The 234,272-nt window shown below is 40.6% G+C and overlaps 8 protein-coding genes across 28 annotated transcripts; 2 read left to right on the top strand and 6 right to left on the bottom strand.

The window, feature by feature from the left end:
- Positions 1-11,407: 11,407 nt before the first annotated feature.
- pex14 (peroxisomal biogenesis factor 14) lies at positions 11,408-56,680 on the bottom strand. Its single transcript, XM_026153687.2, has 9 exons — positions 56,576-56,680; positions 54,583-54,633; positions 37,789-37,873; positions 31,271-31,393; positions 28,322-28,407; positions 26,453-26,555; positions 22,641-22,738; positions 17,182-17,273; positions 11,408-13,570 (listed from the first exon to the last, which is right to left on the bottom strand). Exons 1-9 carry the CDS (start codon positions 56,609-56,611, stop codon positions 13,087-13,089), a joined length of 1,158 nt encoding a protein of 385 aa, XP_026009472.2. The 5' UTR covers positions 56,612-56,680; the 3' UTR covers positions 11,408-13,086.
- A 1,833-nt stretch (positions 56,681-58,513) lies between these two features.
- Positions 58,514-65,769, top strand: dffa (DNA fragmentation factor, alpha polypeptide). Its single transcript, XM_026155149.2, has 6 exons — positions 58,514-58,717; positions 59,967-60,125; positions 60,233-60,387; positions 60,491-60,695; positions 63,813-63,940; positions 64,463-65,769. The coding sequence occupies exons 1-6, from the start codon at positions 58,627-58,629 to the stop codon at positions 64,685-64,687; spliced, it is 963 nt and encodes a 320-aa protein (XP_026010934.1). The 5' UTR covers positions 58,514-58,626; the 3' UTR covers positions 64,688-65,769.
- Positions 65,770-67,630: 1,861 nt separating this feature from the next.
- On the bottom strand, positions 67,631-71,317 carry masp2 (MBL associated serine protease 2). Of its 2 annotated transcripts, none has more exons than XM_026154106.2 (6): positions 71,209-71,317; positions 70,916-71,138; positions 70,646-70,823; positions 69,525-69,656; positions 68,147-68,343; positions 67,631-67,910 (listed from the first exon to the last, which is right to left on the bottom strand). In XM_026154106.2, the coding sequence occupies exons 1-6, from the start codon at positions 71,214-71,216 to the stop codon at positions 67,731-67,733; spliced, it is 918 nt and encodes a 305-aa protein (XP_026009891.1). In that variant the 5' UTR covers positions 71,217-71,317; the 3' UTR covers positions 67,631-67,730. The 2 variants fall into 2 exon arrangements, with proteins under 2 accessions (XP_026009891.1, XP_026009892.1); XM_026154107.2 differs by having other exon boundaries at positions 70,916-71,038; positions 71,209-71,279.
- A 23,268-nt stretch (positions 71,318-94,585) lies between these two features.
- sst6.1 (somatostatin family member 6.1) lies at positions 94,586-95,740 on the bottom strand. Its single transcript, XM_026154487.2, has 2 exons — positions 95,438-95,740; positions 94,586-95,061 (listed from the first exon to the last, which is right to left on the bottom strand). The coding sequence occupies exons 1-2, from the start codon at positions 95,540-95,542 to the stop codon at positions 94,834-94,836; spliced, it is 333 nt and encodes a 110-aa protein (XP_026010272.1). The 5' UTR covers positions 95,543-95,740; the 3' UTR covers positions 94,586-94,833.
- A 2,357-nt stretch (positions 95,741-98,097) lies between these two features.
- Positions 98,098-101,398, bottom strand: srm (spermidine synthase). The gene is made up of 8 exons (XM_026155082.2): positions 100,888-101,398; positions 100,451-100,571; positions 100,282-100,374; positions 100,041-100,194; positions 99,837-99,920; positions 99,483-99,628; positions 99,203-99,325; positions 98,098-99,098 (listed from the first exon to the last, which is right to left on the bottom strand). The coding sequence occupies exons 1-8, from the start codon at positions 101,016-101,018 to the stop codon at positions 99,081-99,083; spliced, it is 870 nt and encodes a 289-aa protein (XP_026010867.1). The 5' UTR covers positions 101,019-101,398; the 3' UTR covers positions 98,098-99,080.
- Positions 101,399-110,729: 9,331 nt separating this feature from the next.
- exosc10 (exosome component 10) lies at positions 110,730-122,976 on the bottom strand. The gene is made up of 25 exons (XM_026154480.2): positions 122,779-122,976; positions 122,088-122,224; positions 119,590-119,713; positions 119,398-119,502; positions 119,050-119,209; positions 118,632-118,740; positions 118,463-118,538; positions 118,263-118,373; positions 117,993-118,136; positions 116,386-116,576; positions 116,119-116,275; positions 115,789-115,937; positions 115,573-115,623; positions 115,316-115,427; positions 115,120-115,167; positions 114,967-115,042; positions 114,767-114,867; positions 114,587-114,679; positions 114,426-114,494; positions 114,108-114,213; positions 113,948-114,021; positions 111,395-111,575; positions 111,208-111,272; positions 111,044-111,120; positions 110,730-110,951 (listed from the first exon to the last, which is right to left on the bottom strand). The coding sequence occupies exons 1-25, from the start codon at positions 122,902-122,904 to the stop codon at positions 110,921-110,923; spliced, it is 2,673 nt and encodes an 890-aa protein (XP_026010265.1). The 5' UTR covers positions 122,905-122,976; the 3' UTR covers positions 110,730-110,920.
- A 2,002-nt stretch (positions 122,977-124,978) lies between these two features.
- On the bottom strand, positions 124,979-171,144 carry cntn3a.2 (contactin 3a, tandem duplicate 2). Its single transcript, XM_026153729.2, has 23 exons — positions 170,110-171,144; positions 167,254-167,393; positions 166,332-166,467; positions 160,180-160,355; positions 158,269-158,364; positions 157,904-158,107; positions 156,953-157,055; positions 156,093-156,277; positions 155,078-155,214; positions 153,934-154,063; positions 153,311-153,461; positions 152,898-153,025; positions 151,455-151,624; positions 149,976-150,093; positions 144,134-144,292; positions 139,063-139,212; positions 138,889-138,959; positions 138,016-138,250; positions 137,425-137,534; positions 135,806-135,992; positions 132,780-132,892; positions 131,068-131,236; positions 124,979-130,211 (listed from the first exon to the last, which is right to left on the bottom strand). Exons 2-23 carry the CDS (start codon positions 167,306-167,308, stop codon positions 130,114-130,116), a joined length of 3,081 nt encoding a protein of 1,026 aa, XP_026009514.2. The 5' UTR covers positions 167,309-167,393; positions 170,110-171,144; the 3' UTR covers positions 124,979-130,113.
- Positions 171,145-185,505: 14,361 nt separating this feature from the next.
- chl1a (cell adhesion molecule L1-like a) lies at positions 185,506-233,979 on the top strand. 20 transcript variants are annotated; one of them, XM_080294324.1, is made up of 32 exons: positions 199,710-199,973; positions 203,102-203,264; positions 203,629-203,737; positions 203,837-204,024; positions 204,127-204,249; positions 206,219-206,389; positions 206,730-206,768; positions 206,916-207,027; positions 207,133-207,314; positions 207,452-207,586; positions 208,112-208,252; positions 209,942-210,053; positions 211,086-211,249; positions 211,549-211,714; positions 212,061-212,185; positions 212,354-212,458; positions 214,483-214,680; positions 214,820-214,890; positions 215,000-215,222; positions 215,377-215,412; positions 216,044-216,159; positions 216,582-216,786; positions 216,989-217,111; positions 218,868-219,053; positions 224,365-224,403; positions 224,850-224,912; positions 225,362-225,475; positions 225,759-225,920; positions 226,245-226,376; positions 227,395-227,467; positions 227,651-227,720; positions 233,114-233,979. In XM_080294324.1, exons 2-31 carry the CDS (start codon positions 203,183-203,185, stop codon positions 227,718-227,720), a joined length of 3,765 nt encoding a protein of 1,254 aa, XP_080150450.1. In that variant the 5' UTR covers positions 199,710-199,973; positions 203,102-203,182; the 3' UTR covers positions 233,114-233,979. The 20 variants fall into 20 exon arrangements, 17 of the variants coding, with proteins under 17 accessions (XP_026009642.2, XP_080150450.1, XP_026009647.2 ...); XM_026153862.2 differs by having other exon boundaries at positions 199,711-199,973; positions 226,245-226,421; XM_026153857.2 differs by lacking the exons at positions 199,710-199,973; positions 227,651-227,720 and adding an exon at positions 185,506-185,699 and having other exon boundaries at positions 226,245-226,421.
- Positions 233,980-234,272: the final 293 nt, after the last annotated feature.

The raw sequence follows: 234,272 nt of genomic DNA, 5'->3' as shown, positions 1-234,272 counted from the left end.
TCACCTGACACTCGAACCGGCGGCCACCTCGGGTCTCTCCTCCTGCCTCCCCTTCCCCTCATCCACCTGGCCTCTTGAGGCAGCTCCACCATATCCGCCACCAAACAACTGAGTTATTTTTACACATCTGCCAGCATCTGGCCAATTCACCACCTTTCATTGTTTATACGGTTACTAAAAAAAAAAAAAATCATCGGTCCATAAAAACAAAAAAATCACCAGCGATGGCCAGTCCAGCTATGGTCGTGCCATCAGTTAACCCTTCGCGTGCCAACTGTGGCGCGCGTGCCCAGGGTTGCCGACCCCTGATCTAGATGGACAAACAAGCTGGAGCAAAACACGTAGCTTTGATTTTGTGATTTTCTGCTGATCTGTCCCTTTAAGAGTAAGACTTCAAGAACAGAACTGTAGCCAAGAGTGAAGTTTCCATGAGTACAGAAGAATCACTATTAAAGGCATTCATAGGAAAGTCTGACTTGTAACATGAGATAGTTTCAAACATCAAACACCAAAGCTGTTCTACAAAGATCTGCAAAAATCAAGCGATTTCCATCCGTTTTATATTTTCCACATTTACAGCCAACCACACAAAGAGAACTAGGATGTTTTTAAGCTCTTCAACATAGCAACAAGCGTTGACTTCATCCCCCTACTCCATGATTTCATGCACTAACAAATATATAATTAACTTTTAAAGATCCTCTCCTGCACAGAGCTCTTATGTACTTCCCTATATGCTCAGCAGATCTGAATTATTGCTCCTCTTGCATAACACCTATGTGTTTTTGTTTATGGTCTGGTAACATTTTTTTCCACTTTTTCTTTCCATAAACAGATCTCACATTCTTCTGAGGGCGGAGTATCTAGAAAAACGTCATCTTTAAACACTTTTTGTGTGTGCGAGGACCTACAGATAACAAACTATTCTTTTCTCACAGTTTTGATGGAACATTCAGTTAGTAAAAACAAACAAATGGTGGTATGTTATTAACATCAAACACCAGAAAAACTGGATTCAAGTTTGACCAGTTCACACAGAAAGTGGAACAAACTGCCTGGAAACTGCTGATTCGATCTTCATGGTCATGAAGCAGATAATTTTTCTTCTTCTTTTTTCTCTTTCTTTCTCTGAAAAGCTTCATTCCTTTTAGTTTCTCTTATTGAGGGCGTGTCACAGGCAGGGATTCAGTAGAAAAAAACAAAGTAGATGGAAACTTCATTGGCGATAGATAAATGTTGCAGATTAGCCGAGCTTTTGTTAGCCTTTAAATGAAGTTTCTCCAAAAATGTTTGCGTTTATGCGTTTTGATGAGTCAGAGCCAGGTGCTTCCACCACTGATGCATTTTACATGCTGAAAATTATTTATTTATTTTTAAATAGCTGAAGCACTCATGTCTTCGATTGTAAGTTCAGATGTGACCGTCATGGTCAGAATTAAACGTGGTCACAGCGCTTAGCTGGGAACAAAAGCACTTCCCATATTTCTGTGAGCTCTGTTTGAAGTGAACACATTTTCACAAAGGGAGTTGGGGGGGGGGTTGTGGAGGGTGGAGTGATGGTGTAACGTTACATGGGACATGTTATTTGGTAAACATGCAGTTGTCATCTTACAAACACAAACAGAATCCAGTGGAAAGATTAGCGTTGAGGCCCTTTAAACAGCTTGTGAAAAACGAGCCTCCTGTCAGCCCTGTTACATAAATGTTTACTAAGAAATACCAAACATTGTGTTCTATTTGTTTTACTTTGCCTCGAGTTTGCCCATCGCCACAGATTAGTCATCCGCAGAGTTAAACACAACTTTGCCAGCAGAGCAAACAACTAGTAGCAGACAGCGACCAGAAACAAGCGCGTAAAACGGTTGATCCGGGCTGGCTCACCGCCACGCGGCCATTACCCTTCAAGTAGTTCGCTTCAGAATTGGACCAGAGGTCTCCGGAGTTGAGTGGGAGCCTTTCATCACTCTATAATTCTGATCCAAAAGGAGAGAGCTCACAGCAAAAAAAAAACAAAAGTCAAATGGACCGGCGCTCTCTCTCTCTCTCAGAAGCTAGAGCAATTCTCATTCCACTTCATTTGCCACAGCGAAGCGCTGCTAACTGGCAACCGAGGCCTGCTGCTGCTGCTTTCTTGGCAAATGGAGAAGTTCTTAAGTGCTAAGCTGTAAATTTAGTTAATTTGACGTGAGTCCGAAGGGGACGGGATCATTTTCTTTCAGGGAAAAAGCCTGGCATATTGGCTGACAATAAGCTGGAATGGTCCAACATGGTGTTTCTGCTCAGCGATGACGGCTGGAACACAGAACAGACAGCGTTCGACAGAGCTGTAAAACCGTTTGACTCTGGCACCGGCACAGTGTGACTCATTTTTATGTTAATAATGTGAAAGCCTTTCAGCGGTAATTTCAGCAGAAAGAAAATGATGATGAAAGCGGCTTAAAGTGGTTTGTCTGTTTGTACATACAAGAGCGTTAGAAGTTATTGGGCGTGCATGTGCACCTGCATCGTTTTCGCCTTAATAATTGCTCTCGCTGCGAGCCGCGCAGTCTGAAACGATGTGAAGAAAACGGACAAAGTCATGTGGTCGCACGATGCAGGAAGCGTCGCTCGTTTCTCACTTTCGAAAATGAGCAGTTGTAGGTCAAGCTGGAAAAAAAAAACCCCAACAAAAAAAGATGAAGTTTTGGTCAGAGATGTGGAACCAAAACAGAAAATGTGTTTGTGCGTGAGAACTGGTTGAACTGCTGTAGTAATCTCCGACTTAAAGGAGAGCAGAAAGGTTGAAATAAAACTATGATGAGAAAATCCAGCGGCCTCCGTGCATGAATTACAGACAATGGCAATAACTTTTGGTCTAAATCCTTCACAATGCCGAATAAACGGACAGTCTTTTAAAAAGCAGTCATCGCTTTTCTTTTTCTTCTTTTGTTTTAACTGCAAGGAAGAAGCAACAACACCGCTGCGCTCAACATTTCCCTCATTCAGCATAAACATAAGACCAAAACTGAAAGACTTGCAGCATGCTGGCAGTAGGCCGCAGATGGTGAATGATTGCCAAAAGATGTGTTAGTGTAGTTAGGCTTAGTTAATGTATAATATCCCTCTAAGACACAGGACTGAACATTAGTTTTGTTTGCCCTATTTTGACTACCTGACTGCATCTTAAGTTCCGTGACCTTCTTTTGGGGCTTTTTTTTAAGCCTATTTGCTATGAAAACAGGGGAAATGTACCATTAAGGTCACTTCTCTCATGTGGTCCACACTGGCTGGTTGCGGGGTCACGCTAAACTTGAAATAGCTCGGTTGAGCAGATATGTGACAACTGTTGCGTGTGGTGGAATCTGTTTTTAAAGATTTAAACAAGACTCGGTGGGTTTCAGTGGGTTCGAGTTTGAGAGTTTCATGCCGTGTCTGGCCGGTGACACTGTAGCACAAGTGTTGGGGGGATTTAAAATTAACGTGTCACAATCAGCTTTATTTCTGTTGAATGACTCTTGAATATCAGCAGCCCCGTATGAACATCACGAGAGCCTTTAAAAAGACCGGTTTCAGTATCACAGCTGCGACCTTCATAAAACAGAGCTGGGCAACAGGTGGGCATCATGTGTGTGCTAATCTTCCACATTATGGTTGTTGATAACAGACACTGCTCAGCACAGCTCAGTTAAAACTCAGTAATTTAATATGGAATACATCAGCAACGTGATATTTGCAGCATGGAAGAAGCAAAGGTTGGGAAGATTCTGCTGATGCTAATAATAGAAAATGTCCATCATTCACTTTGGGTTTCTGTTACCAGAAGAATTCGGAGTACCGCAGACCCTCCAAAACAAGACATTGGGTGTCCACTGAGGGATTTTGGGATTATTTTTTTTACTCGCTCTCCTCCCGTCTAAGGGCATGGAAATGTGGATTGTATTTCGCTGTGACAATCCATGCCAATTTTGGAGGACAAGGTCGATGAATGTACGGCCTTCCCCCTTTTTCGCAGACCCCATTTACTCATTACTACTCACACGTGTCTGGTGGGTGAACGCTTAGGGCTCTGGAAAACTCTGGAAGTGATTCAGCGCATACAGCTTGAAAGGTATAGGACATGATCTTATGAATGTGTAGACTTTTGAAAGTTCTGCTTTTAATAGCCTTCAAGAGAGTAGAAAAATAAAGTCTATTTTAAAGTATTTACAGTAAACAGAAAAAAACTGTGTGACAAAAGGGACAAAACTGATGATTCATTCAGTCCTGTTGTTGTGTGTTATCTAACCTGACTGAAAAGCTTCAGCTACCCTCTTTTCTTTTCTTTATAGGTTGTGTTTACTCATATGCAAGACGCAGTAAATTCCCGGCAACTTCTGTGGTAATTCGGTGGAGTAGTTACATTAGCCAGATTTTCTTTGTGTGGTTGGCCACCGCTGCACACTACAATTGTTGCGACCAAGTGCAATGCATTTGTGATCGTGTTGCTTACCACTCGCCATTCACAGTCAGTTTCCATCTTTGTGGGTTAAGACGGCAATAAAACGGTGATGGGGTCAAGTGGACAGCTACATGCAATCATAATATGATGATTAACTGTGATAAATCCAACTTGTTTCATGTACATACCCACAATTTCACTTTTTAATTCAGCCAGAGCCTCACAGATTTCCATCCTTCCATTAAGACGGCTAGTTGTTGAAAGCAACCTTGCCTTTACAACTAGAAGACAACCAGCTGGCATCCAGTTAAGTCCCCTATTGCAAAGATATGTGTCCCAGACAAGTTGCACTCTTTGGTGCAGGCTCACCTTAGCTGTAGCCTACTTTGCATGTTAATTAGCATTATGTTGCTAATTAGCATAAGCATATTATGTTTAGCATGATGAAGATGCAAAAATGGCCTACATGGTTTCGCATATTTCGCCCAATTTCGATTGCAGTTTTCCAAAACGCATATTCCCCGACTGGTTGGTAAATAATTCCTGGAGGTTGTTGCCTGTTGCGAGCTTAAATAAGTTGCACCAAAAACCTCCTTGTTATTGCTTTGATTGCTAACAAATTTCCATGGTCACAACTACAGGTGACCGGTGCAAACTACTAGAGTTTGGGACCATGTAGGCATGTTCCCTTCTAGTGTCTAAAGCAGTGGTGGGGAGGTTTCTTCTAACCAGTCAAAGTATAAACATTTTTTCCTCATAACTGGTGGTTGCAAGGTAGTCTTGGAGCAGTTTTAAGACCTCTGTGAATATGGCAGACAAGTTAGCACCAAGTGGTTAGTAGTCACCTGACTGCAGAACTTTAATAGACATGAACAAGTCTTAATTAAAATACTTGAATGTTCTTCAACAGGCTGTTCTTACACTTACCCACCTAACAAATCACATAATTTGTCAAAAAAAAGTTGCATTTAAAATGTCTGAAAGCAGCAGATTGCTACCGCCAGCGGCCTGTGTCAGCACAATCACAGTGGCTATGTATCTTTACAAAAGTCTTTAAATGGTAGAAAATCCAGGCGAGTTGCAAAAAGCAAAAATTCCCCTCGTACTGAAATTACTTAGAGAGAGCAAAGCCATATTTTTTTTTTTTACCAGGTTGTAAACCTGTTAATTTTATAGCTGAAGATGGGAATTCCATCATGGGATTTTATGGGGATGGACTCACTTTTTGGAGTTAGCTTCAAGTAGCCATTCAAGGAACTGCAGTTTTTGGCATTTCCTTATTGGTTTAAAATTTCAGCCTTGAAGGCTGCTGCTTGTGAAAAATATGTGAAATACGCTATAAGCTCATTTTCCCATCAATGAAAGCTGGTAAAGCTAATGAGCATTCATCACTCAAACTCACCACTTTGAGCTCTTTCAAGGCTTAAAGTTATGCATTCTTGGAGTCCAGGGCTGCTTTAAGTAGCAGTTTGGTGCTGTTTTGACTCGTTTAGTATTTTACTAAAAGGTTTCACTGTTCTTTCTATTTGCATTTTTTTTTTTTGTTGTCAGATTTAATAGACTGGATCATGTGCGGCGTTAGGTTTAACTGATATCGCCCTGTTTTTTGTCTAAACATGGTCATAAACACATTTTAAAAAAAAAAAAAAAACACTAACTAGAGGGTTTCAAAACTTTACGCACCAATAAGCAAGGTCACGGTGGCTTCGTCCCTCTGTTGCAAGCACTCTGTGGTCTTTCGCTGCAGCTTTACAGATTAACCACAGTCAGTGTTTAAATGCTTAGAGAAATTCTGTATAAAGTTAAATAGCTGTCTAACAGAACGCAAGGCCCATTGTGATTGCAAAAAAGCCAGTGCTGAACTCTCCCCCTTCATTTTCTTTTTCGTTCCACATCTCCCCCCTCTTTCCCCTGCCTGGTCACTAGCATGCTTCAGGTGTTCCACAGTCAGGCCCTGTGATTAGTCTAATTTGCACAAACGCTAGCAAGCGTCGCACCTGTTGCCCCTGCGCCGCCTCCAGCCGCGGTCCCTCAGCCGGCTGACAGGCCTTCCCTTGGATAATCCAATCTCTCTACGAGTGCAGGACAAGGGCATTTGTTTTTTCTACCTCTTGTCTCCCCTCATGTTCTCATGGCCACCACGCTCCCGATGGCTCATTATTGGACCATTCATAAATACTGCCAGCCAGTACCCACCTCCCTGTTCTTTTAACAGCTTGCTGCTGTTTTCCCTCATTGCTCCTTACCAGCACCTTCCTTTACCTGTCAGTGAAGTGACTAAAGCTTTCCTTCAGGTTCAATAGAGGCCCCACAGCCTTATACATGACAGCCCTCCAGTATCCACGTACTCCATTTGGATTTGAAACAGCGCCAGGAGAAAATCAAGTGACACGGGCCACACAAAGTGGGAGGGTGGGAGGCAGGGAATGTGATCCCACTTGATTGTTGAGAGTTTATATAGCGAGTGATGACAAAGTGCTTTATGACTTTGCGGTGTTCGCTGGGCTCTGCGATTGAAGCCTTATACAGGCAAAGCCCCCTGGTGACCTTGGCTTGTCAAATGTTCTCATTTTCACCAGGAAGGAGCCAGTGTTCAGCGGCCGCTCAGAGCTGGTAGGCTGCTTTTAGAGGGGCAGCCACAGAAAGCTTTTGGAGGTGACCTATGCTTCCTCACATTTATTGCTGAAGCACGTTTGAGGAATTGTATCATTCATAGAAAAACCACTAACCTATAAGCAAATGTATATTATAAAATACAAACAGTACAGCCCAGCAGCTCAGAGAATCTGAACTTACTCCAGAGCTTTGAGGTGAATGCTAACATGCTCACACTGGTAAAGTTTTATCATGTTTCCTTTTTAGTTTAGCACAGTAGCATGTGATCCCTCATGAACAGGCAATAAACATAATGCATGATGATGATGGGAATCTGGAAAAGTTGCCACATGTATTTGTTGAAACAGCAACTACTACGCAAGTAGACTTTTTTAAACCAATGCCGCCTTACAGGAAAAGTCCGAACATCATTGAAGTCCAGTTTGTAATGAGGGGGAACATGAACGTACGTACCACATCTTATGTTAATCCACTGAACAGGTTTTAAGACCAATCCCTATTATAGAATATTATCTAATGTTTATAGAAGCTTGAATCTGACACTTCATTCTGATATAATTTGAAATTTTAAATGTAGAGATACCTACTGTCACTTGAAATTTCAAGTTATGAAGTCCAAGTTTTAGAGATACATAACTAACCCAAGTATTTGACTTACGGATGGCAAACAGTTAAAAAAAAATCATCAGGGTTCATTTGCATGATCAACAGTGCTTCAACATGCAGATCAAAGGAGCCAGGGATCAAACCACCAACCTTCTGATAGGTAGAAAATACAAGTCTAATATACTCCATTTATATTTTGTGTGTATATATGAAGATATCTAAATAATGTTCTCCTTACAAATTGGTATAGAGCCTGAAAGTCCAGTCTGAGCCCATTCCAAATTTGGACTTCAGTCTGGGTCAAAGCACTAGACCAATCAGACAGATCAATTTGATGAACTTTGATGAAAACATCTTGAAATAATTAGGAGAGAAACATGGATTTCCGTGGAGAAAATGGACATTTCCAGGTGATAAGTGATAAGTCAACCAGTTTTGTTTTCAAAGGTCTGATAACGCATCACATACTGCTGTAGATTGCTCCCAGATACATACAGCGTCCACGCTATCTGACAGGGAAGAGGAACTGTCAGGTTTTCATCCTCTTCGGGAATTGTCCGTGACCTTTCCTATGCAAATCACAGAATGCTTCCCGTTGGAGGCAGATGTTTGGAAACTGGGTGGAGCTTGATGCTTGAAGAACTGGATCTGTGTTGCTAGGATGTAAATTACCCCAAATCACTGTGATGCAAAAACAAAAACTGAGCCAGGATCAACACTCAGGTTGTCAAAGAGTTTTAAATGAGTGGAGATGATGTGCGCACGTGTGTGTGTGCGATGCTGACAGAGCCACGGTAGCCCTCTGCTGCTGCAATGGGCTAACAGCCCTTGCATTGATCCAAGGAGACACTCAGCCCTCTAACCTGCTGAGTGCTCAGTTCCAGTGAACAATGGAGTTCAGAGCACGTCGATACACTATCCTATTGAGTGCTCTCCGTTTAGCAGCAAGATTGATGAGGTTAAGGCTCCCAACCGGGGAGCCAAATGGTGTCAAAACCAAGGTGTTGCTTTGGACAACCAATCCTTCACAGCTCTACCACACCGAGAGGCTCTGGTTAGTGGCTAATATGCTATCCCTAACCAGGGAATACATTTAAACAGTCACAAGGTTTCTGAAAGGGAATGCAAATTGTTTCGGATGTTGTTGAAGCTGTTAAAATGCAGATGAGAATATGAGGGTAGGATAGATGGCGCTTTCTTGCCTGGAATGCACTGTAAAATCCCCAAGACACAAAATGATGTACAAGCGGATTTATTACTGTAGGTCCCTATAAGTCTAAGGTTGGCCTGAACTCCAGGGAGAGGTTAATGGATTACAAAGGGATGTGGTATCAAGCCTCAGAGAAGTTTATACACCTCATCAATATGTGAAATGCTATTGATCATTTAGACTATGATAAATTAAATTCATACACTCGATAACGTATGGCAATAAGAATGCCTTGTGTAGGTGGAAAAATGCTTTTTTTTGAGCCCATCCACAGAAAACTACACATTGAGAAAATAAACTGTGGCAGTGATTTGATCTGTGATGTCAGCGCTTAGAAGGCCACATATTCATCAGCAGCCTGAGCTGTACATTTAAAGGAAATGAAGGTTCACTGAATTGTTTCCAAAGATTGCCTAAAAGTTTACTACAGATAGATATGACAATAAGCTAAAATGACTTTAGGAAACACAACAACTCAACTCAACAACTGACATTCATACACAGCTAAAAAAAAATAAAACAAATGCTGTAAAATCCAGTCCGGCTTCATCCGTTTGAAATATGGCGCCAAGTAGAAGCAGTGAGTCCAATACTTTTCTGCTGTGAAAGTGATAAATATCGGATTGCCTTCAATTAAAGGGGAACTCCACGAAAGTCTGTAAAGGAGTACTTCTGCAAATGTGCAAGAAAGGAAGGAAAGGTTTTATAAAATCTTTGAAGCTCCAGAGGAAGCAGCATGAAATGTGATGATAGCACAGCAAGTCAAGTCTACATTAGCCACTACTTACACACTCTTAATGCCAGCTATGGTGTCTGCTGATGATTTGCAGTGTAGGTAATGTAGGCACCAGGTTTTGACAAGGAATAACAACATATGGAAAACCTCTTGGTTTAATCTGACAGCGTAAAGCTGAGCGCGCAGATCTGCTAAAATAAACCTTTATGGTTTTAGATAACAGAACTCGCCTCCTCCGGTGGTACCTCAGGTCATCCCTGGCATTTTGTGGCCCGTTTTTGCTCTGATCTTGAAATCCTCTCAAGACTTACTGTGTGGTAACAAACTCTGCGGTCATCATGCAGCAACCTCCAGGACTGAAAAAAAGGGCCAAAATCTGCAGTTCCTTGAGTCTGGCTCCAAAAGTGAGTCAAGCCATGTGTTAAAATGCCCAACTTAACAGCGGAAATAAAACTGCTTGCATCCAGATCCAAAAATATTTTCTCTACAGCAAATTTCCTCCATCATGACAACTGTACATGGGGTCATTTTTCATAACAAGTTTTAAAGTTACAGGCGTGGCCACTTTGACTGACACGTGGATGGACTTTCACTGCTGCAGACTTCTTTGTCGTGTTTGTGCTCTTTTTATAACCTCCGATTACAAAAACCCATGATGGTGGTGGCAATAATAAAAAACAAAAACAAAAAAAGGGGGGCTTTAAAAAACAATGAGCATCATCACAGTGGGTTTTTCCATCTTTCACATACAGCCTAGTCTCGGAAAAGGAAATTACGACTTTTTGTAGAACACCCAGACCATTAAGAATAATCAAAATTTACTGTTATCAATATATTGCCAAACTGGTTGCAATATTAGTTTATATTGTTAGAAAGGGGATTCTGAAACCCTTGACCTCCAGGTGGGGGGACATGCCATACCACCCACAATGGAGGGCTGGTTTTGGCCAGTAGTGGTGGTGAACTCAATCGACCCCTCTGAACTGGGCTCTGAACTTTTCTGCACCGTTTGATGTCAACGAGATTGGGCAAGTATCAATATAGGTGGTTGGAGTGCTTTGCTGTTTGTTTTTACAATGTGTATAATAAGTTAAAGGATTTTCTGCTTTTTATATTTATTGGCTGTGTGTTTGGTAAGTAAGTAAATAAAGTTTTTGACTAAAAAATGATAGCAAAATAAAAGTGTCATATTCACTGAATTGAAAACTGAGTAATAAACCAGGGCACACAATACTGAAAACCATAGGAAAGGCACTAATGACTCATCTGTAGAAATAAACAAACCTTCACCTATTTAATGTATAGCCGCGTCCACTCATTTCTGGAGAGAAAGCTGAAAAAAAAAGTCCCTGCTATGTCATGCTTTCTGAAAATTAACTAGAGTAGAGGAATATGTACTTACAGTATACATGCTTGACTGGTGCTGGAGTTACAAACAGATTACAGCTGGTTATGAAAGGAAACCACACCCCAAAAGAAAAAAAAAAGAAAGTCTAAAAAACTGATATACAGAGATTCTGGTGTGGCTAAAAGTCTCAAAATATTTCAAATCAAACAGAAAAAAAATCATGGATATAAGAAAAACATACAAAAATAATTGCTACCTGATCTGCAACTGAACATATTAATCCATTTAATCTCCCAGACTATTAAAAGCAGCAAAAATTGAAGACCTAAAGGGCAAGTTCTGTGTAACTTGAGCTTGATAACAATTTTGCAATAAGTATAATCTATAATTGTACAGTTGTTTTTTAATACTAAAGTGCAGCGAAGTGTGTTCTGCGTGCACTGATGGTTTTAAAATAAATATAGGAGATTCTTGTTGAGATAAATCAAATTTATTACAGTTAGAACTGCAGTGAAGACAGTGTTTATTCAGTAAGTTACAGGGAAAGGACCCGTCACTGAAACTACAGTGGTTCTGAGGCATACTGAGTACACGTACACACAAAAGGAAACAAAACAAAACAACCTTAACTGCAATGTTTCCTGTTAAGGTTAAGCTTAATGTCAATTCAAATCACTAAACATACAATCTGCAGGCCAGGACAGGATCTCAGAAATGTGCAGTGTCCCCTCCACCTTTTCTGTGTCCCAATGGAGGCCATGTGTTGGAAGTGGAAATGGCACAAGCTGATATCCCTTCTTCTCACTCATGGACTCTTCTTGTTAGCTAGAGACGGAGTGAGTAATTCAATAAGTCAAGTATTCATTTATTACTTTCCTTTTCAATCATGGGGCAATTTTCTTTTACTTCCCCCATCCACCTCCACACTGAGAAAGAAAAAGTGATACGAGTTCTGCAACTTCCATCTGTGGCAGCGCTCGTTGTCTTACTGCAGCTTAATTACAAAATATTGGTGCCGTTTTCTGTAAAGATTACTCACTGTAGGAGGCCCTACATAATTTGGACCGGAGGGTTTGTCACAGAAAATAATACAATGCAACTGGGCTTTCTGTATTAGATTTCCGCTTTTAGCCTCCTTGACATTTCAAGCTGCATGAACTAATACATCTGTTATTTGTTGATCATTTGATTATTAACATACTTCACAAACCAAATCAGCGGCCCTGCTGGAGACACAGATACAGCTCAGCAGACAGCCTTCGGTTTTTCTCCCGCAAACACGGCTCGCAAAGATGCACAATTCAGCCCACAGTGAAAAACGAAAGTGGGGGGAGAGAGAGAGAGGGAGAGAGAAAAAAAACATTTATCTTCCCCTCCTTTGAGCGTATGAGCACTCTGACACCGGCATGGAACAAAGCCCGTCATCACATTCTAATCTCGAATTTCAGGGGTTTTATTTCACCCAAATGCCACCCTGCTGGCCTTGTAAATTATTGACAGACTGACACCAATGCGAAAGGACACATAAAAGAGGCTAAAAGCTCCGGCCCTGGAAGAGCTTGTCCTCTCCTATTCCCATCAACAGTGAGACAAACTCTGCTAATGCTCCACTGGAACCTCACGGTAACACCGAGACTCAAGCACCACCTTATGATTCCTGACCCGCAGATGCGCTGTACAGCAGACATATTGTGTGCGGCGCTGCCTCTTTGGTCTGAGTCTTAGTACAATCACAAGGACACCGAGGCAAAGCTGAGGATTATCTGATCAAATCATGGAAATTAAAGGCAGTAAGTCACACATGGTTAGTACTGCACAAAGGCTGATAAAAGTCATTCTGATTTGACTGCTGCTTGTCACTTGTCCTTTCAAAGAAACATCACAACATAGTGCTTGGCTCGGGATACAGTCATTTAGTTTGAAGAAAAGTAAAATGTGGTAACCTGTGTGTCATCACACAGGTCTGGCTCTTCTTATACTTGCACTCCTACTCCTCCTTCTGCTCAACGTTATGATGTGACAAAAGCAAGTGGAAACTCACAAAAAAAAAGAAAGAAAGCAAGAAAAACCTGTATGTGAGAGCAGCGAGAAACAAAGCTATCAGCAGGGATGAGAGGTGGTCTTCTGAAGTGTTTTTGTACTCTTATGTTGGTCTAATCGACTTCGCTCTCGTTGCTGGCACCTTCGGGACGCCTCAGTTTGTCTACCTGTTCATTAATCTGTCCGTCCCCACCTCGCCGGTCCTCTGTCTGCATGCTTAGACCACCCCCCTCCTCCTCTTCTTCTTCTTCTTCTTCTTCTTCTACATGGCTGACATCATCTTCATCTTCATCTTTCCTCTCCTCCTCTCCCTGCACCTCCATGCGAACCTGGTCGAGGGGCAGTGCTGTGCCCAGGCCCACGGTGCAAATATCTCCATTGATACCATGGGCTCCATCGGGCCCTCCCAGTGCATCCTGGGGGCTGTGGAGTCCATTTTTGACGGGGGAGGAGGTGGTGGACTCGTTGCTGAGAGGGGAGATGTCACTGCTGCTGTTGGTGTGGTTAATGGACGGTGTGCTAGATGCTGCAGGTGGCTTCAGGGGGATCTGCCATGAGGGGATCTTAGGAACAGAGGGAGTGGAGGGGAACTGTTTCCTGTAAAGGGTGACAGACAACAGTGTTGAACAGAATTAGGCCTGATTGCAACTTCATCACAAACCTCGCTGTGATCAAAAGACGTGAAAAGAGCTTTCCCACGATGTAAACAACCATATTTGGACATAATATGACCACAAAACCATGTATAACTTTCCAACCAAGCTCACGTCTCAACACTTTTTTGCATTTTAGCATGCAGCCGCACACTAACCACCCTATGTAATTCTCATAATTACAACAGAGAAAATGTTTTTTTCTCTTCCCCCCGAAACAGCCAGATGTTCATCACACCTGGTAAAGATGCTCTAAGATTTTTTAATTACACCCACTGCAGCTTTTAAGATCAAAAAGACAATGTTGAATGGGTTTCAGCACTTCTTGGTGCTTAAAAAAACAGTTTGGAGACGTTTTGGATCATTTGAACAGGAAAGGAACAAGTTTGGAGACAGATGGTGATACGGAGCCTTTATTTTGTAATTCAATCCTTTGCCAGAAAACTCATTGTGACAGTCAGGATGAAGTCAAGAAAGCAAATGACAAAGGGATTATTACTGATTAGAATGTATGAGGGGAAGAAAACAAGCTCAACTACACAGTACTGAGGCAATTTTCGTCCTCGCAGGTTTTCTGATGTACACTCTTACTTCAGGCTTCATTATAGACACTAATACATAATCATGCATGCTAATGGGCCTGACTGAGCTGGGCTGCGGCTGACTAGATTGCAGAACAAAGCTGAAAAGAAAGAGGGGACGTCTATCACCACGCTCACAGAAAAGGCCTTGCACATTTTTTTATTATTAACCATCACACTATAGGTACATCTAGACTTTGCAGTTAAGTAATTTTCAAAGTTTATAGCATTGCACAGTCTGTCCAACAGAGTAGCTCCAAGTCTATTGTTTATAATGCTGTCAGTGCTGAATGCAGCAGAGTGACATCACAGCTGACAAGACTGTGCTGCAGAGTGAAGCAACATCCTCTCAGTACTGGTAGCCGACTAGTTTTCAAATGACCTTGCTAAAGCATTATAATCATCAACTCTTTTCACAAAAAAGCAATATGAGCCATCGTATCGATATTATCAGAATGGTTTTACTCTGTATCAGTATAAATGTTGGCCTAAAAAGTCGGGTTCCATCTGGATTAGGAGATTTTCTCAGTTTTTACAATCTTATTTACTTTGTAAAAAATGAATATGATTTTTTTTATGAAGCTGCATCAGATCAACTGGAGTATATTAATGGTCACCTTTGTTACTAACACCAGTTGATGCCTGATGTATGTTAACTGGCCCACCCAAGTCACGAAATGTTATAATAAAGACTGATGTGATTATCGTGTGTTCTCTTGTTTTCTTATGTATTAGTACACAAACCTTCAGGTAATCTAAAGTAGTTTAGAACAAAGGTGTGAGTTCCAATTTTTTGTCTTAAAGAAAACAAACAAAAAAAATACTGCACAAGCCCATCAGGTTAGAACGCCACCTTGAAGCAGGCTCTCCAGTTTTTCTGTCACTGAACTGTGAAATCATCCCCTAGGGTCAGTCTGTCAGGGGTCTAATACAAGGTCATGAAGTGTCTGGGGGAGCACGCCTGGCGTGTTGTTCTGGCATAGAAACACAGATCTTGCATGTATCCCAAATGTGCAGCAGCGTTTGGGAGCAGTCAACTGCTGCTCAACGTGACAAACTTGTAGTAGATATCAGCTAAATTTACACCAGGCAGGTTTTAAAATTAAAAAGGTGTTAAAATTTTAGTTTTGGTAAGAGCTTTTGATGAGTGTGCAATGATTGCAAAAGAGCTTTATAGTTGCACGCTTTCTGAGAGTGTAAACTCAGGCCTCCAGGGACAAAATATGGACTTTGAGTTTCGGTCCACTAACATTAACAACCGTATCTCACAGCCTTACTCAGCAAACAGGCTTTAGTGATGTGATGACAACAGATCACTGTTCACTGAATGTAAATTTGTCAAGGTATGTTTAATAGTCACCAAATAACTGTCACGCTCAAAGTTAATGTACAACATCTGCAAATATGATACAATTGCTGCTAGGTGTTGCATTAGAAATACACATTTAAAAATATATATTATAATGTGTCAGTAGCTTCTATTAACTCTACACAAACCAAAACAAGTTTCAATGAAATGAAATAACCAGGTGCAGGTGTAAACTTAAGGTGTTGGATAGGCAGTTTAAATTTGATTTAATGTGTGGTGTAAAAGACGTGACATCTAGGGCTGGGTATCGTCACTGATTTCTAGAATCGATTCGATTCTGATTCACAAGGTCCCGAAACGATTCGATTCAATTCGATTTGTATCTGGGAAATTTTGCCTCAGACAGTCAGAAATATTCTAATTAAGATCAGTACATTTACATTTTTTTGTATCTATAAAAAGGAAGCTGACACTCGCAAGACTTTATAAAAGGTGTGAGCATCACAGCAGAAGCCTTTGTGTCAAAGTAGCTGAAGATAAAACACAGAAAAACATGAAGGTGATTTTCCTGGCCTGGGATTTTATAAAAATACTCTGCAGTACATCAAAAACGAAAGAAAACCATTAATCAACATATGAACATTACCTCTGAAGTTACAGCGGTTTTAGTAGAGACACGGCGTTTTGCATTTTGCATAATTTTAAAAAGTTTCAATTTGTTCAGTAGCCCATTGAACAGCAGAAATTAGGTTTTCTTTTTGGAAGTAAGTAAAAGGGAAAAAAAACAGCGGCCGACAGCGCTGCAAATAACGGTAGATTTGAGCGTAACAAGCAAGCGAATAATACAGAAAACAGATTTTTAGACAGGAAACTGTTCTTGAAGTACAGAGAGAGCAAGAGAGAGAGAGCTGTGCATGACGTGTGATTTTATCATGTTGGAAGCAAAACAGCAAAAGTCAGAGGGAATCCATGACGATGTTTATGTGAAGCGTAGTTTGGATCTTCTTTTGCTGCTGGTTCGGTCAATATTGTTTGGAGAGAGATCAAACTAACAGCTTTAGAATCAGCGCAAAAAGGGCGTGAACACAAAGCGCGGACCCGCCGAAACATCAGAATCAGCGAGCTGTCGGCTTTCAGCCCCAACCGTGAGAAAGGCGACATCTCACTGATTCTGATCCGTCGGTGGGTCCGAGCTTTGTGTTTACATTTATGTGCAGAATCCGTGTTCCTGCTCTTATTCACTGTTTTAGCTGTTTGGTGGTTGTTGAAATTTTGTGAGGTTTCACCTGAGATTCTGGCATTTAGGGCAAAATAAATTTATATTAAAAAATCGATTCAGGATTTTAATGAATCGATATCACGTTATCTGAGCCAGAATCGATTTTAATCGATAAATCGATCATCAAAACCCACCCCTAGTGCTGTCAAAAATCACATCTGAATAAGAGCTACCACATGCTAACAAATGAGTTGTTTTATGAATCAAATTGCATATCATACTGATGGTGCTTTGTCCCAGTTTTACACCGTCACACAGTTCAAATGGACTGCATTAAGGAACTCAAATGTGCAAAAAAACACCAAGTCCTAAGCCTTTCAATGCACACACACACACGCGCACACCTGGCCTGTTTCATGTGACAGGGGTCGGGATAACTTTGTTACCTGCTGAGCAGTAAGCCCTTCAAAGAGATGATCTCAGCCTTCAGCTCTCCTACTGTTTGGCTGTCCAGGATGCGGCTCGTTGAGGACGAGGCCTGTAGGAAAAATACAAGTGAAACACGCACACACGAGCACTGTTCAGGGTTTCAGCACAATTGAGCTTTCTGTAGGACTTTCAACAGCTCCTCTATGATTGATTTCAACGATATGAGTTAATAAAAAAGGTTCTTAAAAAAAAAAAAAAAAGGCCGGCTGGTAAACAAACATGGTAGATGCAAATGCTAAAAGCCACATGTTTGTGTGTAGTCAGGTCATCCGTCACCATAACAACCTCACAACTGCCTACTGCCGGCGATGACAAAAAAGGACAAACAATCTCACTGTATCCACCTTTATGGCGTCAGAAAGTCCAGTGAGTGTGAATCATGCTGTTTTTACATAATTTTCCATACTATCTAGAAAAGATTAGGCCAGTGTGTTGTGTTTTGGATAATGACTATCTTGAACAATAGCCACATTCATGGAGGCAGACCAAAGCTTAGCAGTTTGTTTTGTCCTTTTTGTCTTTTATCAAAGGCGTGTGTAGCCATACACGGGCATTGGTGCAGCATGAAATGTTAAAGGGTATAATGGAAAAGTATTTGAATGGCAAATTGCTGCTGAAAATCTGTCTCTGCAGCAATTTTTTTTAAGGAACAAGCTGGACTTTGACTGAGACAGCTGTAAAATAGGGAGTTTTGATAAAGGCCTGGAATGATAAAACTACTAACTGAACAACAAACATGGAAATGAGGAAGAACCTGCAGGCCCTGCCTGCTTGCACCTGAAACCGATGTTTTCAGTGGGTTATGCATGTTAAAAAAAAGAAAAAAGGAAAAAAAGTGAGTCTTCAGAAGGCATCAAATAATGATTTACAAGGCAGGAGCGGGAAAACAAAACAAAAGACATTTGTTACACAGAAGTCCATAAATTTTTACACTGCCCTTCAAAACTATTCAAATAAAGCTACCTGAAAAGGAAATGTCATTCTTTGGAAGAACTGCGCACAGATGTACGTAGCCTGCGGCGAGACTCGATTATCTAACCATGAAAATGTTTTGCAAGGTGTTAAGTAGATAACTGCTAACCATTCTTAGTCTAGTCCTGCACACAAAATACAAACATGCGTGAGGATAAACTGGCAAGACCAGAGGGAGTAGAAGGAGCAGACAAGGGAAAAAGTGGGATAAAAGAAAAGTAAAAACTGTAATTAAGACTCTCCTGACTCACCAGAGGAAGCTTGTTAGGAAGCGTGGACCCCCTATCGAGGGGAGAGGGATAACTTGGACTCTTTCGCTTGTAATTAAATCTAAGAGAAATTAATTGAATCACATCTGAAAGGGATCAGACTCATTTACAGTGGATGGAAGGAGGCAGAGGAGGAGAAGTGAAGGGAGACAGAAAAGGAGGCGAGTGGGAAAGAGGGTTTTTTTTTTGAGGGGGGGGGCTCTTATCGCTCCTAAACCTTGCTGATAAGGAGTCGTGTTTTAGAGGTGGTGCATTGGAGGCCTGCTGAAGACACTCTTATTACAGCCGTCACCTCATTAGAACCATCTTAATCCCTCGCCTCCCCAAGGCACCCGTATAATAAGGCTGAATTCTGCTTCTCTCTCATTTTATGATGGGAAAAAAATTAATTGCTGTGTAGGCTGAGCTAAAAGATTTCCAAGGCGCAGAATCAACTGAAGAAAAAGGGCCGATTACTCCGAATAAGTGAATTGTAATGATTTCTATATACTTATGTCACATAACATTAGAAAAGAAGGCTTTAGAGCAGACTTGTTAACCACCAGCTACATACATAATATGCATTATCTACAGAGCAGCGCCATATAATATCTCACATCAAGGCTTGTCACACAACACTAACTCTGACATATGTCTTATTAAGTCTGAAGAAACCTAATTAAATGTTGGGCCAGGGCTGGATTTCAGCTCTGAGATACATTATGTCAGTATATATATATATACACACACACACACATTGTGTAAGAATCGTGTGTTAAGTGCACTGGGTGTTTGGATGGAGGCTGAGTGGTGGGGGTATCAGTGACTGCAGAGAATTGAAGTACGCCTCGCTTTAAAAGCCCCACCTGAAGTGCTGACACATGTCCAATAGACCGCACGACTGTGTCAGTTGTGATGTTTTAACAAACTGCTGATCAAAATATTTAACCGCTGCAATTTCTCAGCAGCTTTGATTACAAAAACATCTTTTAAGAGACACTTCCAGCTCTTTCCAGCCATTACAGTGCAGAATCCGACCTGTGTGCTATTATACACCACGGCAGCCGTGGGGTTTTTTGCCTATGTTATTCATTTTTAAATGTACTTTGATATATGTTGCTTTTGTTGAAATGCTTTTCTTATGCAAATGCATGCGTCCTTGTGTTTTGTTTTGAACTGTATACACTTATATACCATATTTACATATATATTTTGAGATTCGGATACTGACTCCTCTGTCACTATAAAGAGATGCATCCAAAATTAGATTTTGGTTCCTAGTATGGGGACATGGATTGGATACCTCTAGGTAAATAATTCATATTTTTAATTTTTTTTCAGTTCACTTCATCAACACAAATACATGATTTGCTAAACTACTACCATAGCCTTGTATTCAGAGCTCCATTTCTAGAGTTTTGCTTTGTATGCTAAAACAAATCTTCAGAGCTATGCCTGTGCATCCCCTCCCCCCTCATGTTTGACTTTTACTGCACTTCCTGGTGTACAGGTGCAGGGCTCTGTGTGGCCTAAGGACTGGAGAACATAATTCTCCACTTGGCTCTTTAAATCGCAAAGAGCATTATGCATAAAAACAAACAACCAAAAAACAAATAAACCCAGCAACCAAAACCCAAATAACGCAAAGTCAATCTAGCAGGGAGGTGCCACCTATTAAATTATCAACCGCCTCTGTGCTGGATGGATGCGGTTTCTTTTACTGTGTAAATACTGCTCAAAGTAAAGATTTCCTCTAACTGGTTTAAAAGCCGTGTAACTAATGTGTCTCGGGTGGATGCGTGCGTGTGATGGGGTCTGCTGGTTAACTAAGTGCTTCAGGAAAAAGAGGGGGAAAAAAGAAAAATATATATTACAAGCAAAGAAAAAAAAAGACCAAATCTAGCAGCACCCAAGGATGGCAGCGCATCTGGCTAAATGAAGATAAATGCCTGTGGACCATTAGCAACAAGATAAGATCTTTAACAAGCCTTGTTTAAGAGTGTCTGAAGGCAAATTAATTCACAGTTATTCCGCCGGCAGACAGTGTGTTTTCTTGTAACACATGTATATTTATGATGGAATTAGCTTCAAAAGGAACTCCCCAGAGGAGTGTTTTTGAGTGGAAACACTGGTACAGTGCAATTGATTTCACTCTATTTATGCACTTTCCTACTGGCAGTTCGTCTTACGCAAGCCAAAGAGACGGTTTCTAATCTTCTATGTAGTATCCACTAATAAAGAGAGCCATCAGTGAGTTGAGACAGCAGGGCAAACACAGTTAACAGGCAGATTTGTAATGATAATAGAGCAGAAATAGACTTGGCTGTTTAACATCAGGGATGAATCATCCTGAGGCAAATCTATGCTTAACAGCAGAAGTAGAATAGAACAGCATGTCTTTACAGGATCATTTTAACGGAGAGAAAAGTGAAAAAGAGGGAAACTGTCCCAGGCTTTCAAGCCTGGAAATGTGCAGAATCAGCCTATGTTGTGTGTGTGTGTGTGCGAGAGTATTTAAACTCACTTCCATAATGAGGTCCCCAGTTTAGGGACAGTAGACGCGCTCCGCAATTGAGCGGTTTCAGACTACGAGAAATGTTTACTTAGCAGCTGAGGAAACAGAAGTCTCCATGTGTTTTGGGTTAAAGGCACATTTCCGCGTTGAGAGGTATAATTGCTAAGCGTGGCGCGCTTTGAGCAGTGTGGTGAAGCAAACCCTGAAAGCCACAAACGGTGAATGATAAGTAGCTCCCCAGCTCCAACATGTGTTTCTCATCAAAAATGCCGGACCTGAAAACAATTTTCCAATTTCCCCCCGCGGCCTGAGACAACAGAGGGGCCTCGTGCCGACTCGCAGGGAAAATTTAAGATCAACACTATAACTATAAAGCAGAGTTTATGATTTGTTTAATGGGTGTTTTGATGGGAAATATACTTTTTATACACTACTGCTGTCCAACAAGGCACTCATAGCAAATGAAGGGGACACTTTTTAATCCAATCTGTGATTTAGAGATAAATAAAATAAATAACACTGCTTTGTGCCGGAAGAAACTCATTGTTTAAACGGGGCCTCCTGTACGCTATCTTAGATAGTTCTGTTTCAGCTCAGCGTGGGATCAAATCAGATCACAGGTCCCATCATACATGCTGATTTAGTCCATCAATGTGTTCGTTCTACGCTACACAGAGACAATGTGCAGCTCAGATCCTGAAAGAACAAAAAAGAGCTCTGAGTCTTCAGTTTTTGATGAACCCCGTCCAGGGAAGTTATCCATATTTTTCCTCCTTGTTTGTGCCGAAGCAGATGTGTCCACATATGTTTTCCTGCCATATCCAGATGCTTCAGTTACACACCCATGTGCTTAACAAGCTGTGGACATAAAACATTGTCTAAGATTGTCTCTTCCAAGGCAATTTTTAGAGCCCAGAGATCATAAAGCAATTTATGAGCGCCGTTATAAAAAGCAAGCAACATTTCATCCCTGCACATAAGTTTTAGAACAATCACTCAGTCCGATTCTCCTAAACACTTACAATTCTGAGGAGATTATGGACAGCGACTATAAAAATCAAGGCAAAGAGGAACGATATGGTTAAAGATTATGGTCCCATGATGAGCTGCACCTTATTTTTTTGTAGCTTGTGTTCTGATGATATACAGTATAATAAGGCTGTCTGTCTTGGGTAGTTATGACTCAAAGATTTTAGTACACAGAGGCCTCGAGAAAACCTCCTCCCTCTCCTCATCAATCTGGAGATTTTGAGCTGCAACCTCACGTTTACCGAGCTCTTCTGCAATTCCAAAGTTACTGCCCGTCTAGCTTTCCTCAAAAACATCAATCACAAAATAACGGACCTTTAAAAAGGTGTCCAAACTGCAGCGTGGCCTCGCTTACTGTCAGCACCGCAAAGTTGTTTCATTACACCGATGTTAGTCCACAATAAACATGTAATGAATAAAAACTTTCATGCTTTAATGAATGGACAGATTAAGATTTAACTTAGTTTAATTCTAAACTGGCCACAGCTTTATGTAGTACGTGTTCTAAAAGCTGACCAGTAAAACCGGCAAAAGAGGAACACGACGCTATCAGGTACAACGCCAGATTTCTACCTCAGTATTGGTGGTCTTCTAACAAATTGCTGGGGCTGTCAAGTGAAGGATACAGAGTTCCTGATAAACTGCTACCCACCTGTGATGCAGCTAGTTCCTGGGAGAGGTCCTGGATTTTCTGCTGCTGCTGGACCAGCACCTCCTGGATAGAGAGCAGGGTCTGCTGCAGCTGGCTGACTGTGAAGAACAAGCAGAGTAAGAGATGACAAAGTGATTCAAGTTAGTCTTTTAAAAAAGAAAGAAAGAAAAAAAAAGACGCGCAGCTTTATGTTTTATGATGAAGTTATTTAATTGATACAAAACAACTGTTTTCTTTCCACAATGACAGAACCGATGAGACTCGAGTCACTGATCAAAGCGGCCCTCTGAGAATTGTAATCAAAGCTAATACCGGGTAACTTTAGTCGCAGCTTTTTGGTCCGAGGCGTCGGGGGTAGATAGTGGGAAGGAGGGGGCACATAGGATGGAGGTATTAATCTCTAGTGTCTGAACTTAAATCAAATAACAGTCTCTAACCTTCCATTATCCACCCAGACACTGCCTTCTAATGCATCTTTAAATCCTCAAACGATCAACAAAGGAAAAAAACAAGGCTCTCATTTGGGAGGAGGCTGCCAGACAAAATGTCCCCCCTAATCCTAATAAATATTGTTCTTTTTCCATTGACTTTGAAGATTGAATTAGTTCAAGTGTTGGTGTTGGAGGAAGGTGTATGATTTCAAATAACACCAGGCACAGTTTGTTGCCCCTGCTTCCAGTCACGCGTGTATTACCAAACAATGCATTAAGTTTCCCCGAGCTGATTATATTACAGAAAACCAATAAACATTCATATAAATCATGGGCGTGTAAAGTGTTAAATCAAGCCTAATAGGATTAACATCAACAGATATTGTGGCGGTCCACTGCTGAGGTTGTCAGGCCAATGGTTAAAAGCCTGTGCTGCAGCCGGCTGGACGGGATGTAAAGAACCCCTGCTCTCACATTAACCCAGGCCAGGACAAAAGACAGAGCGCCTAGCTTTGGAGCTGGGCTTCTTTTGAAAAACCAGCACAGACAAAATATTTGATCTTTCAAAGACACTAATATCTTGCAGTGACACCTGTGTTTAAATGGGTGGAGTTGTATCAATATAGGTGGGGTGCTTAAACGTTTGATCTTTTCAAGCTTTCTACAGAATACGAGTTCGAGCAGGACTGCCGGTTGGGGCTGGAGACTTTTGTGCAAACAGTTTCAGTTTTTCAGTGAGTTTTGTAATCCAGAGTGCGACCAACCTTTCTAAAGACGGCAATAAAATTAAATGGTATGGCAACCCGTGCTTAAAAAGGTGTTACTATGACGGGGTGTGCACTTTAAACCGAGAGCTGCCCTATTAGTCTGCGATTCCACCTTACCACAAAACAGCTTATCCAGATGTGTGGGTCACTCTGCCAGCCTGTAATGCTGTGCCTCCCGAATTACCAACGCCACTGCATTTTCAGCCGTCCGCAGCTAAACTCTTTTTAATGTCTCTCCAGAAAGTTGACTCTTTTGTACGGCTTAGACTCGTATTCCCAGTTATCACAGATATGAAGCCAGGAATATTAATAAAGTCAATGACTTTGGCCAGGCATGAATCAGAAGGAGGCTGTAGCTGCGATGTGTGCGTGTGTGCATGCATTTGTGTTAGAGAGAATCAGAGGCAAGATGATGTGTGGTGCTTGCAGCTGCTGTGAGAGGGATGCACATTGTGCATTCAGTAAATTATTCAGTAAATACCTCAATATAATGTACACTACATATGTCCAGGCCTGTCTCTGTCTTTAATGGCCAGCTGGTCACCAATATGGCTCCCACCAACAAAGAGTGCCCAAACAGCCGCACAATTCCATTACAGCCTGGGCGCGCTGAAGTAGTTCCAAGATCCATTCATTAATTGTCTGTGTGAAGTTGTAGGCAAATCATAATGGGAGTCAAGGCCCTTACTCTTGAGCTGAGGCTGGCGAGAGAGACTAATGTAGTCCCCATTCAAAAGGATACATCACCTCATTGCGCCTGGCACTAGAGAAACACATGAACTTTAACAAAAGGAGGTTCGAGCAATTGGCAGCGGCGAGGCAGTCGGTCGCTATTACTCAGTGCAGAGAGGAGCGAGAGGGAGAGGAAGACAAAGAGAAAGCAGGGGGAGAAAACTCTCAGTGTAATTGCAACCCCTCTCCCCAACTGTTAACTACAACAGTCATTAACTACAATAGCAGTGTGGCTACTGCAGTCATAGCAAATTAGTTCCCTCTATTGACTGAAGAAAAGACCTGTGTTTTTTTTCTCTCCCTTTAGAGTCTCACCTTCACACTGGGAGAGGGGAAAAAAATAAACTTTTACTGAGAAATCCTGTCTTTGGTAGCAAACAAAACAGGGTTTGCAAGTTGGCAAATCTCCAATCAGTGATAAGTAGAGCAAGAATGGGCAGTGAAGTAGCCAGAGGAAATGTGTTTGCATAGTTGGGAGAAAATGACCATAAAAGAACATATATTTGTTAATCAGATTCAGGGCGGCACACCTTGCACGCGATCCTACACAATTGCAGCCCTCCACCTACCTTTGCCAGCCAGAAAACAATAGCATGGGTGTGACTGGATAAAATGATAACAGCCATATTTTCATCTGCACTACGTTGGTCCGTGACAGAAGCCATAAACTCAGATTCTCGATTTGTTTTCATTTGGAGATGACGGGAAAATCAAACAAAGGATGTCTGTATTTAAAATAATCAGATCGTATTTATAATCAAGTTCAGCCCCTCTTTGTCTCTCAGGCTAAAAAAAAAAAATCTACATAAACACAGGTCTCTCACTATAGAGCCTGAAAAACAAGTGAGAGACGTAAACAATTTACTAATAGATTAATAATATAAGATTTACACCTGTTTTACAAATGAAATATGAATTTTAAAAAATTCATTAAGGCCTACCAAATAACATTTGAGACAAAGCTTACCTAAACAGTGCGACTTTCTTTTAAGAAGTGGCATTAATGTTTCATTTAATACCCTATAACCTTGCATGTTTTAGAACTCCGGAACATTTGGTTTAATTTAAAGAATCTGAAAAGGCACCTTGGAAATAAAATGCCTTTTAATTATTATCATTAACACAAAACAAACAATACGGTGTGCCAGAGCCACCTGTCTGAAATGGGGATTGGTAGCTTTCCGGTGAAAAACACACTCTAGTTTAACACTACTGCTAACGAGACCAAAGTTTCTCAGAGTGCCTCTCTCATTTACGCCTCCCTGGATTTTTAATTATACTGACGAAGAGCACGGAAAGCATCTCTCTCCCCGCTTCTTTCTCTCCCTCCACGTCTGACAGCCAGGTTGAGATTCCTCACCTGTCCAACATGGGAGCCGCACCTGTCACCATGCACTTAATCACACCAGGCCCAGCGCTGAGCCCAGACGCCACACAGTGCCACTGCGACTCGTGCACATCATGCACACAAACACAAACAGACACATACACGCGCGCACAAAATTAAAATGAACTTTATGCCCACCTATGGGGAAGAGGGTGGATGATGATGATGGTGGCGATGGAGGTTTGGATGGGGGTGAGGTTGGTGCAGGGCGGAAGGGTGGGGGAGAGATGGATGGAAGGGGGGAGTGAGACGGGATGGGTGGGGTGGAAGAAAAGTTGTCATTTCCCAACTCCTCATTAATATTCCGAGGTTAAGAGCTTTTCAGCGAAACGTAATTAATTGAGCCCGAGCCTGACAGTAAACAAGCAATTTCAAATTAAAGCGAAATGACAGCGGCGTCATTTGTTAAAAACGCGCAGGGCCCCCGATTTTGGCGACAGATAAATGAGGGAAAATGTTAAGGAGGGAGAAAGTGATGAAGATATTAATCTTCACCTGTCTGTGTCAGCGTGCCACTCATTGCCGCAATGTTGCTTTCCATCCTCTGCAGATGCTCCTTGTCCTCTCGGCTTCCCATAATGAGGGGAAGGATGTATTTCTGCAATTAAAAGCATGGCACAATATTACACTTCTCTCTAGTGGATAGGGGGAGAAAGATGAGGAAAAGACAGGGCCACCTAGACGTGGCAGTCCAGGGTCAATGGCATTGTTTTATTGGACTTGTGCGTCACTGTCTAAAGTGCATGATTAGGTGAAAAGATTTCTAGAGCGGATGATAAAATAGGTGTGTACACACGTTCGTATTGAAACCATTAGTGGGTAAGAAAATCAACAACTGTGATAACAGATTAGTCATTTTAAATATAGAGCAGAAAAGTCAAAAACCTGCTGCTTTTCTAAGCAAAAAGCTGCAAGCCCAAAAGCATATTTTCAACATTATAAAAAGAATGAAACTGTGAAAAGGACAGTAAAAGCAAGAGACCAGCCTACAGGGAAAAACATGGTGGTGAACACTGAAAATAGTCTTCCAAAACCAAAAACAATGTCACTCTGTTTATCATCTCTGCCACTAAATAAACAAAACTCTACCAAATGATATGTATATCTGACAGCCAAATGAGGATGTTTGCTGCCCAGTGAGAGGGTTACCCAGACGAGCAGTTTGTGAGCATCTCGCTCAGTCCTTTTCATGTATGTTTCATATAAAGCTAATGTCCGCACATACATTTAGGGAACCACTGAACTGCCTTAAAATTATCTGTATATCTGTGTTTGTTTATTTGCTCTTAAGGCTGAGTAACTGCCAGTTTCCAGCTCTCTGCCGGGTTTTCTCTCCAGCTCAGGTGGCAGGCAGCCACACCAGTGCAAGTAATAAACACTTTTTAGAGAAAAAGATTAAATGGGTGTCAACACGAGGTAATTAATAAGTGGGTTGCTGAGAGTGTGGTGTTTACAAGGTGCACCATAACATAAATAAAGTATGGGCACAAGCCTGGACATATGGTGCGACTGGCGCTACACTAGTGACATGACAGCAACCTGTGCCGTCCCACCAGGGAATCCCACCTCCCAGGTGATCGGTGGCTGGCCAACACTGCAGCATGTGGGAAACAGTGGACTGGTACAGTCTGTGAATGTGCATGTGCAGCTTTATGAAAAGCTCTGTAATGAAAAAGGAAATAATAGGACATAACAGCACTAAAGGAAAGCAAGTGCATCTGACATGGTCAGCAGGGCAATATGTACATACATGATACCTGCTCCCCTTCTCTCTCCTCCATACACAAAGGAGAATGGGCTGTCACCTAGTCCAAGAGCTACTGCTAAAGCTCCTGTCCTCCTTTAAAACAAGAGTAATGGCTTCCACATGCCACTCAGACTACTACTAACAACTACTATGGGATTAATGTCAGCAGGGACAAGGGGCCTCCTGAGCTCTTGTTCAAGGGCTGCTAAGCCTGATAAAAAATAAAATAAAATAAAAAGAACGGTGAATACTTTTAGACTGTAGAATGTCAAAAAAATAAATGAAAAAAGTAGTTGTGTGTGGTGTCAGCAGATGTTTTTAAAGCAAAAAAATATCTGTTTGAGGGGAGGAGAAAATGTGCTCAGATGACATCATGCTTTGACGTAAAGCAGGGTAGCTTTAATAACAAGACCAAAGTGCTGTTACATAGTGCAGAGGCGTCTTCTATTCTAGCACCGTAGTTCATCATAAACTAACGCTAACCAATTTTAATGTGATATAAGGGAGAGGCAGTGCAGACAGATGTCAGGATGTGGCATATTAACAGCACAACAATTGGTCACATTAAAACAAATAAATCAGTGATGAAACAGACAAAATGAGGTCGTGTAACTTGCCTTGTAAAGCTGATAAAAACAGAATGTGATACCCCCCATAATGATGGCAAGGGCACCATAGTCCCTCCACCTGCAGCCCGTTGGACCTGGACATAGAAGAAAGATTAAACATTAAGCTTTTGACATTAATATGCATATGCACTACTTTGCATGAGAGTGCTAGTTCAACTTATTTATATAGCCCCAAATCACAGCAACAGTGTCCTCAAGGTGCTTTATACTGTTGTAAGGTAAAGATCCTATAATAATAATAATAATAATAATAATAATAATAATAATAATAATAATAATAATAATAATACAGAGAAAACCCCAAACGACCCCTATGAGCAAGCACTCTTGGTGACAGTGGGAAAGAAAAACTCCCTTTTAGCAGGAAGAAACCTCGGGCAAAGCCAGACTCAGGGAGTGGCAGCCACCCGCCGTGACTGGCTGGGAGTGAGGGGAGGAAGTCGGGATACAAGACAAGACACAAAAACTTGAAATGCAGCATTAAAAGTATTGCATAATTTCTTTTAAGAATGCTGACTGACCTTTGCACGATTAAACATTTAATATAACCCAACTAGCACTTCTTTCCATTAACAACCCCTGTGGTAAGTCTAGAGCACTTGCCTGTCATTGCAAATAACACATTGTCCTTGGCGTTGTTTTAGCGGGACAGCCACAGCAGCTCTGATTAGTGGTACTACAGCTTATTCTATAGCTCCTGATTACAGCTGAGACTGTAGTGCCACTGATTTTAAAAGGGTCATTGATCTTCCAGTATCCTTTTCTCAGAATCCCATTTTCCAGTTCTTTTCCATGTAGCGCCCTCATGAAGACACGCATATACAGGAGAAACAGCCCAGAAGTGCAAAACTAAGAAAGTCGTGGCATTCACAGGTCATTTTATGACCATGCTAACACAATTAGGTCAAATGAAAAACACTTTTTGTTCAGTAATCAAAGATTACGCAAGTTGTGTATTGGTAATCACAAGTGTGTTCACTTTTGTTGCATTTCATTTTTGCTTAAAGCTTTGTATTTTGCAAAATATTTTGGTTTTGGTAAAACAGTTGACATTTAATTGATATTGAACAGGACTGTACTCACCTCTCTTGTGTGTATGACATAATAATGAACCCTGTTTAAGCAGAACATCTGAACCATAAGGGTTAAGCCTACAGAAATAAACATGCACTCTTTATTGTGCTTTTCTATTAAAGGCTACCATTGTCTTCCAATGGTAGCCTTTCAGGTGGGGGTGACAGGGGCAGATACAGTGTTTATATATAAACCTTCAAAACTAAACAGAAAGGTAAGAGAGAGTGTATTTGTGCTTTTAGAAGTCGCTGTCTTGCTGAATGACAGATAATGTGAAAGTGTGTCATTGTGCAAGCTGTCATCTGGGTAGGCCAACTGTCTGTCAAAGTGGAAATTCCCCTCTTAAGAGGAGAAGCATTCAACTGAAAATGTCACTAAACAACAAACAAGTCTTGAGGAAATATATGAGTTTTTCTTTATTTACTCTGGTGGGGCCAAAATGAATAGGAAATTATTAGAGGCTAGGCCACTGAAGCACACCATTGATATTCTATTACAGGTCTGATTTCACCTAATGGGTTATGTGGTACATGTTTACTGGCTTGAAGTAAGTAAACCAGATTGATTTTGTGCCTTAGCACTTGTGTGATTTTTACATGCAAATAAAATGAGAGACCCGCTGTCATACAGGACTACATGGTATATTTCCAAGGTGAATGCTACTTTATTCTCCATCTCAAGGGCACATTTCATTGCTTTTGCAGCACACTGCAATGATCCTGTAACCTTTCCTATCGAAAATTTTGAATCAATCTCCAACATCCATATGGTAACCACATAAATTTAGGTCTTCGTCAACATAGCTGAGATAGACTTGTCACCTATCCCAGAATACGGCGCATCTGAAAGGCCTGGAAGTCCTTGGGATAGGTGTTTGACCCTGAACAAGCCTCACTGCATCACCAGGGGTCTTCACTTTCTCTTTTCTCCTCTTTTAGGACCTTTCATTCTTTCCCCATCTCTCCTTTTTTCTATACCACTTCTACTTGTCCTTTTTTTTTTTATTTGGTCACTTAAGCTGTGGAACTGTGGTCTCCATCCCCCGTTTTTCCAATCTCCTCTCAAATTTATTGGGTTCAGTGGAGGCCTTCCTGTCCTTCTACCGTGTGGAAATAGAGATCAGAGTATCCATTACTTCGACAGAGATGGATGCGGGTCCCTGTGCACCGTCCCCATAAGAAGGACATCACAGGGAGGTAGCCCCCTCTTTTCGGCATGACCCCCCATACAAGACTCCGCGCTCTCACCTCATTATGCAGTTCCCTTATAGCCGTTTTGATATAAAACCCTCCACTATGGACAGAGAGCTGCGAGTCTTCCTAACTACATGGCCATCCCATCAACATCACATTCATTACAAAACATGAGATGCTGGGGGAGTCAAGGACAGTGTGGTAATAAATGAGGGTGGAATACATCTGGAATCATTGTCATATGGGTTAAGCATTACGCGGACTTCATTCTGCATTGGTAAATCAGTGGACAGCACTCATAACCTCCTGAGGTAATAAAGATACAGGTTGTGGTGTGGGGTCTCGCCAGGAGGAACCCCTTGAAACAGAATGGCAAGAGACTTCATAAGCTTGTGCTCATATTTCCTGTGTCTAAATCCACAGTGCAGGAAATATATGTCGTATGCTACGTATAACCGTAATACTTGTAAAGAGCGAGGTATATGAGGAGCTACAGATAATTTAAACTAAACAGGGTTAACAAAAGCAAGAGGGAAGCTCTCTAACAACACATCTGCAAAGCACAAGGATCTCTGTTCAGTCTCAAATCTTTAAGTCTCAAACTATTTCTGTAGGGCATGCATGCATTTGCAGGTGCTAAAAAAGTTGAGAAAATGATATATGTACTCACTGAGCGGTGCAGGAGGGAGCTGAGCTGCATGGAGTGGATGTGCGGGCCCTGCAGGGACCAGAGGCAGTGCTTCTGTGGAGCCAGAACGCTGGATGGCCAACTCTACCTCTTCATCTGTCAGGCCTGTAATGAAGACACACACTTATAAGGCATTCGCAAAAATGTTCCCTTAATGGGAAAAACCAAATGGCTCTTTGGCTATCATAATGTATGCTTAAATACTTCCCAAGCCCCCCACAAATCTTTCAAGTAGAATTTAGAGAAAGTATGTCAAATCTCATTCAATTTCACAAAGACTCTTTCTCAAAAATGTATTTTCATTTCATAATTCGGAAATTCCAGCGAGAGTTTTTGATTCAGGGACATCCATCAAAGGAAGAGAGTGCGGAAAGGTTCACACAGTGAAATCTGAAACTCTGCTAGCCTATTAACTGCCACCAAAGGCAAAGAAAATAAGAGTCTGTCCACTTCTCCAGTTATATTTCCCATGTGGAGATTTCATACACCCCAGACAGTGAAAATGCATTATTTTAATTTCTTCATTGTAATGTAAATGTATTACATAATTTTGCAAATGCCAATATAATTTAATCTTCAGATCTTTTTAATGATTTTAGTGATGATTAAATTGCAAAGGGCTCCCCGATGGAGAATCAGAGGGGAGGAGGAAAAAAAATCTAATATGAACATCTCCTTTTGTGGCAAGAAAGGATTTTATTTCAGCCACCATATGCTGCCATTGCTGTGGGTCTCATCTTTTAATGAGCATCTTACTCTAAACAAAGAAAATAATTATAACTTTTGATGAAACATGCTGGGGAAAAAACAAAAAAAAAAACCCACATTTATAGCAGAACAAGTAAGAGAAAGCTGAAGACAAAAAAACAAAACTGGAACATATTGTAGTTCTTAGATGGAGAAAAGCACCTTATAATGAAGACGCAACACAATTTACATTAGAATATTTTATACTTCTCCAAGATTTTAGCCATTAGTTCCTTCTGTAATTTCACTTACTTAATGATAGATAATCAGATTTGTAAAAGAGTCTTTTACTTAAACTATTCCCTCAGGATTTAGTTTCTCACACGCGCTGCCTAATGCTTCCTCCATCTTTTCAGAGATATTGAGAGAACGGAAAGTGTTCGTATGCAGTATTTCAAGTGACTGCTTCACGTTTTCATTAACAGAACAGTATCTGCACAGAGATATAACAGTTCTTCTACTGACCTCCAGAGTGGCCTATACGAGACAGCATACAATAACCTCCATGTGGATTGAAAGTTTTATGAGAAGTCAAATGTAAAGCAGAAAGTTTCAGTTCTGAAGGTGGACAAGATGTGATTTAAAACAAACAAAAAGGAAAAGAGAAACAAGTCCTCCCATTTGAATACCTGTTTAAGTGTTTAACTGTGAAGCAAATCTGAATTCACACTTGAGCATGTACCCGCAGGCCAAAAGAATAACAAATCCTGTGATAATCTAGCAGAAAGCTTATGCCAAGAGAGGTCCCTCCAGTCACCTATTTAAATGCTCAAAGGAATGGCCATGAAAATTGTTGAATAATTGAAGGCAAATATTGGCCAGCCTGTAGCAGAGCAGGTCCTGAGTGCCAGGAAGTGGTGAGCGCCATGCGCTGAGTTTGTGCAGTCAGACTGCACTGTCAAATAAGCAATAATGTGTCCCTGGACTCCTGTTTCATCTGACCGCAGCAGACTACATGGTGACAGACTATTGAGTGAGACATGCGATGATCTCAGTTTCACCAAATAAGACAAGATATATTAAAACAAAAGAAAAGAGACAAAAAAAAAAAAGGAAATTTCCCTTCACCTTGAAATTTAAGGTCTTTAAAAAGGAAACAAAAAACTACATTTAGGCTGCTGTTGAGACCAATATATGTACATGTTAATAGCTCTTCACATCTTTGATGTTGTTTACGCAGCAAATGAAAGGTTTTTGTTTTTTACCCAACATCAAAATAAAATACCTGGAAATTCCAAAAGCTGATTTCCTGTGAAATTACAGCTTGCTAAGTTGTGTTTGAGGCTCTGATCTGTTTATTGCCGTGGGGGAAGACAACAGCAAACAAAAGAGCCCTCAGATCCCAAAGAAAAAGGAACAAGGTGAAAGTGAGTTTTACATATAAAAGGAAAAGACAAAAAAGGGATTGTGAAATTTATTATGGGTTCCAAAACCTGTGGAATGACCCCTGGACCCCCATTTCAGATCGACCTGTGGGGAGATGAATTTTTTAAGACATAAATTACACCTAATGACGACACCATAAAAAACAACAATAATGGAAAGCTATTCTGTATTTCATTATACTGTATTATTTGGTGCACCTGATACACGCAGTGCCTGTTTATGAGTCACCGTATTAGCAGATGCTCTGCCAAAGCATTTGCTTTGACCTTGCCATTCTCATTGGGGCATGAAATTACGGTGCTGGCACCTCGATATTACAGCTATAAATACTGTAAACTGCATATCTGGGCTACGTTTTCTATTGTCTTTCAACATAAACCTGATCGGTATTTATTTAAAGGAAAACCCATTGCTCGTCAGGTTATTTACAGCTCTATTTTCACTGGCTCATATTCTCTGGGTATTTTTTAAGGGCAAAGAGGCAGCAGGGCGCTAGCATTAAATCTATTTCTCCAATTCTGGCACTTCTGGACTTTATGGGTCAAGACCTAGCCTGGACAGCCAATTATAAGAATTGCTTACTAAAATATTTTGTGTGGTAAAAGGTGAATGCCTTTTTCGCTGTCCTCCAAGGCCTGAACTATGAAGTTGCCCTTGAGTGAAAATTACTTACATTTTGAATATTATGGGAAAAAAAATGCAAGCCAGGGGTCATAAATAGATGGAGGTCAATGGGTTATTAAGGAGAGGTTCAAACTGTTTCCCAAGCTATACTGCCGAGGGAGATTCTACATGTCATTTGGTTCTGTTCAACAGCTTGAACATTGCCCCTAAATAATGACCATTCTCATAGAGTATTCATTTATGTATTAAAAAAGGGGACTCTGCTCTCATTTCCCTGCTTTATCGCCTTGTAGTGATGACAAAGTGGGCAAGGCCTAGGCTAGGTGGCGCCGTGGAGTAATTTATAACCACATCAATCCCTTTACCTTCCATGCAGGCCTTGGACATTGTCATTTTTGTCCGAGAGGTGAGTCACATAACCCCACTTACAAACAGCATCCTATTAATATCTGGGATGATGAACCTTACTCTTACCTCCATAGCAGGTATGGTAATAGACCAAAAGCCTACCTCTGTTTCCCCTGACCCTCCATCAGTGGCCCACTTCTCAGGGTGAAATCTCTTAGGGTTATTTATTCAACTTAATAACAACTGAGACGTTATTAAAAAATAAATAAATAAATAAAAACAGTCACGCCATCATTTATATCTCACCAACTCCGAATGCCCTGTACCCGTTTCACATGCTGAAATTACCTGTACTGCAGCAAGTATGTACACTCCCTGTGTTTACTTTCCAAAACAAATTACCTTCGGTTTGTCAAACTAGGAGCGGCTGGGTGATGTCACCTTAGGTCCCACGGTCAAAGTGACACACTGAGAACTGGAAAATGTTGTTGACTTTGTCCTGAGAATTTGATTTTTTTTGGTAATTATGTGTGTAACTGCTAATTGTCTGGGTTAAATGGTGGTGCCAAAGTGGAGGCCCAATGCTCTTTAGTTGCTGCATCTGTTAATTGAAGAAGACATAGATGGCACAATTCACTAGATGAGAGTCTAGCGCATTATATTTCACTCAAACACAATAAAATTTACTTGATCTTGGCAGTCAACGACTAAGGCAAAATTGCTTCAAGATTGCGGTATGACAGTTTAAAATGCAATTCATTTCCTCACTCCTCTGTAAAAGACAGGGAAAAAAAGCATCTCTGGGTTTAAATCTTGATTTATATTACATCAAAGTGACAAAGTTTCAATATTTCAGCCAGCTTATTCAACTTCAAGGACTCTAGAAGGGCAGCTTGAAATATTGGACTGCATAATTGCCAATTCATACCCTGAAATTGACAGTTGAAGGAAAACAGAAAATTATATTTTTCAATGAATATTGAAATAAACCACACTATTAGGCTCTCTTTGGAAAAAACAGACATGTAACCAGAGAGGCATCCTTCAGTGCAGATTAGGGCACAAATGCGCTGGGAAATAATATGCACGACTGAGATTATTGTGTAAAGATTCTGCAACATGCAATCAAAGTGGGCCCTATTTTCCCCTTCATCAGCTGTCCAGCGTAAGTACTGGCAGCAAGAGGAAACCAATTTAAATTCCACTCTACCAGGAGATGGTATTGTTTCATTTTATGTGTGCTTTGACATTTCTGGCTGTTAATATAGAGTAAAATCCAGAAGTATTTACATAAATATGACATTAAACTGTATTAGAAATTAAGACTGACACATTTGCTGTGGTGACTGTGGGAGAAGGAGGATGATGATTGAGTTTCTTTGTCAAAAGGTTGAAAGGACAATACATGCTGGGTACAGGAGCATGCAAAAGTCTGAGCACTGGCCTGCTGCCGCCTGTATAAAAGCTTATTGTGGCTCAGCAAGCAGTCACCAATGAACAAGATTACTAATCTGATTCAGTTTACCAACGAGTTTTATGGGAGGAAAATGGAAAGTTTCAAAATCAAATTCTTGTCAGTATTGATGTCGATGCTTCTGAGAAGATGAACAAAGGCTAAAAGATATTTTGTACTGATACTTCATTTTATTTTGTTACTATGAATGTAACCCAGAAGTGCAATTCATACAATAATTTATGAATTAACACAAACACCGGCACGATAAAGTTATTTTGTTTAAATTCCCACAAAGAAATATTTCAATCAGGAAATGTGGTATACTGATGAAAAAGGTCTGACAGGTGATTCATCACTTAAAGTACACTTTACTTTTATTTTTAGCAGTCAGCTAAGATTAGTTCCTTACTAAGCGGCATTGCGGTGCAATATCTGGGTTTGATGCGCAGCTTAAAAAAAGCCTTTTCCTGATATAATTTCCTGTAATATGATCAACGTCGATTTCTAAGACAAAAAAAATTACTGTACTTAAATAAAATCACAAAAACACAAAGCAACTGATTTAATAAAGCACGATAGTAACAGTAGAGCTTTTTTCCTGAAACAGGAGAAATCTTAAAGCTTGAGTATTGGATTTAAACAACTTCCAGGTTTACTGCTGTATGACTGTACAAGTCAAGAGTTATCCTAAGAATACTGCAGAGTGCAAACATACTTTGTGCTTAGTGTTTCATTGCCCATATCTCCCATCTCTCTCTGTGTAAGATCGATGTCCTTATGCAAATCCAGAGTTCTTGTTTAGATCTACAGCGGAACCGATTTTCCAAAATAAATCTGCATTAAAGCATCATACATATTTCATGGACTTAAAGTGCAGTAAGAGCAAACCGATTTGGATAGTGGAGCTCCGTGGAGTTTGCATCAAGGCTGAAAGTAAGAAGAAAATAAGGTGCAGCATGGCATCCTTTGACAATAATGAGGCCTTGTTACATTTCAATTAACCAACAGCAGACTGATAACATGCCTTAGTTGTTAATAATGAAAGAAAAAGACAAAAAAAATACATTTCAAATGATATCAAGAGAGCCATATGAGATGAGTGTAGTAGCAGCCGGCAACCATGGATTTGGTTTCGGGTTACCTTTCCTAGTCACAGAGCTTTTAGGCTCACTTTTCACTGTTTGGCTGAATGCAAAGTCCCTAAGCGCTGTACAAGTACAGTCCCCACACACTGAACTGTCTCACTGCAAATTTAAATAAAAACACTCCCCACAAAGTGTTTATCCAAGGTAAAAGACACACACACACTGTACATACTATTACAGCTCAGCCATAGGCTGACTGTTATAAATACATGGCATAACACTGCAGCTCTACTGCTGCATTATATTGAACTGACTTAAATGAGTTCAGAGTAATAAAGCTTTTTGCAACTTTTATTGCACAAACAATATTCTACTGTGTGTTAGAAATATCTCAATGAATTGCAAAGAAAGTGAAGAGCCAGCAAACATTCCAACCTCCCCTGCTTAGAAAACCTCCTCGTGCCGTGCCTCAAATTTACGATAACTGTTAAATTAAGTAAAAGGGTTAAAATGCTGGAAGGCAATATTGATAATTCCATTGAAAATGCAGAGGGAGTTTGTCAATATTAATTTTCCTGAACCCAAAGGAGCATCCAGACTGGTGTGTCATTTATTCACAGAGCCTGAATCATGCCCTCTGAAGCTAAATCGACCCCTATTAGGCCCCCCTGAAGGCAAAGATCCATGGCCACAACCTTTGACCCCAACAGAATGATCTTACAAAAAATAGCATATGTATCTTTGCCAACCGCATTTTGTGGATTGTAATACCACAGCCATTTTCCCCCAAATTATGTATACTGTTCACAGCTTTCAGCTTTCAGCATAAATCAAGCAAATGAGAAGTCTCTCACCTTTTTTCTTCAAGAAGGTTTTTCTGAGGGCCAAGGGACTCTGATGTACTTTTGGGTTCTGTAGAAATTGTACAGCAGTGGTAATCTGGGGAGAGACAAATGTGATTTAATCCCTCGTAATGATATAACATGAGAGGAAGAAGATAAGCTTTGCAGCAAACTGATGCTTTTCACAGCACAAACAACAGTCTAGACCTTCTTTAAGAAAAAGGTTCATTATCAGTCCAACCCCACAGGAAAAAAAGAAAAACCTTAAATGGATTCCATTTGATAGTTGCTTTTACGCTCCCCCCACACCCAGCAGTGAGGAAAAAGACCACCTGACCACTTTCCAGCTAAATGTGGGGAATGACCAAATCAGCAGTTATAAAATTAGCCCATCAAGAGTGCTGGACAAATGGAGTATGGAGCTTAATTTGCTATTACCCTCTTAAAGACAAACTTCCATTCTTAAGTGCGGAGTGGAAGAAAATCTATACTTAATGCAGAGGTGATCATTTGTATCTAATAACTTGAGAATCCTAGGCTGAAAACTTCTGTAATTCTTCCAGTTAAAAACCTGCCATGATCAAATCACCCAGCCTGAATGTTGTAATGACTTGAAACGTTAATGCACTAGAACGTTAAATAGCATCAGAACACCAGTAGTTTTAAGTGCATTGCGTTCATCGATTCTATTATGTTTTCCTTCGAGATGCACCTTAATTTTCCACCCCAGTATGCATTTCCAAGAATTGGAGGGAGGGGAAAAAAATCTTCCTCAAATGGCATTAAAACATAAATTTGAAGTGGGCGCCATGAAGTGGCGCCTCCTAAAATAGATAAATATGTAAGAACACAGAGAAAGGGGAAACACACTAGAGAGGAGGTTTCGATGACTTATTATCGCACCTGTGGTCCCCGTGATTCAATTGTAAAAGTCATCCCTCTAATAGGTTGAAAGGTTTTGATTACTCTTCTTTTCTCTTAGTGTTGAAAGATACAAAGTGATTGAGCGCCCTGCCAGTGGTAATTCATTTTGGGTAATGCATTGCATATACTAAGAACCTGTTTCAATCCAAAAGAATTGCAGTTTAAACTTGTCCAAGTGGTAGGAGTGGCAGTGAAGCTGTTTAAAAAGTGAGATTTCTGTCACAAGCACACAGTACAGTAGAGAATTATAGCGCAGGCATCTTTAAGAAACTTAGCAAACGCGGATTACAAACAAACCTAAAATGAACATCTGAATAATAATAACATTTCTTCTTTATACAACCCAGTGAACCTTTCATTAAAATGCACCATTTTGACTTCATGAGATCGCTGCCACAACTGATGTACACACTAATCTACATTTTCACTGGGACAACACGGTGACCTTGATGTACACAAGGGTTACGCAAGAGGTGCGGAATTTCCTGGATCTCTATATATGCTGAGAGCTTTATTAAAGCCAGTCACCCGGAACCTTCATTGTGACAACCAGATTAAACCATTTGCATGGTGACCCCGTAACTGATGTTCTGGGCCAAAAGATACAGTCAAAACACAGAGAAAATATCCCTTTGATAAAAAAGACAAAAATCACTCTAGTGCTTGCAAGGCGCTCACTGTCCAAGTCAGTGAGCCATTACCACAAGTCACAGCATGTGGTAATGGCGGAAACTAGAGATAATAAACACACTAAAATCTAATACTCCAATATTTATTACGGTAAATAACAGAGTTATATACAGGAGGCCCGCTGAGAGGTAATGACCTAACAGGGAAAGAATATGCTGAATGAGCAGTCCTTGTTTACATTCGCTTAAAATTTCAGTAGCACAATATTGACAAGAAAATTGTATCAGCGTTAACAGGCGTAAGTGTGACATCTTAGTAAGGACCGCAGCTAGCTCAGCGGCAAACTAATGAGGCAAATGTCCATTTGGTTAAAACTGTTGTGGTAGATCTTCAGGGAGAGGAAAAATGCACTTCTTAGCAGATGACATAGATGCTTTGCACAAGTTCCATCCAGACATCTCAATCAATTATAACCACATTGCACAGATTTCAGTCTTGTTATTGACTTATGGATCACCCCAGTTATAGTGTTGGGTAGCACACAACTGGGGCTTTTAGGAGGGCGGGGGTAAGATGGATAACAGTACAAGGCGCATTTGAGTAGACAGCATAAATAACTAAAACTGAAATTAGGTGAATTTCCTTCCTTGCAGGAAACTGGTAAATGATTTTTGGTGCGAAGAACAATTAGGCTTCTTTGTAATACCTCTTGTAAAGGTTCGACTCCTAATGCACCAGAGTGCTCCATGTTAAGAGCGATAATCTTTGCAAACCAGATAACCAATAAAGTGTCAGGTAAAGCCGAAAAAGAGGTGAAAACTCAATCACAGAAAGAGATAACATTAACCAACACACTTAAAGAGAGTGAACTTGATGAACGGACAAGATTACAGAAATGTTATTGAGTTTGAATTGGACAAGAATTTGCACTGCACTTGTCTGAAAATTACAACTGCAATACCTTGAATTGTGAGAAATGAGGCTGCAATCCAATTATGTTCGAACTGCATGGATAGACGCCTGAGGGAATCCATGTAACCAGTTGTATATTTTTGCCCCAACTAGTAACGGCACTTAACCATAATATACCGTAAGACCCACCTATGGATATTTTACAGGAATTCAAGAGCAGGTGTGAGCATCTGGGAAATTCAGACTTTCGATCATCAGACACCAGTTTGTGGTATATCTTACAATTGATCATTTGGGCTGGTTTCTGTATTTGTAGCTAGTTTCAGTTTTAAAGTAACCAGAATTTTAACCACGAGAAATTAAAAAGAAATCTGAGAAGAGAGAAAAGATTTGTGTTTTCAGTCTGAATTATTTAGGCCAACGCAAACCACTACTTATCGAGTAATTACTGTGCAATACGGTAAAAATGCAGTTTTAGGGTTGCAAACATTCTTGGAATAAACAAGAACACTGATAAAAGATACCATACCAGAGTTTAAAAAAAACCAAAACTCAAGATTTTCCATCCACAGTCTCGTGGTATCACATATTCTTATCTAAAACACTTCAAACAATTCAAAAAAAAAAAAAAAGAAAAGAAAAAGAAAAGAAAAAGACGAAAAAAAAAAAAGAGTGCAACATCAACTTTTTATATTTTTGAACAGGAAATGACTGGCATGTACTGAGCAACTCTTTGCTCCTTATCTGTTCTGCAAAAATATGTACACAATTTGTCTGCAACATTGAAAAGATTTGCAGGACTTGATGGAACTAGAAGCTGGGTGGGGGTGCAATTGAGGGTCTAAAAGGAAATCATTAGCAAGTATAGAATTCGGGCTCAGTGTGAATCAATTCATTCCAAATTGCCCTGGCCTGTACATTTGTGGAGAAGTGCCCCTGATATAATAACAGACTGATAGACATGAACAAAAATTGTGTTAAGCTAGTCTCAAATTTCCCCCCCAAACACACGTTTGGAGGACCAAAAGCAGGAGAAAGTGAGAGACGGCGAAAAATGAAGCTCTATATTAATTTGGTGCTTTCATGGATGATCTGCTATCAGGGGCAGCTGTCTTAAATGACTTAACCCAATACCTTTCTGATATTAGAGCCCTGCCAGAAAGGAATTAACTTTTAATGCAATTATTGTATTTCCTTTAGTTGCCTGACTGCTTGATGTGGCCAACAGTGCTTTTTAATCTTTTTAAAAGAGCAGCTTTAAATGCCCTTCTAATTGTGACAACCTTCTTGCCTTAATGTGACCTTTAGTGGAGAAAGCAAGGCCACTTGGGAACAGCTATAGGGAATTACTGACCCTGAGAGACATCAGGAAGTGAGGTGCAGAGCTGGCCATTTAGCTAACATCCACAGTTGTTCAGACACTCCAGGAGCTTCAAGGGCCCTGCTGGAGACGAATCTTTCTAACAATGACTGTACAAAAAGAACCCTTCATTTCTCACTCATTGTTGCTTGTCCCTTCATGTGCAGTGCTTTTTCAAAGAAGTTAGAACGTTAAAAAATGAAATGAGAAGCAATTACCGAAACTTGTCTTCAGCATAAGCAAAATCTGATAAAGGGTTACTGGTTAAACGTGGGCATTTCTAAACTACTTTGCATCTGTTCACACGTTGCCGGGTTGGCGTTTTGTGTGTTACACTCTGAAATGTGGTCAATCTTTATTGAATTATCCTAACTTTTGAAATTTAAAGGTCAGAGTCAACATTTCAGCAGATGAAAAAGGGTCATGGAAAACTTCATTGACATTTGCGATGCAAAGGTTTAAAAATAACATGCGCTGTATCAGTGTCAGAGCCATGGGCAAGGCTACGATCATGACATCAAAAGCATATTATGCAATTTTTGTAAAAGGGGGGGTTGGTGGACGGAAATTGAGCTTTTTTTTTTTTTTTTTTTCAAGACCACTGCATATAGAGAACAAACTTTCCATTCAGCAGCATTTCCCTATCAAAGTTCTGACATCACAAACATGGAAAAGTTGAGTGGTTTAGTGGTGAGAAAAACCGAGGGCCGTAGTAGACTGTATTCGACAAGGCCACTGACAAAAAGGTAAAAACGCACTTAATATGATATTGTGAATAACGCTACGCTTGTCAAAGAGAAAGAAGGGGGGGGGGGGGAGGAAGCTGCATTGTTATTTTCGAAATACAAGCAATTTTTAGAAAAGTGTAAAACTTTCAAAACTGTGTTTAATTTGCTGGAAGTGTTTCGCTTCCTTTAAACTTTAAGTTCAGAATTGTCGTCCCCCCCCCCCCCAAAAAAAAGACAGAAAAAATGTTTTATTGGCTTCTTTTTTTACTGACTTGCAAAATAATTGAACTTCTTTCAAGAGCCGGTTGTACAGGGTAAAAAAATATCCTCATTCTGCAGAACGAGCAGAATAAGAAAGTAGCTGAAGCTGCCACGTGTTTTAACGGAACATGAAGCAACAACAAAGTCATGCGCTTTGTTTATTCTTGCGAGATCTAAACATGAAGACAAACAGGTGGCACTCGGCCAATTCAAAACTAGCCTGACAGATACGCTATAAAGCCGAATCTGACATTTCTTAATGTGCAACTGTCAGTCGTGCTGCCTGGGGTTGCCTTTGCTAAACTAGTGAGACAGATGACTGTTTAGATAAGGACATCCCCAGTGGGGCTCCGAGAGCCCCAAGAGCCCTGATGACTAAAGACGTGCGACTCTGTGAGTGACACCTCACTTTCACTTACTTTGGGCAAAAATACTGCCTAGCCCTATACATTCCTTTTAATTCAGGTAAAAGGCCCAAACCATGAGTTTGAAGCTGCTCTCAGAGATGAGGGTCATCAGAGATTAACCCATGGCACTTTAGCAGTGGGGGTGCAAGAAGCGAGTCGCAGCGAAGCACAACAAACTACTTAGCTACCACAAAACATTCCAGCCCCTTCTCAGCTGCAATCCAGTAATGGATACTTCCTCAGCTCCTCGATTGGTCAAAATGTTTTCATACAATAATTTAATTCAGAAACACATTTACAAAGCAGGAGTAATCAATTTTAATTAGTTGATTTTTTTTTTCATTCGCATAAAATTTAATGTACTGCCATCGATCTCCTTTGTTCTTTAATGCAGTGGCTCTTTCCTGTAATTCGAAGCTTTTTCTTTTTTCTTTCTTACGCAGTCAGTGATGACATTGTGTGACAAGCAGCTCAGTGTGCTTTTCAGTGACCGTTTTCAAAACATGAAAATGCTCACAACGCAACTTTATCTACGCACAGCGTAGCAAAAAGAAAATGTGGTCATAATGTGGTCTGTAAATGCGTCGAGTATGAAAAATGTTCTGTTTAGAAATGACTCCGGTCAAATATACGAGAAAAACGTTTGAAATAGAATAAAAGACACTAAACTGTCAGAAACTTTCTGATCATTTCTTGCAGATTTAAAATGTATCATTAAAATGTTTTTGAAAAATCAAAAAGATAAACAAACAAAATAAACAAAAGCAGCAAGAGTTTCATGTATGGTTTAACAACAATAAACAGTAGAGTTTACAATGAAAACTTAGATGAATGGGAAGCAATAGAAAGTGGTTTGGCTGTTATAAAAACACAAACACTCTGTAGTGTTTTTATGGAACGTTTTAAAATAGCAAATTTCATAACAAAATCTACACTGAGGTTAACACAAAATGGCTAAACATTTATATTATGCCATATTTATATGGCATATATATAAGTTCAGTTCTTCGGTAAAGAGAAATGAGAGACGCAATTTGCTACGGTAACATAAAGAAGCACAGGGTCTTTTCTTAAACCTGCCACTGCTCTGTGTGTTGTCCTTCACATCATCAGGGCCTGCCGGCCTTTCACATTCAATTAGTTGATTGAGGCAAAATGCAAGCGGCACCAGCAGCAAACAACGTGAAGCTTGTGTCCAAGCGACACACCACAGAAGTTGTGTTGTGGTGTCAGGAGAAGAGCTGCTTCCGTCACAAGCAACTTACAGTGACAAGCCTATCCTCCTCTGTTCATCCAAAACTGCTCTGCTCACTGAGGAAGCACCCACCCATGGACACAAACTCATACACACGCATCCTGCAATGCATACAACTGAAGCACTACAATAGGCAAATAAAGCCGAGAGCTGCGGCGAAGATGCAGCGAGTTGGCATCAGTTTTGTGTGCAGTCCTGCTCGCCTGCCAAATTGACTAATAAAACTAAAATAGAGAGACCAGTGACAACAGAGAGAGAGAGGTATCCTTTTATTGATCAAATTATTCCTTCTTGGGTACACTGTGCCACTGGATGAGCCTATGCTCAGAAAGACAACTAGACAGATTGTGACATTCCAGTGACATTGTAATTGTGTGTCAACCCTTTTCCAGTCAATAGGCTGAATGCACTAATCATGTGTCTTGGATCAGCAATTTCATGGTCTTCAAAGGGGACCAGGAATTGGTGGCATGACCCTGCATACAGGGTTAGACCCCTCTTTCCTCAGTGAGTTCCACAGAGAGGAGAGGGGAAGGATGGTGTAAAGGGAGACGCGCCAAGGAAGGCACAGAGCCAGGAAAGATGAACATCGCCATCTACTGGCCAGGGCTGGCAGAAGTGGCATACGAGGGGTGGGGTTGGCAGTTTACCCTTGCGGCCTGTCTTTCACTGAGACCTGTCAGAAACATTTAGACACACTTGCCAAGACAATGGGCCACACATCTACCGTAGCAGACAAGTCAGGCTGAAATAAACATCGAACCAGGGAGGAAACTTAAGCCAGCAGGCCTTCGTTTGGTTTTGGAGAAAGAGAGCAGCGGCAAGAGTCTGCTCCTGATCACACTAAGTGACAAAGAAATGTGTTGGCTAATTCTCTTTTTTTCCAGAGGCATCCAACCACCGCTAAGAGTCTAACCTCGAGAGTAGGAAAACCATAAAGAGTGGGGTGCTGACAGCAAAAAACAGAACAAAACAAACAAACAAACAAACAAACAAAGAGCAGCAATCACCAGGGCCAGAGAAGAGAAGAAGAAGAAGTACCACTTGTATTTCTTTTTTAACTCTGAGGGGAAAAAAAGACAGCTCATAAAAAAAAAGCAATTTAGTTTAACCTTTGTAAACCAGATAACGATAGACGATGAGCGAGTTATAAAAAGTCACCGTGATAAAGCGATAAAATGTGTAACATCTGGTTTATACATGCCCCGCCTAAACGTTATCCTTCTCTTTTGAGAAGTGCACACAGAATTTTCAGGTTTTGCAACATGGCTGCCTGGTGATCTAAACTTAAGAGACTCTCATACAGCACATAAATTTATACGATTTATGTTCCTCCTTTTGATCTCAAATCAACATCTTAACACTTTATGACTACGTGACAATCAGAGGCAGTGGTCAAAGTTTAGGCGTTGACACCCATCTTAGCTGAACATCGAGTCACGCGGTGACAGGAGAAAATACATGTTTTACCATGCGCCTCCAAAAGAAAGAGAGAGAGGAGACAACCCACAGTGAACCACTATAATGTCACACGAGGTGGCGTGTTACAGCAAAAGGGGCTGAGTTGGCAAGCAGCTCAGCAGCAGACGCACACCTGTTCTGACATTTTCTGTCGACCTTGACACAGAAAACGCACGACAATGCCACTCTCAGTATTTTAAAAGTACAGGCTGTTTGACGAAGCCCCTTCACTTCCCCTTTTCTCATCCCCATGATACCCAAAACCACTTTCCACACACTTTTGGAACCATGACGCAGCACGTACAGATGTGAGGGGGAACAGACAGGTAGCAGTGCCATTAAAAGAATGGAGAAAATCTACAAGGAGAGACAGGCGGAAAAAATAAATAAATAAAAAAAATCTGTGAGTGAGTGAAATTTGGAGACAACCGAAGGCCGCTGGGCGACTGTCAGAGTTGGCTGACTCTTTCCACAGGATTGCATGCCGCCAATACCTCGCTTAAAATCCCACAGTCCACAGTAAACACAATCTGGAAAGGACGGAAAGGCCTCAGCCTCGCCTCTATTTATTCCATTTCTAACGTCTCCTTGTCACCCTTTCTTTCGAAATTCATGACAGAGCTACAATGCATCCATCCATCTACTATTTTAATCAAAGAGAAAGCAAAGTGCTGCTGCCAGGAGAGCTGCACAGGAAAACAAATGCGATCTTCCTGTTAATCACTGCATTAACAAGAAGTTGACAGTCTTGAAGCACATGCTGGGGAGGGGAGCCACTCCAGGTGTTGGGTAATTGTCAGTTGTGCCATTGGCTATTTATTTATTTATTTTATTTATTTATTTTTTAACTACTGTGTCAATGTCTGTTTGACTCCTGGTTTCCAGTTGCTCTCTACCTTTAAATACAGACAGAAACAAGAAGACTCTGGATGAAGGCGAAGGAGTCTACCTATTACCAGTGCCTGATGAAGTGCTTAATTTTAAAGGTTAACAAGGGAGGCCTAAAATAAAATAACATGAAAACACACACAAGCTCCTTGACTATTCTAGAAAGAAAGAAAATAATAAAATCATATTTGGTGACTTTGAGGCAAGAAAATGTTTTAGAAAAAAAAAACAACTTACCAACACACAGCAACTTGTCAGATTTATTCACTTGGCCCTTTTATTAAAAGAAAAAAAATCTGTTTAATCTCTTTAACTGCAGGTGCAAGGATCCAGTTTCATTTTCCAACCAGAAACATTACAGTTTTTACTGGCATTACACTTCTTAGCCACACCTCTAAAGTCTAATTGGAGCGTAATATTTTCGTTCAAGTGCTCCATTTTATCTTAGTTTCTATATTCTGTCACTTTCATTTTAGCCTACAGAGTAGCATACTATCTTTTTTTTTCCAGATTTCTCAGATAAAGCCACAATCTCAGGGCGCCACACACAGAGAAACTCTGAAATCCCATTAGCATTTTGCTTTCATTATTTTTAATCAAACCCTGAAAACTGACACATATTAATTAATATCCATTACCAGTTTTTTTGCCCCCTCTCCCAGAGAAGACGTTCGGGGGGGAAAAAAGAAGCAATTAACTTAACAAAATAATCAAAAAAATTGTTACAGAAATCTCTGATAAATGTCATGTGAGGTCCCATCTAAATGTAAGAAGTGTAATACATTCTTGCTGTCATATTCCATTAAACTGCTATTACAGTCTTGATAGAACTATTAGTCACTACATTATTAATAACATTAATGTATTTACATTTTTGGTGTACAAGCCTGCTTTCATGCAATAATTTATGAAGGCGACTTCAGATATGTTATAATGTTCCCCATCGAGCCTCTTTTGTGCTTATTATTGATTGTGAAAACAGTCAAAAACTCCAAATCTAATATCCCTCTGCCCTCCCCCATACCCCTTAATGTATTGGAGTGGTCTGTTTACATTAAGGACTGGAATAAAGTGCATTTACATCTGAAGCATAAGTTCATAATTTACATTCTAACATTTATTAGAGGTGACAAACGAGCATTTGGTCCACTCGTGCTTTTCCACAATGCAGCACTCATTCAATCCATATAAATTACAGCTGGGATAGGGAGTGCAAGAGCAAATTATTTTATTATATGTATGCATGTATGACTCTATAGGGGGTTACTAAGACAAACAGGGAATTACTTGATTAGGCCAACCGTGGTTTACAAAGAAAGAAATATGAGACTGAGGGTTAGGCCAATGAAATTTTAGCATAAATGTTTGGCTCTTATTCAAATACCTAAAACACACAGACTGCTGTATTGCCGTGGTACTACACTGCACTACTGTGCATTTCATACAGGGTAGAAACAGCTCTTTTAAATATTGCCGTTCCAATAGCTTATCCTTAGTTAGCACTAATATTATTCAATTAAAAGAAACTTGCCTAAAAGGCAGTATTATATTACATAATTAGACAGGGCAGCATTTTCAGAAGTGTAGTTACAAATGCACTGAGGGGATCCCAGCATTTGAACAAATATCTAGCGCTGTAGGGGAGCTTGCCGACAAATTAACAGCTAATAACTTACTGGGAAGCAAGATAAAAAGAGAAAAAAAAAATGTTCCCCAAAGTGTCAATTACAAATAATTTTTCCTCTGATTTCTACACTTGTGAAAGCACGATATGCTAAAAGGCATTTTTAATAGTGTGCCAAAATAGCAGGATATCCATTTCTTTTTTTTTTAAACGCTCTGAATTTATTAAGAAAGATAATTCAGCATCGGCAGCAGGACTGTTTAGGATGGCTCCGAAAGCATACGACTCCCATCTGAGAGCATTTAGTGGACTGATAGGAGAGACAGACAGGTGCAGGGACATGGGAAATGAAGGAGGATTCAATCAAATTCATGTTCATTAAAATCCGAGGACATCACAAAAATGAGAAAGATGCTGACAAATCAAAGGGTCTCAGTACCTGAATTACCATAGTCATTTACTTATTAAAGCCAGGATGCTTCGTGTCAATCAAGAGCCATCACATTCTCCATTTGCAGCGGAAAGCCACTGTAATTGCTTCTCATACTAATCAACACAACTTGTGTAATTATGCCTTGAAAGTGACATTGGAGGCTGAGAGCGATGTGAGCAGTCTTGACAGCAGAGACATCTCAGATTCATCAGGAGATTTCCAGCCTCGCTGCAAGGAGACAAGCCACTCTCAGACCAAGTTACTCACTCGAGCAGTTTACAACCATAAACACAAAGAAAAGATGATAAATCAAGCCGAAGTAATTACAAAGCAGAATAGAGAGTATAAAGGAAGCTCAGCTCAATAAGACCACTTTCCCAAGTATATTGAGGCAAAATGACTACGCTGTAATTAAACTGGTGTCGTATTTCTGTCATTTCTTAAGTAAACATATTGTGACAGTTCACTAAATTGTGGGAGAATAGGAAATTACAGCTCTGTTACCATGCTGTTTACATTAATATACTCGCAGAGACAAAAAACCCTACAAATAAAGTTCTAAGTATTCATTAAAGTTTATTGAATTCAGCTTAATCACAGACTTTACATATGTCTCCAAAATGAACTTTGCGTAAAACTAACTTCAACATTCCTCTGCACATTGGAAAACTATCCAAACCATATTCCCAGGCTGCATCTGTCACTAGTCACACTGCGGCCCAGCCAGGAAGGTCAGAGCGAGGTCAAATTACAGCAACAAATCAAGAGCCACGGTTATGACATTAAACTCCATCTACAAAAAAAAGGTGCTTATTTTTGACATACAGTGGCAACAGCTGCTTCTTCATTTACTGGGAACTTTAGAGTGAATTGAAGGCCTTGCGTCGCTTTCGTCAAAAGACTGAAAACGCTATTGTCTGGGGCTGGCAATTGGGATCTAGTCCGGCTCAGCACACAAGGCAGAAGCCACAAAATAAAAATAATTTATAAAATGGGTTGGACTCATCTGTGCTCATCCCTTTCAAAGAGGTGGGTGGAACCATCACCAACATCAAAAAGGAGTCAACTGATAATTCTGGCATTCTGCAGGGGAATAAGCGTAATGATTTCATTTGCGAACAGAAACGAAGATGAGGGATTTATGGCTCATAAAAAGTTCAAACAACAGAAAAACCAAAATCTTTGTCTGTGTCATTCCTCGCTCATGACCTCCAAACTTCAGCACATGTTGAAGGCCAAGTAAGAAAATGCTCTTTTGTGGCCAGATATGAGAAAAACAAGTACATTTACTGACATAGAAAACAGAGGCTTTTACAGGAAAAGCCACCGTGATTCACCCCCTGCGTTCAACTCTAATGAGTCAAAAAGTGTGACCTGCACTTAAACAAGAAGTCACAGCCAGAAGCTGTAAACTCATTTCCCCCCCATCCAAGCCAGCAACGTCGGCAGGACCTGGAAGATGTGCTCCGAGCATGCACGATAAATCTGACGTGAAATCATAATCATAAAAGCAATTAGCTGACCCTGCGCCACTCGTCCTTGGACATGACAGTGAGAATTCATACAGAGTCCTCTAAGGAGGCTGGCTGCCGGGTTGGGCGAGGAGGGGGAAAAAGTGCAACACAGCAACAATAAAATGGAGGGCCCTTCCTGTGTCATTAACCACTGAAACAAACAGCGCATGATGCACAATGAGCGCTGTGAAACAGAGAATTGAGCCTTGATGCTTTTCAAAGGGAAAACTTCCCCGCGACCACTAAACTCGACTGTGCCGTGCAGATGTTCCTTTTGTAAAAGTGCGGGCACAGAGACAGACACAGACACAGTGCCGTACCACTTAATCCCCACCCCCACTACGCATTATATTACATCACCTTGCACTACCTTGCAGTGTGAATACAGCTTGCAGATTACATCTTAAACGAACTTATTTAGAATCACCACAAAAACACGAAGGCGGGCGCTTTCGACACCTCTTTGATCTGTGCTTTTTGCAGAGTGTGTCGCATGTTTACAGTAAGCATGACAGGATACAGAGACTATTGACTATGAGATAGCAGTTGATCGGGTCGATCGGACCTTTCTCTTTCAAGGAGTGCACTATTTTTTTAAGAAATCTCTTTTCCCCCACCTTTGGCGCACAAATCCACACAAATCCACGCACACACACCCACAGAATATCTTGCCATCACTTCCCACTCAGTAATTACACCAAGGCCGAACTAGTGGCTGCCACCTAGTGACCGTCTTCCCCAATAATCATGAAATATCTCTATGGCTCGCGCCCCCACTCGGACCATAACTCTCCTTTACTGCAGACAGCTCCAATAAAGGATTACAATTACAATTAAAGTAATGAGCAAAGAGGAAAAAAGGAAAATCTCAAAGAAGGATCCCTTGACTAACTAAATGGTAGCCTAGTTCCTTGACAGAATGGAGTTACTATAGCAGGCTCATTACTGGCTCCCATTTCTTATTCTGCCCCAATAATTAATTTGGAGCATGTTGAAACCTGGAGTTGTGGAAAAAAAATTTAAATAATAGCTTTAAGAGTGATGGATGTGAAATGAATTGAAATATGATTGTCAAATTAGAGATTCTCTTCTTGTTATTCTTTGCTTTATGGTGGCTGAAGTGTAAAAAAAAAAAAAAATCTACTGTATGTACAGTTTTAGGTTAATTTGTAGAAATCTTCAAAAGATTTCTACACTCACTCACATACATGCATATTTAGGGTAAACTGATATTAAAAGGAGACATCTCCTTTAAACACATGTTCCATGGGAAAAGTCATTGAGGGCAAAAAATAACTGAGTCAAGACCCGAGAGTAACCTCTGACTTCCTGGTATCACCACTGTGTTACATTTGTGCTACACCCACGCACATGCGAGGAAAAAAAACCCTCAAACATATGAGCAACATCTGTCTGCCTGCAACTCACGGGACTCAGCAAAAGACCCATCAGGGAAGGGAGAAGTGAAATGAGGAGAGAACGATCCAGAGAACAACAAAAGGGGACAGCGACAGCAGTGGTTCCTTCATGTCTTTGGCCACACCAATTACTGTTGGCAGGTCCTCTGCCAGCCAGCCAGGTCCCCCACAACTTCTGCACTTAACACACTGTTCCTTTTATTCCCTCTCTGTAGCGAGATGGCTATTGCAGAGGGGCTACGGAAATTTGGAGACTGCTGAGCCAAAACAGATCACTTCAAAGCGGCTTATTTAACGCTTGCTAAATTTTTCATCACAGTCGCTTAATATCCTGGGGAAGGAGAGCTTTTGAAGTTGCTGTGAGACCGGGGATGTTCTTCTTACCGTTCTTTTCCCCCTCCCTCTGCTGTACTAAAATCCCCAAACCTAAACACATAAAACACGCCCAGTTCACACTATCTGTGTCTACATGTGCAAAGGGTACAGAAGCACCTACTGCAAACAAAAAACCACACGCTTTCATACCCACAAACAAATATGCACTTCTTAAACTGAGGTTGGATTTTTTTTTCAGTGCAAAGAGTAAAGAACGGGGTAAACGGTAACCTAAATCTGTAAGAATTGCATTTAGCGATGACACATGACCCTTTAGTTTGTGATCCGAGGTAGTGAGAGTATTTCCAAAGAGTTCCGAGTTAATCGGCTCAAAGGAAATTAAGGAGCAGGAGTTCTAATAAGAAATATACAACTTTAACTTTATTATTCAGGACAATAATTAAAAACTTAAAAAAAGAAATGTACCTTTAAAGTACACAAGTACAAAGCCAAATTCATCCTAACTGTTCTTTCATATCATATAGTTTCTAACAGGAGAAAAGAAATGTAAACATTTTAAAATATAAATGCATAAAAACTATAATGCAGCTTATTTTGGTGAAGTGACTTTTAATTTTATTCCAATAGATCTGGTTAACCTGTCAAAATATCTATATTAAGTCAATATATTTGCCAATTCCTTCCTGTATTTTCATTTGGTCAGTGGAATCTTTGCTCATTAATAGCATCGTCATGTGTGGTAAGCGCAGGGTGTCACTACAGGGAGAGAGAGCACAGAGACTGGGGAAAGACTAGTAATAGACTGGCTGGGGTAATGGTCATGGCAGGGATGAGTGGGAGGGGGTGGGGATTTGAGATGGAGGTAGTCGGGGTAAGAGTGAGCAAACAGCAGTGCCAGAGGCAATAGCAGCGGCTGGCAGCGACTGGTATACCAGTCAACCATGAAACACACACTCACGCGGGCTCTCCCACCCCTTCTTCTCGCTCTAACCTGCAGGTCCAGATATCCCTGTCTGGCCTGGTATAGTGGCAGAGGCTGTGGCACCGACCCCTGAGCTGGACCCTCCTGCCACTGAGGAGGGTCCATGCCGTGCAGTGTGCCAGGGCCGGCTGATCTGGGCGAGGTGAGTCAGAACCTGTTAACATGACTGGTGTCCCCAGTCTGACATGCACATGTGCACATAGATGTTATGCAAATGTGTGTGTGTGTGTGTGTGTGTGTGTGAGTGTGTGTGAGTGAGAGAGAGAGAGACTGCTTTTTCTTCTTTCCTGCCCTTCCAACCCTGCCAGCACTCCCTTTCCTCTCATCCAGATAAAATCCTTTCAGACACAAATTTCAATTATTCACCTCATCCAAATAATGCCATGTGACAAGAATTATCCCTACTGTAATAATCCACTTAACTGGGAAAGAGCAGCTCATCAAAAAGAGAAAGGAGAAAAGGGGTTGGAAGTGAGGGTGGTGGTGGGACTTGTCAACCGGTCTCAAATTCCTCATAACAAGAATTTCTTCCCTTTTTTGAGGAGACAGTCTTGAAGCGCACTGGGATGATGAAATTGAAGTAAATTGAAAGAAAGCCTGGGAGAATGCTCCCACAATCAATAACCCCAGGATTAAATTAGCCTTGGCATGAAGGGATGATGGGGGGAAGATGAAGAGTGAATGGTGGTGAATGACATTGAGACATGTAGGCTGAACAATACAGCACGTCTATAACCTGCATGCTGTGCCTATACAAGGACAGTGAGTGTACCTGGGATGGATTCCATCCCACTTAGCAATTACCAAACATTCCTGGTTATAGTCATCGCTTGGGCCAAGCATGCCTTATAAACACTCTGCACATTACTGAAGAGAAAAACTGACATTTATTCTTGTTAAACACCACCTTATAACACCCTTTTGAGGGAACAACACCTTCAAGTGCCCTTTGTGTTTGCATAGGAGTCTACATGGTGAAGAAACTCCAAATGAGCAACTTTCTCGACCCATTTCTGACACAGACTAAAAGGATAAACAAAGAACAACAAAGATGTGCAGTCAAAGTTTTATGCTATGCATGATTAAAGAAACTGTGGAACCCATTGCTGCTGTTAAAATAGACCATTTTCCTCTCTAAAGACCAAGAACATAAAGTATACTCTCATTACAGCTTGGGGACATCATTGTGATGTATAAAGTGACTGTCTGCTAATTGGAAGCCTTTAATACTGGATCTCCCTGGGGAATGTGTAATACAGCCAAATAAAAGTCTTTAAATTATCAGATCTTAAGGTGGGGGGGAGAGAAAAACCATCATAATCTTCCTCAACTATGCATCACCAGATCAAGCCAAGAAATTAGATTTTCATTCTTTCAAAATCCCACGAATACTTGAGTTTTTGAAAAATCCACACTTCTGAGCACTAGTATTAAGAATCACAGCGTGTGCCATGTGAGAATATCTGAAATATTATTTCCAGCCATTATGATACCTTATTCATTGCTTTTTGTTTTCTTTACAGGAAATGTAATTTAATATTTGCATCGTTTGATCCAAGATGCTATTTCTTTCCAGCTCTCACTTACATTAGCTTCATTTAATGTTTTTGTGGTTACAGTCAATGTTTCCTTACCAATATTCATGTAATTGAGATTAAGGAATAAATTCTTACCAGTTCTTCTCTGGGGCTACGTGCTCCCTCTTTTCCAGGCAGAAGGCCAGGCTGAGAACATAAACAAACATTTGTATTAGAGTGCCATCTAGTGGAAAACAGAAGTAATGTCGCTTTGAAGCTTGGTAACTATGGTCGCCCTTTACAAGCACAGGGTATGTAACATTGCTGGCTTTATCTGTTGAAGTGACAGTATTCGGTTATTCAGGTATGGGACACTTTTACAATACTAGGCCTCAAGGCTTCATTCAGGCATATCAACAACATTTATACAAAGTGCTTGAGCACTCTTTCACGCTTGGCACATTTCTGCAAACTGATCAGGCAACTCTTACACTTAAAAATTGCTCAGTTTATTAGGATCCCCATTAGCTAGAGACTGAACCCTGTCAGAGCCTGTGTGAAGTACAGAACACAGTGTTATCTGCTGCTAGATCCTGATCAAAACTGCCTGAATTTTGGGGATAATTTACTGTGACTGAAGTTACTTCTGTGGTGTCAGGTACATAAATGTGAGCAACTCTCGTGCATTTGAAAAGCTTTTGGATGAATTGTGCTGCTGTATGATTCTGCAGGTATGTAATAAACAGAGAAGAAAGAGTTCTAGAAACAGCTGCAAGCATCAAACTACCTACCTACCTAACTTCTTGTTAGCTTTTGTCAAAAGTTAACTACTGTCATAACTCAGAAGTTTTTTTAACCTGTTCTCATCATGGTGAAGAGTTTAGCTTCATGCTGTACTCCATAAACATTTCCCTATGTACAGTAACAGATGGGAAACTGTAGAAATTGTGAACAAGGGAAAATTCACAACACAAATAAATTGATTGTGGAAACTGAAGGGTATCCATTTCACTGTGATGTTTATGGAGCAGTGCTTGTAGTAGAATGTGGACAGATTTTGTTCTATCGGCAGGAAAATAAATAAATTAAAAAAGGCTATTTTTCATTTCCACAAGATTGGGTAAGAAAACATTAATGACATAAATGGACTGGTTCTTATTTAGTGCTTTTGTAGCTTGCCATCACCAGTGTGTGAATGTGTTTGTGAATGGCTGGATGACTGAATGTAGTGTAAAGCACTTTGGGGTCCTTAGGGACTAAGTAAAGCGCTATACAAATACAGGCCATTTACCATTTTCTATGTGAGCACTCAAAGCACTTCATTTGCCCATTCATACAAACACTTTTTTTTCTAGGCCTTAGCACTTTCTATGGAACATTCACACACATTCTGATGAACACATTAGAAAGCAACTTGGGTTAGGAAATTGCTTAAGGATACTTGGGCAAGCACAATTGAGCAACAGTCTGTATGCCTACAATTAGTAGATGACCCTCTCTACCTCCTGAGCTACAGTTACTGTTTAGAGAATTTTAAAAACAATAAAAATGTATTTAAGGTGTTTAAGGTGTAACTAAGCATCTCTCACATATGTACATAAAAATATTTTGCATTTCTCTACAGCATATATAAACGTATATGCAAAAAGTAAAGGTGTCACTGGTGACATACATGAATAAAAACGTTCGATGACATTTGTTTTGGGGGGCTGGTGAGTTCAAAGATAACACTGTGACTGCAACCCAACAGAGACCATCAGGTTTATTTGCCTACACTGACCTTTGAGTTGCACCTACAGTTATCTGCACACAGTAAGACGAGGCTACACGCTCAGATGCAATTGTACAGCTGTACCGTTTGATGACAATGGCAAATATAGTAACTATGCCATATTATTTTCGACACAATATGGCAACTCTAAATGACGCCCCTTCCTGCCCACTTGTAAACACACTCATGTCTCAGTGACAACTTTTGCCTCGAAACCTAGCTAGCATGCTAACTAGCAGGCATGCTAATCTCTAACTTGATGAGCATTTCCAGGCACGTGATGCCAACGTTAAGACATCTAAGGCCCCGAAATATCTAAAACAGTTCACTACCGCAAATGGACATTAAAAAGAAACCGCTTTTAATGCATATAGAGACCTGTGTTATTGCCTCAGCTTGGTCGTTGGATGCCATCTTCTTCTTCTGTTCCTTCTGCCACTCTTCTTATTCTGGTATATTTCTACCACGCAACATGTTTTAGGATGCACTACTGCCTCCTGCAGGTGAGTAAGGGACACTGCAGGATAAGTCTAACTCCAAAGTATCACTCACTATTCTTACTGTCTGTTATTAAAACGCTACAATTTAAAAGCACACCAAGTTAGGTTTTAGCTTCCCCATAGCACATTCTCATGCTCACACACCTTCAGTAGATCTTATACTGAGACCTCTCCATGGTCAATGTTGATGACTGTCTTTCTTTCATTGCCAAGAAAACTTCTCTTTTGTAAATTGTTTTTATTTGTCTGTTTGTTTTGTTTTTGTCATATTAGAGCCTGTTCTACTTTTAGACTTAATGTCAGCTTCATCGTTTCCTCAGCTGAACACACCCTTTTGCCTAAAGAACAAGAAAAAAATCTATACAACAAAGCCAACAGCTTAGTCACGAGGTGTGGTAAGTCCCTACTTGTTGAAACGGATTTGCATTCAGCCACCAGATAATAGCTTAATATGTCTTTGCCCAGGGCCCCTTCAGAAACCATAATACTTAATGAATTCACAGCAAGAAGATACTATTTATTTACAGTAGTTCATAAATAATAAAAATAAATAAATAAAACTATAAAGTCATTTGCTACAGCAACCCCCTAAAGGTTAGACCCCTAAATGCTAGACTTACAGTATTAAAATGATTGTTTCAGGTGATGTAAGTGGTGCATTTTTGAACCATATAAAGCAGTCTTCTTTTCTCTCTCAACTACTCTCTTTAGGGGTTGCCACAGCGGATCATCTGCCTCCATTTCATCCCATCCTTAGCATCACTTCTGTCACACAACCCTCTGCATGTCCTCTGTCACTACATCCAAGAACCTCCTCTCTGATTCTTTTCTTTTCCTCTTGCCTGGCAGCTCCATATTCAACATCCTTTGTCCAGTATATCTACTTCTCCTCCTCTGCACATGTCCAAACCATCTCAGCCTTGCCTCTCTAACTTTGTCTTCAAACTGCTCAACTTGAGCTGTCCCTATGATCTACTCATTTCTAACTTCTAGTTTCTGATTTTTAATTTCTGGTCAATCGTAATGAAAATTTTAACATCTTCATCTTCATCAACATTTTGCTACCTTCAGCTCAGCCTCCTTTGTGTGTGTGTGTGTGTGTGTGTGTGTGTGTGTGTGTGTGTGTGTGTGTGTGTGTGTGTGTGTGTGTGTGTGTGTGTGTGTGTGTGTCAGTGCCACAGTCTCCAAACCATACAGGTCTCAGTACCATCTTATAAACCATTACTTTCACCACTGTTGCTATCCATCTGTCACAAATCACCCCTGATAATCATCTCCACCCGCTCCACTCAGCCTGTACTGTCTGCTTTGGATGGCTGAACCTAGGTATTTAAACTATTTAAACCCACCCACTTTTCAGTATCTGTACTCCTGGTTTCACTGTTACACAAATACGCATTCTTTGATTCTACTGACTTTCATTCCCCTTCTCTCCAGACCATACCTCCACCTCTCCAGGCTCTCTTCCACCTACTCCCTAGCTATTTATTCTCACCACGCAATTAACCAACCAAATGCATTTAAGAAAGAAAAACAAAAAAGAAAGAACTGAACTCCACTGTCTTTCTTTGGTCGCCATCTAGCGGTCATTTGCGGTAGTCCACCTTTGAGCTTTTTAACAGGAGCTGCTCGGAAGGACATGTTATTATTCTCATATTTCTTATGTCTAGAGCTTGAAAATAGTTAATAAAAGATGTTTTTAAAATACACTCAAATTACCGCTATAGAGGTTATAGCGTTATATTCAAACTGTAAACACAAAGGCAGTTCTTTCTATGTATGTGCTAAACTACATATCCCAGATGCCATAGCGGCACGGCGGCAGTTCCGTATTCGGGGATAGTGGTAGCAGTTGATAGCTGCTGACGATAACTGTCAGTATTAAGGTATAAGAAAGCACAAAATCTGCTTCTCTAAACGCAGACTACAATGACGGATAAACCGTGTAAGGTGTGCAATTTCACACGACAACAAACGCATGGGCTAGTAGCTCTTTCCATAGATGAGCTTAAGAAAAAAGGTAAGTTGTCATGACTTTACATTCCTGAACTTTATCATGCTAGAGTTTCTTTTTAATAAAAGCGATGTATTCATTAATGTTGAACGGGTGTGTGACAGTTACGTGAAGTACCGTCTCACGCAGTCAAACGTTGTGGGTGCAGTATTTAAATGTTTAGTTTGCACTGGTGCTGAGCGCTAAAAGCGGGGTCTCATATTGCGAAAGTGAAAGAACTTCATATGTTCAGTGATTTGTGAGAGTGTTGGGAGGCACTAACATTACAACTGAGGTGATTATTGCTATTGCTGTCGACAAGCTTACTTATCTAGTCGTGTGTGGCAGCAGAAGCAGCATCACCATTTTTATCCATCGTGTTTAAACTTGCAGAAGCTAAACATGAAAAGTCATTGCTCTTCCTGCTCATTCCTAGAAGGCTAGTCACCAGGCGTTACCCCCAGACTTTTTTTTTTCTCCATTTTTCTCTTTTTAATTAAAAAAAAAGGTTTTTAATAAAAGTGTTTCTACGTCTTTGATTGTTATGTGTCAGCAGAGTTTTAGGAGGTCAGGCTGGGTCCTTGATTTTGAAGCCACCTACATGAAGATACTAGAAGTGTATTTCTGATTCTGATAAAGTCTCTTGTAACTGCCAGTGACAAAACTAGGATGCTATCTGAAAACCCCCCTCTTGGTTTTAAAGCTAGCTTAAAGTTATAAATTGCCTTTATTCCTATTCAATATACATAAATAAATACTTGTATATGAAATATTGAGCTGGGGCACTATTAAACTAGAGGTGCTGATTTATAGCTGTACAATTTTAAAAGCGAGTGGAAGTAAGACATGTTTTGTATTGCAAATAGGAGCAGCTTTGATGAAAGGGCTGGTGACTCTTTAAATGGACTGACTTGTTTGACATGTGGAAGTATGCTGAATCACCTGATGAACAGGTGGTGTCTGAGGTATTACTGCTTTGAATATTTGGCTTATGGGATACACTAATACTGATTGTTTTCCTCTGAAATATGGGCGGCACTGTCGCCTCACAGAGAGAAGGATCTGTGTTGGATTTGCTGGTTCCCCCCCACAGTCCACAGACACGCATGTGAGGTTAATTTGTTATGCTAAACTGGACTTGCGGCCACCTCTTTCCACAACAGTCAGCTGGGATATTGAATCGGCTGGATGGATACAACCATATGGCTAAACACTTTGAAGTATAAAAATAATCTGGGACACTATAATATTTGTAGTTTCTCTGTTCTTTTAACAGGTCGACAGTGTCTTGGGTTCAACTCCAGTGACTCAGTCACAGTGGTCCTAGAGAATGATGGGACAGTAGTAGAAGATCAGGCTTACTTTTTGTGTTTACCCTCAAACACAAAATTCATGCTATTGAATGACAAAGAGAGGTGGTCTCCACCTTGCAGGAGTAAGCAGGTTTACTTTTATCTGACATTTTTCTGCATCCTTTTTATCATCAATCATTAATATCCCGGGAATGCACCACCTTGTGTTGATTTGATATTTACTTTTTAGTTGATGGTGGCACAGCTTGGATGGCTAGGGATTCTGTGATGCTGGAGACTGATACTGTGGACAGCTCCAGTACTGTAGCACCTTGGTATGAACTGGCTCAGCAGCTGAAGCAGGACCTGACTACCATTATTCTCATGTCTGAGGCGGACCTACAGGTACCAACATTATATGTCAAGTATAAGAAAGCGATAAGTGTGTTAATCAATCTAAAAATAGGAGCCGCAAATTGTATTTTATTGTTTTGCTTTGCTTTTTCAGACCTTAGTGGATGCCCCATGCCCTGAACTAGCCTCTGCTTTGGGCTTCCAAGAGAAAAAGGCCCAAGAGCTCCAGGAGACGCTGCAGAGGGTTTTGGATCGAAGAGAGCAAGAGCGGCAATCCAAGGAATTGCTCCAGCTTTACCTGAAAACTGTGGAGCTGGAGAACAGACAACAGGAAGAAACAAGTCCGCCTTCTCAGGGAGGTACGGCTGTGTCATTTTGAGGTGGTTGCCATGTTTACCGTGTGGAAATAGTTTGTTGAGATAAAGATATGAAAATCAGATTTCCTGATTATTGTAGTGTGACACGGATACACAATATAAACTCTGTAACAAGTTAAGTCTTGCATAGAAAGCTGTTTCTGTGTCATTATTCAAACTGGGATACAGAAACTCCGTGAACTGCAGTACTGTGCAAAAGTCTGGAGCCACCTTTTATTTCTTTATATTTTGCTTCCAATGAGCCTGACTTTTTTATAATTCTTCTAGGTTGCCTTGAGCAACAGTTTTTCCAACGCTGAAGCCTTGAGCTTCAGCTTTTCTGAAGCTTTTTTGACATTTTTCTTTGTGCATTGGCTGCTTTTGTTTTTACTCATTTTCAGTCCTTGTACCTGACCTTTTTTAGGGAAGGTTTTCCTCTGAGAGGTTTGTTAAGCCACTTAAAGCTGACCTATGAGACAAGCTTTAAAAGGTGCCTAACTCGAGGGATGAACCAGCGTTTTGTCTACACATAACAGACACCATAGCAAAGTACCAATGTTAAATTGAATCTTTGGGCGCTTTGTTACTAGCAGTGTGAGGCAAAAACACATCATTTGTTTCAATTTTTTTAGTTGAATCAATGAAAATGCCAAAGGTAAAAATGTGCCAACATGGTGACTGCCAAAAACTTGCCAAAGCTTTGGCTTTTCTTAGCATGGTGTGCAGTATGTCCTTAAAACATTTGAGTAAACTGCCACTTTTTTTGTCCGCCAACTGTCCAAAGTATCTACAGCAGATGAACAGTCTATGTAAGTCATGTCATGAAGAAATAGAAGAACAAATCAGAGAGCTGACACAGGGTGTAAGAGATGCTTCTGTGGTGCATCAGTTGTTCCATCTACTGTTCACAGAAGCCTCATCAGACATGGTCTCAGTGGAAGGGTGGCAGTCAAGAAGCCATTCTTATGGAAGGGAAAGGGGAGAAATGGGTGAGATATTCCAAATTATTCAAGAACTGGACTGAAAATCAACAGGCAGCAGATCCTATGGAGTGAATCTGAATTTGAGATTTTTGGTTCATATTGTCATCAGTGTCCACAGAGGGCATCAGGAGAGGGGTCCAAAACCGAGTGTCTATAAAACACACTGGAGGCTCTGTCGTGGTTTGGTGCTGCATTTTAGCCCGTGGTGTTGGGGATCGTGTCAAAAATGATAGAATTATGAACACACAAAAGTTAGTTTTTGATCCACCATGTAATACTGTCTGGAAAGAATCAGAATCAGAGTACTTTAAAAATTATGTGGGTTACAGTTGCTCGAAGACAGTAACAGTAACGGACTAAACTAATTAAATAATACAATATGTTACAAAGTTTACAAATTTAAGAAATAGTACTAACAAATACAAATCATTCAATTACAAATATCAAGAATATTACACAGGTGAAGTATATATGATTGACATTTAACTGTTGTGTGTAACTATTGCAGTGTTTACAGTGTATTAGGCGGAGGAGTTGAGGGAGATGGGAGATGGCCATGGGCAGGAATGATTTCCTGTGTCGTTCAGTGGTGCCTTTTGGTAATCTCAGTTTCTCACTGAACATGCTTCTGTGGCTAGTCAGGGAGTGGGTGGGAATTATTATCCAGCATTGTCCTTATCTTAGACAACATCCTCCTCTCAGACACCACCCTAAGGGAGTCCAGCTCCATCCCCACAACATTAATGGCCTTGCGGATCACTTTATTGAGTCTGTTAGCATCTGTGACCCTCAACCTGCTGCCCCAATAGCAATAGCATAGAGGATGGCACTGGCCATAACAGACTCATAGAAAATCCTGACCATTATCCAACAGATGTTGAAAGACCTCAGCCGCCTCAGAAAATAGAGATGACTCTGGCCCTTCCTGTAGAGTGCAACAATGTTTTGTTCAGTTTATTGTCCATGTATACTCGAGGTATTTATAGTCCTCCACAATGTCCACATTGACCCCCTGGATTGAAACAGGGGTCAAGGTTTTCCTGGTCCTCTTAAAGTCCACAATCAATCCTTGATCTGATTGTATTCATTTTTCAGCATGACAGTGATCCCTGCCTAACAGAGCTCAGGTTGTGTTGAAGAGCAAAGGTGGTCAAAGTCAATTCTTCATATTTCACTATGAACATGGAAAAAGGAACAGCAATTTATTGAAATGTGCAAGCATAAACGGAAATGCAGTGTTTTTGAGACAGGCTGTGGTAACAAAGTGTCCAAAGATACAATTTAAAATTGATGCTCATCTAAGATGTCTGTTATGTGTAGACACAACACGTGTAACTCAAGATTCATCCCTTGAGTGAGGTACCTTTTTATGACTGAATGATTCATAGGTCAGTGTTATGTGGCTTAACAAACAAAAAACCATTAATTTGAAAAGGGTGCTTATACAGTTCCCTCTGCGTAACAAACATGTAATCAATAGATGTGATCAATATGCATGAATACATCCAGCAAAATAATCAATATAGTCCCGTGACTATGAAGCCCTCAAGATAGGTAATGGCCCCAGATGTAGTTCTTTAGATGAGAGTCGGGGACATCACTGACATAACTTTAGCCAGCGAGGAGGGGTGGTCAAATCAGAAAATTTGAGAAAACAATAAATGTGAAAATCATACATAAACTTTCTCTATATTTAAGAACAAGAGACATAAATGGACTGGTTCTTATGTAGCACTTTTGTACTCAACCTAAGCACTCAAAGCGCTTTATACAACATGCCTCATTCACCCATTCATACAAGCAGCTTTTTTATTTCGATGCCTGTTTCAATCTAACATTAACACACATTCAAACACAGTTTATTTATTTTGCTGCCCTTCTATCTTAAAATATGTATTTTTATTTCTAAGTGAAGGAGGTTCAAACAACTGCAGATGTTATTAGTTAACATGTATTATTTTTCTTTCTGAATTTGTTATCGGTTCATTCTCTTAATTTCTCATGAGGGAAGAGCTGCACTTCTATCTTTTGGTCACTAGGTGGACCTGTTGTTGTTGTTTAATAACCCCACCTGAAATAATCATTTACTATGTTTAAAATGTTTTGAAATGTATCGAAACCTGTTTCAATATCTCAGGTGCCGGGGATGTGGATGTGCCAGATGGAATGGAGGTGGATTCTGCTTCTGGATTTATGTCCAGGACTTTGATGGTCCTGAAAGGCAAAACATCGCCAGAGACCAGGCTTTCCACTGAGGATCTGCAGGTAGCCTATTCACACAACTCTGATTAAGTCTGCCTCAAAGCATCAGCAAATAAAAACACCCCAAATGTGTACTTTTACATCTGTTGTATTGTAAATGTCGCAGAGAATCCACTCTTTCTGAGAACTACCAAGAAGTTCAAACTGCAAATTTAGACAGGCACCAGCAAATGAGGTGCATTTACATATCGCAGCAATGTGGGGCAACTCCCTTCAATGATCCTACGTCATCATATTCCCACGTCACTCCTTCTGCTGTAAGGCTTTTGTCGTAACACACCCCAGTGAGTCTGCTGCAAAATGATCAAAGCAAGCATGTGAAACTGCCCATCCTGACACACTTAAAACACACCCCTGCGTCATCAGTTCTGATATAATCCCATTTACTTTAGGTACAGTGTAAGCACAAGACTTTGTCAGCCATCTCCATTTGCATTCATAAACTTATGTTAGTAGGGCAAGCCAGTGTATCGCCTCATATGTTCCCATATCCACTATATGGAGCTCCCGTCTGTGTGTCTTTAGATGGTAGTGGCCAGAGGGATGGAAGCTATGGAGCAGGTGCTGGGCTGGGACAGAGCGAGGACGTCCACGCTGCTGCAGGCCTGCGAAGCTGAGCTGACCGCACGTCTCCGGCAGATTCAGGCAGTGCAATCCATCAGGAGCAACACACAGCTGCGCGGCAGCCAGCAGTCCAGCGAGAAGAGGAAGGAGGAGGGCGTCGAAAAGCAAGCCCAAGGCGGCAACTAGGCCGAGACTCTACCTGAGCACAGACTGATAAGAATTCACACTACCAGCCTCGGGGCCAGCAGAGTAGGATTTTTGCCCTGCGTTACTGATAATAACAAAACTGCTGGAATACATGAATCCCAAGTGTTGACACTTTGTAAGATTTCAAAACCACTTGAATGCTTTTGCCTCAAGAGGAAGCTGGATGATTTACACAAGTCATGTTTATCAAAGACATTAACCACTTGGGTCTATTTTTTTTTTTTTAGCTGGTTTCTTATTTTGTGTTTCATGCTGTGAGAATAACTACAGATAAACAAATCTAAACTTAAAGCTATAACTCAGTATTTGGGGAGATTCTCTTACTTCTGGCAACCTCGCTAGTTGACAGAAAAGTTGCTGCGCCTCTAGGCCAAAGTCCAAGGTTCACTGTTGTGTATTTAAATAAAATGGGTCTTCTCATCTAACTCACATTTATTTGCTTTATCACAGTGAGAAAGTTTAAAAAGAAAGAAATAAAATGTTTTCTTTTCTCCAAAAATGAAGAACTGTTGTTTTAAGGCTGCCTGTTACATTTATAGTCATCATTACACTTTTTTCTTTTTTTAAAATTTTGCCTTCTGCTGCCCCTTAACTATTGCTATGATTGATGGGATGCACCGCATTTGAGATTTTTAGATCTTCAGTTTACGCAGGTAAAAAGTTACTTTTAATTAGTTAGAGTAAGCTAAACACATAATTTAGCTTCTGCTGTTTTAAAGTGAAAATCTGGTATCCAGGTCATCCTGATATTGCCTTGTTAATGCATTTTTAAGTCATATTTTTTTTAGCTATTTTTGGAAACTGCATTAAAAGTCAAGGAATTTTTTAATGAGTGTGCTGAAAAATCTTGAAATATTTGTCAAAACTGTGCATCCTAATGCGAAATTTCACTGTGTGATGTTTTATGGAATCTGAAAGAGGAGAAGAAATACCTCATAAATAATGGTAAGTGCAGAAACGGGAATAAATACAAAGGGGGGGCCAAAATTGGCCAGATATGTTTGAATTGGTTACACAGACACGTTCATTGCTTTAATAATAAAAAGTTAGATACATGTTCATTCATATGACCCCTGTGTGTGTGAGACATTGTAGCTTATTATGCACGAGTCTGCTGGCAGTGTGATGTAAGAGGGTGTGGACAGCGTGTGCAGTGTCCATGTGACTCATGGGGATGTATCTTTTCTCATGCCTGTCATCTGTGTCCTGAACAATGAGCACAAATGAAGGATCTGAATTTACAGAAAGACCTCTTCTTTTTCGTGTTGTGGGGAAATTACAATGTCACTGCCAGCTTGTACTTTCATATTAGATGCCCTTTAAGTGCAGCATTTGTAAGCAGCTTATAATTACTCGGTATTGTGTCCATGTATGCCCAAAAAAATAAAAAGTTGTGCCTCAGCTCATCAGCAAGAAAAACTGCAGGTTGTAGGAGGCTGTTTCATATTAATTTTCCACAAGTAGCTAAAGGAAATTGTACATGGTGGTGCATGTTTATACATGTTACATGGTGGAGGAGGGATTTATATTTTATTTTTTTCATTAAATCTGCCTTCAGACTTTCCATAGTGCTGTTGTCCCACATTATTGTGACAGATATTGAAAGCATTTAGAATCCAATACAATCCAAATGGAAAAAAAAAAGGAAAAAGTTCAGTACTTTTGAGATTTCCTCAAAGGCTTTGCACTGTAAAGTGACACAGCAGTAGCGTTTGGCCTTAAAACCAAGGGATCTCCTTAGTGATATTGAATTTGAAGACTCTAAACACCTATTAGTGAAGGTGAAGGAGTATGCGTGGTCAGGAACATTATTACCAATGACAAAAAAGCAGCAGTCTCTGATATTGAGACTTTATATTTCTCTCTATAGAAACTTAACTGAGTTCGTGCACTAGTGTAATAGTGATGGGCATATTAGCTATAAGCCTGACAGCCTACTGGCAGCGTGCTGCGGCTGGATATTTTTCAACAGCTGGTTAATGGGTTTCATGGTGTGCGTAATTCCTGTGGAATTAGCTCCAACTAGGCTGGACAGTTAGGAGTGAGCGCGCGAGAGCACAGGAGCGGTCAATTGCTCCGTCATGTCTTACACCTTCCATGCGCATTAGATTATGACTTAACGGCGCTCAGGTAAGAACTGCAGGTTTGCTCGGTAAGCACACAGGAGCCCCGAGGGCTGTCTGGTATTTCATGCTGTAAACAAGCCTTAATCCCGCGTGGGCTGACAGTTTACAGCGCACATGTCCACACAGGACCTCGTATTTCTGTTGGGTTGAAAATGACGAGGTGATCTGTGGGTCAGTAGCTACACATCATGCTCGGGGTTGTTGCCTACAAACTACAAAATATGTGCCTGGGAAAAACAGCTCAATCAAAGCTAACAAACTGTGGTTTAAGAAAGTCACACGTTCACTGAAAAATTGCGCTGACCTAATTCTGCGGGAGAAGGAGGAAGGAAATCAAAACACTGGAGCAGAAGAAACAATAAAAATAAATCAGCACAAGTATTTTTCTGTCACTCACTGACACCTTCAGACATGCACTTTTGAACCATCTGAGGGGCACGCGGCTGGAGGAAATGTTGTGTGGATAAGTCATTTCTTTGTACTAAATAACCCTATAATGATTGTTTTGATAGAGGAGCGTAGCCGGGATTGTTTAAGAACAAGCTGCATAATGTATGAAGGTTAAATGACTAGCATACGGCGCTTATTGGACCAGACTTACTGACATCTAGACCATCTTAAATGATTTTCTTATTTCTTCAATTCCTTGGCTAGATTAGAGGATGACTGAAATCACCCACAGCAATTTGAGGAAACCCAAGTTAATGAAAATGCTCGTCTGACTGCACACTGTTAGGTTAAAAGTTGGACACAGTATTTATTGTAATGAGCAAAGAGGATCTAAATAATACAACAGTTTTATTTTAATCTCTTTTTATTGTCTATGTAACAAAGAATAGCAAGATCTTACACAAAATAAGGACAATTAGAAACAGAGTCCGTGAACTGTAGCGCCATCAGTCTGAAGTCAAAGAAAGGGTCTCTGCCTCGGTACTGGTGTACTTGATCTTCCATCCCTTGTTTTTTCCACTAGAGTCGGACCTGAACTCAACGTGCACGTCATAACTTCCCGTGTGAATCCGATCTGGTGGCGTTGGGCCACAGAAGGGCCCATACTCTTTTCCAGCTGTTGAAATCTTTCATGTCGGGACATTAGATAGAATTAAAAATAAATAAATAAATAAATAAATAAGCAAGCATGATTGAGTCCTAACTGATGTCTGGCTAAATATGCATGAAACCGCAATAGCTATACAGTATATCACCCAAGCAGGACAAGTCAGTGGCAAAACCACCTCCACGAGCATGAGGAGGAATACATTGCTCATTCATTAGCTTGTGTGTGTTCAGACTTTGGAGTCGCACAACTGACCTTCAACATATCATACGGACAGGGGGCTTCTGGATGTCCTTCTATGTCAAAGGGTTCCAGGAAGTTCAGGATTATTCTGGAGCCCTCTGGCAGACGGATGGTGTGGTTGCACCGGCTCATAGGTGGGTAGGGGTTCGGATAACCCGGACTACTCAGAACCCCCGAAGGAGACGTCAGCACCTGGCTCTGGCACGGCACTGCGAAGGAGACTCGTGCACTAAAAGTGATCATTTTGAGGCACTGATTTAACCATTTTGTAAAGCTGTACCGACAGCTGCTGGGTTCTGAAGTGCTGGCTTTAAAGAGTTTTTGATTAGAACAAAATAATTGTTTCACATCAATTGAAACATTTCCTGCCATCATAAATGATGAGATTCATTTAGGTTTTGCCTTTTTGTCCCAGCAAATGTGCAGATGTTGCCTCAGACAAAAACAAATGAGGATTGCAAAGAGGCAGAGTTGCTGTAATTCATATAATTAGTACAATCTGTAGGCAGATAATCATTTTTGCCTATTCATCGCATGATTTGTTTTGTCACCCTTTTTCCTCTGGCAAAGAATAATAATTTAAGGCACATCAGCTCGTAATTGTGATTAATTACCTTGTGTCAGTACATTATTAGTGCTGCACACAGGTATCAATTTTTAATGCCATTTTGAAGTCGCTTTTCCCTCAGGAATCGACAGTAATTAACCTCGCCTTACACCAGCTGGCAGAGATCAACTACTTTGTGCATCAGTATGCTTTTTCAGTCTGAAATAAGTGAGCACAGGCCAGCTATGACAAAATGAAATCCAGTACGGAGCACCGGCAAGTGTGTGCCCTGTGTGAAATATCACCAAATTGTTTTTTTTTTGGGGGGGGGGACATGTTTTTTTTCCTGCCGTAGTAGGGAATAATGAGAGCATTTTGAATGACAAATGAGAACAATTAGACTTAAATACAAGTTTACAACACAGCAGTCTGATCCCATTTCTATGCTCGTCTTCAAAAGTCTGATAAGGAACTATTCGTATTTTAATGGCCTTAAAAAAACCCAAAGACACTCTGGGGTGTGCTGCTGTGCCAACTGAAAGATTAGGCCATTTCATGTGTTTACATCGTCAGTGAATGCAGGCAAATTGAATGCGTTGTTGCTAATGTCTCAAAGAGGTCAGACGCCTGCTTTTCTTCACTGTAAATAGTGTTTGCTGTTTCAGATTTGAGAAGATCTGAGCAGTAGCGTGTTTAGCTCCAGAAATGCCCTAATTACAAATCAATATAGTCAGACAATGTATACCAAGTTCTTAACGTTGCACCCTGCTAAATAGCTTTTGACCCACAGTGATTGAGCTCAGATAAACATGCCTCTTGAGCCTTGCTCTGTATCGTTCTTACCTGTGCAGGATCTTCTGTTGTCATGGAGAAGGTATCCTTGTCTGCACGTGCAGTAATAGCCACCGATGTAATTGTGGCAAAAATGATCACACACTCTCTCCCCTTCTACCTTGGACAGGCACTCATTGATGTCTGTGACAGAGTAAATCAATAAATATGCATCCCCTCCCCCATCCATGAACACACCTGAGATTGCGTATAAATCTGCTAAAACCTTTAGCCTACCAAGCAATCTGATGATTATTTCCTTGATTTACATCGCGCTGAAGTGCATATGCCATCATGGCCTTCAAAACTTGTTAGAGATAGAAATAAAAGACACTTTTCTAACTCAGGTGCATTTACTGCAGTGGTTCTCCAACTGTGGAGTCCCATTGGTGGAGTATAGAGCCAAAACATGTGGAGTGGAGTGTGGAAGCCAAGAGAAAACTGGACTGAAGCTAAGTTAACACACTCTGATGCTCTTCTGATGGTTCTGATTGTGGATGTCTGATTTTTTTTTTAAAAAGAAGAAGAAGAAGAAGAAGAAGTGGGGATGTGATCAGTGAGGGGTCTTTTTGGCTTCCGGACTGGGGCACAAGGGTAAAAGTTTGAAAACCATTGATTTACTGTTAAAACTTACACAGAAACTAAATGAATCTGGTTCATGCTAAATCTGACTCCCAATTAGCTGAAACTAAACAATGATCACAAAAACAGTTTTTTCATAGGCTCTGCAAAAGTCTCTCGGGTGTGCCACTGCAACCAATTAAAATAACAGTTTAACTGTGGGAAAACACATTTTTTTGTTAACTTCAGAGTCATTTAAATCCCAAGAGAAGATAAAGAGGAGGGCCTGTAATGAAAGCACCATAAATAAATAACAGTTACATTATATATAAAATTAAGAGCCTTCTAAAATAATTTCTTCATGTGGGGCATTATTCCTGCTGTTTTCTAAATATTACATTGTATTTGTAGTTTGCTGTCTGACTTTATTAATGTGAATTAATTAAAAAATTGCTGCATATACCTGTGAAGACTGCATTTCAGTAGAAACCTCACTACTCTTTGTTCTGTGTAATTACAGCTGAGAAAAATGTGTCTCCCTTCTGGCAACAAATGTCACTATTTTGCATCACCTTCTGAGGTGTAAAATGCTTGGAAGCCGGTGAATCGTCCCTCGTTAGAGTAGTCACTCCTAAAGACCACTGACATGAGGTTTCGGGCTGACAGGATGATTGTATTCCTCGGGGTGCTTTCATGGTTCTTCCCTTCCTCTCCGCAGAACCGCAAGGTTTCATTCCCCTCTGCCAAAACCTGGTTTGACAAGGTCAGAGGCCTTTTAGTGAGCAAGCTACTGATGCCAAGTCAGTGCACATAATGGGATGCTGACTTCCTCCTACATGTACCTGGATGTAGTCATATTCACACTGGTCTGAGAGTTCCATGCTGAAGTGGGTAAAGTAGAGTTTGACCCTGTGGCCATCTGGGACAGTGATGTTCCACACTACGTGCTGGTTGTCAGGGTAAGGCTGGGGGAAGTTGGGAGAGGTGAAGCTGCCGTATAACCCTGTCATTTCCACACTCAGCGAGACATGGAGTAGAGAAAAAAGAACAACAACATAGAGGCCACTGGGAAAAATTAGGTGTGATGGCAACAGTTACAAGGATTGCTTTGTAAAAATGAAAAACTAGCACTCACCCGGTCATGTTGGGTTCTCATTCCCCGGACAGTGCCTGTGTAGAAATGGTTTGCTTTCACTAATCTGGGGGTAAATGAACTCAGCTGTCCTGCCTGGTTGACATTTAGGTAAACAAAGTGAGCGAGACACATGATCACTTTGTTTTCATTCTCCACCTTCTTCAGTTTGGAATAAATCAAACGGATGTATGACAGCAGATTCATTTCTATGAGACATTCTATACCATTGGCCACAATATTTTACTACAAAGATTAGAACATGTCCTATGTATTAAAAGTACTGCACTGCAGTGAATAATATCTCTCTAATAGACTCCAGCTTGTCTTTACACATTAAGAATAATTACGGAGTTCCACAGGGTTCTGTACTGGGACCAGTTCTATTTACATTATACATGCTTCCCTTAGGCTAGGTTATTAGAAGGCACAGCATACATTTGATACCAAGCTTTATTTCTAAATGAAGCCACATGATACACACCAATTAGTTAAATTGCATGGATGTCTTAAAGACATAATGACCTCTAACTTAAAATAGTTAATGCATTTATTACTTCTAGGCTTGACATTATTATCAGGCTGTTCTAGGCAAGGCTACTGGGGGCTTCCCTTATTGCAATGAGTGATTCTTCTTTACTTCTCTCTCCTGATTCCCTCTTCTCTTTTCTTTTTCATTCACCCCCAACTACTTGTGACAGATGGCTCCCTCCTTGAGCCTGGTTCTGCCAGAGGTTTCTTCCTTTTAAAGGGGAGTTTTTCATTTCCACTGTTGCCAAGTGCTTGCTCGATATTAAGTGAAGCAACTGTCGTTTTAATTTGAAACTATATACATAAAATTGAATTAACTGAATATATACTGTGCCGAAGTGTTGTATCACTCTCAATCAAATATCCCTTGTACTACACACAAATGTTTAGACAGTGATGCTGACCAGACTTAGACAACTAATTATTTTAGACGCTGCTCTTATAATGGCTAAGCTGCGAGGTTGTTAAATAAAAGCCACAGAAAAATAAATACACTATACCCACAACATTTACCAGGCTGGCCCTTTTGTTTGCACCTAATTACTTCATCAGGGATGAAAACATTCAGTGGTACATCAACAGCAGTTTCCCGGCGGATGAAACCAGATTGCATCAGTTTTTTTCAGCACTTCGCCAAATGCTTTGGGTCAGACATCATTGTAAAAGCTATTATAATGAGGGAATAGCAGCGTATTCATGCTGTTTTGATGGAATATGTATATTGATGTTATTCAGAAGGGACTGAGGCCTTTCACCCAGCAACAGTTGTACAATAAACTGCTTATAATAACCAAACCCACATTTTCCCTAACATTAAAGCTCTAATGGCTAGTACTCAAAGTGAATTACAATAATTATCCACATGAAACATCAAAGTTAAGTTCCCTTCGCACCTTTTTGATAGTACTCTTTTTCAACCATTACCTTGTTGTTTTCCTAATTGCAAGCCATAATGCTGGGCAACAGTGGAGTGTGTGCTCATGCCAGATGTTCTCCTGCTGGAAATCATCCTGCTGCCACTCAGGCTTTTAGAATCCAGTGTGATGCATCAACAGCAATGACACCCTCTGACTAACTTCATTATGAAAATAAACAATTAGTAGCTATGCTCGCTGATTCATCCTGACCTGGGGTCTTGTTCTTTTTTTGTCTCTGAGAGTACAATTTAATTTAATTATTAATTTCAAGCTTCTGAGCTTTTATTTCCAGTGAACCCACTAGGATATTGGAGGTGAAAATAGAGAAAAATCCTGGGCTATTTTCACTCGGGTTACTCTCCAAGGAGCCGCATCATCTATCATAACACTATAAACAACCTGATAGTGTTCTTATTTCGTCAGCCCCTGTGAATGTTTCACTGTTGGCTTAAAAGTGTTCTACCTAGTTTTAATCTTTGGTATGGCTTCTTAAATAGATACAGCACAGTTGAAGGCAATGCCAAGTGTTTTTAAGTTTTGATCATGGAGTAGTTTAGCCTGATATACAGTTTCAAATATCATTATTTATCTGATACTGGGCCTTAGTGGCCTTCCACTGGCAAATAACACCAGAATGCTAGTGCCTCAATTTTAGTGAATGAAGTTCTGGTATTTTACTACTTGGCATTATTTAGCAGTCTCCAAGCCTTTGCATTGCACCCATATAGTTTATGGATGCAGCTCTATATTGGCGCTCGCTAGCTAATAGCTTTGACCTCCACTCTGTGTTTGTTTTATATATATTTAACAGGGGTGCAAATCAGTGCTAGCATAAGTGTTTTCGCTGAAAAAGATGGTACCTGTGGATTCTGATGGCTGTGAAATTCCAGGATAAATAAATCAGGTAAACTTTGAAATTAATCTGTCTTCTACTGGTAAAATATGTAACAGAGTTGAAATGGTTGCACACACAGTCTGGTCAGAAAAGCTTGGGGAAATACAAAGTCCAAATAGGGCTGACCAATGGTCTACCATTAGTGTTAGCACAGGACTAAATGTCTCTTTGTCTCTGTCAGGTCAATCACAGTTTTGTCTTTCCCTTTTCCTGGCTAAATAGATTTCAGTAACGGGGTTACATGTATAGTGGTGTGAATAAGTGTTTGCCCACTTCCTGATTTCCTAATGTTTTGCATATTTGTCACACTTACATGTTTCAGATCATCAAACAGATTTTTATATTAGACAAAGATAACCAGAGTAGATGCAGTTTTAAATGAAGATGTCATAGATTAAGGGAGAAAAGTTATCCAAACCTACCTGGTCCTATGAAAAGTAATTGCCCCTTTTGTTAAATTGTGAATGAAATGAAAACTGTTTAACCACATTTTTTGGAAACCTGAGTTCAGTTTCACTAAACACATTGATTACTGGCATACCTGTTGAACATGTCCCAAACCAAAAGCTGACATTGTCCAAAAATATACAACAATGTGTTACAAAAATAAAGAAAACAAAAAGACAATGTAAATCGCTAAGTCAGTCACTTAATGTGGAAAGGATTTTTTTAAGTTACGCCTTTGCTGAGAGTGAGTCCACATTTTAATTGACACTGCAACAACTGGCACTGAAATGCCATAGCAATAATTAAAAGTTGCAAGACAGCTAATCCCTCATAATGTACTGCTTGTTTGTTTTATTGACGGGACTAACACAGATTTTTTTCGGGAGTCTTGGGCGGTTATCTGCTGCCTTTTCTGAAATATGAAAAATTAACCTCACCATACTATTAACATCCTAAGGGTCCGGCCTTTAGGTGTGAAAAAAGTTTCCTTTTGTTCTGATTGGCAGTGGACTGGAGGCAGTAATTATACATAGATTAAAAAAGGATCATCACATTAAAGGTTAAAGTGTAATTTTCATAACATTTCTATTTGTTTGCTTGGCTCATGCTGGTTGTTGTTGTTGACCCCTGTGGTCAGCAAACTACACATCAATACTCATTTTGTGGTTGAGGGATATTTCTCCCTTCTCTTCTTTGCTTTCTTTGCTGTTATAAATGCTACTGCCAATACATCTGCATTTTATTTACAAATAAAAAAATAATAATGACTAAATAAAAATATTATCAGCCAATAGTGCAGTTTGTTTATTTGCGGTTCTATTTATTATTTATTGTTTTAAAACAAGGATTTATGGTTTGCCCAAAGAGCTTACATGTAGCTTTAATTGTGCAACTCTGATTCCCATCCTTAATGCACTCATTATACAAATATTATAAAGGCTTCAGGATACATATTATTACTGGGGCAAGTACTGTACACGTGCGTCATGAAAAACGCACATCGGCGAGACTCAGGTCAGTGTTGCGTTTGTGCATGTACCGTAGATAATTTACTCACACACAAAGCTGAGCATGCACTCAAAACGTGCAGCGACACAAAGCTGAGGCTGTTTTGATTTCAGCATGATCAAATCTTGACTGGCCATGCGCGCAAGACAGACACCGTCCTCACAGCACTGTTCCACCTGCTTGCTGTGCCATGCAGTAATGAAGTGCATCCTTATAGAAAGTCAGTTGAAATGACCAAGAGACAGTGACTGGAGAGTCAACATGTGGCAGTTATGGAGCTTTAGAGAGAGCTCAGTGCTAATACCAGATGGTGGAAAGAGGAAAAGGAGAAAATACTTTACACCAAATATTTACACCCCTCTCTGCTGGCACTTCAGTGATCTCAACATGCTGCTAACACAGTTTTCCCAAGCTATAGTAGCTCTACGAACATCTTGTGTGAACAAATTATACTACTAGACATGCTAGCATACTTGGTGAGTGTATTTACCCTCACTACGACACCCTTGTGCCATCTTCATACACACTCTGATCCTCTTTTTCCTTTCCACCGGCTGCAATCAGAGCAGTCCCAACCACCCACCGGCTGTAAACTGTAATTAAGGACTTGAATAAGTGGGGATGTGTCAGTTGATTTGAGCACGAAGGAACAATGTAGAGTTAATCCACTGTAATTTGCTCGTCCGCTGTAGTTACATAGAAAGTTTAAGCTTCCACAACTGTAGCAAATAACAGATGATTTAAAGACAAAAAAAAAAAAGATAGGCCATGACGTCTATCGGTGTCAGATACTCATTCACTCATTTGTCCGTCTTACAGCGCAGCGATGTAAAATGTTGCAGGCACTTCAATTTGTAGAACAGAGAGGAAGGTTTCAGATATCATTCCCCACCTCACATTTCCAGAATTTCACTCTGTTGTCACACTCCTCTTGAATCCTCGAGGCCAGATATTCAGGAGCTAAAGAAATAGAATTGATGGACTTGTCGTCAGCATAGAGCACATTAACATTTGTCTTTGTTCTGAGGGGAGCAGAAGAGCAGCAGGTTCAGTTTAATGTTTCCATTAACGTTGCTGTTGTTCATGTTTCATTGTGTGTGGGCGAACAGTAAATGGGATTTTTAAAAAAAGGAAAAAGAAAAAACACCTGGAAATGTCTTACGGTGATTTCTTGTTAAGGACTCACTTCAATTTTCTCCGTGGGGTGGTTTAAGAGGAAATGGAACAAATACAAAAGTGTGAACACACAAATAACTGCAGGGAGCAAATACTTCACCAATGTTCAGCAACAAATAAGCTGAAAGATGAGACTGATGAGTCAAACTAAATGATGGTAAAGCAATACAATTTTAATGCTGTCACAAAAATGTAAATGTTTTAAAAATATAAAATTTGGCTTAGAGTTTCTTTGTATCACAAGATACAAGTCTGACTCTTTTATAGGGTGAATAAAATTAGGTCAATGAAAGTCATTAGTCATGCTAGCAAAATCTTGTCCTGTGGGTGGTTTTTGTCAGGACTGCTGCACTTGTTAGCTTCGCTCATGTATGAAAACACAGACATTAATTCGAAGTTATCATATTATTCTTTTGACCTTCACTGTACATGGTAAGGTGGCAAAAACGGCTGTTCATGAACACTAAACAAATGAATAACAAAAACACATTTATTGTTCTTCTTCACTGCAAGCTACATTGTAATTGTTTAAGTCAAAGTAATCGATTACAGTGTCACTGTTTGGTGAACACTTACACAGTGTACAGATACTTATAGACTTATACACTTATACTTTTACAGATATACATAACAACCCCAAAGTGCCACTGCACTAAACATTGTTTAGCAAAATGTATTTACAAAAGAATTTCACATAATGTATGCTGCATGTATGCTGCATTATGTGGCGTCTCCATTGCCGAAGCTGCTGCATTGAGCTGCGGCCGCAAGGTGGTTGGTGCCTGCTGTGGTGGTAATCCCCGAACCAAATGGTGGACACCAGAGGTGAAGGGAGCCACCAGGCTGAAGAAGGAGTCCTATCGGGCTTGGTTAGCCTGTGGGACTCCGGAGGCAGCCGACAGGTATCGACAGGCCAAGCGGAATGCGGCTCGGGCAGTGGCTGAAGCAAAAACTCGGGTGTGGGAGGAGTTCGGAGAGGCCATGGAAAAAGACTTTCGGACTGCCTCGAAGAGATTCTGGCAAACCGTCAGACGTCTCAGGAGGGGAAAGCGGTGCTCTACCTGCACTGTGTATAGTGCTGGCGGAGCGCTGCTGACGTCGACTGAGAAAATTGTCAGGCGGTGGAAGGAATACTTCGAGGACCTCCTTAATCCCACTGACACGTCTTCCGAGGAGGAAGCAGAGTCTGGGGATGAGGGGAATGACCCGCCAATTTCCGGGGGCGAGGTCACTGAGGCAGTTAAACAGCTCCTTGGTGGCAGAGCCCCTGGTGTTGATGAGGTCCGCCCCGAGTTCCTGAAGGCTCTGGACGTTGTAGGGCTGTCCTGGTTGACACGCCTCTGCAATGTTGCGTGGAGATCAGGGGCAGTACCTGTGGACTGGCAGACCGGGGTGGTGGTCCCCATCTTTAAGAAGGGGGACCGGAGGGTGTGTTCCAACTACAGGGGGATCACACTCCTCAGCCTCCCTGGGAAAGTCTATGCCAGGGTGCTGGAAAGGAGAGTTCGTCCGTTAGTCGAACCTCGGATACAGGAGGAACAATGCAGTTTTCGTCCTGGTCGCGGAACACTGGACCAGCTCTTTATCCTCTCCAGGATACTTGAGGGTGCATGGGAGTTTGCCCAACCAGTCTACATGTGTTTTGTGGACTTGGAGAAGGCATTTGACCGTGCACTCGGGGTGTCTTGTGGGAGGTGTTGCGGGAGTATGGGGTGTCTGGCCCATTGCTACGGGCCATTCGATCCCTATACAACCGTTGCAAGAGCTTGGTTCGCATTGCCGGCAATAAGTCGGACTCGTTCCCGGTGGGTGATGGGCTCCGCCAGGGCTGCCCTTTGTCTCCGGTTCTGTTCATAATTTTTATGGACAGGATTTCTAGGCGCAGCCAAGTGGCGGAGGGCTTTCGCTTTGGTGGCCTCAGAATCTCATCTCTGATTTTTGCAGATGATGTGGTTCTGTTGGCTTCATCGGGTGAGGGCCTCCAGCTCGCACTGGAACGGTTCGCAGCCGAGTGTGAAGCAGCGGGAATGAGGATCAGCACCTCCAAATCTGAGGCCATGGTTCTCAGCCGGAAAAGGGTGGAGTGCCCACTCCGGGTCGGGGATGAGTTCCTGCCCCAAGTGGAGGAGTTCAAGTATCTCGGGGTCTTGTTCGCGAGTGATGGGAGAAGGGAGCCGGAGATCGACAGACGGATTGGGGCTGCAGCTGCAGTAATGCGGACGCTGCACCGGTCCGTCGTGGTGAAGAGGGAGCTGAGTGTAAAAGCGAAGCTCTCAATTTACCGGTCGATCTACGTCCCTACCCTCACCTATGGCCACGAGCTGTGGGTAGTGACCGAAAGAACGAGATCGCGGATACAAGCGGCAGAAATGAGCTTCCTCCGAAGGGTGGCTGGCCTCTCCCTTAGAGATAGGGTGAGAAGTTCGGCCATCCGGGAGGGGCTCAGAGTAGAGCAGCTGCTGCTCCACATCGAAAGGAGCCAGCTGAGGTGGTTTGGGCATCTGACAAGGATGCCCCCTGGGCGCCTCCTGGGTGAGGTGTTCCAGGCATGTCCCACCGGGAGGAGGCCCCGGGGCAGACCCAGGACACGCTGGAGAGATTATATCTCTCGGCTGGCCTGGGAACGCCTTGGTATTCCCCCGGATAAGCTGGAGGAGGTGGCTGGGGAGAGGGAGGTCTGGGCCTCTTTGCTTAGGCTGCTGCCCCCGCGACCCGGCCCCGGATAAAGCGGATGAAGATGGATGGATGGATGGTATGCTGCATTAGATCAAGATATATATATATATATATATATATATATATATATATATATATATATATATATACATATATATATATATATATATATATATATATATATATATATATATATATATATACATATATATATATATATATATATATATATATATATATATACACGTACGCCCTGCCCGTGATCAGGTACCCTGCTGGGGTAATAGGCTGGCCAAAGGAGGAGATAGAAGCCACTGACATAAAGACAAGAAAGCTCCTTACCATGCATGGAGGGTTTCACCCCAAATCCAGCACCCTGAGGCTGTACGCTAAGCGGAAGGAAGGGGGCCAGGGACTGGTGAGTGTCAGCACCACAGTCCAGGATGAGACAATGAACATCCAAGAATACATTAGGAAGATGGCCCCAACTGACCGAGTGCTCAGTGAATACCTCAGGCAGCAGAAACCCAAGAAAGAGGAGGGAGACGAGGAACCATCATGGAAGGACAGGCCCCTGCACGGTATGTACCACCGGCAGATAGAGGAGGTGGCTGATATCCAGAAATCCTACCAGTGGCTGGACAAAGCTGGACTGAAAGACAGCACAGAGGCACTAATCATGGCAGCACAAGAACAAGCTCTGAGCACAAGATCCATAGAGGCTGGGGTCTATCACACCAGGCAAGACCCCAGGTGCAGGCTGTGTAAAGATGCCCCAGAGACAATCCAGCACATAACAGCAGGGTGCAAGATGCTAGCAGGCAAGGCATACATGGAACGCCATAACCAAGTGGCCGGCATAGTGTACAGGAACATCTGTGCCGAGTATAACCTGGAAGTCCCGAGGTCAAAATGGGAGATGCCCCCAAGGGTGGTGGAGAATGACCGAGCTAAGATCCTGTGGGACTTCCAGATACAGACGGACAAAATGGTGGTGGCTAACCAACCGGACATAGTGGTGGTAGACAAACAGAAGAAGATGGCCGTAGTGATCGATGTAGCGGTTCCGAATGACAGCAATATCAGGAAGAAGGAACACGAGAAGCTGGAGAAATACCAAGGGCTCAGAGAAGAGCTCGAGAGGATGTGGAGGGTGAAGGTAACGGTGGTCCCCGTGGTAATCGGAGCACTAGGTGCGGTGACTCCCAAGCTAGGCGAGTGGCTCCAGCAGATCCCGGGAACAACATCGGAGATCTCTGTCCAGAAGAGCGCAGTCCTGGGAACAGCTAAGATACTGCGCAGGACCCTCAAGCTCCCAGGCCTCTGGTAGAGGACCCGAGCTTGAAGGATAAACCGCCCGCAGGGGCGTGCTGGGTGTTTTTATATATATATATATATATATATATATATATATATATATATATATATATATACCGTATTTCCCGGACTACAAAGCGCACCCGAATATTAGCCGCACAAGCTAAAATCAGGGGAAAATCCTGTTTTGTACATACATTAGCCGCACCTGACTAAAGGCCGCAGGTGTTTCAATGTTGACTTATCATATGTAAGAGAATATGCACAAAGGGAATTGTCAGGAAAGAGATGGCTGTTTGGAGACACACCCCTTTTATTAATATTTTGAAAAACAAGTTATGGGTACATATTTGCATAACCTTTTAGGTATATGTACAAGTAGCGGTAATTACAAGTAGGAAACATGTACTGTGCTTCATAAATGAGTAACAAATGTAGTACATAACAATAACCTACAGCACACCAGAAAAATAGATTCGGACTACCTTTTAGGCTCAGGTGCAGTGACACGGCTTTAACAAGAAGAAAAGTCAGTCATTCACCACCATCTTCCTGCCCACTAAAACCACCAAAGTCCTCTTCTCCAGTGTCGGATACAAACAGGCTCAGGATGGCTTCGTCATCCACTCTCAGCTTCTTTCCTTCGTTGTCACTTTCAAAACCAAAGAAATCCTCGTTGTCAGTGTCAGAGTCGAACACTCTCAGAAGGGCCGTGGCGGTGTCCTCCTCTCCATCATGCAGCAGTCCAGCCCTTCGAAATCCGTTGGTGATCATTGATGTTTTCACACTTTTCCACGCTGTCAGATTCCACCGGTGGAGTTGAGCATAACTTGCTTTTCGCATTGTTTTTCGCGCTACTTGTACGGCACTATGTTGTCTGGCGGATGGACACGTGACCAACACACCACTCTTGAACCCCGATACTGTGTGTCTGATCACATGCCCTTCCGCCAGGCAACGTATTGCCGTACAACAGCGGAACAAACAAAACAAATCGTCTTACGATATGACAAAAATCATGGACAATCCATAGAAAAGCCGCACCTGACTAAAAGCCGCAGGGTTCAAAGCTTGTGGAAAAAGTAGCGGCTTATAGCCCGACAATTACGGTATATGTGATCATGTATAAGTTGTATAGTTTTAATGTTTTATTTGGGAACAGAATGGTGTGTATGTGTAAGTTTGGTGATGGAGTTTTTATTATGAATGAATGATGAATTTTTATGAATTATTATGTCTATTTTTATGCTTAAGGACAACAGATGGAAATTAGCCCTTGGCTATAATCTGGTACGTTTACATTCATGTAATTTTTTTTTTACATTTATGTTCATTAACATGCACTGTCCTAAATAAATAAATAAATAAATAAATAAATAAATATATATATATTATATATATATATATATATAATCAGTCATAACACACTCACATATATATCAGTGTTTTTCTATGGGCCCAAATTGTGGTCATAAATATTTTCTACTTGTGAATCAAATGTGCATTTGTCTACTGAGTTTTGTAACCTTGTAAACCAAAATATCTGAAAGTTTTATGTTTGTGTATCTACAGATGAAAATTTGTGTGTGTTTAAAAAAGATTTGTGTTTGTAAAAAATATTTATCCGAGTTAAAAATTTTTTTTGTTAAGATCTGGTTACAGATACAAATCAAAAAACTACGTGTAAATGTCTGCGCTCATGCTCCCTGGCTGCTTGTGGATTTCAACTTTCAAGTCCAAATTTTGACCTGATTTATCTTCCTTTCAGCTGATTGGTCAATATCATGTCAATCACAAATTTACACAAATTCTCATCTGTAGATAAAACTTTCAGATATTTTGGTTTACAAGGTTACAAACCTCAGTACACAAATACACATTTGATTTACAAGTACAAAATATTTATGACCACAATTTGAGCCCATAGTTTTCTGTAAGGACATCGCTGTCAATTGCGATGTGCACCCATCCCTTACACTATTGCCATCTTGTCGCTGCAGTCGACTATTGTCACCGAAAGCGGTGCTTATTTCAATTTCTTAGAAAAGTGTAGTCATGTCTGTGAGGCCAGCAGCCTTTACTGGTGGTTTGCACATTTTCTGGATAAAACTCTGGTCTGTCACTGTAAATTGGTCTGTTTTTGCTGCTCTGAGATCAGTTACTAGCTAGTAGCAGCTAGCATTAGCAAGTAAAACAGCGTCAGTGATTTAGCATCGTAACACATGACTTTCCTCTTGCTAACAAGCGAAGCCAACATGTGTGATGTAGGGAAGTTGGACTTTGAAAAAGTTATTAATGATTGCTTAAGTAAATTGGCAAGGAAAGCTCTGAGGATGATGGGCAGCTCTGACCATGTCTGGTCCAATAAAACAGGCAAGTTAAGCAGGTGCAGGTTCAGCCAGCACTGATTCATATTTCTCCTTAATGTAATTATATAATGTATTTTAATATAAATTTAAAAAAATCAAGATGTAGGCCTGTGTTTCTGAGCAGATGGACAACAGATTTTTTGATAGATAAGTAGTTTTTACAGGACACCCACTATAAACATACGGTATGATTTATAGAATATGAAGCTGGACATTAAATGGAATATAATGTATTCTGTAAATACTTTAAAGTAAATTTACATTCAAGTGAATGAGCTTAATCTTAAACATATGCAGCAGTAATGTTAATTCATCTAACATGGATTGGGAACATTTTTCTGCAGAATAATTATTTCTATTTTTATATTTACAGTTTTATGTTTACTGAGGTGTTTTTTTTTTTTTATAGTGGTTCATTGTTTCTTTTCCTAAAGGAATGTTTAAAAAAAAAAATCCTCCGCCACTAGTCAATTTCAGTTGATAATAAATAACCTTTGGTAATATAATAGATAGTTATATAACTCTTGTATTAATAATTGTACAATATTAATAATAACTTACAATTTTTCAGCCAGGAGTGCAGAAAGGTGAAGTTGTCCATATAGAGTGCAGACAGGCACCACAAATGGTATGTTTTAAACTGTTTAGAATGATTTAATTATCCAAGTTATGTTTTACAAATAATTCCCAAAAGCTATCTAGATGTTGATAATCCTGCTACCCTAAGAACTTTATACAGTAAGTTTCATCCTGGTTGATGAACACATCTAGGAAGATTTAGGGAACAAACTTGCATGACACTGTTGATGATTATGGCTCTAAGATTTTACTCATTATTGATATGGTTCATATATTAGTTAACAGTGCATATTTTAAAGGTTTTTCATTTAAAAAGTATAAAAAAGTTGTGTCTGGACAATATGTGCACCATCTCAGAATATAAATATAAACACAGAAAGCACATATTTTCGAAGATCCTTAAAATGTAAATAAGAGATGTGTGTGCCTCGCTGGATTTACTGCTAAGTGTCTCAAACGCTAAGCCCACGTCTTCAGTGTGTAATTTATTGTTCATCTTGGTTTCTTGCATCCCCAGATGCTAATCACCAAGAATGTCTCCTGATGAATTGATGCTGAGCCTTTTGTGCAGGATTTCATTCCTGACGTCAGGCCCATTACTCTTTCAATTTAGCCCGGTGTGGCTCTTTCCCACAGATAACAAATATGGTCATTTCCTTGCTAATTCAAACAGGCTCCAGCTTTAGCAATTCAGTGGACTGCCACAAGGCAGGAGAGCAGTCAGTGACATTGGTGCGCGAAAGCAATGATGAGAAATGGCATGCAGGTGCCACTGAATCCTTTCCTTAATTATGGTTCCTCACTGCCACCGGTTTGCCCTTCGTTATGTTACAAAAAGACTTTTTTTTCACCTTATAGATTGACTGAATTAAACTACTGAATTTTAACTTAAAAGAAAAAAAATAATTGCCTTCCAAATATAACTTTAAGAAATCAGGAAACTCATAACACTTTTGTTTTTATTAAGCCTCTAAGCGATGCGCAGTAAAATAAATAGAGTCATCATAAGCATATTCAAAATATATACTGCGTGATATAATAGTGCTGACAAGCTACGACTCACATTACTTTAACAGATACATGATTTGGGGGTTATTTCTTGTGTAATTGATTAAACATTTTCAGGTCTGTTAAGCTTGGGAAAAATTATTATCAACCGAAGCATCAAACATAGATTTCCAATAAGAGTAATGGCATGACTCTTTTGCAGCAGCAGCGACAACTTCACCAGCCATCAATAACCGAAAGCTATCACTGTCTCCCTTAATGCTGTGGTGACATTTAGGCTCTTGCGTCGCCCCCTTTTTTTCTTTTCTTTCTTTGCATCATAACCAGTCTGTTTGACACATAGGGGAATTTCATGTTGTTAGAGCGACTGCAATCAGGTGTATTGCCATCCCACAAGGGCCCAATTGTCCTGAAAATAGTCAAAAGCGGCACTACACCCTGGGAGAAAATATCAGTATTACTTGAGAACCTCATCTGCTGCTGTGGCAACGCATCTATTACAGGTGCAAACACTGAGCCAAACAAGGATGCTTCTAGTAGCTAATCACGGCTATGTTGTTATTGTGATTAGAGACCTATATTGTACACAATGCTGTGCTTAAACAGGGCAGCTGATATCATCTCATCATCTTTCTTCCCTCCCTGAAGTCCTAGTCTTAATGACACTATCAGCGTGATTGGCTCCTGGTCATGACACTCAGGATAAAAGGCAAACTAATGAACTGTGATGGAAACTCCCACTATTTCAATATGACAGATCATGCCCATTCTAATGGTGATACAATGGCACTCAGCTGTTATAAGGTATAGCGAGAGACTAATCCATTGTGTATATTACTGGGTATATTACTCAAGAGTATGTTTTTCTTTCTGGAAGCATCTTTGTTTTACATTCTTCATCATGCAATTTATTACTATCCACCACAACCTGAGTGGAAAATGGTCTTGAACCTGAAGGATTGGAAATTTTGTTATTTGCGACCTTGTTGCACATAGACAGCAATATATATTAGATGTAGGAAAAAGAACATAAAATGACGAGCGTATAAAATGATTAGATTAGTTGTGAGTGTAAAGAATCATTCAGTTGGTCAATGAAGCACAAAACAATTAATCCTTACAAGTTTGCAATGTCACTCAATTACGACTCCACCTCCACATCGCAATTCATCCGCTTCACAGCTCAGACTTAACCACTGCTGTGCTGCTTAACTTAAGAAAAATTCAACAGTTTAAAATTGGGGCAAAAAGTTTGCTAAAAGTGAACACCCGAATCACATAATGTGTAGCTGGCTCCTGAATATTTGGCCCATTTATCTCTTTTTGATGAATGCCATCAATCCATCCATCTTCTTCTGCTTATCTGGGGCCGGGTCGCGGAGGCAGCAGCCTAAGCACAGAAGCCCAGACCTCCCTCTTCCCAGCCACCTCCTCCAGCTTGTCCGGGGGAACACCAAGGCGTTCCCAGGCCAGCCGTGAGATATAATCCTGGGTCTCCTCACAGGGGGACATGCCTTACCCAGGAGGTGCCCAGGAGGCATCCTTGTCAGATGCAGTGCAGGTAATCTCAGACACATTGTTTGATCTGCTCATACATGCTAAAAATGAATCCATGTTATGTTTTGCTGAGTAAGCAAAAGTTAGCTCTGCAATGCAGAGTGAAAATTAAGAAACTAAAATGAGATTAGAGGAAAGGAAGACCACATCTGCTGCTGGTGTGAAGATATGTGCCGACGGAGGCGAACATACGGGCTGGGTCAGTAATACAGCAGCAGGTGGAGAGCACTACATATTGAATTACAAGCCTCTCCTCCCCCTTTGATCTAGCCGCAGTCAGTGGACTTAATGACTTTTCTGTTATCCTCACAACAAAATATACAGCTATGATCACCATATACTCCATCTTGTTCCCGGTTATTACATCTTATTAAGACATTTAGTTGGATGTCCAGAGGTGGAAAAAGAACATTTAGCAGAAGTACAAATACTAGTGTTAAAATAGTCCAGTAAAAGTTGAAGTACTGATTCAACTTCTTAGCTCAAGTGAAAATAAAAAAAATTACAGGCTCTGAAATGTACTCAACGCTCGAATCAGTTATGTAGAACATGAGCAGACAAAATGAAAGGAACATTTAAAAAAGCTCCATTTTCTCTTAAATACACTGGAAAGCGTGACTTTGTCTTTAAACAGAAAATTAGTACAGCCAGGGGTTAAAGTGTGTTCAGCTGGTGATGGAACCCTAAAATCGGTTGTAGCAGCTCAGTGTGGGGAAAAGAATCACAACAGCACAATAACTTTTATTGAGAGCTCCAGGAGATTGTCTTTGAGGACAGGTCGTGATCAGCTAATCTGGGCTCCTGCTGCTCTGAGGTTTACAGTCATAGTATTTGTGATGAGGACCCAAATGCAGACATGGAGGCAGACAGAGGTTTTAAGAGGAAGAAAAACTTTCATTGAGCTGATGGAACAGGTACAAAACAAAGACAAAAGTCCAAAGCATAAACGGGAACTAATGAAAACCTAAACTGGGAAAGACACAAGAGGGGAACCAAAGCATAGGGACAAGGGGACACTGTCACACTGAGAGAAGGAGGCCTCTCTGAGGCTGACGTCAGTGTTGACAAGCCATCAACTGGTCCTTGAGTCTATGGGTGCTGGTTTCTCTGGCTCGAATTCTGGTGGAGCAGGACCCTCATATGCTAGACCAGACAGAGCAGGGCTAGGCAGGGCAGAGACCTCTGGCAGGCCAGGGGTGGACAACAGTTATCTCCACCTGAGGAACTGGTACAGGTGCAGGGAGAAGCTTAGTCTGATCCGCTCTGGGAGCAGGAACAGGAGCAGGGACTGGCTGGGCCCTACCCACCCTTACCCAGGGAATTGGAATGGGTACAGGGGACAGCTAGGTCCGAGCCCCAGGAACTGACGGAGTCGCAGGAGCAGGCAGAAGAGAAGGGTCGTGGGAGGTTAAACACATGAGGACTTACATGTAAGCTTTAAATTTCCAGTTTATTAAACACCACTAAAAAGTTATCACCTTTAAATACAACCCCTCTTCTTCTTCTCCCGTCCTGTCTTTCTGATCTTTCTCCATTTGTGAGTGAAATCTGTTAAACCAAAAGTCAGAGCCAGTTTTTAAAACGTAAAGAAATGTAATATAGGGAGTAAAAGTAAAGAGTTGTCAGAAAAATAAATACTCAAGTAAAGTACAGATACCTGAAAATTCTACTAAGTACAATAATGAAGTAGTTGTACTTTGTTTCTTCTCACCTGTGGCGGCATAAATGCAAACATTAAGCCACTGAAGGAAGTTCTCAGGGAAGATTTATTCTAAAAAGCACCTGAGAACTACCGTAGTATGATGTTGCTACGTCGTTTGCATGTATTAGCCACGTGATAAGTAACGGGTGGTGCTTTTAGCTATAGTGGTTGAAGGTCAGCCCAAACAATTAAGCTTCTGAATCATCAGATCACAAAGTCTTCTCCAGCTTCTCCCTCGTGTTTTCCCTGGGTCTTTAAATGCCTTTTTCGAAAATGTAATTTGGCGTCTTCTGTCGAGCTGTTTGGTACAGAAACTGTGCCCCTGAGATGGTTGCCCTTTAAGCAGGTTCTCCCATCTATGAGGACATAGTGAATTCTCTGGACATCACGACTTAGTTTATAGCTTTACATGGGTGTAAACTGTGAAATCTCATTTACACAGTGGGCCATTTGAAACTCTTTCCAATTATACCTGCTTGCTAAAGGTGGGCTGCAATAAGAGCCACATCTAGACTCGTCTCCTAAGGAGTATTGACGCAGACAGGATACATCTCCTCCATTTGCAGTGCTACAGTGAAAAAGTCTAAACACTTTTGTAAATGATTCATTTTGGGGTTTGAAAAGAAACAACAACAAAGTGACGGGAAGTTATTTTCATTAAAATGACATGTATAATAAAATAAAGCAAATTAGTCTAAAAACTATCCGAAGCAACTGTAAGACCACCTACCCTGTAAAATAGTTCAAGTCTAACATCACACAAACAGCTTAGTGTTCTGATCCAATACAGATAGAAAGTAACCGTATTAGATTTGCAGGTCTAGCAAGTGTAAAATTACCATCACCTGCAAAATCAGCAAAAAGACCTGCTGAGCAATTTTAGGCTAATTTGCCATCACAGTGGTTATAGCCCTCTTAGCTAAAATTAGAAGTCCATAAAATTGAAGGATGTCCTAAAGTGCATATGATATGGCACACACATATGCAGCATTATGTCTACCATGAGCTAGTGTGCGTGGCTGGTGTTTGAAAATGCTGCACAAGATTTTCAGAGGGGAAAATGCTCAGTTTCCAGATGTGGTGCCCGTATATTCGTTAAATAAACAGATACCAAAATAAAGAATAATAATATTTGACATCACACAGGATTGGCAACATATTAAACTCTGTTTTGAGTTTTCTGTAACCTGTTCGGGTGAATGGACCCATGGCTGGAGTGGTTAGTTTTAAACTAGCACTGCAACACACTAAACCAGCCTAGTTAATGTTGCGAATCACGTATCAAATCCTGTAATAACACCACTCCACACTTTTCATTCTACCTTGTAAAAGGGTTTGAATTTACTGCATCTAAATATCAGTGTCAACTAAAAGCTTTGAGAGTGTGTTTTACTTTCATGCCACAGACCTGCCCAGCTGCCCAGTGTAGTGGCATCCAGAATAAACAGGGTCACTATAGTGACCACCAGCGTGCCGCATCCCTTCTTTAAGCTAGTGACAGCTCATTTTCTGAGCCATGGCTTTAGCACTGAAAGAGCAGAGGGCCCTATAATGATCAGCTTTTAGTGCTGGCACCGGGCAGCTGAATACGCCATCAGGCATCATTAAGCCCTGCTGGGGAAAACAATCTCTTCATTCCCATTGGTGCTCCTAAACAGGGGAACTCTTTGGTAGAAATACACTAGAGATGCTTGATTGTGTGTGGCAAAATGCTTTTTGGGTGTCATTCAGCAGTCAAAGACTCCATATTCCTGATGATGGAAGTTTTAATGACGCATTTAAAAAGTGCAGTTCATTTGAAAGATCTGGTCGTCAGTTGATTTTTTACCTCTTAGAAATCTGCACTTTTTAAAAAAAAGGAAGCAGCGACTGGTCACTAAGATGAAGACAGGAAATCACAGAACTTTCCTTTGAAATGAGAACAGCCCCCTTGAAAAAAAAAGAAAAAAACAAAAAGCACTAATGATCTCTCAACAGAAGCAAACCTGCTGCATACACAGAGAGACAGGTCCATTATTCCTGGGCATGTCATGTCCCTGGAACAACAATTTCTTTATATATTTATTTGACTTCAGAAAGCCTCAGCTACTCAACCATACTGCCTTTGTTCACTGCTTCACTGTTCACAACCTAAATCTAAACTGTCACAACTAAACAAATTGAGTCTGGCTGACAGGGATGAATAAGCCTGCTACAGGCATTGAGTCCAGAGCTGCTGGGTTGATAAAGTACAAGTGCTCGTCTATGGACTGCAAAGAGCTTCCATCCTCGTATTTAAAGCAAAACATGTACCAATGAAAATAGTAGTTATATTGTTTTATTCTCTATTTAATTTGGCCTGCTCATTCCAAAATCTTTTCAAATGATTTTCCTTCAGCTTTCTTAAGATCACGAGGTATTGTGGTCAGCATTTGTTGTGCACAGGAGAGGACCCAGACTTCCTTTCAGCAGGGAAACTGCCACACAAGCTCGCCTGTTCACACCTTTTCTCAGAAGCATTCAGCCAAGTGCTGGGTGTTAATTTGGCCTGTCTTCTGACTGATGGGAGGCCCTGTTAGGTAGGTCTTTGACGTTAACCGTTTCTAAATTTCCACAAGAGCAGGATTCAAATCGGTTCTGACACATCTGTGAAAAACAGAAACAAACAGGGTGATCACATAGCTTCAGCTTGGCCAACAAAGTTTACAAGGTCAGCTGGTAGATAAAGGTAAGCTAATCTGTTTGTGAAATAAAATAGATAAATTAGTACATTTATAGAATACTGCAATTTTTTTATCATAGTTTTTCAGGCTTTCTGGAGGTGTTTCACAGTTGTTTTTTGGACACTGGATGCATTTTCATTCATTTTTTTCTTCCAGCTGATCACTTTCAGGGGAATGTTTTCTCAGTTGCCACTTAACAAATGAACACTTTGACCTACGAATCATCAAAGCATAAAAAAGGACCTAACCAAACAGGAACCAGTGTTACGTCTAAGACAATTTAGCAAATAACCTAATTTAAATGGTATCTTTGGGCACTATGTTAGTTGCAACCTGTAACAAAAACACACCATTTGTTCCAATTCTTTTAGTTGAATCCATAAAAACACCAAAAATAACACAATTTTACATAAGATCGCAATTTCACATCAACAAGGTGATTCCCAACGAGCTATTAGCTGCATTGTCAGTGGTGTTGGGGATCTTGTTAGAAGTGATGGAATTACGAACACCATCGTGTTTTGAGCCGCCATGCAGTACCATCTGGAAAGCTTCTGATTAGCAACAACTTCAGCATGTCAGTGCTGCGTGCATATGATCATGTCCGTGATCATATAAACAAGCAATGGAATACATTATGGATTGGCCTCCCCAGAGCCTGGACTCCAACATTACTGGAACATATTTATTTATTTACCTTTATTTAACCAGGAAAAAATAACAGTTTCAGTTTCCTGCCTCGTATTTGTGCTGCAAATGGTTATAATAAGGTTACATCTCAGGGTGACTTCCTGGGAATATTTAAAAGGGACATGTTAGTTCATGTTAGTTCCAGACATTTATTTAAAAGTTGGATCAGCACTCCTGTAATAATAGTCCACACACATCACATACAGGAACAGATTAAAATAAAAAATAATCATATTTCTCGAGGGTTTCTGAATGTTTTTGGACCACAGTTGATTCAGTGGTGACAATAAATAGAATCATTTCACAGAGTTTATAATCTTGAGAAAACTATATCCATGGATTCAGATGTGTCTTCTTCCCTGTGAATGTGTGGGATGTGTATGGAAGTTGTAGCAGCACAGTTTCTAGCACACTCTCAGAAAACCCTGGCATTTAACAGCTTTGGTCAGCCTTATGGATGACCTCATAGCCTTTAATGTGTTCAGTTTAAGAACTGCTTCAGGAGAAAAACAAAATTCCCACAAAACTGATGGGAGTTGTTTCAACCACCAGTCCGCTTTGCAGCAGAACAGTGGAGCACTTCACCCTTTGGAAAAACTGTGTATGTTTAGCCCTTTTTAAAGAACACAGTTACAAAGTGCTTCAAAATGTGAATAATCATTCAAGAGATGTAAATATATCAACATATACCACATCCAAACAAATATAGCAACTTAATATAGAAATGTTAAATTTGGATTGATCACCCAATAAGACCTGTTGCCGTAGATTTTCAGTCCAGTTTGTGGGTAATTTGGCACACTTCAGCTTATTCTCCTGAAAAACGCAGCCAATACCCAAAGAAAAACTTCAGAAAACCTGAATAACCATTGGATTATCAGTGACTACATGAATTTCAGCTGAAGTGATTTGAATTAGCAAATCTTTAGTCCAAAAACACAGATTAATGGGCTGAAAGCACAGGAGCTGTCTCCCGCAGCTGCAGGAAAGAGCGATGGTGAAACCATGTAGTAAATGTGTAGACCATAAATCCCAAACAAGGTGCTGAAATCTGCCAAAAGCCGAATGATTATTTTGATGGGGGTGATTCTACAACCTTTCACAATGAAGCTCAACACAAACATTCAAATTAGGATTTTGTCTCTAATGAAGCAATGAAGTGGAAAATGTGTTTCTTCACTAAATGCCCCAGTTGTTTTCATAGCTTATTGTTAATATGTATTTGGAGCTGTGTATATTTATCTCTCTCTATATATATATTATAATATCACATAAGGTCAACAAGGACTCTGTATGTGTCGATAGTGGGTTCACTTTGATGCTCCTGTGAGGTGTACCAACAATACCTAAAGCTTTGTTATTTTTAAAGAGTGGCGCATGGAGTCACATTTAAATTTGAATTACACAGTTTGGCCCGAGCACTCCTTTCACTCCCTCTTCAGATCAAAAGGAAAGCCAATAAAATGTGTTACTTGCAGGCATCAGCTTTGAAGTTGCTCCTCTGCATGCTCATTTGAGCCCACGGGCATAAAGTCAGGAGCGGACAGCGCCTTTACTGACATCAAATTGTACTGTGTCCATAAACCCAACCCTAGATAATGATTGGCATCTGATATATTTGAAGGAGCAGAAATGTTTTTATGTTTGACATTTTTCCTTCATTCTTCAAACCGATTCTATTCTATTGAAAAACAGAGTCTAGTTTTCTTACAGACTGTAAACCTGCATATTTTTTTTTTCCCCTTTCCTTTTTCAAATACAAGAATGCAAGATGCCAGGTGATGACCTGTAATCAAGACAGCTCCCAGGAGCCTTTGCCTATTCAGCATCGTTAAAAGGAGCGACGGAGCAGAGTTCCCAGCGGTTGTAAGAACCGTGTAATTATACAGCTTTGAAATTCACGGAGCGATAACTCACCGTCACGTGGTCCTTTTCAGCGGATTTTATATTGTCTTGTTCAGTTAAAACCTAGGATAGACCGACGAGTCTTTCCTCTCGCGTAGTCTTAAACGCATGCAATAAATGGAGGAAAAAATATCCTCACAATGGCCTTTAATGTTTCATCAGAAGTGTGAATGTTAACTTCGCAGCAGTAAAACAAGCATGATTATGAGTCATTTGGTGCTATTCTTTCTGTGCAGGATGACGAGGAGACACTAACCCAGTTGAGACAGCACCGGAGCTTTGCCTTTCCTCTGAGTGTTCAGGATTTCTGTGGACGGTGGAGTAATGAAATTTAGGAATTGCCGTTTTTCATTTAAGTCTCTCATTTATGTTAGTGAGTGTAAAACTCTGCTAAGCATTGAGCAATAATTACTGCTGGCAGAGAAGTTCAAACGGCCCATTCTCCGTGGGTTAGTTGGGTAAATGTTGTTTTGATCCTTCGTACTTTGTGCTGCTAATGTGCCATTTTCTACCAGCCAAGTCTCAAATTTGAATACAGAACCACAGCAACTAAAGTATTCCTCATGCTTACAGTTTATCATTTATGTAACAGACAGCTCGATGTGATCAGCATCAGAGTTTAACAAGTTGGCAAAACTTAAAGGAAAAGCCAGGGCAGTTAATTTTAAAACCCTTGAACAGAACATAATAATCATCAAAAGGTTCTCCTGTGATTGTTGCATTATTCAGCAGTGCTCTCTTAAACTGTTTGTTTTTGTTGCTCCGTTTTTATGATTGTTCATTTATTCACGTGTGAAAATAAACGGTTCGCTTGAACGGGCGCGAACAGCAGGACATTTCACCTGCATGTCATTTATCACAGGAAATCCATCAGTTCGCTAATAGGGGCCGTGGGCCCGAGTTGGAAGTCGATATTTGATTGCGGCCAGCACCAACTTCACTTTTTCCCTAAATAAGTGGTTAAGAAAAACTCATTTTACGGTGGTTGAGCGTGCCTGAAGGGCTGGAGGGTGTGGAGCAGTTGTAGCAGGACTGATTGAGAACTGGGCAGGCGTGCAGCTGACTGGGAGTCAGAATCAGAGAGAGTATTAGCAGGTTGATGGAGGTCTCGCTTCATTATCTTAACATGCAACCAAAGCCTTTTCTGGGCTTTTTCTATTAAACGCTGAGGTCAGACTGTCATCAGTGCAACATGATTTTTCTTGCTTATATTGACTTTACGCTCTTTTCATTTATTTCCTTCATTTATTGTTTTTTGTTGATGTGCTTTGACAGCCGTTCTCCTTTTCCCCCCACTTTGCTCATAATATTCTGAAACAGAGTATCATGATTGTGTGAACACGGGAGGAGCTTCTGATTTATATACTTTCCTATTATGCTGACATGTTTAACGATCTGTGATAAGTCACTGAAGCGTCTCCCTCAACCTGTGGTGAGGAATTAATAAGGACTAATACTCAAGCTACTTTGACTTAATTCACTTACGGTATAGTTTTATTTATAGATGAGTAAAAGGCTATTAATTTAAAAATAAAAGGGGGCAGTTTATTCCTTTTTTAATGCTTCATAGTTATAGAAAATCCGGTCTTTGTAGCAGTATTGCTGCCCCTGGTTATTATTGTGTGTATGCCGGTAAAGTAGAAAGACTTAAAAGAAAATAATGTTTGATGTGCTTTTGAAAAAGAAGTTCCGTATCCACAGGGCACAGCTGCGCCTTAATGTTTCTTAGAAAGAAAAATATTCGCACACAGGAAAGCCGTGAAATATTTCGATTATTTTAGTCGCAAAGAAAAATACAGCTACAACACTTTTAAGAAATCTGCCTTTGCATTTGTTTTACAGAAGCAGGAGAAGGAAAATTTGACCTTCAAAAAACAAAAAGTAATTAACTGTTATCACCATTTTAAATATTATATCCATGCTTTATTGTTGACCCTGAAAGAAACTGTTACATACATTGTATACATAAATAGATACATAAATAATTAATATTCAAACAGACACACTGTCTCAGTGAAGTCCATCGATGTTGCATGTGTGACAGGTGTAGATGATATGTATAGCTGAGGTCTACCACAGTTTATGTAGAGCTGGAACAGAAGGAGTACCGGAGGCAGGCGGAGCCGAGTGGGGGTTTTTTTGGGCACTGTTAGCAGGAGGTGAAAGTTTTCCAGAAGAAGTTTTTACAGGGAGCTTTGCGGTCACGCTGGGGAAGCGATAGCCTGTTATACACAGCTCTCTCCTCCAGACGAGACTCCAGCGGCTCCTCAAGCTCCACAGGTGTCGCTTCTCCCGGCAGCATGTTCGTGTCCAGAGCTCCATCCAACAAGCCAGACACCAGCTTTAGGATCAGCTCCTTGCGTTCTTTGCTCAGCTCCTAACCAGGAATCAGAAAGTAGAGATAATATTATCACGGAGGAAAAATCATGGAAGTGTGACTTTAAAACACTTGTCTGTGATGCTCACAGATCATTAATACTTTTCCCATTTTAAATTATATATACTGCCAATATTAATCATGTCAGTTAAAAGCAGTTTTAATTCAATTTAAAAAAGCCATTTTTAAATATCTTACTATTTATTTACATAACCACAGATTTTGTTTTATTGTAAGTTACATTTTTGTTTTCAAAATTCGAATCATTCAAACTATTTCCCATGTAGTAACTGGATACATTTATTAGTAATTACACCTCAAAGTAAAAAAAAACAAAACATCAAACTAATATGAGCAATACGAACAATCTCCTCACCCTGTTCACATGGATGGGGCTCCTATCCTCCACAGGAAGCACGGCAGCTGCTCTAACGCTGAACACAACCCCCATGAGAGCTGCTAACACCACCAGGAGCTGCATGCTGTGACAGGAGTGCAGGTGACCGACCAGAGCTACAGTCACAGGAGCAGGAGGCTCACAAAGACAGTGTGGCTGTGTGTGTCTGTCTGAGCAGGAGAGTCTGAGCAGCTCAGACTAGCCGGAGATCCAGAGAAGAACGATGGGAGAGAAAAAAGTGGAGTGCAGTTGGTGGCAGCTGCTCAGAAGATTTGATGTTTCTTCAGCTCTACCTCTAAAGCCCCTCACTCTTTTATACGCCTCTACCCCCTTCGTGTTTGCCACTGACGTAGAGGGTGGTGGGTGTATGACGGAGGGTGGAGGGTGTGTGCGCGTGTGTGGATGTCGTTGGGGGTGTGTAGGAGAGCATGAAAGAGGAGGAGAGATGAAGAGGTCAGGACACAACAAATGGAACCGTTTAAAAGTTAACCTTTTTGACAAATTGTGAGATGGCTTGCGTACATGTGATTCATCGGGAGGAAACATCTGCAGCGCACGACGACGTCAATTGCCCGTTACCAGGTTTTGACATCAACTAATGCGTTCGCAGTTACGATAGACAATCTCAGAGAATACCTGTCAGACAGGTGGACGGACAATTCCACAGCTCATCTAAAGTGTGATACCAACGGATATGCCTGAACCATTTTTAGCACTTAAATAAAGCGGCCACATTTCCCTGTAGCAGGAGTCAAAGTAGATCTAAAAGAGATACAAATTGACCATGAGCCAGCTTATCTTCCACTCCCAACACAGGCCGCTGTTTGGCACCCTACCCCGGGCAAAATCCTATTCCTGTCATATTGCTTCTATATGCCTCTTTGACACCTGCAGATTGCAATTGAACGGTCTGACACTCGCACTGACTCGCCAAAATCTCTTCAGGAAATGCACATCACCAATCTCGTGGAGTTAGCATAGCTGTTAAAAAGGAAGCAGCAGTGTTCAGTAGTTTAGTGCTGATCCATAAGGATCTTGTGGTTATCTTTGCATTAACATGGGCCCCGTGATTTGATGCATGTGGCGTCTCTGAATCGAAAACGAATTAATGTCCTTTGCTTCACAATGGATACCAGACGCACTGCACGACAAATGGATTCTAAAACTGCCACTGAGGTTTTCTACACAATACCATTAACATACATTATAAGTAAAAATTAATTCCTCAACTCTTTACACAGGTTTAACTACTAATCAAGTTTGCTTACATAAAAAGTAATATTTTATAGGTCTAATATAGTGACATAACAAACTTATTTACCAAATAACACCATAAACTGTATTTTATGGCTTAACAAAAAAAAAAAAAAAAACATTTAATACTATATATATTTAAAATGTGTACGAGGTAAATGTCTCACTGAAGTTAATTATACTTTCTTGTCTGAGATGACCTTGTTTCAAAGTGTGTGAGAATCTGCTGTCAACCTGTGAGACGTTTCATGAAAAAGCACAATTAAGTTGAGTTTACAGGATTCACTGTTTTGCTACTGGCAGGGAACATGCGGCGCTCGTATTCCCGTATGCCTCGTTTGATATGTTCAAATGGATTTCTCATGCTTCCACAACAGTCTCTGGGTTGATTTCTGCAGATCTGAAGCTGGCCCAAAGCAAATCCAAAGATTAGCTGACTGTTAAAAATTGTTGTATTGGCAGTTCAGTGTGTTTGAGGAATATACAGCAACATCAGCTTAAAGGGATCTGCAGATGACACTGCAAGAGACTTCAAACACTTAAGGAACCCCCAGCGACTACTATAGGTGCTCCAAGATTGCATTAATGTGCATTAAAATCTCCATTTTCATTATTACGTGTTGTTGAGTCACCACCTCAACAAGTAACTGAAATAGATGGCTGAGAATTAAGTGACTCACAGATCATATAAGGGTTTTATGCTTTTGTTATCAAACAAACAGGTGAATCTGTACACGTGGAAACAAGCCACCAATTTAGCTGTAGAAGAAATAAATTTTAATGTCAGTCTATTGTATTCCCAAGTTTTGTTCCTGTGGTATGGAGATTAAAACCCAGTCAAATTAAAAATTCATGGCTGTCGCTTCATTGGTGCGAACACAAGCCCATAGAGATGTGCTTCATTTCCTATATTACAGTATTAACACTCACAAGCACAAATGATCTTTATCATCCAGCTATGGGCACAGCTCCTGTGTAAAAGCAGCGTGACAACATAGCACTGAACTGCAGGTTGGTCCCATTATAATAAAAAATGAAAAAAAAATATTGGTGAAGACTGAGCTTTTGCACAGTAGTTTGAGTTGACGCAACTGAATGGTAAGTTCCACAGTGACACTTCCCATCATGAAACACTAAACAGCTCAGAGGGTCCGACTGCTTTTTACTCTAATTCAAAGAATTTCAGCAGTATAATTCCAACGCGGAGACTAGCCTAAAACATAAAAGATTCAAGGATGCCACCTGGTGCCTGAATACCAAAGCTGCACGTGTCTCAACACTACACTGCTCCCACAGAACCTGCTCACCATTTGCAGCAAACAGCAGCTTGAAAGCGTGGTTGGAAAATGCAGACCTCGAAAAACAAAACATAACCCAGCCATTGATCCATTAATTTTGCGTTACCAGTTTATTACAGTTCATGATTCTTATAAAAAAGACAAATTCATTCATTCAGGTATAACACCATGTCCCAGTAAAGAGTCAAGGTAGCCATAGCTAACAGTAAATCATGTCTTACATTAGCTCAAATCACTGAACTATTACATTTCCATTTAAAGAAACGATCTCACATCCTGCAGTCAGACTCTTACACAGTACAAACAGTACACCCAGTAATCAAGACCCAATACTGCATGCTATAACTGCATAATGAATTCACATGTTAAGACTATTCGTGGACTGGACAGCTCTGGTAACATTTCTAAGTTTGCATGTAATGTGATCTCTTTACAGTATTCGATAACTGACGCTCAAAGCTGAGCCTTAACTAAACCAATTAGGTGCTTTTTTGTTTTGTTTAAAGGGATCTTTTTCCATTTAGCTTCTGAGTAGGAGACCATAAGACTGGTAGGTTATGCGCAACCAGTTTCAGGCACTATAGGGTTTCTGTGTAGTGGACAGTATTCTGAACCATGATTGTGACAAGATATCAAAATAATAAAAGGTCACAAAATAAATGTGCAGTAGAGGATTACATACACCAATCAGACACAATAAAATTGAAGCCACCTGCCAAAGTATTATTCACTTGACCTGTAAATGGTAGAGCGGTTCTTATACTCCATGTAACAATTACACATGTTGTGCTATGTGTAATTTATTGTTTTACAGAAAACAGAATTAAAAACAAAAACAACATTTCAGAATGAGGTTAGGTTTGCTTCACAAAATGCAGATAAGACAATTACATGAAGAACTGAAAGACAACACAAGAGTGTGCAAGACCGGCTCAAAAATCAATATTTTCTCTGAACTGAAAATCTTGGGATGACGTTTAACTACGTAGAGTTCAAGAAGCCATCGAAAAAGGTTGTTTATCCATGTTCTAAGGGTTGGCTGAAGGATGCACATGGCCCTTTGCTGCTGGTCATGCTTCTCTGAGCACCTGTCAGACAAGACACCAGGTGAAATGCAGAAAATACCCCTCGGCATTGTGTGGATTGCACCCCCAAGTGTGGGACAGACTATTAAAATTTGAAACCAACTTACCTTTCTTGCAAACTCTGGGAGAACGAACGACGCTTTGTGAATTTCAGGGTTGTAATATTTAAGGCTCATACTTTCCTTCTCTTCTTTTGACAGTGCTTTCACTGGTTCCCTGAAATGTGTTTCCTAAAAAAAAACAAACAAGGCACAAGGATGATCAGGGAGAAACTGTTATGCTATGGAACATTTCTGCATTTTTTTTTTTTTTTTTTTTTTAGGCAATCCAAGAACACTTGGGGAAGTGTGGTGGATGACAAACTGAGAATGACAGTTTAACACCTACAGGATTTTTACTGCAGAGCATGAATCCAATTTGGCCACTGGGATAAGTTGGAATGGTGCTGTAGGCGTAGTCCACCACAGGGAATAGGGTTTTGCAGAAGGTCTGCATCTCCTTTATCAGCTCCAAATGGAGCCACTGACACTCGCCTGTCAGTTACAAAAGCAAGAGGCGGGGAGAGGGGAGAAAAAAAAAAAGTGTTACTTTCCCATCTTTTGGCATTACTCAATCTGAAGGGAACAACTCAACAGAAAGTAATCCATTCACTAACTGAATAACAGTAACATCTTCAGCAGACTCAAAATGTTACTTATTAGCCAGCTTTTAATGCACAAGTCCAGTGAAATATAAACTTACCCTGGGAACAAATAATTCCACCACTTCTCAATGCTGCCTTCATCAGCTGGTAGTAAGACTCCTTGAACAAGCTCTCAGCAGGTCCTGAAATAACAATTAAAGAGATTCTAATTGAGACTGCCTCGTTAAAGCGTGTCCCGTATTTGTGTTGTTTGATTAGTTCTTTGGACACACAAGGATTGTGGGACTTTAAGCAGCACCTACCCACTGGGTCTGATGAATCTGTTATTATTATGTCAAAGGCGTCCTGATTCTGCTTCATGAATTCAAAGCCATCACCAATGTGGAGGGTGAGCTTGGGACTGAAAAACCCTTTGGCCATCCCTGGCAGGAACTTCTTTGACACATTAATCACATCCTAAAGAGAAGACAACATAAAAATGTCATCAAAGGCAGCAGAGAGGACAATCCCTACATCATAAATTAACAGAGTTGCTGCTCCTACCTCGTCTATCTCACAAAGAACCGCTGATTCCACCAGCGGATGCTTCACCACTTCCCTTAGCACACCCCCGTCTCCGCCACCAATGATGAGCACCTGTGAAAATGCAAATATAACCGTCACAGCTGGAAATATCCCGAATGTACTGTTGTTTCACATTTACGAGAAATACCTTCTTAGGACAAGGATGGCTACACAGGGGAAGGTTTGCAATCATTTCCTGATAGGCAAACTCGTCCCTCTCTGTGCACTGGATCACTCCATCCAGCACCAGCACATTTCCGTAGGTTTTGCTGGAAAGTAGCATTACAGCACAGCATGAGGCAACAGGATCACTTTTACATAAGAGCTTCCGTAGGATTCAGATGTGTAACCACATGCTTAGTACCATTAAACAAATACATGTACCGCGACTTAAATGAATCTAGCGTTACCCTTAAAGTTTACACTAAAGTTTCAATGACATGCAAATCACGAGCCAAGCTTAAAAAACGTCGTATCTTTCAACCATCTGGGGAAAAAAAATCATGCTCTAGGTTGCTCATTCAGTGCGAGCACAGCTAACAGCTAGCAGCGTTAGCTAAGTGAAGTTAGCCTCACTGTTCTCACCTCTTGAAAACCATAACATCTTGAAATTTGGATTTCTTGTGGTAGAGGACCTCCTCTACTTGGAGACTCATTGCTTGCCCTGGCCATAGCGTACAAGACTCTGTAAACCATCCATCTTTAATGTGGTCCATGACAGCTGCCTACCGTGTTTGGAAGCGTGGCAGTGAAGAGTGACGACAAACACATTGCCTAACCGCGAGACTTGACGCCCTCTTCTTAAAGCGAATGGGAGGGCGCTGACGTAGCTGGGTCTTCACGACGCTAACCAATTGCGTGGCAGGTTCTCTCGTATAGTTTGTTTGACTTCACATCGGCCGCACGGCCCACGAGCTGAGCAGCCCACGTGAAGCGCAACCAAGTTGGCGTGTGAACACACCCGTGAGTTTGGACACCAGGGTGCGGGAGACAAGTGTATGCCTGTTTGATAGTTTCAAGGAAATTTAACAGTCAGTTGTTATGTTCTTCCAGGGGCGGATCTTGAAGGGTGGCATGGGGTGGCATGTGCCACCCTAAAATGATCTCTTACACCCAGGGCTGGACTGGGACAAAAAATCGGCCCGGGCATTTTGACTAGAGCCCGGCCCACCAGGATAAAGATTGAAAATGTGACGTCATTCAGGGGGTAAAACCGCAAAGGATTCTGGGAACTTGTGGCAAGAGGTACTAGCGATAAAAAGAAACCCAAAAAATGCCAAGAAGCTGTTGTATTATTAACTGCAATAGCTGGTCGCATGACAGCCATGGAAAGCCGACGGGTAAAGAGATCGTTTTTTTTTATTGGATTACGTAGTTGAAGAGAAATTTTTTAAGCCATGTTTCCGAAGTAAGAGCCGACGGATGGTCTGGATATACCAAATATAACGTCCCAGAACACTCCAGCTCACATGTTAGTCTGCTCCAAGCATTCCCACAAAGATCAGAGTTTTGTAGTAGTTAATACGTCCTTTTTCTTAACATAATTGGTGATATAGGTTACAAGTCTGGCGCTGAACAGAAATGGTTGCGCTATGCTCCTTTATTTATTGTGCATAAATAGTAAATTGTCCTGACACAATATTGCGTTTCGCTTCTGTTATTATGGTACATTGACAAAAACATATACTTTTATTCACAGGATAAAACTGTTGTTTTGTATCACTAATTGTCCAGTGCGATTACAGCATACAATATTATTGTCACTGCTACATTTCTGTGATGCTACCAGAAATTATTTCCACTACTAATTAATTACCGTTGAGCTCAAAGGTCCTATTAATAAACGGTTAACGAATGTGTATTTATGACGACGATTTGTGAGACTGGTAAACTTACCTTTGTTCGTACGATGGTCTTTTAGAGCTGGGCGATAGAACGATAACGATATGTATCGCGATATAACTTTTACTCGATAGAGAAATTAAGCTATCGCGATAGACCTCGCCGCTCTTGTCCTCAAAAAAAAAAAAAAAAAGGTCAGCCAATCCAAATTGAGTAGCGCAGAGCCGAACAAATCACAGCCGCAGCGTCACGTCGCGTGACTTGTTACGTACAGCACAAGTGCCAAGCCGCACGTGTGTTTGTTTGGGAAGCAGCCAGCGGGTAATGGAGGAAATGAGTGTGCCGACTAGAAAAATCAACCGAGCGTGACCGAAGAGAAAACAGATGATGGTTCCAATGCCGGAGAGATTGTCGAACGGAAGAGCCATAGAAGTTCCGTAGTGTGAAGGTATTTCGGCTATTTCAAGTCTGACAAAAAACAGAGTAGCGTGCACTGTAAATGTGCCGAAAGCAAGTCTGGAAATACAATAAACTGGTGCATGCGTCACACTGTGCGCCACGTTATTGTTTCGGTGAAATGAATTTCTACAATACTGTTACTGTTAATTCTACTCTCTGCAGTGTTTAAATGCTTACATATACACATAGTTACTGTCCGTCCACACATACGACTCGGTTCTGCTTCTATGCCCCAGCTTTGTTTACTTTTTCCCACCGAGGCTTCTAGACTTCTGATTGGCCAACATTTCTGCACGGTTAGGAATCTAGCGCCACCTGCTGCTTTGGCATGTTCATAGCAGCGTTTTCCTTCATTTCTCCCTTTATGTGTGGACGGGATTATTTTTAAAAACGAAAACGGAAAATCGCCGTTTTCAAAAATACCCGTGTACGTGTGGACGTAGCCTCAGTCTCTGACTGGAAGCGCTAATTCGTCATTCGGCTTTTGTCAGACTAAACTAACTGTTAAAACTGTTTGAAAAGCTAAGCTATACAACAAGGAGAGATTGAGAATTTCCTTTTAGTTCTCAGTTTATTTGATATTGACAAAAGTTAGTCAGTTTTGTCTGTTCTTCTGTAAAACAAACTAAGATTTATTTTTAGAATTTATATTTTGTTTCTAAGTGGAACTGACAATTTAGTAGTCTGTTTCGTTTGTTCTATTTTGAAACTTAAACGCTTTAGCGGCTGCCTTTTGTGTAGTTTGCAATATTTGCCTTTATTTATCTGAAAAAGTCTCATGTTCCTTAAGTACATCTACCCTGTTGAACTTATTATGGGAAATAAATATTTAAATAAAAACAAGCTGCTGATTATTTCACATTTTACTTGTGAGCAACGGCACATTTAAATCTTACAAATATAGTTATTTGGCTTATATCGTGATAGATATCGTTATCGCCTGAAATGAAAAAAACATATCGTGATATGAAAAAATCTCATATCGCCCAGCTCTATGGTCTTTCGTTCTACACGGTGCATTTCAAGGTCCTGTACCCATCCGTCGGTAAACTGTACCTGGGCTTGTTGCAGTGACCTGAAGTTACTAAACTTCATGAGTGTATGCACTCACTCCAAGAACCGTATAATTATAAATATGAGCGTGGTGAAAGTTGGGCAGCACGCTAACGTCTTTTGTCCCTCTGTGTGCTCGTAAGGGTCTGACCCTTTCACTCCTTTGATTTTTCCTCGTATCTTTTCTTTGTCTTTTCGTCGAGTCTGTCTTTGTACGGACCGGCATTGTTCTCCTTTTGTTCTGTACATTCCTTTTTTGTGCGGCAAAGAAAAACAAGAAGGTATTGGAACCGGAGAATGAACGTTTTGCGGTGCTGCAAACGCTTGCATTTGATGCGGTACTTGGATTGTTTTGCCACGAGTTCCCGGCATGCAATGCGCGAAAATCACGTGATTGCTAAACAGGGGGGAGGGCGCATCCGGCCTCCTCGGCTGTAATTGGTCCAGCCCAGAGTCGATCATGACCAATTGGCCAATCTAACACCTTTCATTATATATACCCTTCCTAAAAAAAAATTTAAAAAAATCCATTGGCCCATAAAAACAAAAAATCGCCAGCGGCCCACCGATGGCCAGTCCAGCTATGCTTACACCCCTAGTGCCACCCTAGTTTTGTGTATGACAGTGTTGTTTATTAAAATAAGATTAATAAGAACATTTAACAGTGAAGATACATTCTAAAACTCCTTTGAATGAGCGTGCGTGAAAAAAAAGTAGTACTCCACCCAAAACCTTTTGCGCAAATGCAAAAGTGGTCAAAGGTCTGCGTTTGGTTCATTTCTGCCTGTAAAACGAAACACTTTAAAGTAATAACTGTGCTCTGAAGCTTTTTTCCATCTAACTTTCAGATTGTGTCAGTCAAACATTACAGAGAAAAAACTTGTCTTAGCCAAGATTCAATTCACTCATATTCTAATTGTGACAGAGCTAACTTCACACAAATGACTGCATAAAATAAGAATAAAACAACAATAACAAACAACTCTAAACACTGTTCACTCTCTTGGGAAACTGCCTCTAAACTTTGGCAGTTACATGAACTTAGTTATATAAACAAGACATTGAAGGCTTAACAGCCAACACAACCACATTGGCTGTCTTGTGACAAATAGTGGTTGAAGGAAAGGGGTGCTGACCAAGTTGGTAACCAGCATGAGGAGGAGGTGGCAAGCCATTGCAGCTGTTTATGGTTCTTCCACATGCAACAGAGGCCCCTGTTTGTTCAATCAATAAATTGTTAAATTGTCAGTGTGTCTTGTTTCGACTGTTTCGACTGTAATCATCCAATTCGGCACAGACGAAACAAGGTGTTTGACATTCACAGAGAAAATATGGAATTTTTTCATAGGCGCAACCCACAAATGAAATTTTCCTTACAAAGGTGGCACCGTTTAAGGAAAAATAAAAACCTGGTTTCCAATTATATAAGATTTATTGTAAAGAAGCATCTTTACAATAGAGTAATAATTGACCAAACATGAATTTTGTTACTTTTTGTGTTAAGTTTAGATCTTCTGTCCTGCTGGGTTGAAGATGCCTGTGTTAAAATCTATGTTTTAGAATTTGTAGCCTCGTTGTAGCAACGCCCACCTTTTAGAGTATGGTTCACTGTCATGCAAAGACATACAAGAAATATTTATTTCCTTTTATTGTTTTTTTTCTTTCAAACTTAGACTTTAGTACAGAAGACATACTGCACAAGAGCACCAAAGCTTAAACAGTAAATTTACATCATGTTTATTTATATATCAACATACCTGCATATGACCGGCTGACTATGGAAACTTGTGTCTGACGCAGAATTTGTATTTTTATTTATTTATTTATTTAATTTGCTGTGACTGAACAAAAACTGGTCAGTTTGGAGGTATTTTTCTTAGTAAGTCTCAGACCAACCCAAACCCTAATCCTAACCCCAATCTAACCCGAAATGATGGTAGTTACTTACTTGGATTAATTTCAAAAGCATTTGAGTTTAAAACAGTAAAACGATTGTCTCAGACTGAAATGTCAATATCTGCAATTCCAGTTTGACATCAGAACGGCCACTCTAAATGGACTGTGAGGACAGATCTCAGCTGTTATACTGCACAAGGCAACAGTGCACTCTTAGTCTGTTTACATTAGGCTCAGTATCTTCACGACAGAGTGTTATACCCAAAGGCAAAAGTTAGCTGAGCACACAATTCAAACTTGTCTAGGTAAGCCAAGAAAATTTACAAAAAAGTTCAAAGCTAAATAAAAAAAAGGCGCCTCAATGGCTGCTGGCAGAAAAATGGAAATCTAATCCTCATACTCTAATCCTCAAACACAAACCTGAAATTCACACAGGCAGAGGCGCTTTATTTAGTTTCCTGTGAAAGTATGTTTGTATCTGTTTAAACAAGAACCTGTCATTGTCAACAGAAAGTAAAATATGCTAAAGGGGAGCAAACAATTCAAACTTGAAGGGGCAAGCAACGAAAAATGAAAGCTAAGATCACAATCATATTAAAGTTTGTAACCTTAAGTCCATGTGATCCAAAGGTGCAGCGCAAACATATTGCTTGCAGTCTGTTACCAATAAAGCATTTTTAATGGTGCAGGCCAACTAAAACACAGCTAATAGGACAAGACATAGTACTAGATGTCGTATCAAAGCCTGCTGTTAGTGAAACATAAGATTCATTGTGCTGAAAATGAAAAACAGCAGTTATTTTATTATTTATTTTTTCCGTTTGGGCCATGTGAATTTTTACTTGACTCTCAATGTAAAGCTTGGGACCGTCAGTCAGACATTAATGAAAGGCCCCCTTGCGTCAAATTTGACATCTTCTCGCAATCATTTGTAACTAAGTTTTTTGTGACAAGCACAGAATCTGTAAAGGCTCACTGGCCATTTCATTAGGCACACCTTGGTACTATGAAGCTGGATCCTCTTTTGCTTTCAGAGCTGCTTTCTTTGCAGCGCAGATTCAACCATGCTTGGAAATATTACTCTGAGATTAATCTTCCATTCCACATCATCCCACAGGTCCTTTCTTGGACTGAGATCCTGTGATTTGAGTACAATGAACTAAGTGTCATGTTCAAGAAAGTAGTTCGAGCTTTGGAACATAGTGTGTTATCCTGCTGGAAGAAGACATGAGAAGATGGCTATACTGTGGGGTGGACAGCTTCTACTAAGGGCCCAAAGTCTGCCAATAAAATATCCTTCACACCATTACGCCACCTCTAACTCACCACTCACCAATTTTTGAAACTCAGAACAACCCATCTGACTCCAACAACCACGCCATGTTCAGAGTTACATATCATCTTTCTTCCTGATGCTCAGTCTGAGCTTCAGCAGGTTCTTTTGACTTTGTCTACATGGCATGTTATTGGTTGATTAGATATATTAGATGGATGTAGATATTATATTCTTTTCCCAGTGTTTCTCTACATAGTGTTGGCCCTAATGTTTGTTATTTCCAGAGGTTAAAATAAGCACTAAGTCAGCAAACAAGTTAAGTGTGCTGACCTTAATTCATGTTATAAACCCAAATTTTCCGTGCCACGCAACAGTAATGGGACTGTTTACTGCAATATTTACATTTTGTAAAACTTGTAAAACAACTTTAATGATGTCAAATTTATATGTTGAGGAGTCGTGGAACAGTTTATTGAAATAAATGCAAACCTCCATGGAAATACAGAATACAAGGCATAAACAGAGTCTGGGCAATTCTAACAATCTTGAAAGTCAATATTTGTTATGACCACCTTTATTCTTTTAGTAAGTAAGTAAGTAAGTAAAATTTATTTATATAGCACTTTTTAAGACCAAAACGCTGTTACAAAGTGCTTCACATGAAGAGATGTCAAACAAACAATATACAGCCTTTTTTACAGCCTGATCTTAGGCAGCTGTCTTGTAATTTGTTTAAGTAGTCTTCAGGAATTGTTCTCCAGGCTTCTTGAAGGACATTCAAAGCTCTTCTTTGGATGTTGGCTGCTTTTGTTGCATTCTTTGTCAAGATGATCCACACTGCTTCAATGACGTTAGGGCCTGGGCTCCGTGGAGGCCAATCCATGACTAATAGTGTTTCACTGTCTATTAGGGCTGCCACGATTAGTCGACTAGTCACGATTACTTTGACTATTAAAATCGTCGACGACTAATTTAATAGTCGACGCGTCGTTTGAGGCTTTGTAAGATCCCAAAAGACGCAGGAATAAGTAGTAGGATTTAAGAGTGTAATAACGGACTGAAACAGAAGATGGCAGCACTGCATGTACAAGGATGCCAGCTGCCGTTAAACCCCGAAGAAGAAGAAGCTGTGTCCCAGAATTCATAGCGCGGCCCAGCTCAGTTATCAACAATGGCGGCAGCTAGTTAGTTTTAATATTACTCTTATTATTCTTTCTGGGTCACAAAATAAACGATTAACATATTTTCAGGCGAGAATGTAGCTGTGTAAACCTCAAATATCTGCTCAGTTTATCAAGACATCACATATATTCAAAAGCGCTCCTACGTTTTCGGAGACGTCTGTTACCCACCAGCTAGCTCGATAGCTAGCCGGGGGCAAGGCTCACTAGAGCCGGTGAGAACACCGGACTCCCAGCAAGTCATTTTCAAACCCACCGCCGTCTTTCGCTACTCAGGTTAAACATTATATATAAGTCACTTAGATAACTTAAAAATGTTATTGTTTGGCTTTTTTTTAGTATTTTATTGGTTCCTGATTAAATCGGTTTGGCTAAGATTAAAGTTAGAGTTTTTACACAGCTGAATAAACGTCAAGCAGATTAAACTCCATCGAAACAATCTGCAAGTGTCATTAAAATTTAATAAACTCTCATCTTGTCTTTATTTTTAGTTAGTACATACCTTAAACACTTAAAACTATAAGCTAATGATAGTTATATAAGAGCAGATGCATGCTGGTGCAATAAGCTGTATGTTTTACATCCAATGGATGATGATCTGATTAGTCGACTAATCGCAAAAATAATCAGCGACTAGTCGACTATCAAAATAATCATTTGTGGCAGCTCTACTGTCTATCCATGTATGGTTCTGCTGCATTGAGTGTTTGTGATCACTATTATGCTGAAAAACCAAGCCAATCACATTCTTTCCAGGTAGTATTGCTTGGTGGATCAAAATCTGATGCTATTTTTGCACATTTATCCATTTTAAAAAGATCCCAAAACCACAGGCTCAAAATGCTGCTTGAAACCATGATCGCCCATCTGTTAAACAGATGGCTGCAGACATTCATTGTTGTACCCCACTCCTGACCTCCTCTGTACATACTGATGACAATATGGACCAAAAAGCTCAAATATTTATTCATCACTCCATAAAACCTGTCAACTGATCATTTCAGGCCAGTTCTTGCATAATTTGACATAACTCAGCCTTTTTTCACGGTTTCCCTTAAGGACGTCTTCTTGACAGTCACCTTTCTACTGAGACCATTCTCGATGAGGGTTCAGTGAAGAGAAGAGGGATCAGCTGAAGGTCCAGATGCATCTCAGGTCCCGTTTCAGGTCTTTACTGGATTGTTTTCCTATTTCTTAAGGACCTGCCATTCAGATACTCATCATCTGCTGTAGACAGTTCTTTTTTTTAGGCCTGAAATTTCTTTCATGTTTCACTTGTCAGGTTTCTGTTATGTATATACGGGTGACTTTTTAAAGCTTGAATGTGTCATAGGCCAGTGTTAAGTGGATTTACAGCCAGAAATAAAACATATTCCTTTAACCGTCAGGTACAAAGACTGAACTGTAAATGGACAATGACAGCCAATGAAAAACGTAGAAAGTCATTCAGAGATTGAACGATCCATTCACTTAACCTGATCAGCGTCGCAGCGGGGCTACGATAGGGCAAGAGGAGGGTATACCCTGGACAGGTCGCCAGCCTGATGCAGCAGGGCTAACAGAGAGAGACAAACAACCATGTGGACTCCACAACCTGCATGTCTTTGGACTGCCAGAGGAAGCCAGAATACCTGGAGAGAACCCCCAAAACACAGGGTGAACATGCAAACTCCACACAGAAAGGCTTCAGCTGAGTGAAATTAGCTGAACTAAAGGCTTTCTTGCTGTGGTGCAACAGTACTAATCACTGTGCTGCCCTCTTCAGAGACCTTGGGGAACTATTGAACATAAAAACTTAAAAACAAACAAACAAACAAACCAAGAAAGTTTGGCTACTTGGAAGCAAAATAGGAAGAAATGAAGTGTGACTCTAGACTTTCGCACACTAGTGTCCACCATTTTTAGTTCATTCTTAACAAATGACTGCACACTTCCATCCATCCATCCATCTTCTTCCGCTTTATCCGAGGCCGGGTCGCGGGGGCAGCAGCCTAAGCAGAGAGGCCCAGACCTCCCTCTCCCCAGCCACCTCCTCCAGCTTATCCGGGGGAACACCAAGGTGTTCCCAGGCCAGCCGAGAGATATAATCTCTCCAGCGTGTCCTGGGACTGCCCCAGGGCCTCCTCCCGGTGGGACATGCCCGGAACACCTCACCCAGGAGGCGCCCAGGAGGCATCCTTGTCAGATGCCCGAACCACCTCAGCTGGCTCCTTTTGATGTGGAGCAGCAGCGGCTCTACTCTGAGCCCCTCCCGGATGGCCGAACTTCTCACCCTATCTCTAAGAGAGAGGCCAGCCACCCTTCGGAGGAAGCTCATTTCTGCCGCTTGTATCCGCGATCTCGTTCTTTCGGTCACTACCCACAGCTCGTGGCCATAGGTGAGGGTAGGGACGTAGATCGACCGGTAAATTGAGAGCTTTGCTTTTACACTCAGCTCCCTCTTCACCATGATGGACTGGTGCAGCGTCCGCATCACTGCAGCAGACTGTACACTTGTAAAATCAAATCTAATAAAGAAGCTAAGCTTGGGAACTTTTGAAGTAAAGCTCTAGATTGATGCTGACACTAGTGCTTCAAAGAACACATGCAGCATAGTCCACACAAGCTAAGAAGGATAATGACCAATTTTATTAACTATTTATTAACTATTATTTTAATATCTGAGTTGGTAGTGATAATTCTACATAATACTGTTGCACAAATAAAAAAATAAGGCAGGGTTTACTTCTAAAACAATCTTTATTTAGGAAGTGTGCGCAGATAGAAAAAGATACTTTTTGATTCAAAATTCATTAAATTCTGAAATCCTGGATTTTACTTGGCTGCACAACAAGGACAAAAAAAGACAAACACTGTTTCTGCAGGGTGAAAAGGTTTTAAAATGGAGACAGAAAATGGCATCAAAGACAGCCTATCTTTTGGGCCAGTTATGCCGGAATCCTCTGTAAGGGGGAAGAAAAGGACAGAGTGGTTAATATTCTGTGAGTTTGAATTAGCAAGGCCAGAAAAACCTCTGTACGCTGAATATATTTACCGATCCGATTTTCCAGGCAGGTACGACATACTTCGGTTGCCAGCACCAGTGTTGTTTTTCTGTCCCTTAGGAGTTTTCTGTTACACAAAATGTAGCAATTCATTATTAAACATGAATATATTTGCATGTGGTTCGGTTAATAAATTATTTTAACAGAGCCATACTTTTCTCTTAAAATCGTGGGCTTGCCGGTTTGGATCAAACTGTGTGTTATCCTTTGATGTGTTACCTGTAGAAGAAAAGAGAGTGCACAGAATTTAAATGGGTTTTTTTTAGATTTTAAAACAACTGCAAATGAATGAAAAATAAGCCGTGGTTTCACCCAGTGTAATAAAAAAATGATATGCGTACCAGCAAAGACTTTGAGGTCTGACTGACTGTAGTCAAAGGGCTTGAAGCTGTCTTGAGGAGTTACTTCTGTCTTCTGGGGTTTCTCTGCAGATTTCATTAACTTCTTGCTTGGTTTGGGAGTCAAGTCTCCAACCTCACTGTCGACTCGCTCTCTTTTCTTTCCGCCGGCGTTTGAGGATTCCTAATTAAATAGGTCAGTAACACTGCATTCAGTAAAATACAAAGAATGATCACTTTAATGAGCACCTCTGTAAATGTAGACACTGTCAAACTAGTTAGAGTTTATCCCCAGTCTTGAATGCATGTGACCCCTTATTCTATATCTGATGATTTTTAATTCAATGTTTTGCTGTTTAAACATTTCACAGAGAACGGTCAAATTATGCAAAAATATCCAATGACCAGACTGCTTTGAGCTGACAGAAAGTCCAAAGAAACAAAAAACCCCCCACTTGCTACAACCAAAAGAAGAGCATCTCTGAAAGCACAGTATGTTGAATCTTTAGGCAGATGGTCTTCAGTAGCAGAAGACCAGCAAACTGGCTACAATTCACTGAGGCTCACCAAAACTGGACAACAGGAGATTAGAATAAGACTGCCTGGTCTTCATTTCTGCCTCGACATTAAGATGGTAGGGTCAGAATTTGGTGTAAGCAACATGAAAGCACACATCCTTTGTATGAACATTTCAGGCTTCTGATGGAGGAATGGTGTGAGGAACATTTTCTTGGCACACTTGTCTTGATGATCCGCATATTTAATTTGGCCAAGATTTTATTCTGGATGCTTCCTGACACAACCCTCCCCATTTGCCACCATGGATTGGCACTATGGAGTACACTTCTTTGTGTGAAAGAGGAAGATGCTAGGGATAAGGTGATACGGTGCTAGGGATAAGGCTGTGCAGAAGATCCTCTGTGACAACCACTAAAGGGAGGAGCTGAAAGAAAACGAGGAGTACCAGCTGAGCATGGTTGAAATGCCACAGCCTGAGTACTGCTGCTGACTATCTCCACCTCTTTATCACCGTACTGTACTCTCTTCTGCTTACAGCAGGACAACACAGCACGTCACAAAGCTCAGATGTTCAACATGACATCCTTTTGGGATGTGGTGGAACACGAGCTTCACAGTGCAACATGCTCTAAACGCTCTGCTGAGCTGCATTTATGCTGTGCCACCAAAATCTAAGAGGAATATTTCCAGCACCTTGTTGAATAAAAGGTGGATAACAAAAGAGTTGAGGCAGTTCTGAAGGCAAAAGGGGGCTAGGAAGGTGTACATAATGTAGTACCTGGTGAATGTATATATTTATGGTGTTTACAAGCCTACATAGAATCTGTCTTCTGACAGTTTGCTTGTTACGAGTCAGCTGTATCAAGATTGGAGAATTACATAATGTTACAACGAAGATTATACGTTGTTTTCACTCCAAAGAAGCAGGACACCTGGATTTAAAGCTTACAAAGTGAAAACATTATTGTGAATAATTACCTTATAACCTAAAACACACATTTCTGTTTACATTGAAAATGCCACAGCAGTGCTTCCTTAAGCTAAACTGTTAATTTGCATATTTTATTTCCCAAGCAAATTAGTCTATTCAGCTCATTTCATTTTGCTCACTAGCAAGTTGTATTTTTCTCATGCCACTGTTGGTGAACAACCAAATCACTGCACAACCCTTTTGTAATATTATTTATATCAGAGCAGCAGGAGCTTCCAAAAATCACTGAGCTTTCTTTCAAATAATTAGTAATTAGACAAGAAAACTTCATTGCCCAAGTGCCAGCTGAAACTGACAGTTAGCCGAAACTGCCAATGTTCTGCTGAAGTTGGCAAGTTGACGACTGTTACTTTCAAGCGTTGCTGCCAACATCTCCGACTACGATGCACGCCACCAGATGGTGCCAACGTGCTTATATGAGGGTGCCAATTCAGCAGGGAGTGCCTTAAAACCAAGTTTTCACTGAAACAGTCATCACACAGAGGATTAGTCTGGTGCACGCCATTAGTGTTCACTCAAACAAATGATGGCAAAGCCTCAGATGGTGAAAGGTAGAGGGGACAGAGTATTTAAAAAAGCACTATGGTGGAAAGACTGTGCATGAGTAACCAGGTGGGTGTAAAGCAGTAATCCCAGTAGATGGGCTTTTGGGCAGAAAGGAGCTATTGTCGCTCTCCAGGGGAGAAAAAATAAATAAATATCACGTGATAAGTAAAGGATGAGTCTCTTAATGCTCTAGTCCCCCGCTGCGGATTCTGTTTCCCCAGACACATCATGTGACAGACATAAATATTAAAAGGCCACTTCAATGCCAGTGCTGCAGACTGGTAAAAGTGCTTTACTCGCTTATGAGTCACTGTATTTATGTGCAGAAAAACCAAAGGCATCATCAGAAAATGGGGGGCAGAGCAGAGGGTTAAACTGGCCATTAATGTAGAGGCTTTAACATGTTCTGTGAGTGAGTATAACTCTCACGCCACAGGGACACCGAAGCCCATCTAAAGTTGAAAAGAGAAAATGGCAGGAACAGAAAGTGAGTGACTCACTGCTACTTGCTGGCGAACTGTGGCGACGTTCTTGAGAGACTCCTGATAACTCTGTTTAGCCTTTGTCCTTTCCTCTATGGAAGTCAACATTAAAAACAATGAGGAACATGAATTATGGGTGAAAGAAAATGATCAATTTAGAGTAAATTAACCCTGTTACCCGTCTGCTTTTTTGCCATTTCTTTGGCTTCCTGCTTGGCTTTCTTCTTGGCCTCTAATTCAGTCTGTTGCTGTTCAACACTCTGTAGTTTCCACCTTTTACTGATCTGTCAAGGTGAGAAGTTTGTAGCTGTGAATGTTCAAACAGGGACGAGGTTTAAAAAAAAAAAAAAAATTAAAAAAAAGATGAAGAAGAAAAAAAAGAAACTAAACAGAAAAAAAAGACGAAGAAGAAAAAAAGAAAAACGAAAAAACGAAAAAAACGAAAAAAAAAAAAAAAAAACAGGATATGGATCGGTGAATAGAGCTCTTTGATTACCTCGAATATTTTTGAAGACGGGTCAAACTTGGCATTTTTGTTGACGTGCACATCAGTGGAGGGTAAATACTGAAATCCCAAAAGGAAGACAAATGAATACTGAACCTCAAGTTCGGTGGCACACAACCAGCACTGAGGGTAAATCACTGCCTGCCTCTTACCATTCTAAAGGGGTTTTCAAAGGACTCAATAATACGTCTGGCTTTCATCTGAGCCGCTGAGCTTGACTCCTGGTCATCCTTTATTTCCACCTCCTTTAACAAAGAGCAGAGATCTCACATTTTGCACCACAGTTACACACAAATCATCTCACTCTGAATAAACTAAATGTTAATCTCCACCTCAAACAGTGTGATTTTAGCTGATGCCACGAGACCGCTTTCTTTCTGTACATCTACGTCCTCATCCTCTGAGAACAGCATCCCCTGCTTAACTGGCAGATCTGAAAAAATAAATTAATGGATGCATCAATACAAAGCCTAATGGGCTGAAATCTGCTATCGTTTGAGCGATGCAAAGCACACACGAGCATGAAGCTTACCATCAGCAGAAATTTGAGGGGGGTCGCTCTCGGAAACCCTGGATGTATCATGGGGACCAAACAACGGGACCTCAGGCTGGAAAATGATATAAAACCACATTCATTTCCCCTGCAGTCATTCAACCTCCAAAATCAACTGGAATTTAAGCAAACCTTTTTAATGGGCGTGAGTCCTTTCTTCTTCTGCGCAGCAATCTCAGCCTGTGTGAAATGCAAAAGATATTGCAATATTTGACTGATCCTGGTCCCTCAAATCATCAGTGACATCTCAAACATTGAACTTATAATACCAAGAGGGGAGAAAAAACCCCCAAAACATCCCCCCCTGCTGCCACTCATCTTTCCTCACCTTAAGGAGGGGCATTTCCCTGGCCTGCTGCACTAACAAATGGAGCTCATTGTTGTACTGCCTCACCAGTGGGGGCACGGGGTTACAGCAGGCAATGATGCCCTGAGGCTCCCTGAGTAGGTAAAGACAAAATACTGAGCTGGAGGTTATGAATAAAAACATTAAATTCATCTACTCCACAGTGAAAACAACAAGAACCGGAAAAAAGAAAAAGGAGAAAAAAAAGAGGAAAGAGAAGAGAAATATAGTCAACTTACCTTGGCAACTCCTCAGATATTTTGATCATCATGTGAGTGGGCAGGACGTATCTAAACACACAGGTAACACTGGATTAAAACATGTTACGACTTCCAAACCCTAAATCATTTGGACTGTAATATGTAGCTGGACAGGAAGGATAAGCTAGAGAGAGGGAAAAAAAAGCTCCAGCAAATTTCCAGAACAAGAAGTCCATCCATTTCCAGGCAGCCTACCCGGTGCTTTCATCTTCCTGCCTGGCCAGTTTGTCCCTCCAGGCAAACAGCAGTCTGAAGGCAGTGAGCTGCTGGGTGTTAAAAGACTTTTTCTGCTTCCTCTGCAGCTCCAAATATGACTCTTCTGTGTAGATAGGCTTCACATATTTCTGTTTGAGAAGAGAGGGGGGGCACATGACGAATCGTGACAAATGTCAGAAAATCTTGAGAGGTCATGGTGTGGAAATGTAAAAATTATGGAAGCATTAAAGACTCCAATGGAACTATTAGAATTGAACAAGACTATTAAGGAAGTGTCACTTTAATCTTCATGGTGTATGAAGTGCACACCTTGAGGGAAATGCTGCTGCTCTTGTTCCAGACACTCTGCAGCAAACCAGGCTGTCCGTGGTTGAAGTCGAGAAGCTGTACCCTCACGCAGTCGTAGATATAAAGAAGGTAGTGGGTGTCTGTCCGGGCATACTGCACCATCTCATCTGGCAAGGGGCTATGTGGACAAATGTGGACTATATTTAATTCCCCCAAAACAACCATACAACGCTTGAAGCTAAGTGAAAAGTATAAAACTATGCATTCAATAACCAGGAGTCACCATACCGAACCCTCCAGTCAGCCAGCTGGTAACGTTTGTCAGAGTCCACGTTGCAGAAGTGTTTTAGCAAGTGGTCGAGGGAATGCCTGGCCAGGTTGAGAGCCCGGCTTGCCTGATGTGTGTCAAAAAGGTTGACAACATACAAGCCAAAGTCCCTCTGGAGCCATTCAATGTCAGAATCTGCACCGTGAAAAACCTACGAACAAAAAACATGAAGTGTTGAAACCTCACCGGTGCAGAACCAGCTTATTTAATAAAGAAAAACAATTAAGACTCATTTTATATCTATATATTTTCTTTTGAAAAAAAGTGGAGACATGCTATGTAACATTTGGATCATTTTCGCAAATCTTTCAGTGGTTTAAAGCCTACGCACCACACTTTTTTCACAGGTGTCCTACAGTGGGTGAGTCATGTCTGCTCCCACACACACCGCGGGACGCTTGCCAACTTTATCGGATGTGTTTGAAAATAATAAGGACACCTCAAACAAATTCCGGCTCAGGGGGGTTTTAACTTTACAAACTTATAATCATTACACTGGTGAAGATTCTTTTTTTCCCCAAAAGGCCTCCATGTAATATCAAAAAGGAGATGATGAGATATAGCCCCAAGGAAGATATACTCCCTTGGGGCTATTTTAAGTGCATTTTCAGTTCTGAGATGTGGGAAAGTAATGGCTTTAAAAAACAGAAAGACAAGTAGTTAGACCACCAGACTGCTTCTCTTTAAATATGTATTTCACATTACAGGGAAATCATTCACATGTAGGTACAAACACCAAAAACTGGTATGTAAACCCATTTATGATTACTTTATTGATAGAGCTCATAAGCTATTTATAAATCCCAACAGGGTAAATGATTTCTTCCCAAGATACAGTAAACTGGACTTGGCTTTTTGAATGACCTTAGTGTCAAATCATGCACTTTTAACCAATCAAAAGTCATATCAGGTCAATTCAATTTTATTTATATAGCGCCGAGTCCCTACAGCAGTCACCTCAAGGTGCTTTACAAACAAACTGGTGATCATAAGGTGCCTGCTGGTGTGACAGTACATTATTTTTCTGCCTCTTTGTGTGGGCCTGTTTAAAAAGAAAAAACACTTAAAGACAAAGAAACTGATAACAAGAGCTGAGCAAAGGGTAAGAGAGTCTTCATGAACAGAATGCATGAAATTCACTGAGTTGCACAGGAATAAATTGGCACCAGAAGGATGTTAACTGGCTGAACCTAACTGTATGCATCATAGTGCTACCAAAGCTGTAAAAGGCAACCCTTGACCTGCATGACACGCTGGTGCTGCAATTGTCATTGGACCGCTGGAACGACATAACACAGAGTATGCAGCACAAAAAAAAGTACATTTTCACACTTTAGACAGATTTTTCCCCCAGTTATCTGCTGCACTGATCATGTACCAGAACAACAGGTCATGCCTGTCCACTGCACTATAACGAATTCAGAACTGAGATTAAAATTTTAAAAACAGCTGCCGACTGTGCACCTGCCCACCTCAAACCAAATCTAACCAGACATGTAATCTCATCTGCTGTTGATAGAGCAGAGCAGGATACAGAGGGAAAATGATTGGGGAGTGTCTCCATTACCTTGACAATGGAGGGGTCAGTGAATGCCTCATTCAGGATGTACATCTCGCTGCGGAGCTCCAAGGTGTCGATGATGAAGTCCTCCTCTCTGGTGGAGATCTGCATCAGACAGGTGAGGCCGAGGAAACTTCTGTAGGAATGATGCTGCGATGAAGAACAAAGAAGAAAGTGAGCAGTGAAATTTGTCTGAAAATGTCCAAATAAATGAATTTGTGATGCAAAATTTTTACATTACATTACATTACAACACTATGAATATGAGCTCTGTACCTCCAGGTCCACTGCAAATTCAGACAATTTGCACAGCTTTTCATTTAGAGCTACCAAATCCTCCAGTGTATCAACAAATGACAACTTTGTCTCAGCTACTGGTTTGTGCATCTGAAAAGAAACCACAGATTAGACAGAGGCCTAACCAACAGTGACAGCATCATATTACAGGAATCACACATTACACATGAGTGTATTACCTGAGGTTCTGGCTTAGACAGAAGATTTTCTGGTATTGTAAGATGGTCCAGTTCATATTGGTATGGGTGTGCAAACCTGCATGGATCAAAATCCCAAGTATAGTTGCACAATAAAAATAAAAAATAGAACAAGATATGATGTGTATATTAAACAAGGTAGAATGCTTACATGTCATCAACATGTTCCTGAGTTCTTTGCTGGTGGATGAAGTCAGCCAGGGCAGCTGGGACATCAAGGTCCTCAGGCCTCTCTTTACGCATTTGTTTGTTGGTAAAATCTATGGATGGAGAACAGGAAAGGTAATAAGTTTGACACGCTAAAGCAGGAGTGTCAAACATAAGGCCTGGGGGTGAGAATCAGCTCACCCACAGGACGGCTTTGGAAAATTAGACTTTTTTTTCCTTTAGGAGCATGCATCAAGACATTACATTTATAGTTAGACTTCTTTTCACTGACAGAAATGAGAGTTTCAGTGGTATAAAATGAGTTTGACATCCCTGCGTCAACGCGTTTATATTGCAATCAAAAGCTAACACGAGAAAACAATAGGATGAGGAAGAATATGAGAGTAAAAAGCATGTCTTACAAGATGGAAGTGGCTTTACTGCATTTGGCTTGATGAAGATCTTGGGTATAAAAGGCGTGTTGCTGTTGTCAACTTTTTCCTTGAATTTCAGCTGAGGTCGTGTGATGTTCTTGGCATGGAGCAGTCGAAATGTCTCGGAACGACTGCTAGGACTGGAACCCTGATCCATAAAAGCATTGTTTAGAAAAAGTGTAGAACAAACGTACTACTTTCAAAAAACTTTTTTTTGTGTGTGCGTGAGATTTAAGAAACAGCTGCCAGGTCTGGCACATATTGTTTCTTCTTGAATTCGGCCCAGAGCAGACACTGGCATCTGCAGTGTAATAGCGGAGAGGTTAATTAGCCAACCTTGCGATTCCAGCTGGAAACGACAACTTTTGGAGGCTGGAACCCTGCAGGCATGACAGGCTGCTGGCTCCTGTTCACCCCATCAGCTTCATCAAGAAGAATCCCCTGGAAATCAGACATGAGAGCTCAGGGTTACTTTGCAAAGACTTTTTCGTGTAGAAACTCATTCGACACCAAAGCTGCGGGTCATACCACTCTTTCGAGGATAACGTCATTTGAGTCCACGACCAAGTCGAACCTCTCCTCCAGCCCTGTCAGCTTGTTCCGGTCTCTCATGTGAGATCTGCATCCATGGTGCTGCATTATCTGACTCATACTAACACAGAGGCACAGTGAAAAGATTACATTTTGATTACTGATGCACAGCTAGTGACAGGTTAGTTATTCAATAAAACAACTCATCTGCATGCGTGTCAAAGGGTACGTCTGCACTAAAGCCTCGTGGGAGACGTCTGGAAACCTTTGCTGACCCCTGTTTAGTTTGAAAACTGCTACCTTGTGTTTTAATCTAGAAGTCCAGCAATTACGAGTTTCTAATAACAAGGCAGCCAGCCACGTATGCATCCTGGATGGGTCTGATCGCTTACTAAGGCTGATAGATCTTTTGTTATGCCACATTATTTATAATTATCACTGTGTTTTCGCTCTACTTGTGTAAGAAGTCCCAGTGCCATATGTCGCACAATTGTTTATCCACTTTTAGGAATCACCAGTCGATACACTTCATCTTTTGGTGTATTTATTAAAGCACTGGATGATTATGGATCTGTTCTGTTCAGAAAACAGTCTGCAAGCAGTTAGCAGCAGCCAATTTCCCAAAAAAAGAGGAGATATCTAGGCATTACACAAAGTCTTATCTGAGAATGTGCATCTGTCTGATTGGTTAAAACAGGTGGGGAGAGTTGCTTGTTTTGCAGGAACTGAGGTGGCCGTGACCGATATCAGGCGCCAGTTATCGTGTCTACAGCTGCCCTCGTGCATTCTTTTACACTGAGATGTCAGCAGATTTCTAATTAGTGCGAGCGACTAAGCAATAACTATCAGTCAGTAAAATACTACAGATCCTACTAATCCCAAACACATATCAAACCCAACACATAACAACTTAATACTGGTGTGTTACTTTCAGTTACGTTTATAACCCACCATCAGCCGAAGCAAACGATCACCGATCTTGTTTGCTAGAAGCATCACACGTACATGTAGAGTATGAGCAAAAGTCTTGAGTTCATTTTTTGTATTTCGTTTCCAAGATGCCAGATCTTCTTGCTATTTTTTTTAAAGTGCTTTTCTCTTGAGCAACAGCTCTCCAGGCTTTCTCGAAGTATTTCAAAGGCTTTTGGACACTGGTTGCTTTTTTTTACTGATTTTTAATCCAGTACTTGTATCTGATCATGTTCAGAGAAATATTTTTTAAGCCACTTAACACTGACCTATGAATCATGCAAGCTGAAACCCAACTGAAACGATGAACCAGTGCTGTGCCTACACATAGCTTGGCAAACAGCCAACTGTATCTTTAGGCATTTTGCTACTAGAAGCCTGCTTAAAAAACATCCTTTTGGTCTCATTTCTTTAGATGAATCTATGAAAAACGCTAGTTTATGCCCGTGAAACGAAATGTCTGACATAAAAATAGCATTTTTGCGCCAACAATGTGATTCCCACTGAGCTATTAGCTGAAAATTTGGCATACATGGTGTGGAGTATGTTGTTTAAAAAAAAAATGAAAGTGGAAAAATGGAGGCCCAAGGAAATAGTGGTAGGCATTAAAAACTATGTACAACAGGTAAAGAGTATTAAAGTAATCAGAAACTGTCTCAGTGGAAGGGTGGTTGTCAGGAAGCCATTGTTAAGGAAAACAGGGAGGTAAGGGTGAGATATGACAAATTACACAAGAACTGGATTGAAAATCAGTGGCAACAGGTCTTACACCTTGAGTGTCTACAGCCACCTGAAAAACATGGTGGATCCTCTGTCATGAAACAGAGGGCAGCCAAAGACGAGCCCTGAATGTTTTCCAAGAAGCCTGGAGAAACATTTCCGAAGACTACTTAAAGAAATGATAACAGAGCTTACCTAACAGATTTCAGGCTGTGTTGAAGGATAAAAACGATCATACCAAATGTTGACTTTCAAACTCATTAGAAATGTACCAACTGTCTCTGTCTTCTATACTGTATTTGTATCTACATTTGCATATTTCAGTAAATTTCTGCACTGACATGAAATGACGGGTGGCTTGAGACTTTTGCAAAATACACTTTAAAAATAATGATGGAAATGTAATATACATTTACAGGCAAGTGAGTATAGATGGAAATTACTTTTTAAAATGAGTTAATATATGTTTGGTATACAGATATGGTTTAAGAGATTCATGTGGTCTGATTATCATTAAGCTCAGTTTTCATTATAAGTGGAGTGTGCTGCTGCAAAACTGTAGTGTTGCCTCAAACCTCAACAACATAGTTTGTCAGGACTACACAATATATACATATGAATATATTGTGCTATGTCTTACTTCTTGTATTGTCTGTTTTTGTTACTGTTTGTACTGGAGCACTGTAATCAACATAATTTCCCCCAGGGATCCATAAAGTATTGTGATTCTGATCAACTCACTGAATGCATTGTTGAATCTGTGAATTTAAAAAATAAAATAATGCAACAACACACTATATTCTCACCAGTGCAGGAGCTTATCTCCTTGACTTTCACAGAACTCCTGGAATCCTGGGAAGCTCCGATAGAAATCATATTCATCCCCAGCTTGAGGCAGGCCGGCAGATGCTTTGGTGGCTGATAATACAGCACCAAACCCATGCTGTAGAGAAAAAGATTGAGCTGTTAGTTACTGTTTAAAGCCATTTTCAATATATTGAAATTGATTATAATTAAAAATAAAGGGCACGGAAACACTGCTGTTCCCTATTAGTTACTGTTATTACATCATATTGAGGGAACAATAAGGTTTATCCACAGGGAAAAGCAGCATGGATATAGTGCTTATTGAATAATTTAAAATGCTCTTACTTTGTCATTGCTGGCTCTGCTGACTTTATATAAACAGAGGCTATTTAACCAAAGACTTTAATAGAGTATGTGGTTGGTCCCAGGAGATATTTTTTGACTGGATTTCTATCACTTTTCGTCCGTTACTTGCAACACTGCATGATAATAACTGTTAACTACAGACTTCCACATTTCTAACGATTTAGCAAAGACACTCCAGACTCGTAACGTCGACCTTTACCTTTACAATCACCTGTATAAAAGTCACCTCGTCTCAACAGCTTGCTGTGGATGTTTTCAACCAGCTATCAGGCATCCACGTTGCTTTCTTGCCTGCTAGCATGAACTCCGGATTTGTTTACTTACTTTAACAAAAGCGTCCACGTCTCTGAAACCGGGGCACAATTCGGTTTTGTCCTCGTCGTTGGTGTCCAAATTACTGTCCTTAGGGCCACTGCTCTTTAAACCTTTCTTCTTTGAAGAAGCCATCATTTAATGTGGTGCTATGTACATGTGTAACGCAGGAAACAACTCGTTTCTTCGATGATTCTTCTGGGCCACTGGGAATGCCGAGGGACAAACAGCACCACCTAACGGTGTGGGGTGGAAGGGCCACTACCAGGCGGATCGTATCACAGACCATCAGCCGAAGCAAACGATCACACATATTTTTACTTTAATTATGCTGCACTAGGCTTAGACTGCTGAGGGCTTCCCACGATGCACTGGGAAGCGTTTCTTTTTCATTCATCTATTTTCACACTCTGTGTTTATACACCACAGCTATTAATAATGTCTGGCTCTCCTCCACAGTGTGTCTTTTCTCCTGACTTCCTCCCATCACCCCAAACAAATCGTGGCAGATGCCTGCCCCTACCCGAGCCTGATTCTGCCAGAGGTTTCGTCTTGTTAAAGGGTGGTTTTTCCTCCCCACTGTTGCCAAGTGCTTGCTCACAAAGGATTGTCTGTTTTGGGGATTTTCGCTCTATTATTGTAGGGTCATCATCTTACAATATAAAGAGCCTTAAAGAGACTGTTATTGTGATTTGGCACTGTATGAATTAAATTAAACTGAACTGTCTTCCTCCCATCACCCCCATGATTGCCTCTCCCTGAGCCTGGTTTTGCTGCTGGCTTCTTTCTGTTGAAAGGGAGTTTTTCCTTCCCACCATCACCAAGTGCTTTAACATAGGGGGTCGTCTGTTATTGTAGACTCTTTACCTTACAATATGAAGCCCCTTGAAGACACTGGTGTTGTGATATAACCTTCACTTTAATTCTTCAATTCTATTTCAATAATACTTTAAATATGTAAAAATTATGTACATATATGTAAAATATGTAAAAATTGTGTGTTTCTGTTCTGTGTCTTGTGTACTGTTTGTTTGTATATGTGTCTTTCTTGGTGCTGTTACACCCAAATTTCCCCTTGTGGGACAATTAAAGGATTATTCTACTGATTTTCTAGGTTAACCTCTACCTCTAAAACTGTGAACCGACTCAACATTGGGTATGAATCAGAATATGACTGCCTGTTCCGTCTCTGGTTCTCAGTGTACCTGTTCGGTGCAGTCATACTGCAGGCACTGCCTCATGTCCAGTTTACTGCCTCACACTGGACAGATGCACTGGGATGGTGGGACCATTAGGGGGCAGTATTGACACTTGCAATCCGTAGCAACCGTGCCACAGCATCTGCTGCATTGGGAGGCAATATACACCAATCATGTCTCAGCCAATATCTCTCTAAGGGATATTTGAATGCGAAGCACTTTGCAGTTTTCGAGCTAAGGTGACCACCATGAGTATACTAATCGGACATAAATACATTCCCCTTAGTCTGGTGTAAAATTCCACTAATTGCAGACAAGTTACAGTGGCCTGATGCTCTTTAGTGGCCAGTGGTATGCGAGGAGCCCCGGCCAAAGTATTGACACACTAGCTCATTACGGATGATCTGTGGTATGTAGGGAGAAACCTATCTTTTCTTCACTTCCCCTTCATATTGATCTCTTCACAGGGTCCTCTCCCTCTTATTATCTTAAAAGCATCTCTGCAACACTGGGCTCAATCAATATTTCACAGCAGCTTTCCCTGTCATTCTGTTGTTTTAGTGGAAGGTATCTGAAGTTCAGCAAATATATGCTCTAATAATCCAGAAGAAATTCGGCAGTACTCTTTGTGAAGGCTACAGTAAAAAAGCCATCTGCTTGATGTGTGCTGTAGACTGTGTATTTTTTTGATACAGCGTGACGTTAGTATTCAAAGCATTTCATATCTGTGAGGGCAGTCGTTATTACACAGTGTAAGAATACAATTAGTATATGCAGCAAAAAAACCAACAAAAAAACCCTTTAGATGTGTTCTTTAGCCACCGAAAAGGACATTACCGCTGACATTTACTTCCATTTATACGCTTTTTCATAATATTATGCATTTTATAGCTTTGACGGTGCCCCAAGGCACCACTCAAAGTCTTCCTGCAGTAAAACACACTAAAACTGCTGATGCTGTAAATGACAGCAGCACACATATAATTCAGAAAAAAAAATCCAAGACAGGAACCCTCAATGAATTGTTTTTATTAACTCCCTCATTTAGAAAACACAAATGCACCAAACGATATCATACATGCACAGCTTCAGCATATCAAGATCAGCTGATGACTTTTCAATGTGAAAACGCTGCTGCCACGATCTCACGGAGATCACCTCGACATGAACATTTTGAGGAGTCACGACAGAAAGGCCAAGCGTTGTAACCCAGAGCTGTAATCGTAAAGTCTGTCCGCACTTAGAAATCCAATGAAACTACTCGCACTTATTTTAGGATCAAATTAGCCTTTTCTGAAAACCGTAAAGCTGTATTGGTATAAAAAGACAAAAAGTACTCGTGAATAATACCACTCGTATTATCCACTGTGCACTGGCCGGCTACCTTGTAACAGGTAGGTGTTTGTGTCACTGCACCAAAAGGCTGTGTGTGATAGCAGCTGCTAGGAAATGTTACTCTCTGCTCATGTATTTTTCAGATTCAGGGTTTGACTGAGAATTACAATTGGAAGCAGCACTGTTTGGTTTCCCGGTTGGGGGAGGGCGGGGACGTTGCTAAAAAAGCCAAACGAAATACATACACTATGTACAGCATCATTTATGAAGGCAAGGGAGATCTCAGCGCACCAACTTTTGATTTAGAAATCTCTGGCTCTCAATTGTTCTCTTAAAAACAACACTTGACCTTTGTGCAGAATCTTTAGGGGGAAAAAACCCAATCAGTAACCATATCAAACATTAAAAAAAAGAAGAAGAAGATCAAAGTCAAACTCAAAACATCTCCACAGTACTGATACGTTACAAAACAGAGGTTGGCAATGCTTCTATGTACCCAAAGACACAAGTTCTTTTTTTTCCAGTTCATATAATCAATAAATTAGCCAGAATAATGCATTTCCTGTGTAAACATCTGTTAGTCTAACAATGTCATTCTGCGATGAAAGAATGTATACAGATTAACCACACGTAGAGCCACAAAAACAACGAAACACGATTCAAAGACAGCTTCAACACTCATCGGGGAAGTAAACCTTTACATTTAATGTGAGCTTTACCTGCCACATGCACCTGATGTGACCTTGGATTTGGGTCCCTTTCTGGTTTTTAAATCTTACTTAGTCCTTCGCTCCAGGAATCTGCGTTAAGTGGACAGACATTTCAACTCCTCCCTGAGTCAAACTCACTTTTTAAAAATCTCTACCTCCCACATTGACCTTGTTTTGCTCTCGTTCAATGTCCGCAATGCTTCAGTCGCACAAAGCTTTGAACCATAGCACAAGAAATGAGTTTAACCCCCCTCCTCCCTCCAAATAGATAAATGGTTGTCTGAAAGCACTTGTCCATGATGTGGCAGACTAAGGTAATAACCGTGCACAATCATGCTCGTACACATTTACGCACGCACCTTTCATCGTGTCATCTTGATGAGATTGTCCTGATTTAGTCTTCCCTAAATCCTGATATATTGGCCTTCTGTGAGTGTCATTAGTACCATTACTCCTATGCCCTTTCCCCACAGAAACCCCGCAGGGCTGCTCTAATTTATTAAGATGTTTTAATGTCTGCTAAATCTTGGCACACATCAGGCTTTCCGTTCATCAAGTCAGACTGTTAAATAGACCCCTGTGTCCTGCGCTGACACATTTCAGATCTATCCGCTTCTGCCATCTCAGAGCTATTGAAAGATGAAGTGAAGCAGGTCTGAATACCTGAGCTGCGGGGTTTCGCTGAAATACATAAATAAACAATGACAACACGGACCACATAAAAAAAAAAAAACAACCAATACGACTGACAACAAAGAACAAATTCACAGAGTATTAAAAACACAGCTGACCACACATTTAGCCAAATAATGTCTAAGCTGGTGGCTAGATTTCAATTATCAGACTGGCACAATTGGCAGCGCTTTAAACCTCTCGTCCCGACGGCAATGGCTGTGAATATACGCTGACTGGCACTGGCTGTGTGGTCCCAGATGGATGTAGACTGGGGCTGCAACTGATGATTATTTTCGCTATTGATTAATCAGTCAGTTGTATTTCCCATTAATCACTCAGAAAACTGTGAACAATGTATATCCCTCTTACTCAGAGCTCGAGGCAACATCCAAAGATTGCTCATTTTGTTTGTTTCAAAGCTCAAACATATTGGATTTTCTTTTTCATGCCATACATTAAAGACATGAGAGTTCTGGATTGTGATTGGCCACTAGGTGTGTCTTCGTGTCTGGTAACCAGGCAGCTGCTTTATTTTAAATTAGCTCATCAGCATTAAACTGGTTTGACAAAATAAGCTTCACCTATGGAGCTTTCAGTCGACATGAGGAGAGAAATACAGCTGAAAGCTTCCAAACAAGCAAAGAGACTCCTTAGTTCAGATTATTTGTGTCATTTCTTTAAACTGTATTGCCTTACCTATATAACTCTATCATAGAGATGCTATACCACCCTTGTGCGTGCATTCACAACAGAACCAGTGCCAGGCTCTGTTAGGAAAGAGCAAATTCAACCATGTCGGAAGCATAAGAATTTGTCTTTGACACCGCAGTGAGGTGTAAAATGCAATAATTGTCCAAGAGAGACTTTGAGTCTTTAACTGAAAGTACTGGTAATGTTTCAGTGTAAAAACCAGGTGTTTAACAAATAAAAAATGCGACAGAGAAGTTCAAACCCAGCTTACTTTCTCACCTCCACACGGCTGGCAAATCAGTGTGAAGTGGGTGTGAAGAGATTGTTGATATTGTCAGTTTAGTCAGATACAGAAATTTGTTTGTTTCGACTATCTGACGTGCCCCATCTGATGAAGTAAACAAATAAGTAAGCTTTAGAGGTGCTGGCTGTGAATACTGGACAAAGTCAAGCTGACGGTTTGCTAAGCTATGCTTACGCACTGGTCCCATTGTCAATGTGCTAACATGAGAGTGGTATCAGTCTTCTCTTTTAACCAACCGTGGAAATATCAATTTGAATGTGACATTAGACTCAATGACATTTTGCTTTGCTCCGTGCTATCAAAGGTCAGTAACCAGCGGCCTGTACTACAAAGCAGGGGATTTCTATCCAGGTAACTTCAGGTTAACCCTGAGTTTTCTTTACTATGAAGGTGGTTCGCTTTTTATCGTCACAGTAACTCATGCTGTGAAGCTAAAGAAGCTTTTGTTCCATTTTAGCAACCAACAGGTATGAAGTCACCTCCTACTGATTGATCAATTCTCCAAAAACAGCATCATGATTCCTGAAACATCCCTCACATCTGTGGATAGCAGGAGGGTCTAAAGGGAAATCTTTGAATTTCCCTGATCAGCATCAGGAATAAATTGAACAACAATTTTATTGTTCTGAAAGCATTAATATGTAATCCTAAAATCCTAAAACAGAGGAGCTACTTGACTATTTTTTATATTTATTCTTAACTCTCAGACCGTTAAACACCACCAGCCCTGCAGCAGAAAGAATAAAACCTAAAACTGTCTTTTAAACATTAATTAAAGGGAATATTCGATTATAATCCATCAGATTCTCCTGTGTTTTAACGATAGAGCTGTGATATCGATAATTCAGTAAAGTTACACAGTGGGCATTTTTTCACTCCTGGCTTCAAACAGGCTAAACGCTCACGCTTTCATACAGCGCGTTTAATACTAAACGACTGTACAGCGCTTTTCCTCACGCTGCAGCAGCTGTGTTGGTTTCAGACTGTTTCATTTTTAACCTCTTCATTTTATCCCATTGCATAGTTTTATCTTCTTTTCTCTGTGATTGGTCAAATGTGCAGATCATTTTGCGAGAACGTGCCGGTCAAACCCTGGGTTGACTTATCAAGTTGATGACCAGCTTACCAAGCGTAAGGGTAGCTGAATTCTGATACTGGAGAAATACCCGGAGTATGCTGAACTCACTTTGTAGTACAGGGTCCAGGCAAAACCTTTAGCCTAGCGAGATAAAGGAAATACTGCATATTTCAAAAATTAATGTGAAAACAGGAAAGTGAGATTAGAAAATCGATACAAAAGTAACTAGATCACCCTCTAATTTTGATTTCATATAGTGGTTTGTTGGCAGATCATTGCAATCCCATTCAAAGTTGAATACTGTGGAGGGAAATATAATAAAAGGTACACCTTGCTGTGTTTTACATCTTAAACAACAAAGTCTCACATCTGAGAAGCTGAAGCCGGTGAACATTTGTCATTTTCCTTTGATAAATGACTTCAATGACTGCTGTTTAAGTTCGCTGAAGCACTGGTGCTGCAAAAAAACGGAATTACATTGGCAGTTACACACCTCTGCCGGTACTACTGTATACAAGCAAATGTAAAATTTGTGAACGCAGAGCAAAGTCAAATCCATCATTCGGCAGGCTATAACTATAACTAGCGTGAGGCATTAAAATTTTTAGGAGCTTTCATGGTACATTCAGCTCCGCACAATCAAAAGATAAAAGGTAAATGGAGGACAACGGCACTATGAGGTGTTTTATGAGTTTCATCTGGGACACAACCGACTTTTAAAGGATCACGTAAAGATGGAGATGGCTGCAGTATGTTCTGAAACGCTAAGTACCACTAACCAGTGTCTATAAGTGACGCCGATACAAGAATCTCCAAGGCACGGGCACAGGTGAATGAACATGTCTCTACTTTCTGATTTTGGAGAGGAGAACTGAAAACTCAGAAATACAAGGAAACAAACAAACAATCATAAACTTCTCTGCAGGGCTTTCTGCAAGGTTCACTGAGACCTTCGTGATAAGAAAAGTGAGGAATAAAATGTTGAGGAAAGCATGTAGCTATCTTAGCAATAACAACGAGAAGGCTGCAACTACTTTGGCACATGAATGGAAGTAAGGCATCTGTATCATTCTAGAGTCAAAAAAGAGTAGAAATGGAGCATTGTTCCCAACCCGCAAAAATGTCAAAACAGACTTATGTAAGAAAAAAAAAGCAAGCGTTTACTGTTAATTAAGTGTCTGACAGCACACTCTTCTCTTGTGCTGCTGCATACTTGCAAAATAACACTGGGAGAAAAATATGCGGTGCCTTAAAAAAATGCAAGAAAAGAAAAAACCTTGACCACTTTCACAAATTAAAGAAAACAAAACAAGAGCCAATAGTGAATGCTGAAAAACAGAGCAGAGTCTGTTTGTGTCACAACGATGACCTGAATGAGGATATTGCGATGGTGAGGAACAGGGAGAGGGGGGAGATCTCCACACTCCAGGCTCTGGAGCCACGGGCGCTCATACCTGGGAAACAAGAAAAACAAGGTAAAAGCACCGTGGCTGACATCCGTCTGAAACACACATTTCTAACCCAAAGTTTCAATTCTCTGCTCTGTCAGCTGCTGAGAATAACACGCTTAGGTTGTCAAAACATAAAATATGCATGCTGACGTTTCATGGGGTTACTTAAAATGTGGTGCAAACTCATTTGTGTGCTGGCTTTTAAGTGCATGGGTAAAAAATGTATTAGAGGAAGTGAGTGTAAAGGACCCAGAACACTGATGCAGTTTGCTTCAATCGCTGCTTTCTCACTACATAATATACTTGATAAAAATGACTCTGCCAGACAGCGCGTTTCCTGCTCCTCCGGGAATGATGAGCCCATTTAACAAAAAAACCCATGTTGAATTCTACCTCTTTCTGTTTTCAGGGATACGACACAAAAGTTCAACAATGCAAAGTAGCATTTAGGGCAGGGGAATAGCCCCCGCTGGAGTCCCACAGGACACCAATAGCATCTAGCCAAAGCGAGTCTGTGACAGAGATGGATTGTGTTGCATATTTCAGCAAACTATAAGCGCAGAAGAGCGCAGGGGAGGTGGGATGGGGCCTTGACTAAGGGTGGGTCAGGGGAGGACAAAATGTCCCTGTCAGATTTACAGTGTTAAGTGACTTTATTTACAAAAATGGGCAAAAAAGAAAGAAAAAGGTCCCAGTGAATTCATATGTCAAATTTTGGCATTTGTCTATGTTCCTCTGGAGTATGAGAGCAGCATATTTTAAAGGGAAGGGCACGAGGAAAACTCAAATTATTCTTCCAGCCTTCCGTTTTTGACCATTTAACCACTGCAACTTCACAAAACATGAACACCGAGCTTACTTAGCTGGTGGATTCGTATGGGATCTGATGCCGGCCCTAATCCTCCTTCACTCAGTGTCTGCACAAAGATGATGTACTCCTCATCGTCCTCAGGGAGGGTCAGCTCTGCTGTTGCATTGACCGTTGTGAGTGTGATTACCTCTTTGTGTCGCTGCCTATGGTATGACAGCTGAAAGGGGAACACAAACAAGGTTGCAAATATGTTTTCTAACACCATAACAACTTCAAATGCATAAGCTTCGTGGTTACCTAGTGTACCAAGTAGAGCAGGGCGATATGGCCAAAAATATTTATCACGATATATATTTGAAAATTTGCGATAACGATATAACTGACGATATAATTGATGCGAGACAAAATACTCCACAACATTACTAGCGCAAAAAGACAACCTTCCATTAATTTTCACTTAAACAAGAAGCTGGTTTTTATGTACATTAAAGCTTTATAAAAATGTAACAGTGCAAATGCAAATTCCTTGCTGAAAGTTTAACCAAAAGGCATTTCCAGTAGAAATGGGCTGACATATCCTGAGCATAACCATATATAATATCCACTGAAGTTAAAAAGAGGTGCTTTGCAACATTCAACTGTAGTGTGCAGTACGTATTTTTTGGACCATAAGGTACACGGGATTATAAGGCACATTGAGCTAAACAAAGCAGTTAGATAAATCAAACTTTATTAAACTCATTCTTCTTGCTTCCTCCACTTCTGTACCATTGATTCATTGATGTTGAATTCTCTGGCAGCTGCTCTATTCCCATGTTGTTGCAGTATATTAATGACTAGCCTTGTATTGTGGATGGATTATCTCAGTTGTTCTCCTGACTGACGTTTGGTCCGTTTACAGCATCCTGCCATGCGATTGCATTTGTCTCTAACCATGAGGAACCTTAGTGTTCATCCTCCAGCTTCACTGTTTATGTTATGCTAACATAGCCGTGTCACTAGCGATCACGTAGCACATCATTATATACCAGCTAGCCCAACTTCAGTAACCCTACAAACATCACTGCTGTTTAGTTTCCTGCCTTCATTTATGTTGGAAGTGATAGCAGAGCTGTACGTTTGAATTTTTTCAGAAATCTCTCAGTCAGAACATGCTATATCATGCTTAGGTAACTAGCGAAACTAGCGAGCTAACTTCCGCTAGCTTCCTGCTAACTTCTAACTCCGTTAAATGTAATAAATTTTGTTTTCATGGATGCCTGGAAGTTAAACTTCATAGTTACACCTGGTAAAGCAGCAATGCTGATCGTTTTATTAAAGATGAAAGAATTTAGACAGTTAACTCTCAGTGATGCTGCAGTGTTTGTTTGACCTAAAGTGTACTGAGTTTAGGACCCAGATTACTCCCAGATTTAAGAGCATCTTAGTCCGACAAATACAACAATAACGACGGCCGCTTGCATGTTCTGCAAAAAAATGTGCTTTGTTGTGTATCTGACGGACAAACACCAAACCAGTTCCACATCACTGAAGTTGCACCATTTTTACAAACCAATTCTGGTTCATCTGTTTCACTCAACAATCGGCCATGTGCGTATGAAAACAAAGGCACTGCGCATGCGCGTTTTACTCATATTCTATCCCGATATTTCATTTTCCTATCGTTGCCTAACATTATACCGGTATTACCGTGAACGGTATAATATGGCCCAGCCCTAGTACCAAGTTCCCGTGAAAGCAACTGAGAAAGTAAAACTCACTTGATAGCCCAAAACTTCTGATTCTGATTCCATTGCCACCACAGGTTCCCAGTAAACAGACAGCTGAGAGCCCATTAGGTTCCATCCCACATTCATTGGCGGCTGGGAAGGTGCTGCGTGATATAAAAATTATTAACAATTTTATATCACTGCAGAAACATTAGTGTCACATTGGTGTATAATCCCAATTTCAAAAATTTGGGACACTGTGTAAAATATAAATAAAAACCAATAGTGTATTCACAATAAAACAAGGAAAACATAACAGATAATTAAACTGAGACATTTTAATATTTCATAAAATATAATAGCTCATTTTGAATTTGATGGCAACAACACATCACATCAAAGTTGGGAAAGTAAGTGATATTAAAAAGAAACTACTAAACAGGTTTATGAGCAACAGGTCAGTGACATGACCGGGTATAAAAGGAGCATTTTAAAGAGGCAGAGCTCCTCTAAAGTAAAGATGGACAGAGGTTCATTGATCTGGGAAAAAAGTGTGTCTGCAAATTGTGGAACAATTTCAGAATGATGTTTGTCAAATTGTTAGGACTTTGAAAATCTCATCATCTGCAGTACATGATGTCATGAAAGATTCGGGGAATCTGAAGAAATCTCTGTGCGCAAAGGATAAGGACAAAAATCAACGCTGCATGCACGTGATCTTCGTGCCCTCAGGCAACGCTGCACTAAAATCAGGCATGACTTAGTCATGGAAATCACAGCATGGGCTCAGGAACACTTCCAGAAATTGTCTGTGAGCACAGTTTGCTGTGCAGGTTAAAGCTTTATCGTGCAAAGAAGCTGTATGTGAACACGATCCAGAAGCATCTTCCCTGGAAAACTGTTCTGTGGTGAGACAAATTGAAACCCAAAAATCTTTCTGCAAAACACGGACACTACGTCCCCAGATTAAAAAGGAGAAGCATGATCAGTGATGGTATGGAGCTGTGTTTAGTGCCCATCTAGTACAACCGGAAATGAAATATGCGACAAACAAGACCCAGAAGTGTTGAGCACCACGAATCTTATATCAGACAAGAATAGGACAACATCAGTCCAGCAGCTTCTCTCCTCAGCTCCCAAAAAATTTATGGACTGCTGTTAAAAGAAGACTGGATGCTACACAGTAGTAAACATGGCCCTGTTACAACTTTTTTGAGACTTATTTCTGCTTCAAAATGAGCTAATATTTTTTCAGTTTAAACTTTTGAAATGACTTCTATGTTCTGCTTTGTACTAAATATGAGTTTATTGGAATTAGCTAACCATTGCATTCTGCTTTTATTTGCATTTTACACAGCACCCCAACTTGGTGAGATTGAACAAGAAAGATTTTATTTCACTTAAAGGATAACACAACTTTAAAAAGATTGAATTAAATACTATTATTATATGACACTAATCTTTGCCCAGTTTGGAAGTACAAATAAAGTGTGGATAAAAGCAGAATGGAACCCGTTCACTTTAAGGTGATTTGCTTTGCAGCTTCAAAATCATTTTGATGCTACACTGATCTGTTAAATGGCAGGTGGCATCTGTTTAATCCCCACTCCCCGACTACATTGCCCATTTTGGCAGTTAGTAAATTCAGTGAGAGGGTAACACCTCCTGGGAAATGCAAGTTGCCAAGGATAATAAAGGCAAAGCCCTGCAGATTGTGACTACTGAGGACACAAGGCCCTCGTCAGGGGACTGACAGATCAAGGTCCGGTTGCACAGAGTCAAGTGGAAGCAGTGTGCTTGGAAGCAGAAAAGATATAAGCGGGTCAGGCTGATGACTAAGCTAAAGGCTAACAAAACCATGTTGGCTATTCCTTCGGGGGGTTTTTGGAGGCAACTTTTGCTCACAGGGCATTAAATCAGACCTGCTTCAGCTCTTGTACAAAGCAAACTAATGGTGTATAAAACAGCTTTATTCGGGTTAAGCACGCTAATCTGCCTCCTGCTGCTGACTTGAAATTGTCGGCATTGAGATGAAGACTCTGTGTTTGTTACATGAACTGTTGCTAGTCTGTGTTCCAGCACGTCTCTAACCACTGCTCAACAAATCTTCATACTCCGCTTTAAATTGAAACTACTATGTCAAATGTGGTAAATGAGATGACTTAATGTTTTTGAATAATATGCGATCATTATGAACTTAATGTGTTTTTAAAGGTTCGCAACAGGGAAACGTTTGCTACTTCATCTCCTTTTAAGAAGACTTTGCAAGCATTTGGGAATAAAGGGAGGCGGCAGTCCTAAGAAAGATATATTTTTTATATTTTTTGCATTAAATAGAAATCAACTGCTCGACAGCTCTGCGCCTCGATTATTTGCTATGTGATAAAATATGCCATCAACCTGGGAGGCACCACATATTAAAATTAGTCTATGTGGCTAAATCTGGAATATTTACATGATGAATTTAAGTGCTCATAGAGAAGTACAAGCTACTCACGCTATGTACGTGGACATGCATTTTTTGCATGCAGTGAAGAACCATGTCTATTTTGAATGCAGTGATACCCGAGGGCCTGCAGAGCATGGTGCTATCCAAACTGGTTTTCAGCCCTCTTCCCCTGCACACAAAGATTTCTCTGGGTTCTCTTAATCTTTTAATATTTTGTCCCGTCGATGATAAAATCCCCAAAGGCTTTACAATTTTACACAGAGTGATAAAACCCTCCCTATCTTTACATCCTCTCTGGGACTTTCCTTTAATATTTTTTTGATCTAACTTTTTTGGCATGTGTTCCTGTGAAAAAGACCATATTTTTTCACAACAATACAATCTCTCAGATTTAGCCTATTATATTTGCATAGTTATCCTTTACATGCATTCTGTTTTTGTAACGCTGCACTGCATTACTGGACTTGGATGCAGACACGTTTCAACACATGCTAGATTTCCCCAGCATTATTGGAAAAGCTAAGAATAGACTTCAATTAAACCACTAACTGTTTCCACCTCTGAATTCTAAGCAGTGTAGTCACAAAAATCAAACCCTTGAGCAGCAGTATTGTGTGCCGCAACTTACGTGGCTTTTTTGTGGTGACATTGATTGCAGGGAGGAATGGGCTAGTGCCTGCTGTATTGAAGGCGCTGACTGTTAGGAAATACTGTGTATTTCCTGCCAAGCCACTCACTGTGGCCGAGGTTTGGTTCCAAGGCACTCTAACTTTCCCCATGGTCTCTGGTTTAGTGTCATCTTCCCAGTAAGCCACCTATTTTCAGAAAGAGAGCACGTCATTCGGGATAGAAGGCTTTGGATTGGAGCAAAATGTGTACATCTATTCTTTATGTGCTTTCTAGCCCATGTGGCATAAAAGGATGCTTGCAAATACGCTACATTTGATGTCTTGAAAGAACTGTGGAATTTTAAATAAAAGGCTTTGATTGTATTCTCTGAAGAAAGATCACGGTTTTCTTTTACCTTTCCAGCTGGATATTTGATATCTCACATTACAAATCCTTACAGCTCCTAGAAATGGTTTAAAATGTACATACATTCGAACATAGATGAATGATTAGTCTCCTCGCTGATTAATTAACATATATTAATTGCCAAAAAATAATAAAAATATTCAGTGTAAAAGTGTTTTTCCAACAAACACTAGAAAGAGAAAAGCAGCAAATACTCCCAAGTGTGGAGCAGGGAACTATAAAGCCTCTGTACTTAATGACTGAAACTATTCATTGATATTAAATTGCCAATCAATTCTTTTGATTGTTGCTTGACTATCTAATTGTTTCAACAATACCTCATGGCTTTGTAATGTGGCAATATTTTTTTCTTTAATGGAAAGCTGCCTGATTAAAAATGGCTTTTAAACAGTTATGCTACAGATCGAGTGCCAGCTAAATGTATTTAAAATAAACGTAAGAGATTTTTGTTATTATCCAAACCATTAGCCTGGAAATAAATGATCCCAAATGAAATCCTTTTTAAGCAGTCATTCACTTTTCCGTCATCATTATTCAGTGTCTAATATCATAGAAGCAGCTCAGATATAAACAGCAACAAAACAAAAAAAAAAGAGTAAAAAAAGAAATCTACTTTCGCAGATGGATTTATGGAAACAACTTTGACTTTATTGAGCAAAAGAATAACAACATCTTTCATTAAAGCCCTTTGATCATCCTGATTATTCCATCAGAGGTATGTGGACGAGGCAATCAGGGTGTCCTAGTTTTTAAAGGTAAGAAGGGATGAAATCAGCAGTTCCTGGTTTGAAGTGTAACAGTTTAATGTTTTACTCAGAGGAAAGTAAAAACACATCACATCTAGACCCGTGTTGCTGCTGTGCTGTGCTCCATGCATTTCCAGTGTAGCATTTCCCAGTGCCGTGACACAAGGCCCGATATTGCTATCATGATATCCCATGAATGACAGCAACATGAAAAGGCATGTGGCCAGGCAATTTTCTTTTGTTCTCTTGAAAACGCTCTGACATGTTTTCCTGTTGTGTTGCCACAAAGAGCTGTATAATTTTGGCAATAACAGTCGGCCAAGTGAAACAGCCATTTCCATGGCGACGCAGAGTTTGGAAGTGATGGTTTTGAGGTACAACAGGGGTTGATGGTGAGCATTTGAATCGTGTTGCTTGTGAGAATGTGTGTGTGATTTCTATTTCCATTTAAAAGAGTAAAATGTACCTCATAGCCCAGAACCCTTTCAGGGATGAAGGAGAGAGCCTGCCAATTCACCTCAATCTCAGAGGCTGAGACACTTCTGGCCCTAACTCCCGCTGGCTTCTCACTTGGCTCTGAAAACAGACAACGGGAGACTGAGCTGTGCCGCCGTCTTCCAAAAGCACAGAAACGAGCAGAACAAATCTCTTCAATTTTTACATTTATAACTGTGCGCATTCTTTTGATCTCTACTCAGATGAATCATCACACACAGGTGCTGCTGATAAATTGACTAACACTACACTACACACAGAGACACCCCCCCCCCACCCCACACCCTTCAGCATACTGAGAGGTAGCACAGATCTAAATGCCAACCAGTTTTTACTGTGGCGCAGCAGTTTAATACAGCGGTGATATTTGAAGGCAATCTGCTGGTTCGTACATAAATGTGTTCCCATGATTTTGTACCTCGTCCATATAAAGATATTTCTGCAGATTTATTTTTCTGCGTGTGTTTTTATCTACCGAGCAGTTTTAATCCAATCCGATAAAAAAACAAAAAAATCTACTTTGGGGGCTTTGCTCAGATTCCACTCACGTCCACCCTTTTACCTGTCTCCGCAGAGTAGATGGTGACCACGGGGCTGAAGGGACCCTGTCCTTTGCTGTTGTAAGTGCCAACCTTAACGTGAAACGGAGAGAAGGGCGCGATGCTGTCGTTGCGGTACACGTAGCGCGACGCGCCAGGGGCGGAGGTGGCCACGTGAGTCCAGCTAGCTTCTCCGAAGGCGCGGAAAGCGATGATGTAACCAAAGCTCTCACCATTCTGTAGTTCTTCGGGAACAGGCTGAGAGTGAAACACAAAACTATAGTGATATTAAAACATATACAAACCACTCACGTTCACACCACCGCCGGGCTCACGCAGTCACCACCGTCTCTCATAATGTCAAAAAAAGTGCATGACCCACAAATTGCTTTTGCAACCCACCTGATGAAATAAAAGGAGCAGTAAAAATGCCATTTTAAAAACCTGCGCTCATTACCGAGCATCCGTGCAGCTTTTAAAATGAAAAGTTATTCTGTATATAATGAAATGGGAAATCTCCAATGATGAGATAACACAGAAAGTAATGACTTGTACAATGCCAGCACTGTTATTCTTCCATTCGACTCCTTACTGCTATATTTGAGCATTGTAGATTAGTCTGAACAGTAATTCATCACAGATCCGAGACTCACAAATGAGAATATCTGTCAGATTTACTTCTCTGTTGTATACGCTGCTGCTGCCTTACATGCAAGCAATTTGAGAAATTACAGCAACGACAGACTCCCATTGACCCCAAATTTATGACACCCACAAGCAAAACAGAGCAGGTGCTTTGGTTTAGCGAGGAATATTTAGAACCTCGTTTAAGATGAAAACGACACTGACTCCGGGCACTTTGAATAACAGACTAGAGCATAAGACTGATGATTTACCTCCCACGTGATAACCAGTTCATATCTGCTTCCACCACCTCCACCCACATCACCTGGCACTGCATCTGGAACTACAAAACACAGACCATGATCACATTTCAGTATAAAAACACATATATATAAAGCCGCATAAAGGCAAGTTATAGCACAAAAAGGGAAATCAATACGCAGTACCTGCATCCTCTGTCCTGGTCTTCACGGACACTGGGCTGGGTTCTCCGACACCAACGCTGTTTTTTGCCAGTACCCGAAAGTCATATTCAACCCAGGCATTGAGGTCCACCACGGTGGCTGTCAGTGTGTTCCCATCGATTATCTCCGGGACTAAGAATAAAAGAAAACATTGCAGACGGAAGGTCTTTGCAAGAGCCTACATGTATACAAGTGAACAGCTACAACTAAAGCAAGAGAACAATTATGCACACATACACTGTTTAAGCAGCGTAGCCTGGTCAATAAAGTGTTGAATGCAAGCTGGTTTTGAGTCATGACTGTAGAAGGTGGCTGGAGGATAGCGGATTTCGGACAAAGGACAGTAAATGGTTTAACTGTCAGCCCTGCTGTGCACAGCGGCGTCTTCCTTGATAGTAACACTGAGGGATCCAATGAAATGCCAATAAAAAACCTACAGCCATTGGCTTGAAACGTGCAATGACATTTGTTCGCTACTTCGGTACAGCACAAACAGCTACAGTGAAAAAGCTGACTCGTTGTGGTGTTCTCAAATGTCCATCTATCCATTCATTCTCTTCGTCTTATCCTTGTCAGGGGTCTGGAGCCTATCTGAGCTACGCTAGGGCGAGAGGCGGGGTACATTCTGGACAGGTCGCCAGCCTGACGCAGCTTCTCAGCAAACAGCTGCCAATGTACACCTCCAGCACATACAGGCCAATGTTAGATATCATAAGTGATTTCTCAGTTGTGTTGATCTCCAGTGTTTTCTCTCCTTTCAGCTTTGCTTTGCTCTCAGCTAATTCCGGAGGGAAACATCTAAGCTTTTTAGATGTGATTTTTTTCCCCCACCGAATTAACCAAGCAGTTGTTTTTTTGTGAAATGCAGCCTTTACACCGTTTTTACTTAAATTACAGGACTGTTTTAGCCATAATGAGATTGGATAAAACCAATAACAGGGAAGCAAAACAGGTGCAGTCCAGAAAACCAGAACAAGCTCTGTAGTGCTCAGAAAGTTCTGTGATCAGCATTTGACTTTGTCAATTCATCATGCCCCTTTTTTGTTACAAACAGTTGCAGGATTGGTAAAAATTTGATTACAGGAATTTTACCGTGAAGCAACTCCTACTTTCTCATTTAGGTCAAACTTTTCTATATAAAATCTGTACAATATACTTTTAAGTTAAACTCAATTGTCTCAAAAAAAGCCTCACACATGCGACGATCCCCTATGAGCAAGCACTAGTTGACAGTGGGAAGGAAGAACTGCCTTTTAACAGGAAGAAACCTCCAGCCGACCCAGGCGCAGGAAGGGCCGGCCATCTGCCATGACTGGTAAAAATCTGCCTTTATGCTCACCCCAGCTGATTTATTGTTATTATAACTGTTATTATTTATACTGTTTATTATTATAAGCCTTACCCTTTTTAAGTAAACTAATAAAAACAACTGCAGTATATGCATTCAACCTTTTCTAGACACCTGGACCCAGATCATTAAGAATGCAGAAAAAGCCTGGTATTTGCCTTTTTCATATAAACTCACATTTATAAGAGACGAATAAAAAATGACAGCATGTGCACCTATGTTTAAGTTTTCCCACATAAGTACAATGTAAAATGTTTCATTTAATGGATTAATGAAATTTACTTGATTGCAATGCATTGAGTTTATACCTTAATGATTAATTACTTGAATGAATAAACCTTTCGTTTTGTGCATCTCAGTTGCATTTTAATCAAAATTATTGCTTCATGTCTACTGAGGGTGAAGAACATTTTTTGAGTGTTACATTTTGAAAACCTTAGGAAAAAGCTGCAGCTGTGCGTAATGACTGTCTGTCTTTCTCCAAACTCCTCTTGCCTCTGGTCCTTTTCTTTCTTTGTTTATTTTCTGCTAGGGTCCTTTTACTCTGAACTTAACAGAGTTGATAGCTTCAGTTCTTTTTTCCCATTCAGTGGGTTTGATTCTGTTTGTATTTCCAAAGCTGAGGGTACCAAATAAAACACATTCCCTTTTCTCCACTTCTCAGATGAGTGTCTCAGTTTCACATTCAGTGAAATTGCTTGTTTGCTGTTTTGTTTCTTTGCTATGTCCAATAACTTCTGGTGGAAATGGCAATTTTATATGCAAATGATGTTTTCATCCATTCATGGCTGTGGATGGGAGTAGAAATTAGGCTTGTGTAGATGCTTCAGGACCAAGCTGTGACAAAAACAGACTTGACTTGAAAAGATGAAAAGGACGCTGGTGTTGACTTAGCATGAGTACACAGAAGGTCATCGAAGTGGCTAAAATGAAAAAGTAATAATGAAAAAAAATATGGAGCCACCAAAACAAGCCTCATCTCTTTATATATTTCCTAAGTAGCCAGATTTTCTTGTCATTTTTAAAGTGGCCTTGAACAACAGTTCCCCAGGATTTCAAAGTTCTCCACTGGACACTGACAGATTTTTCACTCTTTTTTAGTTCAGACCTTGCACCTGACCATATATATGTTTTTTTGTTTGTTAAGACACTTATCACTAGCATAAGAAGCCACCTAAATCAGGGGATGAACCAGTGTTCTACAGACAAATTGGAAATTTTTTATCGTTAGATAGTTTGTTACCAACAAACTGTCATAAGAACACATAAGTTGTTCTCATTTCTTTAGTTGAATCTCCAAAAAATGCCAAAGATAACAGTTTGACAGGCATCAAATCATATTTTTTGCAGCAACAAGGTGATTCCCAAAGTGCTATTAGCTGAAAACTTGACATATCTCAACGTGGTGTGCAGTGTCCTTAAAAGGACAGGTGGAAGACAGAAGAAGTGACAGGCCTAAGAAACTATCTACAGCAGACGAACAGTATCTGAAAATCATGCCCTTAAGAAATAGGAAAAAAAATCCACCAGCTGATAGACCTGAGAGATGCATCCTGCCCTCAGCTGATCCATCTGATTAGTCCAGATGATTTTGTTTTGTACCAGTAAATAGTTGGTTTTCAAACACATGAAGGTCTCTGTGTGGTGTTTGAAAGTCTTATTTCTAGAGAAAGAACTAGTGACCTAAGTGACTGTGTGATAGTAATAGTATAATAGTAATTGTTTAAAATAATATTTGCAGGTATTTGATTCATTGAGATATTATTCTTATTGTATCTCTTATATTTCTACTGTTCAGCACTTTGGTCAGCCTTGTGTGTTTTTAAAGTGCTATATAAATAAACTATGATGATGATGATGATATCAGGTTGCAGCAAAGCTGGTGCCAATCCCTGCACAGATCACTGGTACATCAACAACAGTTCACACTCTTACGTGATCTAATACTTATTTGTCTTTCCTGAACAAGTTTGCTCCTAAACTTAACTCCATTCTTGGAGTGTGAATCTTAATCTGCATCTGCTCAGCTCTGTTGAGAATCATTAAAGCAGTGGTTGGGACTTCTAGTCAGTAAATCAATCAATCAGTTAAAACAGATTATTATGGACTTCAAAATCTTATATGGGTTTCTTATGTACCTATTTTCAGTGATATCAACTTTAACAGCAGGAAACTAACCAGGTATATAATTCTTCCTTTCTCTATATTTGACAACAGCATAATAAAACTGGAAATTTTGTTTTTGGTGTGCCACCCCAATATTTTTAATGGCTCCCATATGGCCACTCCTATGAAAAAAATCTGGAGGCGTCCCTACAGGTATTATTGAGACTCTGCAGGTCCAAATTTGACATTTTAGGTTCAAATTGTCATCGATGGGTAAGAAGGAGGTCAACAGTGAGTGTCTATAGCCATCTGCAAAACACAGCAGAGGCTCTGTCACGGTTTGGGGCTTTATTTTAGCCAGTGGGGTTGGCGATCTTGTCAAAAATTAATTGAATTATGAACAGAGAAAAGTAAAATTTTGAGTCACCATGTAATACCACTTGGAAAGCTGATTGGCTTTTTGCAGTTGCCATTGCAGGAAAAATCATACCTGGATTGAAAAACACACAATGAAACAATATCATTTATGGACTGGTCTCCTCAGAACCCCAACAGTGAAGCAAGTGTGGGATCATCTAAAGGTATCTAACATGCAAAGAAGAGCTTTGAATGTCCTTCAAGAAGCCGGAAGAGCTATTCCTGGAGACTACTTAAAGAAATGACAAGAAGGTTTGCCTATGAGAGGCGATCATACCAGATATCAACTTTTAAGCTCATTAGAGTTGTACAAACTGTTTTATTGTCACGGTTCTGGGTTGTTCTGACCCAGCTTTTTGAGTTCTTGTGTTTTTATATTATGGTTTATGTTTTGAGTCCTTTGTTGTACTGTGTTTGTTATTTCCCCAGGTTTCAGTTATGGTTATCATAGTTTATTTCTTAGGTTTTGTAATATGGCTTCCCTGTGTTCCATGTTGTGTCTACTGTGCCTTTCTGTACCATGTTTCAGGTTCCTATGTTCTGTCTCCCCAGTTGCTGTTAAGTTTACATGTCTAGAGTTCAGTTAGTGTGTTTCCTGTTTTACTTTGAAGGTCCGTGTCTCATGTCAGTGTTTCTAGTTTTGCTTCCCTTGTCTCGTCCAGCCTGATTACTCCCAGCTGTGCTCTCCTTCTGTGTCTCATTCCCTCGTTATCCCTCAGTATATTTAAGCCCTGTGTCTTTGTCAGTGTTGTAGTCTTCCTCATGGCTGTATTTTTGTCATCCATGGCCCTGTTTAGTTTTGTTATAGTTTTTGTGCCATTCTGCAATAAAGCAGCTTTTTGGGTTTAATTCCTGTGTGGTGAGTTTTGCGTTTGGGTCCTTCTCCTGCCTGCACACAGCCGAAATATGACACTTATATTTTATGTTTCCAATTTTCTCAACAACATATGAAAGAATCAGTGATCGCTCAACACTTTTGCACAGTACAGCAGCAAGAAGGACCTTTCACTGTCTTGAGTAAGAACATGAATCTCTACCCTTTTTTCTAGCTGACCCCATACACTGACCCACCTGCCAACTGGGGAAGAGAAATAACAGCATTTCCCTGTGGACATCTGTGAATTATCTGAATAATATCTCATGTGCTATAAGATGAAAATTTATCGTCAAGTACTGCGTCACCTGTGTTAACCCTCTGCCAGCCCACAGTGAAGGGAGTTCGGGTTTGAATGAGGTAATTGGTGATGGGGCTGCCGTTGTCTCTGCCGGGGCTCCACGCCAGCTGGGCTGTACTGTCTGTCACCTCCTCCACCGTCACTGAGTCTGGAGGGCTGGGAGGGCCTGGCTCAATCACAAGAACAGATATTGTGAGGTATTCGCACATGCAGAGGCACAGACGACGCTACAGAATAGTATACTCGCACGTTTTGCAAGGAAAACATGACATTTAGTGGCATATAAAGGAAAAGCACACACACACATGCGTCGGCCAAAATGATATCGCTATATAGCCTTCATATCTTTCAATCAACATCAGCGAGAGAACATTCTGAAAAAAGCTTTCAGCTGAGAAGATGTAATGCCCTTCACAAAGTATTAAAAGTTAATTCAAGATTTATTCTCCAATATTCACCCAACTTGTAATCCTTCCCTTTCCCCGTAATCCTCCCGGTAATTGATCGATGAAACAGCAGACCTAAGTGGATGCAGGGAGTCAAATTAAAAGGTAAAAGATGAAAAAGGGGCCTCACAGCCCCAAGGAAACAGAGTTTTATCATTTATTTTTATTATCCCACCAATTAAGCGGTGTGATGTTTTACTTTAGTTTCATCTGCGGGTTCCTATTCTAATGAAGGTGTCAGCTCATCAGAAATAATAGACCACTAGAGAGCTGTGAGATAGACCGCAGAATAATAACGCCCCTTGCTCTTCTCGCACTCCCCACCAGCTCTGAAGTGGTTTCTAATCTGAAGCAAAATATACTAATTATTAAAGTGTAGCATGATTATTTTAGTAAACAATCAATTGTCTGGAAGCACAAATCCTTTTGTTTTCATATCTCCTGCAGCATGTATGTATATGTCTATGTATGCATGCAAGGATATATTGGATTAAGCTGAGCAAGTAACTGCTGAGCGACATCCTTTTGTTTACTGAAGCCTTGGACGTTACTGCCCTCATACATTTGGCCTTAAAACCGTGGCTTTAGAGATATTGATCTCTGTAAAACTCATTAGTGGCTATTGATGAAAAAAAAAGCAACTTTAATACACTGACCTCATTAATACATATTAATAGGACACACAATCAAAGATCAATTCCTTATCCTCTTAATTACATTTCATTGGCTGAGGCAAGAGGCTCCTGTCAGTGTCTCGAGGGTGTTCAAATAATCTGTTATTAATATGGACAGACTATCTGAGCTTTCATTGTGAACTTGTCTGAGGGAAAATTAATAACCGGCTGTATTTACTGACACTGGCGATATTATTCCGATCTCAACCAAATATTTCCCAAATTCTCAAAATGTGCTGCAACACGTGCCAGAACTAAACAAGAGCATATCATAAGCGGGTCGAAATACCAGTGTGAAAACACATCGTTCTGAAGTGTTACATTGACTGTCATGAGTTGTATTTCCCTAAAAACTATCTCTCGGGATAATGATGATGATGGTGGTGGTGCAGCTGTCAAACAAGCACAAGTGTTCCCCAAGTGGTTCGAATGCTAATGACTGTGATATTATCCTTATATTGTGACCTTCTCCAGAGCCACCATCACCACCCAGTGGAGTGTTTGTGAGGCATCTAAAACGGGTTTTTTTTCCACACCCATTGTGAAAAACAAGAACCCAGATGATCACTCAAGAGTCTTTGTGTCAGGAGCGATTATCATTGACCTTCAGCGCTGTGAGAGGAAAGGAGCGAAACCCCATTGTAAATAACACCCTGCAAAATTATCGAGCTGACTAATATACATGATTGTAACAATATGTTTGATGCCAGTAACGCCAACGATCACTGTTACCACGATCGTAAACGTGCTGCTGCAGAATCCCGGTGAAAGGAGACGTCTTGCTGTTGTTTGTCTTAACATTAAAATAGATTTTTCTTTTTTTTTTTTAAGAACATGCAAATGCAGCCACTGGGGGAAGCTGGCTGTGCTTTCATGTTTCCTCACCTTCCTCTTAAATTATACAGCCACGCAGAATGGTTTGATCTTATTTGTCAAGGTTTTGAGCTATTTATCTCTAACATTTCGGCACCCTTCGCAAAAGAAAGGGGAGTGAATTTAAATTGGAAGAAAAAACTCTTTAAAAAAACATAAAAACTAAACCAAACAGCAGATTCAGTCTTTGCTTTAAATATTGCTCACAACATGGGACAGTGTCTTTAGACAAATTAGTTCAATTAAAATCAGGGACAGACAAGGACAATTTCTCTGGGAAGATGAGAGGTGGCAGACAGTGCATTTAGTTGTGAATTTTATTTAAATAATGAGGTTCTTATTCTTTAATTGCCTCTTTGAATGATTAAAAAAAAAAAGAACTGTGCTACATTTCAAATGTAATGCGAAATAATCTTTTTTATAAGTTCAATAAGGGAGCCTCTGCTCCTCCTTACTGATTTGGACTATTACTACTATTTTTTTTGTCACTTTCATTTTCCCACGCTGTCAAACTCAGCTCTTTCTCAATTTCAACTCACTACTTTTGCCCAATTAGCCCGGAGACACTGTTCTCACTCTGCCTGTCAGCAGCCTGTCTATCACAAATGCTTCTTCCATTTCCACAAGTTGTCCAGGGTATCTTAACTGAACTCATCTGATTACTCTGCTCCACCATCATCAGGGTTTAGTCCTGTCACTATCTTCTACTTTCATCTGAGCCTCCGCTCTAAAGTTCTTATTAGATTTGATCAAACTGTAAATACTTACACCTGTGAGCTACATTTCCTTTCCTTCCAAATGACCTCTTTTCATTTAATAACACGTAGCTACAAGCTACAACAGTTTGAAGACAAACACCTAAACTGCAGGACATCCAGAAAGGCATGTTATCCTATATTTCCCCCCAAAAAACAAAGACTAGAAAAAAATCTCAAGTACTAGCATAGACATGTATTATGATACTCTATCGATACAGGGACACTAAATATCAATATTTTATTACATAAATCTGAATATTCTGTGAATACTATATACAAAAGGGCTAATTTCATGCACTAAAATCTTGAGTTAATGTTAGTCATGCTTACATCTAAAAATTAACAAAAGCAGCCGCCAGCTGTTTGTTTTGAATTTTCTTCACATTCTGGGACTGATTTCAGCTTCCGGTGACTAAATGGTTGCACAGAGCAATGTTGCACACTCACTACACATTTTGATTGCAAAGTGATTGCACAGGTTGCCTGATAGGAGGTAACCTTTCTGCAAACAGTGTCACAATCTGGCGAGGGCAGACTGTATGAATTGAGAAAAGGACCCAAAACGCAGACTCCAAGGAACAGGGAACAGAACTTGAAATGTTAACAAAAGGCGAGCCGTTTAATATGGCTGGTAGAAAAGGTACAAACAAAGGGCAAGGCAAACTGAAGCAAAATTAACACAAACCTAAACTGGGGAATCTAAACAAACAATAAGAAAAACCTAGACAAGAAACTTGGAAGCGAGGCATGGCATCGGAAACATGGCGTGGACAACAGACGACCTGACAATCACACACTGAAAACAGAGGACTTAAATACACAGGAGGTGATTAGGGGAAGTGGAGACACATGAGGAAACAGCTGACTAGGATAAACATAATGATGCACAGGCAAGAGTAAAACTAACCGCATGAGCACAGAACACAAGACCCCTTTTCAAAATAAAACAGGAAACATGCAGACTTAGACACGACAACCAGAACTTGACAACGTAAGACACAGACATGAAAAGCATGAAGAGCAGGGGAGATTTAACATGGTTGGAAACACTTAGGCATGATAATACAAACTTGATAACATAAGACACGCAGCATGAAACACGAAGGGTGAGGGGACGCTTAAATACAGGGGAAGAAAACACAAGGAGTCTAATAACCCAATGAACTTAGATAATCTAATGAACAAAATAAACTCAAACTTAAAATGCTGGGTCAAAAGACCCAGGACCATGACAAACAGTTGTAGTCTGATTTGGAGTGACTGCAATCACTCTCAGAAAGAATGTCGAAGGTTTGCAATTAATTGCTGTCTTATTGGTAACATGTTGCCATCAGTCTGAATGAGTCTCTGTCAAAGAGTTGAATGTTGTACTTTGATTGGTATGCTTGATCTAATTTTGCCTTAAAAAAACAAACAAAAACAAAATCAAAATTGCAGCGTGATAACTTTATCTTCTTGGAAAAACAGATATTGACAAAGTTTAACTTTGAGGACATCATTTGCAGTTCAAAAAGATGTTGATAACTCACAATATATGTTATTGCAATGCTCATACTGCAATAATAATATTTGATTGTGCCATGAGATATCTGGTGAGTCTTACCTGTATGAAATACACCGTTTTTGGAAAATGAAAATGAATTTAATGCCCCATGTTACCATGAAAATGACTTCAAATACATCTACTTTATATGCAAACCGCTGTTTACACGTTGGTGCTTTGATAGTAAAACTGTCATTAATCCATTTTTCTGTCAAGCAACTGTTTTTTATTTGTTAGTTTTGATATTTTTCTTAAATTGACTATTTTATCATCACTGCATTGCTGCTTTCACCCATGTAAAAGGTGCATTTGAAAACCGGCTCTTATCTGTTGGTTTCTACTCCACGTGTTGCGTTAATATTTTGTATTTTGGGATGTCAACGTTTGCTTGCTGAATGGTTTATGTGGTGTTTTCCACCCAGAATTTGAAGCTATTCGATCCAAACTTTGAGACATCTGTGACAGCCGCCACGAGCAGGAAGTGTAAATAATGCACAATCTTGAGTCACACTCCTGTCTCCTGTCTCCAGTCAGGAGGCCAATCCATTTCCCTGGACTTGATATTGCTCCAGCTGGATAAACAGCATTACTTCCTATTTTTCTTTGTCCGCAGTCATTCGTAAAGAAATGCTTATTAAGAAGAGCTTCTGCGCCTCAAGTTAAATAGCAACTTGTTATCCTTGCAAGATAAAGCTATGGATTCAACCTTTTCAAATCCTGACACTAAAATCATCCCTCACCTCATCTGACATTTAGCATATTTGGGTGGTGTCAATTTGCTGGGCTATTTGGTGTATTGATTCCACCCCGAAACATCCCTCCTCCAATTCCACGAGCAACACAAACACACCCCTCCCTGAAATAAATAACAAAAGTTATTTTGTTCTGCCAAATGTAGCTCTCGACAATAATGTCTCTCAGGAGCTATACATACTGCATGAGTGAGCGCAGACAGGCATGAAAGCATTCTGCTGTCAAGTACACTGCAACAATATTGAAAACTGGTCATTAAAAGACAGGGAGAGAGAGAAAAAGGAACACATCCTAAAAAATGTATGGCTCGTACTCTTAGAATTTCACACAGTTTTGTGAAGTTTTCTTCCAAAAACATCTCTGAGCGCCAGAGAAAAGGAAAGCGCCTTCCTCTGTTTGATGTAATGAAGCGCCTTGTAGTAGAAATAAACACTCTGATGATATCCAGGGTGATTCTGATGAGAATATGGACACTTTGGTTGCACTGCAATCTCAATCTAAAACAAACCTATTTGAGTTTAAAAACCCTATCGAAAACTGCACGCCTCAAAAGATTTTTTATTTTAATTCTCAGCAAAGCATAGCGATGTAATCTCTCTGAAATCTCTTTAACACTGCTCTGCTCAGTAACACTTAAAGACTACTGACTTCTTTTTACTGAGGCTGCATCCATCAACCACTTTACGTTGAGTCTACTTTTTTTAATTTCTCTCTCTCCCTTTTTTTTTTTACCCATTAAACATCCCTGGCTGTAAGCCCTATTTTAATTGGTAACTGCAGAGCAGAGACGAGCTTTTCTTACCTTTCACAATCAATACAGCCACGGCTGATAGACTCTCCACGTCCGTGTCCACCACACAGATGTATTTGCCAGCATGGTAAAGCTGAATGTTCCTGATCATAAGATCTCCTGCTGTTCTCTATCGAAGGAGGAAAGAGAGCTTTATGTAGCATGAAAGATAATGGACCTCGTGACAGCTTATTAAAAAAGGTAGCAAAGCATATATAAAGACACAGTAAATAGCAGCTCTAAAAACCGTTTGCATATCCTTTAGTTACAGTACTTAGCTTGGAAATTGCTGAGGAAAAGTGGCTGCACAGTGTTTCTGGGAGAAATTCTGTGTATATACAGTATCAGGTCACAAACAGCTGTTCAACATGAGCTCGAATGGAAAAGAAAAAGGCCAAAATTCACAAAAACAACAGAGAGTAAATTGAGTTTTTGTGTCTGACAAGGTCTCGACTGCTTTACCCGCCTTTTGCAGAGGTCAGTGCTGTGACCTTCAAGACCTGTTGCAAGCAACTACATAAATAAGCTTTTACTACTGAGTACAGCAGGCAGCTTTTGCTCATTTGGAGAAGAAAACAAAAAAAAGAAAAGAAAAGGCTCTCATCTAAGAGGACACCCGTAAGCAGAAAATGGTAAATTAGTGGTGAAATCGTTCTCTTGGCTTTGGCAGGAAAACGTGGCAGCACAGCCAATGTGGTTTAATTATGGAAATTAAATTCCCTGAAGCAGCAAAGTTAAGTTGATAATCTCTTTGGACTGGGGACATTTGAGCATTTCTGGGGAAGGAGTCTCTTTTCAGATAAGAACATTGTCAGTCAAACGCATACACACACACACACACCCAAGAAGAATGGTTAATCTCAAAGGGTGCGAGGATGTTCTCAAAGTGTTTTGTCGTTTGGGTCTCTGCCATGCTTTGATTCCTTTACAAGGCACCTCTAATAATACGTATTCCTTCCCGTTATGAAGAGGCTGTGCAGCAGGCCATGTCAAAGCAGAATTTGAAGAGACCAGCCAACGTATTAAAAAATAGATGACTTCAGAAGACTGAGCAAGAGTAAGAGAAGTGTGCTCAAATAGAAGACAACCTGTCACAATGGCTGAGCAACTAGCGCATTACCTACATGATGATTTCTATGTAGGAAGTGTATTTTGACACGACGGCTGCCATGTTTCCATTCACAAGAATACAATTAGAAGCTAAGAGGTCTTAAATGATCTAATAACGCTTCATGCCAAAGACTTTTCCCCAGCCTTCTTTGCCACCAGAGAGAAATTTAAAATAGCAAAAGAAAAAGGATGGTATAACAGCAAGTGCAGCAAAACTTGCCATGCTCTATCTCTCCAAGAAATACCAGGGTGTCAAACCACAAGCTGTCCCTTTAAACTAATGGCAGGGATGAAGTGAAGCAAGATGGGGAGAGGTGCCAAGTGCCCATTCGCACATAAGAAAAAACAAAAACAAAAAAACTACGGCTGTGGGTCACTCACCCCACCCACAAATTCAAAGTGACCGTCTCCCTTGGCGATGAGCTGTCCATTGAAGGCCCAGGAGAAAGAAACATCAAGGACGGGATCGCTGGTGACCTGGCAGGGTAACACAATGCTCTCGCCCACAATGATCTCTGTGTCCACTGGCCCCTGGATGATTCTGGTTGGATCTACCCAGGAAAAATAAAAACGTGAGAGCCAGCCATTTCTAAAGGGGAGGGTGGCAATCTTATGTGAGACATGAGACTTTTCACTTCCAGCAGATGAGCAGCCCTTTTGTTGATTTTCAGGAAATAGGAGCAGAGTAGTGACACAACACTTCCCGAGACACAAAAATCATGCTCCGCAATACAGTGAGTCACAGGCAGAGCAGTCTGTGTATATAAAGGAAGGTCTCATGAAAAACTCAGTCAAATAATGTGTGATAACATGCAGCCTTGCCACCACTAAAATGGCTCACATAATCTTCAGAAATCCTGATAGCAATTACAATACACCATGGATCAGATAAAACTTCATGTAATGAGCTGCTCTGCACAACCAGTACAACAACGAAAAAAAATAAAAAATGAAGAGCGCTGCTTTAAAGTCTGCTATAGCAATCATTTGGCCTCCTGTGCTTCAAAAAGTCAAGATAATGAACGGCAGGAATCAAATCAAGAAGATACAACACAAAGCAAGTGGATTTGTACTCTCATATCTTACCTTGGAGAAGCTGTCAAGGGATAAAAAAAGCGTCCCCTCAGTTCTCAAGCTACTAATAATCAATGTGTGGGTCATGGCTCTGTGCCTCCGAATGCTTTACGGCTGTGAAAAAATACTCCGGTAATTTAAAAAAAAATAACTGGCCTTGGCAGTTACAGCGGCAGACAATATCATTCAGCACATTAATAAAAACCAATAACAAACTCACAGAACATTCAACTCCAATGAAGAAAACAACAACACGCTCAACAATAACAGCATCTGTAACACCACCTCACTAATGTGCTCACCGCTTCCACTCAGGGCACTTTCATTTATTGCACTAAATTGGTTGCCTCAACTGCTTTGAGGAAAACAATGATCGAGTGTTTCGTCAAACGCCTTCCAAGCGCATTACTGCAGCCGCTGCAAAATGCGTCCGGACAAAACGACTCAATAATGCACGCGTAAAGTTTTTTTGTTTTTATTACATCCCTTCAAATAAAAACAAAACAATCAAATGATTATCTGAAATATTTAGTCTACTTAATCGCAAGACTAGAGACCTTACAAAGTATAGACACACACCTCAGCACAAAACCTCAAAGTTTATTTATTACTTTTTTTAAATTTAACTACAAGTTATTGACTCGGGTCCTTGCAGTACGCTAGCTCTCGTGTGTTAATCCATAGTGTGCATAAAATTCTGCTTACTAAGTGGAGCGCACAAACAATCTGCTATTTAACAGGAGAGCTTACCGGTAACAAGGAGCCTTCCAGTTGTACTTGACATGCCAAATCTATTCCTAGCAAAGCACGTATAGCTGCCTGCATCAGACTTGCTCACGTTGGCAAGCCTCAGCGTTCCATCTGCGGACAGTGTGATCCTATAGGAGTACACAAACAGTGAGAGCAGTTTACAATCCGACTGCCAAGAACAAAGACTCATTTTACCATCAGATAAACACCGACTTCTGGATTTTTCAGCATTCTACATAATGGACATCTTCCAGTTAGGCAGCATGTGTGTGTGTGTGGTGAATATTGATTAGACCAAAGATGGCTAAAGAGGAGTGTAGCTGGGATAGATAACTGGCTTATATACGGAAAAAAACAAGCCTATAAAACTGTGTACATTGACTTTTTCAGAATAACGTTAACCCTGTTACTACCTGTCATTTGTGTGGATTGGCAGGTTGCCTTTCTTCCATAAAATGCTAGCGATGGGATAGGCCTGGGGTTTACATTCTAAAGTCACTGTAGTTCCTGTCTTGGCTTTGAGCAAAGCTCTGAGGAGGTTCCCTGTGAAGTCTGGAGGAGAAGCTGGTGGGAAACAGCAAACTGGCGTTAGTGCAAGACTGCAGCAAATCTCACTGAGCATTTCAAGCACCAGTTTTCAAATCTTACAGTAATTGAAACACATCGTTTTTTAAAACTGACGAATCAAACCGGCATAAAAATCGACGCTGTAACGGTGTTTTTTAGCCAGTTTTATGTATTAATAAAAGAAGAAGCAGAAAATATTGTTATAACTTTTAATTGGTTTTGCAGTAAAAGTTCATGTTTACTATTCAGCTATGAGTTTGGCATCTATTACACCATCTTCATCCCCACATCAAAGTAAAGGGGGAAATATATATATATATCTAAATGTGTCTGACCCCACAAAAACATCCACATTGACCCCATTATCTGCTAATCCAGACAACCTTTAAGAATGACAGAAAGATGACCTTTAAGATCCTTTTGGCAACAAAGATTTGAGGATTTAGAAGAGAGATAAATGCCATCCTACCTAAAACCATTAGTTCAGCAGCAAGATATATGACACCGTGTTTATTCTCGGCCACACACTGGTACATGCCAGCGTCAGACAGGGTCAGCGCAGACACTGACAGGACTCCGTCCTCCACATGGATCCTGTCCTGTGAAGAAAAGGTTGAAAGAAAGCAATTATTCTCCTTACACTTACAGGTAGCTTTTGCTTTCTGCGGCGCGCTCTGGCAAGTGCTGGATTTGTTTAGAGGTGCTGTCAATGGACGCGGATCAAATCAGGATGCTGTTGCAAAATAATTTATCGCTATGAGCACAAAGCACAATTTTGTTTTCTAAGTATGGAACATTCATTTTTTTTCCCTATCCTGTGCACTTTTGGTCCAGTCTATGCAATATTTGAGCTTTTTGTATTATATCTGCACTTTTTAATTTATTTTCTCAGTATTAACCATATACAGTACAGCACCTACTAGTGTTTTTTTTAATCATTAGCTATATTCTGTACTATAAATATGAAACAAATTAGATAAAAATGCAACTTTCATGGTGAAAATCATATTCTGAATCGTACAACAGTAAAAACAATAAACCTCAAATAAAAGAAGGATATTTAAACATTAGTTTTGAACAATATCAGGATGGTTATTGCTACAGTATAATGCATGTAAGAGGTAAGAAATTAAGTGTCAGAGGCATATCGAGGTCAGCCAAATTTAAAAATCTCAAAATATGCAAGACCACATGTATTTCTCTGGTGGTCTAGAGTTAGGTGTAGTGCTATATACAGTATATTTCACAGAAGATTAAACCCATTGTCCCTCAATATGAAGGAGCTTAAACATGCACCATGAATAATGAAAAACAAGCACTGACTCCATTCAGATAAAATAGAGCAATCTCTCGGGAGCCGTACACATCCACTTTCTAAGACTCTGTAATCTGCCAAGGTAAAGCAGAATACGAGACAGTTACATCCATGTCTCATCACTGGCACACCTTAGTAAGATGTTTACCCTCTCCTCTCATCGCACTCTGAATTACACTCGGGAAAACAGCAGTGTGTTTTATGCCAGGCTCTCGGAAATGAAAGGAAGAGCTGAAGCTGAAGATTAAGTCTTTAAAATGAAACACTTGTAGGTGGCAGACGACAGCCGGTAATTTACCTCTGAGAGGAGCTGTTGGCCGTTCTTCAGCCACGTGTAGGAGGGTTTGGGCCTGCCGTTGGCTCGACACTCCCAGTAAAGTCTCTCCTCAATGGCTAGAGCCGTGTCTTTCATTGTCTGGACCCACTGAGGCTTTGCTGAGGACACAGAATTATCCTCGAGTGAATTATCTGACAAGAACCAGAGGGCAGATTTCGAGGAAGGAGCATTATCGTATTAAATAAGCTGCATCTAAATAAGTTCAAAGGAAAGCGTGTGCAGATTGGCAGCCCAAATTAAGGGGGGGGGGGGGGGGGGGGTGTCGTCAATGGGTTTTCCTTTAAGAGGCTAGAGGAGAGAAAATTGAATTCAGTCTATCAGTTACATCTCTTAAATGTGTCAGCAGCCCGAGGCAACCCAAAGATTAACATTAAAACCCCGAACCACAAAGGAAGAAGCTCTCATGACCGGCGAACAGCACCCGATACCAGCACTCACCCCCCCAAACTGTCACCTTAATTCTGCGTATAATAAATGTCAGGTCCTGCTTGTTTCCCATCCAGCACACAACCCCCCCTAAGTCTCTCATATATTTACAGCTTTCAGGAAATTTCATGGGTTTCATGAGTGCAATGCTCATAATAAGCACAGCTCACTTCGGTGGCACTGTACATACTGTCACTTCCAATTTCACAAGTGTCATTTTTCCCTCTTTCACAGATTCACAGGAAAACACAGCGGCTGAAGCAAGCCAAGAACCCAAAATGTAATAGCTGCAGTGAAACGCTTAAAATGCAGGAAGAAGGCAGAGATTTGTGTGTGCATTAAAGTAGCGTGTATAACAATGAGCTCTTGCTATTATAAAATTACTTATAGCTTTTAAACGATCACATTACAATTGTTGCCATTTACAAAGTCTAACGACGTGACAATTGTCGACGTTGCTGAAAGAAGCAGAGATATTGATTGTTTACCCATTTTGTCTAACTCAATTGTCTGTGGCGTCGTCTCAAAACTCAAACAAAAGTCGCAGTACCATAAAAAGCCAGCCGACCGGTGACTGTGTTCTTCCCCATCTTGTTCTCGGCCACGCACTCGTAACCGCCCGTGTCGTCCTGCTGAAAGCTGGGAATCTCCAGCACGGCGTTCGAGTACTTCATTTTGACTTTGCTGGGGAAGGGAACGCCGTTGGCCCTCCTCCAGGTGATTTCTGGGACGGGGCTGTGAGACACATGCGAAGGAAGAGCTCAGCGGGGAATCAGGTGCAGGTGTCTGTAACAATCTGTAGCAATAAAGCGTCAGATGGACTGCAGTACTTATTTTTTTCGTTTTGCTGATAAATGGTCAAGACCACGGGTGTCAAAACAGATTGGCTCAGCAAAGACTCCAATCTGGCCCACTGAGTGGTTTTGGAAAAAACTTTTGGGGACCTTTAACTTTATTTTTATACATTTTACAGCTTTTCCCACTGATGAAGACCTCCCCCACTGTCATTCATACTAAAACAAGTAATGAAGTAACAGATAAACAATTAAATGATCTTATCTACTACAGAAATGTCTTTATTTACAATGGGTGAGTAGAAAAAAAAGACATTCTCTTGACAAAACCTTTGTTTTATAATTTATGATAATTTTACACACCTATTTCTTACAATTTAAGCCCAAAGAGTCATGTTGACAGATTTCCTGTGGGCTGTATGTGCCCCCAGGATATAAAATGAGTTTGACATCCCTGGTCTGGACTTAACCCATTCCAACGACAAGTTGCTTTCAGACCAATCGTGGCTTGATGCCACGCTCTAAGAACCATAATTGCTTAGAAATCCAGATGTTCCTTGTATGGAAAGAAAAGACAGTGAAAGATTAAAAACATGCTTGAGGAAATCCAGCTTACTTCCCAAGGGCGAAACATTCCAGCGTAACTGTTGATCCTTTCGCGGCGGGTACATTGTCTGGGAAATTAACTTCTATTTTCGGCTCGTATTCACCCATCACTCCTATGAGGACCAAGCACAAGAACTTGCTCAGTATTCCATTATGCATGAGTTACAAGCATTACGGCTGGCATTATGGACCAAACAATAGCACTGGAAAGCTAACAGAGGAAAAAATGAAATGCACATGAGCAAACGCTCTCTCATGGGTAAACTAAACTCAAAATCGTGCATCGCTTAAGAGTACAGTCACCAGAGTGTAGCCAAAACCCAGCGAGGAATAATTTAAATACACCGAGCATTATTTTTCATCTAGAGATTTTTTTTTAATCTGCTATTTCAAAGCTTGAGTAGGCAGTTCCTAACCTCTGTTGTGTTTCATTGTTAATATCAGCATTCAGGAAAGGCACTCAAGATTGCGACCAGAAAGTGATGCAAGGGGATTTAAATTTATGCAGTTACATGTACAGTACACAGAGTAGAAACTGGCTGAACCACCAGAACACTCAATGTAATGGTCCACTGACGTATGACTTATGTTTAATTCATTCCCAAGGCAATCTTTATTCACTCGTTCTATGAAAGCATAACAGAGAACAGAACAACACGCCGCTGAGAACAGGCCCGAGAATTCATGTGAAAGCAAAGAGAAAGCTTTTAAAGGGACTGCGAATTATAAGAGAAGCTAAGTCAGCAAAGAAGAGATTTGGGTGCTTTGTTTGCTGGCCTACATTGAGGAGCAACTATTTACTTACAGGCATTAGCCCTCTGTGACTCAACTTCAGTGAGGTACAACGAGATAAAGAGCACTCTCGCTGGGGTAATGATTAAAGCCACCTTAAAATGAAAGGCCCATAATGCGAGGCTGAAAGGCAATACTTGTCACGTCAAAGGCACAAGCTGTGTCTTACCATCTGTCCTGAGGATCAGAGACGTGGGGGAGCTCTGAACCTTGCCCTTTGTGATGCTGTTCATCACTACACACGTGTAGTTGCCCACATCAGAGGGCTCCACCTTGGCAATGTAAAGGTTTCCCGTCTGCTGGGAGACGAAGCGCCGATTGTCTTGCTGAACGAAGTACGGGTACTCATTGAAGATCCATGCATAAGTAAGGTCTGGAAGGCAAACAAGGAAGCGCATGAGACGATCCTGGATGCTCTCTGATATTAAATGTGATTAAGAGAATTAACTGTGATTAGAAAAGGGGCTAATCAGTGGCAGCAAGATTATGTTTTAATCACACTTCAGCAGGACTCAAAACAACAGCAGAGTTTACCTCCTGAGGAAGTGGGCGATCCACAAAGCAACACCACTCCTTGTCCCTCTCGGACGGACACTGCGCTTCTGGTGTGAACTTTGAAATGATCTAAGTCTGACAGGGGGGGAAAAAATGAAAAGGAAGCTTACTGTAGGATGTCACATATCAGGGGAGTGGAAAAGAGGCTGAGTAAAAGCTTTCTGCAAGACACTGACACAAACCCATAAGAAAGCTGTAATGAAAATTGCACTTCTGCAAGGCCTGAGGGAGAACAAAAGCAACTGAGACAAGTGAGGCTCTGAAACAGAAGAGTTTAGACAGACTGCTGAACCCAGGGCCTGAATGAGATATGAGCGATATGCCATTTTGTGAAAAAAAGGAACTTGGATGTGAAAACCCGCCACTAACTTAATTTATGTACATGTTTGTGTAAGCGCTGAAATCACAAGACTTGACTTAGCACAGAATCTCAAATAGAAATCTATCCCGCAGCAGCAGAGATGGCCGAACAGGTAAACACACGAGCCAATCGTGTTGCTGAACTGCGGCTCGTGCACAGAAGAGGTTCATGACGGTTCATAGCCTCTGTATGAATCGTGTAAATTAGCCTGGCATATGTTCAAGGCTCTGGTGGGAGGAGCGAGAGCCATTCGCTACATCTGCATTCTGAATTGAGTCGTGATGAAGTCTGTAAGGCTGTGCAACTTTGCATGTGCCAAGCAGAATTACAATTTGAGGCTTTATAAACTTCATACTTCAACCTTTACAGTTTTTTCTTAAATCAGTGCTTTACAAGGTAGAGTTTGTCCATTGTAAGAATGAACTTTTGGATCTCTCTCTATTCATTTTATAGTGGTTTCAAAATAGCTGCCCAAAAACTGCCTGAGGGGGACCAAGACATTAATATACCATGACGAGATATGCTGCAAGAGCTCATAACACTATAAGAAAAAAGTTGAAACGACTGAAAACTTTTTTTATTGAGCTACACCTTAAGGTATATGTACCTAGTAATATTTTTTTCTTGTTATTATTCTTTCGTGTTGCATCCAAATATTGCTAAGAGAATCTGAAAAAGAAAAAGAACTATAGTTTTTCATTGGAGACTCCTTTGAAGGTTAATAAAATGACTCAAACTTTTTTCAGAGAGGTTAGATTATCCATTATCCGGTCATTATTCTCAAGTCATTGTTGTTAAGTTATTAAAATGTCATTATTCCATTTTTTCTGACCATCCCATATCTTAAAAGCTTGTCAAAAAAGACCCAAAACATCTGCACGGCAAGATACCACCACCGAGTGAAGGTGTGAAAAGGCGCTTTGTTGCGATCTGCATGAAAGGAAGCCTTAATGAATAGTATAGAAGTAATAAGTATTCATTTGGTTATTCATTTGAGTTGTTTACCTGCTTCACCAGCAGGAACGTGATGTGAAAGTACATTTTTTTTACTGCCTAAATTATTATTTTTGTAGCAATGCATTGTAGTATAGTTTGCACTGCAGCTTATATTCATTTGCTTTGTTCTTCCTTTTTCATAAAAGTGCAGGTATGCTGTGTTCTGTTCTTTTTTTTTTTTTTCTGGCTCCAGTCCTTATTAAGTTATTCTTCAAACACTACTTGTGCAATTTGGTAGACTACTTTACCCCAGAGTGCATCCAACGAAACTGGAATGACTTCTGATTGAAGCAAACAACACAAAGTGAAATAGCAACTCTTAGTCTGCATGACCATAAGTAAGGAAGCGTCATCGCACTCAGATTCTTCCCATGTTACGTTAACATTTAATGCGGCTCCCCACTGAACTTGCTGCGTGCTGATAAATACTGCAAATAAAGCGCTTCCATTTTAGTGTACGTCTGCATTATTTGTAGTTAAGAGCATTTACACACCCGTGGTTTTTTGTAGTTAAAACTCTGACTGTAACTTACAGGCAAACTGAAGACTTGCTCTTCTGCTGAGGATAGCTCCTACTGTGTTGTAGGCCATACACTGGTACATCCCTACATCCTGGTATCGGTCCAGGCTGCTTATAATGAGGTTGCCCCCAGACAGACGCCGCCGACGATCCAGACCCAGATTTATGAGAGTCCCATTCAGTGACCATCTGTGAGGGCAAAGACACCATCAGTCCCTGGCAAAACACGCAGTCCCCTTCTTCCTTCCAACCAAGGTGGTCTGACAGGAGGTGAGTGGAAAACACAATTCACTGTGGTAACTCACTTGGAATAAGAATAATACACTTTATGTGGTGTGATTTGCGATGGTGCCGAGGATTTTAAAAGGTTGCTAGTTGAAATGAACTCTTGTGGTTAGGACTTTGGCCAACGATTCTTTCCGGCTGTGATTAAACTTCCTTAAAAACAAACAAATCTGCAAACACAACTGTGTTGTGTTCAGGGTTAAGGACAATGGAGTTGATACATGTGTGACTGCCAGCAAATTATGGACAGTTCTGTGCATCAACTTGATAAACTATGCTTGCAGTCATTTGAAAAGAAAGTACACCCTCTTTAAATTCTAAGGCTCGTGCATCAGGACACAATGAAAATTAATTGATTCAAAGTTGATACAAGGTTACTACAGGCTCAGACAAACAGATGACGACATATTATGCCATGCCATTATATATTGAAAAAAACAAACAAATCCCCACCCCAGCAAAATGCAGAAGCATGAAAAAACTAAGTACACCCTTACTGATTCCCCAGGAATTAAGAGGATGAGAAACAGCCAAGTGCTGCTAATCCAGTCCACTTGATTAAGTGATGATCAGCAAGTGTAAGCACCTCTATAAAAGAAAGATTTTTGGCAGTCTGTTGGTCTGTAAAGTTCAGGTGTGTGTTAGCAAAATGCCAAGGAGGAAAGACATCAGCAGTGATCTGGGAGAAGCTGCTGACCATTAAACTAGGAAGGGTCTAAAGGACATTCCCCCACAATTTTAAGTCCATCATTCTACAGTAAGAATGATTATTCACAAGTGGAAAAAACTCAAGACAGCTGCTAGTCTTCCCAGGAGTGGGAATGCCAGCAAATTCACCCAAGGTCAGACAGGTGACCTGCAAAAACCTCAAAGCAACATCTGAGTTAGCATTAAAATTTAAAGTTCATGACAACTCAATTAGAAAAAGGCAAGTATGGCTTGGTTGGAAGAGCTGCCAGGAGAAAACCCTCTTCTCTCTAAAAATAACACGGCTGCTCAGCTAAAGTTTGCAAAGCTGCATCTGCAGAAACCAGAAGACTTCTGAAACAATGTCCTGTGGACAGGCAAGACCGTTGTTTGGCCACATTGCACTGTGCCACATTTGGAGAAAACCAAACGCCGAATATCAGCACAAACACCTCAAACCAGCTGTCAGTGAGTCGACAATGAACTCTTCCAGACTTCAAGCTGACTGAAACCCTGTGGTGGGACCTTAAGAGAGCTGTGCATAAACAACAGTCTACAAACTTTGATGAACTGAATCAATGCTGTAAAGAAGAGTGAATCAAAATTCCTCCACAACAATGTGAGAGACTGATAAAGTCACGCAAAAAACTATTCATTCATGTTATTGTGGTTATAGTTATTACCAAAATGCAGAAACATTTTGCAGAAACCAAAATGTTTCTGCATTTTAGCTTATTTTTGTTAAAATAAATAAACAATATATCATATATTGTTCTACATCTGAGGTTGTATTTAAGTAACTTTCGAAGCTGATAAGGACCCGATGAGTTTATTATCTGCTGAAATTTACCACCTTAGGATTAAAAGAGAGTGTACTTTGTTTTTCGAGACTGTATGCTGCTTGAGCGAATCATATTTTTTTGTACCTGCAGTCTAACAGTACCGTAATCATGCTGCCATGTCTATATATCATTAATTTACTCACCTAACAGATGTCCTTTGTGTCTGTATAAACCTTGAAGTGCAAATTTCTTTACGGTGTTGTATTTTTTCCATTTTTCATTATTTAGCTCTGCTACTACTTGCTGCTGCAGTTATCCCATTTTCCCCACAGGGATCATTAAAGTTTAATCTAGGGGTATCATACACAAAGCTGTCCTTCGCTATTTAAGGGGAGCGGAGGACAAAGGTTTTAGAAGCCATTCTGGACAATGATCATCAGTCTAACCATAATCACCTCGTCTCTGTCACATTAGATTTACATAATGTGATATTATTCCACCTTTGACTCCCCATCAGGACTAAACATTACCACCTGGCAAGAGGTAACAATGGCTCAATGTATCAAAGGAGGCCTTTTAAACTCTTTTTCACCCTTTATTATATCTTTCCAACACTTAGCAGGAGGAAGAATTAAAAAAAGAAGAAGCTCTGTGAAGCAGGTTACGACGGTGCTATCAAATAAATGAAGCACCTAAAAGAACTCTTAAAAACTTAAGGTTAATTCATTGATTCAAGCAAGTCTCATTATTCATTTTCATTCCCCGCCACCGCAAAAACTCTATCTCCTTTTAAATGCTATTCAAAAGCTGAGCATTGATGGGTTCAAGGACAGAGCACTTTTCAAGAATGTTCCATTGTTTGTGTTTAAGAAAAAAACATAACCCTTTCTTTCACTTAGCAAAACACTTCCTTTCTTGCTTTACTTAAGTGGCAACAAGTGGCAACAGACATGTGGGAAACACAATGGATGACTTTTCAAAAGCATATATGTTTCGCTTCCCAGTAAAAGAGAGAAGAAAAAGAAAACATTCTTAAAGAATAATTAGCGATCAGGTGCAACAATATCAACATTGGAATAACACTGGTCATTAAAATGCACCACTGAATTCATGTGGATTTTACTTTAATGCTTTACATGGTTGCAGACTCATGACAATTGCAGTGGCTTCCTCCAGCCTCAGTAGAGCAATGCGCTCCACTGCATTTAAAAAAAAAGGTGGTGGGAACATTTTGGGAGTATTACAAAAATCGTTTTCACACATTAACTCTGGAAAAAGTTGGCAGTACTTGGGAAGATGCCGTCTTCTCTCACATGCAGTACACATGGAGATCGCTCGTGCCAGCCATGTTCTCGATGCTGGAAATATTCAGTTTGGTTTACAGTAGAGATCTTCCTGTGCAGAGCGTCCACAAAGCAGCACATAGGGCTCGCTAGCTGTGCATTCACCAGGGTATTATCTGTGCTGTTCTCACAATCTGTGCAAACCAGAACCCACTGCGTGGGACATTTGCATTCTCACATGCACCTCCGTCAGGTAATATTTCGAAAAGTTGAGGGCTCATATCCCAATCTGTTCAAGCATCTGTGGGATGCCCAATCCAATAAGAGCTCTTAACCCAGCGGACCTCGAGGATCTGCTACCAATGAGCTAGACTCAGAGGTCCTGAATCCATGCCCAAAAAGGTCAGTGCTGTTTTGATGCATCTAAACAATAGAGGAGGTTTTAATGGCTGATCAGTGCACGTTTATCATGCTGCACAAGGAGTTTGTGACTTAACCAATGCCTCTCTGCCTGAAATCTTTCCACAGCGCTGCACATAGATTGCTTACACAGAATGCAGACTGGCAGATCAATTTGCTCTCACATCTATGGTATATGTGTATGTGGACATCCTGGAAAGGAGAGAGTGGTTGTTTATTTGACACCACAGCCTGATTGACAGCTTTCCCACCAACTTGAGCAAAAAAAAAGCAAGCGCTCGATAACACCTTTGTTTTTTAAACTAATGAAATATGACTCTTCATGAACCGTCTGTGCTGCAGAAACAAAGCAATAAAAAGGGCAGAAACTTGAAGTGGCAGGCAAAACTGCCCACTGGTTTCAGAAACATCAAATAACTTTGAAAAATAAAGCAAAATATCTCCTTTGCCAAGAAAGGGAAGCATAACAGAAACATTTGTGCGAAAAGACAGACATAAACAAGATGATGAAGTCGCTGGAGACGGAAAGGCGAAGAAAGACTCGACTACAAATGTCCTGATGCCAGGACTTCCCCAGAAATCCCACGTCCATGCTCTGAGGGGACCGTGTTGCTTTGACGCCACGAGGCAGACCTACACAAGATCAGGCAGGTGGTTTTAATGTTGTGGCCGATCAATACACATGCAGCTTGGTCACTGTATGCAATGAGGTTAACCCTATTACTCTTGTGGCTTACGATGAACACCTAAAGGGCTGGAATGACTAGTACATGCCTGCATGTTTGTGTAGGTGTCCATGTCCACTCTTGCATTCAGCTCTTAATCCCTTAGCCACCGTTTTCACCTCTTTTTGACCTGCTCTGAAGTGCCTCTGCTGTTCAGTGGTGCCACGAACATAGGGCAGGTGATTGAATGGCAACTGGAAAACTGAATTACTCCGCTTGAAACTCATTTTGTGAACACATGTTGTCTGACCACAGAGAAATCCGAGTATTCTGGATGATCTACCGGTCTAGAGCCACAGACTTCAAACCTCAGGTCAAGTAAAGGGTAGACAAGTCACCTTCTGTTTACGTTTAAGACACTCACACAGTGTAACTTTTATAGCCTGCAGCAGCAACGATGCTTTTCTATAGAAGATCTGATTTTCTCCCACGAGTTTTTAAATCAGTGCTGTGCGCATAGTATGAAAGTCTCATATCTCTGTGAGTGACAGGAGTGGCAGAGGAAAGGGAAAAGGGGGAAAAGAGAAGAAGGGGGATGGGAGAGAGCAGTGTGAGCCCATTTACACTTCAAGAGAGGAGCCAGAGAGGTGCTGAGGGCATACAGAGCCTAGCACAGCCAGCGTGACAAGACACCCCGTTAAACATGCTCATCTCACCTTTAATCAGTACATGGAAATACCTGGTCTTAGATGGGGAATGTGAAGAGCCTGAAATAATGAATGTACATACTCCACACCACTGTCATTCATTTCATCTGCGCCGGCTGTGCTGCAGTAATTCCAACGTCGAACGCCAAAGACACTTGTAATCAATGTCTGTTGGTGCCAACCGGTGTCTAGCAACCTGCATCGGCCTCATTGTGTTTTATAAGAAGAGACGATCATTAAGATGCTACACATGTGTCACTAAGATACTATCTGGTAAGACAAGAGGCAGATTGGTGGTGTGTTAGTCAATATGAATTAGTAAAGCCATAATGACACTGCTGCACAGAGTGTCTATGTGCATTTCAGTCTAATTTGAAGAAAATTAATAGAAAGGAAAGCGGCTTGCATGAAAACTATAATCTAAATTGGCTTTGCAAGAATGGCAAGCTGGGAGCAGCCAGGAGTATAAAAAGGTGTCTGCATCTGTATTACTTTTCTTTTCTGGGGTAAAAAGTCACTGAGAATATCCAGATGAGTACATCACTTCTTCCTTTCCCTCATCTTCTTTTTCCATTTAGATTGCGATCATGTCTCAATGCAGCTTTTATGTTTGCTCAACTAATCATTTACTTTAAACAAGCTCCTCTTTTGACGTTGACAGTTGAGAAAATACCATCGGTGATGAACGCGAAAGAGTGGAGAAAGTGCAAGTAACTGCTTATGAGGTGGAGAACGAGTCCGCCTGTGTTATTTTAAACAAAAGAGCAATACGGCGTTGATAATGTGCTAACTGAACTGCAGTTCAGTTAGGACGCTGGATCTTTATTTCCATCAGTTTATATTTGAAAGCTGTGTTCTGGCATCTCACTCCCATGAGTGAATGAATGTACTAATCTGGAAGTGAGCACAAGCGGGACCCAACACAGAGTCATGCATCAGTGACTATAGATGGGACATTTAATAAGTCAGGTACAGCACAAGACGAAGTGATGGGATGCAGGTGGGTTGCAAAGCGCCTTGCAGGTGCAAACATTGGGGAATGAGGCAAACGTGGGCTGGCTAAAGCAGCTTTAATAGTGTGTCCTAAGTGAGATTTGCCAGTTAAATGTATGGAAGAGCATCGGCAAGGCTGTCAGCTGATGTTGGCGAACGTTGAGATCAGCTGAGCTGCTGGGATTCTGCTGAGCTCGACTTCTTATAAATGACTGCTACTTTAAACCCAACGAAATCTTGCAAATAATGATTTCTAAATCAGTCTTTCACCCATTTTAATAACCCCAAACTAACATTTTTGAAAACCTGAAGAATAAAAACCTAAATGTGAATGTGCTCCTACCTGTACTGAGGAGATGGTGTTCCCTTTGCGTCACAAGTCAGAGTAGCTTCCTCTTCTATGGAGTCAATGGGAATGAACAAATCACCCGGCTCCATTCTCCATCTCGGACCATGGAATGATCCACTGTCCAGGCAATCTGACAGAGACACAGTTCCAGCGTGAGCATGAAGACAGAATAGAAATCACTGTAATGGAGTCGGGACTCCATTATTACCTGATTTTTCTTAGATGGAAAAGTGTCATAAAGAGGCTTTTAAAACAGGGAAGCGAGTCTCATATCTTTGCGGGTGTTGCAAAGTGTTCTTGCAAACAAATAGATTTTTAAAAAATGAACTTCTCACAGCGTTCCCCGGTACCAGGAAGCCATTTCTGTCATTTTAAAAGTGTCACTGCTCCAGCATTAAAAAAAATAAAATACACACCTCTAGTTTAACAAATTCACAAGAAAACTTTTTTAATCATTTACTAACAAACTTTTTGTCTATGCTTGGTAAATACAAACATTACATGATTATTATTCAAAGAAAATCATTCCCAGCAGAAGGGGAAATCTTTACTCTCTTTTTATGTTACTTAAGTGTTTTTGTCTGAAAAAGGAAAAGAAAAGTAAAACGCCTCATCATCAGGTGAAAGTGATGACGAAGATTGAGAGTATTGTGTCTGGATTGTGAGTGGAAGCCAATACTGCAGAGTGCTCCTATAAACCTGAGCCATCATCCTCTCTGACACTATTTTTGTCTCATTCCACAGCTGTAAATGTCCAAACGTGAAGACACACACGCACACACACACACACACACACACACACACACACACACACACACACACACACACACACACACACACACACACACGTGCGCACGCACCAGAAACCCCCCCAAAAATCCATCACTCGTAAAAAAAAAAAAAAAAGGTAGTTTACCTGTCAAACAGTCGATGATTGATAACAGTAGAAGCTGTTTCCATGGCAACGTCATATTTGGCAGCCAGGGGTAAATGAGACTTTCATCCAATAAGCTTTGAAATGGCACTTGTGTTCTCCGAGAGAGAGAGGAGCTTGACCTGTTGAAACGAGAATCTCCTTGTAAAATACCAAAAACTCCACCACTGACAGCGTAACATCTTTTAATCACCTATCAAGCTAAGACAGGGGAAGTGTCAGAATTTTTCTGTCAGCGGAAACATAATCACTGTAAAACTGGAGGAACAGTTTGGTGCCGGATAGCCCTCACATCTCTAATCAGCAATGATCCAGGCAATGTCACTTTGCGCCCTGTAGTGTGGCCAACTTGAACCCGGAGATGTCTGAGGGTGATACCAGAGGCATATGGGAGGAAGTCCATGCCAATCTATTAGGGGAGCAACCAACGCCTAGGCTCATCCTTCACTTGGACAGATTCACTCTCTGGCTGCCTGAGGAGACTTGGACCTGGGAATTGGGTGCCATCCAATCAATTAGATTCACCCACAGCAGCATGTGTCTTCCCACATGCTGGGGTGAATCAAGACAGCCTGATGAGGAAGCCATTCCACCCAGGTCCGTAATCAAGGGCAAGAGTCTGACTGCTTGTAGCATGTGTTGCAAATTGCGATGCGCGCGCTTCTTGCAGGAGGGGACTGAGCGCGTAATGATGCAATTACAAAATGTCAAACATACACACAATGAAGAGCAGGCAATAACACAGCAAATAAGGGAACGGTCTCATACACACACACATACACATATTACGAGTGCGCAGCGTATGGGAAGATTTGTGTACATTACTCTGCGCACGCATAAAAGGGAAGCGTATATGAATAAGTCGGGTCTGAAAATACAAGTTTCTTCAAGAGGTGTTGCGGCCGTATTAAGGGCAGGGGCAGATAATAACATCAATCTGCTAAATGTCACACAGCCCACACACACCTACACACTAAAGTTGCTTTCTCACCATGTACGAAACACATGTAACAGCCAGCCAGCTTACACACACACACACACACACACACACACACACACACACACACACACATACACACACACACACACACACACACACACACACACACACACACACACACACACACACACACACACACACACACACACATACCCTCACTTTCCATTTAGAAGACATAAGCTGTGACGTGCGGCTCATTTGTGGTCTAATCCCAAGGCGAGTCTGGTTCAGAGTGCTACTTATGGAGGGTCTAATTGTTTGTTAGCTGCCTGCATGTCAAATCAGACACGTTGGGGTCTCAGCCAAGATTTTATTTCCTACCTTTCATGTTTTCTTCCCCCCCCCCTTCCCAAAGTCTGCTAAATTGGATTGGTATGCCTCCTCTCTAGAAGACTCCTGCATGCCTTACCTCAGTAATAGGCCCACAGTGTAAAGTGCTGGCATCTCAAGACTGAAAATTGGTGTGTGTAAAAGGTATGGAGGGTATTACAGTACAGTCAACTTCGCATGTTGCATGGTTTGCATTTGCAGCGGGGTTTTACAGGGATGGCTCTGAGTTACATGAGTTACATGTGTTCCTTTTTTCCCCCTACACATCCAATAAATCGTTTAAAAATGCAAATTGGAGGATTAGAGAATTACACCAGCGTAACACATGCTGTATAGAGCTGTCCACACACAGATGCAAGCTGACCCACCCACCCACCCACCCACCCACCCACACACACACACACACACACACACACACACACACACACACACACACACACACACACACACACACACACAAGCACACATTCACACTGCTTGCAATAATGGTGCTAACAGGATGGTGACAGAAGGTGGTGAGAAAGCTTTGGGGGGGATCGGTCTCAATCAAGAAGGGTACTTTCTGGAACCAATACACCACTGGCTTAACTGACACTTAAAAAAAGAATAAATGTATAAACACATATCTACCACCTACATCACACTCTGCCTGCATCCAAGTAACATGCTGACTGAACAAACAGCCCAGCTGGAAAGAGTAGGAGTGTACTTAGTTTGAAGGCCTGAGCTGCATTCATCACAGATTGTTCAGCTGACATTGTGGCATTAAAGTATGCAATTACCTTGTGAACGCTGCAAGGTAGAAACTGTGTGTGTGTGTGTGTGTGTGTGTGTGTGTGTGTGTGTGTGTGTGTGTGTGTGTGTGTGTGTGTGTGTGTGTGTACACCTTTGCACTCAGTGGATCGCATAAAGGATAAAGCCCATAATTACTGCTACTTCTGAAGTTTTTCTGTTTTTTTTTTTTTACTTAAAATACAGCCAAAAGAACCGTAATTACACGTTTCTTACTTTTCTTTCTTCTATGTTTTAGTGCATGCAAGTCCACCCAAGCCCCATTCAGCCCTTAAAAAATGTACTGGTCTTTGGCCTGTAGGTTAGCTCTATTTCACGGGGTGAGCTGCAGTGTGGCACCACACCAGGTAAGTACCACAGGAGCAGTTAGGGGGCTGAAATGCCAGGCTGTGACTAACTGCACCCCTTACATCACTTTGACAAAGAAAGGCAGGCATGTTGGAGCCAACTCCTTAATAAAAAAAAAAAGAAAAGAAAAAGAAGTCTCCTCTTTCTAGATTGCCTCTTTAAAAAAAAAAAAAAAAATCAGCCTGCTCAGTGTGCAGGAATTGGCCGCAGTTGGGAGGTCACGTCACGTTGCTCGAGTCTAAAACAAACAATTATTCTCAAATAAAAGGCATTAGGAGCAGACGGTGCTGTCGGGAACAGCATAAAAACAGGCCGACGTGGTGGCAACAGCATGCCCGTCGCTATTTATATAAATTACACAGTCTTACCTGTTATCCCGAAATATCTTGACACCAATAGGAACCAAATTCAGCCCTCACGGATAAAACGACAAACTGCTCCTCCATGGAAACCTCGTTAGAAGAATTTCGGTCGCAATTGCAAGGTCGTTCGTACAGGTGAAACTGAGCCGGTGGTCAGTCACAGATAACGGGTAACGAAGGAGACATAAACACACGCGTTTCATATCGCCCCTCTCACCCACCTCCTCCTCCGTTTCCTCCACTCCCCACCAAAAAAAGAAAAGAAAAGAAAAAAAGAAAAAGCACACACGCGCGCGCGCGCGCTCGCACGCACAACACCCACGTTGTTTGCTGTGCTGAATCACATTTGCTACATCCACAGTTACGAGGCTTGACTCTCGCCCGTGTCTGCGCTCCAGTGCGAGTAAGTATGAAATGGGGCTTGAAAAAGGAACCTCGCGAGGATGATTTATTGTGCGCGTCAGAGTCCCGCTCTCCCCGCGAAGGAAGGAGGAGTGGGCTGCACGGCGGGGAGAAGGTCGATAAAGCAGCCAGAACGTGCAGCGATGGGATGGGAAGGTGGTGCGGGGAGGGAGGCAGGGAAGAAGGCGCACCTGGCGGGGAACTGCGCCCCCCTGCGTCTTCATTTGGTACAGTCCTCCTGGCACACGTGCAGCCTACAGACATTAGTTTAAATTAAGCTAATTCTCCCACAGTGCCTGTTTGTGTAGTGTTTAGAAATGACAGAAAACATTAATCAGAAAACAAACACAAAACTTGGATAAACAGTTAAAATGACAAGTAGCTTTGTACAAGTATCAGGAAGTTTATTTTATTTTGGGCCAGACTTCTTTAATTTATACCGCTGCATAGGAAAACTTTAATTTGAGAATGATAGATAAAGACACAAAACAGACGTTATTAATTCCAATGGGAGAAATTCACATGTTACAGAAGCACAGGGGTCTGCAAGAAAGAGTGAATTAGAGACATATTAGACAAATAAATAAGGAAAAAATGTGTAAAAGTGTACAAATACAAAAAGCCAAAAATGATAGATAGATAGATAGATAGATAGATAGATAGATAGATAGATAGATAGATAGATAGATAGATAGATAGATAGATAAGAAGGTTCTGAAACATATCTATCCATTAACAATGAAGCTACAGTGAGGAGGCAGAGAGCCTCTGGTTCGGGGTAACACAGTGCACCAAACCTCCTAAACCACAATGAGATTGAAACGAGGCAGGAGCAGCAACTTGTGTTTTTTTACACTGCCGTTTTTGTGCAGATTAAACAAAGGAGACGACAAAGTGTTAATTACTGAGCTTTAAACATGTCACTTCTGTTTTTGTGTTAAACGAGCTTAAAAGCTGCTGGCTCTCTCTACTCATTCATCCAGTATTCACATCTTTTCTGAAAGAGTTTTTGAAAACCGTGCCGAACTATTCGCTTAACAATGTCCAAAACAGAATTTTTGTTCTCACACCAGTAGTGAAAATATATGCCCACCTTTGTCTCAGAACAGATATTTTGACATGTTGTAATAGGTAGTGCACAGGTGCAGTTATAAAAAAAAATGGTTGATTTTATTTGTGTAGTTACTTTGCATCATGTTGGAGTGATTTATTGCAGTAGCACTTGGTAATGTTATTAGTTCCACCTGTGCTCTCTCTGTCATTTGATTTTTATAGGTTAATATAAAAAGAAAAGCTTAATGCATCTAAATATAGAAACAGTATATAATACCCCAGAGACCCTCTGTTAAAGAGAATAATTACTTTGTCAAACATCAGGGGATAATCTGCAATTTTGCTCTTTTGCTCTGTAACATTGCGTGTTTGTCTAATAGGAATTACTCGTCAGTTGCCTTTCCTCGGGTCTGTTTCCTTTCTTTCTCTGAGGAGGAGCGATTTCACTTCCAAATCAAGGTCTGCAGGGAGAAGACAGTGAATTAAATGTCTTTCAAGAAAATTTGTGCTATTAGCCTGCCTAATAATTGACTTTACTTGTCCTATTTTCAGCAAACTTCAAATGTTCAAAGACCCTAATAGGACCAAACTTATGCTATTTATTACTTCTATTTATGACTTATTTGTTTTTCTTTGTTCTTGATATTTATTTTCTTTAAGGAAGAACAGATTTTCTACCACCAGGGGTCACAAAGTGTTAAAGAAGAAAAAGAAAATTAGTTCTGCTCTGCCTTGTTTTTAACTTTCTTTATCATTTACTTGTTTATTTCAACAAGCCTCCATTTTACGCTAAACAGGCGGCATAAAGGTGGGTGGACTTGTGCAAGCTTTTGAGATAGGAGTGGCTACCTGTCATAATATGTGGGGTTGGTGAGAGCCATTAGGACTCAAGTATACATGTACCAGAAAACCAATGTAATGAGCTGTAAGTGGCTGAAAACATGGCAGAGTGGGGTGTTCAAATTACTCCAAAATATGTCGATGTGGCTTCTCCTTTGTGTGCAGTTGGGGCATGCATGGAGGCCGAGTGACATCCCTCAAACTAGTTTCTGATGGGATGAGATTGGAGTGGTGTGGGTACAACTGAACCTCTCTTTTTCCCACAGTACTAATCACGGTACAGAAAAAGCACCTGGTTGTCATGGAAATGTAATGGAGCCCTAACCCGTGGTTAAAAGCTATTAAAAACAATATGATAGTTCACCTGAGCTTTTGTGGAGATACAGTATGGACAGCATAGATAAAATATAGAGACAGCGAATCTTCCACACCCTCAGACATGCAACTTCCACTACACTCTGAAGATCTGGATGGAAGACAGACTCCATAAACTAAAAGCTGCAAAGTTGGCCAAAGTAATTATTTGATCCCCTGCTGACTTTTTAAAGTTTGCTCAAGAAATGAACTCTCTATTTATGGTAGTTTTATTTTAATGCAGAGAGACATAATATCAACCAAAAATAGAGAAAAAACACACGACAAAAGTTATAAATTGATTTGCATCTCATTGAATGAAATAAGCTTTTGGTTCACTGCAACCCAGCCAGAATTCTGGCTCTGGCAGATTGGCTGTGTGCCCATGTGGCACAGAGATTCCAATCAATTAATCAATCAATTATAGATATTGACTAAACTACACACCTCTCCATGTAATCAATTTCCATTTTAATATTCACCACCTAAGAGCTGTCAAAGGACGTCAGGGACAAGACTGTAGACTTGCACAATGGTGGAATGGGCTAAAAGATTAGCAGCAAGAAGCTTGGTGAGAACCTGCTAACTGTTGGTGGAAGAAACATAAATTGACCTTGACCTTCGGTCTGGAGCTCTATACAGCATCTTGCCCAATGGGGTAATGATGATGATCATGAGAAAGGTTATGGATTTGTTCAAAACTACCAAAGTCACTAACAACAGCACTGGTAGCACACTATGCTGTAGTGGGCAGTAATCGTACAACATCCACAAAGTCCCCCTGCTCAAGATGGCACACGTACAGATCTCTTTTAGGTTTCCCAGTGAACATCTAAATGATTCAGAGAAGGCCTCAGAGACAGTGCTCAGTGTCAGATGAAACAAAAAAATGCTCTTTGGCATCAACTTGAACCACTGTGTTTGGAGGAAGAGACATGCTGAGTATGACGCAAAGATAGGGTGACTAACCGTCCTCTTTTCTCCGGAGGAGAAGGTCGACAACTAAATGTGTTTCAAAGTATGTCTAAAAACATTCTGTCCGTGTGTCCAGGGGGATTTTCAAGATTGATGGAAATGTCTGGGTTTTCCTATAGGCCTAAAGAGGACCTATATGTGTGACGTTATTTGATTTGATTTGATATACCTTTATTAGTCCCACAAGGGGAAATTTCATAAGGCTGCCGATCTATTGCACGCAATGGCGGCGCCATCTTACCCTCCGACCATGCATACATTACACAAAACATCACATGGGGAAGACAGGTCAGAGAGGTATAACAATGGAAAATGCACCACATGAGGAAAGATAAGGAGAAAAAAAACACCTCTGCACATAGCACATGAAAAAACTCTTAATACACCAAAGAAACACATGACAAGCAACAGGGGTGGGTAAAGGGTGAGAGACAGCCGATTTAGACAATACATCCGGGCCTGCAGCCTGTGCGCTGGTCTCCTTGATCCACCGTCAGCATCGGAAGGGAATAAGCGTCGAAGGCGTTATCCCGTAGTTGCTGCTTTGTGAGTGGTTCTGTGCTCACAGATGGGACAGACAGCATGAAGCAACGCGCCTGATGATGTTTAAAAGATGCCAAAGCGCAAGTACATCTTTTCAGATGAACTACAAAAGAAATTTCCCTCGTACCATCCCAGTACTGGTAATTTTTTTAATACAGATGAGGCATTATTTCTGTATCATTATTTAATTCCAGAGGGTTATAAGTTATTTTTTGCACTTGTTAACTTGTAAAAGCCTTTATGACATTTTGTATTTCACCATTCGTTAACCGCACAGAGAAGGCAGCGTTTAAATATGTTAAAATTTTCTTTAAGCAAACAGTATTATTAAAGTTCTTCATGACTGGGGCAAGTGTCCTCTTTTCTGGAAATCAAAATATGGTCACCCTACCAAAGAAAACCAACCCTGTTCATACTGTAAATATGAACATAATTTCCAGGATGAACATCATGCTGTATTGAAGAGTACTTGAACGTATCAACTCAGACTATAAGCTTCTTAGTAAGATGTTAAATGAGGCATTAAAATCAACTAAAAAGTAGAATAAATGGCCTCATAGACCTCTATACGATCACACTTGATTTTGCAATCATAGGAGTCATCCCCTGCTGGCACTTGTTCATGGACTGCATTGACTTATTTATTTATCTTTCAACAGCGCCCAAGGCTATGTCTATCCTTTAAATATAGTCTATTCCTCAGACACACAGGAGGAAAAACTCAACCGATCCTTTCACCCACGAATAAAAGACATTATGGTCACATGGGACAAAAAAAATTTACTCATGTTTATTTTACTTAATTTACTTAATACTGTCATTGTGACTTAGCGGTTTATTGTCTTTCTCACTGAATTCTAGCACCAGGAAAAACCTGTGCTCTCACTGCCCAACTCTCACAAGTGCCGACCCACAGAGAGTTAAACTCTGACCTGCATATATAAATTTAATATAACAGAACACAGAAAAACAGAGATAATTCATAGTTTGTGGTAGAGAATACAAAATTCAATTGCAGCTCTGCTGATTTAAACAGTCTGTAGGTTTTAACATATAATTGCACTCAGGCACTGGTTAACTCCCAGCAGCCTTTGCTACTAGTTTTAAAACTGGCCAACCTCTAAAACAGGATTTATTGCTCACTGCTCCTTAGTAGGTTTTACTTTTTCCACTCATTATTTTTTCTCTTTGCTTTATCCAAATCTATGGATAAAATGAAAGTTTAAACTGCACTGATTCTAAAGTCGTCTGAAAGAAATTTCGAGCTGCAGAAAGAAAACTTATTAGACTATGATTCAAGTTTGTTTCACCGACTGAAAAGGCCTGTTGTAGGTACTGAGTTGCAGAAGGCTGATGTTTGAGTGTTCTTGATAAGCATCCGCTGACAGCTTTGGTTCATTGTGAAAGGATGCATTTCCCATGACAAAGACTGCAGGAAAACTGCTTTCTCTTCCAGTTCCAGCTCTCTCGACTTCTCTTTCTAGTCACATTCTCCCGCTCTTACAGATAAACAACTTCCCTGCCTCTGTCAGTCTCTTCTTTTCTATCTGTCTGTGTCTTTCTCTCAGACAAAAACACTGAACGCCCTCTTCCTTATACTACTGTAATCAGGTTACCCTTTTGGACGTTACCAATCTTCCTCCAAAACACAAACACATGGGTCAATATCTTCGCTGAACTTCAGTGAAGTCTAACTATATTATTTAAGTCTCGTAGAACCCTCAGTCTAATAGGAACCCCATTAAACTTACATTGATCATCCTCATTCCAGGCCCAGGTTTCTTTAACATGTCCAGAACATCGTTAATAATGTTCCATACAGCAGCCATTTGACATTTCCTTTAATTAGGCCTGTAATTTATTCATGCACTTGATCCTAGGAGCTTGTTGTGAAAAGCTTCCTTGAGGAATATTTTATCCTGCTCCTCTGGAGGCTCGTGGATTAACCATCTTAATAGCAAACCCCTAAAGGTATTACTTTCTTCTCTGTCTGTATGCGTGCGTGTGTGTGTGTGCGTATGATGGCAATGAGGATTGTGCCTTGAATGCGTATGTTAAGCTGCAAAAAGTCATTAGGTCTTATTTCTCAACCATTCAGGAGACTCAGTAAATTCTCTCTTATAACTCCTGTCTTGTCTAATTTTGCGCGAGAGCATAAAGAAAAGAGCAAACGGTTGCAAGATGTGCGCTTATCGCACAATGCAGCGACCCCCATGTTTAACCCAGTTTTTGCAGAGGAAAAACATCACTGCTTAATTTGCTCACTCTGCAGGTTGGTTAACAGACAGCGAAACACAGCAATTTCCCACAAAGTAGAGCAGGAAATCTCAAATGCACACACACACACCGGCGCATGCACGCACACACTTGAAATGGGATTTAAGATGTTAATTATGATGTTTCTTGATCATAGAACATTGCTCAAATCCTGACTGCACACCTGACAGAATCTCTTAAGGCAGTGAGGGGGAAAATGCATGCATTCAAAGATTGGGAAGTAAAGGCTCTTGCATGAATGGGACACACACACACACACACACACACACACACACACACACACACACATAGAGGTAGAAAGGAAGGCAATTTGTCACTCGTAAATGGAATTTAATTTGACAATTTGTCATTTGTCGGGAGTGGAGGCAACACTATAGCATACTTTATTATTTCATGAAAAATTTAACAGCTATTGCTGCAAATATGTAAACCTATATCATCTTCACCTTTTTTATGTAATCATTTTTCACAAAAAACATAAATCCTCTCCTGTTTTCTTTTTTTTTCATCCATTTGTTCTGTGTGGTAATACATCCAGACACAAAAAACATCTCTCGCCTTTACAGCAGTCAATCTAAAGCAACTTGGGTGTTTTCTTCACATCACTTAAACGTATATCACACAGCCACTTTGTGGGAGGGAGGGCTCGCTCTTTCTCTCTCTGCTATCAACTAACACAAGATTTTTTTTCTTTCTTTTTTTTAGCATTTCTGGTAGCTTTAGTTCATTAGCTAGCTAGGCTCCTTTCAAGAGCCTTACATAGAAGACTAATTGGCCAGCATACCTTTTATTGCATACAGCAGTTCCACGGCTGTGGAGGATCAAGAAGGGAAAGATCCACTTTGAGATAAATCCGCCTTTTATTCAATAAGAAATTCACTTGCCTACAGAAGACACCTGCAATTAGAAACCAGCTTGTGAGGTCTGACACGGGGTGTACCGAGAAAAAAGGCAATGCATCTGTTTATCTATGGAAATGCATATGAAGGCAATTCATTTATTACAAGGCAGCAGAAATAAATTTAATATCTTATGGTAAACAGCAAGAAGAAATACGGCTTATAGAAAAGGGATAATCACATAGACAGACATTTTGCACCACTTAGAAGAGATACTGTTTTGTACCATAAATTGCTACTATTGTACATAACACTGCCTCGTTAAAGATGTCAAGGTAAGTGTATGAAGTATAACTATATTCAATATCGATACCACTGCTGTTTAGTTGCAGCTCTAGATGACATTTATTTTCCTTTTACACACCAAAGGCAGAGTAAAGACAAATTTGGGAAAATTCATAATGATTAGATGTGCCAGAGACCATGGGAGGTGTTGTTTCAGCTCAATGGTCATTCAGAGGATACGGTTTGTAGTGTCATTAAGCAACTGTCCTGTTAAGTGTTTTCAGTCGGTTGTTGCTGAGGGTGTACTTGTGACTGCTGGTGCACCTTACTATAGCGTTCAATATGTTTATTGTGACGTTCCATTTGGTGTATTATATAATTTCACGGCTCGAATGATGCCCCAGAAATTTTAGCAGTGACAACTGCTAAAACAAAACAAAACAAAAAAAAAGCCAGCTTCACACAAGTGAGTCATTTTTAAGCTGAATACCAACCAAGCAAGAGTGTTGCCTGGTGTAGTGTAACAGTGTTCTGATAATCTCAGTTTTTATAGTAAGTTTTCAATCAGCATAAGGCAGCTTAAAGAGGCACAAAGACGCCGAAAAGTCTCTTAAGCAGTACATTACCCCTGCAGTAATTTGGGGTTTAGTGCCTTACTCAAGGGCCCTTTCGCAGTGTTTGTGGTCTGTAACAACTGACACCTTGCAGTTGATAGCTTGCACAGTTAATAGCCTACACTCCTTTCCCAGTGCCAGAGATGAAGCCAGCACAGTATCTTACAGTAGTTTATTGATAGTCAGTATCTCTATCTCTACGCCAACCTTGAAGTTTTGACAAGATTAAACTGCGCTGACATCATTATCGTCATCTCTTGGTATCTTTACGATCCTGGTAAGAGGTCCCTAAATCCTAAACTCGTGGTGCAGACGGAGTTAGACTTAACGCCTGTAGCCTCTCACTGCTGTGCAGCAACACTGGGAAAAGAGCAGGTGGCAGGAGACATCACTGCCCACGTCCTCATGCTAGTCTGAACAGGCATTTCCAGTGCAGCTGATTTAGATATAAACTCTGCCAATGGCAACACATGAAGTGATAGCCGTGTCAAAATTGCCTTAATGCTTTCGTTTCAGTTGAGAGAGGGGAGGGGACGAGAAGGGAGGTGTTAAGTGTGGTAACGGGTGAGAAGAGAAAATTGTTAAATGGGACAACTCGCCACGTGTTAGGAATTTTCAGAGAGGCAGTCTGTTCTACTTTCCGACTTTATGTGACATTAAGAATGGGATATACAGATCTAACAAATTTTTTTAAGACAATGAAACTCTTTGTATCCATAGCGATTGACAAGTCTCATAAACCGCATGTATATACTCATGTATACATCCTCAGCGCTTAGGTTGTACGGCAGTCCCATTTATTTAGGCAGCCATAAATATTTTAAAATGTATTCTGTTGTGAAGGCATTATACGCAAGCAGTCTCAGCTGAATATTCATGACCTATAAATATTTTAGCTCTCATTTCACCAGCTTTCCATTGACTCATCTTATATGGGTGTGTTCGCATGCGTGTATGTGTTAATACCTATGAAGATGATGTTTTCAGTGTTCACTTTGTGCTGCCTGATATCTGCAATCAGTAAAGTAAGGCTTCCTCACATGATGCTGTCAGGTTTCCTCTCACAAAGAAAAAAAATTGCGCACAATTACACGTTCTTTGGTTGTGTGCATGTTTACATTTATGTAGAGAGTCAATATTTACTTCGCTCATGCAACGAGGTCAATGAAAAGAGCAAATTGATGCATTAATATTTATTGTTTTGTACTTACATAAAACTTACAAGCAAATTGTTTATTTTTGGATCCACAGAGAAGAAGGCTCAGTGCTATGAAAATGAAGCAAGACCTATTTGCAGGCAATGTAATGTTACAAGATTTTTGTCTCCAGCTTCATCCAACTTGCTTAACCGAGCATGTGCTGCCTTGGTCCCGTAGCGTGCCTCCTTAAATGAAATGTTTGCCTCCTTCATGAGAAAACAAGGCAGTTTGGAGTTGTGTTTGCTTTCATTTTGAGAGCATTACGGGCTTATATGTATGTGAACCCCGCTATATAATGGAGCAAACAGTGGGAATGTCACCCAAGCGAGGTATCTATACCATCCATTTCCTCTTTGGAGAGATCTCCGACACAGAAACACACATCACGAGTGTTCACCTAACACACACCCATACGCTCCCGCTGTTTGCCTTCACACATTGCTCTCAAGTGTTCAATGAAAAGATCTACCCCGGGTGACTGAGATTCAGATATGTAAAGATCCATGCAGCAGGCAGCTTCATGGATTTTCAATAGTCTCTTCTCAGCGCGTGTTTTCACTCGGTACTTCCCAGCGACACGATGATCCCCTGCATTTAGCACATTTAAGAAGCTGGGAGCATTAACAGCTTGAGCATAAAACCAAATTTTTCAGAGATGTACTTTGGTCGCAATTAAACACCAACATCGACACACAACATGTGGCGCTCGAAACAGTCTCTTCAGCATGCTCGAGAAAATGAGGAGTTACAATTAACCTCAAACAGCTGGTAACAAGTGACTACGATGCAATTCTCAAGTGTTAAGTTGCACATTGGAGACAAATGAGCCAGAAATAGGTTAAAAAAAACTTGCAAAGTTTGATCATTACAGCCACTGTGAATGGCATTTCTGCTTGGCTCTCCAATTTTTATGGACAGCCATTAGCCGGTTAAGGGTGAACACATCTGTTTCCTGATGCTTTTGTCTAGCTTGACATCTTGGTGTCAAACCCATGAATTATTCAAGCGTCTTAATTAACATAAAGGGTACGATGATGCTAACATGCTGGATAATAAGTGTAAGGTCTGTGCTGAACGAGTATTAGGATTAAACTCTGGTGCACTGACAACACGCTAGTTATAAATATATATGAAAACAACGTATAAATGCCGTTCTGTTGTATTAGTTCATATTGATAAACGTATCAAATTTAATTTTTCCCCTGGGGACCAATAATCTTATGAACTGCCTGTAATATTGTTAAGTGGTGATGATGTAAGTTCTCGTATTGCACAGCAACACTGATATTACAGCACTCTCGCACACATTCACACTCCTGGGTATTGAGTCAATAAATGAAGGCAGCTGCCTCTGACTGCACTTATCAGTCAACATTTATTCCCGGTCCGTCTCCATGTAGCTCCCACTGCATGGTTGTTATCTCAATTTCTTTCTTTTTTTCTGTGCATGATGCTCACAGTGTAGTATACAAAAGGAGCAGTCATTAAAATACCCACACAGCGCAGGCATTCTTTGTAGGTATGAGACACATCTCTCTTTTTTCCGACACCTTTGTCTTCCACTGTGGCTCTCTTTTCTCAGTCACCTGACACGTTGGAACCCCTCGGCTTCTGCATTATAGTATATCAGAAAAATCCCTGACATCTGCAGGTCAGCGTGATCTGCAACACAAAGAAATTAATAACCTGAAGAGTTTATAATGTATGCAACAATACCGCTTTGGTTTGAATAACCACTGAAACACTGTTATTATTCCCAGTCTGTATGACAGCCTGCCCAAAGGACTAGCCAGTGTGTTTGCAGCTGTAGTGTCTGTGATTTTACTGCACCAACATCTTTTTTTTATTTTATTATTTGTTTATTTTTTGCTTTTTGATAACATTGTATATATTTTATATATCTCTAAATTCCTTATCTTTGAGTTCACCTCTTTAAATAGATGGATGAGCAGCAAAATATCTTCCTTATTAGTAATTAATGATAAGAAGAGTAGTTTGGAGAGCTGCTTTAACACCTGGATGTCTGTGCTGTGACTACACACAGAGCAGTGTGGCAAAGAAAAAAGAACTCAGGAGCTCCCTCTGGTGTTAATACATAAAATATTTCCATAACAGACCAGTGGAAACAGAACGAAACCCAGAATTTCCCAGCTATCAAAGGCTAAAACAGCGGGAACGGAAGGGCTTTTGCAGCTTCTGGAAAACATGGTTTTCTACTAACATAAAGTCCACCCAGTGAGGTGCAGCGAGCCTGTGAAAGAGCGTTAAATCTCATTTAGATATCATTCAGATTTCAGCTTAATTAACCAGTTTGCGTCTCCCTGCCCGTCGCCGCAGATGGCATCAAGGAGTAATGCTTGTATCCCGCACACAGACACACAGAAACACGCATGCACAAAGAGGTCTGGTTAAACGATTTCAAAGCTTTCCGAACTTACTGAATAAGACGACTTCGGATTGTGCCTCTGCTTCCCTGGTGTGCAGAGCCATCTAAGATATCACTAGGGGGCATTGTTACACCGCAGGAAAGGCCGCCAATCAAATATAAGTAGATTTCCATGGCAACTACATTTTCTACACTCCTTTATCTGTCGAATATATTCCGTGTGTTTCCACTGTAAGTCAAAACCTTAAGACAGAGTACAGTGTGAACTACCATTGTGAACATCCTTTAAAAGAATGCAAAATGATCAGATTTATCACTTTGAATAATCAGCATTCAACTTGGGTGAAGCGTTGTTTTTTGTTTTTTTTTTAATATACATTGGAAATAATGTTATTATTAGTACTTGGGTCTATACGGACTCAGATGTGGAGAGGTATCAACAGCCCTCGCTTATTTGCAGTGAAGTGTTTTGAGATGGAGAGAAACACAACTCGAGGTCAAGATTCCAGGTCAGTGCAGCACAATGGCCCCATAATGGGTGAAAATGTGTGATGTCCTGGCAGTGTTCTGGTGCCTCTCTCAATTGGGGCTGATGTCAAGGTTCAGGACTCAGTGTTCACTGCTGGTTTGAGTGGTAATTGGAATGTAAGCTACTTCTCTATAGCTCTACGATTGAGCTTAGTCCTTATGGGAACAGAGAGTGGCACAAACTTGAAAGTGAAGAGCTCCATTTTCTTCTCTTCTTATTGATCGGGGTGCTGTTTTGTCTTTTTTATTCTCTATTTTTACTTCATGAAGGGCACTAGATTGAGATCAATGTTTTAAAATTATAACATGCTTATTCGTGTTTCCATTAGAAGTGTAAACTTTGGTTTTGTCACAAGGACACAGTGAGGTACCTGCAAATATGAAACTTCTTAAACCTGATTCTGAGTAAGAGTTAACAGATGTGAGAGAGGCAATAATGATGCATCAACACTATGCAGATTGCATATAGTAACACTTTTATTGTATAGTGGGGTTTTTTTAGCATGTGCATGGCAAAATGAGCACAATGAACAAACTGATTTATTGTCTGTTTAGGTTTGGTTAAATGTTCCAGGTGTCTTCAAAACCTTCTGTGTGCACGGTCACGCAACATGCTTGGCAATCAACAAATCAATCAGATTATTAAATCTGGCACTGGGTGCTCATCTTTTATACAAATGGTTTATACAAATATCCAAGAAAGTCTTTGCTTCCTCAAAACTAAAAAAAAAAGATGACATGAACTGTGTGATGTGACAGTCAGCTTTTGATACCTTCACACCAGCCCAGCCTTGACATAAGCATATACTATGCCATGTGTTGTATAATGCAACATACACTCACCATGTGCACCTTGCTAGTACCAACAGGGACCTGGTTTTGCCTTAAGAACTGCCGTAATTCTTTGTGTCATAGATTCAGCAAGCTGCTGGAAACATTCCTCAGAGATTTGGGTCCATGGCATCACACAGTTGAAGCAGATTTGTGGGCTTGCACATCAGTGATGTGAATCTCCTGTTTCACCACATCCCCACGGTGTTCTTTTGGACTCAAATCTGTGGAGACCGTTTGAGTACAGTGAACTCAGTCATGTTCAAGAAACAGGTTTGATACGATCTGCACTTTGTGACATCCTGCTGGAAGCAGCCATCAGAAGATGGGTACACTGTGGTTATAAAAAGATGGACGCGATCAGCAGCAAAACTCAGGTAGGCTGTGGCATTAAAATTATGCTCAGTTGGTACTGAAAAGTCCAAAGTGTACCAAGAAAATATCCCCCACACCACTGAAACACTTATACAAGACAGGATGGATCCATGCTTTCATACTGTTTATGACAGTTTGTGTAGATGCTGTAGCTTATCTGCTTCAAGGTTTGATGCCCTTTAAGTTCAGAGAGGCTCTTCATCATACCTCGGTTGTAACAAGTGGTTATTTGAGTTAATATTGCCTATCAGATTGAAGCAGTCTGGCCATTCTCCTCTGACCTCTGGGATCAACAACACATTTTCTCTCAGGGAACTGCAGCCTACTGGATGTTTTCTGTTTTTTGGACCATTCTCTGTAAACCGTAGAGATACTCAGACCAACTCTGGTACAAGCAATGCCACTTAAATCTCCTTTCTAAGCTATTCCGATGCACAGCTTGAACTACATGTATACACTGCTTTGATCAGTTTTTTGTGTTAAAGTGTAAAGAACTAAAATAAAATGTCCTTTTAGCACACTTTGAAATTATTTCATTTATTGTTATGCAACAGGACTCAAATGACTTAGCCCAGCGTCGTCACAATAATCATGTTTTATGCTAGAATTTGCCTAAATCAAAGTAACTGATAGATTAAAATGCTCAGAATCCAAAAGTTTAATAATTTGAGGAAACTTTAAATTAAACAAACAAAAACATCTAAACACAGTCTGCAGTTTAGTACTTATAATAGCCTTTGTCCACTTGTGTTTATGTCAAAGAATATTCCACACACTCAATAAATAAATAAATAAATAAATCTGTCCAAAATGCTGAATTTGACTAATTTAATTGCATGTAAATTTTATATGTCATTTTGTCACATAGGTACAGTCTAAAATGTTGCCTCTAATGGATCCTGGTCAGATGAAATTTACTTGACATTCAGTTTATACCAGGCACATTTTCCTTAATGGTTTTATTATATGACTTAAAAAACAAACAAACAAACAAACATTGTTTTCATACATTTCATTTGGACTTAACTCAAAACTACTGCTTCATGTTTGCAGAGGGTAAACAGCATGTTTTTGTTTTTCAGTGTCTATCTGCACTTCACATTCTTGTTCATGCTCATGAAAAATAACTTCAGGCGACAGTGTCTGTCAAGTGTATGGTTGCAGACAGTTGACACACACAGCCCATCTTTATTTGCATTTGTAACCCGTATTATTCACTTATTACGCTGATATCAGTTGCACGTGGGTGTGGACTCAGTTTTACATACTGTACAAACTTTTTAACCTACATCCTCTCTGTGGGCATAAAAAGAGCAGGACTGGGCAACTGTATTCTCTAGCGGTATCGACTTCAAATTCAAGCAGGTAAAATGGTTGATATGCGTCGATGGGGAAAGTAAGGTCCACTCAGCAGCCATTCACCCGCTTTATATATCGGGAAAGGGCAATTACGTGCATGAATGAGCAGTAATTGTGCTTTGAATTCATCAATAAAGAGGCTCAACTGTTTTGAATATTAGAAATGGGCGCCCCGTGTGTGTGCAGGTACAGTATGCGTGGGAGTGACGAACCTGTGGGCTTGGGCTTTTTGCCTCGATTGATTGACATGCCACAGACTCGCGCACACGCACATGCGGACAAAAATATTTCCCAAGGTTTTCTATACGCGCATATTTAACTCCAAGCCCAGGTGCCGATATATGACAGACAGCAGTCCATACACACACACACACACACACACACACACACAGACTCACTGCTTGTCCTTTGACCTCTGAAGCTTCCAAAATAGAAGAAAGACCTTGTGGAGACTTGTTGCAGTTGTTGACTCCGCACTTCTTGGCTGTCGTTCAAAAAAATAAAAAGTTTCTCACAAGCGGAGGATGAGGTGGAGGAAAAAAAGTGCGCATGCAGCTAACTTGACGTAAAGTCTTCCAGAGGGAGATGTTTGTCATACCGTCAGCGCTTAATCATAGCGTGGACTAAAAAGTTGTCATCCACTTAAAATGTTAAATAACAGAAGCGCCTACCGTGAAAGCTGAGGGCAAATCCCTGATAGATTGATTCATCACTCCAGCTGCTCTTCTTCGTAGGGGTGAGTAGTAGAACAAAAAATGTGACTGCCTTATGTTATTTTAGTCTGACTTGCGGAAGAAAGAGGCGTTCAGCTTTGTAATAGAGGGATATAATGCGAGAAGAGTGGATGGGCTATTTATCAGTGTTTATATACAGAGGCAGACTTTTAAAAACCTGCACTTTTACCTCAGCATGATACCAGAGCTCAAGTGCCAAATCATGTAGTGAAGATAGAGAGCCACAAATCCCTGCAAAGGTTCTCATTAGACTCTTACCTTCTTACTTTAACGTTAAAGTCACCTGCTCACTTTCCTTACATCTCTTCCAAATGGAGGAAGCTTTACGTGCAAACGGTTCATAGCCAATAAAGGGGGCAAAAGATCCAGCACTGGTACTGGTATCTGATCCGTATTTTGTTTCTATCCCTTGCTATATACATGCACAAGCCTTTTAGTGTCACCTGTCACACCTAAAGTGCTTTAGAGACAGATACATTTAAATTCCATCTCTCCCCACAAAAAAAACGTAGAAGAAGAAAAAAAAAGGTTCAGAATACATGAAATAGTGAAAGGTGTGTTGGGTTGTATCATTTATCTATTTATTGTGGAAATTAAGCCATTTAGTGGTCATTAAATGTTTAAAATGCGCAAATTGATGTTGATTCATCTCATAAATCATGGCACCCCCTAAATAAGCTGCCTTTATATGTTAAAAATATTGCAATCAGATCCGTACTAAAATTTATAGTATGGCCCAGCACTAATAGTGCGTTTCACTCTCTGTTACTCGGTTACTACGCCTCTGAGAGGGTGAGGAGCAGTGGTGGGTTAGTGGGTGAGTCGCCCAGAGCATTAGCCAGGCTTAGTCCTGTGAAGCTGGCCTATTCAGGACTCTGCAGCTTTGTCATGGTGAAATGGGTCGCATCTCTTTCTTTGCGTGACCCAACATGACTGAAATGTGGTAATTGGGGAATTCTGCGGTCCTCACTCCCTGTGGTGATGTTTGTACAAAGCTTTCAATAAAGTAATTTACAGTAGAACAGGCTGTGGCACGAGAACAGGGTCAGCTTTTAATTTTAAAAAAACATCCCGTGTTGCGATTGTTGTCAGCTTTTTCAGATTTTTCTCGCGTGTCAAGGGTCCTGTAGTCTCAGCCGATGGAAACACACACTGTGAATATGTGCATACAGATGCTCTTTGCAGATGTCTTTACTGTTTTTGTTTGGATATGTGAGACACACGCACACACGAATGTGACAACAATGTTGCTTGGTCTGTCTGATGGGTGGCCTGCAATCAATCATAAGGAGACATATTTATGTGTACAGTAGCAACTACTATATATCTCTCTTTTTTAATGAAGACCATCTTTAAAGGACAAATCATAATTTTGATGACCACCGCAGATAGGACAACATTTTCCAAGATGTAGAAATCACCCATGACTGGTTACCTTATGACTAATGACAGAATTCAGCCTCCGGTGCTCTACATCCTCAAGTCCAGCTGCAGATTTTTAACCTTCAACAGTAGGGTAAGCAGTTTATACTGAAAAAATATTTACTGGTCAAACAAAACCAGACATTCGATTTTCTCACATTTAGAAACATAAAAAATTTCAAACACCCACTGCAGTTTCCCTGAATCCAAACTGAAGCTTGCATTTGATGTTTTTTATGCAATCAAAGTCAAAGATCCTCAGTTCAGGATAGAATTTTGGTGAAGAAACGACTGCAAACAATACGCTGATCAAACTAGTCAGTTCAATTTTCTATTGTTGGCTCAAACAGTGCACAGAAACACTCAGTTATTTTGGCTCTTCCCAGTTTAGTTTTTTTTTTTTTTATCATCCAGGTTGTTTTAAATAAATGCTTCCAGAACAACATGAATTGAACCTTCCACATTCATGACTCACCAGCATTTTCTGGTTTATTACAGGCACAGAAAGGATGGTAAATTTGAAATGTCAGATGGTGAGTGGTTTTTCTGAGTGCACTTATTGTGAAGCAAGTGACTGAATGCAAACTGATGGTGGATTCATGCAGGAAATGTCATAACACTTTGACACTGTGAAATAAAAATCAAAACTTTCAAAAGCAAACACGGGAGCTCCACAGTGGCACCAATGAGACACCATAAATGAAACGGAGTGCCAGGAAAGCACCTCCTGCTCCTGCTTTTCACTTCACAGGTTGTACAATACATTGTCACCCCGGTACCGGCATTTCAGCATGTGTTGTAACATGCTAGGCATGTTGTCTCCACCTATCTCAGCTACCTTTTGAGGCAAAAGACGAGATAATTGCTTTTTGGCAACCTACATAACCCTCTACTGCATACATATACTCTACTGCATTATATAATTGGAGCCTGCTGCATTAGTAAATCATGTCCTTCTATTCAGAGGCTGAAACTTGACAGAGACACCTCCATAACTCTGTAACATACACATTTTATTGACTTAATGTTACACTCTAATATCCTGTTGTACATGGCATATGTTTCCAACAGTCAGCTGTTGCTTTATAGATCGCGTGGATTTAATATCTTGCCAAATGTGTTGTGACAGAACAGAGTATATTTAGCTGCCGTCAGCATTTGAGCAGCTCATGGTTATCCATTAGAAGCAGATAGTTTAATGTAAGAGCCTTACCAGGCAGGGGGTGAGTTTCTCAGCCACTTAATCAGTGATGCATGGGGAAGAGTAAAACTCCATGCCAGTCACTTATAGTCAACAAAATTATGGTATCAACATGAGGCCACTGCTTGAATGACTATAACATAACCCAATAATCAAATTTAATGGTAGAACAGACCTGATTACTAATGGCTTTGCTTTTCTGTCACTTCCAGAGACATTTCAGGCAGTTTAATGTGCGCGTTTCTTGTTTTCAACAGAAATTGATTTCTGTTTTGAAGCTGCTGATGAGGCGGTTGGAGATTGCCATTGTGAGAAAGTGAAAGAACAAAGTCAAATAAAATTTTCAGATCTGCGATTAGCTGTTTATCATAATGGTCTTTGTGACTTAATGGGCAGAAGATGTTAAATGGTTTTGTGTGCACAGCTATGCAGCCACAGTAAATTGTAAACTAATAAATTCTTTGCTGCATAAGTTAAGTTACAGATAATTCACAGAAGGCTTCAAACAATTCATCTGTTTGAGGGGAACAAATTAAAGTTAGTGTTTTAAAGTAGACTGCAAAGGCAGCAGGATACTGCAGCAAAAAGGAATGTGAACGAAACAGGGATGATTACTATCCTAGAGAAGCACAGCGATCACATCTTTTGCATATTAGTAGACTCAGAGAACACGTTTGTGTGGATTAACTGGTAATCTGAGAATACCACACATATGAATAAATTAAGAGGAGCATGTGTGTGTCTGTGTGCTTCTGAACTTGTTCTTTAGAGTAGAGAATGAAGATAACAGCTGTGAGAATAGTGTCTTGATTGATCTTGGCAGGTTTAACTAATGCTTTGTGCAAACTGTATTTGTATATTTTTCTTGCATTTGATTCACTATCGAGTACCACGGCGCCATACGCGATCTGTGCACAGCCTTTGATACAAAACAAATCGACCAAAGAAAATGAAAGAAAACCTCTGAAAGAGGTTTTTAAAGTTCGACAAAGGTGGCTCTTTTTGCTCCAAGACGTTGCCTTTAAACTTGGTCGATAATTTAGTTCTGCTTCGTTGGTCCGTGTTAATTAGAAGATGACCACTGAAGATGCACTACAGCTCTGTGCGTATTTGGTGGGGGAATTTATTGCTTTGCTCCAAGGACAGCCAGTCCACCTTTGGAATGCTTGTAAAATATTTACAGCAGGCACTGACACAGGGAGTCACTGCGCATCAACACAGTGGTTTAAAATAGCGGGGGCACTGCAGCGTGAGAAACTGATTGTGTCTTCAGATTGTCTATCTTGCCATCTATTTAAACAATTGGTGACAGCTTTTGCAGGCATCAAACTTTCACTCATCATGGGATAAAGCTTTTATTCTCTGGAAATCCCTTACAAATTCCCAGTAAATCTTCCCGACATAGATACCAGTATTTCTGTTACCATGGTTGTTTGGCTTTCTGCCTTTCAGCTCTGGCAGTTCCTAACTACCAGGAGCAAAGGTCATGACTGCTCCAGCCGACAAATGTTGGGTGAAATCAACGCCTCACGCAGGGGGCACAGATAACTTTGGACCCCGTCTAAATTGGAGCAACTGATACTTCTACACGAGAAGGTTGGGATGATCTGGCTTTGAGAGCGGTCACGAAGGCTGTGCTCAGCCTACTTTAACCCCCCATGCCGCACCTTCAAGAGTTTTTCGACAAGTTCAGTTGACAATAGGATGAATTCCTTCCAGTGAGTGGGGAGCATGGTGTGTTGGCACTTGAAATGCTCTTCACAGCATTCTGTTGGACTCTCGCTTTTGAACACTGCCCTCACTGTTAAACCCCTTTTCCAGGACAAAAACATACTTTTAGACAGAAGGGACAGAAATAAGATGCGCCATCTTCAGCACATCGCCCTGTTGACTGGGACAGCGTGTTCCTGTTCCCGGCTATGAAGTAAACATCCTCTCTAGCAAAATATATCATTGGAGTTTTGTTGTTTTCCTGGAACCTGGAGAGAGATGTGCACCTTTAGATAGACTTCAGCAAAGTTAGGGCATATCACAAAACCAAAACAAAGTCTGAGATTGCACTTGGGTCACAAATGTGAAAATGTAGAGTGCTTTTGTTGAACAGGAGTCAAGAAAATTTGCCTATGACACATACCTTCTGTGTTCTTACATGTTGCCCTGCTTTGAGACTGATTTACATGAGCCAGGACAAGTTCACACTACACAACAAGAAGGCTGAAAGCAATTCTTTTAGACTTCATTCTTCTCTGCTCACATGACTCATTTAGTTGGCAGTATTCCTTGATGTTCACAAAAAGGATAGACTTTTGTGAAAGGAATATTTACAATGCTCTATATTAAAGATTGTGTGTAAATAAAAGCCACTGTTTTATCAGGTTTCCCTCCAATTAGTAGTAACTCTATATCATTTGATTACTATTTCTTATTTATGTGTTAAAATAATTATCATTTGATTATAATCACATAGTTGTAGCTGGTCAGCATGGGGCCCATTTGGGAAAATCTACAAATCTACAACCATTTCAACATTTTCAAATCTAAGGTAAGGTAATTAAAGGTAATTAAAGCATTTTTAGATGATGAAAATAGTCAATGTTTGCACTGAAAGAGCTAGTGAGGATAACCAGTAACAGAGGCCAGTGACTGTTTGTCCCAACTAACTGTTCAGTTGATTGCAGTAAACGCCTAATGTCATTATTGCTAATTAATGTTATTACCATATATTAAAATTAAACTCAGGGGCTTCTTTAATATTCAAAAGCAGTGATGCCTTTCAGAGTTTAACTGCTCTGTGCACATTACAACAGTAATACCACAGTATGCAATAATAATACTTTTTTACAATAATTGTTATCTTTCCCAGGTTTCTGAAATATTAAGCTCTCCATTTGTTGCAAAGATTAGCTTTGACCATAACATTCAGTGCAATAATTTCACTAACAACAGTCCTGAACTCAGTGTCTGTCTTTTCTGCCTGCTGGAATTCAATTCAAATGCTAATGAGCAGAATTCCCATGGATTTCTCTCTCCTGTGCCATAGATATCACCTCCACAAAACTCAACAACACAGCCCCCCCCCCCCCGCTTTCTTTCTGTTTTTGTCTCTCTCGTACTCTCTAACTTTCATTCTTTGTCAGGGTCGAAACCTTGCTCACAGCAATCTGGCACTAAACTGGTAGTACCCAGCGCTACCTTTCCAGCAGGTATTAATATGCATATGCATCACCATCAGGTCATGCAGCGGCTCTGAAAAATCAACTGCTATTTTCCTTCTTGCCAGAGATGCTACTTTCCCATGAAGATAAGATGGCTTAATATTTCTATTCAGATAAAATTTTTCTTTTGGGGGACATAATTTATTTATTTATGGTGGAGAAATCCCCTAAAACTCCAGTGCAAAAAGACTGTGGCTCACATTTGCTACTTAAAAAAATGACAGTTATAGCAATAAATTTCTTTTAGACCTGTTTAATTGTATGAAAATGGTGATTGTGTATCCTCCACAGTTATTCACTGTTTGACTTTTTCATCATGAGCTATTGCCAAAACTGAATAAACAGCACTAGTAACCATATGACTACTGTCCATGGGCTCCATCTAACTGTAATTGTAGCAGTAACATGTGTTTTAAAATGTGTACTTGTAACTACTTAAAAAAACTATTAAAACTGTCAGACTTCTTTCTTCATGGCAATATTTTGTGCTACCTTGAAGTCTCATTTTTCACTGCTAAGCTACCAGAGTGCTTCCTCAGTCCTAGTAGTAACCTTGTGTGAGAAGTGGAGGTATTTGCTAATTGCAAGCTAGCAGAGTCGCTTGGGGGGATGTTGCAATCTCTGAGGTGCAGTTATGAGACTTCACTTGATACTTGGCTCTGAATGTGGGACGAGCCGCCCTGGTTTTAATCACAGCTTGCCAGCTTGTTGAGTCTTTGTTGAAACATTTACTATTCTGATTGCTGTTGTCACATGTTACGCGGTGCACCTGTTCGTGACTGAAAGACGCAAAGCAGTGTGTTGTCTTCATATAAACTAATGTGGGTGGAGGGTAAAGGTAGCGTCGTGTCTCTGTTCTTTTTCGTCCATCTTCTGGCGCTTTCCTCTACACACCAGCTCCCAAACTTCCGACCTAACACAGAAGAGCCCCTAAAACACTCTTTAATGGACCCTTTCAATTGGACGCACAAACCAGAACAAACACTTTCATTCATGGTGTTCCAAAAATGCTAATGAAGCAAGGCCCTGACACTTTCACAGGGGTACCCCTGTCATGAGCCTGTGTTAGACAGCAGTGATGCTTTTGCTCAGACAGAGAGATGCAAGGTACAGCTCTTATGGTAGTTGTCCCAACAGTAACTTAAACCTACCAAGGCAAACGATCTTCTCAAGTGCACCTGGCTCTGAGCCATGGCATATATGGAAGAAATCAGGGGAAAAACCAGATTGAAATTCTGAAGAACTAATTGTCGCCTTTTCTCAAACAATTCTTGAAATTCCTCAGTTGCCTTTTACGCTGTCAACGATGTGGACAGTGCCAAGAATTTCTATATGTCATAGTTGAGATACGTAACATTTTCCAGGGAATCGCTGTATGCAAGTGACAGCCAACATTTGGTGATGATCTTCATACCTCAGCAGATAACTGCATGTGCTGCTGTGCTGCACTCACCAAGCTGCAGAGAAGACCATGGATTCCCAAGTGTGGTCAAAGTCCATTAATCTGCAGGTTGAGAGACTTCTCATCATTTAATCGATGATATACACTAACCGGACACATTATTAGGTACACCTGTTCATTAACACAAATATCGAATCACTCAATCATATGACAGCAACTTTATGCATTAAGCCATGTAGACATCGTCAAGATAATCTGCTGTAGCTCAAACTGAGCATCAGAAAGGGGAACAAAGGTAATTTAAGTAACTTTATATTCACATGTAGTGCTTTTCTACTCTTCCGGAGTACTCAAAGCACGCTATGCAACATGCCACATTCACCCATTCACACAAGCACTGTCTTCTATGCTTTTTAAGTGCTTACTAACTACCATTCACAAACACTCCGATGGCTGCACTCATGCAACTTGAGCCAGAGATCGAACCACTAACCATCTGATCAGTAGGTGACCTGCTCTACCTCCTGAGCTACATTACAACTAAGGTGATTTCCCCATATAATTAATTATCCTAGAGTTTACAGAGAAGGGCCCAAAAGAGAAAAGTTCGCTTGGTGAAAAGATGGCTTTGAGGGAACAGTAACTCAAATAACAGCCAAGCTATGCAGAAGAGCATCTCCAAACACAAATGGACTATGACAGCAGAAGACCACACTGTGCGCCCTAAGCTAAGAACTGAAGCTGCAAATCACGCAGGCTCACCCAAAATTAATGGACTTCTGCATTTTGATGGTAGGGTCAGAGTTTGACATAAACAACATGAAATCATGGATCCATCCTGCCTTGTATTAATGGTTCAAGCTGATGCTGGTTGTGCAGTGGTGTGGGGGAAAGTCTTGGCTCACTTTAGACCCCTTAGTACTAAATGAGCATCATTTAAACACCACAGTCTACCTGAGTTGTTGTAGTCCATAACCATCCCTTTATGATCACAGTGTATCAGTCCAATGATGGCTGCTTCCAGCAGGATAGCTGACCATGTTGCAAAGCTCAGATTACCTCAAACTGGTTTCCTAAACATGACAGAGCATTGAGTGTACTGAAATGCCCTCAACAGTCACCAAATGCACATTATTTACATTTTACCCAGCATTTTACTTGGACAAGTACAAACCTCGATTTTCAAAATCAGATTGCATTTGACTGAAAGTGATCACCACGTGAAGTAGACGACGATAACATCTTTTTCGGTTGGTTTCTAAATAGCTTTGTAGTTATCTAACTGAGTTACTGGGATCCGCAGATTTCTGCGGTATAGGTTTGAGGGAAAACTTCGAAGTGACTCATGAGCCTTATTCTCTTGACATGTTGCAGCAGATGCTTTGAAACTCATTTATTTCCAGCTCATCAACAATAGGCAGACAACTAATTTATTTCTGATGAGTTTCTCACGAGTGAATTCTTTTTTAAATTAGTTGATACATAATAAATTACCTTTGCTTGTGGTATTTGTTTATTTTTTGGCTGTTATAGATATAATCCACGTTCTGTGCTGGTTACTCATGTCACTTCTTATTCTCACACACATATGAAAGTGACCTGAACTGTGTCTGTGAATGCTTTTCTTAACTGAGGAGGCTGCGGGCTGAATTTGTTTGAAGCGAGATAGAATAATTTATGTTTTTTAAAATGATACAAAGATTGCTGTTTTAACAGCCAGAAACTGTGTTTTGAGTCTTTAAAAGGCGAGGTGAGAGGTGATGTTGAGTAGAGTGAGAGTGTCCGCAATTATGTGTTCATCCTACAAGATGAGGCAAGTTGCATTCTTCTGTGAGGATTTATTACTTTATCTGTGGAACTGATTTCTTTTTACACTTACAAACAGTGGATCCATATGGATCCATCACAAAATACTTGATGCACTATGACAAAACTACAGATTGAATACACATATTCTCTGGCATTTCAAAAAGAATTAATTATGACTGAAAACCACATTCTTATTTGTTACTTTCTTTCACAAACAGTGGCAGCAATGTGTTTATGGGTCACTGGAAACATTGCTTTGAATGAAATGAAATTTGCTGCCAATGTGAATTATGTGTTCTCCCAATAGCTAAAAAAAGCCACACTGACACCTAAAACTGAGTTGATCATTTTTAGTACATTACAAACAGAAGCCAATAGGGGCATATTAAATGATTTCCTTCTAATGTCTTCAATAATAGTAATTCTGTTGTAATATAGAAACATATAATGTCAAAAGTTGGTCAGAATGTAAACATTGTGCTTTAACTGACAACTTTTGCAAGTTTGTTAAGCAAACTAACGAAGGACAGCTGCTGCACAGATGACTGTTTTGAAGCAAAAACTCTTACAAGACTTTACTAACCCAGCTAAATACCACTTTAGGCCTTCGAGATTATCCCATAAACTAATTACCGGCTTAGTTCAGACAACAGAGCACAACACTGCTCCTTTATCTGCCTCTTTGCAACGGTGATGAACAATGTTTTGAGATGAAGGCAGGTTTGATGAGGTCTTCTTGTGGCCTGACTGTCTGAAGGGAGGAAGTTGAGTGTGACAGCTTGTCTCCAAACTGTCTGTCTCTTTGCTGCTAGCTATGGAAACTGATTAAGCTTCTGAATGCCACCCTTTGTCACCCTACAACTGCAAGGGACATATTTCAATAGTGATTCATGTTCTTTTATAGGCTGTCTCACTCAGAGGACTTTGACTTTTTCTATGAATGGAAATTCAGTTTATCTAGCAGTTTTTTAAAGAAAACACATCATTTCTATTGAGATGAAAGATCTGCAAATGAACTATCCTGCGCATAGTGAAATTTAAAGACTGTGGGTTGAGCATTAGGAATTTATAATCCTTATAGCGTGCGTGGAATGCGTGCCATTTGCGTGCCAGGCTAGCTCTTGTTTATTGAGGCAGCTCTTCACATGTCACTCCACAAATCACTGTGTTCCACAGCGGGAAGCACTTAAAGCACAACTGAGTGAGCTTGGCAGCACTTTCATGAGCAACACACACTCATCAGGCCTGCGCAAAGCACATGTGCTTTGCAAGTTACATTCACATTAGGCAGTGACGCAAGGAAACCTCTGTTGTGGTGCTAAACTGAATGAGCATGTGTTAATGACTGAAAATCTGTGTGGTGTTTGAAATTTCATAACAAATCTGCGGAGGAGATGAATTTCAGGAAACGAGCACAAAGACAAGTGTGTTTTCAGGAGAGTGATTAATAGCACAAGGAGCATTTTTATGTGTAACTTGCCACGTGCCTTTGTATGCATTACAATGTTTTTTTTGTAGCTTTTTCTAGTTTCGAATGTGAGCTGCTGCACATCTGTGGTTTTAAACCTGTTATGCCTGTATAGAGTGTAAAGCGGAGAGCTCCGGCCTCTTTACATAACACCGGCAGCACAGGTTTGATGTGGAAATGTTTGATGTATGTCAGGGAGCTGTTTGTGTGAATTCCGGGCATAGATGATTACCGGCATGTTTAATTGCTTGAAGGACTTAAAGTGAAACGATGAAACCAACAAGTTACTACAGATCAACGCTTTGAATGTGGAGGTAGGAGCAGGCACGTTGTTGCTGTTGACAGGGGAAACAGGTCAGTTAAGGCCACATTACATATCACTAATGCTAATATTGTATTACAGCCACTTTGAGCTGGAACTGTACCAGTTTACTGGTGAGTACAGGTAGTTTTTAAGATGGCTCTGTATTTTTGAATACATTTTTTTGTTTTTTAGTACTATTACAGCCGGAATGAGTGGCCTACCGATACTTACCCATCAGCGAGACTGAGTAGGTAAAGAAATCATAGAAAGAAACCAGTCATTATCTGAAGAGATCTCAGGGTTTGTCATAATTGTGGACAGTTGAAATATCACTTCCACTTCCACAAAACATTGCTTACACTTATTTTGTCTGGGTGTTAGTTTTTTTTCTCCAATTTTGTAGATCAAACTCTAAACAATCTGAATAGAACGGCAGCTTGGATTACTTATAATAGTTAATCTAACCAAATAACTATTATTTACTATGAAATCAAAGGTACTCTGTAACATAGTAGTTCTGATTTACAAACAAATATTCTTCATGATTATATTGTTTTCTGAAGAAGTTGTTTGCCAGCAGATGTTTGTCAGAAACCCGATAGCTGCCATTTCAATGCTGACAGCAAAACTAGTCATGCTTTCCTGTGCGCTTTTGTCACCTGACACACTGAAATTGTAACTCAACATCTAAGAATGTGAAAGAATGAGTTACAATCTTAGCTGCCGTTGCAACTTAAAGCATAGGTGTGCCTCTCTTCGATGATACTCATTGTATGCACGTCACAGACATGTATTGTTGTTTTAACCTAGTCATCTCGTACTACGCGCCCTGCTCCATTATTGTATGTCAAGCTTTTTTGAAGGCAAGTTTGTTTGGTAGATATTTTGCAATTACCATGAAGTCTGTAGAAAGAAGCCTTGTAATTATCAGAAAGTACCAAGAAGGTTAGAGAGGACATGCATTATGACAAAGGTACTGGGGAGGGCTACGCTGCAGGGAACCGAAAGTCTCCTTAAAACATGAAAGGGTGGAATTTGCAAATGACGTGTTTCTGTCGTTTGTTTTAAAAGCTATGCGTGGATTTAACAAACACAGTGAAGCTGGTCATGAGCAGAGACTCTGAAAACACTTTTTTGTCCATTCTCCTGGAACGCTCTTTATTTATTTGTGTAGGAGCTTTGCTAAGCTGAGTCATTTATGGAGTGGGCTATAATTAGAATAATGATATTGTGAATCTGGAGTATATCATTTCTTTTCTTTTTGTCAGTTAACACAGTTTAATAGCAAATATTTGGTCCTGTCTAGTTTAAGAAAGAGCAAGGCTGTTAGACTTAGAGTTGGGAAGGTGCGGGTGACTGTCCCAATCACAAGAATTTGATGGGGTTTAGTTAGCAAATAGCCGAAAGACTAAAACACAGTGGACAATATATTAGGTCAATGCCACAAAACATAAAATTCTCAGGAGAATTTTTAAGCAATCGGCGGGCAACCTGCCTTATTTCATGGACACACACATGCTGAGAGACACACACACACACACACACACGCATGCACACACATGTCGGGTATTCATATCTTGTGGGGACATCTAATTGACATAATGCCTTGCTAGTCCCTTACCCTAACCCTAACCATAACCCTGACACTAAAACCACATTTTGAGTCTCAAAAACGCCTTCAAACTTGTGGGGGACCAGGATTTTGGTCTTCATAAGGGCTGTTGGTCCCCACAAGTATAGTAAACTTCCAATTTTGGTCCCCACAAAAATGTTAATATCCGTATACACACACACACACAGACACACACGCACACACACTCACAAACGTACACAGTCTCTCCTCTCTCCTTTTCATCGGGCTGTAATTCGTGCCTGCTGCAGCCACCTTTAACGAGGTAACTCTATACTGGATGTATTTACTTAGATCAGATAAGTGGTCGTGCTACAGCGATTGTCTTTTTATTCACGTTAATCTGAATGCCCATTCAGCCTAATAGCATGTCAAACGATGACTGAATTCGGAAGTCTGTAAGAGGCTTGGCCTTTTAAGTTTTTATGTGTTTACAGGAACTGTGCTCTGCTAAACATGGAATAGGTTCATTTAAAGCGATGACAGCTCTCTTAAATGAAGTGCATAATTATGTCCAGCCCTTCAGTGCTAAAAGCGACTTTAGGTTAAACTGTAGTCAAGTGAATAAAACGCTTTGATTTAAAAGTAAAAAAGCTGAACAGTAAAACTAAAAAGTGCAGCTTTTGTAATTGTAATTGTAGACAGATTGTTAAGATATTTAGACTTCTAATTTTAGTGCAAATGCTTTTCTTTTTTTCTTTAATTGCTTATTTTTACTTTTTAATTGGGGTTATAGATGTCCTAAAAGTGAGAGAATATTGTGTAAGCCAAGCAAGGAGCTTACACTAGCAGTCTTCAGACTTTAATATACTAGAGAGTAAATGTCAGCTCTTTTTCCTGCTTGGATGACCCTACAAGGCACCATGAGAATTCTTCACCCTCTTAGTTCAGTCATTATGTCTCCATTAGAATAAAAAAAATGATGTCTAAGGTAGAGTATTGTAAAACAAATCTGGAACAAACTCAAGACCAATTTAATATGTCTTGCCCATATTGCAAATCCCTGCTTTTTTTTTTTTTTTACTTGGAATATAAACAAGACCTGATGAGGGAACTACAGTTAGATAACATCAGAGGCTCTACATACGAGAAATATTTGTTTGAATAGCTGAATGAGAAATGCAACCTTCGTAACATATCTCCAGATAAGAAACTACCTTGAGAAAATACAGGAAGGTAAAGCCAAGTCATGCCTTTTATCAGTGTTTTTCCATGCCTCCGTCTATCAATACCCTGGAGCACTGCATGGGAATGAAAGTACACTTCCACAAAAGATCTGGCCTTCTGAGAGAAGATGACTCCGTTCTCTTTTCAATGGAGCTAAGACACACTGCATTAAAATCATTGAGACTGAGCCCGGTGTAAATGGGCGTGCATAGTTTGTAGAGGGCAGGATGGAAAGATCAAGGAAAAAGGGTGAGAGAGAGTGAGCTGGAGAGGGGGACAGACATGCCTGCGCTTCCTCTCCACCCATTCTTTAATGCTTACTGAGTAGCCCCGCAGTGCACCCTTTGTCCCAGTTATTGTCACAGGCTTAGAGAGCTTCTTTGCCAAGTGAGAGGCTTTGGCGACATATGTCACTTCAGTGAGTCTCCTGTCGCTCCTTGAGCTGCTTGAGTAGAGGGGCGGGCAGGGAGGCGTGTCTGTGTACCAGGAGGGGAGCAACGTGAGGTGGAGGAGGAAAGGACATGTCAGAGATGTTGATTCAGAGAGAGTTGTTGGAATGATCCCCTGGAGGTCCTGTACTTTTTATGCGGACTTGTAGGGCTGCTGCCTTGAGCCTCTGCTAGAGGTGGACATAAGATGTCAAATGACTCAAAAAACTGTAAGTATTGGTTACTTCATGAACAGGCTAAGTTGTAGTCCTTGGGAAATGGTTGGTTTCTGTGCTTACTCCCTCTGTATTTGAGTGGAATGACATAAAATCAGTTGTCTGTAAGTTTGCAGCCTGTACTCTGCAGCTGCACATGCACAGTCTGCAGAGCTTCTGGTCTGTCCGAGGAAAGGCTGTACTAAGTTTGCTTTTAAGGAAGTAGAGGAGATCATTGTATACAGTGTGGGCTGACAAGGATTAGTCATGTAGAAGACACACTCTCTTCTGGCCAGGTATTAGCCTGGGTTACACAATCCCTGTGGATTTGTGGCTATGAGCTGTCATGTGTCAGGTAATGCATCTCTCAGCTCCGAAAACAAATCCTTTGTTATGTGTTTACATAGTGACTCCACCCCATTTATGCTCCAAGGATTTTTGAAATGGACTATGTCAGCTTTGTTTGAGTTCTCAGTGAAGTGGCAGGTTTGCAGATCTCGACGTGTGTGCAGAGTTGAGTAATTTGCCTGACCAACAAAGCAACCAACAGTGCATTTGTACCACATGAATGAAATTGGCCTAAAATCTGTTGTCGTGTTGTTAGGATAACTGAAAATCTTTTCAAAAGCTCGAGCTTCCTTTTCCCCCCCTCCTGTGTCACTTGAGGACTTGCGGGCCTCTTGCCTGAAGACGACTTTGCAGAGTCTGTTTGGCTGATGGAGTTTTCTTCCTGTCACATAAATCTCAACACTGTCACTAAAGTTGTTTTTAATGCCAGTGCAGTGGTACTCTGGGTGGTCTCCAGTGGAAAAACTTTATCTGTGTGTGCCGGTGTGCGAGTGTGTGTTTTCCTCTGGGCTTGAAATACACACTACTGTTGTACCAGACTAGAATAAGCGTGGCTTCCAGCTTCACTGCAGCATGAAAATGTTTGTTCACTCCACTGGAACAAACATCTAACAAGCTTTGTAACTGTTCCAACTCAGGAAAGATAATCACAATAAGACCTTATTGCAAACAATACTTTGCAGCAATCTCTCTTAATTTGTTTAATTGGTTCTAAATTCGAGTGGCTTAATCCTAAATCGAGTCTATAACAATCACCACATTAACCTTGCTCACTAAGTGGGAGCAGCACATGCAGCCATGTGTCCTTAGAAGAACCCAGAGTAGCGCTCAGCCATTGTTAAGCAGCGTACTGTATGACTGCTGGAGCTCACCGACTTCATTCTACTGATAGCAGGATTAACTGGAGGGTGAACCCATTTGGCATTGCCGGTGCTGCTGCCACAGTCTCAACACTGTGAGAGCTAAGCCGTGAAACAGTGACGGGCTTAGACCAATTTATAAACTGCCATCTTGGATCTAGCGATCGTTGCAGACAGCAGCTTAGCTTTTGTGCCAGTCGGGTTTACTGTAAGCATGTCATGCGATGCCACCAGCCAGGCTTTATAGTTCAAAGGGTAATCACAAAACAAGTGCTCTGCCACAACTTCACAACAATGAAGGACATGAAATGGCTGTTGTCTTCAATAGGATATCTTGCATCAAGCAGTCACAGCTTCTTTAAACTGACCGTTTTCAGAATATTAAGTTTGCTTTGTTTTGTAATCCATTGATATTTATCATGGAGCCTGTTCAGAAATCATTCAGCATATTTAAAATAACAAACTAAGGAAGAACATTTAATATATTTTTAACTGGGATTATTATTGCATTATGTGTTTTCAACAACACCTTTGATGACTTTCAGAAATGAGCCTGTCTGTGCTTTATCAATCAATCAAAATTTATTTATATAGCACATTTTAAAGACCGAAGTACACCAAAGTGCTTTCCAGTAAAATCATGATACAGATAAAAATCACAATATAAAATATAAATTACAGATATAAATAAAATATAAAATAATTACATAATCTAAATGCAAAGCCAGATGTAAATTACCCTAATTAGCCTTGAATGCCAGGTTAAACAAATAGTTTTTAGACGTGATTTAAAAGACTGAATGGAATCTGATGCGCGAATATGAAGAGTTTAAGAGTATTCCATAACCTGGGTGTGGCAACGGCAAAGGCACGGTCTCCTCTGGTCTTCAGCCAAGACCAGGTTGCACTAAGAGCAGTTGGCCCGATCTTAGTGCTCTCTGAGGGCTATACAGACAGAGGAGATAAGCTAGGTAGACAGGTGCCATATTGTTTAGGATTTTATAAGTAAACAATAACATTTTAAAAATCAATTCGATATTTAATAGGGAGCCAATGTACGTTGTCCAGAACAGGGGTGATAGGATCATACTTTCTAGTGCCGGTCAAGAGACGTGCTGCAGCATTTTGGACCAGCTGCAATCGCTGAAGAAGAGAAGATTGTAGGCCCACGTAGAGAGAATTACAATAATCCAGTCTTGAAGTGATGAAAGCATGAATGAGTTTCTCCAGATCTTTGCGTGGTATATAAGGTTTAGCCTTAGAAATTAGGCGTAGTTGGTGAAAGCTGGTTTTTACCACAGTAGAAACCTGTTTATCTAGTTTGAAGGAACTATCCATGAAAACTCCACGATTCCTAGCAGCATCAGTGAGGTGGTTAGCAACAGGCCCGAGTGTGCCAGTCAGTTGTCCCAGAGGCATATTTCTATCATTTAAAGTAAGAAAGTTACGCGATAACCAGTCTTTGACATCCCTCAGACAATCAAACAGAGGATGTAGTGAAGATGAAACATCCCCAGTCAGGTGGAGGTAGATTTGAATATCATCAGCTTAGCAGTGAAAAGAGACATTATGTTTTTCAAAAATGGAGCCCAAGGGCAGCATGTACAGAGAAAACAACACAGGACCCAATGCCGAGCCCTGGGGCACACCACAGCGAAAAAGGGCAGAAGAAGAGGAATATTTTCTCATCATGACAGAGAACGACCTCTCAAAGAAATATGATTTAAACCATGATAGAACATTTCCTTTAAGGCCTACTACTTGTTCCAACCTTGCCAAAAGGATATCATGGTCAACCGTGTCAAAGGCTGAAGTCAAATCCAATAGAACTAAGCGCCCAGAGTCAGCGATTAGAAGAAGGTCATTGAAAACTCTTTGTAGGGCTTTTATGGTTGAATTACTGAGCGTAGGACTTCTGTTTTCTGACTCTTACAGGTCCTCTTTGCCTTCCAAATTACAAGTGACAGCAGTTGACCAACACATTCTCCTGATCTCTGTTGTCTCCAGTGGAGGGTGATGACTTTGGCAGGGAGCCTGTCGCTTCGTCTGCTTTTGGCCTTGACCACCATGGCCTCAGGCCTTAATATCCCTCTAGAAGGTATGAGTGTCATGACACAAGTGCTTACTAGTTCTTACTTGTGCTGTGCTGAAATATGAAGAGTCATTTAACACAGTTAAATTCACATGGAATGCCTGTGCTCTGCTTCATGTGAATACCGTAAGATCCACAGAATCAACACTCATTTTTACGGCTTTTTAAAGCTAATTGACATAAACTGAGTAAGAGTAAGTTTGTGTTTATTATTATTATTATTATTATCATTGTGTTTGACCGTTCAAGGCTTTATTTGTGCAGTATGGCTGGCATACACTTGTGTGTATTATATCTTATTTACTTCAACAACTTTAGTGTTACCTGTCACCGTTCAGTAACGATTTTTGTATGTGGCTTTATTTCATAGTGGAACAGCCTCCGACCATAATAACGTATACATCAGGTCCCATAATTGTACTTCATTTTGACACGGCCATTACTGTCAAGTGTAAAGCCCGGGGCAATCCACCACCAGAGTAAGTGTTGTCAAGTGACATGAGTTGAAAAAAACAAACAAGCCAAACATTGAAGCCTTGATCAGTTGCATGGATGTGAATCGTATTTTGCTCTAACAGGTACAGATGGGAAAAGGATGGCCAAGCATTTGTCCCCCCAAACTTCCAAACAATCAGAGCAAACCAGACAAAGGGCTTACTTGTGCTTCACAGTGAGGACATGTCCAAGTTCGAGGGAAAATACAGATGCTATGCATCGAACAAGTTGGGAACTGCTATGACAAATGAGATCGAGATTAAAGCTTTCAGTAAGTAATCTTTAGATAAAAAAGATCAAAACCCAGAATTTTGCATTTCAATGTCATCACTGTTTTGTTTTTCATGTTGTTGAACATTTGCTTTTCAACTAGGTATCCCTAAGTTTCCAAAGGAAACCCTCAGTCCCATTGTTGTTACTGAGGGAGAACCAATCACCCTGAAATGCAACCCACCAGAAGGTGTGGCCCCACGTCTTATCTACTGGATGACTGTTGGTAAGCCATGAGGCGGTTTATCATTTTTGTGATTTATATATTGCGTATTCCAGTTTATTAATTTGTTAAAAAGAAAAAACAACTCTTATTACTGCTTCAAAGCAGTTTTTCTAAAAGTGACTGGGGGACAGCTGAACGATTATTACCCCACTCCAGGCTCGCACTCATGTTTGTGGCGAACCAGATGCTGTATTTAATGCAGTAATAAATACAGCCCCAGCTTCTCCACAGGAACTTGGAGCTGTATTGATCACCAGGGTCTCCACAAACAGGAGTGTAAGATTGGAGAGGGGTGACTGTTGTTCAGCTGTCCTTCAGTCCAGTCATAGCTCTCCTTCACCGGGTGGAGCTGGCTATGCAAGACCAACCAAAGGTCCACAACACTACAGTATCACTGCGTCTAGGCAGGATTGTGATATTGAGGCATTCAGTCATAATGGTAGCTCCTCAACATTGGGGCGCCAGCTGAGTGCATAAACTAGATGTCTAAATCTACAATTTCTCTCATACTGAACTGGATTATTATTGCAGCGGTGCTTCATCAGTAGGCTGACCTGCCTAATGATAGTCTAACGATGAACATTTTTCCAGGAAATGCTTTAAAAGCACTGCTTAAAAGATCACAGCAACACTCAAGCTAGTGTTTTAATTTTTCCTAAATGGTTTGTAGATGAAAAAGGAAAAAGGCACACTAACTATTGTATTTTTACATGATAAAGCCCCACTTTTTAGTAAAGTTGGTCATATGTTCTAATGAGTGCTATTGAAATTGTTCAAATAGGCACCCAGAAATTCAGGAAAAAGGAGTAGTGTCTCAGGAAGAGCTTAACCACATGCTTTGATCTGCTTTGCACACTTGGGGCATAAATGTGCCAACCACATAATATAAAGATTCCTGGCTTCCTAATTTTCCACATATCCGGTCAATTACAGCATAATTGTCAGTGTGGTCAAATGACTACTGCAGTCTATTACTGTCTATGATTGACATGTTGCATCTAGTAGTTCGGAAGGTGTTTGACGTAACAAAAAGTACTTAGTTTAAGCCATGCCTTCGCTGTTCCTGAGTTTGTCATTGGACTTGCACTGTGGAGCGCTCAAAGCTGGGGTAGTTTTAGATAGTGTGAATCTCTATCTGACTGCACCAGAAAATCCCCACAGATGAATGTGGCTGGTGACACATTGTATCCTCCGGCTATCAGCAAAGTTAGCAGTGACAGTAAAGACAGTTCAGGTAAAGGTACACACTTGAGGTCCAAGTGTTTATTGCACATCGGGGTTCTTTTCCCTCCACCACCGCCAGAGAAAGTGATTCACTGTGTATAAGGTCACCTCAGTTGTGTCTGAAGTACTTCACTGAAGATCCTCAACCTCCTCCAACAAACCTGACTGATGTCAGGAAGAAAAAGTTAAGAGGCTTTCAGCTGCTCAGAAGGATAGATCCAAAGCCATAGGGCAGAATGAATGAAAACACTTGTGCAGAGCTGTTGTTTTATATTATGTTTCAATCTGTTTTTTTTTATTAGTTTCTTGATACAAGATGCAATGTGGAATCGAAAGGCTGCCATTAAGCTTAAAAAACTAAACAGATGTTGTCCATCTGGTGACATCTCTGTGTCTGCTTTGCGTCCACAGTTGTGCGTGTCACCGATCCATTATTGAAATACTGGCTATATATACCTTATATTCTGTTGCAGTGCACTTATGAGTTCACCAGGTCTTTGCAAGAACACTCTTTAGAGAATAACTTCCATATAAGATATTAGGCCACACTGCAGTTAATTTTCAGGCATGGCTGATTTGACGTGTTATCATCTAAAAAAAGTCCCTCTGATGCACCCTTTAAAAGTTTCTGTCCAATTGGCGCCTTCTTATCAGCCAACATGAATTTCCTAGGCACATGCTATGAAGAGTTACAATTGTTGTAACAGTGATTTCACATTATTTATACAACTATGTTGTTTTCCAGATCTCCAGCACATTGAGCAGAATGAGAGGGTTTCCATGGGAACTGATGGCAACCTGTACTTCTCTAATGCCTTAAAGAATGACAGTCGCCAGGATTACGGTTGCTTTGCTGCCTTCAACAGGATACGCACAATTGTCCAGAAAAACGCCATGGCTGTCGTGGTCAAACGCTGTAGGTTTATGACAAAATCTCTCTGGCTTGGAAACTGCACTGTAGCTCACTTGTTTAGCATTTTGTCAATATCAGACCTGCAAAAATGTTACGTGTGGTACATCTCATCTTATCACACAATCGAAGATGACCAAATCACTACGACTTCTTCAAAGCAACTTTTGATCTTGTAATGAAGCGGGGCTTGCCTTGTCATGTTAATGCTGAAGGAAGTTTTTGTTATGACTCAGACTGATGACTGATATTGCTGATTGTGTAACTTTTGTTGGTGAAAACAAGCCAACACTCTTACTTCCAGTAAAATTGCTCCTGTATTTTATTATGTTTTTTTATGTTCCAGTAAAACCTGCCAATGACTCTTCAGAGAGCAGCCACACTCGTGAGTGATAACCACACATCAAAGCTTTCTTTCATATTATCTGAACAGCCACTAGAAATTGACAATAAAGCGTGTGTGCAGTTTAGAAAATAAGTGGATAAAATTATACATCAGAGCAAGAAATGATATTGTCTGCTTTCGATGCAGCTGTGGCCCCCCCAGCGAGAATACCCAGCCTTTTGCTGCCCTCTGGTGTTCAGACTGAGAAGGTGTTGTTGAAGGGAGAGGATCTACAGCTCGAATGTATACCCGAGGGATTGTAAGTGCACATTCTGTATCATCGCTTCTGCAGTCATGTTGTCACCATATATAAATAACCGTTTTGTTCATTATGGTGTTAACACGCTATTGTCTCACAATCTAGCCCTACACCATCTGTGAAGTGGATAAAAATGGGAGAAGTCATGAGTCCTCGGGTAAAATTTAACAACTACAACAAGCTGTTGAGCTTATCAGCAGTGGAAGAGAGTGATGAGGGGAAGTACATGTGCACAGCTGAGAACTCTGCTGGGAAGGCTGTCCACTACTTTGATGTAATAGTGGAAGGTTAGTCAACATCAGGAGCTAATTACGCTTCTATTTGTGGGCACATTTGTTTATTTGCATCAAAGAGAAAGCTCTTGACACGTGGATGGCTGTTTGTTTTATCTGAAATCATCATGACTCCTCTTAACATCTCCCAGAGCCACCAAAGTGGCTGACAGAGCCTCCTCAGAGCCAGCTCACTGTGATTGGGTCTGATGTGCACATCAAGTGCTCCGTCAGTGGAAAACCACAACCAGCAATAACGTGGAGGAGGAATGGAGTAATGTTCAGAGGTGAGTGAGAATAATTGTTGATGTGGTTTAATTCATATTGCGCCTCCGGGCAGGAGGGCAGTGCAATGAGCAGCTATCCCTGACGTCAAGCTGGAGTAATGTGACAGGCAACAGTCTGCTTAGTGTTTGAAATGATGAGATAACAGATTTTATTTTTCTCCTTCAGAAGTTGAAAGGCAAGGTATGCTGAACAGAAGCATGCGCTAATTAAAAGTAGTTGGTGCCTTCTCTTGTACAGTGTCTGAGTAGGAATCATTTGTTTTGAATATTATTAAATTTCTCAAAAGGAAATGTGTTGTGGCAATGTGGCAATATACACATAATTACGTGGGTTTTTAAAAGGTTATATTAAAGAGAAGCTGCTATCTGACTCTTATATATTTAAGTTGTATTCAAAACATCTAGATTTTTTACAGATTTATCCAACACTGATGCTGGTGCTATCCTGAAAAGAACATGTTGATATATTGAGTTGCTTTTATGATGATAAAATTGGTAATTTATTTATGTCTGTGTTGCTGTCAGATGACCCAGATAAGAGGATGCAAGTGTTTGATGACACTGTGATACTTTTCAATGCCAAAGCAGAGGACAGTGGCGTCTACCAGTGTGAAGCCTCCAACAGACACGGAAATATTCTAGCCAACGTTAACATCGTGATCATGAGTAAGTTCTGTGTTGTAGTGCTTTACCTAAAAAGTAGCTCATAATATAACATCTTATAATAATATGCTATAAGGAACTGTACTGGAAGCCAGTTTTCTTTAGCCAGTCTCATTATTTTTGCTGATAGAGATTGTTTTCCTGGTATGATTCATAAGAAGAAACACTTACACCCACTGCTTCATAGCCCTGAGATTTTCTCCAGTATCTTATCATTGTACATCTAAGATCCACATCTAATCATTATTTGCCTATTAGGGTGAATGTAGAGTTTTCTTTCAGCTGAAGTCTGAGTGGACTTCCATTTGCTGTAGTATTCTTTAGAAATGATAATGGAGCCTTTATCCAAAGCACCTCTTTTCTTTCTTTCCTCTCATTCACACAGTGGTGGCAAGGAGCTCTAATGCAAGCGTAGCCTGATCATCAGGAGCAATTTCAGGGTTCAGCGTATTGACTAACTGCAGTGTAACTGATTTCTTAGTTATTTGAGTATTTGTTATGCTTAAATGATTTAGATCATTAAGCACATTTTAATATTACACAAAGATAACCCCAGTAAATACAAATGTAGTTTTCAAATGATCATTTTAAAAAGTTCTTCAAAGATACCTGGAGGAAAAAGCAACTACTGGTCTGTGCCAGTCTTAGCAGCAAGAATTGCTTAGGTTGGACAGCCTTGAATAAAAACTCCTTTCTTAGATTATCCAGTTTTTAAGGTTGAGTAAGTAATTTACTACATTTTAACACTTGGTTAATGTTAGTTGTTAATATTACTTCTAAGGCATGAGTCACCAGGAGACATTAAAGGACCAGTGTGAAAAATTTAGCAACACTTTAGGAGGAATTTGTAGATTTCAGCCAAATAAATACATAAAATAAATTAAGATTATTCTAATACTTATTATACTTATTCAGTAAAAGGACTACGTGTTAGAATCCCTGATAATGCTTTGCTTCAAATGGAGAAAATCTTGAGGGATGGCTGTTATGAGGAAAGGCAGCCCAGAAACTTTACCAGCGAAACACATCGTTGTGTGCCTCAACTTCACACGTGTTTCGGTCTTTTACCCAAGCTAATCTGCCTTTTTTTTTTTACCTTCCTTGGTTAGGGTTTAGGGATCTGATCTAGTTTTCTACAATTTTCAGTTGCTAGTTCCCGGACTCACTGAATGATCTTTGTAAGTTTTGGTCTGATACAACATCAAAAACAATGATAAAACAGCATATGTGTTAGAGTGGACCTGCCTTGTGTCTCTATCTTCACATCTGGTTTCAAGACCGCAGGACACCAACAGCATTTTGTTCCTTTTAGCTATTATCTTAGCTGCCTCAAATGACCAAAATGCGGTGATCTTATATGTGCAAATTACTTTCATGATCAATTATCAATCACAAATATGTGAAAATTAGAAAAGTCATTCGAAAGATGGAACTAAATTTACTGATGATGAAGATCACGTCCGTTTAGTTTGTGTCCATTAAAGTATTGTTTAACAGGCAAATAGTTTTATCTCTACAGTCGTGTTTGATCCAGCTGTGTGGACATAACTAACTGGTGTGTATCTATGGATTAGGGCACAGGACTGAGAAAGATCATGTTCTTGGATCAGTAGAATTGTGCAGTGTTACCAGAGCCTGTGATTATCTGTATTTTCTTTGGCATTTGAGTCAGCTCCTTCCTCTTGCTTTTAGATATGGCTCCGCTTATACTGACAGAGAACAACCAGGAGTATGCTGCAGTAGTAGGAAAGGAAATCACCATGAACTGCAGTGTTTTCAGCTCTCCACCATCCAGCATCTCTTGGTAAGTAGAGCTGGGTTTGTCTTAACAAGTAAGACAAGCAAGCAAGTTAAAAGCGTCATTAGTAATTTACACTTGCCTGCCTTTTAAAATATAAGAAATAGCCACTTTTACATATTAATGTGGAAGAGTGTAAAGAGAAGCAGTCTAAAGAATGAACCCGAGAGCACTATCACAGCAGTGAGTCATGCTATCACTCCCACACTGCTTCAGGTGTCTGTATGACACGCTGTGATGTTGACACTTATGTCTGGTTAATGAGATAATCATCTTCTGTTCCTTGAAATTGGGCAACATGAATCCCATTTACTATCACTGCTGCTCAAAAGAGAAACAGACAGTCCGAGGCAAGACACAGACGATGCCACAAATGCCAAATATTAAGATAGAACTTGTCATTGTAGAAAACCTGCGCTTCATTTCTAATCAGCAACCCTGTGTGTTGCTTTAATTAAGTAAACTGTGTAGCCCATCTGTTAAAGTTTAGTGGTGGTCTTGGGAGCTTGAAAAACTTCTTCATCCCAAGGATAAAGGAGTGCTTGGAGCTCTACACTGGAGAAATCAAACAGCCACTCCACAAACAACATAGAAGAGCCACCTCCACAGGATGAGACTCACCTGTACATTTACACCTAAAGGACAAAAAATATTTTGAGGATGCCAAAGTTCTCATTTTTGCATCAAGATGGTTTGAAAAAGGAGTAAAGGAGGCCATCTTTGTCTGCTGTGAATGACCATCGTTGACCTACATCAGCCACCTACAACGCAGTCCTTTGAATACTTCAACCCCCACTCACACCTTGTCTCAGGTGACCTCAATAGGTCACATGATAGGATCTAGTTGCCTCCTATTTTTCAAGCCCTTAAAAATAAAACACGGAATAATATATGACATTCTTTAAAGTCGCAAAAGTGAAAACACCAGACGCTTTCAAACTCTGAACTTGCAGCAAATCGGCACCTTTTGATTTGCATTTGAGGTGTTGGATAAGTTGTGTGGAAGCACCAAGTAAAGTTGAAAACTTTCTCTCCTAGGACCAAAGATGAAAAAGCCATCGAGGGGGAAGGTTTCCTTGCTTTTGAGAGCGGACAATCATTGAAAATCATTAACGCGGAAAAAGGTGACAGCGGGAAATACATCTGCGTTGCGAGTAACATGGAGGGCTCGTCGGCTGTCACTGCTGTGCTGGATGTGAAAGGTATCTCAGCAACATAATTACTGCTTTTTGTAGGCAGGGATATTCGTAGTCGCTGCGCACAAAGGTAAAAAGAAGAAAAGAAGGAATGTATTTCTTTTGAATATTCTGTGCTTTAAGTAGTTTAATAAAGCTAGGCAGTCTCTCTCATATGTTGAAGGAAGTTCCAGCCATAAACAGTCATTTATGAAATCAATGATTTGGCTCAATTTCAGAGACTCACATTGCTATTTAAATCAAGCTGGGCTTGTGAGGATTATTTCACTTGTGTTTTTCCCCCCTGGTTTTTGTGTTATCTTTAGACGCTACAAAAATTGTAGGTCCACCTCAGAACACGCAGGTTGACAGTGGGAAGTTGGCCAAATTGATGTGCAAGACTGAATATGATGCAAGTCTGCAGGACACGTTTGAGCTGGTGTGGAGAAAGGAAACCAAGGAGATCCCACTTTCCTCTGAGAAAAATTCCAGGTAACTGGTTTTGCTTTGATGGTGCTTTTATGCTGATGCTCTTACTGAGTAGAATAATAAATTCATCAATATAAACTTTTATGTGTATCTTGATCGGAGGATGCATTTTGCTGACATATTGTCTGCTCATCTCTATTTATCGTTTAACATGCTACGGTTTTAGTTACAGACATTAGAAAGTTAGGCTGTAGCATCAACCAGTGCACTTACTGGATAATAAAAGGCTAGCATGACTAAATTATGCATGGCTTTAAATTCTCTTTTATTATGCAGCTTTGGTGGAGGGGCCTCTGCTTGAGAGGTGGATTGAAATTACTTACTCTGACAAATCTTCACTTATGTTCAGATACTCTGTGAAAGGTGCCATGCTGGAGATCATGAATGTAAACCTGAGTGATCAGGGAACATATACATGCACTGCTAGAACAAGCCTAGATGAGGACTCTGCCACTGCAGTACTCACTGTACGGGGTAAGATGAATTATGTATGGTTAAATATTTATCGCACATTTTTGGAAATGATTTGGCTTCAAACAGTTAAATAAATATTCTGGTATTTGTTCATTAACACATTTGAGATTCTCTAGATGTTTTAGTTATCACGTTGACGGTTGACGGCTCTTTTGTTCTGCACGGCAGATGTTCCTGATGCTCCGATAAAGTTAGACCTGTCCGAACTTGACAGTCCAAGGAATGTTGTTTTGTCTTGGATACCTGGAAGCGATCATAACAGCACCGTAACAGGTAAAAGTTAATGGGCAAAAAGCAGAAAGCCTGGAAGAAGGTTTTTGTGTATTGTTGTAAATACTTGTTAATAAAGATAGGATAACAAAAAAATGGAACGTGACTGAATACTTTTCATTTATTAGTTACTTTTACATGTAAGACACACCCTAACTGAACAGAGTATTCAATTCAGTTCAATACTATTCATTTACATAGCACCAATTCACAATAAGAGTCACCTCAAGGCACTTCATGCTCTAAAGTAAAGACCCTGCAATGTTAGAACACAACCCCAACCATCAGATGAGAGTCCAATATCATTGTCTAGTTCTGCAGTTCTTTAGCCTCGCCACTGGGAAAAAGAATCGTATAATGCATAATCAGTAAACAAAGCATATAAAATGCATGCACACAGCTGTAGTGCCTCCATAGTGTAGTAGTTTGCACTTTTGCTTGGTAAGAGAAAGGTCACTTGTTTGATTCTAGCTGAAGACACAAAACCCTTTGGTATTGCGTCAGGAACACCTCCAGTGTAGAGCTCTGCCAAATCAAAACATCCAGGGCGATTCGATGTTGCGACCCCTTGTGACAAGGGAGCAACTGAAATTAGCATTCAGGCACACCTGTGCTGTACGTGCATGCACTGACCAGAGCCCGAGTATGCGGACTAAAGCTGCTTCACAGTTGGAAAAAAGTCTGCAGGTTATTATTAAAAACTGAAATTGTTTTTTCGATGCAACTTTCAAGTGATTTACTGCAAATCACTGAGCGTTTTCATGCTTCCCGTGTGAAAAAGAGATTTAGTTGATGCTGTGATCACTTAAACAAGTGAAGAAAGCTGCAAAGCGCTGAGAATCCCAGCAGGGGAGCTTGTCTCTCATTTAGGCTTCAAAAGGGAGGGTGAAATTATTTTTGGTGGTAAGAATTTGTATGGGTTCATCAGTGTTGTGTTATTAATATTCTTAGCTGTGATGGTTGTTACAGTGGGGAAAAAATGGCTGTTTTTTGTGACTGAAATCAGATAAATCTTTTAGAACAAAAAGCATTTTCAATCCCGTGATACTCATCAATAAGTGTTAATATTTAACAAGGATGACAGCATTTTTTCTTAGAAGAATCTTTCATTATAGCCATTTTTACTAGTTTCATTCTTCCTTTCTTTCTTTTTTTGTATCATTTCTAGGTTTTTTGGCACATAATCACCACCTGTTGATCAGGAACAACATAACGCCTTTTTTTTTAACAAAACAAAAAACCCCCAGATTATTTACAAAGTCACCCACAGGCTCATGGGGGCGCTTTCAAAAGACACACAAAACATTAGCAGTAAAAAAAAACTATATACTACATATCTATACAGAGTTTATTTAAGTGCATGCTAATGAACATCATAACCAAAAATATAGGATTGAAAGAAAACTGTAAAGTAATGAACATAATTAGTCTTTAGGAAGATAACAAAATCAGAAGCGCAAAAATATACAATGGACAGGAGGCTTTTAGCTCTTTCTGTGATGTGCCAATTTGTCTTTCTGATCGCTGTTAATGACAGCGTGGTAAAGCGCCTTCTCACTATCCCCTTCAGCTCTGGCCCTAGCGTTAATACCACTGTCAGTTCTTAATTTAATAAATTCAAATTAGAGAAGGTAGCACAACCCTTAATCCTAGAAGTTTCGTGGCACAGAAAGGGTGATAAAAGGGGTTAATATGAATCGTCTATCTGAGAATTCATAATACCACCAGAAATCCTTTTCTCCCTGGTACTTTTTTTCTTACTCACATTGTACTACACTAATGGTCCCTGCCTCCAGGTTCATAATTAGAAATGCATGAGTGGTATTGGTAATCTCATATTGATTGATAATGTTGAATTATTCATTTATCAAGGAAGGGGTAAATCAGCACTCATAGATACTGATCGGCGGTGTAGATAACCTCTCTATATGATATAATCTAAGCAAAAGTATAAAAGCCTAATATATGCTTTTAATAATCAGTGTCATTGTCACAACTGCGTGTGTCCTCTCTCTTTGTGAGCACAGAATTTGTAGTGGAGTATGAAGAGAACCGCTGGGAGCCTGGAAGGTGGAAGGAGCTACAGAGAGTCACCGGTAACCAAGCAACAGCTGAGCTAAAACTATACGGGAACCTTAACTACCAGTTCAGAGTGTATGCTGTTAATGCCATTGGACCCGGACCCCCGAGTGAGCCGACTGAACGACACAAAACACCCCCTGCTGGTGAGACCAGCTCCTATTTATTAAAAATGTCTCTCTGGTTATGTGTAACATGTCAAAGCATGCAAGTTTTAGTATTAAAAATGGCATCTTTTTTATTCTGCAAAAAATGATTTATACAAATGCACACATGTCTCCAAAGCACCCGATAGGAACCCAGAAAACATCAAAATTCAAGGCCATCATCCTCATCAAATGGAAATCAGTTGGGAGGTATGAGAATTGTTTATTCATTTAAATTTAAAAGACTTGTTATCTGTAAGAATTTTCACTAGAAGTTGTTATAGGATTGTAACAATTTCTCTGCACTGTCATATTGTAGCCGCTGTCACCTGTTGAGCGCAACGGCCCAGGCTTTGAGTACAAAGTGAAGTACCGCCAACTTGGGGTGGAAGATAGCTTCACGGAGCACATGGTCAACAGATCTGTGTTTCTCGTGAACAACACGCCCACCTTTGTCCCCTACGAGATTAAAATCCTGAGCAGAAACAGCTACGGCTGGGGGCCAGAGCCTAAGCCTGTTACAGGTTACTCTGGGGAAGATGGTGAGTAGTATGTATTAATATATTTCAGCGTACGATATAATTACCTGCAACTGACTTCATTACAACATACCCCAAAGCTGAACTGGCATATTTGTCTGTTGGTTTTCTTTTAACTCTGAACTTCTCGTGTTATGATTCTTTACCGTGTTCTCAGTTGTCTTTTGGCATTGTCTGCGGGAAAATGTGTCAGGTTAAGTTCTTTTCTTTTTCTCCCCCCTCCACTTACCCAAGGTTTTAACCCTGTGCAGGTGGTGCAGTAGTGACTTTTCCTTCCTTTTGTAAAAGGAAAAACAAAAAAACACCACTGCTAGCAGGTGGCAGATAACCTTTGTAGAGGAGAGGGATGTCAAATTTCCACTTCTGTCTCAGAAGCTGTTGGGGATTTGATAGATCACAACACGCTTTGCGCTGTAGGCCTACTGAGGCACGAGGGCTGCTTCACTTTCCAGTGTCTGCCGTGCTCCTGTCGTTACAGTAACGCGTAGAGTAGAAAATATTTACAGTGCCATTTTGTGTCTGGTGTGGATTTTCCCCCTGCTTTCAGTAGCTAATTTGCTTCATTTTGCATGTAGCTCAGCATATTTTCTGTGCACTTTCTTGGCTTTTTATACCAGCACCAATGTTTTGACTCATCAATTCATCAAGCAACAGAACACCATTCCTCAGCTTAAAACACTGTATTAATCTAACAAGGTTGATGTATTTTGTAACTTTCTGCAACTACAAACATTTTATTTTCAATATGTTGGGAAAAAAGTCGGAATAAAGGTCTGCTGTTCACAGACTTTCTGTGTTTCTCAACTTCCTCCCACCGTCTTTAGTTCCTACTGCGGCACCACGGGACATTGCTGTGGAGGTGATCAACACCACTGTTCTGAGGGTTAGCTGGACCCCAGTTCCGCCTGCCACGGTGCGAGGTCGCCTGGGTGGTTATAATGTAAGTTGTCAGCTTCTCAAACATCTCTGCATTTTCAATTCCAGCAAAGGAACTTCAAACAGCAGCGTGTTTTTCTCGGTATTTGAAAATCCTCCAATGTCTGCTTTCTGAATAGCGCGCTTTTTCTGGTGGAATGATTTTTGTCATTTGGAGGACAAACTCTAAAATGAGATCTCTGCATGTACTCTCATCGTGACAGCACATTTTGAGAGTTTTACTTTTGGTTGGATATAATTTTTAAACATTTTTTAAAAAATTATACCCAAATTTATCATTTAATGAGTTTTAATGCTGTACTTGTGTTGAAAGTTTGAAGGATGCACAGTGGCAAAGTAAAAGAGTGACAAAAAGATGTGTGTGTAAAGGAGCTCTTTCATTATCTTACTGTCCTTCTTGTTGTTTTATATTCCACCCTCTCACAGGTTCACTGGGTGAGGAGAAGAAGTCTCCTGAATCCCGACAAGATTTTAGATTTGAGTCACTCCATGTCCTTTTCTGGAAACAGAAGTCATGTCATTGTGCCAGGACTCGAACCTTTTTCTGAATACAAACTCACTGTTTATGTTTTCAACAAGAAGGGCAATGGACCCAAGAGTGATCCGGTGACCTTTAATACACCAGAGGGAGGTGAGGTGATACTGTGATCACACACGCTAAACAACCCATGCTTCAGGCGTTTATGCACACGTGCTGAAAACTGTACAAACTATGAATTCAGCTTTAAAATGAATTGCATCCTTGTGACAAGATCGGTTTTAGATCAGTGTGTTTTTCATCCCAGTTTTTAAAAAAATGTGTGCTTATCTTACCACTGTTGTTGTTTGTGTAGTTCCAGAGCAAGTTACCGTCCTTACTTCCTCCATCATCCAGAGAGATTCAGTTAGGCTGGAATGGGCACAGCCGCCAAAGTCAAATGGCATCCTCACCAGTTACCTCCTGCAGTACCACCTCAGTATGTAAACACACCACACTTTGTAGACCTTTGAACCTACATGAGGTTTTCCATCATAACAGAGTTGTCTCTGCTGTAACTCAGGGCTTTGTCTGTAGTGTTACAGTGGGCGAAGTGTAAACAGTCGTTCAACAGCAGCGTCGGTAAAGGGGACGCAAGAGAGGAAAAGATTATTAAAGAGAGAAGGAGGTGTAGAGGGGGTGGATATGTGATACTACAGCTTCGATTTACACATATGGAGGTTTAATTTCGATTTAAAAAACATTGTTGCATACACTATCATCTGCACATCACCTTTTCCCTTCTAATCTCGTGTGGCGTCGTCCCAGACAGTAGGTGGCACTGTGTGACACTGAACCCTCCTCCAGTCTGCAACGGCCTAATTGTTTCAAGATACTTTAGCCCGTGGCTTGACACTTTCCTCTGTGTTTCTTATCTCATATCCTCCTGCATGTTTCCTCCCAAAAGAAGCATTTAAACCAGTGCTCTATGTGCCTCTTGTGCTATTTTATTTGTATTTATTTTTTTTTGCATTTATCACTCAGAAGCTTTTCTTTTTGCAAAAGAAAAAGAAAAAGCACCTTTATGCTGTAGTACAGTAAGAATGGACAAGTGAGTGAGGGGCTTTCATTACACTCTCTGTTTTCAAAGCCTACACTCTCGTTGGCTGACATTTCTGAAGTCTTTTGTGTAAAATGTGAAGGCAGAGACAGCCCTGTGCCGCCTCCAACAGCACCCACAGAGTCTGGCCAGCTCTTCAATACACTCTGTCCCTCTATTTCTGCCTTTTTTTTTTTCCCATATCAGATGTAAGACTTTACACAGTTATTCCCACACACTGCAATCTGTGGGTGTGTTTTTTTTTTTTTTTTAGTTGAACTGATTCACCATATCACTTAAATGAAAATTTGGTTCCTATGAATAAACAATATATGTTGCGCTGTATGTGCAGTATCCTTTGGTTTCCTGACAGCACTGTGTGATCTGTTGTCGGCAACGTAAAATATCCTGTGCTCTCTACTGCCGCTGCAACCCCCCCCCCCCCCCCCAAAAAAACCCCCAAAACATTGTTTTTGCAAAGTGGTACAATGGGCTTGGCACATCAGCTCTCACCTGTGGTTCGGTATTGGCACAGTAATGGCATCACTGAGGGAGGTTTCAAAAGAAGTGTTGCTTTCAGCAGTGCACACATACTGTACTTTGATCTATAATGCATATTTGGTGATATGTTGTGCTACTTGTGATTGTAGCTCTTCTGGTTTCCTTCTACTGCTTCCTTATGCATTCTTCCCCCTCATTGTCTTCCTTCCCATCACTTGTTTTTGTAATTTTTTCTTCCTTTTACGCAGAGTTAAAAAAAATCCCTTCATAGTCTCTGCTCGGTTACCACTTCCTATTACTTTTCTCTTTTCTCATCTTCTCCACCTCCTCTTTTCATCCGTGCCCTGCCACTTGTTTACACCCCCCCCCTCCTCTTGAGCTCTTTATTTCCCTCTTTCATCTTCTCTCTTCTTTCCTCATAATGTATTCCTCCTCAGCTTACCTGTCACAACATGTATCTGCTATATTCACTTCCTTCATGAGACAGCATAAAATCTCTTCATCTCTTCCTTCCCTCGACCGCTGACCCTCATTATAGCCGTGTTACGCTAACCTCCCACACGACCCAGCTGCGATGACTTTTTCTGCATCGATACATCGTAGGCTCGCTCTCAGCACGTGAACCGACCTGACCATCTTTCTTCTTCGTCTACAGTTAATGAGACTGCACTCGAGGTGATTGATTCCAAAGAGATCAACATTACCGGGGCTGACACCAACCATTGGACACTTCAGGGATTAAAGGGGGACAGCCTTTACCGCTTCGACCTCAGAGCGTGCACTCGAGCAGGTTGTGGGCCTCCACAGGCCGAAGAGAGCCGAACTGATTTTCCAGAGCCAGGTGAGCTAATGAAATGCATTTAACTTGGGTGGTAGTGTGCCTGTTTATTGGATTAATATATGAAAATCCCACAGATAAAACACAGCACTGCTGTGATGTATTCATTCATACAAGGGAGAAACATCATTATTAAGGCCAAAACTACTTTGTATAATTCAAGTGAGTACAGATCAGACTTTGAAGAGGTCATACTGTCATTTTTGTGCATACAAGCTGTGTTTTAAAAGAAGGGATTGTCCTGATAGTGATATTGGACTTAACTGAACTTAGAAACCATCTAAGAAAGATGAGATTGGAAAAAACCTGTGTGTTGAAATATTACTTCCTCTCTAGAGCCTCACTCATCACAGCTTAACCTCTCCAATAGGAGTGTTTGTCAGACACTGTTTAACAATCTAGCACCAGTTTTTGTTTAGTTCAGCAGAATATAGTAATATTTGTAGTAAAATCCACTTTGAAATCACATCAGAAATTTGTGATATTTTCATGCAAAGCTGAGAACAACTACATTTAAATCATTAAAAAACACAAGGTGTAACAATTTCAAGGTCAGCAATAAAACGAAAGGGCAATTTTACAACATTTTTAGCTCTGTTGTACAAATCCTTCAGTTGAGAATGTCCTTCAAGATACTAAGGTGGGTTTGATGTGCTTGTCTAGGGCAGAAATGTACAAATATGTCTGTGGCTCAAGGACTAATTGGTATTTTGATAGGGGGAAACATGACATTGTAACTAACTAAAAGTGTTAGAAGTCAGATTGTTATTCAGAGCAAATGAATAACATCTGCTTGAACTCAGATGTATCCAAAACACAATCAGGCAGACCAAAAGAGACCACACCATCAGAGGATCAATACACGACGCTTTGTTCACTGAGAAAATGAGAATTAATACATTTGCTAACTAAAGAAAGCGAGACCCCTATCAGAAAAGTCCTATCAAAAACATCTGTCTTGTTGTGGTCTTAGTGGATCATTAATGCGTCTCTAAACCAATTCTCAGGAGGGGAAACGAAGCCAAATACTTGGGGTGGGCCAAGATGTGCCAGCACTGCACAGAGGATGACTGGAAACAAATCCTATTTGCTAATGAATCCCACTTCAATCAGAAATGTGTATGTATGAAGAGAAGAGAGGATGAAAAAGCAGTTTATCAAACCCGCACCTGCATTGCATCAACTCCAGATGACATAGCACTCCAGCATGACATGCTGTACTCTGTGGTTTGCATCTTTGTGGAGAAGGCTTCATACCACTGAAGGATAATGAGCCCAACACAACTCAAAGCTTTGTAGAACTACTTGAATACTAAAAGAAGCTCAAAAGCCATGGAGCATCGAATCATACCAGGTTATCAGGCTTTGCACCAGCTTGTCCATTCCAGCTCAAGTGCACAATGCCATTAAAGCAAAAGCTGGGCAGAGCATTGAGTATATTACAGAATTCTAGAATTTATGTACATGTTTTGAAGATTAAACTTTTTACCCAAATTTATAAGCTCATATCATTTTTTAATGAGAAAAGCTATATTGAACGCGAAGCAAATGCAAAATAGAAGTATCTTCACAAGCCCCCTCAGACTGTAAATTATATATATAAGATGAGGGAGCTACTGTAACCGAAACGGGCAAATTAAGTGTCAAGCTGCTGCCTTAAAAAGCTCGGTGAAATTGCCTCCCTAATGTCCTTGTAAATGCTTTCCGCAGTTTGCATATAAAAAGGTACATCTCCAGTTTTCGTGTGACAGCGGCTGTGAATATTCAACAAACCTGCGAGCAGAGGATCCGAGTGAACCTCCGAGTCTGCGGTTTAGTCTTGAGCCAGTTAGAGTTTAAAAGCAAAACGACGATTTGGAAATTTTGAAAGGATACGCTGAGCATATTGAGTGCAGCTCATTTAAAACCGGAGCGCTGTGGTTCCTCTTTTTGACTTTGTTTTGAAGTCTGGCGGCGGACGTGTGCAAATATTTTATGCTTTAAAGACTCTTTTAAATAAAGCGATGTGAGAAATTACAATAATGTGATTAAAGAGACTGTAAGTGAAAGCAGGAATTAAGCTGGTGCCACTTTGCTAACTAAGAAATGCCTGCACCCTCACAAAAGTCTTAGAATTAAGGGCTAACTTGACTCATGTTATACAAAATGAATTTATCAGAGGAGCCAGAAGTTGTAGACTTGGAGCAGATCACTTGCTTAGCCTTGATGTCAGGTAGAAGCAAATCAGTCACATGAGAGCATAATAAAGCTTATATTTGACAAAAAATGCTCACTAATTCACAAATAACTACACAGATGGTGGTGGCTTTAATTTATATCTTGAATAAAATCCTCTCCACGAGCTCCTCCTTCTAGTGCTTAGCATCCATTTGCTGGCTCTGCATATTTTGATAAAAGTTATTCAGTCTTCCTGAGCTTTTATGCTTCCTTTGAGAAGCTCTGCATCTTGTAGGTGGATGTCCGGCCCGAGAGCCATTAGATGCATTGTTTGTAAATATGGTTGAGTAGAGGCTCGATGCGGAGATAAAATAGCTCTGTTTGAGAGAGCTGTCCTCGGGGCACGTTAGTCACAATGCAGTGGAGGAGATTTATGGAGACCAACAGCACAGAGCAGGGGCAGAGTGAATTTAGAGACGTTAACGGGGAGTGATGGAGTGACAGCAGGGCAAAAAAGAAAGATGAATGCACGGGAGCTAGTGAGGTCAGGCGCTGAAGTAGTCCTTTTATAGTTCACCTTTTTGACTGAATAAGCTTTTAATGCCTCTCACCATTTAGCTAGGATAAACAGCTGCCTGCCTTGAAAATATTCTGGACAAATCACAGAGTGACATGTCTGAACTACAACAATTACGCAGACCCGTGCACGCGTCCACATGTCTGTGCTTGAAAAGTTTGCAATGCCAGTGAGTTTCTGGAGGGCAAGCCAAAAAAAGGGGGGAAAAAAGGGTAAAAGAATGTGTTGAAACATGAGAAACACGAGCAGGAAAAAAAACGGGAGAAAAAAACAAAGCTAACAGCCACAGAGAACAGCGTGGCACACAGTAGGAGAAATATCTATTTTTCTCCATCAGGTCTCAGGAGATAACAAAGGAGCAAAGATAAAGCAGGCTGCAAACTTGACAAAAAGCACAGAGGAGCACATGCCTCAAAAGTCACACAAAAATAACCAGTTTCTCTGGAGATTAAATTATTGCTCCCCGACACAGCACTTGAACACCTAAGTTGTTATCGGCAACAAATTTGCTAATGGCTCGAACGCATCTATTTATTTACTTTGAGTTTCTTTAGAAAAACAATCACAGTCTGAACTTATACCTCGGATATCTATGTACACCCCCCCCGGCTATCCAGTGTTCAGTCTGCAGATTTTCTTGTTATTTAAACTTTTGCTTGCATGCTGCGCTCTGTTTTTGGATCCTGGATATTTTAATGTAAGCTCAGGTAGCGGCACACTTAATTCGCACCAAATGATGTGAGAGATAATGCATTCAGGAATTCACCGCATTCACAAATGAGGTAATATGTGTGCCACAGGTAAAGATACCTTTTTTCCTCCCCAGTTAGAAATTCAAACCTTGTTTAAATTCATATAACTATGAATAATGTAAACATGCAGGACTGGTTCTAGCTGTTTGGTGGGCCCAATGCAAGATGTGTGTGTGTGTGTGTGGGGGGGGGGGGGGGGGGGGGGGTGCGGCTAGATTGGTAAATCTAAATTCAACGATCTCCGGTTGACCGAGAAAATGATAATAAAAGGTAAACTGTGAGGCTCCAGGTGCTGCATTTTAATCAGAAAAATTATTGTTATTCTTTTAAATTTAAGAAACGAAATTCTTCAACATGAGAAAACAATAAAACAATAAGTAAATAAACTGGGCTGTGGTCCAGATGAACACAAACTAAATGAAACCATTACTTGGAATGAAAATGTAACCAGCGTTCTTGCAAATGTGCGGACGGCAACACAAGATGAAAACAAAATAGCATATTAAAATGCAATAAACGAGCATCTGTTTTGAAGTGCAAGTAGTAAAACCAGAGGCAGAGCAGTGTTTATGTTGCAGTTTAAAAGGAACCGCGTGTAACTGTGAACACAGCCTTTATCATCCACAACATGTCTGCTTGCTGACATTTTTTTAGCAAGGCGGCTCAAACACTAGCTCCCCTTTCCACCTCACAAGCGAATCTACATTGTTAACAAATGCCTTACCTTTACCCTGTACACATTACTCATCTTCATTTCCCTCCTTTTTAAATTTTTGGGCTCAAGCTGAATCGGGATAAACCCTTTCGATGCCATTCAGCAATCACTGTTATTCTCCTGCTGAGGTGATGTGCGGCTGTCGACTATCCCATCATACATGCCGACACATCACTCATTACCTGACGGCTGATGATGAGGAGTTTGAATTACCCCACAAACACAAGGCGCAGCTTCGTTTTCTTTGTAGCTTAGTTTGAGGTTATATCCTACATTTAATACTTAATTGCTTCACTAAACACATGAAGAGTTTAGCTGGCTATAAATAAAGACAGGTCATTTTAATTGAGGCTGAGCATCTGCATCTGTGTATTCCATATATTTAAAGAAACAGCTCTGAAATAAACAATGCAGCATTTCAGACATAAAAGGGTGAAAAATGTCAAAATTGTTAAATAACCTCAATTAACCAATAACTATATTGCTATAATTATATACTTTGCTGGTATTGTTGCTGGTGCTTTTCACCTCTCCAGATGTTATCCTCTTCTCTGTTCTCCATGGAAACACCTCTGTAGCACATGTTTAGCTTCATCGTATGAAGACCAGCCCTCAATATAAGGGACTAAATTATAACACTGGTTATTACCAAAATAATTTTTTATGTTTGTATGTGCAAGCTCTTTGTTTAAAATGACGAATTAGAGAAACCAGATCAAATTTAGACAAAAAACAGGAATTCAGTCATTTTTAAAAAACGAAAAATATTTGTGTTTTCTTGTTTTTATTTGCTATATATGCACGTATCATCACTAGAATAAGGTTATTAGTAATTTTCCGTAGGTAACTGTCAGAAAAAAAACATAGGTGTCATCTTTTGGTTGCACAGTGCCCTCTAGTGGTGCAGATGTCAACCAGACTTCAAATCCAAACAGCACTTGATGCAGCTACACACACAGAGCTTGTATATGTTTGTGAGAATGCACTTTTGTTCTCCGGTGGCCCTGCAAATGTGTCAGCATGTGTTTGTGTGCCTGGTCTATAAACCTTAAAGCGGGATTTTCATAAACATGTAATCTTCTGCTTCTTCGATTTCTTTTTATCCCTCTGAAGATTTGTCCCAGACTCCAGCTGTGGCCCCTGCTCAGAGCAGTATGTATCACCGCCTGCAGCTGGTGTAGCTAGCCAACATAGAAGTGGTGGTAGAGACAGACGAGGTTGTAGGCGTGTTGGTGTAGCAAGTAGCTTTCCATAGCCTCAGCAAAAACATGTCCTTTATAGTTGTACAAATATAATTTGGGTGAGTCCTGTATACCACTTCGGGAGAGACAGAAAGACATTTCTTTGTGCAAATCATTTGCCGGAAAGTGACAGTTGTGGTTTAAATTTGCAAGTCAGATTTATTGTTGTGCTGCAGTTACAGGGTGTCTACCGCGGTATAAGTTGCGCTGTGCTTGTGCAGTTACTGCCATTAATGCAGTTTTCCCAGTCGCTCTAACAAATTCCGCCTTTATGTAGTCTCGCTTGTTGCACAATATATTAGACTTGACAGCTTTTGTAGAAGGAATCTAACATCTGAGGTTTCTCTTTCATTCCAGGCTACAACTGCTCTCTCTCTGTTCCCAGCTCTATCTCAGGCAATTCTACTCATCCTCCTTTAGGTATATAGCTCACACTCACACATGCGCAGCCAATATTAAGCCTGTGAGCTCGTCTTGATGTACTTGAACTTTCAAGTAACAACAGTATTCGAGGCATGGAGTTGTTTCAATCTGCTCTGATATCTACTCGTGGTGGTGGGGGGTGCGCCACGAAATGCCATCTTTATTTAACGTAGAGGGAAAACTAGATGTCACTCCCGCCCACGATCTATATATCTACCCTTTATGAGCCCAAATCCAACTCCACTCAATTAAGTCTGGGGCCGGGAAATGCCTTTTGAACTGTCTTTTTGAAGGGTTTCTGCTAGACGGATTGTTCTCAAGCTGCAGGGGATCCTATTTGCTTCTGCTAATCCTCTTTTCCTGCCTTCTCTCTCCTTTTCTCTCTGCCTGTCTGTGTTTTCCTTTCCTCCTTATTTACTTCCCCCTATTTCTTCTTTCTTTATCAGTTCCAGCCCTGTTGAACATAAGCTCTTACGTGAGTGACACCTTTGCCAAAATCAGCTGGACTGCCAGAGAAGAGCAGCGGAGCTTGCAGCTTTATGTGGCTTATATGAATAACCGTAAGCTACTTTTCCTGTCCCCGCCTTGCTAAAAATTGATAGGAATTTAAGGTTGTATCATGTTCAGGTACACCTAGGGATGTTTTATATTAACACCTAAAAAATATAGCGTAAGCCTCCTTGGTTGCTTCAATCCCTTCCCTTTAAAAATGAATTCAGATGTGTTTAAGTTATATTTAGTGTAACCATAATACTGGAGAACCATTTATTAGTCGCCAACAGCACATCCTCTTCTGCTAATACAGACTTGCTGCTTGTGCACTTCCTGTGCTTGGCTGTGTAGGTGATGGGAACTGGCGGATTTCAGAGGCTGTAAACGCTTCTCAAAGTTTCCACATAATTGACGGGCTCGAACCGGGGACGGTGTACACTGTGCGCCTCATGGCTAAGAGGCTGCTCGATAACGCTAGTATTTTCGAAGACGTTATCGAGACACGCACCAAAGGTGAGAGAAGCAGAGACTGTCAGCGTCAGTAGATTTTAGTGATAACAACACCAGCATATCATTATCAAACTGACTGAGTGAGTGACTGACTGTGCTGAACGTGTGAATTTATTCATTTCTTTCTTATGAATCCATGCACATTTGCTTTTGTCTTCTTCCTGTCTAACATCTGAGTAAAGAGTCAGTGTGACATCAAACCTGAGCTCATCACATTTTTTTTTTCAATCAAAGATCAAGTTGTTTAAGAGTGCTCGAGTGGTTGGGCCCACCTAATAGAGTCGGTGTGTAAAGCTGGTTCTTGAGCTCTCTTTCACTTGTTTTCAGGTGCTGCAAGTCAGGAGAGCAGCTTTTCAACCCACGGCTGGATGATTGGGACCATGTGCGCTGTGGCACTGCTCACCCTTGTTGTGGTCATTGCCTGCTTTCTGCGGAAAAACAAAGGTGGCAAGTATGCAGGTACGCCATCGCCACAGCGACAAGAAAATCTCGCCATGGAAAAAGGTCAGTTAGTCCTTAGCCAGGGTTGAGTCCCCTAAGTCATTTTGAGCTAAAATTGAAATCCTAAAACTACTACCAATTTATCAGGATGATGCTTTTTTTTATAACTTGGGCCTCAACCCTGAGCTCAAACCTGTTTATGCATGTGGGTCACCTTTGCACAGCAGCTACAAGCTGCAAACAATTGGTGCGGCCGTGTTAGTTGTCTTAGTACCGCTGATTTCATACTTGTCAAGACAGACAAGCGGGAATCAGCTGCCTTTGTTGCACTCCTCTCCACTGCTCACCTGAGGAGACCTTCCGAGCTCTTCCATCTCACTATTGTGCTGCCATGTATCAGAGTCAAATTCAGTCTCACAATGGGCCTGCCTGCAAAGTGTCTGTTCACTCTGTTTCTTTCCTCTGAACCTTTATGCTTCCCCATCTTCTGCCTACTCCACTTCTTTGCCTGCTGTAGCTGTAGACAAAAAGTACTGAATTTTTCATCAGCTCCTTTGGATTCCCCCCTTTTGCCCATCCAGTTCTTTTCAAGGAACCCCTCTTTTAGCTTTCTCAAACGCAACTGGTCTTTTCAAAGTGTTGTTTGCACAAAGAGCTGACATCTAGCACTTTGTGCTAGACACGCAGAAGAGAGGGTTTCCATGTAAAGACTTAATGTAATGTTTACACAGATTTAGCTGTTCTCAGATGCTTTTGGTCGTGACTTCTCAATTTCTAATCTTACAGTGTTGAGATTGCGTATCGCTAAGTGGATCTTTTAAGCTTAGATATGTCCAGTTTTGACATTTCTGCAGTTTCCAGAAATACTGCTGTTTGAGTTATTTTCCCTTTGTAGGATGGTAAAGACAAGATCTTCTAAAATAAATCTGAATCTGGAGACTTATGGATGCACACACGAGTAAAATGTGATTGCATCTTTGTGTGAAAGTGCTGCACTAACAATGGTGCTGAAGTGCCTGTCTTGCCCTCTCTGCAGTGAAAGAAAAGGAAGAGCCCCACTCTGACACGGAGTCACAGAAAATGAATGATGACACCTTCTGTGACTACAGGTGAGCTATACCCCTTTTCTGCACGCTGCAGTACCAAAGATTGATGAGAAATATCTATTTTTTATTATCTCAAAAATCACTATGCTGTAATTAATATGTTGTGCATATGTTAAATGTTTTCTGGCTGAAAAATAATTTTTTTGTCATGTATCACTGTGATGTCTTTCCCTCCCAACCTAAAAGCAAACCACGCATTCATGAGCTTTACCAGGATGAACCTAGAAGCCAGTGCTCTCGTCATTTAATGGGCTAGGTAATCACACGGTGTAGTTAAAAGTAGTGGTTAACACACAGCACAAGCTTTGTTCCCTTTTAGTTGGAATTATGTTCTTTTACTCCTGATGACGTGCATGTGTCTGTTCTGCAAAGTGCTTAAGTCACGTAGTTGCTTTAGGCATCAGTAGGCCATTTGTGTGCTAGTCTGTGTATGCTTTTATATAGACATTAATATTTGGGGGGGGGGGGGGATATTTGTGCACTGCTTGCCTCCTTTTGTGTGTGCGTTTGAGTGTTTTATTGTTTTTTTTTTTTTTAACTTGCTGTCATTCTATGTAACGCAACTTACTGCATATATTTCTTTGAGATAAATGCTGCAAATTTTAGTCAAAAGGTCTAAATATTACAATTATTCCATAGACTTCTAATGTCCATAGTTTTTGCCCTCCCTTATGAAAATTCTCAGGTAAAAAGTTAACAAACACCCTTGACTGCAGCTGGGGCAGGCTGGAGGCATCAACAAACCTCGAAATGCATTTGTTTACTTGGCATTTGCATGGCTTCAAAATCCAACAGAGAAAAGATTTATAGATATGATCAGTCTTTAAAAGATCTTTTTCAGACAACAGCTCTGATACCAGCTATTTAAACTGGTTTTTTTTTTGGTAAATCTAGACAACAATTAAACTGTGATTTCACTGCAGTCTCACACTACTGACATGAGCCTGTGTTACTGACAAAGTTCTCCTTTCAAATACAGTTGTGTTGCGTAAAAAGTTAGACATTTGCAGTCGGCCGCATAGTGAAAGACACGCCATACTGTTAAGACTGGATTCCACTTAGAAACAGGAAGCTCGTTTAGTTTGCAAGTCTTGTTCTCTTTCATGCTTCTTGTTTTTACAAAAGGAAGTTTTAATTTCAGTTTAGCTTTAAGTCTTAGACCCACTAATAGTTCTTCCTGTTTAAAGGGAGTTCTTCCTTCCCACTGTTGCCAAGTGCTTGCTCATATGTATATATAAAATAGTTTAGCAAACTTTAACATGGAAAGATGACTTTAGGGATAATAAAGGATATTGAAACATAACTAGTTCCTGTCTGTAGTGCCTCAGCTTACTTGGGAACTTAATAGATGCAGATTTACTTAAATAATTTTAAGTAGTTTTAAAAAAGAGGAAGCTCCTACTGCACACGCACAGATTCTGGATACACGATAATTGCTGATGGAAAATATACGGTGAAAAACCAGGCCTTTGAGCCCGAGGCAGGCAGCTGTTGTACTTTATAATAGCTGTTGAATTTCCATTGTTTGCATTGTTTAGCTGCTACGGTGATAATTTTGGGGAATCGAGCGAATCCTATTTTGCTTGACAGCATTGCGGCAACTGTGTGACAATGGTGTGTTTGTTTGTGCAGAAAGCACCTAAAATAGCCTCTTCTGCCTGCTTTGATTCTTCTCGTCATCGTATTATTCAGAACATGATTACTCACAATTGTGTGGTTGCTGCCAATTGCGTTCCTGTGCTTCTTGCCAAGACTGTAATTCTGTTAAACAGGAAAGAATGGATTGTCCAGTGTCCATGACCCTGTTTTTGTATTACGGACCACAGTTACTTTGTGGCTCAGATTTGCTTGATGTCGCAATTGTGATAAAAAGTGCCAATGGGAGTGAAAAGTGTTGCAGGAAATCTACTAAATGAACAGATGCAGTCGGTTCGTTTCAGTAATGAAAACAAATTAGCAAGAGACGTGTAAATTAGCAGGTCAAAAATGAGCGGACCTGATGATAGAGCAAGAAATTGACTAAGAAAAAATGCCATCCATGCGTTTCCTGAGAAAGCTGTTCGTTCTGGAGCAAGGGGAAACGCCTGTGGGGTCTCAGAGGCTGTGGCAGCTGTTCTCTTGGTAAATCCAATCGCTCAGTCGGAGTGTTTATCCAGAGTAGGCATCCCTGTTTTGTTTTTTGTTTTTTCGTGCATGCCGTGTGAAGCTGCAGCTATTTATTAAGTCAAATCAAGGAATCTTACTCTCAGCCAGCTGTGGGAACAATCACTTTCTGTAAGATTACAGTTAAAATTACAAGGACATATTCTAACCTGCTCCAGGTCTGAGCATCTAGAGACATTTTTGATACTATCCATCCATTTATTTATTTTTAACCCAGTGCTGTCAAACTCAATTTACAACGTGCGCCACATATGGGACCCACTTATGATAAATGTGTAAATTTACAGAAAACTATGTTACTCCATTTCCACAGCTGGCCTGTAATTATAAAAATTATAAAATATAAAGTTTTCATTAATTCACAGAAAATTCATTATAAAAACGAGTAAAAATTCATTTTACTGTAATAGTAGGAAAACAAGAACGTCCCTGTTATTTCAGTGTTTATCTGTTAGTGTTTGGTGTAAGGGAGCAGTCTTTGTCAGGAAACACTGTAAAACTTAAAACTGTAAAAAATATACTTAAAAGTGCTAAATCTATGCACTCCTTCACATTTTCTAAAGCTCTTTAACATGCTGGATTGGAGACTTTGGTGGGCCGATTCTGGCTCCCGGGCCTTATGTTTAACAGCCCTGGTTCACCTGCTATCCAGTTCATGGGAGACTGGGGCCTTTCTTGGCCATCATAGGGCAAGAGACAAGGTATGCAGTGGACACGTCACCTCTATTACAGGGTCAGTATAAACAGTTGTAAAGGTACCTGGCACATATGCGTTTTTAAAATTTAATTAAATTTCTTTTTTTTTTCCTGGACAGCTGTTCTCCTCCTGATGCTCCACATGAAGTTCTGCTCTGTTGAATCAAAGTAGCAGTATTACTGACGACCACAAATATGTTGGGGCACAGCTCCAAATAATCACGGTGAAGTGGTAGAGGACAGAGCCAAAGCTTTGGCACAGCACTCACAGCTTTGGGCCATCCACCAGTCCTATTTATATGCTCATTCTCATAACTTCTCCCCCTGACTTTCCAAATAAATTAACACTCTTAGCAGCAACTATCGCAGCCAAATCAGCTGCCAGATAAGAAATGGTGCAACGTGCAGTAAACTGCTAGCCACAAACTTTAATAAATCACATTTGTGTGATTCTGTACTCTGAAGATTTTGTATTCTGAAAGAGAAACGCTCACACAGTGAGGGCAAGCAAGAAATAACTGTGTCCACACCCTCTGAGTGACTCATTTCTAGTAGTTTTGCGACTGTATTATGCATTAATTGGCTCAATATAGGTTACATGTATTCATTTAGGGCTGCATGCTTTAAAAAAAAAGAAAAAATGAAGTGGTGGCTACGATTCTGCATAGGTGCTGCAAGACTTCCAGGCATCCTTTTGGTAAAGTACTATTTTCTGCAAGGTTGATGAAATGGTAGAGAAAGTCTCAAGAATGTGCCCAAGTTTTCTTTTTTCTTTTTTTCCACATGTGAAGAACTGGCAAAAAACGGAGAATGCTGTGATATTGAATTTCTTTCTGACAAACTTTATTTCGGAGCTCGCAGGGCAGGAGAAACCCTGGTGTTTGTTTGTGAGCCAGTGCAGATGCTTTGCTGCAACTATCTGTTTAGAATGCTTCTCATGGTTAGTTTCATGAGTCTGTTCTGACTACTGTCCCCCAGAGTGCCCTTAGCCTTACTATGATGTTGTTTTCCTGGCTTTAGAGCTGGATTCAGGGCTCTGTAGTGCCCTTTGAATCTCTAAAGGCAATAGACCACCCACCGGTATGCCACGTGTCTGGGGAGCTGACAAGTGGTAATTATGCTTCAGATGATTTCTCTTTGTAGACAGCCCTCTATTGCTTTGCCCCTCTGTCCACTGCAAGAACAGCAGGTGTCATGGCTGGAGCAGGCCGTTAGCCAAGCGTGTGATGCAATTTTTTCCTCAGCCGGTTTATGTGTTTCTTTTTCTTTTTTTCCCCTTCCTAGCCTGGTGAAAGCTCTCATGTTCTCATACTGCTCATATTTTTATGTGCAATTTGGGAGAAGGCAGCAGATGCAGGGAAGTTATTTCTCCAGACACCTTGAAACTAGAATACAAACAACTTCAGCTTCACGATCGGGAAAAATACACCTTGCACCTGAAGTTTTGCTGCCCCCACTCTACCCAACCCCAAAAAAACCAAGTCAACATAGGTCAACAGGAAGACAAATTTAATTACCTCCCCCCCCCCCCCCCCCCCCCCCCCCCCTTTCCACCTGTAGCTTTTGAGTGAGGGGCTCAAAAGCACTCAGCCCCATTTTATCATGGCATTCAAAGTCACTGTGGGCGGGCTGCAGCGGCGGTGGCATTCCACTGCTCTTAGATAACAGCCACTTATCTGCAGCACTCTAGAGTCGTCAGAGAAAGAAGGTTTGATAAGAGCTGAAATGTGGACCTTATGTGGCTTGCATTGTAAACGGCCTCATGAAAACGGGCAGATAAGATTGGTTATTAAAAAATCCCTGCGAAGGAGAGCCATTTTAAAATCTCAGCTTGAACCGGGTCTCTGTGCTAAAATCCTGCTCAAAATGTTGAGCTTTTGTTTGACACAGGTGTCAACTGCAATATGCCTCAAATGGCGCTATCATGCATGTGCCACCTGAGCAACGCAGACGCTCTGTGTTATGAATACAAAGAGAGAGAGAGCGGGCGCGCGCGTGAGAGAGGGATAGAGGTGTTGCCAAACACTGATCGTTTAGGGAATTTGAAAAGAAAGACAGGGAGGAAAAATATCCTCAGTGCTTTGAGGTGACCCCCACGTCTTGTAGCAAGACACCTGCAAGTTGGCCAGTCGCCCAGCCTTAAATTGGCATCTAATCTCCTCAGCCGGAGTGTGGGCCCATGGGAATACTACGAATGACAGGCTGTTTGTCTGGGATTGCATATGCCCCACCTCCACTCCTCTCTTCCTTCTCCCTTTCTCAGCCTTTACCCTCCACTCCGCCCTCCACCCCAATACACAAATACACACACACACCTCCCTCTCGGCTTCTTTCTCACTGCTCTCTGGCAATTTCCATTGCTGGCTCTAAAGAGATTTGAAATTGCCTTCGGTCCTGAAGCCCTGGCAATTAGCAATTAGTGAAGTGATTGTACCAACCCGTTCCTGCCTCCCTTGTGCTCCCTTTCCTGCTGTGCAGCCGCTGGATCCACCCCTGCCTACTGCCTCTAGTGATGTATTGAAACCATAAGAACTTGCTTCATGAGCCCGTGTTTCTCTTAGCAAGTATTTGGCAGGCTATATGTGCTGATTATTCTCTGTTTGCTGGTGTTTGTGTGTGTAGCTTTTAATTTCGTGTGAAATACATAGTGTGCAGTGTGCTCGTGTCAAAGACGGCCTCTTAAGGCGACATGTTTTGCGCTCAAAACTGTTTGATGTGCTATACCACGAGTTTATTTTACCCACTGCACCGCTGACCTCAGCCATCCTTCTCTGTTCTTCTTAATGACAGCGACAGCGATGAAAAGCCACTGAAGGGCGGTAGCCTGTGTTCCCTGAAAGGAGATGATGCAACTGGGGACAGTGTCAGCAGATACACCCTAGGCGACTATGCAGACGGTGGAAGAGAGTTCAATGAGGACGGCTCATTTATTGGGGAGTACTCTGGACACAGGCATAGAGGCTCTGTTAGCGAGCCCAACGGACCCAGTCTTGTGAACGTATAAAAGCCGAGCTCCAACTGAACTGACTTCTACTTGAGATCCTTTCAGGATACTTTTTCATTCAGATTCCCAACATTCAGTAAAGCTCAAACACCCAAATAAGGGAACTGACTCAAGCAAAAAAAAAAAAAGCGGGTAGAAGTTTTGCCCACAGCCTTTAATGGTAAGAAAAAAGGGGGGAAAGTGTGTTTTTGTACATCCTGTATGTAAGATTTTAAAGTTTGATAATTTTATTAATGATGAAGTGTTTTTAACCTTTCAGCCACAGTTTTACATCTACATTGTTAATTTTTTTTTGTTTTTTACTGTAACAAAGGCATAAGATAAATCACTTTCCACAGAGTAAGTGTGCATTTAAACGTCAAAACATTTTTTTACACAGCAGATGAAACTAACACATACAGTAGATATGCTTATGTGTTTGCAGCATGTTTACATATTCATGCCGTATAGTTCAACGCAGGGTGTCATATTTATTGAAGACAGAATCACTCTTATGATTACAATACTGTTCTTTTACTGTACAGTTTGGTTGTTAATATGCAAATGTCAAAGTTGATCATTTGTAATTTTTTTATAATCAAAATGTTGATGTTCTTTTTGTGTCAATATATCAAACGTGTGCTTTCTTGCTTTTACATATCAAACAGACAAATGTTTCAGCAGCATTTATTAGTTTTTAGAAAGACAGATGAGTTATCTTCTTGCATTTGCAGTGGAGTGCAATCATGAAAAAAAAAAAAAGGTTTCACCTCAAGCCCTCAGCACTCACAACAATTTGTCATAAACCTATTTGTAATTTTTTGGGACTTTTTCAGTTATGTGCCTTAAATATCCAGGATATAACAGGATGAATCACTCTACATCCTCGAAGAATTACCGGGAAGCAAGACTTTTTTTTTCCTGTCAAATTCTTAATGTCGGGTACGTTCTCTTCTTTTTCCACTT

This window comes from Astatotilapia calliptera, chromosome 20 (assembly GCF_964374335.1).
Source record: "Astatotilapia calliptera chromosome 20, fAstCal68.1, whole genome shotgun sequence".
Lineage (NCBI taxonomy): Eukaryota > Metazoa > Chordata > Actinopteri > Cichliformes > Cichlidae > Astatotilapia > Astatotilapia calliptera.
This window is presented reverse-complemented; position numbering and strand designations above follow the sequence as displayed.

Excerpts from the sequence above, each read along its gene's own strand:
- pex14 (XM_026153687.2), bottom strand. The coding sequence starts at position 56,611 with ATGGCATCCAACGACCAAGCTGAGGCAATAACACAG. Across the intron at positions 54,634-56,575 it reads AAGCTGAGGCAATAACACAG|CCTGGCCTTCTGCCTGGAAA; the intron begins GTCTCTATATGC and ends TTATGTTCTCAG. Across the intron at positions 17,274-22,640 it reads AGGAACTAGCTGCATCACAG|GCCTCGTCCTCAACGAGCCG; the intron begins GTGGGTAGCAGT and ends TTTTTCCTACAG.
- dffa (XM_026155149.2), top strand. The coding sequence starts at position 58,627 with ATGACGGATAAACCGTGTAAGGTGTGCAATTTCACACGACAACAAACG. Across the intron at positions 60,126-60,232 it reads GTGGTCTCCACCTTGCAGGA|TTGATGGTGGCACAGCTTGG; the intron begins GTAAGCAGGTTT and ends TTTACTTTTTAG. Across the intron at positions 60,388-60,490 it reads TGTCTGAGGCGGACCTACAG|ACCTTAGTGGATGCCCCATG; the intron begins GTACCAACATTA and ends TTGCTTTTTCAG.
- masp2 (XM_026154106.2), bottom strand. Across the intron at positions 70,824-70,915 it reads GTGAATATGACTACATCCAG|GTTTTGGCAGAGGGGAATGA; the intron begins GTACATGTAGGA and ends TTGTCAAACCAG. Across the intron at positions 68,344-69,524 it reads CAACAGAAGATCCTGCACAG|TGCCGTGCCAGAGCCAGGTG; the intron begins GTAAGAACGATA and ends TCTCCTTCGCAG.
- sst6.1 (XM_026154487.2), bottom strand. The coding sequence starts at position 95,542 with ATGCAGCTCCTGGTGGTGTTAGCAGCTCTCATGGGGGTTGTGTTCAGC. Across the intron at positions 95,062-95,437 it reads GCCCCATCCATGTGAACAGG|GAGCTGAGCAAAGAACGCAA; the intron begins GTGAGGAGATTG and ends ATTCCTGGTTAG.
- srm (XM_026155082.2), bottom strand. The coding sequence starts at position 101,018 with ATGGACCACATTAAAGATGGATGGTTTACAGAGTCTTGTACGCTATGG. Across the intron at positions 100,572-100,887 it reads GATGTTATGGTTTTCAAGAG|CAAAACCTACGGAAATGTGC; the intron begins GTGAGAACAGTG and ends GCTACTTTCCAG. Across the intron at positions 99,921-100,040 it reads AGATTCATCAGACCCAGTGG|GACCTGCTGAGAGCTTGTTC; the intron begins GTAGGTGCTGCT and ends TTGTTATTTCAG.
- exosc10 (XM_026154480.2), bottom strand. The coding sequence starts at position 122,904 with ATGATGGCTTCTTCAAAGAAGAAAGGTTTAAAGAGCAGTGGCCCTAAG. Across the intron at positions 115,624-115,788 it reads CAGGAAGATGAAAGCACCGG|ATACGTCCTGCCCACTCACA; the intron begins GTAGGCTGCCTG and ends CTGTGTGTTTAG. Across the intron at positions 110,952-111,043 it reads CTGCCTGGAAAATCGGATCG|AGGATTCCGGCATAACTGGC; the intron begins GTAAATATATTC and ends TCCCCCTTACAG.
- cntn3a.2 (XM_026153729.2), bottom strand. The coding sequence starts at position 167,308 with ATGACGTTGCCATGGAAACAGCTTCTACTGTTATCAATCATCGACTGT. Across the intron at positions 160,356-166,331 it reads ACACCATCTCCTCAGTACAG|ATGGTCACTGAATGGGACTC; the intron begins GTAGGAGCACAT and ends TTGCCCTCACAG. Across the intron at positions 158,365-160,179 it reads AGCAAGTCTTCAGTTTGCCT|ACTTAGATCATTTCAAAGTT; the intron begins GTAAGTTACAGT and ends CCCCCCTGTCAG.
- chl1a (XM_026153857.2), top strand. The coding sequence starts at position 203,183 with ATGACTTTGGCAGGGAGCCTGTCGCTTCGTCTGCTTTTGGCCTTGACC. Across the intron at positions 203,738-203,836 it reads CGGGGCAATCCACCACCAGA|GTACAGATGGGAAAAGGATG; the intron begins GTAAGTGTTGTC and ends TTGCTCTAACAG. Across the intron at positions 208,253-209,941 it reads CGTTAACATCGTGATCATGA|ATATGGCTCCGCTTATACTG; the intron begins GTAAGTTCTGTG and ends TCTTGCTTTTAG.